General features: G+C 33.3%; 4 protein-coding genes across 5 annotated transcripts in view; 1 reads left to right on the top strand and 3 right to left on the bottom strand.

Moving 5' to 3' along the window:
* Positions 1 to 23,954: 23,954 nt before the first annotated feature.
* Positions 23,955 to 48,414, bottom strand: LOC124362962 (negative elongation factor B). The gene is made up of 14 exons (XM_046817877.1): positions 48,269 to 48,414; positions 43,858 to 43,990; positions 42,935 to 43,033; positions 42,535 to 42,723; positions 41,526 to 41,708; positions 41,263 to 41,436; positions 41,049 to 41,147; positions 40,573 to 40,719; positions 36,057 to 36,131; positions 33,677 to 33,827; positions 31,441 to 31,622; positions 28,634 to 28,831; positions 26,326 to 26,473; positions 23,955 to 24,092 (listed from the first exon to the last, which is right to left on the bottom strand). The coding sequence occupies exons 1-13, from the start codon at positions 48,382 to 48,384 to the stop codon at positions 26,333 to 26,335; spliced, it is 1,887 nt and encodes a 628-aa protein (XP_046673833.1). The 5' UTR covers positions 48,385 to 48,414; the 3' UTR covers positions 23,955 to 24,092; positions 26,326 to 26,332.
* A 14,236-nt stretch (positions 48,415 to 62,650) lies between these two features.
* LOC124362955 (ankyrin repeat domain-containing protein 33B-like) lies at positions 62,651 to 196,094 on the top strand. Its single transcript, XM_046817864.1, has 8 exons — positions 62,651 to 62,787; positions 79,237 to 79,400; positions 110,730 to 110,809; positions 183,558 to 183,842; positions 189,206 to 189,335; positions 191,095 to 191,235; positions 192,387 to 192,551; positions 194,546 to 196,094. The coding sequence occupies exons 2-8, from the start codon at positions 79,343 to 79,345 to the stop codon at positions 194,848 to 194,850; spliced, it is 1,164 nt and encodes a 387-aa protein (XP_046673820.1). The 5' UTR covers positions 62,651 to 62,787; positions 79,237 to 79,342; the 3' UTR covers positions 194,851 to 196,094.
* LOC124362948 (venom serine carboxypeptidase-like) lies at positions 114,150 to 117,473 on the bottom strand. Its single transcript, XM_046817851.1, has 2 exons — positions 116,228 to 117,473; positions 114,150 to 114,404 (listed from the first exon to the last, which is right to left on the bottom strand). Exons 1-2 carry the CDS (start codon positions 117,413 to 117,415, stop codon positions 114,192 to 114,194), a joined length of 1,401 nt encoding a protein of 466 aa, XP_046673807.1. The 5' UTR covers positions 117,416 to 117,473; the 3' UTR covers positions 114,150 to 114,191.
* Positions 196,095 to 198,007: 1,913 nt separating the features above from the next.
* The window catches only part of LOC124362905 (cubilin-like), a 277,291-nt gene continuing 220,818 nt past the window's right edge, over positions 198,008 to 254,480 (bottom strand). For both annotated transcript variants that reach the window (XM_046817792.1, XM_046817800.1), the window contains exons 53-68: positions 248,566 to 248,753; positions 248,053 to 248,196; positions 247,512 to 247,695; positions 244,969 to 245,196; positions 242,030 to 242,141; positions 239,217 to 239,446; positions 238,500 to 238,711; positions 238,244 to 238,421; positions 230,757 to 230,971; positions 228,168 to 228,209; positions 223,495 to 223,633; positions 212,295 to 212,473; positions 210,191 to 210,350; positions 201,422 to 201,562; positions 200,149 to 200,252; positions 198,008 to 198,258 (exon numbers count right to left, since the gene is read on the bottom strand). In XM_046817792.1, the coding sequence (XP_046673748.1) occupies positions 198,136 to 198,258; positions 200,149 to 200,252; positions 201,422 to 201,562; positions 210,191 to 210,350; positions 212,295 to 212,473; positions 223,495 to 223,633; positions 228,168 to 228,209; positions 230,757 to 230,971; positions 238,244 to 238,421; positions 238,500 to 238,711; positions 239,217 to 239,446; positions 242,030 to 242,141; positions 244,969 to 245,196; positions 247,512 to 247,695; positions 248,053 to 248,196; positions 248,566 to 248,753 (2,579 nt within the window). In that variant the 3' untranslated portion in view covers positions 198,008 to 198,135. The remainder of the gene's footprint in view (positions 198,259 to 200,148; positions 200,253 to 201,421; positions 201,563 to 210,190; positions 210,351 to 212,294; positions 212,474 to 223,494; positions 223,634 to 228,167; positions 228,210 to 230,756; positions 230,972 to 238,243; positions 238,422 to 238,499; positions 238,712 to 239,216; positions 239,447 to 242,029; positions 242,142 to 244,968; positions 245,197 to 247,511; positions 247,696 to 248,052; positions 248,197 to 248,565; positions 248,754 to 254,480) is intronic.

Genomic DNA, 254,480 nt, shown 5'->3' with positions numbered 1-254,480 from the left:
AAGAAAAAAATATTGAAAAAATAGTATTATAGAATTTAAATTACCCCCTACAAACCAATATAGTAATAAAAGTACTTTTATTACTATAACTATACTATTTTTTCAATAATTTTAAGTCTTAGTTTACAGATTTTTCTATAATAAATAGAAGAATCTACAGCTGTTTTACTACAATTTGTGCTGATTTGTGTAAAATTCTAGTAAAATTCTCCACTTTTCAAAGTGTTAGTTAAACAAATTTTTCTTCTTTAAATAGAAGAATCAAAGGCTGTTTAACCATAAATTGTGCTGATTTTTATCAAATTTTGATAAAAATCCTTAGAAATCTACTGAATTATTGCTATTTTTCAGCTTAATAAAAAGATATTTCACTAAATAGTAAAACTTGGCACATTCAAATTTTCCCTATTTAAATGGAGAGGAAAAAGATATCCTGCCCGTACTGCAAAAAAAGATGTTTTCGAACATCATTTTACCAGGCATTATAATTCAAAAAATCATCTAAAAAACAAAGAACTTTATGAGAAAGAACTAAATTATTTGAGGAATTGGGCTAAAGAAAATCAAATTGTCGATCATGAAAAGATGTACAATATAGAAAAATTGCGTGAACTAAAGAAAAATTTTAAGGAAATTAAAAAAGATCTCAATCTATTTAAAGATGAAAAAATTCAATCAATCGCTGAGAAATTGTCCATTGAAACAAACGATAAAACTAAGTCTGAAATGATCGAAGAAATTGACAAAACGCTTAATGAGAAACCAGAAAATATCATTGATGTCGAAGTTTTATCCTCTATCCATGGTCTTTTCAAGCAATACATTTTAACGAATTTAAATGAAAATTTCATGTCAATTTACAAATATCTTTCTATTTTGCGTCCAGAAATTAAAAGTTTAATCGAAAAATTTCAAGAAACCGTTAAAAATATGAAGGGCTATCTCTCTTTAGAATGCGAATACGAACGTACTTTAGTGAACGGTGAAACACAAACTTGCCCAATGTATTTTACTATAAAAGCAGACGAGATCTTTGACATAAACGACTTTATTACTAAGCAATTTAATAAATTAACACATCGAGAACAAACGAATCATCCAAATAAAGGTTCTGGATGGACATTAAAACGCTGCAAACAACTAGTTTTGAGCCTTAACAAACACGAATTTATGAACGCAGGATCATATATCGATTTACCAAAGAAAATCAAAGATAAAAAAGCTTGTATAAATATAAAAAATAAAGATGATTATTGCTTTATTTATTCTATCCGATGTGCTATTGAAAAACCTGAAAAGAATGCTGATAGAGCAAAACAATACGAACAATTTGTAAATGACGAGATATTTTCAGGTTTCGAGTATCCAATGTCCTTAAAAGATATACAATCATTTGAAAAACGAAGTTACAATTCTAAGTACAAGTATCCGAAAATGTCAATAAATATCTACAGTTATGATGAGAAATTTAACATTGTTCCGTTGCAAATTTCTGAAAAATATGATGCAGAATTAAATATTGATCTACTGTATGTAAAACAAGAAGACAAATCTCATTTTGTTTTGATAACCGATTTAAGTAGGTTAGTGAGTTCTCAAACATCCAAACATGGACATAAAAATTTTCTATGTAGGAGATGTTTAAGCCATTTCTACAAATCTGTAGATTTAGCAGACCATTTAGAAATTTGTAAAAATCACGAAGTTTGTAAGCCAATTATGCCATTTCCAGGTCAAACAACTAAATTTACTAATTATCAAAAGAAGTTTAGCCATCCGTACGTTATTTATATGGATTTTGAAAGCATATTAGAGAAGATTCCCACATGCAAAAACAATCCGCAAAAATCGATCACAACCAAGATTCAGAAGCACATTCCATATGGTTTTACTCTATACTTAGTGTCTAATGTGACCAATCGTATGTACAAGCCGATATGTTATCGAGCAAAAAATGAAGAAGATTTGCCAAATGTTCCTGCAAAATTGTTTGAAGAACTTAATAAATTATCGAAATACATAGCTAAAAAGTATAATTCTAAGAATAAAATACCTATGAAATTGACCGAAGAAGAAGAAATTGCATATCAAAATTCAAATCTTTGCCATATTTGTGAATGTGAGGGTTTTGATAATCAAACAAGAAAAAAAGTACGAGATCATTGTCATTTAACAGGTAAATTTAGAGGTTCAGCTCATTTATCTTGTAACTTGAATCTCAAATTTCCTCAGAATATTCCAGTTTTCTGTCACAATATGTCATGTTACGATACTCATTTGTATATAAAAGAGTTGGCAAAACAGTATGGTAATGTTGATTTGATCGCAAACACCGATGAGAAATATATAAATTATTCAGTAAATTCAGGATATGGGTATGAGTTTGAAGATGATAAACCAAGAAAGTTCATCAAGTTTTCTTTCGTAGACACGTTCAGATTTATGGCATCGTCTATTGAAAAGTTAGCTAAAAATCTAAAGAGAGAAGACTTCAAACATACAAATCATTTTATACAAGATGGTCTGAACGCAATTCTAGATAGACAACCAAATGACGAAGAAGAAATCTTTAAAATTCTATCTGGAAAAGGAATATTTCCCTATGAATTTATCGATAGTATTGAAAAACTTGATTACACAGAAGAATTGAGAATTCAAGATTTCTATTCACTTTTGACAGACGAGAGCATATCTGAGAAAGATTTTCAACACTACTTAAATGTATGGAACAAATTAAAAGTAAAAAATCTAGGAAATTACTCCGATCTCTATAACATTCAAGATGTTCTATTGCTCGCTGATATCTTTGAAAATTTCAGAAACATTTGTTTGAATTGCTATAAGCTTGATCCAGCACACTATTTAACAGCTCCCAGTCTTGCTTGGGATGCTATGTTAAAATTAACGCAGATAGAATTACAATTAATTAGTGATTATAATATGTATTTGATGATCGAAAAAGGTATTCGCGGAGGCATTTCTCAGTGTATTAAACGATATGTGAAAGCAAATAACAAATATTTAAAAGATTTTGATAAGACAAAGCCCGAAAACTATTTGTTGTACGTCGATGCAAACAACCTTTATGGGTATGGACTTATGCAAAATTTACCATATAACGAAATCAAGTGGATGGATCCTAAAACGTATACAACAGCAGAATGGAAAGAAACAATTTTGGAACTCACTGGCGACGAAGATTATGGCTATATTCTCGAAGTCGATCTAGAATATCCGAAGAATTTACATGAAAATCATAAAGATTTGCCTCTTGCTCCAGAACATTATAACAACAAACTTTGCACAACTCTACTGGATAAAACTGAATATGTTGTTCATTCGAGAAATTTGAAATTCTATCTGGAACAAGGAATGGTGTTAAAACATGTGAATAGAGTTATTGCATTCGATCAGAAGCCTTTTATGAAAGATTACATTGATTTTAATACTAGTATGAGAACCAAAGCTACAAGCGACTTTGAGAAAGATTTTTACAAGCTGATGAACAACTCTGTTTTTGGAAAATCTATGGAAAATGTGAGAAACAGATGTGATATTAGACTAGGAAATGAAGAATTTTCAATGAAACAAGCTAAGAAAACAAATTTCAAATGCTTTAACATCTTTGACGACAACTGTATAGCGAGTCACATGTACAAACAAAAGGTTAAATTTAACAAACCGATTTACATAGGATTTTCAGTTCTCGACCTCTCAAAATTGCTAATGTACGAGTTTTATTACAACAAATTAAAGAAGTTTGATCCAGATTTGAATCTGTGTTACATGGATACAGACAGTTATTTCTTAGAATTGAAACGAGATCCCTTTAAAATTATTAAAGAAAATATAGATGATTTCGATACGAGCGACTATCCAAAAGATCATGAATGTTTCACTACTAAAAATAAGAAGGTAATAGGGAAATTCAAAGACGAATTGAACGGCGAGATATTAGAAGAATTTTGTGGATTGAGATCAAAGATGTACTCGTACAAATATCTAGACAAAAATCCAGTAAGATGTAAAGGAATTAAGAGAAGCGTTGTAAATAAAACAATAAATATCGAAAACTTGAAGAGATGTTTGTTCGAAGATAAAGAAGAATTTAGGGAGATGACAGTAATCAAAAGCTATAAACATGAATTGTATACCATCACCATAAACAAGCTGGCACTGAACGCTAAAGATGATAAGAGAAATGTCCTAGAAAATAAGATCGATACAGTACCGTATGGCTATAAAAATGAAGCAAAATCTGATATATTAGACGAATTAAATAAACTTGGAAACTTTGAAAATTGAGAAATAAACGGAAGTGTTTACGAATATGAATTGAGAAAGTCAAAGCTATAATTTTTTCTATATAAATGGAGTCTCAAAAGAAATGTACAATATGTCAAGAATTTAGACTTTTTGAAGAATTTTCTAAAAATAAGAATACCAAAGATGGATTATACTATTATTGTAAAGATTGTAATAAGAAATATAGAAAAGAATTATATGATAAAATGGAAAAATTAACTTTAGAAGAGAAAGAATGCACACGCTGTAAAATAGTTAAGAATATTTCTGAATTTAACAATTGGCATTATAGTAAAGATAAAAAACAAGCATATTGTAAAGAATGTATTAAACAAATCTTTGCTAGACCAGTTCATTGCGTATGCGGAAGAGAAATTCAACATTTCTATAGTCTTAAAAGACATTTACAAACAAACTATCATAATTCGAATGTTTAGTAAAATTTAGAAACATTTTCATCGTGTAATTTAGATATTCTATAAATCAGTCGAGATTCAGTCATATTTGTGGTAAAATGATTTCCGTTGTATAAGATATTCAAAGATTCTTTCATTTGGTTATACAGATTGATAGAATTTGGTTCGTCATCAATGAACAAAATCTCTAATTCAGGATAATTTATTTTTAGATGTTTTAATCGGTTTGGTATTTCTCGTTTCTGAGCTCTGATAACGTAATAAGGATATTCCCACATGTGATTCTTCTTAATTAACACAAAAACATGGTGTTTTTTCTTATCAAAATCTTTACAAACAAGATCTGGTTTCATTAACTCCATTCGCAATTCTTGATTCTCTATTTTCAATGATTTCATTTCATCTTTAATTTGTAACTGTTTTATTTCATCTTTTAACTGCTTATTTTCGTTTTTGAGTTTGTACTCACCATATTTTCTAATGGAAGGTAATACTTCTTTCGTAACCCAATTTTTAAACAATTTCGCTTCTGGTTTATGCGATCTCAAAATTAAAGAATAAAGTCCAGATTCATTAACGAAAACAGTGTTATTTTGGAAGTTTGAAGGTAAGCTATTTATAGCCCCCCTTATATTTAGATTAAAATAGAAGTTTTTATCATCTTCGTCAACGTTTATTCTGATCGTTTGCATAGTATTTTCATATTCTAGAATTTTTGCTACGTCTTTAGCCTTAAACCAGATCACATTGTTTTCGTCAACAATCGTAAAGATATGTTTGTTATTGAATATAAGTTGATTATTGAGTAGGTCTACAACTGACTCCATTTAGATAGAAAAAATTTAACAAGCAATTTTTTATTTTGAGTATAAAGTCCAGATTCATTAACGAAAACAGTGTTATTTTGAAAGTTTAAAGGTAGTCTATTCAATAGACCCCCTTGATTTATGTCTTTAAACATTGATTTATCATCATCAACGTTTAATATTATTGCTTGTCTCGTGTTTTCATATTCTAAAAATTTTTGTAAGAGCGTCGAATCGACGCCCTTGTCAGAATCTATGTTTTCAAAGCTTTTTTTGTATTTTTCTTTAACATTGTCTTTATTCGTATTTTTTGTGAATATTTGTGAGGTGGCCCTCGAGGGCTACCTTATCTTTTAGATAAAAGTATTGGTATTTATCATCATTATCAACTCGTTTTGAAAGTCTGAAGGTAAGAACGATTCGTTCCCCCCTTGATTCATCATTCTTTCGACAATCTTAAATATATTGTTGTTTTACTCTCATTATTTATTAAATTTCCCTCAGAGTCTTGTATAGTTAGAACGATTTTTTGAATTCTTTTAATATTTTTTCTAATTGGAATATAATCGATTTCATTCGGTTTTCACTGATTTTTGATCCATAAGCAACATTTGGGAAAAAAGTGTACAAAATTTCAGATTCTTTGTGTAAATGTTCGGTATGATTTTCAAAACTAGGTTCAACGAGATTGCAGTGCACTTCAATTACATCGAAAGGTCTAAATTTTGGCGTTTTATTTCCTAAATATACCTGATTTGGCTCAATAGTTTCTTGAACAAACCCTAACAAATCTACAATAATTGCTGAAAACATTATTCTTACTGGTGATTTTATTTGAATTTTATTAGAGAGATAATTTTTTTGCATTTCAAACTTGTTTTCGTCAAAGTTTAAAGATTTATCTGATTGTTTGAATGTTTTCAGATAATTTTTAAGGGAATTTTTTATTTGATCGAAAGTATAATATCCTTTGTTTAAACCATAATATTTTGTTATGTTCTTCTCACTAAATCCTATACAATAAGGAGAACTTTCACTAATATTTATTACAAAATTGTCAGAATAAAAACCGCTTAAACCGATAAAATAATTTGATTCTTCCTCTAAGTGTATAGGATGTTCCAAGTTTAAAACTAATTTAGAGCTTTCTGAAGTCAACTTGAACAGCTTCATTTTAGCTATTTAAATGGAGAAATTTTTAAAGCAAAAAGATCAGATAAAACTTCAAACGTTTGAAGAAAATAAGAAAGATCAACCAATCAGATTGTTAATTGTTGGTTCAAGTGGATGTGGAAAAACAACTTTATTATTGAATTTTATCTACAATAGGTTGATTCCTTATTCCAATTTGTATGTTTTTAGTAAATCTTTAGAACAAGACGCTTATAAAAAATTGCAAGAAAGATTTGAAAATATTGAGAAAAACTTAAGCAAAAAGGTATCACATTTTTATAATGCCTCTGAGGACATAGTTCCATTAAGCGAGTGTAAACCCAATTCGTTAATCGTTTTTGATGATTGTATTTTGGAAAATCAGGACGTTATTAAGGAATATTTCGTAATGTCTCGTCACAAAAACATATCTTGTATCTATCTTTCCCAATGCTTTTCAAAGGTTGATAAACAAGTTATAAGAAATAATCTGAATATGTTGTGTATTTTTAAGCAAGATGATCACTATTCGAGAAAGATTTATAACAATTATGTGGGATCTGATATGAGTTTTAACCAATTTAATGAGCTGTGTGATAAAATTTGGAAGGAAGACTACGGATTTTTAACTATTAATCTAACTTTGAAGCCTAAAAATGGTAAATATTTGAATAAATTTTCTAATATAAATGCTGCTCAGTGGTCTGGCAAATCTACTTGATAAAATATTTGTTACAATTATTTTTACATTATCTTTACTTTTTATTTACATTATGAAAACAACTGAAAAACGGTAAATCTGTTCACGTTTTTTACGTTCCACGTTCACGTTTTTACGTTCCACGTTCACGTTTTTACGTTCCACGTTTCGTGTTCCACGTTTCAAAATTTTCCTAAATAAATGGTGAACGTAACTTCTGAAGAAGCGAAAAAACTTGATCAAATCGAAAAGAAATTAATCAAAGAATTTAAAGAACAGATTCGAATTGATGAAGAAGAACAAGAACTTATTCAAAAAATTAATCAACCTGTAACTTCTGCAATAAAAAATGTTGAGGGCAAAATTGAAAATGTTTTAAGCGATAATCAAAATTTAATGAATTTGGTTCCAGTTGTACGACAATTTGCCGATATTTCGATTCCAGAATCTGAAGTAGAAGAGTTTGAATTGCCAAAATTACCATCTTCAACACCATTTAGACCTCGAATCATTGAAGACTCTACCATAGTTGAACCAATAAGTCCTGGAACAACGGATATAATAATTGGTGAAATTGGTAAAAAATTCCTTCCTAGAGTAAAAGATGATAAATTTGGTTTGTATTGGGATAAAAAAAAGAAAAGTTTTATGATTGGAAATTTGCCCGTGAATTTTGAACATAATGATATCATTATTAATGAAAAAACATATGAAGGAACTCAAGGTTTATGGAGATTATTAACAGACTATGACGCTCCAAAAGATAATTTATATTCTGAAGAAGATTTGAAAAAGTATACAGAAATTTTATGGGAATCTGACTCAATTTACAAAAATAATGATCCATCTACTAAGAAGCCTAAGTCAAGTAGAGGTAAAAAATATATCAATTTGATTAAACCAATTTGGGAAAAACGAATCGAAGGATCAGGTGTAAGAAAATACAATGATAATAAGATTGAGTACAGATATATCGACGATTTGACAAAACTCGATGGAATTATTAATTATATTTATGCTCAAGAGAAGGCTGGAAACAACAATTTTTTGAACGAAAAGAAAGCGATTAAAGATTTTATTTCGAACAAACTTGATGAATTGATTGAAAAACCTGATGGAATTAAATATTTAAAGCGAGTTTTGCCAGCAATAAGTTCATCTATGATTGAAGGTAGCGGACTTTTGAATGATTTTATCAACAATTTACCTTTTGAATTACACGTACCAACTTATCAGTATCTGGGGCCTGGCACAAAACTCGAAAAAAGACTAAAAAGAGGAGATCCTGGTATAAATAAATTAGATCAAGCTGCTATGGAACACGATATTTTTTATGCAAAACATAGAGACACAAATTCCAGACATATAGCAGATAAAGTTTTGCAAGATAAGGCAATGGATAGATTTTTATCAAAAGATGCTAGCTTAGGTGAAAGATTTGTTGCACTTCCAACAGTTGGAGCAATGTTTTTGAAGAGAAAACTAGGAATGGGAATTGAAGAGAACTTGAAATTTTAACTATATAAATGGAGGTGAATGTAAATTTCAGCAAAAATCAGAAAGAAAAAATAAAATCCGCTTTTAAGAAAAAAATACCCGTTAGTATTCAATTTAAAATAGATCAACTAAAAAATGGCGAAGATAAGATATTTTTAACAAATAGACAATACAATAAACTCGAAAAACATAAGAAAAACAGTAAAGGAACCAGAATAGAATTTTCTTATAATCAGTTGAAAGAACTTAAAAATGGTGGTCTTTTGAAAGATTTATTAGATTTTGGAGAAAATATTCCAGTTGTTAAAAATGTTGTTCCTTATGTTCGTAAAGCTGCTCCAATCGTTAAAAAAGATGTGATTCCTATTGTTCGAAACATTTTAAATTGGTTAGATAAAGAGTTGGAAGATGTTACAGGATCTGGATTAGATGAAAAAACTTTGAATTACGTGAAATCAAACATCGGAAAAAAAATTTGAACCTTTAACATTCGGAGAATTGGAAGAAATCTGCAAAAACATTAAACATTTTAGAGGAATCTTCATGAGAGATACATTACCTGAAAAAGTTAAGAAATTTGAATGTGGAATTGTGAATTTAGACTCGATTATGGGAAGTGGAACGCATTGGATTTGTTATTATAAAAATGATAAGAATGCATGTTATTTTGATTCGTATGGAAGAATTGAGGACAAACCACCTATAGAATTGATTAAATATTTGAAAAAATCAAGCGTCTACTACAATGACTCTCAGATTCAAGACTATAACGATCCCCCAATTTGTGGACATTTGTGTATTTTTGTTTTGAATGAACTGAGTAATGGTAAAGATTTTAAAGAAGTTGTTAACAAATTATTGCTTAATAAATATGGATTCACAAAATATTTTTGACGTATTTGGAACACAAATTATTCAAAATGTAGATAATAGTTTCAATTTTGATAGTTTGAGAAATGAGTTTGATAACAAGTTAGAAAATTTATTACAAAACCTTCCAGATTCAGATATGTTTGCTGTCGAGATTGAAGATTTTAAAGCAGAATATGATAACAAACTTGCAAATTTCATGAGTTCAAATGAAGTTGCTGATAAAATAAAAACATTGGAAAAAGAAGTTGATGATGGTGTAAAAAAATTATTTACCAATTTAATGTCTCATATCGAAAAAGCTGATAAAATTACTGAAGCGATCAAAGTTGAAAAGAATTATGTTAGTTTGGCTAATAAGAAAAGAATTGTCGGTGTTCGACCTGGTATTGACAAACACGATGTTGTTGTTAAAGAACAAATTTTAAAACCTCTAAAATTATCAGAAAACATCGATATTGTTGATTTACATGATCCGAATGTTAAAAATGCCTTAGATTTTAAAGGAAAAATAATTAGCAGTGTTAGTAAAGGAATTAATCCATTTGATGTTGTTGTAATGATTCAATTAGAAGATCCTATTAAAATGTTTAATGAACTAAAACAAAATTACGAGAATCATAAACAGCATGTTAAAGATTTTACAACAGAAGTCTATGACAAGTTAGAAGCCAGAAATAGAAGATCAGTAGACGATGTTGGTGAAATTAATGAAAAACTTACTAATTTTAAAGAGTCTTTTGATAAGTTTAGTTTAGATGCTACGAAAACTTTTGAGAATATTGGTCATAAATTTGTTGAATACAATGATTCTTATGCTGTCAAATTTCAAAAATTAGAAAAAAAACTTAATAATATGGAGGAAGATCTTACTGAAATAGGTATTCGCGTAGGGTTTTATGCACGATAAATTTTCCCTAAATAAATGGCGCTCATATATTGTGTGAGATGTAAGGCAAAAACTGCAACAAATGATATAAAATACTATGCAAACATCAATGGAGTTAAAAGAGTTTCTGGAAAATGTGCTGAATGTAACGCAAAAAAGAGCCAATTTATAAAAACTTGATTTTGAAATTTTTTCCTAATAAATAGAGATGGCGGGACATTACAGTGCTTTCGATCTTTTTATCATGCAACACGAAAGAGATTTGAAAAAAGAACATTGGGATGACATTTCTCAAAAATATGAATTATCCGAAGATATGATGAGATTATACGTAAACAAATTGAATTGGTATAACATTGCTAAATATCAAACTTTATCATCAGAGTTCATTCAAGAAAATATACATTATCAATTAAAAGATCATATGTCTGTTCTTTGTCTCTATCAACACTTGAGTATAAAGTTTTTGGATGAAAATAAAGATACAGTTGATTGGAACAATATTATAGATAGCGGTTACTATCCTGTGCAGATTTTATTGAAATATGTGACCGAGATCGCAAAATTTAAGGAAGAGAATCCTGAATATGACGAAGTAGATCATTAAAAATGACTCTAATCTTTTTAATTATTTTACTAAAATTTATATCTTTTCTTATAAAAACGTACATTAGATCGATGAAAAAATGATACACGATGTTTAAAATTTCTAAATTTTCTCTTATTAAATGGCGGACTACAGAAAATATGCTAGTGATATTGAAAGGGCGGAGTTTAAAAATTTCTATCCAATTAGTAAACAACATTTGAATGAACCGAATAAAAGAACTGAGTTTAATATTGATTTTGGAGATAACTTTTGCTCGTCTAACTTCCAGTTTTATATTTCTGGAACTTTAACAAAACAAGATGGTCAAGCATATCTTGGAACTGATAATGTTAGATTAATCGATAATTTTATACCGTTTTTATTTTCTAAGATTGAAGTAAGAAAACACAATAAATTGATAGAAGAAGTCGAAAACTGTGGCCAATTAAGCACAATTAAAGGAACTATTTGTTATTCCAAAAGTGATGTATTTTCAAACAGTTTTGAATCAACTTTTAAATTTGGACAATTTGAACCGGTCGGTGATTTAGCACATTTCGGCTTAGGATTTTTTGAAAATGTTACTATTCCGATCTATAAAGGAGGATTTTATCTAAGTTTTATAAGAGCAGAAGACGATGATGTGATTCTGAAGACTGCAACTGGAAATGTTATGCCTGTTGATGGCAAAATTACAATTAACGAGTTTTTCATTAGAGTTCCGATGATTGATTACAAAACCACGAGTAAAATTCAGTTGATTGATGAAATTATAAAATCTCAAAACATCACGTTTAATTTTCTAGATTGGCAATGTATTGAGCAAAAAGGTATTTCCGGAACAACTTATTCGTTCGATATCACAAATATTTATAGAAATATCTTCAATCCCAAGTTCGTTATCATTGGTTTTCAAACAGATAGACAGAATAATCAAGAAAAAAATCCTTCAAAGTTTGATAGTTTGAATGTAAAAAATATCAGAGTAAATTGAATGGTTCTTATTATCCAGATGAATTACAAAATTTAAACATTTCCGGTGGTCTTTTCAGAATCATGTATCAGATGTATCAAGATTTTAAGAAAGTTTACTACAAAAATATGGAAATGTATTACAACCCCAAAGAATTTATAGCAAATAGACCCATTTATGTCATTGATACAACAAAGAGTTTGACAAATATTTCTAGTTCAAAGAACGATATAATTATCAATATGGATTTTCAAAATGCTGTTACAAACGCGATTTGTTATGTGGTTGTGGTTTCTGAGAAATTTTTAGCCTATGATGTGATTAAGAACGATATTAAAGAAATTCAGTAAAAATCGTCTTATTTTCTGTTGAGCGAATGTTAGCAAATTTCATTATTTCCGTTTATAGATTTTTCATTAAGATTTCTGGATTTTTTCATTAAAACAGCTTATAAATGTAGAAGCCTACAATGAACAGTAAAACAGCTATAGATTCGGTTATTTTCCATTCGTGATTTCTTAGATTTGTTTATGGTTCAATGGACAGTATTTTACATTGATTTTCTGACTGTCCCAAAAGTGAGCCAGAATCGGCATATTCATATCTACTTATGTATGTATGTATGTATATATATATATTACATTTTTAAAGCTGGATGCTGCAGGACTCAGCGCAATTAAATTTATTTCATTAAACCTTGATTTTACAACGTAATTAATGGCAGGCAATTACTCTTGTCTACATACAAATAAACCAATACAACGGAGTATCGAAAGACCCAAAAAGACGTAAGGAAGTCTAATGTAACAAAGTAACCTCGTTACATTCAGTGGCGTAGCTATAAAACAGACAGAGAAATATATTGCTATTGCTATAAGTTAAAATTTGATCGTAATAATTTGAGGTTACTAAAATATGAATACTTAACAAAGTGTTTCAAATACTAAAGTTCTCAAAAGAAAATACGATAAGATATCAAAGGACATGCCACAGAAAGGAGGTATGAGTCAACCAACACTGCAACCCTGCACCTGGCGTAGAAACGCTGGCTTGACTTATCAACTATCCAGCCACTTCCGTTTCATCCTAAATTGGACTGGTCTTCCCTCCAAAATTATAAATAGCTCAGAACTAACAATCAATAATTTTCAGAACGTCTCATCGGACAGTAGCAGTGGTGTGGTGTGTGTACTACACACACACACACACACACACACACACACACACACACACACACACACACACACACACACACACACACACACACACACACACACACACACACACACACACACACACACACACACACACACACACACACACACACAAGTTTCTTTTTTAATACCCTTAGTTTATTACAGCTATTACATAACTCTTATTACAGATTTTGCAGTGTAATTATTAATTTATTTACTACCAATTAAGGACTCCACATTATAATATGTTGCTTTTGCCCTATTAACTTGAATATATTCCAATAGCACAAAAAGATTATGAAATTTTATTCGTTGTGCACCATCTCACATTTTGTAAAGTGTCTTTGGAGTTATAAAGAAAGTTCAATATTAATATAATTAATTCGATATAATTTCTATGTTTTGCAGATATGTTCGTGTAAAGTGTCTTTGGAGTTATAAAGAAAGTTCTATATTAATATAATTAATTCGATATAATTTCTATGTTTTGCAGATATGTTCGGATATAAAACGACTCATTAATTCGGATATAAAACGACTCATTAATTCGTAAGATAATAGAAATCAGAACCGTTCCGAACTGAGGTCGCTATCAGCCGCATGTACAGAGTTTGTCAGGAATTTTCGGGATTTATCGGTACTGCTCGGCTCTGCTCGGCTCTGTCCCCACTCTTTCTCTCCGCCTCGGTTGATCACCCCATTAAATTCCAGGCGTGAGGAGCTCGTGTATTAGAATGGAGGAATGAGCAGTCCGCGCGTTCTCGCTCTGTACTCTGTACTCTGAATTTAATTTAGTTCAGTACCTGGCAAACCTATTGAAATGTATCACTGTATTTTCAAACCCCTTTCCGTAGTTTAGTACAGCATACATATTTAAATTACATTTTCAAAGCTGGATGTTGCAGGATGCAGCACAATTAAATTGCAGGCAATCAATGTGACAAGCCTCTTAAAATGTACCACTGTGTTTTTAGCTTCTACTCTGAATTAAACACATTTCAGTAATTTGGTACAACAATATATATATATATATATATATATATATATATATATATATATATATATGTGTTGTAATATATAATGTAATTAATGGCAGGCAATTAATCTGGTCTACATACAAATAAACCAATACAACGGAGTATTGAAAGACCCAAAAAGACGTAAGGAAGTTTAATGTAACAAAGTAACCTCGTTATATACAGTGGCGTAGCTAGAAAACATTCGAGGGTGGATTAAACATCCAGGAGGATTAAAAAGGGCCCTACTTAGCATAGTAGTTAAAGAATGATCTTCAGGGTCTCCAAAAACAAAATCAAAAATTAAGTTGAGTTTTTCTCTCCGCCGGTTGCGATCACCCCATTTTGCTGCTGCGTGAGGAGCTCGTAAGCTCCTCATGGGCCACCTTCATGAACTGATCATACACCTCGGTGAGAAAGATTGGGGCAGAGCCGAGCAGTATCGACAAATACCGAACATACGTCTCATCAAAGCCGAGCAGTTCCGACAAACCCCGAATATAGGCTGATCATGGACCTCAGTTCGGAACGGTTGTGATTTCTATTATCTATTACGGTACGAATTAATGAGTCGTTTTATATCCGAATATATCTGAAAAACATATAAATTATATAGAACGTATACTACAATAATGTTTATTAAATAAATTATATTAATATTGAACTTTCTTTATGCCTCCAAAGACACTTAACCAAATGTGAGATGGTGCACAATGAAAAGTGTCATAATTTCATCATATTTTGCATATAGGCTTAAAACGACGGTACATAATTATATACAGTATATATATATATCTTTTATTTCATTGGAAAGCTATTAAAATTAATAGGGCAAAGCAACACATTCATAAGCATAACTGCAACATATTTTAATATAGAGTCCTTAATTGGCAGTACTTAAATTCATAATTACTCTACAAAAGTTTTAACAAAGAGTTATCACAGTAGATGCGTTAAAAACTATTTAAAAAAGTGGATTAAAAAAGAAACTTGTGAACTGTTCAACAAACACATAAATATAGAAATATGGCAAAATCAATCACAACTACCTAACTTAAATACCTAACATAGCACGTGACACCGTTAATAAATACAACATTTTTATAATTAGATTATAGTAATGTAACTGATAAATTCAGTATAAGATCATATACGTGTATAAGTATGGTTTACAATTTTAAACTCCACTTTTACGGTTAGCTAGAAATATCTATATGGGTAATACATATAGTGGAGATAATTTAGGCCTACTAACTGTTCTCTAATGCTATGAATATTAATTACGTTGTAAAATCAAGGTTTAATGGAATAAATATAATTGTGCTGCATCCTGCAACATTCAGCTCGAAAATTTAATTGAAATGTATGTATGCTGTACCAAACTACTGAAATGTGTTCAACTCAGAGTATAAGCTGAAAACACAGGTACGTTTTAATAGGTTTGAACAGGGTTAATAGGTTTTTTTGAGGTTAACAGGTACTGAACTAAATTAAATCCAGAACAGTATGGGGCGAGAACGTGTGGGACTGCTCATTTCACTATTCCAATACACGGGCTATCTGTAGTTGACAGGAGGGGCCCCTCCATTCTCACTTTTTCTCTCCGAGGTGTATGATCAGTCCATGCAGGTGGCCCACGAGGAGCTCGTGATGGAGGGGCCCCTCCTGCCAACTACTTTACACCTTACTAGTGTTGGGTTGTAGAATTGTGGGAAATCTCTCATATTAAAGGTATAATACGGATCCAAACACTTTTGAGTTTTTTGTAACGTCTGTACTTTTTGAATATGTAAACGATAAAGTAAAAAATTATAATTTTTTCTAGATAATCATAACATTTTTAATAACATCTTGTTAGTTTCTAAGTTCATATGCTACTCTCAGTGAACCGATCGGAAGTGTTTTCTACGCTGCTACTAGGGGTTTTTTTTAATCCTTCGGCTATTAGGGTTCAAGTTTTGTACTCTTTCCAATGCTTTCTCTCGAATTCCCCTTAATTTCACTTTTTGTTTCGGTTCTTCGATTCTTTAACTTTATTCATACCTTCTCCTGTTTCTGGGAGATTTACACTGGGGGCAGAATTACAAATTTTAATAATTTCTTTTGGGGTGAGGCCCAATAAACGATTTATTTTGTCGTCCCCGTAATATTTACTAGATAAAGTATCGCTATATATGAAAACATTTTATAATTAAATATTTCTTGTCTCTCTTTTACACTTGGCAACCGACAACTAACATATCCGAGTCTTTAGGGAACTTATGGTACACAACCTGCACGTCTAATAGTCGAGATATTCTGTGATAGTTTGAGCAAGTCACGGTTGCACAATTCGCTATTTTGAAATGGTGTTTTTTTTAATAACAAAACGCTATTTAATACATTTTCAACACGTCCAGCACTGCATAAAATTTAATGTGATACTAACTCACATAAATCCCAATCAGATACAATAACTGGGTTGAGACAGAGTAGCCAAAATTAATTACTTGTAAATTAACAAGTAACAGCGTGCAAGGCAACGGGAAAGTCGCGCTCAGTGTTATACTGGCTACGTCACCGCACACCCTTCTTTCTGCCTCTCACCACCCTCAGCTGGGACCAAGGCGGCACTGCTCACATGGCCACATCAAAAACAAAAAGCAGCGAGACAGCCCCTACTCTACATTTGAACTGAACCCAGGTCAACCTAGTCAACTGCATAACCCTATCTCGCAAACGTTTGTGATGATGGATGGCTCAGTGACTTGCATATTTTATTCCAGACCCCTTCGACCTTCCTGCAACCTGTATTCTGACCAGAAGAAATAAATACCAGTATTTCAATTTTGTCTGGTTAAAAACTGTGAACCTGAAACTAGGTTTTTTAGAGGTTAATTTATCAAACCACGAGTCATTTTATTCGTGTCATAACAAACATTTCCAGTAAAATAGCGTGTTTGGATTCTACTATCTGTGGTAAACAAGCAAGTATCGGAACGTCAGGGAGTAGTCAATGACCGTCGATACAATGAGTTTCAATACATTACGATAGTAATATTTCGTAAAAGTAATGAAATTGTAAAGGTATGTTAGGTAATAAGCTATTTGATCTATATATTTTCTTTTGCTAGGTACTTAACGTTAGTACTGTGCAAAATATAATCCAGTTGTGAAGTTAAACGCAAGTTAGTTTGTTATCCTAACCCAAACTGCAGTAATCTAAAACTGTATTGATCTAAGCTTGTCCACTTTTATTTATTCAAAACTTACAGCGGTTTTATCCCGGCAAACAAATACAATGGGAAAACTGATTAGACATCCCAAAAATGTATACTATAACCATTACCTAACATCAAAATAATTAAGTATTACAATACAAAACAATATCAAATGGAATACAGTAATTTCAATTTTAACAAAAATAGTTATTCCGTATTTGGGCTACATTTAAATCATTTATGTTATAATAAATTATTAATATAATTTGAGATTAAATTAGAGTTTGCCTCCTATTTCATATAATCTTGTTTCAGAGTTATAGTACAAATCCTGCTGTCGTTTGGTACAATACAGGGTATAAACCTTTTGTTTATGTTGGTAATGCATGTTACTTGTGACTATAATTAAGGGTACTGTGTGGGGGATGGTTTTGCATACCTGGGGTATGAGCTACAATCAAGTGGGAGATCAGGGCTGTCTTCTCCAGAAACAGTTTAAAATTTAGGAACCAAATTAAAGGATTTAAACTTTTATTTATGGAAACGTATTAGTTACAGTACTTTTTTACTACCTAACTGTATATACTGTACATATATACAGTTAGGTAGTAAAAAGTACTGTAACTAATACGTTTCCATAAATAAAAGTTTAAATCCTTTAATTTGGTGCCTAAATTTTAAACTGTTTCTGTTTCTGTTACTAACATTAAGTACCTAGCAAAAGAAAATATATAGATCAAATAGCTTATTACCTAACGTACCAACGTACCTTTACAATTTCATTACTTTTACGAAATATTACTATCGTAATGTATTGAAACTCATTGTATCGATGGTCATTGACTACTCCCTGACGTTCCGATACTTGCTTATTTAAGTAGGTAATTAACATAACGTAACGTAATTAAGTAGTGCTTATTAGGTATAAAAGAAAACAAAACACGTTACTTCAACTCAAAATGCTTAATATTTTGTTACTTTTCAGTAACATTATCAAAAGCATTTATAATATAAAATATAAACAAACAAAAGAAACTTTTCAAGAAGATAAAAGTGTAAATAAATTAAAGTTTTAATAATTCTATTATTGTTGGGGTTTCTATATTAAAGTGCAACTATACCATTTAAAATAGTAAACATATTTAATAACAGTTTTAGTTTCACTTTTTCAATGATAAGATTAAGCCTTTTCATATGAAGCACAAACTTTTAAAAATCTGACGATCTGAAATTTTAATAGAATAAGAAAGGTGAGGTAAAAAAATCAAATGGTTATAGGATTCAATTATTATATGGATATGCTATATTTGGGAAAGTAATGGTAGCATTAATGCAGTGTTTATTGCATTGAATGGAACTACTTATGGAATGTAATAAAAGTTAAATAAAGTTTTAGAAATTAAGACACTAGATTGTATTAATTTTATGATTTTAATACATTTTATATCGTATTTTAACTACCGTTAAACATCTTATTATATCCTTCAAGGGTTAAAGTGTTCCTAAGAATGGGAAAATTCCCTCCATAAGGAAACACAATGGAACTGTATGTTTGTGGACTCTGTCCACAGTACTCCTATCTATAATTTTACTCAGGGTCAACCAATTTAACTGTATTGTCTTGCTTTCAATATAGCTGGATGACTTGCTTATCTTTCTTGCCAGAACCACACCTCCCCACCCCTGTCTACTCTGACCAATTATAAATATTTGCTTGTTTCTACAGTTATAAAAACATTAATTAATTGACTTTAAAAGCTGACGTAAACCATAGGTCATCTTTGTTCCTAGTTTCTTTCTTTTCATAATGACAAACACTTTTCAGTAAAATAAAATCTTAATGACTGCATCTCTGCTTTGTACAGCAATCAAATCCATTTATTAAGAAGAATATTTTGTCTAAATCTTCAGTATAAACTCTATAAAATAAAAAATCAATTTTACTGTAACAGTAATAAGCTCATAACTTCAAATTCAATCAATTATAATTAAGAGCGATACAAAGTCCGTTTTTAGAAACTTCTTTCTTAATCATTTTAGAACCATTAAATTGTTTACATATTTTATTACAGCACTATACTAGGGATTAAATACTCTATTAGACAATGTGATGAGGTAAAAGAATATAAAAATATATCTATATACTCATTTATATTTTTATATGTAAATGTTTTTCAAATTGGTTTTTGTAAGAGACCTATTATTTGTAATTACAATCTGAAATGAAAAATGCCTTTATTACAGAGGCAGATTTAGGGCTGTTAAGCCCCATCTACCACCTCATATCGTATATAGATAATTAACAACAATTGTATACAGAGTAAAATCTTAACACATCATATTTAATTTATATAAAAATAATTGTTTGTGAACATAATAATATAGTTCTTAAGAAAGATACAAAAAACCTAACAATGCAAAAGAGAGAATAAATGGAACAGAAACACGTTCAATCGCTATAACACAGTGTCCACCTTACCAACGCCACAAGCACCACAGCCCGTCATCCCAACAGGTCCCCAAGAAGCAAGTCCCTCAACACTTCTAATATCATTGGGGAGAGCATTCCAAAGGCGGCAAGCCTGAACAGTAAACAGTCTATTAAAATTTGTTGATTTATGAATTGGAATTGATAGTAATGTAGCTCCCTTTCTTGTAGGTTGTTCACTAATTTCCGAGATAACATTGAAATGATTGAACAAATAAAAGGGAGTTTTAGTTTTGATAATTGAATGAAGAATAGAAAGAATATGGAATTGGGGTAGTTTTTGAAGTTTCATAAGTGATAACTGAATTGTGAAACATACTCATGACGTCTATGAATAAAAATAAATCTAATACAGTAGTTCTGAGCACGCTGCAGTTTATTCAATTGCTCAACAGTTAAATCACTAATCATGACCATACAGTAGTTAAAGTATGGAAACATAAAAATCTACCAGTATTACCTTAATATTAAATAGCAATCCTCTTTAACTATAGATGCCAACAAAGACTTTGTTGCATATTATCGTAACACAGTGAGTCCATTTTACGCTTGTATTGCACAAATAAGTCTGAAATTCTTCAGCTTAATTTGGTAATTCAGTTCAAGACCAAGGTTGGTAATTTAGTTTCAGTGTGGTATCAAGGTTAAGTACCAAGTTGAGTAGTGACACAGAAGTGTCTAATTTGTCTGTAGAAGTAAACAGTAAACATATGTTTGTAAATCATCAGCACTTCACATATCGGCCATGTCACACCATACAGAGACTGTGCATTAACGTGTGCTGCCTGGAAGGGTGGGGACATACTGATCCAGACCAGTATGGGGGGGGGTATTTGTCTAGGGTGGGGGATCAAACCACCGTAGACAGTAGACAAATACTTTATTTAAAGAAAGTTTACAATGCTTTTAAACATCAAACCAGTTATTTGTTTCATTCACTGTGTGGCAGCTTTACGATGCAGGGAGCAAGCGACAGGCGATATCCACGGCAATTACAATGTGATCAGACCATTCATAATCATACACATGAAAACACTATTGTGGCCTTCATCTCTAAATCTCAAACTGAAGTTGCATTTAGAAGTTTAATTATCCACAACACTGATGGGACAATAACTCTCAATGTTGGGATGATAATATAATCATGACCCTTTAAAACATTTAAAAAACTTCCTTTGAAACCTTACAAAACAGTTGTTATAAAGTTTATTTTTGACGATGGAGGGATTGTGAAGAAAACAGGATTTTCCCGAACATTTGCCATCGTTCAGTGAAACAAATAACCAGTAACACTACATTTCGAGATCTGCAATCTGATCTCTTCTTCAGGTAAATAACTAACCTAACACATTCTGAGTTTAGTTTTAATGATTAGTGTTGTGTTTAATTTTTATTAAGTGCGTCTTTTAGAATTAGTGAAGTTGACACACAACATGGTGGTTGTAATTCCTGACTTAGGCGTGTCACAAGGCTCTGGTATGTTTTGTTATTTTAACCTAGTTATTATTATGTGTTAGGTTAGTTATTTACCTGAAGAAGAGATCAGATTGCAGATCTTGAAACGTAGCGTTAGTGATTATTTGTTTCACTGAAAGATGGCCAATGCCCAGAAAAATCCTGTTTCCTTCACAGTTGTTATAAACAGATACATTTCTTTGTGTAACGTGAACTTGATTAATAAAGTAATTAATAAACTTACAACAGTTTATTATACACGAATAAAAATTTGATCAACAATCATTTTAAAACCTTAAGAATTAATAAAAATGAAGTAAAAACAAATGTTGCTTGAAAATGCTTGTTAATATTATGAAAAGTGTCAACTTTGATTCAAGTTGTGAAACACCATAGATACAAATTTTGCAGAAATGTGGATGAGCGCTGTCTTGAAAGATATTTTTGTTAAGCTTTATTAATGAACTCAAGCTATGTTAAAATACTGCCTCTTTTCCAAGTTTAGTCTGGATATATTAGAATTATGACGGTTATATTCACAAGCCTACATTATATTTCTTAAGCCCAAACATGTATACACTCAAGCCACCCTCCCACCATTTTCATACAGTACACATCCATTAACTAATTTGAAAAAGATTAGTACTGATTTATTTGCTTCAAGAGTATATTGCAATTTATTATGTTTATGCAATTTTTATTTAGTTTTAATGTTTAATAAAGTTGTATTATTTATAAGGCAGTGGTGTATTGGTATTGTTGTTATAATCTTATCTTATTAGCTTATATTTTTGAAGCTTCTAAAATGTGGGCAATTTATTGTAGACTTTCTTTTATTTAAAAAAAAATTGTTTTTCCTACGTAAATTGAACATTTATAACATAAAAATTTGATTTGAATTATATTTTCAGGTATTTATGGAGCTCTAAATTTACAAAATAAAAATAAAATGAAAAATATCTTCTTTTAAAGGTATAAAATTTTTAAAGATCAACATTTCATAAATTCCATTAGATGTCATTGTTCTCCTATTAACAACAAACCAATCGAGACCAAAATCATTATTCTATCATAAAAGTTAGTGAAATGAGAACAATTTATGTGTATGTGTGTGTGTGTGTGTAAACCCACTTGTAAATAATTTCAGGTACACAGTTTAAGTTAATACACAAATTACTGTAAAAAAAAACTATCACCTAGATTTCCCATTCTAGAAACAGAAACGTCAGATTTTGGTTGTATACATGTACTTTATAGAAGCAAAACAACTTGTCCATAACATTTAGCAATAGACCAGGAAACTACGTGTCATATTTTGTTAACGATTTAGATCAAACATTTCTTAAAGAATGTAATAAAAAAGGACAATGGTACATGGCAAAATACTGAGACTGCTAACTTTTCAGTGCCTCTTTTCAGTACAAAATCAATAACATGTTAATTCATCAAAAGCTATCAAGAGGTTAAAAGTAAAAAAAGTAAAGAATGTCTTATTTTACCAGGCGAAGTTAGGGCTAAGAAGCCCTCTCTAACACTTAACCTGGGGACCAACGGCTTAAAGGTGACTTCCGAACCACCACCAATGCCCGGGCAGGCGGGCCGCTTGCAAGGACAGGATCGCTCAGCGGTCACCTGTCCAAGCAGCAGCCACGCTCGGCGTTGCTTGATCTGGTTATCTTGCGATAACCGCCGTACCCACTACACTGCGCCATTGGCTAGGTTAATGGATACTCTAAACCTGTGTAACAATATATGGTTTATTATCTATCAATATAAGTTTGATTCTTTATCACTTATCACATTAAATGTTATGACATAAACATAACATTTATGAGCTATGGCGTACATGAGTTTTTCACCCAATAGCATCCACCTGAATCGCTCATTTTATATACATACATAGGAGTTTTATACACATAAAAGACTACATGACCATTATCCTTAATAGTTTTACAAATGTACATGTAGTTATAACTTGTCAGCCTATTGGACTGTCAGGAGATTTTACAAGGTCGACAAACAATGTAAAATCACTAGCCAGGTCAATTAGCCAACTATTGAGTATTAGAAAATTAAAGTATTTATTAGTCTACTAAAATTAACTAATTTACTGAAGTAATTGTCAAAATTACCATTTCCAAAAAATAAACATTTATTTGCTATTTATTAATATAATTGTAACTGAAAATATAAGTATAACAATTATAATTTTAAAAAAATACAACATAATGTTATCCTATTGGTGAGCAATCTGATCTATAAAGTACAGTTATGGCAACCAGTTTCTCTATTTAGACAATAATTTTTTGTATTCAGTAGTTTGCTTAAACGTTGCACGAAGTGTTGGTATGTTTAACTCTCTTACAGATTTAAGAGTAACAGGTAAATTAATAAAATAACGGTTTTGTGTAAAAATAAAATTTTTAATTAGTACATTACTTACAGTCACACTATTTACAAATATTTACATAATAATGGCACTGTCTACTCTAAAATTTCTGAAAAATGAGATCTTGTCCACAACATGCCAGCTTTAATTCCTGAAACATACAAAAATACTTAAAACAACTCGGTTAAAATACTTCTGTCAAAACCTTCCATGTTATTAAAAAATTGCACATTTAATTTGACTTTGACAAAATTTCAGTCATAGGTTGTATACTTATTTCGATTATTTGCGCTAACTTTCTAAAAATAATATTCTTTCATGGTCAGAAATACATAAATGCTTATACAGTAGAGCATCGGTTATCTAAAACAATTGGTGCAGGAGGGTTTTTATGTGTCAACTTCACTAACTCTAGAACATGCACTTAATAAAAACCTATATACAACACTAATCATTAACACTGAAACTGTATAGTTTTTTATTAAGTGCATGTATAGTGTTTTTTTATTTTTATTTTTTTTAAATTAAGTGTACGTTTTAGAGTTAGTGAAGTTGACACACAACATGGTGGTTGTGATTCCTGACTTAGGCATGCCACAACGCTTTGGTATGATTTGTTTATTTTAACCTAGTTTGTAATTATGTATTAGATTAGTTATTTACTTGAAAAAGAGATCAGATTGCAGATCTCGAAACGAAGTGTTACTGATTTGTTGTTTCATTAACGATGGCAAATTTCTGAAAAAATCTTTTCCAAGTACAAATCTAACCTAAAAGAAAAAGTTGAACATGTGACACAAAGTGAGGTTAGGTGGACGTGGAACAGTACTGTAGGTAACAGTATTCTACAGTAGAATGACAGACTGTGTAGATTACGCGCAGCGCTACACTGCATGCATGCGCTCCTGTTGGCTGGTTCCGTTATTAGTGTGTTTTGTGTTTGACCATTCTAGCCCTATTTAACTCCCCCACTCTTACTGGTTGTGAATGTTGCCAGAATGGGGCTGCGTGTTCAATGGAATGATAATGTAGATGATATAGATTGTATAAATCATACTGTCGATATAGCACACAATTTTTATTTTATAGAATATATTTATCAATGAATATGTACTTTTCAATGATTTTCAACAATATAATCAATGCTAACTAAGTGAGGGAACAAGTGGTCGGCATGCACAAAAACACACAGCGCCATCTACGATCCGGCGACAATAAGAGCCTTCATAATCATAATATATAATCCATAACGGATAGGTTGTTTTCGGCGGTTTGTGGCACTGCTGAAACCGTAGACTGGTAGGGCTCATGGTGTGCTTCCAGGGTGCGCAAAAGGCTCTTGAGGCCTAAGTGCATGGCAATAGTCCGCCCACATAGAAGAAGTCAGATAGGACTGACCAATCGTAAAATTCGGCAGGGATTTAGTTCTCGGGTAACCCACGTTTCGGATGACTAACTTTCAGATAACTAACGCTCTACAGTAATGCTTTTGAAATGTTCAATTTCTTAAAAACAAGAAAGAACCTAAAATATATATACATTAAGTAAAAAAAATGAGCTAAACTACTGGCACTTTCACAATTATTGTCAATATTATCAAAAACATCTTTTTCAACAATGCTCTTTATTGTGCTTTTTTGCATGATCTTGAGTGATCCACAATAATAAGACAGAATACTATTTACTAAATATTGATAACAAACTATTTGAGCATACACAACCTGTGATGAATGTGTCTCAGAATAGCTGACTCATTTGTTGGAGAGCACATGCTCAATGTAGTCGTAGATTTCTCTAATAACTTAATGTTTGCATTATACTTTATATGCAACACATGACAAATAAACAGTGAATGTTTCTTTGTGAGCAAAATGATATAAAACAAAAACTAAAATATGCGTTTAGGTTTTATATCTTCCCATCGTCATAAGTCCAGTACAACTGGACACATTTCCATGATCTTTACACATTTCAAAATGTCCTGTGAAATTGGATGTTGGCAATAAAGGGTTTAAGCCTTTGACTCACAAATATGTATACAATATTTTTGAGTACTGAAATAAATCTTATTTTAACTTATAATTACTTTTACTTTAATAAGCTGATCATAAAGAAAGAATGGGTAAACTAAAGATCACATACTCCTTGTAATTTGCTTTCTGGCTGAAATAAAATGTTCTATATACAGTAACATTGATCAATTATTAGTGCATGATAAATTATGCTATAATAAAATGTTTATATATACATGTATTGAACTAAACTATTATGATGCGATCTAAATAAAATAGCTGTATTTTAGTCTTATATTGACTTTTAACATTTCTTCAATCAAAAACCAACTCACATACGTTTTTACATAATAAAAAAAAGTTTCTACATACCTTAGTACTAGACGAGAGGGGCAGGAGTGGGTACTGACATGAGAGGAGACTCAAGATAATCTAAGTTCTCGGGGATAGGTGGAGGCTCTTGCTCACTGCCGATCTTCTCTGTCAACTGCTTGTATAGCGAATGGACTGCTTCATTGTGCTATGATCAAAGTTAAAATTACTTACTGATGACGTGCAAATAGTTCAATACTGACCTAAAGTAGAATTAAATCCAGACCAATTTTTACAAACAATTGAAACAAAAATTTATTCTATAACAATGTAAAAATAAATGGAGAAGTAAATTAAATACATTTTTAACCCTTTCAGTGCTAAGAGCCAATTTAATTGGCCCCCAAGTAATCCTGAGAAGTGCAGAGGGACGATGAGATCAGGTTTTTAAATATGTATTATTCTGTTACTGAACGTTCATATATGGCATTGTACTTAGTCTCATTTTATACATAATACATCAAATAAAAAATAGATGAACTATCTTGATTTGATTTGTTACAGATTTTACAGATTTGGTAAAAGCTATTTGCCAAATATGAGATTTGAACTATATACATTTATTACCCACAAAATACTGTTTTGGCGTTTATGTATGTTTACTTTTGTCTAGGAGTCGTATTGAGAGCAAAGGGAAAGTGGAGAAAAGTTTGCAGAACCAACAATGACCAACACATGTCTCCAGCCCAGCTCCCATTCCTCTCCCATGGTGTACCTTCGGTGCAGTTGTGATGGAGTGGGGCCCTTGGCAGGGTGGCTGGCCAATGTGCCGCCGTGGCGGAATGACCGCTGCCCTGTCAATGCTGTAATCCGCCACCACAATCTTGTACGTCAAGTATAGGTAAAACGGAGAGTAGAAAACAATGATTTCGGGATAAAAAGTGTTATAATTCTATGATTTTATTTGGTGAAACTATAAATAAACTAAAATACATTAGTTATACATGGGAAAACGTTTTATAAGTGAGTTTTATGAGCAGATGTTAGAAGTGAGTTCCAATTTACTTACTTTTTGAAAACAATGTTCCTATTTACATAGAGGATTCGTATAAAAAAAGGTGAATTAAAGTAATAAAATTACAAATTTTGAATTTAAAATGTTGAAATCATCTTTATTTTTGAAAATGTGAATTATTTGGAGAAACACTAAACAAATACTAAAAGCACTGTCATAAATGCTTAGCATTGACTGCGTCCACCACCTCCTCAATAAACACTTGGCACTCAAAGGGTTAATAGAAGTAATTACTATTTTATCCATTGACACTTTCAGAGATTAAAAGTAGTAGTCTATTAAATATTCTTATTGAGAATACAACACAGGAATTAAAAGTTGGAAGTTATCATTAATTATTAAAATTAATTACAAATTAACAACAAATGCAAATACAATGTTCATAAACATGAAGGTTAAAGTAGCCTATATATATTAATAATTAAAATGATATTGTAATTAATAAATCATAAATAAAATATTACACATAAGAAAATTATACAGTGTTCATAAACATCAAATAAAATATGTTGAAAAACATTCCCATGCTCTGTTAATATTAATAAAGCCGCTAACAATAATTTGTAATAATAAAATAGGATTAAAAACAATGAAATGATATGTGATGAATTAACAGACAGGTTGTTTTTTTAATGGTAAACCTTTTTTCCAACAGATATTTCCCCCATATTAAATGTTAAGTAAAATATTCAGTATAAAAGATGTTTAAACATTAATACACAAAAAATGTATAAAATATATAGTAACAATCTTAATATATAAAGCTCATCAACCATCACTGTGGGAATTAAAACCACTATATCATTCAAAGGGTTAATGTACACAATTAATTATTTTTCAAAGTTTCAATTTTACAGTGAACACAATGTCAATTTAATATCACTCTAACAAACTATTGATACAGTAATATACTTATTAGGTAGAGTTCGGATAATTTTGCTGTCTTTAAATCATGTACATTTTCAGGGCTAGATCAATTTTAAGATATTTTTCTTGAATCATACAAAATAAGATATTTTTCTTGAATCACACAAAATGACATTAACTTTTGACTATGAAACCTTAACAACAATAATTTAGGTGCTTACTTTTTTTAAGATAATTCAAAGATTATCTAAAGGAGTATTTTTCCAAACAATTCCACCACATAAAGGAAGATATTAAAGCTAAATTATGAATTAAATCAGTAACTAATCATAGACCAACAATCATACTACTACAAATAACTAGGTATCATAATCATCTGATCTGTATATAATCTGCAGTATAGAGTCCTTGTAAAACTAGTTATACCTGAGCATTTGGCTGCAAGACTTTCATCAGAGTGTGGAGCCGTGTGCTGGAGAGCTTGGGATAGACGTACCACAGCAGCTTGAGCATGTGCCTGACAACATTTTCGCGACTGATTCCTGCATAGAAGAACTCATCAAAGATCACAGTACAGAAGTCTTCTGTTGTGAACTCATCTCCCACATGAATCAACAGTGACACCTGACAAACATATCAAATTAGACTATGGAATTGGACCAACAATTAGCTAAGAAATTAAAACATTATAAGCTATCCAAGCCTCAGTTATACATACAATCAAAATAGTTCTACACTAAACATTTGAAAATAATATTATAAACTACCCTTTCTCTTAATATAACTACACTCCCTGCTGAAACTAATGTAAATCACAGACAGATGCTCTTAAAAATAGAAAAAAATACATAGCATAGTGATAGTGAAAAAACCTTTCTGAAATTTATACTTAAAATTAAAAAACAAGTAACAACCAATCTTACATGTAGTCTTTTAGTGCTGATAACAATTCATAATACTTTTTGTTACTTGTTTAAATAAAATGAGTCAATAGCTTCTCCACAAGGTGGTTTTTTTTCTCTTTTTTTTTGCGTTGGGGTATTGGGGTGGATTCACAGATCCTCACACGTCAACCTGAGCTTATTGTGTGCCCCTTTGATGTTAGAGGGGTAAGCCTATCTTTGTGTCCTTAATTAGGCTAAGAAGCTTTTCCCCGATACTAGCATCTGGTTCGTCGCCTGGTTGTTTATCACCGAAAAGAGCCCTTCTCCTTGCTCCCAGTCTCTCACAGTCCAGTATTATGTGTTTTGCAGTCTCTTCAGACTTATTGCAGAGTCTACACTCCGAGTCCTCATTTCGTAAACCTAGAGTGTTTAGGTGTTTCCTGAAGTGGCCGTGTCCAGTGATCAAGGCAATCACTTGCTTAACCTGATCCCTGCCCAGCCCCATCAGCCATCTGGTGAAGCCGGAGCTAGAATCAGTAAGCAGTCTTTTGCCGAGTGCTTGTCCTTGGTGACTCTGCCACCGCAAGCGGTGTGTCTTCCTGGACCATTTGTTTATACTTTGGTAAGCAGCTGACTTGCTTATATCACAACTCGGTTCTGGACCGGTGTATGGCATGCTTGCTCCGCTTTTGGCAAGCCTGTCGGCGCATTCGTTGCCACCTATGCCTGTATGGCCCGGTACCCAACCAAGACGCACAAAGTTGCACAAGTGTTGAAGCACTCCCACACAAGCTTGGATGAAATGCTGTTGGAGTCAAGAGCTTTAAGAGCTGCCTGACTGTCTGACATTATGCAGATGTTCTTTCCTTGGTACCCTCTGGTGAGGCCTAGGTTGGCACAGGCCAGGATACCATAGATTTCGGCTTGAAATATGGAGCAGTTCCGTCCCAAACTGCCGCAAAGGGCAGTTCTAGGGGATTGACTAAACACTCCATATCCGGTTCTGCCCTTAATAAGCGAGCCATCCGTGTACCAGACAAAGCTCTTTCTTATTGTTGGGATGTTATCTTGCGATTTCCACTCATCTCTGGAGTAGAAGTCAACAGAGAATGGCTTATTGAATACGAACTCCGTTCTCATTATGTCTGAGACCATTTCGAGAATAGCGTTTGGGTTTACAGCTTCGGTGATGGTGCCGTGGCCCGTTTTAGACGTGCCATTCCTCCACAAGTCAGCAACCATCAGCCGATAAGCTGACTTGCGCGCTTCAGCTTTTATGTAGACATCAAGAGGCAGAAGTCCTAAAGCCACCTCGAGGGTCGCTGAGGGACTGCTCCTAAATGCTCCAGTTGCAAAGATTGTGCCAAGCCTTTGTAAGCTTTCAAGCTTGGCTTTAGCAGTTACCTGATTCACCTTTGTCCACCAGACTAATGAACCATAAGTGATTTGAGGCCTTACAACTGCTTTGTAAAGCCATAGTGCTATATGGGGTTTTATACCCCATGAGATTCCTGCAAGTCTCCTGGACGTCATGAGCGCCCACTTTGCTTTGTGCAGGATATTGTTAAGATGATCATTCCACGTAAGCTTATGGTCTAGAGTCAGTCCTAAATATTTGACTGTCTTTGACCACTCAAGCTGTGTGGATGCGAGTTTCAGCCTGGAAAGAGACTCTAGGTTCTTTTTCCTAGTGAATGGTACAACTACTGTCTTAGAGGGATTTACTTTCAGTCCCTCTCCATGACACCAGTTGTGTACATGTTGAAGGTTGGTATTCATGATATCAGCAACAACATTTGTGCCATAAGGACTATGTCGTCTGCATATCCTTGGACATAGATTCCATTGTTAGTAAGGTCCTCAAGTAGACCATCTACTACTAGATTCCACAGTAGAGGTGACAGGATGCCTCCTTGAGGGCATCCCCTTGTGGGAAGGTGGGGTTAATCTATTGGTTGGTACAATAATAAAGTTTTAAAATATTTTTGAATACATTATAGTGATCGTATAACATGATGTTCTCTCTCCATGATGTATGTGTTCGTCACCTTGTAGGGAAGTATGATCGACTTTGCCATCCATATCTAACGAATGGTTAGAGATAAAACATTGTACAACTAAGGGATTATATATCTACTTAGAAAAGGTTTTTATATAAAATGTACCATATTCCACTTTTAAAAAGAAACGTTTCTTTCAATAATGCAATTATTCACTATATTTCTTTATTTAATTGAGGTTGAGGTGATAAAGTCATAACTGACTTGAATTAAATATCCTGCATTTTACAGTACAGACAAATAAAATGTTAATTAGCTAATATATTCAATCAACAAAAAAAGAACTCACCAGAAAGTGGAGAAATGGGTCTTCGAATGCTCTGTCACTGTCACAGGTGGCCAAAGTACCAAGTACTCTCATGAGCCCTGTCCTGTCCCTCTGCTTAGCAGTCTGCAGGGTGTAGTACATGGCTATGATACTGGCAACACTGCTCTCCTGCACGTAAGCTTGGCATGCGTCTGGAGGGGGACCTGCAGTACCAGACAGTAGAACAAACTAAGGTTGTTGATACTTAATTGAAATTGTCACAAAAGGCAGATATGCCATTTTGACAACAATTTAATCTAAAAATTAGGATCAAATACAGTCTGCTCACTTATTTAACCCTGGAACTGGCAAATGCCCGATATCAGTCGTTTTAGTCGCATCCTAGATGGTAGCGCCCGATATCGGGTGTTTTAATATGTCTTTTATTTCTCCATATTACATACTTAAAACACGATCAAAGAGTATCAGTATTGATACCAATCGAAAGAGGAAGGTTCAATTTATGTAAATAATACACTACAGTAGAACCCCTCATATCCGGCCTCGGTTTTACCGCACCTCGGTTTATCCGGCTACTTCCCGGAAGCCAATATCGAAATTTATTTACCACGGCTTGCAGACGCGCAGTTGCACGCACTAGTCTCCCACGACTCTTGCGTTATTTTGGTGTATCTATTTGTTTACATTTTCCTGTGTTGTCCTCAGTTGAGCTAATAGGTTTAACCTGTAAACAGTTCGTTGATTATTTCCAGTGCGGTTAGTACAGTACAGTACAATTGTTTTGTTTCGTCAAGTGTTGTGTACTTTAGGTTGGTTTATCCGGCCGAATCGTTATCCGGCCAGGGGCTCGGTCCCGTGGTGGCCGGATATGAGGGGTTCTACTGTAATAAATTATTTTATCGTTTCGTTACACGTCCATACGTTTTATAATCTCTGAACTGTTTGTTTACATTCTCTTGCGTACCGCGCTAGTTGCACGCGCAGCGATGAGTCAACTGGTTCATTAGGCTATTGTTATTTCCTCAGCTGCATTGTGTTCTGTCTGGTTTATTGTTTGTTTGAGTTCGTTGTAATGATGGTTGTGTATATGGCACAATAATAGTAAGTTTTTTGTGCGTGTTTACGTAATGGATCGTAATTTCCACGATCGTTCAAGTGACATTCGAGAACTAGTTGTACATGAAATAAGCAACGATGTGGATTCCGATTTAGACATTCAATCAGAACATAATTTAAAAAATATATTTAATAAAAAATAAAAAAATAGAAAATTAATATGAACTAATAGTTAAAAGATTGTACAAATCCAAGTGAGCTTTGAAGTTCTTACTTTTGTTGGTAAGTAGCACTTTCGAATGTCAGTGTATGATTTTTGTATCGTTTACCACATGTAAAAATAAATACCTTATAAACTACGTGTTGTTTTATTTTTACTCAGAATTAAATGCTCTTTCTTTTTTATATTTTGGATTTTGCACATCACTAAAAACAACAATTTTACAAATCAAAAACTTTGAACTAACTGTTCTTTTTTCTAAAAAAAAAAATGTTTTCATGAAGAGGTAGAGTAAGGATTTTTTTTCATTATATTATGTGAAAAATGTTCCTTGAACAATGCTGAATAAAAAAATATATAATATGACATAGGTTTATAGTAAACATGTAATAATAAAATAAATATAAGGCAGTGTATGAAGTACTAAAAAAACTCCGCCACTGAGAGAAATAAGACCGCCAGTTCCATGGTTAAATTTCACTTGTAGTAATAGGAAATTTGATATAATATAGTGTAATATCAACAAACATGTTTCTTTAATTTTCTCCTCTTCTGTTCAACTTTTAAATGTCGGTTTGTGATAGTTTCATAACTGTTTCAAAGTTAACAGTAATTTTTATGTTATTGTGGATTTAATCCAATAGCCCCAAGCATTTATGGATCAGTCAGAAATCCTGCCACTGACACATTTTTAGTTGAATCTACCAATCTATCAAAACAGAAGATTTACAGAAAAATAAAAACTTCTTTAGTTTTACACAAAAAAGACAAATAGATTTTGTTCTGCCCAAATTGTAAAATGTGTTTTTAGGTGTAAGTAACATTTAAAAATAATATTTAACATACTTTAAGGATAAATAAAAAATGAATCGCTAACTGCGTTGTTAAGTGCTAATCTCAAGAACGGCTGGAAAGTTTCTAGGTAACCTGTCCTGTTTATATTTGACACATCCTTGTATATTAAGTAGGAAGTGAACTGACCAGAATGTTCAATGATGGTGATGGCCGATTCTCTCTCATCAGGGGGTAGTTTGGAGTTGAGGGCTCTCACTTGGTCATCCACCACCAGAGACATGAGGGCAGGCAGGAACTTGGTCACCACTTGGCTGTCTAGTTTTGGCTCCTTGAACTCCTGTGTAACGTAACTTCAACTGTCAGTAAACTAGAGAAACTGTAGGTGATTTAGATGTTTATACAAATTTTTGTTTAATACCTAAATAACCCATTTTATTTTTCCAGAGAACTGAAAATTAGGGCATTCTGTAAAAGAAGCATCCAATTTTGAAATAATGTATTTATTTTTAGCTGTATAGGGTGTAAATTAGGTCCTGTTAAGCCTGGATATATTCCAAACAGATTGATATATCGATGTAAAATCTTCACCATACCTAATGCAATGTAAGGGATTATTTGCCCAAAACTTTTTGCTATGATCGTCGTAGATATGTTTTGTTCACGTCATTGTGTTTCCATTTAATAGACCTTTAAAATTACCATTATGTCACCAGATAAGGGTTGCAATATTAAAATTACCTCCCTCTATCCCTTTTTGAAGGGGGAGGGGAATATTTTATCCTTCAAAATGTCCAAAAAAGTATTTTAATAGGTATGGTGAAGATTGTACATCGGTATCTCAATCTGTTTGGAATACATCCAGGCATAGCAGGACTTAATTTACACCTTGTATATTAACACATCATGTTACAATGCAAGGCTAGCAGGATAATAGACATGTGCCATCAGCTATATCCATAAACCTACAATTCTTTTAAATTGTCCATTACCAAATACACATTTTACACAGATCTGTATTGTACTGTTAGAAAGAGGAGATTTGTGAGTTCCACACAGTTATTACACAAGCAATCTCTACAAATTTACTCATCAATGATGGATAAGCTACAAGAATCAATATAATGACCAATTATTATTTACAATGGTGATTTTGGACTTATCACTGGAAATTATCTTGTGAGAGTACATTTAATACACCATGTATATGTTTTTAACATATAATGGATAAACTGTAAAATCAAATCTCAGCACTAGTGATAATATTGACTCCAAACATGGTCAGGTTTCCAGGGCCGGCTTCAGGTAGGTGCAGCAGTGGCGCACCCAGAGATCTCTGGGGGGTGTTCAATACACTGTTGAGTCAGGGGTATAGAAACACTCCCCAGACCAGTAGGAGGCTGGGGGTACTCCTCCAGGAAATCTTTGAAATATTAGGTCCTAAAATGGTTACTTTATAATACTTTTGAACTAATAAAAGGAGGGCAAAGTGGAGGGTCAGAGTGTATAAAGTTTGCAGTAAAATCACTCTATCACCAATCACCAGTAAGCTTATACTGGAATAATTCAAATCTTCTGCAACAAATTCAGTTTATATAAAGTTTGTTCAAGGGGAACCTGTTGTCTCATTTAACCTAATGTTAAATTTGTCATATATCGGTACCAGTTATTTAAAAACTACTATAGCAAGGAAAGCTAAACTTGTTGTAATGACTTATATATCATTTAATTCTGAAAATATAAAAACTTAACTTTAGGTTAATAAATAAATAAAAATAATATATAATTTAATTCTGAAAATATACAAACTTAACTTCAGATTAATAAATAAATAAAAATAACATTAAAAACTTGAATATTTTTGAAATTATATTTTTTAAATTGTTATTCAGTGAATTCAGGTATATCATACAAAGGAGGTTGAAAGAGGTGTGTTGAAAATTAAGCAATTTTTGAAAAAAACTACCTAAAGTTGAAATTTTGGGGAAATCAAGCCAAAAGAGGAAATATTGTGTTTATTCAGACAACTCTAGACCTGTAGAGTCCTTATTATTCCTACAGTGTTCCAGCTTCCTCTTCTTAGTTCTTGCTGCTTCTCTAGTGTTTTTATCGTCTCATCAGCTTTTATAGCCACATTTGATTAAACACCTTTAGTCCGCAGTTTGCACCAGTGTCAACAAGGAGTTCATGCAACGCCTTTACCCTATCTTACTAATAAAATCCTGTAGATCTTTGTAGATACACTTGATTTTATTAATAACTGCCAAAGGGAGTAAGGAGCAGTATATCCATAAAATATGGGGCAAAAAAGTCAATATTCAAAAGTTATATTAGGTAGTATAAGAATAAAATATCCAAAAATCAACCTTGTGCCATAAAATGTTGTAAAATTTAATTGAGTGGCTTATAAAAATTAAATATACAGGTTTTGTGTATCAAACTATTCATAAAATAATAAAAATCAAGAAAAAATATCAAATGAGAAATTTATTTTTTTTAATAACGTAAAACTCTTAACTAAAACAAAATTTAATCACCTTCAAAATAATAGATGTTTTAAAATACAAACCTGAGAGTCTATCATGACCCACGCACTGAGACCCAGAGCCAACATTCGCAGAAGCAGGATGAGGATGGTATTTTCCTGCAAAATAAACCAGGGATTCACTACTGTAAAAACAAGAAATAAAAGACAAAAAGTGTCAAAATATGGCAATATTATTTTTTAAATACTACAAGTAGTGTGTATTTTATATCATTTGGTGCCAATGGTTTCAAAATTGGAAAACAATTTTACTTTAAGGATGACATGGCTATGTGCAGATTGCTTCCAGATGTGTCCTGCTCTATACGTGCATAGTTTCATTGAACTGCTGCTGATCGGAAATGGAAAATTTGAAGAGATCTATAGTTTACCTTACCAAGTATTGTAGAATCATGATTTATGTGTCAATTTAACCCAAAGACTGGTAACTAAATTACCTCTATAGACAGGCCACTATTCCAGGTTTGGCAAGGGTATTTTATAAAAAATATAAGAAATACTAAGTCATTTTATTATACAATGTGATATAATTTTTTTAACAATTCTGTATTTTTTACAAGTTTTCCTTTTTTGACAAATTTTTTATATATTTTTTTTGTTTTGGCGGGGTGGGACCATACCTACAGAAGTGGTATGTTTATATTAAATCAAAATTACAAAATATACAAATTATTTATACATTTATTTAGTTTCAGAAAATATATAGTTTGAAGGGCTTATTTCATAAATTTTTATTTTTATATTGATAAAACTTTCAACAGAGCATTTTTTATGAAAATAGACATTACCCTGGTAACATGCTATATTACAACAATAATAGCGTTTGCTTACATGAATCATTATTATATCACACCATGAGTTAGCAATAACATATAATTTATCAATAATAAGTATAAGTACAAAATTATGTAGCAAAATTCACAATATTTATGAATCCAGAAAGCATTAATTTTCTTATACATCAAACTTTATATCTTCAAAGTTAGAAGCAATGTTTAAATTTTCTTCTCATTTTGAAAAAATAAAATTTTATTTATCCACTACATATATTGTGTATTGTGAACACAAATCCCTTATTGTTATAAAAATGTATTTACAAAAATGTACAATGATAAACCTAGTTTTGGTTGAGACACTAAGATGATCTTACACTAGGCCTAATCAGATTCACTATGGTCTACTGGTTCACTTTTTAACAACTCACATATCACTGAATTGATCTAAATGTTCATATCCATTTCACATGTTGGTAAAATTCAACATATAAAATAAATAAAACTTGCTAAAATACAAATTTGACACTCCTAATATAGGCCTACATAGATTACGAAACTTTGGTTATTTTGAAACAAAACACTTATTATTTGTTTCCCTACATGACTCCCGTGAAAGAGAAATACTTTTAAAAACATGATTATATCACTTGATTAACTTCAAATAATATTACATATTTGTAACAAGAAACATAAACAAACTAATCAATAAGTAAACAACAGCAAAGCAATGACGAGAATGAAAATGAAATATGATATATTTCTTCCCTCCGACTTATATCAGAGATTGGAAAGTACTTAACTTCATATTAATCGATACATTGATTTATCCACTTTCGAATGCTACCATTAATTTTGTCGAAAAGCATTATAGTTACTATATAAAGTGGCTTTTTAATGGTGATGTTTGACTGTTGCTGCAGTGATGGTCACCAGTTGTTGAGCGATAGACCGCTGCTACGGCAACTGTCACTAGTATCTCGGTTAAAGATGAGAGATTTGGAATTTTCTTCGATATTTCTATCTAAAAAAAATATAAATGTACGCCACAACATTCTGTTTGTTCATGTCCAATTCTTTTATACATTTACGGAGAGACATACTAAAAAAAAACTACTTTTTCTAATTAGACACATCACAAAACGGATATTCCAAGAAAACTAAAATCAGCCAAGATCATCACAATACCTATACTACAAATGAGGAAAATATTAAACAGGGTATACAATAATGTTTTTAATGGACACCTTACTAAGACATGTTACAATGGTAGGTAAGATTAGCTAAGCAAACTATCTTTGAAATGTGTTATAGAGACACTTTTCAGTTCCTCATTAATTCATTATTCTTTATATGTCAAAGATTCATACTTTGGCTACCAAGAGGTGAAGTGGCTCATACATTACAGGTTCTGTGTAATGTGGTAGTGGATGAGATAACTTCGTAAATACTATACACCATTCATTCTCTCAGGACTATGGCTTAACATGGATGAGATCAAGTCAGTCAAGATAAAATCCGAATCCTGGACATAATAAGAATGTCACACCTGTTTTCTAATGTACTGATGAAAGAAGTTAGCCACATGTTGAAGTCTGCTAGGTTGAAACTATACAATCAGAAATCAGAAAAATTTATTTGTCATTCAACACAAGAAACAGTGCAATAGACATCGTCACAGCCTAAGTTATGATTAAAACCTTTTCGTATAAACTACAATGACTAGACTACTTTAAAAACACAACATGTAGCAATAAAACTTTAAAAGGCACATAACATATAGACTTAAAAAATAACATCAATGTCAGGCATATTAAAAACTTCTTGTACATGATAAAATGGGTTTTCTTTTAACCAGGCATATAACACTCTTTTAAATCTACTTATAGGCACAGATCGGGCACTAGAAGGTAATCTATTAAAAAATTTGATGCTTATAACTTTATGTGATGCTTGAGTTTTTGCTAACCTAACATATGGTAAATCTAACAGTGCATTAAATCTAGTATGGTAATGATGAAATTCATTTCTCGTGCAATAGTCCTGCAAGTTATTCTTAACATTACATAAACAAACAAATATATACAGATTTATCACAGTAAGAATACCTTCTTGAACAAAAAGAGGTTTGCAATGTGCCCTATAAGGAGAGTTTGTTAAAATTCTTAAAGCTTTCTTTTGTAGAATTAAAATTCTCTGTACATCACTGCAGTTTCCCCAAAGAATAATACCATAAGAAATTATACTATTAAAAAAAGCATAGTATGCATTGATTACATATTGTTTTGGGACAAGCTTTCTAATTTGTCTAAGTAAATAAATTACTCTGGAGAGCTTGACAGAAACATTATTTACATGGGCATTCCAAGCTAATTTAGAATCTAAGGTTATACCTAATAATTTGACACTATCATTAATCTTAAAGCCTAAGTCAGTTTCACGATTACATAAACTAAAAATTATAGATTGAGTCTTAGACTGGTTTAGCATAAGACCGTTAGACTGAAACCAAATGGAACTTTCAGTAATATAATTATCCATTATACCAGATAGCATCTCTAGCTTGTTTCTACAGAAAAAAGTTGAGTCATCGGCAAATACAACAGAATTACAATTAACATTTACAGGCAAATCAATTATAAGTACAAGAAACAAAAAAGGGCCCAAGACCGATCCCTGTGGTACTCCGCAATTTATATCTACTGTTTCAGACAGTTTGCTGCCAATACAAACTCTCTGAGTGCGACTGCTTAAAAAAGACTGAAAAAGATTTAGCTCCACACCACTTATGCCGTAATAATGTAATTTTTTGAGAAGAGTCTCGTGCGGAACACAGTCAAACGCCTTTGTGAGATCGCACAAGGTTGCTAAAGTGCTACAGTGAGTTTCAAAACCCTCCAATACAGATACCACAAGACCCTCCACTGCATCCACAGTTGACCTACCTTCTCGAAAACCAAATTGAGAATTTGAAAAAACACAGTGTATTGTCTAAAACTTCTAAATTGTTTAAAAAGGACATGTTGGCAGACTGTGACTTTGTATTGTCTTGGATAAAAACCCTCACAGAACAAGAGCATACCTTTTATTTCTTCTGGATTGCGCTATGTTAGTGAAGAAGTTTCACATTAGTTTACAGAGAAACCTCCTGAAACTTCAGGAAATTCTATCAAAATTCTACTTAATTTTAACCTCTTTGTCTTATAAACAAACCTACAGTATCAGTAGCAACAGACTTCTGTCCTTATTCAGCATCATTGAGGATGTTGAAACTCCCTTCTTTAAATTTTTGACCCCATTACTATATGGATTTCTACACTATCACATCCATCTGGTGGGAAAAATACAGACTTTACGATTCTCATTTGAATTGATAATCAGCCTGAATTCTGTAGCTAGCTTGACATTGAGCCCTCAACATCAGAGGTAATGTGTGCAGGAGGGGGGGAGGCGAGCTGTGCAACTACCCAAAGCGTAATGAAATCGTTGTACACGCATACATTGATATGTTCTTGTATTTCACACTCAGTATAATGAACAATTTGGTAATAAACTACCAGATATAATTTTGGTGTTTATCAAATATATATATATAGCCTTCATATACACGGTTTACTGCATCACAAGGAAACATATGACTGAATTTGTACTTAGTTCAATGCACTATTCTAATTTGTATGCACAAAACCACTTTATTTGCAGTAAAAAATATAATCAAAACAAAAACAACTTTTAATTGATAACACTACTACAAAGTGGATACTGACCCTAGGCAAGCCCTCATTATTGATTAGGTGCTGTAAAATCTTCATGGCAGATGTAGCTAGGAAGTTAATAGCGTAGGGATCACACAGAGTCATAGACAGGTCACCTAAGACCTGCTCTTGTCCTCGCTTTATGCTGTCCAGGAATCCCTGTAAACAACAACAATTACATTTATACTAAATGTACAAAATATTATAATTAAATTTAAATATATTATTAAGAAATAAACAGTAGTATTGATATCAAATATACAAAAGATTAAACAGGCATTAAATGAGAACAGGCGACATACAGATACAATAACAAATTATGTACTTAGTGAATTCATAACTAGTAGATATTTCAAGAGAAATATCACAGTAAACAGTTACAAAACATTAGGTATTACTTAAAAATTCTATATGATCATCTACATTATTAATATATATTTACGTACAAATTTATTTAATTTATTTACGATAAATTATTAGGTACTCACCTGTAATTCCCTAGAACGTTTAATGTCAACATTTTTTTCTCTGATACAGGCATCAAGACACCAGGTGAACTTGTGGCATGGATCAACAGAGATGATATCCTGAAGAATAATCCAGTTTTAAATTAGTCATTATAAGAATTTAATTTGTTGCAATGCAGAAAATTTAAAAAATTGAACTTCATTCCATTACAATCTCCACCATAACTTGGCTTACCTGAACTTCCAAATCATGTAGAGCCATTAGCAATTCAGCCCGCAAGGTGCAGTAGTGGACATTGCGTGTGCGCAAGAATAGTGTGCGCAAGAACTGGAGTACCATGTCATAGAGCTTTACACTGTTGCCTATCATATGGGCCAACTTCTGTACCACATCTCCTTGCCTTCTAACCTAAATAAAACAATTTTAAATTAAACAATTATAAACATAAGAGTTAATAAAGCAACAAGCGTCAAAAACTATTTTACACATTGACTCACTTTTGGAGATGGTGTAAAGAAGAGATTGGTCAGATTGTTGTGGTCAAAAAGAACGTTTTCCTTCTCCTTGATGTATTGGGATAGCAATGGTGACACTTCATCTCCAAATAAAGACTGATTGTCCTTCCAGATTTGTCGCTTCACTTCTGTGTCTGTGTCATTATACAGGTCTCTGTCTCTCACCTGCCAGTAAAGAGTGGTGTAAATAAGATGGTTTACATAAAGTACTGAATTTTAATGCTAAAATCACTGCACTAGTCAAAAATATGAACTGTAAAAATAATCACTATATTGAGCAAATAACTGTTCCTTAATATGGGATAACTGCTGTTTAAAAATACCTATTAATAGAGTACTTAAATCAACAAGTTTCATTATATTCTTATGAAGTAAGAATATTATAGTTATGAATTATGATTAAGAATCAAGAAATTTATTTGCAATAAACATTTACAATCTTGGGTCCCAACAAATTACAGATAATTTACATGATAAATCTAAAATATAAATAGTGGAACCATAAAATGAGATAGCCAAAACAAAATTATCTCTTTTCCAAACTCTAGTTCTGTTAGTACATCTAAAAATTGACATAACTCATTTATCTTCATAGTTTGAAATTTCAAAATGGTAACTAAACAACCACATTATGGTTGTACCATTTTACAAATACATATGTCAATATTTTCTGGTGAAATTGGTTAAGCCATGTACGATTTACATCTACAGTAAAGTGGTCAATTTGTAAAATCTGTTAATTTGAAATATGCTGACATATATAAAATTAAAAAAAAAAAAACAGTTTTTCGTCAGTAGTTTTCAATATTCCTTCAGTATTTCAATGAAGTAATCAATACAACAGTTCAGTAATCAATTTAAAATAGTTACAAAAACATTACTCAAGTTTAACTGCAGTGTGTACAACAAAAAGATATTACACAAAAATGAATGAATCATTATAAAGAGCTATGTAATAGTAAACACTATGATGAACTCTAATGTAGCTAACCAGAACACGCAGGTACTTGTCGTCTATGTGGGTTGTGTTTCGCAGAATGGCCATGACGACAGGTCTTAGAGGTTTCACTCGCACCAGAGGAAAACTTTTTGATAACAATTCCTTCAACTTTCTGTCCCGTTCCCTGCCTTCTTTCTGTCCAATTTCATTTATATGTTGGATTAGTCTTTCTCTGATTTCCTACAACATAAGATATGACTATGGTTACAAGATATATAAATAAAAGTGCAGATTTAAATTTATTTTGCCTTTGTTAGTGTAAGCTGTCTGTTGCGTTGAAGGTGTATGAATAATAAAACAACATACATTATGAACCAATGGTAACTAAAAGTCGAACTAGAAAATCCAAATAAAAGTACAATTAGCCAATTATACTTCAACAGTTTCCTACCTCCATAACAGAAGTATGAAAGTCCAGTCTTCGCACACCGTGAAGGTCTAACAAGGGAAGCATCTGCCGTAATGAAGGTAAAAGGATTCCATTTTCAAGCTAAAGTAAAAATAACAAATATATCATCAGAAAAAAACTTTTTACATTATTACACTCTACAAATAAATTGTCTAACAGATACCCATAAAATGTTTCCATTATCCAGGATGATTGAGGATTATTGTTATCATCATTGCAAAGAATGGAAAAAAGAGTTGGTTTACTTACCTATAGAGTAAGCCCTCCCACCTATAATAACATGCTCTAAACACAGCAGGGCCAGTGTCCGATAAAATAACCGAATGTCTCAACCTGCCTAAGCGCTCCAGACACATGCCGGGGCAGTGTCAGAGGAAATAAACAAATTAATGACTATATCACAAGCCTTCTACACATTCCAGAATCTACCGAAGCAGTGTCAAAGAAAATACCTAATTAACAACCATCTTATAAGTGGCATACAAGCTTCAGACACTCCCGAAAAAGTGTCAGAGGATATAACTGAATTAATGACTGTTTCAAGCATTCTACACACTTCCAGGTTCTACCACAGAATCACCATAGACAGAGAGGAACTGGGTGAAGTAAAAATTCACCTCCCCATGTTCGTGTTTTACCTAAAGTTGTAAGTGCACAATGGACCTGACTGTCCAGTGAATTCTTATCTCTTGCTCACTATCATTTTTGTTAACTCTCTATGGTGTGTGCTCAAACACAGGTAAAACTAAACTATTCAATAATAGAAACAAAGTATAGCATAATGATAACTATAAACAACCAACAAACATGTATAGTACACTATCTAATTAAATGTTTTATTGAAATCTCCAGAACATTCAATCTTGAAGACCTAACAGTGTTAGTCTAGATATGAAAATAATTACCTGAAACTCCTCAATAGCTTTGAGAGGATCTGTACAGCTGGTTAGAGCATCACGAAGAAAAAGTTGTCCTGGCACGCCAATATCTTCTAAGCCCGTTCCAGGCATCTTTTTATCACTGGCACTCATTTTTAACCTTAAATATAAAACATTTTGCTTTGATAATTTGATGCATTAGCTTAAAAACTAATGACCAACATTTGAAAATCCTTTATATTCAAATGACCTTATTAAAACAGCTTTTAGGCTGTCAATAAAGTATAAAACCTAGGTTACTTCATATTTGACTTCAGTTATTGTAGTATAAAGCGTACTATTGTGTAACAAATGAGAGGTTACAATCATTTTCTAGACACAAAAGAGGTCACATGAAGGCAATTTGGCCACACTTATTTTTATATTATTTCTGATGTGTTTTCAATGAGAAATGTAGAAAAAGCTTAGTTAGAATAATTTTCTTTCAGAACATACCAATTTAAATAATCTGCATTAAAAACTATTTTTCATAAAAAGGCACATGAAAAATACTATACCATCACATGTTTAAACTTTGCACTACACAGAAGGTTGCATATGAGCAAATAGCTACATGTACATTTTTAACCAAATAAATAAAACATTTTGTTTGTACTTCGTAAGAAAATGTACCTAACACAAGAACAGCAATGCAAAATGGAACTTGACTTTATTGTAAGTGAATGATTGTACAGTACAACTTTGTTTATCTACACTTTATTCATCGAATAACAATAACTTTGTATCTTCGTCAAACAGTAGTCATACTCTACTATAGTTTCGACTTTTAATGTCATCTTCTGGTGCTGGTGGAAAAAAATAATCAAAGTAAGGATTCTGTAGGATTGCCAGTCTAATTTCTTTTAATCGTTAGTTTTCATTTAATTTGTTAAACAGCAATGTAGTCCTAGTTGGCAGTTTATAAAAAAAGTTAGTTTGCAGCATAAGTGGCCACTACAACGATCGAATCATTTATAATTTTGATTACCTAAACTACTAAACAATAAAGAACCAAAATTTGAAACCAAATTATGTTATAGCCTAGGTGGGCTATTTCAAATTACTATACGAGTTCAGCAATGTCTTTATTTCTAAAAAAGGAATAATTTAATCATGAAATAAAAACTATTTATGTGGATTTATTAAGCCTAGAAAAACTAAGAGTCGAGTTTGCGATTCTTTAGAGAACAGCAAAAATGCTAGTTGCAATTGCAAGATATTAGCAAGAGTCATCATGGAGATGTTATTTATGTTATTAAAGCATCACTTGATTTGTTTAGCATTCCAAATTAAAGAAACATTTTTATCAGATTCTTATCTTTAAAAACTGTTGTTCCTAAACTTGTATGTTGGCAATCCTGGAAAACCATGCAACAAACATCTACAATCAGAAAAAAAACCATGTGTAAATAGTGTAATATATATTTTTGTAATTTGTATATGGTAGCAATTATTACGTTGTTATAAATAATTTTTTTCAGAATTAAATTGTGCATCTTTTGAATGTAATGAATTATTAATTTTATAACTTAGGACTAAAACAAAATAAAGTGAATAAATAAGTAATTTCATTTTCTTCAAGTTTCTCAAGATTAAATGTGATGGAAATGTAACGTACAGTACACAATATCTAGTGAAGCACTGACTTCTGCTCCAGAGCGCTCAGATAACAGATACGCTATCAGTCCCAGCCGCAGATAATATTTACAACACACCAGTTCATTACGATTGGTCGAACTAGTGATGGTTGATCTATGATTATATTTACAGATATCCAGACACAGCATACAAACAGAACATTAAAACATTAAGTTTAAGAACTTAACTATTTATGAACATACTCCCTAAAACCATGTTATTTCTCATTTGCACCCCCTAAAACCATATAAATTTTTTGTTCAGGAGGATGAGCAGAATACGTTGATAATGTCAAATTCGTGATTTGCTAGGTCGGCCTTTAACCTTATAATTGCCGAAAACTCACAATTTGGATAATTGTGTTTCCTTTTATAAAATTTAAAAACTATGTTTGAGCAACGTAGTACTTACGATTACTTTAGCCAATTTGAAATGATATTACTGCAGGTCTGAAGCCATCAAAAATACATTCAATGAATAAAGTCATAGTTTGTTTCCAACTAAAATATTACACAATTTTCAATATATATTCATAATACCAAATTTAGAATGCTCAAAAAGTCTTATCAAGTGCGCTTATTGTTACGTTATGTTTGTTCTGACTTCTCTTACAGTGAAACACTATTTGATTTTCACCTAGTTTTCATCTCCTCTCTACAAACGACACTTCGGATTTAAAGGAGTCAGGTCACTATCTTGTAATCATTTAAAATATTGTTCTTATGTTTTAAAACAGATTTTGCGACATGTTCATCACCATTGTTCTTGCCGATGTGATTAGCCTACTCACTACATAAATGAAATAAAAACAACTGGCAATGACGTCACTGGGTAGACTTTAACCCTTTGAGTGCCGCAGCGTCTACATAGTAGATGTTGTGAAATGTGCATAAATTGCCGGCATCTACCCAGTAGACGATTTTTATTTAATTAATATCACATATAATTCATTTTTGTTTTGACAAATAACTTATTTCACGGCAATCTACAAGTTTCGAACTATCAATTGTGATTGATTTTTATTGTTCACCGCCCCCTTGTAGTTATTTGTCATCAGAAAAAAAACAGATGGCGCAATAGTTGGTCAGCTGCTACTTGTTGCCATTAAAACTACACAGTTTCGTTCGTTGTGCGTTTACATTGTGCTAGTTTCGTGTGTTTATGCTGAAAACTGTTGTTATTACTATTCTGCAATTGTGTTCAGTAAAACTTACAATGCATTTATAAACTTCTTTTTCCGTGTTTAGTGACGTATATTTTATTGTTGGATTGGTGATGAAGTAAAACGCAATTTCCAATCAAACTATTGATTTAAGGTTATAGAAGTAAGGTTATATTGTAGGCCTGTGTATATTTTTATATACTTTTTATATAATTAGTATTTTACAGTCGTCTTACTTCATTGAGTGAAATAGGGTAGTTATAATATTGTTTCTAAACTTTTGACAAACTTGAACAAAAATTGTTTTTTGTTGTATTTTGTATATATTGCAGTATCTGGTTAAATATTACTGTAACACACCATATTATGCATGATTTTTGTTCAGTTTTTCATGCTCTTTCATATGGTATAGCTAAAAAAAATATAAAAAATATTGTATAAATAAAATTTTAGCTCAAACTTGAAATTTATTTTTTTTTCATTTTTTAGTTTTTTGTTATAACCTATATTCTTTTTGTGTAAATAAAAATAAAATTATAATATTATATGGAAAAAATACCTTGTTTTATAACACACAAACTAAAAAAAAATTATTCAAATCGGTTGAATAGTTTTTTTAATATAGTTTTTTCCCCACACGCTTGCAAAACAGAAGGAAATGCTCCGGCAATTTATGCGTATGACTTGGGAAAATATGCTGTGGCACTCAAAGGGTTAATAAGCGGCCTACACTCTTTATTCAGTTGTTATTAACGAATGGTTTGGTTATTTTTATTAGAATGAATAATTTAACATTACAATTTTGTCATGTAAACAATTAACAGTAAGAAGTAACTAATTATTGTAGAAAATTTGAAAACAATGATGAATATGAAGAAATTATGTGATAAATTTCTAGATATACATGTGGGTTTGGCTACTGCCTTCACGAAAGCCCCAATCTATAAATATTGTAATGTATTTCTGATGTGCAGGGCTAAGTCCTAGTTGGATTTATTAATTTGTAATTTTATTGTAAAATTTATGTTATTAAAAATTGTAATGTATTATTCTTGTTGTTAATGTATTATAATTCTTGTCCCGTGCGATTAATATATAATATTGAATAGTTTGATAATAGCAATCGAACGATTGTGGGCCGCTTATTAAAATCTCCCCATGTCACTAGATTACTCGGTAAGTAAATGAAATTTACAGCTGGCATTGATTAATTATGAATATCTGTAGGTCAAATGTTTTATTCAATAATATCAATATTTATAACCAAGTTATAATCATGATTCAATTGTGTGGCCGCTTAATATACTGTAGCCATATCTTTTTAAGGTCTGGTTATATCCATACAATATTTAATTTATCAATATAGTGTGTTAACTACTACTCCATGACTACTTAAAATACCAAATCAGATCAATAATACTTGATAGAATATTAAATATATAATTTGCAAGAAACAGAGAATGAACTAACCTCAACTGTAGAAAGAAATTTAATACAAACGCAGACTAAATTTGTTGCTCTAATTTATACATTAAATATAAAATGAAAGTGATAATAACAAAATAAACTAAACATAAATCTTAAAAAATAAATATTTACCTTGAATATTCAAATATTCCAAATCGTCTTAATACTGACTCTACCGGACCAAATTCAGAACAACAAAACAAAACAGAATACATGAAAACAATAACAGACAGACACAAACTAAACATATTCTAGAAGGTAGCCTGGTGAGCCCGGTAAGTAACTGTTCCAATAACAACTGACACTAACTAACCGGCGAGAGAGACATAGAGAATATTGTATATGTTCTCTGTTTTATATGTTCAAGAATATTTTATTGTAAAAAAATGTTTGGATAAAAACAAGGTTAAAGTAATGCAGTATTTCAATCTTAACTTTCAGAACATTAAGTTACTTTTTACGCTATATAACTGAAATTATTTAAGTGTTAGAGTATTAACACTTGTTGTAAATAACGTTTCTGACTCCATCGAGTGCATTAGGTTCCCTGATACTCAAATGTTTAAAAACTATTAAGTGTTTGGTCAGTTTTAAGGAACAGTGATTTCTATTATCGACAGATTTGTATTTTTAATTATTTTTCGTCGCCCAACAACGAACGGGAAGAATGGTCATTCAAATATGGAAGAATAGTCGTCCAAATACGGGAAGAAAAAGTCTTTCAATGTTTAACTTTTACTGGTAGTATTATTGATTTTAGTAGAGTAAAATAAAAAATATTATACTGTTGATAATCATGATAATTATAAAGTTTTTCTTCTATTTATTACCAAGACAACCAACCATAGAAGCTATCTACCAGGTGATTTGTTGAGCATAAAATGGAACAAGTAGACATCAAAGGTTTGTGAGATAGTGTAAGATAAGGTTCATTCCTTTGGCCCGGGTTGATCCGAATTGAAGCTTTTCTGAACGTCCCCAAGTCTCTCTTTTTACCAGTTGGATCTATTGTAATGAAAATGCCTATTAGTAGACATCTTCACACTAGATTCCATCCACCCATTGACTATTTATGATCCAAATTTACCGTTGGTTGATCCTATTTACATAGGGTTAATGAAAAGTCTTGAGACTCCTGTTAAATACTATAACGGCTCACACTAGAAAAATTAACTCTGCATACCTTCATATCATGTTATGAAGTACTTTATGGGCATAATTAGTATTTTGTTCAAATATCCAAAACGGGGGATTTTGAGAACAACTGAAAACTTTAAAATGACAAGTCTCATCGAGTGACCCCTCATTTTAACTATCCGGATTAAAAAACTAGAGGTCTGTTTCTTAACCCAATACAAAATGGCGACCAATTGACAGTTTTAGAAGCTAGAATTAACTACTTACAACATAAGCACAGTACCTCTTAGAGCAGTTAAAATATTTAAATCTTAACCACCACTCAGTGACTTCTAATTTTTCAGGTATTCATAAAAGGTTACAAACTAGTGAATTTTTTGAAACCCGTGTTTTAATACCAATGAAGGAAAACAACAGAAATCGAATAGAAAATTGTTATTATTGTTATGAATTCTTGAAGTAGGCAGGCTGCCATTCCTACCAACATAACGTTTCATAAGAAATGTTCAAACTGCTTCCCCTCAGTGGCTTAATAATGCGCCAGTGTGGTATAAACATGTGACTTAACTCGCTGTAATGTTTGTTGAGGAATCCCTTAAATTTCCTGTTCAATTCAAAAATCAGATCATCAATATCTTGTGGCTTTGATTTGTACGCTCTATCTTTGACATAGCCCCACATGAAATAATCCAGTGGTGACAGGTTCGGTGATCTGGCAGGCCACTCAATACACCCACATCTACCTATCCATCGATTATGGAAATCGTGATCTAAGTGGTTGCAAACTTGCCGGCTATAACGTGGAGGTGTTCCATCTTTTAGGAATCAAACTTGTTCAAAATCGTCTCTGGATGCCTGGATTGTTGGAATTATCTGTTGTTAGAGCATATTTAAGAACACACCACCAGTAAGGTTCCCTCCAATGAAGAATAACTCCAGTAATTCTTCCTCCCATCACACCTAGCCAAACGTTAATGTTCTTTCCGGATATTTGAGTGTGGTGTTCCAGCACGCAGTAAGGATGAATTTTTTATGCCTTGTAATGATTTTAATGTAAAATTTTACAAACAGATCCCTGAGAAATTCACTCTTCTTTTGACAGAGTAGTAGTTGACACATGAGGATTTTTAACATCAACACTCTCAGACAATGGTCCTCAGATCTTGTTGGTCTCGGTCTTTCAGTTTTAGGTCAATTCTTCACTGAGCCTGTTTCTTCTAAACATTTTATTGTTTTTTTCAACAGCAGAATTTTATATAGGGCTTCTATCGGGAAACGTTTTATTAAATGAATATTTCACTTGATCCTATGACCGAATTATATCACCATAACCACGCATCATTAACAGCTGTTTGCTTGTTAACCAGTAATGTGATTTAGTATTATGTTATTACGAGCGGACTCAGTAAATAAACAACAAATACTTCATAAAATGACATAAATATGTGCAGAGTTTAGTGTTTCTAGTGTTAGCCGTTACAATATTAACAGGGGGTCTCTAGACATTTTATTAACTCTGTATAACTGCAGCCCTTGACGGGATTGACTTATACATAATTTAAGAACTTTTGAACAATAATAACAACCATTTTATTGATGTAACAACTTTCAAAACTAAGATCGTCTATGCATTGAACAGCGCATCTGTCTTATTAAGGCCTATAAAGTTTTCTCATTTAAGGGTGCGTTCACAAAGAAAGCTGGTTACAAGTAGGCCTACTTATTTTCAGCGCTTGCTCCAAGCGCTTGAGAATTTTGTTGTGTGTACACAACAAACGCTTTCATTTCAAGCTTAGTGTTTTTTCAGCTCTCGTTGAGACGATGTCTTCACCAAGTGATGAAGAGTTATTTTTACTTGAAAAGGTCGAGTTAAAAATTCGTAGAAGGAAAGTCAGGGTTCATGCAATTAACCGCGGAAGAGGTAGGTTTGGGGAATACCACTATCTATTTCCTCAATTGAAATTTGACAAAGTGAGGTTTTTTCTTATATGAGAATGGAGTTACCACGTTAAGTTACATTTTCAAGAAAATTGAAAGCGTTTTAGTCAAGTTTTGGGGAAATTGGCATAAGCAACCTATCCATACCGAAGAACGACTAGTTAGTTACTTTATATTTTATTTCAGCGTTTATCCAAAATAGCCCCTATTCTAAAGACTTGAGATGTCAGTTCATCGACATCCATACTGCACAGTTGTTTGTGACTGACTGGTTTGGTCAACAAGAGCCGGAAAACAAGTACAAAACGTTCTTGCGTGCTTGTCAGAACTTGTAGCAAGCGCTTGTTGGCCGGGACAGGCTTTGTCCGGTGGCGTAACTAACGCCAATGCAACCAATGCGGTGCATTGGGGCGCAGGCCTTCAGGGGGCGCAGGCACTAGAAGGGCGCAAAAGTGTGTTTTTTTTAATTGAAGCTAAATTTGTGGGTAACAAAACATTTGACCACCGAGTTGTATTCGTTATTCTAACAGTACAATAGTATGAACTATTAATACACTATTTAAAAATATTCTCATGATGAGTAATATTTGAAATGAAATATGATAACTAGTCCACTCAAGTCTAGGTTATCTGCGATGTTACTATGCCGGACTGATACGTTCAGTTTGAATGTTGGGACACTACTGAGCCGCGCGCTGTCCCCACAACTCAGTTTTACTCCGTAACTGCTGCGCATCTCAAGGTCATGCGGCATGTAGTAGGCCGCCGCCCCTCCCCTCTCGTGTGCCGGGTGCCTGGGCGAGTCCAAGTCTCGGCGGGGGAGGGGGTGGCCGCTGCGCACTCACAGACTAGTCACCCTGTCCTGTCAGTCGGTCCTTGTTAGTACGATTGTGCGGTTCAGTAGTGTGAGTTTTATTACAAAACAATTTTGTCTGTTTATTTTTTATACAATTTAAATCAGTGGACCGTTTTTACCGTATAAATTTGTGCGTTTTTAATGGATTTCGTTATGATTGTTTGTGATTGAACGAAATGGACGGAAACAAAAGAGACCTAGTGGTGCCGAGTTCCGAAAAAGGAAAAAAACAAGAAGAAGAAAAAGTGAAGAAACTACCAAAGATTGACACGTTTTTTAAAAAACGGGATTTTGCTGATACCTCTCAAAGTCAATCAGGTGACGATGGTGTTGGTGAGAATGAATGTGGGCTTGGGGGTAAAATATCCACGTCAGAAGATATCGTCGAATTGAATGTTCTTGCCGATTAACCAAACTTCAGAAGTCCACCAAAATGTGAGTAAGTCTTGCTGATTTAAATATTACATATACTGCTCCTTCTACATCAGCAACTGGCGGAAGTATTTCAGTACAAGAAAATACTGATGTCTTTGGTATAATCTGCAATGATGGTGGAGTGAGAGAGTACAGACATAGCTCTTTTCTCAGAAGATATTACAATGATGAATTGAAATCTCGGATTTTGAACTCCGAACCAGTGTAGAACCTCAAGGGCCATTCCCTAAAGACATTAAAACAAATAGATCCTTTTCGAAAGATTATTATTTTTCCGAAACGAAAACTGGTCAAAAAATTGAGCGCTTTTGGCTTTGTTACTCTCCGTCTTTAAATGGCGTGTATTGTGAACCATGTTGGCTGTTTGCTAACAGACTTGATAAAAACTTTAACAATGCATGGTCTACTGGGAAAATTAATGATTGGAGAAAATCTGTCAACAAAAATTAAAGACCACGAATTGAGTAAGTGCCATATTAATGCATGTATCGCATATGGAATAAGAAAAAAATAATAGAGATATCAAAACTCTTTTCTATGACAAAGAAGATAAACTGGTTGAAGTAATAAAGAGAATTTTGGATGTTATCATAACAATGTCAACCTGTAATCTAGCTCTTAGAGGTCATCGATCTGAGAGCATAAAAAATGTTAAGAGTGAGTCAGGAAATTTTCTGAATATTATTGATCTCCTTTCTAGATACGACCCTATTTTAAAGAATCACCTGGAAAAACGAAGATAGTAGGGTAAAATACTTAAGCCCTTCAATTCAAAACGAGCTTATTCATTTGACATCTCATCAGATTTTGAGTGAAATATTGACTGATGTTCAACAGTCTCCATTTTTTTCTCTCATTTTAGATACTACACAAGACATTTCGAAAATTGATCAGTTATCAATAATCTTAAGATATGTTTTTATACAAACCAGACCTAAATCAGCTTGAGATAATGGAATCCTTTTTAGGCTTTGTGCAAGTACTAGACAGTCAGCCGAAGGACTAGAGGATCTTGTAGTTAAATTTATAGAAGAAAAGAAAATATCTTTTGATAAGTGCCGAGGTCAAGGATATGATGGCGCTTCTGTCATGAATGGGAATTTACACAGGACTGCAGACCAGAATAAAATCAAAGTCTCCTAACGCTGAGTATGTCCATTGTGCTAGTCACAATTTAAATTTAGTTTTTAAACGACAGTGTGAAATCGATTTCAGAGATTTCATCATTCTATGATACAATAAACAGTATTTATGTATTTTTCGGCCAAAGCCTACCAAGATGGCAATGTTTAAAAGAGTTGACCGACTCCTGTGTTATCAAGTTGGTACGACGCTTTACTATCAATCAATGTAAATTTTGTCGCTGTGCTGAAGTGTCTATCGAAAATAATTTTGACTTCAAGCAAGAACAATGAAAGTCGCAGAAGCAACTGGTCTTATAAAGGAAATGTCTTCTTTTGAGTTTGTTTTGATGTTAGTGTTTCAAAGTCGAATTTTAGAAAGAATCCAGATCACGTCGAAAACCCTACAGAGGTCCGACGTTAATCTAGACGATGCAAAGAATCTCCTTCAGAAGTGTTTAAATACTGTGAGCCAACTGCGAGGAGAATTCGACGATGTCCTAGATCAAGCCAGGAGGTTAGCTGCTAAGTGGAATATTGATTCGTCAATGACCTCCAAACGTAAAAAGAAAAGTAAAGACTTTTTTTGACGAACTTTCTAGTGACTATGAGTTTAGTGATCCTGTGCATTGCTTTAAAGTTAGGGTATTTGTGAGAGCTGTTGATATTTTAATTTCACAGTTAAACGAAAGGTTTAAATCTATGTTATGTATAACTGACACGTTCAGTTTTTTAAACCCAGATAATTTGTTACGGTTTTCTGACGAACAACTCGTACAGTCAGCCTCTGACTTTTGTAAAAAATATGAATCTGATGTGACTCATGCTTTAGTTAACGAAGTCATTTGCTTTAGAAATATAGTCAAAGACGACATCAGAAGTAATAAAATAAGCAAAATCAGCCAGCTGGCTGATTATATCTATTGATTGAAAATAAGTTTATTTCATCAAGTGTGCCAAACGTATGTACTGCATTCATAATGTTTCTTACATTACCGTGACTGTGGCAAGTAGTGAAAGGTCTTTTTCCAAACTAAAAATAATTAAGAAACTACTTAAGAAATTCTATGTCCAATACTAGACTGTGTGACCTTAGTGTAATTAGTATTGAACACGAGAGAGCTCGGTCTTTAGATGTAAAAAGGTTAGCTAGACGGTTCCTAGAAACAAAGAGCCGTATGGGCTTTTTCAGGGAGTGGGAGTAGGAATTAAAACCCTCAATTAAAATGTCTATGTTTCATGTTTAGCTTAAAATTTAACATTAAGATAATGTTGGAGCTTCTTACATATTTATATGTCACTGAATAAATGTAAAAAGTAAAAAGAAGTAGTCTTATTTTATCGTCCTAAAAAGTACAATAATTAATTGAAAGTATGTAATGTGATCCTAGTCTTGTAGTTAGCCCTAATTGAAATGTTTGTACATAATCTTTGACAATCAAAACATGTAAATGTAAACAAAAGATTCATCATTGGTGTTAACATTTACCAGGTGTTTTGCCAAATTTAACATTAGTGTTTACGTTTACCAATTACCAGGTGATTGAATGATTGATTTAAATTTTACTAAGTTTGAAACTAATATGACCAAGAAATACAAACAGTAAAAAGTCATAACATCATAAGTTTTAATAATCCATTGATTATAAAACATTAAAAAATTAGAAATACCGTCATTTTTGACAGGATGATAACCTAAATAACCTAGTATATCATATATCTTTCTCTAATTGGATAGAGATTGTACAATGCCGTATGTAGCGAAGCAGTATCCAGGAAGACTTGCATTGGGGCGCAATCAAACTAGTTACGCCACTGGCTTTGTCTGTGAACGCACACGCTTGATACAATGTAGACTTTTTTCACGCCGGTTGGAGCTTGCAAGCGCTTGCCAACAAGCGCTTGTAACCAGCTTTCTTTGTGAACTCACCCTAACGGTCATCTCCGCACAAATACAAAATTTATGTGTGTGTTTCGGATACATTCATTTATGTTGGCTCAATGTAAACTAAGAAACAGATGTTACTAAAATAAAAAAATATTATTATCAAGTTCTTTCATGATTATTCCAAGTCATTTATTGTTTTCATAATAATGTTAAACAAACCAGTTATGTAAAATTACGGTTTTTTATCTCCACAAATTCAATACATACATAAGTGCACAACACAAGGGCACGCGACAAGTAAGTGATCGGCTATTTACCAGCCCGTCAAGATCAAGTGAAGCTTTGCTTCTAAAAACTCACATCAAATCAAATTAAATAAGGATCCAGAGCCATTCAAGCAGTTTTTAGAAATGCAACTAGCAAGGATCACTACTTGACTGAGTAAGCTTCCAATAAATTATAATCTAGCCCAAAGTAAAGGATCAGAAACCAAACAAACTGTTGCTTATATCCCAAATTTTGACAATTTCGATTCTGAAAAAGAATGTTTTTCAAACTACAAAGTCTTGAAAATTACGCCTAGATGAAAAATGTAAGTTCAAATAAAGAATACTGTACTAATACAGTTACTGAATTCAATTGGCCCAAATAATTTCAACATAGTATCATCACTACCTGCACCTAAGTTACCTATGATGACTTAATCAAACTTCTAACAAAACATCTAGAGCCCAAAAAAATATTCTTGTCTCTCAACATCAGTTTATTATATCAATTTATCAAAACGATAAGCTAACGATTTCAGAGTTTGTTATCAGTCTAAGAAGTAACATAACAAACAGTTACTGAGACTTTACATCTGCCTGTGATTGTAAAGTATCAATGGCAGACAATTTTTTCCTGTCTCAATTCATATATGGGATTGAAGACGATTCTATCCAATTCTACTCTTACAATCTGAAATTTCTGACTTCAAAGATATTGTATCGAAAGCTATAGCCGTAGAAGTATATAAACTCAGCTCTAAGCTAATTGCTCATAAACACCTTCCAGCCTAATCAGTACAAGGTATCAAAGTTGCTCACTCATGTAGTCACAACCAAAGAGGTAACCTTTCCCCAACGTACGTTCAACAGGTCAAATGCAAGGCACAGGCCTACTTCAAAGTCTCGTATAAACTATGGTAAATTAATAATCAATGGGCTGTGTTTACGTTGCGGTAAATCAATCCATCTCATCCTTTAATCCAATCGTACGGACGAGAACAAGCTAAAATGTTTTGAGTGCAAGGCTAGGTCAGTTTTGCATCACTTCTCTTATTACCAAAAAGTTCGAATCCAACAAACAATCAACTAACAATAAATTATGACATACAAAACAATCAATATGACATTCAAAACATTGTAGATATTTTCCAAACTGGTCCTTAACAAAAAACCGAGCTTTTCCATGCATTGGTAACTGTTGAAGACACAAAGTTAAATTTGAAGTAGATTCAGGGTCAGGGTACACTTTTATGCCACGAAACATGTTCAACCAAATAAATAAAAATTTACCACTTCAGCCTACAAACATAGCATTGGGATTGTATACTCAAAATTCTTTGTTTGAAGGTTATTTTTGACGATGGAAGGATTGTGAAGGAAAATACTCAAATTTTCCTTCATACTCAAAATGTTTTTACTCCATAGGGGAAGGCAGAAGCTTATGTGAGTTACAAATCGAATGCTTTCAGAGGTGGAATTTACATAGTACCAGACAACTACCCATCTATATTAGAGCGAGTGTGGATCCGCAATCTCAAAAACGACTTATTTCATGTCAATAACCAGAAAACAACTTCTCAACCTATCAACTCTTTCAATAACGAAGACGTGTCATCAGCATTCCCTGTAATGTTTGAACAGAAAATAAGTTGCGTACCTAATTTCAAACTGTCACTCAGTCTTCAAGAAGACACCAACCCCGTATAACACAGAAAGCGTGATGTTCCTTACGCATTGCGAAGAAAAGTAGATCTTGAGGTAGATTCTCTTGAGTCGGAAGGAATAATCAAAAAGATCGATTTCTAGAGGAGACAGAGTGCGCCTCTGTATAAGGTAGGGGTGAGCGAATGATCGATAAACCCCCACTATCCAATCAAGTAAACCAAACTTCTACTAAACAATCTACGAAACTCCAAATACTTCTACCAATCATACAAGGCGTATCTACACATCCAGGTCTACGATCCATCCAGTGAGATACAAACAATAACAACTCACCAAGGAACATATGGAATTAACAGGCTGTCCTTCGGTATCAAAACAACACCAGCAGAGGTCAACCGTATCATCGACCAAATCCTCAGAGACGTACCCAAGTCCGAACACTACTTTGACGACATCGTTGTCCACGGCTTTAAAATGGAAGAATGCAGATCCAACTTGTACGCTTGTCACAGCGTCTTCAGAAATTTGACGTACACCTTAATCATGAAAAGTGTCCTTTCTTTCACGAAAGCATAGAGTTCCTTAGGCCACGTTGTTGAACACAACAATTTCTAAAATCACCTGAGTAATTGAATGCAATCCTGAAAATGAAACATCCATATCAAATGAAGAAATAAGAAGATTTCTAGAGCTCGTAACCTATTATTCACGGTTTATTCCCAATCTTTCAACACTCACAGCGCCTTTGCGACAACTTCTAGTCAAGAATACCAGGTTCAACTAGAACAAAAAATGCAGCAAAGCCTTCGATCGACTCAAGTAAGAAATCGTTAGTGAACGAGTTCTTACACCGTTTGACCTAGCCTTACCAGTTAAACTCGCTTGCTATGCCAACCCTCAAAGTGTTGAGGGGATACTTTTCACATCATCCATGGACAAGAGCGATCCATTGCCTTCGTATCAAGGTCTCTTAATCAAGCTGAACATTACTCCCAGTTGGACAGAGAAGCCTTAGCCGTTGCATTCTCAGCAGGACTTGTTTGCAAGACAATTCAAGTTAATAACTGGCAATCAACCACTTGTACGAATTTTTCATCAAAACTCTACAATATTCCAAATGACTTCAGCTCGACTCCAGCTGTATTCCTCATTCCTATCAGGTTTTAAATATGAGGTAATCTTTATCAAGTGCCTGCGATCACTCAAATGTGACTGTTTATCAAGAGCACCAACATCATCTAACGCTGAAAACTCAATAAACATTGAAGAAAATCAAATTTTTGAATCAACAATAGAAGTCATTCCACAATCAACTTCCGTTTCACATGAAACCATCAGGGAAGAAACAAAGAAAGATCGAAACGTAATCTAAAATACTTTTAGGCAGCAAAGAAGACTTTGTTTGTTTGTTTACCATCTCTAACAACATCATCCTCAGATAATCACGAGTCGTTGTACCAGCAAGCCTTAAGATTAGGTCCTTAAAGAACTTAATCACACTCACATCGGATCGACCAAAATGAAAAATAAAATTTGCTCTTCTGTACGTGCACAACATCTAGAGAGCATGTGCTTCAACAAGAAACAAACTACCCCGAAAGCGCCTGTAAACCCTTGGGAAGACCAGAGAACAACTGGCAGCGGATTCACATTGACTACGCTGGGCCGTTCCAGAACCACAACTATCTTGTCATTATGGATGAGAAATTCAAATGGGCGGAAATGGAAGTATAATCTTTAGCTCCAATTTCATTAACGGCCTCTCCAGAATGGATTCGCTGACTACGGATGCTTAGAAGGGATGGTGTCGGGCAATGCTGCGATCTTCACCAGCGAAACTTTCTAGCAGTTCTGCAAAGAAGGAGGAATAATCCAAAAGTTCATAGCACCGAGTCATCCAGCGACCAACGGACTAGCTGAGAGGAACGTCCAAATTCTCAAACACATACTAGCAGCAATGATTGAAGACCCCCTCTACAGTGAAACATAAGATCAGGAAAATACTCTTCAGATATAGAAGAGTCTGTTGGCCAGCGGAAAGATACCTTCAGAACTATTTTTAAACAGACAGATCAGAATCAAGCTTGATGTAAGTTATTAAAACCATTAAACATCCAAAAATCATCAACAAGACAAACTACAGCAAGACAGTACAAAGTAGGAGACAGAGTCCAAGTCTGCTACTATTAAAACAACAAGAATCTCTGGAAACCAGGAACAATCTTACAAAAATACAGACTCCTTCACTACCTCATCAGACCTCATCAGATACACTTTCAAATTTCATATCAACTAATTAAGACTTGGTAGAACACCAATGAAGACAGTCATCTTCTTTCCTAACATACAAGACAATGCTCAAGAACCACCAAGACCAAAATTACCCATAGAACATGACCATGTTACCAACTCGATAACAGCAACCACCACTTCAAGTCATTGAACAACCCCAACATGAAACTGGAATTGAAAATCCAGTGCTGTGCCGATCCATTGCCAGCCTGCTCACCTGAAAGACTTTGGTATGATTTAATTTTTAATTTTGTTGAATTTTCCACTCTTATTTATTTTCTTAATAAGCGTGGAAGAATTATAGTGTCTCAACCAAATGTTAAAAATATTGCATTTAGTATTCATTTATGTTGGCTCAATGTAATCAAATAAACACATGTTACTGAAAATATTAAAAACAATTATTATTAACTTCTTCTATGACTATTCAAAGTTATTTATTGTTTTCCTAATAATGTGAAATATACCAGTTACGTAAAATGAACTTTTATTTATATCTCCTCAAATTCAGTACATACGCAAGTGCACCACACAAGGCCACGACATGGGTGATGACGTAATTTTCGCTATCCTTTGTCTTGCATGACAAGACAACGAATGAATAAATATTTTTTCCCAATAATACAAATTAAAATACATCTGTATCTTACATTAAACTTTTATTTTAAAACATAAATGAGGTAGTAACTATGTATGAAAATACAGTTCCATTAGGGAAAATTGGGCCTACATCGGCAAATAAGCCTGTGCGTAGACCCGAGCCATTATAATGCCGATGATTGAATCGGATTTTAGAAAAAATTGTAATAGATTCAAATTTAGAACTTATTAGAAACAAGTTAATACAAAAAATCAAAGAAAATGCAAAAAATGTAATGTTAAGGTTAATAATTAAAAAGCTATACTAATTAGATATAAACTAATTATCATCCATGGATGACCGGATGTAACAATGCTTGATGCAATGACTGAGAGGTAAATGAGGAGAGCGAGGTTAGGTCCTTATGTTGCACTCGGTCACAATGAGGGCCTCAACTTCCTCTTCACTGAAACTAACATAGACAAGGCAATGTTATACTATACTGTATATTCTAATCTTAGTTTTCAGACAAAAACTATAGTAATTATTTTATGAGCAGTTGCATAAAACTTAATTTATAAAATTGTGTTCTTCATGTAATCGTTTTACACCCTGAAGAATGTGCAATCTATCCCACTTTTGAAAACAATTTAAGGTATAGTCAGCAAAAAACAATTAATTTGACAATTTAATTGGTGTTAATATTTAAAAGCCAACTTTGTGTCTAATTCCTAACCACGTTCTGCTTATGAGTCTATGGAAGGCCTAGTACATCACGATATAGTAATAATCTACTGATATTATTAACATATTCTAACATCGAAAAGGCAATTGTATTTAAGTCATTTGGACTACATAATATGTAATGTGTGATGATTATATAACTCGTTAACTGATTGCAATTGCTTAGTCGAAAATGGCCAGACATATTTTTTTTATTTTCTAGACGAAATGTTATGTTATATCTATCACACTTCGTGTTATAAATCCTTGAAAATGTACAGTTTTATGTAAAATTATTTTTGTTGTAAAAGTAGAACATATTTAAAAAAACTGAATTATCTATGCGTAAACGAATATTAGTCCACCAGTTGAAAAGCTTGTGTGAATGCAATATTTCTATGTGGTGCTTCTGTTCGTAGAAGACTATTGAGCTCTTCGGCGTTGCCAAATGAATAACGGAATGACACAAACTACCAAACTTTGTGTCACATGAGCGTTACAATGAGTCACGCTTGCCATCATTCATACGCTGAAGGTGATAAAGGCCTCAGATGATTCTTTTACTCGCTTTAGTACATTATTTTGTGTACAATTCAAAACTGTTTAGCATTTCTTAACTAAGACATATAATATTCCTACCTGTATACCTAATATTAGTTGCTATAGAACAATAAGGGGGAAATTATCTGATCTTTGGAGCGGGCTGAGGAAGCCAAAGGGGGTTATAAAGATTGGCATCTTCCAAACTAGTATTAGGATTCATTTGCTCTGAATGAAATTAGATATCTGCCAAAGAAATCGGGGATGACTCCCAAGAGGAATCGACAAACTAAAAGAGAAATAAACTGCAGAAGTCTACAATCAACCAACCAGCTCTTGGAACTGTTTGGTCTTCAAAAGCTGAGAATTAGCAAGTTACTAGCGATAGCACCACATCCACAATACGTGCTTTTGATAAAGAACAGTAATTGTTCATTCTTGTTAATTTTCAGTCCACCTGCTTGATTCCGATGGTGACAAAATAAGCAGATTATGACGGGTTGTATGATGAGTTGTACCCGAAAAATACTGCTTAGTGACCTCATAATTCCCAAAGTCAAAATTGTACACATCTTTAGAGAACATTTATTAGGATCTTTCACATCTCCATGAACACAAAATTACATAACTCCTTACATCTCCAGGTTATATCCCATATTTCTTAATCACGTTTTATACTCATCTTTAGTTTCAGTATTGTTGGAAAAGAATAAAAAATAGTCATGTCAGGGCTGTATCTTTAATTCTTAGCAATATTGGTATGAATAATTACTAAGAAGAACGATTTTTTCATATAGATATACATATAATAGAGAAGTCGGTGAAGAAGATAACGAACAAGAATATACTGACAAGGAAACAAAATAAGAATCTTTCTAATGAAGAGCTAGACACATCAAGAGGGGTTCGAGAGATTGCCCTTTATGATCCCCATGGAGAGCTTGATGGTGCTAAGGACCTTTTATAAAGCATTAAAACAAGAGTCTCTCGAGGCCAAGATGTCTCCAAGGGAGGATGCAGACGGAGGGGGGATGCACCATGGCAGAGACAGTCTGTAGGAGCAGGCGGGGGGAGTATCGAGCGCGTCTATTTCGGTTTGGCGGGAGTCTAGGGGGTGTGGTGCCAGCTTTTAACCACGCTCCCAACACTTCAGTCTAAGTGCTCTATTTAGATGTTGTGTTCTCGTTTGCTTCTAGTACTACACTACCAGGTTTGTTATTTATGTTTGACATATACTCGTACAGTGTTTTAATAAATCATAAATAATTAAAAATATAATTTTCTTGAAAATATCGTAAATAGCGTAAATATTGGAAATCTCGTTTCCAAAAGAAATATTTATATTAATATGTAAATTAGAGGTATTCAAGAGCAGAAGAAAACACTGTTACTAAAAATAAATTTTATAAAATAAAAATAAAAATTAAAAAAACATTAATATTAACAATAAATTAATAATGATTAGTGAATTTTGTGCCTTTGAGAAAAATGCCTATCTTTTAGGCTATCGATACATCTCAGTAGGTGATCATTTACGAACACGTGACTTATGTGCGTCATGCGTGCCATGGCAGAGCGTGCGTGCGTTCACTATTTTATTTTTTCAATAGTGACTTCCTCTGCTCTTCCTATTATTGCTATGTCAATACTCTTATCAATGTAAAATATATTCAACGTTCTACATATCTCATGTTCTACGCAGCATTCCATTTATATTTATTTGTACATTTACAATTTACACAAATAGAACTAATAATGTGTCTATTTTACATATTGCCTATAACTTTTATGTTGACGATTTTGTATAATTAGGGATAATTCTTATCTGAAACTAATTTTGGACTCAGTGAACAGTTTTATTTTTACTTATAAACTCTAAAGAAAACACCATTTTAATGTGTATAAGCGAGAATTTTGTAATACGAGTAATAATATTGTAATAATTTTATAGTTAATAAGAGTTCTCACAATATAAAAGAAGTAATTCGTTATGGATTTAAAAGGTTGACACAATTAATTACCGTTTTGTAGGTGCGGTTTAAAGATAAAGTTTGTTTTATAACCTATATACTGATTAGATGGTAAAAACGATTTATTACTAGATAAAAATATTCCTTTAAATTAAAGTGTTAAAATAAACGATTTAAAAATAATAAATTAAAGTAACCATTAAACAAATCATATGCCCATTCTAATTATTTTTATTTTTTAAGAATAATGTGACCTTTTCAACTACTGTGTGAATGTAGGGTTAGGAATGCTGTTTATGTTTGTATTTTCATAATCTTTAAAGTTGAAAATCTTACAATAATGTGATTTGAGATTGATAAATCCGGTTAGGCACGTGTTTATAAGTATCTTTTGGTGGAGGTAGTGACGCGAACTGATGACAGAAATAAGTACGGTAGTTTTATTTGCGCGCAAACGTCAAACGAAAATAGCTTACAGGAGTTGCCTGACAATGCATTGAAGCTTTATTTAGTTCAAAGAACTCAACTTGTATACTCACGGCAATAACGACATTTGCTCCGTCTGGACTCAACTGCGAAGATTTTCTATTTCTGGATAACTGTCCGGTGACGAAGAGCTTGTTATTCTTCGAGAGTTATTGCAGTTTACCCAAGTGTCACGTTATGGTGCCCTTAACACACGAGGTGAACTACACAAAATCTTGGCAAGCGCCGCAAACTTCAATGAGGCCATGGCCAATAACGTGATAGTTTTACATAATACTTAATCTATGACTGCATTGTACAGAATGTTCCTAAAACTACTTATTTATTTGTTCCTTTTTTTTAATAAAAGTCTTGTCCCACCAAGCCACAAAAAACTTCATTCGCAGGCAATGTATGCGAAAAGGTCAAAACATTTATTATGTTAACGACTAAATAGTTTGGAAATATATTTGAGGTGGTTCAAGGGCGGTCTCTCTACTTATATTAAAAGTGTTTTTTTTTTTATATGATGAGAACTTATGTTTAAAATTTATCTTAAAATAGTTTAATACCTAGACACAGAACAACAACGCGGATGCGTATTATAAGTATGGACATGTAGGCATTACAAACAATAAACTATACAATGAATTTGATAAGAATTCACATATACTCGTATAATTATTTCCGAGAACGTTACTGATATACCTATTTTTATAGACTACATACTGTGAAAGAAATTGAACAGCTGTTTCTAGCACGTAATCACTCAAATGTTAAGTTAAATCTAAACGTTGAGAAAACTGTAGGCCCGATTGGGGCAACAATTCTAAATTTTACACATGGTATGTTATATACAGGGAGAAAAGAATTGCGACGAAATTGTATTTATTCATTTAAAAGTAACCGTGTGATCAAAATATGCACTATACAAATTATTCAATTGTCTACGGGCCCACACAAGGGAACAATTCAATATAGTACAATTCAAGCCATTTGAATTTCAGAGGGTGTTGACTTTTATTATATATTAGATGTATATTCTACTAAGCATGGACCTTGTATGAATATCCCAATATATTCTCCTAAAAATACGTAATGTTTACTGTTATATGCGGCGAAAGTTATAAAGGCAGCAAAAGTTGGTTAAATGATGTCTTCGAGTATATTTCGGGTGCGAGTATAAATTAAAAGCCATATGGGAGGTGGTTTATAAAGAAACGGGAAAGTAGGGTTGACAGAGAATCCATGAAAAAATATCGCTAAAACCTGATAAGGGACTCGTTGCAGAATCTAAAGAAGTTGCAAATAAGTTCAACGAATTTTTTATTCATGTTACCGGTTCCCTACAGCCTAATGCATCTCAAGCTATAGAATTCTTGAGAAATCTAAAAAAAAATAACGAACCTTTCTGTTTTTCCCAACTAATTCAGACTATATTATTTTTCCCAAGTAATCAAAACTAGGCTTTAATGGACACTTAAATCATTCTGTTGGGACGGTTTGTTCTTACATCTGTAGTAAAGGCCTCTGCGGATTTGATTTCTAAACATTAATAACATTCATTGTTTTATTCAACAATCAATTAATTTTGACAATAATAATTCATTTGAATCTGGATTATCCCCGATATTTCAAAATATACTGAAATCATACCTTTATTACAAAAAATGAAAACCAAATATGTCAAATTATCGTCCATTAGCAATCTTGCCTGTTTGGTCAAAAATTTTGTAGTCAAAAAAGCGATGTATGTTTTTATATTTTAGATTATATATATATATATATTTTTTTTTATTTATTTTTATTTAAAACTTCCTTAAGACGGGGGTATTAAATCCCCCGAAATATAGAAGTGAAAAATAGTTCTTTTCTTTTCTTCTATTCAACACAGTGATTAGTATATATATATATATATATATATATATATATATATATATATATATATATATATATAAATTGCCGGGTGAATGTGCTATCTTTACACCACAGAGCCCTTACTTTTTACGATTCAATTATATTGTTTTTGGCCGTATCTGTCAAATTTGTGTTTAAATAACCAAACTAACATATAGACATTCAAATATGTAATGGTAGCACATTCACCCGGCAAGTGGGAGTCCGGGTTCGAGTCCCGGCGGAGCAAGTACTTTTTGTGATTCAATGTTTATTGAAATTAAATTAGGCTATTGCCACTTATACAAATTTAATAAATGTAAACAAAAGTCATTTGACAGGTATTTGGTCTTTCGATCATATGTTAGTTTGGTTATTTAAACACATATTTGACAGATACGGCCAAATACAATATAATTGAATCGTAAAAAGTAAGGGCTCTGTGGTGTAATGGTAGCACATTCACCCGGCAAGTGAGAGATCCGGGTTCGAGTCCCGGCGGAGCAAGTACTTTTTGTGATTTAATGTTTATTGAAATTAAATTAGGCTATTGCCACTTATACAAATTTAATAAATGTATATATATATATATATATATATATATATATATATATATAATTTATATTATAAATTGTAATTAATTAGTTTTAATGTAGGTTAGCATAATTTATGTAACAAATTAACGTGTCATATGTTTAACTAAGTTTAGGATTGGCATAATATAAACTAAAATGAGAAATAAATGAAATAAAGCATAAAATAGGAAACTAATATAAACATTTATCGTTGAATATATTTATTCAAATCAGTATATCTATCCGTCCAAAAAGGTGAAGGATTGGCATAGCCCAAAACAGGACGGGTAAGGCGATGATTTAGATTATAAAAATTCATCATTATAATAAAAATATAAATAACGATGACAATAACTCCTCTTCACTATTCCCTTCTTTTATAACATGCCATGTTTTATAGAACCTGAATTTACTTTGATTATTCGACGTACTGAAAGGATAAATTAAAAATGGAAGCTAATGCTACGAAAAGGGAGTTGAACCAAAATTTAATAAACAAATTACTAACCAAATTTTTATGTAAGTGATGATTAATAAATAATAGAATAGTTTTTGTTTTTTTTATTTATCTCATTTATGAACTGTGATTCAATACTCGTATATTGGGGGTTTTCATAAAAAACACGTAGCCTACGTTTTATATTAAATTACATTCATTACTGATATATTTTATTAATAATAATAATTTTAGTGTATTACAAAAGCATATTATTGATTTACTAAAATTTAATATTTATTAAAATTGTGATGTACAAAATCAATATTTCAATATTCTAATATTAGCCTAACAATTAACAATTTTTAACCTAACGCTTACGAAACAATTTCATTTTAACCATTCAATCCAAATTCCAAAACGTTTGTGTATCGTGTGTGTCGAAACGATCATTATGTTACCTCAGATTCAGAAAATGTCATTGTCAAATTTCCCAATGATTTTTTATCGTGGGACACAGTAGAAGACATTTATCATCAGACGGGGCACGACGCTTCGCGCGAGCTTTGGATATTGTTCGGGTTGTAAGATGCTTCAGGAACATATTGATAAGTTTGTCGGCAAACTGTTCTGGCAAATGTTCGAAAACTTTCAGCTGGTGTCTTTGAATCCGGCAGGCCTCTCTACCTTTAGTCTCTGAAGCATACTGCATTTCAAATGGCAGTACATTATCACTTCTAAATCTAGAAACTAGGCAAAGAAATCCAAATTCCCCGAAAGCATATCTACTTGACTCTCCGAGATTCAATGTAGAAATGAGTCTGACTACCTGTTTGGAAGTCAGAATACGCGTTAAATTCTATATTTTGCAGCCTTCCCCAAGCCTTGTCCTGTAAACCATAAAGCATAGAAACTTGATGAGAAGTTCATCATCTACATAAATAACTGCTGGTATTGTAAACTTCTACTGTCAAAGGAAAAAATAACTAAGTTTGATTTTGAATGCTTTGTATCCATAATCATAAAGAGTGAACAAATTAATATGTTGACATATTTTGTTGCTTGCTTCCATTTAAGAATATGCTATAGGCTTAAGTGTTGCTTGCATCGCATACCTATCAATACTTCACAACTATTCGTACTCAAAGTACCGGATAAACTCCGCGCTAAGCGTAGATACAGTACGTAAGCAGTGCCGGTCGTACTCGACTCGTGGGGATTGTTCACTCACGTGATCCACTTTCCTTGTACGTCACTCTCGTGCTGGACGCCGCTATGTTGCTGCCAAGAACCGGCTATACTGGACGATGACGGCACCTTGTTGTGATATGCCAGCTTGTACTTTGGCGGGCCGCCCGCTCCTGACGCTATAAAGTGCGTTGAGAGAAATATCGATAGTACTTAAGGCACCGGGGAGTCTCTATCGATGGTTTGGATGTTCATGTTACGTCATAATCCACTAGTTAATAATATAATATGTATCCTGCAAAATGGCCAAAAGAAGAACGTATGTTGAAGTTATGTTAGCAATTTGTGACACGATTATATTTCCTGTTAATTATCTTGATACTTATAAGTGCATAACTACTTCTTGCATTATACTGTTCGTTCTTGAAATACGTAACTGTCAAAGTATGACCTTCTAGTAACATTCTTCACCGTATCGTAGGGTTAAGGCTAAGGCTCTCTAATCGAGAGGTCATGCGTTCAATTCCCGTAGAGGTCGGTAAAAAATTGCCAGTCGATTGTGACCGTTCACCTGAAAAAATTTAGCTTGATCATTCAAAATGTCATTGGCGTAAGAAACCCCCCTTTAAAAAATAAAAGTCATCAGGAATGACTGATTGGAGTAGGTATTACTTTAACTTTTATTTACATGGTTAACTCATTTCTGTTCTTTGATTTTGTATGTATACAAATATCCCCTCCCCACCTAAAGGATAGACGAAGAGGATAGATTCAAATCCTCGGAATGTTTTGCTATAAATTTCGTAACATATAACGATGGATAATGTTCGAATTCCTGTTATCCTGCCACATGGCTAACGGAAACAATATTATCATTTCAAAAGATATTAAACTAGTACTGTACATAATGTCAGAAAAGATACGTTTAAAGAAATCCATATGTATATTTTATGTATATAGAAAGGTTTGGATTTGTAATTTATTATTCCAAAAATAGGCTGGAAAGTCGTGCTCAATAAGATACGATGAGAGCTTGAATAAATTCGGCGTAAACAATTCTCTTTATTTGCGAATCGACATTTCTTCCAATAAGTCGAGCCGATAGAGAAAAGTATCGGTTATACAATCGATGATGTAAATACCTGTTCTTTATAGCGAGTCGCGACTCTGTGATACCGCAAACGGCAACAGCTACACCGTCAACCGGTGACAGCGTGACTGCCATTCTGCGCTCTCAATGTTTTCGCAACTTTTCTAATTTCCTGTCGTGCCATTAAGCAGTTGTGACTAGAATAACAGAATAACATGTCAGCGCTCCGGGTTGGTGCCAACACACAACTCCCACAAAAGCTGCCAAATGTTCCGCTGTCGCAAAGAAAACTGATGTGATTTCAACACGTGTTGAGTATTTTATCGGTCTGATCATCCGAACTTACCAGCCAATCCTCAGAAGATATAACACAATTAGGTCAGAAACGTTTCCTCTCAAAGCTTTTAGAATTAGGCTAATGTGTTTCTCTCTGACTTGCATTGGCACAGATAATGGAAAAGTGGCAAGTAAAAAATATAAATTAAAAATATAAATAAAACAAACAAAACTATAGAACCCACAGAACTCTTAACGTTTTAAAATGCGCCAGAACAAAGAATTACGAAAATCGCTTTAATTTCAAAGTTGTAGTCTACATTAACCTGCTGGAGATATAAAACTCATTTTAGAGGAGTAATTTTTTTATTTATATCTCAAAGTAATAATTAGTAAAACATACATAAATGAGTATAAAATATTATAAATAGATATATTGTTTTGAATAAAAATAGTAATGATTGATCTCAAAATATATATTGGCGTTAAAAAGCCTTGATTCAGTCCTGTGTTACACTAAATTTGTATTCCATAAAAAGATATCTAAACTGAAAAGACAAATAATGTTAGGTCTACCTGTGGACTATAATTTGTATTCCTACATTTAAAGATTGGTAAAACAACAATTAGTCCACGATTTGTCATAAATTTAGTAAGCTCATATTAAGTGTGAATTACATTTAATTGTTTAGTATAGAAATAGGTTATGTAAATAGAAATATTTACCGATTTCTACAAACTGACAAAACATATTATAAAGATTAAAAATATGTACAATACAAAATTGAATCTCATATATAGAACTGATTGTACATATTTGAATTTTAATATATTTAATTTTACTACAGTATAAATTTGTTAAAACATCCAGTTCAACAACTTTCTAAGAAATCGTTAAACATAACGATATATTACAATTTAGGGTTTTAATGTACAAATATATATTTTCAAATAATTTAAACCTCGCTCTACACAGATTGTGGAGGGTCGACTGTTACTTCTAGGGTTAAATTGTTCTTAATCTCTTGGAAAGAAGGATGGGAAGGTGAGACATGTTTACAGCATATCTACGCCACAGAATATTGTATTACTACGTAAGTTGTATAATCTTTTGTATGGAAAATGAACTACCTCCAGTAAAAATGTTTGGATTTGTCGATAACACTCTAGTTCGAGAAAGATCTCACTCTAGTACTGAGTGAAACCGTTTCATTGTACAATAATCAAGAACACAAACGAGAATGTAATCTATATTTTCAAAGTTTTATTATAGTAACAACGTAAGTACTGTAATATGTCTCAGAGAAAATATTTATCTTGGAATGGGTTGAAAGGATGGAGCTTCGATCCGAAATGAATTTCAGATAAGCTATATTTCTGCTCACTAAAAGATATTAGGTAAAGTAAATAGAAACTAAACGATAGATGCCTTAAAAACCAATATTTTGAAATATGTATTTATGTGCAATTGTATATTGTTCCGAGAATAAGCAAAGTTTCCATGTTTCTATAGTAAAGATACAGAAATGAGGGATTACTCATGCACATAGCACGGAGCTGCACAGCACAAGGGATAAATATAGCTCGCCGGCCCGGATAGCGTGAGCAACCCTCTATCAGCACGGGTACACCCGCTCCTTCCCTTGCGTGACCGTACCAACGAGATCTTCACTCTGCGTAATTAAAACATCAAACAACCCTTTCTTACCGCACAAAACTCAAACTGGACCCATTAGCGCTATCTTGATTGATAAACAAACTTTTTCACTATCATGAACAAAGTTACTTATTTACCAATAACCGGTAAGGAAGTTCTAACACCCTTATAAGATGCGAGTTTAAAGCCCAATCCCCTCGTATTTCGTTTGAATTTTAAATATCCGTCTGTGATGTATGAAAATGTTTGTGATGCGCTTCAAAATTACTTCCATAAGAAATGGAAAGAGAGATGTCCGATAGGGAGTAGCTCAATCAAGAAAATGTGTCGATTGATCTATTAAAATCCTTGACAAGACGTCTTGATATTGTCCCCGTTATCTGGAAAAGGTTCAAAGATTACACTAAATAAGTAATTAAGACCATAGAGGGGAGATTCTTTTCGTGGATAATCTGAATATTTTCTTAACGGGTTGAAATATACCAGCGAGCGACCTTCTGCTGTTTTATTTCGTCGTACTGTGGCATATCTGTTTTTTTGCTGCTTGAGGTTTACCAGTCAATTAGAAATGAGGGATACAATTTTCGTGTAATAGATCCATTTGTTAGTCTCTATTTGGAGTATGTTATCCAGTAATTACCAATAATTAGATACACTGGAATCGCAAACACGATAGTTTTTCGAACACAACTTTAGTAATCGTTTAACAATTGGAAAATAAAATGTGAAATGAAGACTCGTAATGTTCTCTCAATCTTAGCTTGATTTTAATAAGGACTTATTTCCCCACGTGTTGCGTGCAAAAGCTTCAGGGCTATTGTGGAAGCTTGATTTATTTGAGAGTTCATCCTGTAAGGTGTCATTGTTCAGTGAGGAGATAAGTGAGGATTAGGAGTAAGTAGGTTTCACTATAAAATAAACCTAAAAAAACTAGTATCTATTAATCATCCTATTTGAAAAGGTAGCATTATCAAGTATTCAATAGTCGATAGGTTAACCTCTCTCAGGAACTAGATGATGTTACTTGTAAACAGCATCAGTGACTATAGTTATGGCTCAAAAAGGGTATACCGGTACTATATACTGTATATGCTGTACATTACAAAGATCGTTTCCAGATTTAACTACTTGTTAGGCGCTCTGCTGCAAGACATGATGAATACACCTGGCACAGGAGTGGAGCTGAGCAGAACATTCTACAGTATTACGGCAAGTCTGCGTCACGACTGCCAACTGCGTGCAACACAGATTTTAAAAAACAAGACGGCTAGGGTTTAAACGTTTTTGTTTGTATCTTTTGCGCTGGATGTCGGATTCATTTCACCTAATTGTATATCTTGTGGTATCTTCGACTGTTCAGGGTTCTTCATTAATTTGTTTTTCATATTGGTTGCTAAAGTAGCCTGAATCCAACAGAGGAGTGAGTGAGTGGACGATTTGTAAATTTAATGTACGAAGTCTCAATTAGTTTTCGTTAGAAGAAAATTTTTACTCTATGGGCCCTGGTCACCTTTCTCATCATACCTTTCAGGTAATAATAAGTATGCCGATTTCATATTTCTAGTTATTTTCCAATTCCCACTATTAGCATGCAAACTCTCTCACGTATATCGTCATGAAGCAAAAATACATTGTTTAAATTGGAACCCCTTTCCATTATTTTATTGAGCTGAAATTGTGCAATCCAAATTGCGTGAAATGTTATTAATACAAATTTAGAAGGATTACTCAACTAATTAATTAATTAAATTAGTAGTTTTAACATTAGTCTAATGGTTAACCATGACGACAATTAGAAAATCGCAGAATAATTAAATTGCTATACCGATTGCGAGAGATTTCGCCCTATTTCTTAGGAAAGGACGGAGATAAAGCGAAACTGACGTTTTTATGGCGTAAAGATAGTTGTTAAATTTATTGGACTTTATGGAAAATGAACTGAAAAATTGAATAAAATACGTTCTAGACCTGTAAAACCTCCCATTTATGAGATATCAGACAAAACATGCAAAATTCTGTCTTTAAAAACATGCTTTGTTTAGATTTGAAGTACATTAAATTCATTAAATGGGTAATAAACACGCAAACCCTTTAACCAAAACATTTAGAGAATTTAATTCCGAAGAGAATAATTTAAAATAGGCTAATAATAATAAACAAACACAAAGTAAAAAAAAAAATGTTTAATGCTTAATGAAATCAACACATTCGAAAAATAAGACAGAAAATGCAATATATGTTTATTAAATTATGTGTTTATGTAATATATGCAATATATATTTATTAAAGTTCTTCGTAAAAACAAAACAACATATTTTAATTGCCGCTCTTTGCTAATATTTTATTCCAATTTCCATACTTTAATAAATAGTGTTCACAATGGTTTCCTTGATAATTTATTCACAATCTAGTGCGTTTTACGCAACCATGTTAGACTTTTCTGATAGTCTATCGGTCGTTCTTAAGTAGCGCACAAACATTTAAAGTATAAAACATTGTAGGTTGAAAAACAAGATTTAAAAAATACATCATCAATTGAAATGCTTTTATGTTATTGAAAATCGAGAGTTGGCAACACTGCTGCAACAATACCTGAATACAACTTATTATTTGTACACCTGTCCAACAATTCAGCTGTTGCAGTAAGTCGTCTATCATCTTGGTTTGTGAAGTGTATGTGTATTATTTGTACTTTATTTGTTAAACCGTTAATTGTTTGAGGGAACACCCTGTAATACAGCCTGTACGCGAACAAGGTATCATTGACATGATACAACGCAGTTCCTAACTTAGCAAATAGATTCGCCGACTTTCAAATAGATTAAAACACATCTCGTAGTACAGTCTGGAGAACAACGTTATCCGCCTCACTTAACAAAGAGTTCAAAATCTTCATCCAGGTGACAGTGCATTAAGATTGCAATTTTGTCTATGGGCCTATTAGAAAATCTAAATAATATAAGTTGTATTTTCACGGACGATTCGATGTTTACAGGATACAAAACTCTAAATTTGAAAAATAGACCACCGGTGACTATTTTTCAAATTTAGAGTTCTGTATCCTGTAAACATCGAATCGTCCGTGAAAAGACAACTTATATTATTTAGATTTTCTAATAGGCCCATAGACAAAATTGCAATCTTAATGCACTGTCACCTGGATGAAGATTTTGAACTCTTTGTTAAGTGAGACGGATAACGTTGTTCTCCAGACTGTACTACGAGATGTGTTTAATCTATTTGAAAGTCGGCGAATCTATTTGCTAAGTTAGGAACTGCGTTGTATCATGTCAATGATACCTTGTTCGCGTACAGGCTGTATTACAGGGTGTTCCCTCAAACAATTAACGGTTTAACAAATAAAGTACAAATAATACACATACACTTCACAAACCAAGATGATAGACGACTTACTGCAACAGCTGAATTGTTGGACAGGTGTACAAATAATAAGTTGTATTCAGGTATTGTTGCAGCAGTGTTGCCAACTCTCGATTTTCAATAACATAAAAGCATTTCAATTGATGATGTATTTTTTAAATCTTGTTTTTCAACCTACAATGTTTTATACTTTAAATGTTTTGTAACTATTTACTTGACTGAAAAAACACCATTAAATTTTATGTTTTTACAAAGGACGTTCATTTAATAAACGTATATGGCATTTTCTGTCTTATTTTTCGTATGTGTTGATTTAATTAAACATTAATTTTTTAAACTTTGTGTTTGTTTATTATTATTAGCATATTTTACCTTATTCTCTTCGGTATAAAATTCTTTAAATGGTTAGGTTAAAAGGGTTGCGCGTTTTCCCCATTTAATGTAGTTAATGTACTTCAAATCTAAACAAAGCATGTTTTTCTAGACCGAAATTTGCATATTTTGTCTGATATCTCAGAAATGGGTGGTCTTAAAGGTCTGAGACGTATTTTATTCACTGTTTTAGTTCGTTTTACATAAAATCCAATACATTTAACAACTTTCTTTACGCTATAAAAATATCATTTTCGCTTTTATTTCCGTCCTCTCCTAGAAAATGGGTGAACTCTTTCGCTAGCCGTAGTTCACTACGAAAGCGTTTCCGGACATCTGTTTATATGAACTTTGTTCATTATTTTGATTTGAGAAAGCCACCTGTGCAGTTTGTTGGGTTACTCGTGGGACACCTTGTATATACAATATATGTATATACATACAAAAGATCTGAGAAACGTACCTTTGTCAAAAGACGGCTAAGGTGGGTTTTGTAATAGTCTTTAAATTGATAATACATGTTAGATATTAACTTTGTCTTTGATAGTGTTTAAGTACTGTCCAAGCACTGCATTCTTAATATTTGCTAACATGTACAAATACATTTTTACTCAAACTTTTAATTTTCTTATCTTGATATTTATTGATCTGTGCTCAGCAGTAGTTGCAGAAAAGGTTGACTTAAGAAGTGATGTCTTAATCAAGTTTACTCCATGCTTTGAGGACTATAAAATGTAAACAAATTGAAAACAGTGGTTAAATTAATTAAAATATCGTTGTTCTTTCATGACACAGAACAGTTAATTACATTTAACGGGCTCTTTCAATTAACACTATTATATAAAAATAGTTTTCTTTTTCTATTAACCTGATTTTTTCCCGTGTTACGTTATTTAATAGTTATTCTGCCATTCTTGGGATGGAGACATTCAACAAGTCAGAGATCATTATAATCGGTGCAGTCATTCATATAAAACTATTGTTTAGGAATTGGAAAAAGAAAATTTTAAATGCAAGGAAAATGAACTTTAACTGTTACGAAATTATAAAAAATAAATATTTAATTTCGTAGTACACAAAGTAGGAATTAATTAAAAACTTTTTATGAAACGTGCTGTTTTTCGATGCCCAAATAGAATTAGTTTTCTGAAACTAAGTTGCCAGACAAATCTTAGCACTGTTGTTACATGCAACTCAGGTAAATTATTATAGAAGTTGAGTTTACTCCAAATTACCGAACTTCTTAATGTTCTATCTATCCTCAGTTGAATGTTGAACATTAGAAGGGAACAGATTGATCTGATCAAGTGTATAATATGTATGACATCAATGTTGCATTTTAACACTGTGACTGTACATATTATGGATTTTACTTGTATTTTGGAGGTAGTTGAAAACACACAAAGTGTAGATCTTCTGAGTTGGAGGAGAATGTACATTTCTAAATATTGTATAAACAGTTGTATCTGGTACTATAGGATCAATTTGTATCTTCATCATGTTGTTTTTATTAAAAACAGTTACTGTAGATGAATAATATTTCTTGAATTGCTGGTTCATAAACCTAGATAGTTTTTTAATTAATTAGTGCAGTAATTTTACATAGACGCTCTGATTATAGGCTATAATTTATTAAGATGTCACGCACATTAGACAGGCTCCATGTAAGTGTAAGTGATCTGCCGTACATCAGACTGTCTGGTTATAACAGATATAACATTGATGCGACTTTCAAACGATGTATATAATCATTTCGGATGATTAAAAAACATAAGCACAGTACATTATCACGTATAACGACAGAAAAGAATATTGACACTTGCCTTACTGGAATTATTAAGACCATATATCAGATAATTGTGTGTGTAAAACATTTTAATCCTACAAATTTACAATTCATCTTATACTATGTTCAGAATATGAGTTCTTTTCTAATACACTAGCGGGCCCGGCGCGCTTTGCTGCGCATTTCAATAATTTTTTGCAAAAGTTGCCCGCGGCTTCGCACGCAATTTCCCGTTGAAAACAGTACACTATATTCACTTATTCTTTTTCTATCACATTCTAAACATTGCTGAGATAATTGATAGTCGTTCCATCGTGAGCCTCTTGGGCGTATTATGAAGGTATGTACCATATTCCTGCCTCTATCTAGCTGTTACCCACGGCTTCGCACGCAAATCTTAAGAACCGAAGTCCTTATATTACTTAGTAAATTTTTTTTTTTTACTATAATAAATTTTAGATTAAATTAGTTATATCTCCGATGCCACGATTGAGCTTGCTTTGTTGTCTCGATCGAGAGAATATGTACACACGGAGTTTTGAGAACCATACTTCTGACAAAAAAAAACAACTAAGGTTGATTTTATAACATTCTTTATATTTGTAGCCAACGTAAGATAGTAATTATGATATCTGCATTGCTCTTCTGATCAAGCATGAGCATGGTTTATATTAAATAAATATTGCAGTTAAAGGTGAATTTTTACGTCAAATTTGAATTGTATTATCTGGATAGTAAAGTCTATGTTTAACAGTGATTGCAGAAACAGTTTAAACAAAATTTGTCGTTTCTCTTAAGCTTACTCTATGCTTTAAAACTATAAGTGTAATATATGTTTACAAAGAACAGCTGATTAAAAATTTGAAAAGACGTTAACATATGTTTGCTGCAATGCATTTCTTATGGGTATTTCTGTAACCAGTGGGGCGGAATACTGAATCGGGAAAGGGATGGGCATAGCTTATAAACCTTCTCCGTGGAAAAATACATATACGTACAAATTTTCATCATGATCGGTCCAATAGTTCACGATTCCATAAAGGACAAACATACAAACATTCATTTTTATATATATAGATAGATTAAACATGCACTATTGAAACCTCAGGTTAGAAGTAAAAAATGAATGTCTATTGTAGGCAATTGTCTTAAATATAGGTTTTACAAGTTGCGGAAAAATTGTTGAAATACTAATTAATCCTATTACACCTATATAACACACACACACACACACACACACACACACACACACACACACACACACACACACACACACACACACACACACACACACACACACACACACACACACACACACACACACACACACACACACACACACACACACACACACACACACACACGTACGCACGCACGCACGCACGCACGCACGCACGCACGCGCGCGCGCACACACACACACACACACACACACACACACACACACACACACACACACGAACCCTATATATATATATATATATATATATATATATATATATATATTAGAATTGTATAATCTCTCTTCCAGCATATTGTATACGCTGGTTTGTACGAAATCTGTAGATAAATTGAGTTGATCGGGATTCAGAAACGACTCAAAAATATTGTGTTACATATTTGCAGAAAAGTTGTTTTAATAATAATATAGATTATTTCTCTAGATTTATAGTTATTGCTTCGAGGTATTAAATGTGGATGGCTAAAAATAAGACATACTGGGACATGTTGACCGCAAAACGTAAGCGAAACGTAATTGTGTCCGTGATATTAAATTATTAGAGATTAACAACTTAAAGTAGTTTACAGTTTTATAATACATATATCATTGTTTTAATGTGTGTGTGTGTGTGTGTGTGTGTGTGTGTGTGTGTGTGTGTGTGTGTGTGTGTGTGTGTGTGTGTGTGTGTGTGTGTGTGTGTGTGCGTGCGCGCGCGCGCATCACCGGTCGAGAACTTCAGTAGAAATAAGAGATCAAGTTGTGCATATCCGTATGTATGTATCACGAAGCTACACAATCAACAAACGATGACTGAACCAAGACGGCACTATTTTGCCCAAACGAAACAGACGCGGCGAGCTCCATACGAGATGCTAACGAGTACGAGAAAATAGGGCAACGAAGCACAAGACGACACTACTCGCCCACGAGAAAACAACGTGCGGGGGCTGTGAGTGACCGCGACGAGATCGTATCTCCAGAACGGCTTCGACTGAATGTTCGAGCGTCTAAGGGACGCACCTGGATGGCACACATACAGACGGATGGGACCATGTAATGTGTCCACCAATGAGATAAGGGGTAGTTACATCAGTCGACAAGTACAAGGATCACTGCACAGCTCACCAGTTATTGATTTTAACATAGGAATGATCTAATCTATTTCCATTGCTATCAAAGAGTCTTCTAATGAATATTAAATACTAAAACCTACTATACTGGATATATTACAGAACCTTGACTGTCAACTTCTCAAGCCGACTAAAGAATGATGAGAGGTGTGTTAAACTCTCTCAAACCTCTGCATGGTCGAGGCATTGTTGTTATCATTGACACGTTTGTTACAGGACGATCAAAATTGTGACAACAACCAAAACAGTGACAACTCGGCCAGTGTCAAGTGCCAGGATATGTGCTACTGTTAACTCTGCTCTGTCAGGCCACAACACACTCATGTACCATGGAGAATATCCTGAGTCGTACAAGCCGAGGAGACCCATGACAGCGGCCGGTAAGTCGTCCACTATAGTCTTCAGTTGACCGTTTAGGGTCTTTAGCAGCAAGAATACTTGATTTCAGCATTACAGAGTGGTTCTAAGATATTTTTACACTTACACCGAAAATTAATATTTATTTCTATCGTTAATTGTTAACGTAATGTTGAAACGTCCTGTATTTCAATCAGTACACAGATTGATATATCGATCGCTGAATTGAGTAATTATCGACTGTATATCGATTGGTAATACTTACTAAAATGATCTACCTTGGAGTATTCCATCAGTAAAACCTGTACAGTATTTTCTCTCGAAAATATTAAATTAGATTTAAGTTTTGACCTGGAATGCCGGATATGACGAATTGAAACAAAGGTACTCAGTAAAACACTCAAGAAATAAAATTGTTACTACAAAGCATTCCCGTGTAGACCTGTCACTTGAAATGGTCAACTAATCCAGATAATAGGCCTAATTTCTGCTAGAATAAGGGTTCAAAAGTGTTCACGTGTATAAGAATAACCAGTAACAACTGTGTAGTGTCTTTTAAAAATGACTATAAACGAATATACTTTAATGATTTTATTTATATCTAGATGCGAAAGAAGTCAATACGTCCTATTTGAAAATCGGAATCCCTCAGCCACCAAGGAATACGTCACAGATGCTTCTCGATAATCAGTAAAAAACTTATACAAGGCTTCTTCCGATACTGTTTATTCGATTACACCAAAAAAGAAAAAAAGAAATTACACCATTCACTCATTATGTTATTTTACTTCTCAAAAATAAGCCACAACGATTAGATATGAAATATTTTCTCGTTTAATGGTAATGTTAATCTTAAAAGGAGTTTAGGAGATCAATATTGTTAATGTTCCCCTACATTAATAAATTAAAGAAGTGGAGTTTTTTCACTATTGGAGTAGAGTTAATAAACAAAATATGTAAATGTAAGTAGGTTGTTCCGATGTCGATGCCCAGCCAGTGCAACCGAGACAAAGCCGTAGACTGACTGGGGGAGGTAACAGCAGCAAGCAACGGTTAGTGGAGTATCTCACGCCAGCACGTGCTCGTGTCACTCACAGCACCTGAGTAATGATTTTCTGACAACAAGCTTGGGAGTGGGCCTTGTAAGTCTGTTGGAAAACTCAACAACTCGCTTCCGTCATCATCACCACAGTTCTGAAATCATTAACCTGTGATACAATAAAATGCTGCACAGTGAAAGCTACACGGTCAACTATACGATGTTTTATCGCACGGATACAAAGCAAATCTTACACGATATTGAGTTCAATATCACCAACAAAACCGAAGACTATGATGTTTTAAATATAAAATGGAAGCTCGTCCGATTCCATGATTAGATTTCACACTACAGAGTTTCAACAAAATTGTAACACTTCACACCTTTCTGCAGTTCAAAGTATCAGAATTGTTTACAGCTCAGACACGTAAAACAATTATCATGATACTTTAATAAGTTTGCCACGTTCTGCACTCATACAGGTTCAAATACCTGTAGGAAAACTCTCGAGGAACGCCATACAAGACTTTTTTTTGCATACAGGCTAATTATCAGGTTGATTTGAAAATGATAACTAGCAATATCGGAGTAAAAATAAAACTGAAAAATCCAGTATTGGCATATCAGTTAATGGAATATTTATTATAAACATAAAGGCAGTTTGAAACATCATTTTTTCAAACAGTTTTTTCTCAACCATTTCTAATTAAATGACAAAAAACGAACTCTATAATACAGTTTTTTTAATACGAACTCTGTTTTTGTTTTTATTGTTTAATATCGTATTATTGTGTTCAACGTTGGAGTAGAGAAAGTATCTCCTCCTGCAAGTTGACTGCTTGAGAGAAGCACGATACCATTTGACCTATCACAACATTGCCACTCAACTTTGTCTCAATAAGTTCTAACCTTAATTAAGCCCCTCCAGAGCACTCCATCTGTAACTAAATTTTACTAACGATCTAGTAGAGTCACGCAAAGACAACCTGTAACAGGCAATGACCGTAGTTGTAGTATGTGAAATAACGTTAGGAAATAATATTGTTCTTTTGAATCCATAAGAACACGTTGTAACACTAATATTATCTAGACTTGTCTATATTTATAGTTTTGATGCTATTCATTATATTCTCTAATTGTTAGTCAAATCTTTTTCATCTCTATATAAATTGACATTTTCGAAACAAAACTCATTTATCTTCCACAATTCTGAGTTATTGTTTTTCCAATTTCAGTTTCTTCTTCCTTGGCTGGGCTTCATATCAGTTTAACCTGATCGCAGTTTCTTAAAATTTTGATGTACTAAAATTCTTGTTTGAAGAGTTCGTAGTGTTATACGTCACCACCCCGCACTGCTCGCCAGGGTCATTCGTTTAGCCCTTCTCGTGAGGAGCTCGTTTCTCACGTGATATAACGTTGAATTTAGCTTGTTAAACCACCCCCCACCCAGAAACCCCTCCCCAGTCCCAGATTGTTAGACTATTCGAGATATAACCTAACATTTCTAACCTAAAAGTTCAAACATCGATGGCAATGGGTGTTTCCGTTATAATTTCTGTTATTTTTTAGGCTTTCCTAACTTTTACATCCATTGTACTAGTATCCTATACATTAATTTTCTTATTTTAAGTTGAAATTTGGGCCAAAAGCCACTTCACGACTAAAGTAATTAATTACTATAGTGTGGAATCAACACTTACATTGTCTGAAATGTCTAGAATAAATATAATATGATGAGTAACTACTAGTAATAAATAACGCTACAAAGTCTCTCCTGATATTTTTCAGTTGAATCCTTTTTATCAAGTTCGCTTAAATTAAAACCGTATTTGACAAAGTTACCAAACTATGTGAGTATTTATTGATGCGTATACTGTATCAACAAATCAAGTGAATTAATTGTTAGAGAATATTTAAAGGGATTGTTTTGAGTGGTTTATGAACAGTTCCGGCTGCTGCGGACTTGTCACACGTGTCTAGTTATGTCACTGATCTACGACAACTGCCAACAAGGCACATGATGGGAAGAGCTGATCGTAAGTTGGCCAGAAAGAATAAACAATAGAGGGCGGGACGGAACATCAGTCATACGGAGAGGAGACGTGAGTTCCGCAGTCGGTCGCGCGCTAATGTGGTAATGTGGCTTTGTTGGCAGCAACTACTGGGTGGGAAGATTTGTTTACTTTTTGAGGGAACAGTTGGCAAAACGTATTCTCGAACTTCTGTATGAGGTATGGCCTCATGTAAACAATTCTACATTACTGGGCTGTAGGCAAGACGGGTATTAAATGTGGTATTGAAACTAATGTGTACTTTAATGAATTGACTGCTATCTGTGAATAAAATTGATTGAAAGGACACCAATTAGCAATAAATATAATATGTACAGCTTGATCTGTTATTTCGCTGTGAATATACTTCTTTTGTCTCAATCCCAGCAACAATAAATTCTTGGCAGATACCGGTCCAAACCTGTAATATGAGTTTGATAACCCAAAGAATCAGTATCGATGATCCGCGTGGTTTTGATATTAAACGTAATCCAACCCTAGACGTTTTTCTGAGATAGCAGCTGGGACCAATCAATAGAATTTCCTAGCACTGCGCTGAAGCATATACACTAAACAAATCGATCTGACGAAATGAACTGCTCCAGATCTGTTTGAAGTTGAGACGCACAAGTATTCGGTCTGCCGCACAAGTCCCCAGCCCGGTACATACACTATTAGCGCGTGTTTACGGCTGATATGGTAAACCAGAGGTCCGGCAGTCACCACACACTATCAAACCACAGTTCAACCCGGTCTGCAGCACAAGTCCCCAGCCCGGTACATACACTATTTGCGCGTGTTTACGGCTGATATGGTAAACCAGAGGTCCGGCAGTCACCACACACTATCAAACCACAGCTCAACCCGGTCTGCCGCACAAGTCCCCAGCCCGGTACATACACTATTTGCGCGTGTTTACGGCTGATATGGTAAACCAGAGGTCCGGCAGTCACCACACACTATCAAACCACTGCTCAACCCGGTCTGCCGCACAAGTCCCCAGCCCGGTACATACACTATTTGCGCGTGTTTACGGCTGATATGGTAAACCAGAGGTCCGGCAGTCACCACACACTATCAAACCACTGCTCAACCCGGTCTGCCGCACAAGTCCCCAGCCCGGTACATACACTCTTTGCGCGTGTTTACGGCTAAGATAGTAAACCAGAGGTCCGGCAGTCACCACACACTCTCAAACCACAGCTCAACCCGGTCTGCCGCACAAGTCCCCAGCCCGGTACATACACTATTTGCGCGTGTTTACGGCTGAGATAGTAAACCAGAGGTCTGGCAGTCACCACACACTATCAAACCACTGCTCAACCCGGTCTGCCGTACAAGGCCCTAGCCCGGTACATACTCTATTTGCGCGTGTTTACGGCTGAGATAGTAAACCAGAGGTCTGGCAGTCACCACACACTATCAAACCACTGCTCAACCCGGTCTGCCGTACAAGGCCCCAGCCCGGTACATACACTATTTGCGCGTGTTTACGGCTGAGATAGTAAACCAGAGGTCCGGCAGTCACTACACATTATCAAACCACTGCTCAACCCGGTCTGCCGCACAAGTCCCCAGCCCGGTACATACACTATTTGCGCGTGTTTACGGCTGAGATTTTAAACCAGAGGTCCGGTAGTCATCACATTCTCCCGTGTGGCTATGCTGATTGTATGTCATTATAAAGATAATTGGGCTAAGAATAGATCATTGATGGACTCTATAACGTACTCTCATAGAATTGGAAACATTATTAGATATTTGGACAAGATAAATTCTTTGACTTAGAATTGAAGTAAGTGTGTCAAACAGTGTATTGTGGTCAGCACATACGCTTTGGATTAATCAAAAACACACCTAAAGTGTGATTTAGACTTTCAAATCCCTATAAAATCATATCGTCAAGATCCACAATTGCATGTATAGTCAATTTGCCTTTTCTGAAGCCGAATTGGTCATTTGATAATTAATTGTGTTTGTTTAAAAATTGAATCGTTCTCACTAAAATCAAAGTTTTAAATATTTTGATTATAATTGGCAAAATCTAGACAGTACAATAGTTATTAACGAGTGTAGGGTCGCCTTCTTTTAATAAGGGTTATTTTTTACATCTTTAGGAATGAGAGAAAAACTCCCGTTTATATGACTGATTAAGGTGATCAGAGGCCTCACGATTTGCTTGGAACATTTCAAGAGCTACATTGAGATTGATTTAAGATCGTTCGATTTTTTGGCTGGGAGCTGAGGTTAATTGAATATTTCTGACGAACTCCTCCTCGTTGACTGGCGGCTGGCCGATTGTGACTGACAGATTTTGTCCTACCGTGAGGTTTGATTGAGGTGATAGGCAAGGGCTTTGCTCACAAGCCACAGTTGTAAAGCACCTGTTGAATTCGTTAGCCACCTCCACAAGCCGATCGCCAATTTCGATCTGGACCAGTTTTGAAGGATTAGATCTATTGTTAATGATGGCCCAAATAGTTTTAGAAATGTTTTTGAAAGACGTAATCGCTTTAGAGACATCACGTGATTTTCCAGGCTGGATCACCTTTCTATATATCATTTTATAGTTCCAGAAAAATATTTTTAAATTGTTGTCTTGATCCATTTACTGTTTTCCTTTTATTTGGTAAACATTTGGACAACACAGATCTAAGTATATGAATGAATGTAATTGATAAAATACGTGCAGTGGTAAGTAGAAAATGTATTAAGCTAGGTAATACAAGATTATTCTTTCACATTTATGTTTAAGATTATTGTGCAGAAAGCCTTTATTTTTTAAAGTTTTTTTTAAACCAAAGAAATTCAGGAACTAGATAACTTTGAATTTTAACGTATTTCAAATAATTATTCAGCAGAGTATTCTGTCCTCAGTAATTTGCATTAGTATAAAATTGAAAACCATTTGTAAAGGTAAGAGAATTGAAAACAACTGAAACATATAGATCAGCTTTCTTGAGAAATACACTGTAATGAATCTAAGGAGAGATTGTGCGTAAACATGGTCAGAGGTTGTGGTATAAAGACACATCTCTATCAAACGAGTGGCAAATTATTTCTGGTCTTATATAACTAAAGCCATTTTATTAAGAGCCCGACTGTAATGATGGTCGTGTTAAATGACATGCAGTTCAGTTTCATAAGAAGAATACGACTTTTATTTTCGGTAATATACTTATAACAAAGATTCAACGTTAAAAGTATGTACATTATTAGCATCCAAGAAAATTTTGGTTTTTCAATTGTTATTGCCAATATGTTATTCTAGAATAACCCCAATCTAAACAAAATTAATATATTTGGTTATGAAAATACTAATATCAATAACAATGCAAATACGGTTAGACCCTTTGAGTCTTCATCGAAAAAATGAGAAAAGAATGCTCAAAATGTACATTGTTGCAATGGAAAACAAGATGTTTCAATACGATCGGAACTAAAGTGAAATAATTAACAAGAATCAAATGGGTATTTTGCATAACAGTAGTTCGAGTGTAACCTACTTTTTAAACATTGTGTACTTTACAAATTAAGCGTCCTTTCAACATGGATTACAACTCATAGTAGGATTCTCTGTTATTCTACTTGCTGTTGAACAGAATTAATAGGCCGAGCAGATGCCGGCTGGATATCGGTAGAGGCAACGATATAAATCACGAGTTCTCGGCAGAACCTGCAACTGAGGAAAGGAATTGATTGCCATCGGGCGGGTCAAATGTACAAACGCAACATTCACAGACGTTTTTTAGTTTGCCATCGCTTGACGTCTCACGCACGTCTGCCTGTCTCGTTGTTTATGCGTCACCCGTCCTGGAATATACCAGTATCAGGAGCTCCATAAGTGTGGAGACGCGATGTTGCTGGAGAGGATCTGTAAGTGAACAAAATGCTACTTAGTTTTAGCATAATAATAATTAGCTGGTAATGAATACTGTAGGTAATAAAACATAAATGTTCAGACCTCGAGCTTAAATGTTTTCTTTTCTTTAGTGCATGTTGCCAGCAGAAACCATACCTTAATTAAAAAAAAAATTAATTTAATGTTTTGCTCTGCACGTTTCGTTATTCCGTTGATGCAATGCATTGATGCAATGAAACTTAGCATGATGCAATGCTAATTATTTCCGATTTGGACTTACTAGTCACATCAAGTCCTCGAGATATTTTTACATACTCTGCCAAACACATAGACACCGTTTATTTCAAGTTGTCCAGATTTCGGCGTTACAAAAACCTACCTATCTTGATTTGCAAATTAATTGTATTAATAGATGGAATGGTTGAATTAAGCGTAGGTTTAAGCTTTCCTGCGATTTCTCTAGCTCTCAAATACATTATTTAATTTCTTCAATTGTTATTTTATAATCGTCTGTAAGAAATCAAACTACACATTCCCATGTTAGCTATTATTCAGTCCAATTTACGAGCAATACACTGAAAATAGTGCGAGCGAAACGGAGTGAGGCATGGGTATGAAATGTGCAGGCGTGGTAATTTTATTATTTTGGTTATATGAGGAATAGGTAACGGTAAAAAGTAATTGTTTACATCTTTATAAAAAATAATTGCCGCAGTGTGTTAATTTAGAGTGGACATAATTATTAATATTATTATTTTTTTAAATGTGACTGCTAACCGCATTGTTAACTTAATTGAAATTTAAACAAAGAAAAAAATTCCAAATAGTTTGTTAAAAGTGTTAGGATGAGAATTGTGCATACATACTGTAGGTTATAAAATTGCTGTCGTATCTCGTACACGAGGAACAAAACATACAAGGTGCGATTGATGCATTAATCTTGTTAAAACGAACTGTCACACTTTACCGAGTTAAAGGTTTGTTACGTCATAAGACACGATTTTTGCAGAGATTCGAACGATTTATGAAGGCATTACTATATTTAGAACACTGTTATTTTTGTATTACAACATATTTATTTTTTTTAAATCTCAATATAGGTGGTCCCCACCATCGGCATATTAATATGCAACGTAATGTGTTTAACTGTTGAAACAGAGTCGGGTCGTGAAATTTTAAAACAGACCTGGTCTTCGTGAATCCAAATAAATCTGCAGCTTTTTGAAAACCCAAAACTTAGCCTCCCTCCCACAAAAAAGAAAAAAATCCAACAATGTTTTAGAACTAAATTATTTAAAACTAGAGGGTATCAAACATAAATAATCGTTTTAGCTAATTTCAAACATTCCATTGATTTTATACCTTCATTCAATAACACATATCTCAGACGAAAAAGTAGATATCTTTTTCATTTCTTTCTTCTTAAAAAAGGATTATTATTTAAATAATGGTCAAAAACAATTTATTCATTATGCAATAAAATCAACGTTACATTCTTGTTCACAATAACTTTGTGACTAGCACCTTGGATATATTCATTTAATACCAGTTGATACTCTTTTACAGGAAGAGATACATAAGCAATTAAATTTAAGCTTTTGATTTTATCATTAAATAAGTCAGTACAGTATAGTATAAAATTCAAATGTTTATAAAAACTCTCGTTAAACGATTTTGAAATAAAAGTGTCTAACATTAAATACGCTTTAAAGCCAAGCCAAGTGTATATTTGATGCGTAAAAACGGAGTAGCGTAAATGACAGTGTATTCTCAGACTCCATATTTACACTTGGCAATTTAGACTTTATTGGCAATTTCAATAGCTTTGCTTTGATGACAAGATATTTTCATCCATCTCTCGTCGTGGTTGAAAAAACGTCGCGAGGGAGTAACGCCCAGGTAGAGTAAAATTGGAGCGGGTCTCTGAGAATAGAAGCAAACAACGATCAGCTGTCCAGAGTGGCACAAGACGCCCTGAATTATCCTAGAGTGGCATCTCTGTGTGATTGTCTTGGCTGGGCTATTCTGAGACCCTACCGTGTTGTTTGTAGTACCAGCTGTTTGTTACTCGAAGGCCTTCTGTGTGTTTATAGTCGTCCCACACCACTCTGCAGCTTCAGGGTTATGTCAAAGGTCAATGCTTTTTGAGGAATTGCACTGTTTATCTTTCATTGATCGTTGATTTTACCACGCAGTACTTACCGCAGCGAATGTGGCTCCTTAAAGTAGTACTTGAACGCTAAAATTGATGACCCAATTTGACATGCAGGGGTTATAGTAACTACCAAAATAGTATGGAAGTAAACATTGGGACTTACTACTAAGCTAGCTGACAATGTACACATTACTACACTCGTGCTTCAAACTTCATTCTGATGTCAAATACGGATTGCTTAGACATTCCTGATACGTAGCGAATGTGGCTCCTTAAAGTAGTACTTGAACGCTAAAATTAATGACCCAATTTGACATGCAGGGGTTATAGTAACTACCAAAATAGTATGGAAGTAAACATTGGGACTTACTACTAAGCTAGCTGACAATGTACACATTACTACACTCGTGCTTCAAACTTCATTCTGATGTCAAATACGGATTGCTTAGACATTCCTGATACGTAGCGAATGTGGCTCCTTAAAGTAGTACTTGAACGCTAAAATTTAATGACCCAATTTGACATGCTGAGGTTTATAGTAACTACCAAAATAGTAATGGAAGTAAACATTGGGACTTACTACTAAGCTAGCTGACAATGTACACATTACTACACTCGTGCTTCAAACTTCATTCTGATGTCAAATACGGATTGCTTAGACATTCCTGATACGTAGCGAATGTGGCTCCTTAAAGTAGTACTTGAACGCTAAAATTAATGACCCAATTTTGACATGCAGGGGTTATAGTAACTACCAAAATAGTATGGAAGTAAACATTGGGACTTACTACTAAGCTAGCTGACAATGTACACATTACTACACTCGTGCTTCAAACTTCATTCTGATGTCAAATACGGATTGCTTAGACATTCCTGATACGTAGCGAATGTGGCTCCTTAAAGTAGTACTTGAACGCTAAAATTAATGACCCCAATTTGACATGCTGAGGTTATAGTAACTACCAAAATAGTATGGAAGTAAACATTGGGACTTACTACTAAGCTAGCTGACAATGTACACATTACTACACTCGTGCTTCAAACTTCATTCTGATGTCAAATACGGATTGCTTAGACATTCCTGATACGTAGCGAATGTGGCCTCCTTAAAGTAGTACTTGAACGCTAAAATTAATGACCCAATTTGACATGCTGAGGTTATAGTAACTACCAAAATAGTATGGAAGTAAACATTGGGACTTACTACTAAGCTAGCTGACAATGTACAACATTACTACACTCGTGCTTCAAACTTCATTCTGATGTCAAATACGGAATTGCTTAAGACATTCCTGATACGTAGCGAATGTGGCTCCTTAAAGTAGTACATGAACGCTAAAATTGATGACCCAATTTGACATGCAGGGGTTATAGTAACTACCAAAATAGTATGGAAGTAAACATTGGGACTTACTACTAAAGCTAGCTGACAATGTACACATTACTACACTCGTGCTTCAAACTTCATTCTGATGTCAAATACGGATTGCTTAGACATTCCTGATACGTAGCGAATGTGGCTCCTTAAAGTAGTACTTGAACGCTAAAATTAATGACCCAATTTGGACATGCTGAGGTTATAGTAACTACCAAAAATAGTATGGAAGTAAACATTGGGACTTACTACTAAGCTAAGCTGACAATGTACACATTACTAACACTCGTGCTTCAAACTTCATTCTGATGTCAAATACGGATTGCTTAGACATTCCTGATACGTAGCGAATGTGGCTCCTTAAAGTAGTACTTGAACGCTAAAATTAATGACCCAATTTGACATGCTGAGGTTATAGTAACTACCAAAATAGTATGGAAGTAAACATTGGGACTTACTACTAAGCTAGCTGACAATGTACACATTACTACACTCGCACTTCAAACTTCATTCTGATGTCAAATACGGATTGCTTAAGACATTCCTGATACGTTAGCGAATGTGGCTCCTTAAAGTAGTACTTGAACGCTAAAATTAATGACCCAAATTTGACATGCTGAGGTTATAGTAACTACCAAAATAGTATGGAAGTAAACATTGGGACTTACTACTAAGCTAGCTGACAATGTACACATTACTACACTCGTGCTTCAAACTTCATTCTGATGTCAAATACGGATTGCTTAGACATTCCTGATACGTAGCGAATGTGGCTCCTTAAAGTAGTACTTGAACGCTAAAATTAATGACCCAATTTGACATGCAGGGGGTTATAGTAACTACCAAAATAGTATGGAAGTAAACATTGGGACTTACTACTAAGCTAGCTGACAATGTACACATTACTACACTCGTGCTTCAAACTTCATTCTGATGTCAAATACGGATTGCTTAGACATTCCTGATACGTAGCGAATGTGGCTCCTTAAAGTAGTACTTGAACGCTAAAATTAATGACCCAATTTTGACATGCTGAGGTTATAGTAACTACCAAAATAGTATGGAAGTAAACATTGGGACTTACTACTAAGCTAGCTGACAATGTACACAATTACTACACTCGTGCTTCAAACTTCATTCTGATGTCAAATACGGATTGCTTAGACATTCTTGATACGTAGCGAATGTGGCTCCTTAAAGTAGTACTTGAACGCTAAAATTAATGACCCAATTTGACATGCTGAGGTTATAGTAAACTACCAAAATAGTATGGAAGTAAACATTGGGGACTTACTACTAAGCTAGCTGACAATGTAACACATTACTACACTCGTGCTTCAAACTTCATTCTGATGTCAAATACGGATTGCTTAAGACATTCCTGATACGTAGCGAATGTGGCTCCTTAAAGTAGTACTTGAACGCTAAAATTGATGACCCAATTTGACCATGCAGGGGTTATAGTAACTACCAAAATAGTATGGAAGTAAAACATTGGGACTTACTACTAAGCTAGCTGACAATGTACACATTACTACACTCGTGCTTCAAACTTCATTCTGATGTCAAATACGGATTGCTTAGACATTCCTGATACGTAGCGAATGTGGCTCCTTAAAAGTAGTACTTGAACGCTAAAATTAATGACCCAATTTGACATGCTGAGGTTATAGTAACTACCAAAATAGTATGGAAGTAAACATTGGGACTTACTACTAAAGCTAGCTGACAATGTACACATTACTACACTCGTTGCTTCAAACTTCATTCTGATGTCAAATACGGATTGCTTAGACATTCCTGATACGTAGCGAATGTGGCTCCTTAAAGTAGTACTTGAACGCTAAAAATTAATGACCCAATTTGACATGCAGGGGTTATAGTAACTACCAAAATAGTATGGAAGTAAACATTGGGACTTACTACTAAGCTAGCTGACAATGTACACATTACTACACTCGCACTTCAAACTTCATTCTGATGTCAAATACGGATTGCTTAAGACATTCCTGATACGTAGCGAAATGTGGCTCCTTAAAGTAGTACTTGAACGCTAAAATTAATGACCCAATTTGACATGCTGAGGTTATAGTAACTACCAAAATAGTATGGAAGTAAACATTGGGACTTACTACTAAGCTAGCTGACAATGTACACATTACTACACTCGTGCTTCAAAACTTCATTCTGATGTCAAATACGGATTGCTTAAGACATTCCTGATACGTAGCGAATGTGGCTCCTTAAAGTAGTACTTGAACGCTAAAATTGATGACCCAATTTGACATGCAGGGGTTATAGTAACTACCAAAATAGTAATGGAAGTAAACATTGGGACTTACTACTAAGCTAGCTGACAATGTACACATTACTACACTCGTGCTTCAAACTTCATTCTGATGTCAAATACGGATTGCTTAGACATTCCTGATACGTAGCGAATGTGGCTCCTTAAAGTAGTACTTGAACGCTAAAATTAATGACCCAATTTGACATGCAGGGGTTATAGTAACTACCAAAATAGTATGGAAGTAAACATTGGGACTTACTACTAAGCTAGCTGACAATGTACACATTACTACACTCGTGCTTCAAACTTCATTCTGATGTCAAATACGGATTGCTTAGACATTCCTGATACGTAGCGAATGTGGCTCCTTAAAGTAGTACTTGAACGCTAAAATTAATGACCCAATTTGACATGCTGAGGTTATAGTAACTACCAAAATAGTATGGAAGTAAACATTGGGCACTTACTACTAAGCTAGCTGACAATGTACACATTACTACACTCGCACTTCAAACTTCATTCTGATGTCAAATACGGATTGCTTAAGACATTCCTGATACGTAGCGAATGTGGCTCCTTAAAGTAGTACTTGAACGCTAAAATTAATGACCCAATTTGACATGCTGAGGTTATAGTAACTACCAAAATAGTATGGAACTAAAACATTGGGACTTACTACTAAGCTAGCTGACAATGTACACATTGCTACACTCGTGCTTCAAACTTCATTCTGATGTCAAATACGGATTGCTTAGACATTCCTGATACGTAGCGAATGTGGCTCCTTAAAGTAGTACTTGAACGCTAAATTAATGACCCAATTTGACATGCAGGGGTTATAGTAACTACCAAAATAGTATGGAAGTAAACATTGGGACTTACTACTAAGCTAGCTGACAATGTACACATTACTACACTCGTGCTTCAAACTTCATTCTGATGTCAAATACGGATTGCTTAGACATTCCTGATACGTAGCGAATGTGGCTCCTTAAAGTAGTACTTGAACGCTAAAATTAATGACCCAATTTGACATGCTGAGGTTATAGTAACTACCAAAATAGTATGGAAGTAAAACATTGGGACTTACTACTAAGCTAGCTGACAATGTACACATTACTACACTCGTGCTTTCAAACTTCATTCTGATGTCAAATACGGATTGCTTAGACATTCCTGATACGTAGCGAATGTGGCTCCTTAAAGTAGTACTTGAACGCTAAAATTAATGACCCAATTTGACATGCTGAGGTTATAGTAACTACCAAAATAGTATGGAAGTAAACATTGGGACTTACTACTAAGCTAGCTGACAATGTACACATTACTACACTCGCACTTCAAACTTCATTCTGATGTCAAATACGGATTGCTTAAGACATTCCTGATACGTAGCGAATGTGGCTCCTTAAAGTAGTACTTGAACGCTAAAATTAATGACCCAATTTGACATGCTGAGGTTATAGTAACTACCAAAATAGTATGGAAGTAAACATTGCGACTTCTTTGTTTGAAGGTTATTTTTGACGTTGGAAGGATTGTGAAGGAAACAGGATTTTTCCGGACATTTGCCATCGTTCAGTGAAACAATAAATCAGTAACACTACGTTCGTGATCTGCAATCTGATCTCTTCTTCAGGTAAAGAACTAACCTAATACATAATTGGGACTTACTACTAAGCTAGCTGACAATGTACACATTACTACACTCGTGCTTCAAACTTCATTCTAATGTCAAATACGGATTGCTTAAGATATTCCTGATACATAGCAAATGAGAGTTGAAGTTATTGGAATAATACCAAAGTTTAATACTGTAGTTAGTTTTTCTTTGCTATCTTTTGTGTAAATCAAAGCCCATTAAGTCAAAACACATACATGGCCACTGTAACATGTTAATACGTCACATATATGATGTAAAACAATTTTTATATCTACATTTTTATGTGGTAAGATTGAAACTCAAACTGATTGGAAGTATTTACATTTATTTTATTCAAAATATTTTCTAGGCATGTTTTAATGATTTTTTTAACAGTTTGATTTAGGTTGACTGTATATAGCTTGCTGATAAAGAGCGCGTATCTATTTTCAACTTTATAGGACTACCCTTTCATATTATAGTAGGAAAATTGATGTTTGACGTAACAGTATAATTTTTAAACATTGATACAAAAAAATTTTCAAACATTACTTAATTTAAAATAAAAATGAACATTCCTTCGAATTGTTCACGAAAATCCATAATAATATCCAGGACATCACCATTTACATTTTTTTGCAATTTGGATGTTTCGAGTTAATAGGCTTTATTTCCAACCTATCCACCACGTTTTCATATTCACAATAGAAGAAACTTTTCTTGTTTTCATTTAAACAGTACCTTAACCAACGTAAAATGTTTTGAACAGTTGAATAGAATTCTGATTCAGGCGGTGGTGAGTATGATTTCATTAACATTTATTAAATATATTGTACATTTGTTTTAATATGTTTCATATTATTTTTTAAATTTAAGGTATTTATCGCATCTACTACGTCGATGTTTTAAAAACACAAGGTAATAACAGACGTGTTCCAACCAGATAGTAAACAAACGCCAGCTATTTTAACAAATTTCTAATATTTTCTTGCAAAGTGATCTAGTTGGATTTGGAACTTAGCCTATTTCAGTCCCACTCAGTTAAGGCAACAGGAGACATCCCAATCAAACCCCATCTCACGTTAAGCAGTATGCTTGTATTATCAGTACGGTTAAGAAATGATGGGAATGGGGTACCAAATTTTGTAGATCCTAAAATCGGTGCAGGTATAGCTGCCACTACGTCATATTCAATTTACTATTGTGATTAGTCAAGTGGAATCAAGAAGGAACCTTAAACAGCACCTGAGAGGTGCGCCATGTAACTTTGGTTGTTACCGTTACATATTTACTAACTGAACCATTTCACCACAGATGGCAGTCCGGGCGCTCTCTTTTTCCTTCCATCTATTTATAGCATTAAGCATTAGATACATTATCCCTTGAATAACTAATTACATTCAAAGATATTATGCAATTAATGTAATAACGACACAATTACTCTTGTACAGTAATTAGGCACCCTGGAGACGCCTCTCACAGTGGTATTTGTCCTTAAAAGCTGGTCCAACCCCGACACCATCTTATTTGGTTGAAATTAGGTATCCGGAGCTCTTGTTCGGTGGTTTATCACAAATATGATATAACATTGAAAATGAACTAATGCGTACTTAACTGCAGAACAGATAATTTTGCTCGTTGCCATAATAATTTTTCCTAAATATTTAAACAGTAACAAATACGAACTAAAATAAAAGTAAAATTATATAACAGTTTTTTATCACAATTATTTAATTTTTTTAAGCAAGTACGTGCTATGATTATTTATTAAACTGCCAGTAATAAAAATATTGTAAAGTAATGTATAAAAAAGAGTGATTTTTTAGGGGTCTTCCTTTTTACAACACCCATGTTAGCTGATTTACAGATTCATCAAGACAATCTGAATTGAATTATTCAAACTGAGTACGATTTCAAAAAGTCCATCTTTTTTGTATTCAGATTTGAAAAATCTTAGTCAACGTTTTTTACCTGGATTATTCTTGGTGGACAGTTTGTTTGACGAATTATTTCATCCTCCAAGCCCGTCAATTTATCTTCCAACACGGTTTTAGTAGAACGTGTCACAGATTAAAACTAAACCCTTCTTGTGCGTACGATCGGACTGGCCTCCTTAATATCTTAGAAACTGCATAAAATCAGTTCATTTACGTGAAAAATAAAGTAAGTAAGTAATAATAATAAGTCTTTTCGCTGTAGTGACTGAATTCTTTAAACTAATATAATAGCGAATGGAGACGTAATGTTAGTAGATTTTAAAGTATGTGTCATCTCAGGAAGGGGATCTTTTCTTGAATTGTTCTCTAAAATGGTTAATAGACACTATTATAAAATTATAATCACTGTTCTTTAGAGATATGTATGTCTTCTATCGCAAACCAATGAATAAAAGGCACTCATTATCACTAGCAGATGTCCAAATAGAAACTATAATGACATTTGAATTGCTTCGAAAAACGGTGAATATATATATTTTTACCATACTTTATATTCTAACGGTTTTGTATTATTAACATATCTTATTTTAAACTCTCCAATGGAAAAAATCCCACGGAATCGTAATTTTTGCAAGAAAACTCTTCAAAATAAGATAATTGTTAAGAAAATTCGTTGTCTTTTATTTGACAAGGCCACAGAGTGAAAAACATTTTTGTTTTGACCGTTAGAACAAAAGTTACCAAATTTTCAGCATCCGTTTTACTCACTCAGCTAAAGTATTGAGTTTAATGTAAACATGATTACTGTACGTTTAGAAAAGAATAACCTTCCTTAAGAATACCTTCCAAAGCTTCGTCCATGGCTACGTTTCGATTGCACCAACACACTGCAGTACAGACAGCAATAAAAATATGTGAACCAACCGTTTGTGTCAGCCGAACAATTAGGTCCGTGATCGACAGAAACCTTATCTTTAAGTTTCGCTTTAAGCCCGATAAAAAATACGTTTCTACATTGTAGCTAGCTTTAATCAGTAGTATTTTACAAATAAACAAATGCAAATATCAATAATATATGAATAATTTTGATTTTCCGTGTTTTGCTCAGTTTTTCTTGCAAATACCACAATGTGCGCTAGGTCAATTTGATTCTTATTCATGTAATACATATTTTATGTATAGCGTATAAAAAAAGACAACATTACATTCAAGTGATATTACGATATTCGTATTTTGTAGGTTCGTTACTATTCCAAATCTGGATGGTAGTTTTGCACAAGACGAGTGTATTACAAGTATAAGGAGAGGAGAATTTCAGTTCTTTACAACTGTTCAATATCAGAACAGACTCATGCAAAGGTCAGGCCAGTTCGTTGCTTACAACATCCGGCGTACACCCATACACAAGCACAGGATACAGTCGCTGTAGACATTCGAATGTAAATGTATCACAAAGGTTTCAAAGTGACATATCATGAATACACAACTGTTGTTTGTTGTCCACGAACATATACTTGTTTACTAGCAGTTACCTGTAATATATCTATGTATTCTTTTTCTATGACATAATAAACAATCTAGAGAAAATGGATAGTCACTCAAAACTATTCCAATCTCCTGATCTAATTTAGATTTAAGTTTAAAGTACAGAGGTTTGGGATCATGAAGTCGTAAAGTGAAACAGTTTTTATGATTAGTATTTCCCTCCTACATTCCATGATAATTTATTGAAGTTCTTCGATGGCTTCAGTAACAATAAGAGTTAGCCTTTTTATCCCAATGACGAAAGTGTATCGTACAACTAAAAGGTTGCTGCGGTCAATATGGGTCTGTTATGGTCGTTTAAATTCACCCCCGGTCTAATCTATTTACAGTTTCACAATTGATTTATGCTGTTGCACTAACCGAAGCAATGGTCTCATATGTTGGTTTCGGAATCTAACTTATTTTGATATTTTTACCGATCACTAAATGTGTATTAGTAGTGTATGCTTCAAGTATTAGGGCAATGTTATCTCCATTTGCTTTTCAATAACTACAGTAAAAAGGCCATATACAATGTTAAAGGAACTAACCAGATTACATTACGTTATGTGCAAACATTCACAGCTTTATACAATAAGGTAGTTGTTATAACAGCGTATAAATAGCATTTCTATTGTATTAGATGGATTATTGATTATTGGAGCAATCTAAATTTAAAATTAAATAACTTCGTATTTGCAATCTGCATTACACTACTTGATGATTAAGTGATTTTTTATATTTTTACCGATCACTAAATATGTATTAGGGGTATATGCTTCAAGTATTAGGTATTTGCAATCTGCATTACACTACTGATTAAGCAATTTACAATAATTCAATATTTACTAAAATTTAAATGTAAACACATTTTTCTTCCTCTTTGATGAACTTCAGCTGAAAGTGTTAACAGCTGTTAAGTATCAGTTCAGTTTATATTACGTGTCGTAGCGCAATCTGCCGGATCCAATGTAAAACACTCAAATATCATAACATTCGAATGTAAAAAAACTGATTTTTCAAATTGAATTCGACTATATTTGGTGAAATGAATGTGTTATGGGTGGTAAAAAGCACTCTAAGTGTTAATTCAGACCAAAAGCTATACCTGTTCAAAATTTCAGCACAATCCGTATAGCAGTTTCAGCGTGATTCGAGGACAAACCTCCAAACATCTAAACATCCAAACATCCAAATATATAAACATTCAAACTTTCGCATTTATAATATTAGTGGGAAAACATTTATATGTTTGTATGTAACTCGCGTACTTTAGAAATAATTATATAAAATCTGCATGTTGTGAACAAATTAACTATGTAAAAGGACGTAGTTACGAAAAGGGTGTATATTCAAGGATGTAGTCAGATAGGCAATGTTTACCCTAAAGTAATTGGTTCATGGTTATTTATTTGTTACCTACAAATTTAATAATTTGTCAGGCGTATTTGTCTTCTTCAACTCAGTTGTATTTTCTCAAAGCTTGGTTTTTACAATCAAACCTATTTATTTAACAGTGGTGTTAACTCAGTTAATGTTTGTTATTTCATTATCCACACGGTACCGGTGGCAACAAGGTTTTATTCGATTACTTAACGATTTGATCAGCTGATGAATGTAGATGACCAGAATATAGAGTCTTTTGACAAGAAGCTTAGACAATGCTACATATTTAGCAATTAGACAAGCTATCCCTTGGGTAACTAATTACAATAAAAGATAGTATGCAATTTATCTGATGATAACTACGAGTACACAATTCATTTTTTACAGTAATTAGACACGCGCTGGAAAATAACAGCAAGACGCCGGATCATTTTGATTGTCATTCATATAATACATTTATGTATAGTAAACTCACAAGCTATCAATATACATTATTGTATTGATAACCAGGCACGTACAGTGTATTACCATAAACTGATGTCATGTAAGAATAATATGAGATAAAAGTTAGTTTAAGTTTTGAAGGTTTTGGTATTATTTCAAATCTGTATTCAACACACAAGTGATCACTGCGACTTAGATTCTCTTCGTTCCGCATATTATCACCATTCGTGCTTGAATATGAACTGTTTCATATTTTTTATAATATATATATCTATTAGCTTTCCAATTAACACTGGTACAGATAACATAGAACACAATCACACACAGCATGATGTAATAAAACACAAATAAGTAATTGGAAGTACTTTAGCGTCTATATTTTTAGTATATTTTTATTTAAAATCTCTGACTTAGTTAAACTTACAATCCCTTTGGCTGTAGTTTTATTGTAGTTTTATACATTCAAATATAAATAAAAAAGATCTAAATCTAAGTCACCAATAAATTGTGACATTTTGTGAAACAACATGGAACAATCCTATATAAAATTTCAATACATCATTATATACATGCATGTTGCATAAGCATAGAACACTCCAGTACATTTATTGTAACATTTTTATGTTTTTATTATTGACGTGACAACGTCTTAAATTAGGTTGCGGCTCGGAGTCACTCATGAAAAAGTGTAACGCCCGGTAACGTTACGATGCCCGTCCAGTGGGTCCGCCGCACGGGATCCGCGCGGGATAAAGCAGATAACTGTTGGTCCGCCGCACGGGATAAAGCAGATAACTATGTTTATTCGTGAAAATGTGGAGTGCTTAGATTCGTCATTTACAACAACTACAACAATAAAGGTAAATAATTGTACACTGATATTTCATTATCGTAAACTATGATTGATTGATTAATTGTTAGATTGACACAAAAGTTGAGAAACTGAGTTTATAGGTTATGTCATACTATTGACAAATGTTGATAGTGTTAAGTAAATTATTAGTTTAAATCACTCTGCAATCAATCGTAATTCAGTCGATTGAGAAGAAACAGCGCGTATTGCTAGTCAAACATTTAAAATAACAAATTATAACCTCTAACCTGTCATAACAGTGCGACCAAACAAACGAACTAAACCGACCAATCACCACGCGCGGAGTTAGAATTTAACTGTGTTTAGCAAGAATTTCAAATTCCAATTTTAGTAAATGTTTTATTCAACTTTACCATTTACAATAACAAATTTTAATTAATTTCAAATTATGTACAATGTTTTAGTAAACAAAATATATTTCTATAGTTAAAATTTGTGCAATTCTTATTTTCATTCAATTCCTTGTTCCTATTGTGCAATTTAATAATATTCATATCAATAAATATTCTACCGAGAAAAAGACGTTGTCACGTAAAATCTTCGCCCGTAAAACCGACTTTACAGGCAACCATAATTTTTTATTATGGAAGTTTATTTTTTATATCAAATGGAACCGAGCACATACTTCTGCTGTATTTATGACGCACATTTCAACTACTGTTTCGGATGTGGATCGCCCCCCTCCACCCTAACCATTGTGTTACGGCCCTGGAAGATCGATCACTTCCGTTTTTATACCGTAATTGACATTAAATCCGGCATTGACTTCCTGTCCAAATAAGAATGCAAATCAAATAATCGGAGTTCCATGCTACCGTTTTATGTTTCTCAGTAAATTTAATTGCAGGAGATAAATTATCTAACAATTTACACAAAATCTACTATAATTTTTGTCATTATTAAAATAACTTATATGGATGGTAGTTATTATAAGAGTTACCGATCATAATAATACTAAAATAACTGGCTAATATATGTTATATTAAATATAAAAATTCGCGGTTATATAAATTCTGCATAAACGTTTCAGCATATGTAGAATGCTGAATGTGCACTCCAGTTATTTTATAGTTTTCTTGGGTGGTTCATTCAACGATAATGGAATTAGAATCAAGAATATTAAAATATTCTAAGGAAACTCTGCACAACCCAATCCGTAAATGTTTAGATCAGACACTTCCTCATTACGAAGTCAACCACTTCTAAAATGTAACTAGACTACAAATAATCCATACAGACTCTAGTTAGCAATATAACGTTACAACTTCAATAATATTAGTTAACTAAATTCTAGTTAATATAGAGCTATTTATAGTCTGACAACACACACACACACACACACACACACACACACACACACACACACACACACACACACACACACACACACACACACACACACACACACACACACACACACACACACACATAAATAATCTAAGGTAGTGATACATATCTTAAACATGCATATTTTCGATTAAAAATTACTTTAGGGTTCTATCGCATTACATCATAAGTATTCTCGCTAAGATTACTATGGACTTTGTATTTCTCCACTCTGGTTTCAGTTTTACTAGAATTGGTGGAGCTACAAAGTATGGGATATTGTAGAGAAATGTATTTCTTTCATTAGTACCAATACAATTTATTTCCCTTATTCACAAAATGTTTCTATAAACTTAAATTTTAATTATTCCGAAATGGATCGGAGTGTTTATGATCGAGTGTTATGATATATCGAAATGATATGCCCAGACATACCTGAACAATAGGAAATCGCGTGTAACTGCTAGTAAACAATACTTTTGTCGAGAGAGTAGAACTATACCTTCATCGATTCATGTAGCTTTTATTTACAATGACCCCTTTTTGTGTCAAAGGAAGACCGGCCTAACTAAGCTCCGTGTGAAGTCACTGGTAATGAAACTGTGATAAACCGCGCAGTTCGGTTACATTTTGTAATTTAGTAGAATAATTAAGAAAACAATCTTGCACGATATTCGTAGGTAACCCTTTTTATTGTGGTACTGCTACTTAATTGATACTCACAAAAAGTAGCGTAGTTGTAATGTATATGCTAGAGAGAAAGTAATGTTGTTATACTACTATACACGCTACATACAAAGAAGTTGACTACAAGTATTTCACGTGCTTCTTATTCAACACTGCACATAACTGCTAATAATAAGGCTAAACTACTGCATTTAGGCTACATCGTATTATCTTCATCGTCTTTTTCAGTCATATCCACCATAATACATTCACTGCGCTTATGGCATTATTTGTTTAAGTAGTTGCGTCCATACAAACATTGTGTGACTGTAGGTATGTTAAGAATATGGGTATCTTACAGTTAATGTAGCTTTGGATTAATTTAGTTTACTAGTAAAATGTTACAATGAGTAGTGTTCAAACTTTCGTCACCAATATGCAGAAGATATTCTAATTCACTAGTCAGAAACAACCTCAAGGTAACTAATATTTCCAATTATGAACTTAATTCATGGATTTAAGTGGAATGAATTTAATTCACAAGGTTTTCAAACAAAACACTATCGAAACATGTTTAAGAAAGATCGTTACGTCATATGTGTTAGTAAATCTGTGTAAAAATAACCTTAAGTAATTGTTAAGATTGCACTAACAACACCAGGGGGGAGGAGAGTTTAAGCAAAATATTAGTTCAGTGCAGTGGTGCTCTTTTATTTGCCGACCAAGTATTGAACTTTTCACATTTGCATGCGAATTTAGCGTGTTACTGGTAAATAAAGATTGCGGCGCCGTCCCAGTGGACAAATATAGGGCACATAAAGTGTTGTTCTTAAAGAACATTGGGGGGGAGGGGTTACAACACGATATATGGTAACTGTGTGTATTGAGCAGTGAAGGTGACTCGCCTGGTGAGGTTAAGCTAAGTTGGCAGAACTGCTCACGCGAGTGGCTATATTGTACAAAATGACAGAATATATTTGTATACGGTATTATTATTAAGCGCCGCACTCATAAGTTATCATGAAAATACTCATTACCAGCATAAGTGGGAGAAAACTATTCAAGTACGTTTGTCATAGTAAAATTTTACTCTGAATGTGTCACAACTTGTTGTTTCCTTTTTTTTAAAGATTAATGCTTGCAAACTTTGTTGATATAAAATTCATAATTTATAAAAAATACATGTTTGGGTGTAGTTTGTTTCTCTATGGCTATTGTATTCAGTTTCTTTCTAATTATGGCCTTTTACTAGCAGCAAACACTAAACAAGGAAATAGTTATAAAATCATTATAGATAAATGATTTAGCTATGCAAAACTATTTGGATTATATACAATAACTAATTTCAAAACATTCTAGTCTTTTATTGTTTTTAATTGCTTTTATCTTATCATTTAAAGATAAATTTCACCTAAAAGTACAAAATAAGAACACTTAAAAATACGTGGCAGATGATGTAATCGATTGCAATAAGGAAAAGTGAACATAGAAAAAAACAAAGTTTAGAATTGTTGTAGATTAATTTTAATGGGAAGGTAAATAATTGTACCTTAACCAAATTTATTGCCAAAGATTCTTATCCATATATTTTTATATGTTTGAAAATATTAGGAATATTTGGTAAGGCTTTTGACAGACCTAGCTTAATTATTCCTGAACATAGTATACACACTGACCATCGAAAGAGTGGCAGCTGCCAAGGCGACATTTGTGGTGCAACAGTTGGCAACACTGCACAAGTACTCGCCTCACGCAAATATCAGTTGATTTGGCGGGCGCATCACCTGCCTTGCATAGCAATGACCTAACCTACATAGCGGCACAATACACCGGTTTAATCCAATCTGAGCCTCCAAGGCTGACATTGACTTTCTCAGCCTTGGCGTTCGCTGTTTTTATTCAATAGTAAATACTCAACTGGGGGTGCAAGCACATCCTGGAGCTTTTCTAGTTAGAATAATAGGCAATGTCTTTAGTTGAATTGACTATTGAAATGTAGCGTTCAAAGATTTATAATATAATCATTTTGCTTAATTATTTGTACAGAGCTCCTTATCACGATTACTCCTCATTATAAAATACTATGTGCATCTGTCTTTTTGTAATTCTCTTAGTACATTGTCAGACCAATACCGGTTCAGGGTAACGTTAGATTTCCCAATTGTGTTGAATGATTTTCCCACTGAGTAGAAGGACCTTCAAACGTATCAGATGAAATGATTTTGAGGTCTTTAAGGAGATTCGGAAAGGCCATTGAGCACATTACGTGTACCAAGACGTTAAATAGAAACGAGTCAATGGCGTTCCCTCTCTCCATTCATCCTCACTCATGGACTGGATTTAGAGTGACATTAGGATTTAATCCAGAACAAAACTTGGAAGAAAAATATGTTGTGAAAAGACAACACAATCTAACAGAAACAACTGTTCACAGCGCTAACCGAAAACAAGGCATAGTATTACAAGTGACTGAACCTACAGAATTCCGTTGATTGGTCCAATTTACTAGACTCAGGGAGACGTATAGATTTGGACTGTCTGAGGTGCACATTATTCAGCATCGAAAATAGCTCAACTATATATTGAACAACTTTCACACAACATAATTTGTTAATCACGCCCCTCCCCCCCCCAATGCCTAATATTATTTCATACTCTCTTACTCTTTTCACAATTGATACAACGAATGAAAAAAACGTGTTACTACTCCAACGGAATGTTGATTGAACGAATAAATGATCACAAGTGAATAAAATTACAAACACTTCAAACAAACAGGGTTTATTGACGAGGAAACTAAAAAGAACACAAGAGTCTATCGATGCCAATAAATTACGAAAACGTATACTCCCACTTTGAGACGTACAGAAAGTACTGGTAGTTTGAAAACAATTCCAATAATAATTATATTTTACGGATTTAAAATACTCCAATCTCCAATAACCTACCAAAGCAGATGAGACACAAGTGTAAGCACCGGATTTTAACTCACCAAAAAGTAATGTGGATTATTTGCTTCAACTGTTGTAAAATATTTTTAATCACCATGGCTTTCTTTACTTAATTTTTTCTGACGATTGTGGAGGTAACACAATTTTTTCGTCCAATTGCCATCGTTCATAATATATCCATACCCACCTGAGGAAAATATCGGATTGCAGATCTCATAACGACGTGTGTATGGCAAATATTTGAAAAAATTCCGTTACCATCGTTGATTGCGATCGTGATCCAAGATACCATTGGTGCACAGAAAGTTACACGTAACGCAGTATACGAGTATACGACAGAGATAGGCAGTTACATAATATTGGATTCCAATGTAGTTACCCGTTATGCGGTAGTTCTACCAGAAGTTCTACGATGTCTACACCGATATATCTATGTTTATTACGGGCATAAATAGTTGTAACATTATCAAAATGTTACAATACCTGTGTTATATTATTTTCACCTGTGTAACATTATAAAAATGTCGGTTTCAGTATAAAGAGCGGCCGCTACGACAATCTAATAAATTTATAAATCCATAATTATGGATTAAAAGTATCTAAATTATCATATATAAAAACATCAAACCTATAGATGTTCATAATTAATAATTGCCAGCTATTTTTATTTTACAGAAAATCAATATTGTTTAGTTCAATCCTAAAAGTCCATAGCGTAATTCGGTTCGACATTATTAATTCGAAGTAAAATCATGTGTATGGTACCTATTTGAGTACATTGCATGCTGGCCGCAAGTACCATGGTAAAGTACACGTGTTATATGTGGCACGCCACGTTTATCCTTCAAAATAGTACGACTGTCGTTTGTTACATTTTATAACTTTACAAGGGCTACATAGCTTTTTATTCATCATACAATTACTTGTGTAAATGTAATATTGAAATGTGAGTAATATTAGTATAGACAAAAATATGCAAGCAGTCCACACATACTCAGTAAGTAATTACTTGGACCTCACATACTTTTCACAGTACTGTCGCTTTTATTTATAAATTATAAAGTTTTTAATATTATTAATATTATTCTCAGCTTAAAGTAAAGTAAACGAAATATGTTTACTTTACTTCTTTCACCAGGAGAAGTTAGGGCTAAGAAGCCCTCTCTAACACTTAACCTGGAGACCAACGGCTTAAAGGTGACTTCCTAACCACCACCAACGGACGGCTGCATGCAAGGAGCTTATATTATTATTATTATTATTATTTAGTTTTAGGTTGTTCTCAACTGTCTTATTCTGTTGAGTAAAGCGAGTAAAGTTTTAATGTACTTTTAGAGACTTCTTAAACTTCAATATTTATTTTTTACAGTCTGCTGGATATCTTTATAGACAATTGGCAAATACTTTAGCTACATAAACTTATAATTTGTTTTATAATTTTTTAAATAATTTATGTTTTGTCTTGAAACTTGAATTGTGTTACTTTTAAAGTAGTTCAACAGTTTCTTAACTACATCTTGCACCTGATAATTGAAGATGTTTGTTTTAAAATTGATTGTATTAAAATAATTTGTATTAACTACATGTTACACAATAATTTTTACAAACTTGTAATATTTGTAATAAGTACTTGTAGTTGTATACTTGTGAGAAGTCTTTGATGTAGAGACGGTAGTCGATGGAACCTTTCCGACCACAGACCAAAGAAAGAAAACTTCTGTCTGTGGGTTTTCTGTTTCCCCGACAAATGGCGGCCATTTGTTTATGGGTACGTATGCTCTCATAAATACAATTTCAACTCGTTCATTCTCCAACAATTCTAACAGATCCTAGTTAAAATTTTAAGACATGAATACATTTCAAGATCTTTTTAGGGCTTAGTATGTTCCAATCTAGGAGCCTAAAATTAATTTGCATCGTATAAGCACATAACAAAGGTTTCATGGAAATCGATAGCGAGAACATATTGAAAGGGTTAAAAATACAAAACGTTTTCACACATTATTTATTTTAGCTCGACACAGTTAAAACGGACTGTCAGACATAAATAAATATAAAATCAGCGTCAGATAGTCGTATACAGACAGGCTAGTTGCCTGAACGTAAAGACATTCCATCTCTGTGTTTGTTTATCTGACGGTCAATGTAAATGTAAGTGTTTGCCAATGTATTACCAATAATATAAAAATTTAAATGGATGTCAGTAAAATTAAATATTTGTATCTTTATATTTTATAAAAAGCGTATACAGTAAGTAATATTTATATCAAAATGTAATGTATTTAGATCATTTTGTAATAGTTGTTGTGGGTGTTAAAAAAAATTTAAAGTAGAAATTACATAATGTGTATTGTCAGATTTAAATTATAAATATATAAAAAAATACTGGAGCTTTGATCAAACATTTGGATTACATGGATTTTAACAAGTAATTAGCATGGATTCATAGCGCTTAACAAGTTATTACCGTACTCTGAATAAATGGGGCTTAACAAGTTATTACCCTGAACACATGACGCTGTATAACTTATTGCTGTGGACACGTGGCGCTTAACAAGTTATTATCCTGGACACATGGTGCTGAATAAGTTATTACCCTGAACACATGACGCTGTATAACTTATTACTGTGGACACATGGCCCTTAACAAGTTATTACTCTGGACACGTGGCGCTTAACAAGTTATTACTTTGGACACATGGCCCTTAACAAGTTATTATCCTGGACATATGGTGCTGAATAAGTTATTACCCTGAACACATGACGCTGTATAACTTATTACTGTGGACACGTGGCACTTTACAAGTTATTACTTTGGACACATGGCCCTTAACATGTTATTATCCTGGACACATGGTGCTGAATAAGTTATTACCCTGAACACATGACGCTGTATAACTTATTACTGTGGACACATGGCCCTTAACAAGTTATTACTCTGGACACGTGGCGCTTAACAAGTTATTACTTTGGACACATGGCCCTTAACAAGTTATTATCCTGGACACATGGTGCTGAATAAGTTATTACCCTGAACACATGACGCTGTATAACTTATTACTGTGGACACATGGCCCTTAACAAGTTATTACTCTGGACACGTGGCGCTTAACAAGTTATTACTTTGGACACATGGCCCTTAACAAGTTATTATCCTGGACATATGGTGCTGAATAAGTTATTACCCTGAACACATGACGCTGTATAACTTATTGCTGTGGACACGTGGCACTTTACAAGTTATTACTTTGGACACATGGCCCTTAACATGTTATTATCCTGGACACATGGTGCTGAATAAGTTATTACCCTGAACACATGACGCTGTATAACTTATTACTGTGGACACATGGCCCTTAACAAGTTATTACTCTGGACACGTGGCGCTTAACAAGTTATTACTTTGGACACATGCCCTTAACAAGTTATTATCCTGGACACATGGTGCTGAATAAGTTATTACCCTGAACACATGACGCTGTATAACTTATTACTGTGGACACATGGCCCTTAACAAGTTATTACTCTGGACACGTGGCGCTTAACAAGTTATTAATCTGGACACATGGCCCATAACACGTTATTATCCTGGACACATGGTGCTGAATAAGTTATTACCCTGAACACATGACGCTGTATAACTTATTACTGTGGACACATGGCCCTTAACAAGTTATTACTCTGGACATGTGGCGCTTAACAAGTTATTACTTTGGACACATGGCCCTTAACAAGTTATTATCCTGGACATACGGTGCTGAATAAGTTATTACCCTGAACACATGGCGCTGTATAACTTATTACTGTGGACACATGGCCCTTAACAAGTTATTACTCTGGACACGTGGCGCTTAACAAGTTATTAATCTGGACACATGGCCCATAACACGTTATTATCCTGGACACATGGTGCTGAATAAGTTATTACCCTGAACACATGACGCTGTATAACTTATTACTGTGGACACATGGCCCTTAACAAGTTATTACTCTGGACACGTGGCGCTTAACAAGTTATTAATCTGGACACATGGCCCATAACACGTTATTATCCTGGACACATGGTGCTGAATAAGTTATTACCCTGAACACATGACGCTGTATAACTTATTACTGTGGACACATGGCCCTTAACAAGTTATTACTCTGGACATGTGGCGCTTAACAAGTTATTACTTTGGACACATGGCCCTTAACAAGTTATTATCCTGGACATATGGTGCTGAATAAGTTATTACCCTGAACACATGACGCTGTATAACTTATTGCTGTGGACACGTGGCACTTTACAAGTTATTACTTTGGACACATGGCCCTTAACATGTTATTATCCTGGACACATGGTGCTGAATAAGTTATTACCCTGAACACATGACGCTGTATAACTTATTACTGTGGACACATGGCCCTTAACAAGTTATTACTCTGGACACGTGGCGCTTAACAAGTTATTACTTTGGACACATGGCCCTTAACAAGTTATTATCCTGGACACATGGTGCTGAATAAGTTATTACCCTGAACACATGACGCTGTATAACTTATTACTGTGGACACATGGCCCTTAACAAGTTATTACTCTGGACACGTGGCGCTTAACAAGTTATTAATCTGGACACATGGCCCATAACACGTTATTATCCTGGACACATGGTGCTGAATAAGTTATTACCCTGAACACATGACGCTGTATAACTTATTACTGTGGACACATGGCCCTTAACAAGTTATTACTCTGGACACGTGGCGCTTAACAAGTTATTACTTTGGACACATGGCCCTTAACAAGTTATTATCCTGGACATACGGTGCTGAATAAGTTATTACCCTGAACACATGGCGCTGTATAACTTATTACTGTGGACACGTGGCACTTTACAAGTTATTACTTTGGACACATGGCCCTTAACATGTTATTATCCTGGACACATGGTGCTGAATAAGTTATTACCCTGAACACATGACGCTGTATAACTTATTACTGTGGGACACATGGCCCTTAACAAGTTATTACTCTGGACACGTGGCGCTTAACAAGTTATTACTTTGGACACATGCCCTTAACAAGTTATTATCCTGGACACATGGTGCTGAATAAGTTATTACCCTGAACACATGACGCTGTATAACTTATTACTGTGGACACATGGCCCTTAACAAGTTATTACTCTGGACACGTGGCGCTTAACAAGTTATTAATCTGGACACATGGCCCATAACACGTTATTATCCTGGACACATGGTGCTGAATAAGTTTATTACCCTGAACACATGACGCTGTATAACTTATTACTGTGGACACATGGCCCTTAACAAGTTATTACTCTGGACATGTGGCGCTTAACAAGTTATTACTTTGGACACATGGCCCTTAACAAGTTATTATCCTGGACATACGGTGCTGAATAAGTTATTACCCTGAACACATGGCGCTGTATAACTTATTACTGTGGACACGTGGCACTTTACAAGTTATTACTCTGGACACATGGCCCTTAACAAGTTGTTACCCTGGGCGCATGGCGCTTAAAATGTTATTACTGTGGATATATAGTGTTTAACAAGTTATTACTGTGGACACGTAGCGTTTTATAAGTTATTACCCTGTACATTGTGGTTAACATGTTATTACTCTGGACACAGCGCTTAAAAAGTTATTACCCTGGATGGATCGTATGTTAACCAATGTTTCGCTGCTATCAGTTTAACATAATTTTGCAGACATGTTATGTGTCATGTTTAGCCATAATTGTAGGTACCTCCAACCAACCTATTAAGCTGAAAAATTAATTACCATGTTATTCACTGAACTCTTCTTTTTGTGTTGTAGGTGTTGCTAGGCCCCTGACAAGGTCCAGCACTGCCATGGTATTGTCACGATCGGAATATCCCCATTCCATTATTAAAGAGGTATGTCAACTATTCTTTAATTTGCACGTTTGATTGTTTAATTACTTCGAGTTAGTTACATCTTTAACTGTATATAACGTCATTCGTCATCTCATTCTGTAGCCACGATTATTAAAAATCGGAGTCACAGAGATTTATGGAAAATATATCTAATGTAATTATTGAATTCTGACATGAATAATTATTTCGATATGCCTTTATTTGCATAGCATGATTTAACTTCTTAAATTTGTATGAAATGTAAATAATAATGTGGAAATGATATTTTTTAAAATAATAAGACGCACCATGGAGCATGTTTCTTGCGATATTGAAGGTAAATTTAAAAATCTAGTCTTAATTCAGTTAATGAACACTGTTAAAAGTATCCGAATATAATTGCTTGTAAATGAATTTTGTGATTTGTGTAAAAAAGATAAACAAGTATGATGCAGACTATACAACCATGCCATGTCATTTTATTCATAGCCATGTTTTTGTAATAGATATGTTATATAGTTTTACTTTTGTATTTACTTCTGTCATATGATATAAACCCCAGTATCTTTACGTCTAAAATGTTAACGCCCAATATTATTATAATAGTGTTTTTCAGAGAATTCTCTTTTACAAAGTCTTTTATATGTAGTATGTTTTATGTAGTAAAACCTTTTATTTAGGTTATTAGAAAGAGGATGGATGAAAAGGGCAAACAGATGGTTCCGATCCATAGTTTTACGCCGTTGATGTCGATGTTTGTCTCTTCTGTTATCAGTTTTATTTAAACTTAGACAATTAATTCGAACGCATTCGATCATACTGGAAGACATAAAATTGAAAATATATAATCGCTTATTGTACGTTCTAAATTATTGTTATCATTGCAAAGTCCATATCTTGTCGGAAATCGTCAGAAAACCTTTACACAGTAATTGTGGGTTGTGGTACAATTGGGCTTATTGATGAAATTTGGGATTTACGGAGAATGAATCTCAACTACGACGGTTCAAAAGTTTCTACTTATTTAATTTCGTTTCTTTGTTAAGTATAAAGATTTCATTGATTTGACTAACTTTGCGATGACTTAAGAGTTTTGACATTTCAAACATAGCTTGGAACTAGATATCAGTGCTTCAATATGCAATTTACTACTCTAAATTGTAAGTATTATTGTAACATATAGTCTTATATGTTCATAACATTTAACTGAAAAATTTAAAATTACGCTCTTAAAACGTATTCATATACAGGGAGGTCTAAAAAGAACTGACACATTTTAATACCAAATTTTATTCACACAATGTTTACTGTACGGTAACATTTACAAATGCACAGGTAGAAAATCTCAAAAAGTTTTCAGTGATACTCAATAAATCTCGTTTTGGCCACAGTTTAACTTATAGCTCCGCAGGTATCACATTCAATACAATCTCCCGCCAAACATTTCTCTGTATTTCTTGAGTAACTCTTCCAAAATATCACAATAACCGATTACAGAATTATCTTCAAAGAATAATGGTTTCAAACATCAATCACGTGTTAAAGCACACCAAAAGTTGACTATTGGAATATCACGTTCATGCTCGACAAACTCATGTGGCGGTTCTGATCCCAAATTCTACTTATGAAGATTGTCATGACCATTACTGTGAAAACTTGCTTGATATGAAAAAATAACTTTCCTAAGAAATCATCATCCTCATGTAGGAAAGGTGTGCTATATACCTCACGCCTGCAGAGCAATAAACGGTAGCCATTTTACTAGGACACTAACAACTTGTCGATTTTTTCTAACTGTACATATATAAATGATGTTATACAGTTTAAATTTTGTAAAAGTGAATGTATGTTTAAATGTGTCAGTTCTTTTTGGACCGCCCTGTATTTAAAATTAGCCAATAAGAAGTTTCCTTGGTTGAACGTGAATCGGAGTCACTAGAACGACGAAAGCAGATTTCTGTTTTTGTGTGTCCGTCTGTATGCACAATAACTTAACCTATATGACTGAACATTGATGTGAAATTCCACCTGTAATGTTTATCGAAAATGAGAATGGTAAACATCCGTACTCTGGGAGCAGCTCTCCGCGCCAGGTGATTGTTCGCTGTGGCGTGAATCCTTCCCAAGCTGACTCGGAAGTGTGCGGTGCGTTTATTCTTATATTTATTTCATTTATACTTTAGAACAACATGATTGTATAAGTAAACATATGAATTGCTTGATTCTTGCGTTTTACAACAATTCGTTTACACTAAATTAAAATGACATAAAAGTATATTTTAGCAATATTATGAAAGTTTGAATGGATAAAGTTATGTATGTTAGTCCTTCCATCGTACAAAGTATAATTTATGAGTTAACATGTTTACGAACTTGACGGAAGTATTGCAATGTTATATAGGTACTTTAGCTTGTAGGTTTCACCATGTACCTACCGCTGTCAATTAAATGTTCCCCCAGCTAACAATTGGTTTACACAGTTCTGAAAGTAAAAACCTTTTTATTTTAATGAATTCCGTAATTATTCTTTGCACAGAATTTATTCGGAGAAAATTAAAGAATCTAATTGAAATATTATATTAAATATACTCTGCTTGTAATTGAAAATGTAGAGTAAAAAGAAATAGTAAAATAACATATGTTAATACTGATGGTGCCAGCGAAATCAAATCACTTTTATACATTGGGTACATACTATTTAAATACTGCTATAAAATCCGGTTTGATGATCAAAGTGATGATATTGTTTGCACGCAATGTACACAACAAGGTACACGAGTTTAAATATACTTCTTTGATGTAGCATGGCGATGTAAGGGCTGAAGAAAAAAAGGAGATATGCACGGTTAGCCATATTCGCCGAAACTATAATCTGAGGTAAACCGCGAGCGATGCGAATCACGTGCCAGTAGCAAAGGAGATTTAAAATAAAAGAATGCAGCTTGCAGCAGTGAAGAAGGTCGGTCTAACGACACTTTCGAGCTCAGCATCCCCTGCCGAATGACCCCACGAAGCGGACAGACGTGTCCTAATCCTAAATATAATGTGTAACAATGAACAACTTGAATGTTGGTGATTCTATCTCACAAAAATTACTAAGCACGATTGTTTTTGCGAGATAGCACTTTGCCTGGATTTAGTTTAAAACAATTCATTCATATTTATGTCAAATAGTCAATACGGCTTAATGAGGTCTTAACATGCGAAAAAAACATGCAACATACTATAGCCTGTAGACTGTATGATAGAAAATTGTACTGTTAGGAAGTGTAATTTTGTGTTCTAGGTTTCACAATGTTAAACTTGTGACCACCAGTTCATAATGCGGAAGTTGTAGAGGTTGTTGAAAGAAAAAGTCCAATGAATAAATGAAATTTGTTTATATGAGATTCATGGAACAATGTCACTCATAATCTTCAGTGTGTTGTTCGGAGGACAAGCCGCCTGGCTCTGAGCAACGTGTCAGAGCATGTAGGGGGTTGTCTGGAGTACCGGAAGTGATGGAATTGACAAAAGTATAGGCCCAGAGAGGCTGGTCTTTTGGAACCGAGTGGCCTGCACCGCGTACCATCACATCGTAAAGGTTATGTACTCCCTTGTAATAACCGGCCAGGTCCTGTAACAGACATTGGTGAGGTGAGACAATGGATAGGGTTGTCTGGAGTACATTAAGTTACAAAGTTCAGGAGAGGAGAATATAGATGATATCTTGGTTCTCATTTACTATCAGATAGTACAGGTTATTGCCTCCTCACTGTTTCTGTAAAATACACGGGTTCTGTAAAATACATTACAAGGTGTGACATATGTGCGTAAGCTGTCTGTATCCAAAGTGTTACAAGGATGTACGAGTATTACTTCTTCCATCCCTCCTCGGATAGATGGTTGGTAACATTTGTTAACATTAATTAACATTTGTTTAATGCACAGTTTCCTGCCTCTCCAACAGTATCCAATTCTGAGTGGATCGAGAAGTGAACAGTTAGCTTATGTTCGGAAAGTTGTTACTCGAGGCGGTGAACAAATGTTACAATGAATCTTCAGATGAAGAGTTGGGCTAAAGTACTATCGTTCTACGGACAGTTTTTAATTTGCAAGATATAGATTCTGGAACCAAGATTCAATAAGCTTGAATTTATTCTCGTTCGAATAACCTGACTCTTACCATACGTATGCACAAGAGTAATTGACATGTAGTTATCAGGCAACACCACTTTGTCCTTGTAGCATTCAGATAACGAGCCTCTCCACTCCATGAGGCAGGTTATAGTTGTTTGATTCTTGTGGTTCCCAAGGTTAATTCTTATGAAGTATACATAACACAACTAATACAGACCTGACCAACACACCACTTTGTCCTTGTAGCATTCAGATAACGAGCCTCTCCATTCCATGAGGTAGGTTATAGTTGTTTGATTCTTGTGGTTCCCAAGGTTAATTCTTATGAAGTATACATAACACAACTAATACAGACCTGACAACACACCACTTTGTCCTTGTAGCATTCAGATAACGAGCCTCTCCACTCCATGAGGCAGGTTATAGTTGTTTGATTCTTGTTGTTCCCAAGGTTAATTCTTATGAAGTATACATAACACAACTAATACAGACCTGACAAACACACCACTTTGACCTTGTAGCATTCAGATAACGAGCCTCTCCATTCCATGAGGTAGGTTATAGTTGTTTGATTCTTGTGGTTCCCAAGGTTAATTCTTATGAAGTATACATAACACAACTAATACAGACCTGACCAACACACCACTTTGTCCTTGTAGCATTCCGATAACGAGCCTCTCCACTCCATGAGGCAGGTTATAGTTGTTTGATTCTTGTGGTTCCCATGGTTAATTCTTATGAAGTATACATAACACAACTAATACAGACCTGACCAACACACCACTTTGTCCTTGTAGCATTCAGATAACGAGCCTCTCCACTCCATGAGGCAGGTTATAGTTGTTTGATTCTTGTGGTTCCCAAGGTTAATTCTTATGAAGTATACATAACACAACTAATACAGACCTGACAAACACACCACTTTGTCCTTGTAGCATTCAGATAACGAGCCTCTCCATTCCATGAGGCAGGTTATAGTTGTTTGATTCTTGTGGTTCCCAAGGTTAATTCTTATGAAGTATACATAACACAACTAATACAGACCTGACCAACACACCACTTTGTCCTTGTAGCATTCAGATAACGAGCCTCTCCATTCCATGAGGTAGGTTATAGTTATTTGATTCTTGTGGTTCCCAAGGTTAATTCTTATGAAGTATACATAACACAACTAATACAGACCTGACCAACACACCACTTTGTCCTTGTAGCATTCAGATAACGAGCCTCTCCACTCCATGAGGCAGGTTATAGTTGTTTGATTCTTGTGGTTCCCATGGTTAATTCTTATGAAGTATACATAACACAACTAATACAGACCTGACCAACACACCACTTTGTCCTTGTAGCATTCAGATAACGAGCCTCTCCACTCCATGACAACGAGCGAAGAAAGTTGATCATCATTGGATAGCCACAGATGATGTCCAGCTGGCCATTGTAGAAAATTATTGGATAGACCTCCAACAGTTCTTCTACCCAGGGTTTCACTGAGTGAATAGTGGCATTGGACAGTGCTCTATATGTATCGCCATTGAACTCACTAAATTGTAGATTCCCTACTTTTAAAGCACTACGCACGTCACTGGTTTGTATAAATTCATCCCAATGTTTTGGTTTTGATGTAGATTGAAGAAGATAGTTGTATAAACTCACTTGACTACCAACGGTCTCATCGAATAAGTTTCCAATAAGATTCCGAGTGTTTATAGCACTAGCCCAATCTTTGTCATGAACTTGTTTTACAAATTTATCCTGATAACTTTTGTAAATATCACGTCCTGTATCATCGACTAGTCCAGCTTGATACAGGAAGCTGGCGTAATCTATCTGTGTAACAGAATCACTAAAGCCATTTCCAATCAACATAGCAATTAAGTTTATTTTTATATCGCTACGATTGTTATACTTGTGTATGTTATGCCCTAATGCAGGAATGTAATGCCCTGCGTAAGACTGTCCACTGATAAAAAATTTATTTTTTTGGAAATCTGGAAACAATTGGTGGAACTGAAGCACCGCTTGGTAAAGTTCTTCACTAGCTGCTGTGTCACTCGTGGGAAAGCAATTATTTCCAGTAAAGCTGTACCCTGCACCAACAGGTTGGTCGATAAAAAGTAAATTATTTTCTGTATTCCACGAGTATTGGCGCTTCTTCAAACCTTCAGGATACGATTTAAAAGGTCCAATCTCTTCAAAAAGTCCATACATCGAAGAAATACCTGGGCCACCTTGTAACCAAAGTAGTAACGGTTTATCGTTCCAGTCAATTTGTTGGGCAGGAAAAAACCAGAAGAACAAATGAGAATCGCACTGTTTGTTGACTGTGAAGAAACCAGAGTAGCTGGTTGTGTTTCCAATGTCTGGAGTTACCCTAGACAGATTTTGTGCTACTTCGTACTCACCTCTTTCCAGTAAGATTGTCAAAAATAAAGGTTTTCCAAAATTATCACCTCTAGATGCAATTAATGTGAGCACAGCACTTATCACGATCAACTGTGACCACATCTTGATTAGAACTGAGTTATCGAATACAAATATTGGCCTTGCTTTGTTGAAGGTCGGGCTTAGCTACATTTTCCTTATATCCACGCGCAACAGAGTTACTTTATCGCTAATATATTTTGACGCTAAAGATTTGATGTTTATTACCTTTAAAGTTCTGTAATAGTTTGCAATTTTATATTTTTACAGCTCTCTACTATCCCCTGTATTAGCCATATCCGTTGCAGAGTAACATCCGCCCAACCTCTTCGTGTTTCGGGTTGGAACATGTCTCTTCGTCGTTTTAGTAAGACGTATTTAATAAAACTCATATACAAGCATTGGTTTTTAATTATAAAACTGCCTTTAAAATAATGCATACAGTTCAGGTGGATCTGTATTTTAATAAACAGTTTCATTACCTTTAAATGCTGAAACAACTTTTACTTCCTGAGAATTTACGTAGACTACTATATGTTTTTTATGATATCAGTACATCAGTTATATTATATTATGTCACTACTTCATTATTATTTGTAAAAAGGATTCTTAAATGATACAATTTCCTTTATTACTAATTTATAGGTTAGAGTTTTACGTATAGCTCATAGAATTACTTAATAGGATTTATAACATTTCCAGTACTTTTATCCAATAATTAATTACTGAATAAAATTATTTATATTTTTAACATTTAAATCAAATTTATACTTTTGAAAGTTTACCAAAGTTTTGATTAGATAACTGTATAGTTTTGACATTTAAAGTGATATATCAAATTTGTATTTTTCATTACATGATTTCTAATAATGGATTGTGAGTAACAACAGATCACAAAAAGCTATTTTACTTAGAAAGTTTTTGGGAAATAAAGAATTTTTCTTAATAGTTTTAAAATTAACCATTTATATTACGTTATGGGCATAAATCGATCTCATGTGGGACTTTTAAAATAATGAATCTTATACAAATTTGTTTTGTGACAATTATGTTTTGTATCTAAACTAAAACTTTAGATACACACATCAAATGAATCGGTTTTTGTTAAAAGGGCGTAAATCACATTTTTTTTTCAAAATGAATTTTATGAAAGAATATTGGTTCTAATAGGTAGACACATCAAACTGAGTTTAAAAGGGCGTTCTAAATCCAATAGTGTATGGGAATAAATAAGCATAAAAACTTTTCAAACTTTTTTAGAAGGGCGTATGTCCATCTGGTGACTTTTTTAAATGGGCGTAACTCCAAAATAATGAATACAACAGATTGTCAGCTGTGGAGATACGCCTGTTTAAAAAAAAACCTCTCCAACCACCTGTGTTTCTTCTTGTATTATTTTCCATCAGTTTCATATCTAACCTCAATGTACTGAACGTGTTGTGAAAAGAAACTGTTTAGTACTTGATTTTCATTGTTTTATAGTAGCATCTACAATCTACAATATGAGTAATCACCCAAGCCCTCGTAAAAGGAAAGTATCTAATCCTGACTCATATATACGACCAAAAATAAAAATGCTCGCTGAAAGGGCAAGAATATGTAAGTCCTAGTGGGAAAACAGTTGCATCAAAACAGCCAGAATTTGATTGCAGGTTAGTACTTATGATTATTTCTGTATATTTTACAAAATAAGCCAAGTATAACTTTTTGTTATGAAATAGGCCTATATAGGTATGTTTGCCTCTAGGTCCATTTTAGTGATTTTAACGTAAAATAAGATTTATGCAGGCCTACAATTAACCAAAATTAATATATTAAATTACTATTTATTAATATTTTGATTGAGCAACAAACAATCCAATTTTATAGACGCTGCAATATAATAAGCGGCCACTAGTTATGCTGGTATTCGACCGGCTCGTAATATTACTAATGGTTTTTGTTTGTATCTTTGCATTAAACTAATATTGTTTAGTTTAATGATGTTGTTTGTTTGCAGATGTGCTAACCAATGCCTGAAAAAAAATTGGGGAAGATGGGTGTACACAAATTTTTTCAAAAGTTTTATAACCCTATCATCAAAAAATGGACAAGATTTGTTTCTTCAAGGTCAAGTTGATGCCATAGAAGTTCAACGGCGACGTCCATCTACAGATACTCCTCAAAGGGCACAGAAAACTGCTTCTTTCAAGTACCATGTTGTAAACGGTAGTAAAAGAACTGAGGTATGTTTCAAAGGCTTTTTATCTCTGTATAATATTAGTGAAAAACGAGTCAGAAGAATCCGAAACTTAAAACTAGTAGGTGAAGTACCATTAGACAAAAGAGGGAAAGGAATAACCAATACTCTTCCTACAGAAGTTAAAGAACTGGTTGGAAATCACATAAAGTCATTTCCCTTAAAAGAGTCACATTATTGTGGAAAAAAACTATATTACATGAGTGCTAAATTTGTCATTGAAACAAATGTGGCGAATGTTTTGCCAACAGAATCCAAACAATAAAGTCAGCTACTTCTTTTATTGGACATGTTATCGTGAGAATTTTAATTATCGATTTGGTAGACCACAAGTAGACACTTGTGCAGTATGCGAGGCACTTTAAACGTAAAAAATCAAGTCACCTCACCTTAATGACACTGCTAAAAAGGTTGCCATAGCAGAGCAGGTAGTTCATCTTAGGAAAAGTAAGAAATTTTATCATAAACTTTGATGCCGAAAAAAATAGCACAGATTGAACCACGTCTTAGCGCTTACGTTTGAATATATGAAGACAATCAGTCTTCCTAAAATACCTGTACAGGAGCTTTATTATATGAGGCAGTTTGTCTCTTAATCTATTTTGCATTCATGACTTAAAAAAAAATACAAGCTCTATTTACCTTTATCATGAAGGAAATGGAAGAAAAGGTCCAAATGAGGTTTGTACCTTTTTAAGAGAATATTTAAAATCAGTCCCTGAGCATATTACTGAGCTGCATTTGTACTGTGACCAACTGTGCAGGTCAAAACAAGAACCAACTATTATCAAGATATTGTTTGTACCTTACAGACTGTAAAGTGTTTAAAAAAGTTGAACAGTTTTTTTTCCCTTTTCCTGGTCATAGTTTTTTTTTTTTTTACCTTGTGGACCGGGATTTTGGAATAATATCTAAAGCCCTCAGAAGACATGACCGGTTATTTACCCCTGAGGAAGTGAAAGAGGTCATTGAGAAGAGTTCTTCAATTCCAGGTAAATTCTCAGTAAATTTAATTACTGCAGATAAAATTCTTGATTTTAAAAACTGGATGAAGCACTATTACAAAAAAACATGCATTTCAAATGAAACCAGAGGCAAACAGGTTGCTAAGAAAGATAAAGTTACCTTTCAAATAAGTACGTTATACCACTTTGAATATGACTCTACAAAAAAAGGCAATATTAAAGCATTTACCATGATAAATGGCATTATATGTCACAACTTTTTTTATGAGCAAAACAAAACTGGTTTTTCCTCCAACTGAACCTGCTTATCCTCAGAATAAAGTCCCCATAAAACAGGCAAAAATCGAGGACATATTGAAACTAAAGGAATACATCCCTGATGTCTACTCTGCTTTCTACAATGAAGTCTTCCAGTGGCTCACAACCACCAACAATCAAGGGCCAGACAGTGACTACGAAGATTGAAACTGACAATGAAATCGAAGAAACACTAGAGAATAAAACACTGAAATAAAAATAGTACTCTAGTTTTTTGTGTGACAGTGTTAATATTTATTATTTTAACTTCAAACTTTTTATGCACATTCATCTATGTTCCCTAAAACTTCAGAAATTCCAAAAATTGTAATATGTTGATTATAGTACATACCAAGCTTCTTTTTTTCAACTGACTTATCATTTTTTTTTCCCTAGGATTTACGCCCTTTTAAAAAAACCTTGCCAAAAAACTGAAAACATTTTGCTTAATTTATAGCACTAAATCAAAATCATAGCTTAGCAAAATTTTGTCAGAGATTGTTATAAGTTCCATGTTAAATTTTGTACAATATAAAAAATTTTTATTTAAAAAAATACAAAAGTTATAATGTTTTTTATGATTCCTGAAAAGTTTGTATTTGTGGAGTTACGCCCTTTTAACAAAAATCGATTCAAATGTAAATTACACGGACATTTTTGTAACCAATTATTGGTATTATATAGGGTTGAATGTATAAATGGTAAATGATAGATTGACAACGTGGTAAATAAAACTAATATATCCTTGAAATGCTAAGTATATTTTCAAATAATATGATTGTTTACCGCCTATAAATGATTTCGTAAAAATAGCAATATTTCAACTTTGTTTTTAAATGTTCTGATGTAGTTTGTGATCTAATATAAAACTAAATGGTGTCTATAAAAGTAAGTTTACATCATAGTAAATGTCAAAGCTACCAATAAACTCGATAAAACCATATATAGCGAAAATTTATAATAGACTTTAATGCTTGGGTTGGGAAATTTACCGAGATAGTTCCTCCTATAGGATGACTACACAATATATATATATTAATGTATATATATATATATATATATATATATATATATATACACTAGAATTAATACATTTTACTGACTGATTAGTTCAAGATATTTTACAGGTAAAGATATGAATTAACAATGGGCAACATGTACATTTTTTTAAAGGTTTCTCAGGACACTAAAACAGTTAAAAACAACTCAAAAGCCTTGTTGTATTTATGATTATTATTGTACTATAACTAGGGAATATTTTTTTATTTTAAAATAAAAAATAACTATAACAAGTAGGCTGTTACAACGAATTTATTTGATTGCTGGAACATACTTACAGACAAAAGAAATAAAACATACACAAGTGAATAACAAACATAATAATAAAACATAAATTTGTAGGTGAATTTGTGTTCAGTTCAGGACATTTGTCTAGTCAGCAAGAATCAATGTCATAAATTCTTGCTTATGACAATGTGGAAAGCAACGTTTTTGAAATTATTTTACATAAAATACAGATAATTACCGCACCAAAAATATAATTTTTAATGTGTCTCTTTTTACTTTAATAAGTTTACTTTTGAATACCATACAACAACGTCATGACTAAATGCGTTTCCATTACATTGAAGTATTTCTGGCTAGTTTGGGTTACAATAGTAAATAGACAATTAGCATTGTGGAAAAGTCAAATAAATATCTGACTTACCAGACTTAACGATAATTAATATGGAATTGTGGTTTTTTTTGGCATCACCACAATTTTACCTGCCACGTGAACGCTACTCAACATATACTTGTGGCTGCTTGTAATGACATGCAGTTCTTGGTGTCTTAATGGGTTTTTATGTTAGTTCAATCACTCAAAAAAGTATAATTTAGATATTGAAATTTCTACACATTCTACACTGCTGGAATATTTTGTCGAGTGATGAGTGTATAAGAAACATTAATAAATTATACATCACATATATTGTAACATTGCAAGCCACCCACGATTCATTTACCTTCTTTAGTCATTATAATTACATTTTGGATACTATTCATAATTAAACAGAATCCGATATACCATTGGATCACAATGAGGGCTCATAACGTTAACGGTAAAATGCTACGTGACGGTGTTGTGGTGGCTCCCCCTCAACGGAACTAAAAACTACAGCGATTATTATCAGCGCAGATTTGAGAGTAGTTCATTTAATCATCTCATATCTACTATGCCGGTACATATTATATTGTTTGATAAAACTGATTTAAATACTTTGGTTAGGTCCTCAATTTCATTTGCATTTTTTTGTATAAGATGGAGCGTATCAGTTGATAGGTCTCTGTTAAGTTTTGACCAATTACGGTGTAAGCGTATATTAGTTGCAACTGAGGTGTTAATAAAATACAACGTACCACCATTCTTCCTGGTCAAAAATATTAAAAAGTAATTATATTTAAATGTAATTTACATTATGATACATTCATGCTTCCTAAAACATTTCAATGTTATCTACAATATTATAATTATTATCTACATGTTATAACATCTATATCTTATATTTTTCTTTAATTGGTTACATTATTTTAGACACAATCGTTCTGATTTCAAATCCAGCACTTTCAGATATCCCAGTGGCCCATCAAGAATTTCATAAACAAATAAATAATTAGTTACCCGTTAATTACTATGATTGAGCTATAATTTATAGCTTATAATTATAACATTAATTATTTAAGTAAGAAAAGTTACACTTTCTTTACTTTCTCTATTTTAAAAATAATATATTATAGCCACTCTCCCAGAGAAATTTTGATTATTTTTCTATTATTTTTCAAATATGATTCCAAAGCCTATTTGCATAATACCAATTATTATAATCTTGTAAACAGAGAAGAATAGCGTAGTGTGTTACTAAGTACTACTTTCAAGAACAGATGGACCAATTCGGCTACTTCTTTCAGTAAAATATTCATTGAAATCCAAGGATGTTTTATATGAAGATATTACACGGGACACACACTACAGCAATTTGTTCACATCTTATTATATCGTTAATTACTATCTTTGATATTAATCCCTATGGTAAAATACTAATAATTTAGGGTTAATCCATATGAAGTAATCCAATAAAAATAAAAATTATGTGCTTGCTGTGCAAAAATCAGATTTTTATACCATGTCCCACTAGAAATGGCTTCAAACTTAAAAATTTGAAAATTTTCAGATATAGACAATTTATAAAAAATTAAGTAAACATGTTTAACGCTAAAACTCTATTTTATGTTAGTAAGCTATGCAATATAACTGAACTAAAATTTGAAATATAGTAAATCGCCCCTTCTTTGTTTGTTAAACCTCCAAAAAGATGGATTTCCCAATATTTAACACCAAACTTTGGAGCCTATTTTGGGAACAAAACTTTGCATTTAGAGGTATAAAGAGTATATAAAATATTTCAGAATTGATCTTTTTAAAAAGAATGGTGTTGGTTTAATAGCTCTCACTTGTTCTGCTGTTATGACCTTTAATTATAATTCAATTAAGAAATAATCAATTTAACGCTAATGTCTGCACAGCCAAAAATCGCTAGATTCTCGTGATATAAAATGGCCGCCTAGCATGAACGGTGAAAGATAAAATTCTTTAAAATCAGTTTTGAACCTCTTATAAGTATGGCAAATCATATAAAAATACAAATATTTAAAAATGATCAAGCAACCATCATTGGATCACGCCACATGGATTGATCTCTTTTGGGTATAGTTGTTATCTTATCTTAATCTAGATGTTACTAGTTTTATATAATAGTTTTCCAATACTTTGAATACAGTTCTGTAAAATTATTGTTTCATATATCTACGCCGTGGCACGCCAAATTACCAAATTGCCGCGGTCTCTGCGAATACTCGGTTTTGGAGCGAGAGCATATTAAGTTAGCATATTACCGGTTTTATATGTATCAGGCTTAAAAGTAATAGTAACAACAAATTGCTTTACCGTTAAATATACTTTTGTCAGTTATGAGCCCTCATTGCGATCCAATGATATATCCGATTCTGTTTCATCGTGAATATAATCCAAAATGTAATTATAATGACCACTAAGTCCTGGTGGCTGGGATTAATATCGAGAACTAATATACTCCTTCCACTACGCTCTTGAAAAGTCTTCTTCTAATAGTTGCTAAATGTTTTCTTCAAAATCACTGTACTGAATAAAGGTTTGAATAATTTCAGATTCGTCCACATCGCTTAAGTCAGATGATGCATCACCTAATTCGCTCGTTTGTAGTTCTGGAACTAACTCACGATTCGTACACGTCTCTGTTCCTCACCATACGAATCCGTATTTTAGTTTATGACATTTATTTTAAGTCTCGTATCCAAAACTGGCGCAATAAAACCAATTTTTTTAAAACACAAAGTATTGATGATCACATATTGGATACACCCCGCCCCCCACATTGGGTATGGCCCAATGTAGGAATGCAATGCAATGGGATTTTCCGCCGTATATTTCGAAAATTTGGAAACAATTGATGGAACCGAAGCACTGCTTGGTAAAGCTCTTCATTAGCTGCTGTATCGGGTGTGGGGAAACAGTTACTCTTAATAAAGCTGTAGCCTGTGCCAACATGTTGGTCTATAATAAGTAAATTATTTTCCGTATTCACGAGTATTTGGTGCTTCTTCAAACCTTCTATATAAGACTCAAGAGGACCTTGAGTCTCAAGGATAAGACTTTAAGAGTGTCTTCAAAAATTCCGTATATATAGAATGACCAGGTTAAGGTCTAACCAAAAAAGTTAAGGTTTATCATTTCAATTAATCTGTTGGGCGGAAAAGAACCAAAAAATATATAAGAATCGCATTGTTTGTTAACTGTAGAGAAACCAGAGTAGCTTGTTGTGTTCTCAATATCTGGTTGTACTCTAGAAACATTTTGAGCTGTTTCGTACTCGTTTCAATAAATTTGTCATAAATAAAGGATTTGTCTTTGATTTTATAATAGAATAATTACGGTCCTCTCTCTTTGTTTATTTATTTAGTTATAAGTTGAGCAAATGTTTTGCAACTTTGGCAATGTTCAGTGCTTATTGTGAGGGTAAAACGAGTGTTTCATTGCTGTACGAGTAGTTTTGACATTTCTTAATGTTTCTGGTTTCTATGGTTTTAAAGCCAATAATTATTTATAAATGTAGTAAGCGTCAAAATCCTGGAAAAAAACTAGCCAGGATTGGTATTAATAATCTGGATTTAAAATATAGCGGCTTTTCTGTGGGCTTTGTGGCTGTTGCTTATGTGCTTCCTCACATATGGCTTATCTCAATCATCAGGAGATCGTAGTCTTATTTGGCCATTAACGCTTAATCAGAGGGTAGGTTCAAAACTAGCTCAGATGTTTTTGTGGTGGGCGATAGACGTTATTATGTATTAAAATGTTTTTTAATTTTGATTCAGAAACATACTTAAAAATTTTAACATTCAGCATTTTAAACATTTTAACATTTTAAACATTCAGCAATGAACTAATTATTTATAACCAAATTTGATTTACGAAGGTTATTTCAATACGGAGCGTGTATATTATAATAGCTTAATTCGGCACTTCGAAAAACAACACAAAAAACAAATGAAGTTTAAATAAAAGCATTATTAAAATTCCAATAATCAGTCCGAAGTAATATTTAAGGAAGGAAATAGATTAGAATTTATAGAGAAGAAATACACGAATTTTGTTAAATAACATTGATTAGGCATTCAATAAAATCAAATTAATCACTAGGTTGTTATTTGTTCGTAATATTTTTGTGAATGTATTCATGGACAAACAATATTTTACGAAAATCAATAACAAACACTCTTTCTACAGATACCAAAATACAATGGGTTATCAATATAAATATAGTTTTGTTGTTGTACCTATCCTCACCGTACCTACTTTAAAGGTAAAATCCGCGTTAGGGGCAGTGAGTATCTGTATCGGAGTTCAACTTTACACATTGTTAACAATATAAATATAGTTTTATTGTTGTACCTATCCTCACCGTACCTACTTTAAAGGTAAAATCCGCGTTAGGGGCAGTGAGTATCTGTATCGGAGTTCAACTTTACACATTGTTAACAATATAAATATAGTTTTATTGTTGAACCTATCCTCACCGTACCTACTTTAAAGGTAAAATCCGCGTTAGGGGCAGTGAGTATCTGTATCGGAGTTCAACTTTACACATTGTTAACAATATAAATATAGTTTTATTGTTGTACCTATCCTCACCGTACCTACTTTAAAGGTAAAATCCGCGTTAGGGGCAGTGAGTATCTTTATTCTTTCTTTATTCTTTCTTTATTGCATCAACAATCAACAATTTCACAATTGCATTGCATGCGTCAACATTTGAGGTATTAAACACACAATACTTAAATGTGAGAGTCAATAAACAAGGCAGTTAACAAGTATTTGGAATTTCATGGTAACTGGACATCAGGACTGGGAAATTGTTTGTTGATAATTTCAAGGATTTTCATCCCAGCGGCCCATCATGAACTCTTCAACGGAGTAAAATGCCTTTAACACCAAGAGGCGTTTTAGTCGAGATTTGAATGTTTTGGGATCTTCGAGATGTTTAATTTCCTCAGGGAGCCTGTTGATGATTGTGACACCAACCTGGGATGGCAAATGTCCGAATGCTGTTGTCCTGTGTTGCTCGGTTTTCTGTATCGGAGTTCAACTTTACACATTGTTAACAATATAAATATAGTTTTAGTGTTGCACCTATCCTCACCGTACCTACTTTAAAGGTAAAATCCGCGTTAGGGGCAGTGAGTATCTGTATCGGAGTTCAACTTTACACATTGTTAACAATATAAATATAGTGTTATTGTTGTACCTATCCTCACCGTACCTACTTTAAAGGTAAAATCCGCGTTAGGGGCAGTGAGTATCTGTATCGGAGTTCAACTTTACACATTGTTAACAATATAAATATAGTTTTATTGTTGTACCTATAATCACTGTACGTACTTTAAAGCTAAGTGTCCATGTTGGAGGAATGTGAACTTGTATTACATTTCAACTTTACACTTTTGTTATCAATATAAATGTAGTTTTATCTTCGTACCTATCCTCACCGTACTTTAAAGCTAAAAGTCTGCGTTAGGGGCAGTGTGTATCTGTATCGGAGTTCAACTTCGCTCACCTTGTATGGTGCTTTACAACTAGACGTGACCAGATAACGTTCTGAACTATTCTAAAGTAAAATGTGCTTCATATGATAATCGTGTCAACGGTAACAGACTCCCCTCTAATGGTCGTGATTTGTCACAAACAGAAAGTTCATGAACAAATTTTAGGAGTTTTCTCAGACATAACATCTCTGACGTATGTGAGAACTCTCTCTCAGTTTAGTTGATCCTGACTACACTTGATATGTATCCTAGAAAGCTCGATTTATAGCTAGATTTTATAGCGATAAAAATTGTCTGACCTTTGCATTACTCCCACGCTTTCCTATCCGAATCTTATGATCACTTCCTGCGAGAATTGGTAGCTTGGTCTATCTTTACTAGCCACTGCAAGGATGCTTCATGATTTGATACCACGAGTTCAACGCGAATACTTCCTTTTCTTCCAAAACTAGTAGTTATGAAAATATTTTTTCAAATCGTATAACAATACTATTTACTACGTTTCTTGTATGTGGACATTTACCTACACGGGAGTGGTAATTTTAACAAAATATGAGTGCTACAAATCCTAATATTGTTAGTTATTATTTTTTTAATAAATGCTTCAAAAACTTATGTTTTGACCTTCCAAATGTATAATTGTATAGTATATGTCTTCCAAATATATAACACCATTATATGTGTATAATTCAGCGTTGATAATTTTGTTACTCATATGTAACACAGCCACCTTGTTAGATTGAGGCTATTTCAAAAGAAGAAATGTCAGAATTGCCATAGTTTTAAACTTCTTCTAGATGGTTGAAAACCATGTGAATTTGATATTATAATTATTTTAATAATATAGAGAACATAACTGTGCAAATCAAAATCTATATCCCTAAATCCGTATTAAAATCGCTAACACAGAGCTTTATATTTCTACAGTTTGTAGAATATATAGCTGTGAAGAAATAATGATAAAATGCTAATGTGGTGGTGACATGCTTTTAAATAATTAAGTTTTTGGAGGTACATGTTCTGTTATACAATTTATATGTATATAATAAGAAATGCTGCCACTACTACCATGTGTGTATGTTTATTTGTACTAATTAGTTTGTGTACATTATGCTAATTCGTCTAAGGCTAGGTGTAAAATCGTTTTTTGTAACATACATGCAGATAAAAAAAGAACTTGTCAATTCTTCATATTTCTGTTGTTATTAAATATATTTCTGATGTAAATTAAATCTTGTTCTTTCTTGTAAAAAATAACATAAGGCGGATACATTTTTATGATCATATCGTAGTTTATTTTTGGTTCCTAAGGTGTCCTACTAAACATCCGAAGAGCCCGAAATGTATCCTTAATGTTCCACAGATTGAGGTCATAATGTTCATAGCGTGACTTACTCTGCCTGAAAGACAAGTAATCAAGACAAACACACTAGTTCTCCAGTTGATGGCTCTATCCAACACCAGTCCGTCTGTCTATCCGTCTTAGCGTGTACCATGACCATTCCACACAGTTCAGACGACCTAACGCTATCTCTTTGTAGTCAGAATTAGGTTCGATATTGACCTTCAACACCAGTCCGTCTGTCTATCCGTCTTAGCGTGTACCATGACCATTCCACACAGTTCAGACGACCTAACGCTATCTCTTTGTAGTCAGAATTAGGTTCGATATTGACCTTCAACACCAGTCCGTCTGTCTATCCGTCTTAGCGTGTACCATGACCATTCCACACAGTTCAGACGACCTAACGCTATCTCTTTGTAGTCAGAATTAGGTTCGATATTGACCTTCAACACCAGTCCGTCTGTCTATCCGTCTTAGCGTGTACCATGACCATTCCACACAGTTCAGACGACCTAACGCTATCTCTTTGTAGTCAGAATTAGGTTCGATATTGACCTTCAACACCAGTCCGTCTGTCTATCCGTCTTAGCGTGTACCATGACCATTCCACACAGTTCAGACGACCTAACGCTATCTCTTTGTAGTCAGAATTAGGTTCGATATTGACCTTCAACACCAGTCCGTCTGTCTATCCGTCTTAGCGTGTACCATGACCATTCTACACAGTTCAGACGACCTAACGCTATCTCTTTGTAGTCAGAATTAGGTTCGATATTGACCTTCAACACTAGAACAAAAGTATGAACACTTGAAGTTTATAAATAAAACATACTGTAAACAAAATACTGTACAAATGGGCAAAGTACAAAATACACTAAATAACACTCTAAATTTTATATAGTTTTTTGTAACGATATCCTGAATAACTTTATGAAAGTCGTATTCCTCATTACTACTTATGTGTTTTCAGCCATATTCTGAATAACACAGCTTCAGTATTATGGTACATTTTGGTATTAGGTTTTATAGTAATAAGTTTACACCAATAATTTATAGTAGGACCTTCTAGCGTTGGATGCCCTATAAACATGTTTTATGTTGTAAATATAAGCTATTCTGTTGTAGGAATGAGATAGTGGTTAGAGGTGATAGTAGGTGGTGGGGGGGGGGGGGAGAGTGGCACGCAAGCGAACTAACTACTGTCTCATGACCTCCTCATATACAAGTATATCGTGGTCCTATTTACCATCCAGCCTATATTTTCTTTCTTTCCATTGATTTTAGGTTGAAAATTAAATATCAATCAGATGAATAAAATTTAAAAAATCTGTTGTAATCCGATAAATGAGGAAAAGTGTTTGCTATTAATTATCAGGAATAGTAGGAATTTTAATTAAAATGTTACAGTTTTAACACAATTTAAAAATGTAATTTTTAACGACATGGCTGTCGTCATCATTGATGATAGAAGTAGCTTCTAGTGGAAGTAATGACATAGTAACACATGTGGCTCTCTCATATGTCAGTAAATACTTCTGTACTCCTATGATTAATTTGCACAACCATCGGTTTTGTACAATTAAATTGAATTGTGTGGAGTTAATATTGAAGCCGAGGGTGGTGCAAGACAGATGTACATATCTTTATTACCAATCCCTGGTTGTTTTAGTGCAGACTGGGCGACGTTGTTATATCTATAGAGTTCAATGAATATATTCGGAAGCCGGTTTTTGTGCCAACTGACAATGACGTGTAATCCTGATTAAAAGTGACAAAGTGAATCGAAGATTCTGCACCTTCACTCTGTTCCGTTAGCGACATTACTCCTTTTAAATTAACCGTACAAGAGTCTAGAAACTCATGAAACATTTAAAACGATAACATATAAAATAACTTAGTTGCGGGACATAAAAAGAACTTTAGCCCAATACACAACACAACAGTCTCTGAGCCCGTATATTACTAATAAAGTCTCTCTTCTCACTGATGTCTGCTCCAACTAAAGTTTTTAGTGCAACCTACGTCTTAAAAGCTGACCCAACACATCTTCTGTTGAATAAAACGGAATAGCGTTGCGTTTTGGTCACCGTGGACAGTTAGAACAGGATAAAAGCGAAAATCTGATAACGACAAAACAGTAGCTACAACAGAGAAAATCGTTCACTTACGAAAAAAAACTTTCTACGAATCAATACTGTGTTGTTGATGAGCTCCTGACTGTAGTTACTTCTCAAATTAAGATAACGGATTCTATTATTAGACACTATATTCCTGCTAATCAGCGATTATCTTATGGATTTACGCTACCTTACAGCTTGGAGTATTTTTGAAGATGTAAAGTTTTAACTGTCGTTACATCACAGGCCGTTGGCAACACTGTTTTGGACACGTGTACGGCTCAAGAAATGTAAAGATTGTCGTGTAGAGCCTTATCAATGAAGTGATTCAAAAAACATTTTAAGCTCCGGGGTTCAGCCTTCCTTTAAGTGCAGCGTCTCGAATCGAACACTGTCACAGACTTGACCCCTGGAATCTGGAATCATGTTCGTCTGAAGAGATAAAAGAAATGGGCAACGAAGAGGTTCAAAATATACTCCTTAAATCGTTTCGAAATCAGAGACACCTAAACTTCAGAATATATGTAGTGATATATGTATAGATGAAGAGGTAACCTGTTAGACTTTACATGTTCACAATTGAGTGAACTATAATGTTTCAGACACGATCTCTAAGCACGGTTGAGGAACCGAGTTTTCTACTCGTAACTAAATGTTGTTTAACTCTTGTTCACCTGGTGCAGCGTCTGGAATCTGACATAATATATAATACAGACGAATACTGTAAGTCCGATTAATTTCGTAGCGATCTTTAAGAATTCTTGTTTGTTGGCGTTCGGAAAACATTCCCAATATTCCTCGAACCAACAAAAATATTATATTGTTATATTAATTTTTTAACTATTGCTATTATGTAGTCGCTCTTGACCTCTTGACCTCCCACACAACTGGAAGGTCAAGAGGTAAACGTATATTTAAATAGGTAAATGTAAACGTATATTTAAATAGGTAATAACAATTTCACAACACACCAACTATTTTTAAATTTTTATGGCAATTCCAAAGGTCTTTTTTAAACTAAAACTATCAATGTATAAGCGTGCACGGCCACTTTAAAGACACGCTTGCACAACCCTTGAGCACCAAAATGTCCCAGTTAAGAGCTATCAGTTGTTTGTTGAAATGAGAAAAGGGATTTTGTTAATATTTTATTTTTAAAAAGGTCTACCAAAGATTAATACAATTATCAAGTTTCGTAACTTTAACTGGTTCAAAAAATATATTTTTTATAAAAAACATACAGACAGATGGACGGAAAACTAAAGGTTTAAGGACGTATCTTCTTATGAATTTAATTGCTTATTGTTATATTTAAAACAAAATCCCGAAGCATTGGAACACTTTTACTGAACACCCTGTACAATATAAAGTTAGATTGTATAATCTACATTACGAGTGTTGTTCAGATCTCTTTGTGTAGCGTTAAAAAAATATTCTAATTGAACCATTTTTGCACCTTAAGCTATTTTGTAAAACACCTGCATAGCACGAAATGTTTGGTAATTTTCCACAAATTGAGGTCTTGGTGGTAATGGCGTGACTTGCTCTATCTGTAAGACAAGTAATCAAGACAAACACACTAGTTCTCCAGTTGATGGCTCTATCCAACACCAGTCTGTCTGTCTGTCTGCCTGTAGCTACAGCGTTACAGCCTGGTAGCGTGCACTCCCTGCAATTCGGTAAAGCTCAGACAACGTCCCACTATCTCTTACTAGTACGAGTTTGATCCGATACATATCGTGCTTCTGCACTGGAATAACATATCAAAAATATACAATCTTAAAGTCGATTTATTTTATTCATAAAGATAATCAAAATACTGTAGAAGGGGGTCCAGGATGCTTTTGTTGCCCAAATCAATTTTGTTGGAGTATAATTTTAATATTCGGTAGTGAGGAATAGGCTAAATAATTATAATAATAATAAATATTTTAATGTATATGTTAGGACTATATAGCTGTAGTAATATAGTATTTTAAATGTTGTTTAACTATATTTTTAATCTATATTTAATTTTACTAAGAAGTAAAAGCTACTTTTAGCTATTTAACATAGTGTTAGGAAGCCTCGGATGGTATTGATAGATGTTAAGCGGAGCTTCTCACGTATTTACCAACAGTATAGTACAACTGGAGCTCATATGCAACTCCTTTTTGTATGGCACCCAAGTATATCTGAGATAAGAAATCATTCTGACATGTTCATTGGTTGATTTCCTAATCTGAAGAACTAATGTGAACATTGAGTTTAGCTACAGTTCACCTTCCTCTTAGTGCAGCGTCTGAAATCGTGTCTCCTGGAATCTGGAATCATGTTCGTCTGAAGAGATCCAGACATTTCTGCGACGAAGAAGCTCAAAATTAACTCTTTACAACGTTTCGGCATCAGAGACACACAGACTACACAATATGGTGTAACCTAGGTAAAGAGGTATTGCCATTGTCTCATCATGTGCAAAATTGAGAGCTCTACGATGTTTTGGACACGAATTGATTCAGATTCGAGAAAGGTATTCCTAAACTACAGGACTAAATCAGTTCGACAACTCTCCGAAACATTTTTCGAAATATTTTTGAAGGAAATATATAATAACATATAATAGTCTGGAATCACTCAGCATGGTAAAAACTATACATTTGATGGATGGTTCATCATGCTATGAGGTCGATCTTTCCCACTGATAAAGTATCTGTAACGGACTTTTCATTTCTTACATGTATAGCTTTTCAGACATTTTCTAAGTATATACAGATACTATTTAACTTTAATTTATGTCAGCTTACAAACTGACATAAAAACCAGAATTAGAATAGAATTAATCTAAATATTGTTATCCATGAATATCACTTTCACATGGAAAACTGTAAAATGTATTCGAAGGCATAGATAAAATATAATTTGGACCTCTTCTTAAAATTTAAGATGCTGTACACTAGGTGCAATAAATATATGTCCAGAATTTTATACAGCCGAATGTGGCCAAACTGTTGCGCACTGTGAGATCCAAATCTGTTATTGCTCGACAATATTTGAATATGATGAAATTAATTGACGTAGTCAACTTCGTAAAAATATCATTATATTTAAAAGTAAGGGAATGGATGTATCTTAGGCTCAGGGATTATTCATTCACCCATATGCCTGTACTAGCGATAGAGGTTTGTTTATAGGTTATAGATAAACAAAACTCTCTACTTACCTACGGTTAAGTGAGAAATTGAAATTATATTACACTAGAGAAATCAGTATTACATATTTTAACAATATTACATTTATTAGGCAAATCAACCATTGTTTAACTTTGAATTACCACAGTTAAAAAAATATGAAAAACTGAACACACGTTAATTTGTAAAATGATTACAATATAAACCCACAACTCATGCAAAATTATTATTTGCAACGCAATTCATTTACTGTACCTTTTTAGTTCAACTTCGAATTGTATTAAATTACAGTTATTAGTCACATGGAAGTAGCTTCAGCACAATACAACACATGTACTGTGATTAAACCGACGATTAACAAGTTCACGTTTATACCCACAGAATGTGCTCACAACTCAGTTCCGATGTATAACTGATTATTGTGTATAATTTTGAAATGCAACTGAAATATAAATTTGTGTGGGTTATAATACATAATTTGAGGAAGGATATAAAAACAACGACGCATAGTAATTCTAACAATTAAATACAGTATATATATATTTATATATTATATATATATATATATATATATATATATATATATATATATATATATATATATATATATATATATATATATATATATATATATATATATGATTGTTAATTTAGCATTTATCACACAATATTATGAATAAAAAGAATTAATCTAAACCATGTCATATCTGTAGGTTACAAAGTTTATTTTATTTGGCTAATTGCTTAAGGACACCATATTTTTGTATAATAATTTTGTAATATATATTAAAAAAAATTAGCAAATAATTAATTTTTGATATTTTAACAAAAATATGGTGTCCTTAAGCAATTAGCCAAATAAAATAAACTTTGTAACCTACAGATATGACATGGTTTAAATTAATTCTTTTTATTCATAATAGTGTGTGATAAATGCTAAATTAACAATAATTTACATGTATAATATTTTATACTAATAAACATTTGTACTAATAATTAATTGAGAACTATTTTTTTTATCGATGTGTGACCATTTAAAAATTAGTCCTTTAAAAATTTACAATTAGTCCTTTAAAAATCTAAAGGAGCTGTAAATTTATGTAAAGTTAAATTTAAATGGTTTATAATTTTATGGATGAAAATATAACATATAATAAATTTTGGAAGTTAATGAAGACTAAAAGATTTGTATCGAAATATTTTAAGGAGTTACGTATACTCACTCTCATCAGTATGTTCATTTTAAATACAGTTATAAATGTTCGTTTTAAAAATGAATATCGAGTAGGAAAAATATTCCAAATTGTTACACAAAGTATAACTAAACAATCCGGGGTCAGATTAATCAACATTATTTTAATCTGAAAATACAAAAAATTAAATGATAGAAATTTATTTAGAAATCCAAATGCATTTTTAATACAGTTTAATTTGAACAGGAATGTATGAATCACAATAGTAATTGGCTGAATGTTAGCGAAGCCCATCACTCGTGAGGTGGGGACATTCCAAGTCTCTCTGTTTATCTATCTGTCTGGCGCACCACGAAAACTAACTGACCTAAACACTTGACATTCTGCACGAAGCTTCAGTTCTATATGAGGAACACTGATTTCAATGCTGGTCCATATCACTCCATGGGATTAGGTTGAGCATTAGCGAATATTTTTAAATTGCTATTGTGGGTAACCATGATGGCAATGAGAAAATTGCAGAATAAATAAAGTTATAAACTAACTCAATATACCATTGGGGATTTTAACATGTAACATATTAAAGCATGTAGCCTAACTACCAACAACACATACAACATTATTTTAAGGTAAGTTGGAGTGTAGATTTATATTATTTAAACACTGGTATGAACGCAATTTAGTGAACAAAAACAGATCATATTCAATGCTAATAGACTCCTACACCGCAGACGAAGAATCTCAGAAGCACATTCCATAATGACTTTGACTTCTGCCTGAAACACCGTGGGAGAAGGACTCATAGGGATCACCAGTTCCCGTCTCGCTCCCATAATCCCAGCGCCTTTGCCACGTTTGTCTTTTAGAACCATCCGTTAAGCTCCGCTGGAGGAGTTCACACATTACAACAATAATGAATATTATTTATGAAACAATACTTGGTAAGTTACATTAAAAAACACATAAAACGCAAAATTAAGCACTATTTCCTTTTCTTTCGGTAAAAATGCTTAAATTTAATTTTATTATATACGTCTGCCTTTCCAGACCACCCTCTCACGTGTCTTAATAATATTATTATCATTAATAATATTATGTATTGAATAATATTAATATTATCATTTACTCGTATTTCAATATTATAATTCTAATATTCAGCCTAAAGCTAAATCGTAATTACTCTGACAATGTGGGCTATCAATTAATCAACAAATCGTTCAATACCACATATTAGCCCAAACTTAATTTACTCAAAATATTAAACAAAAACTGTTTATATCAAACTTTTGTCCGATCTAATATATGTATCGGACTGTAAACGTACAGTGAACTGTAGGATATCGGACTACAACTATATTCTTCCATTTTAATCACGATGTTTTTTGTTATATTATAAAACGAAAGTATTGGTTCTAAAAAAGTAGAACCATACTCGAATCTCAATGTATGTAAGAACGTCAAGAATTGACATGTTTTGCGTGATTCCCCCACTCACCCCTTGCCGTAATTCTAACTTCCATTCCTAGGACAATAGGTAAAATATCGATTTGGTACCAATGTAATATAATTCTTTATTGATAGATTAGTTCAGAATTTTTAACTCCTTCACTCATTCAAAAAAGTAGTTGAATAAAGTGTGATTAAACGGTACCAAATCATTTTCCGATAAGATCTAATCCTGTGCAGCCTCCTTCACCTACCGAATTAATACCAGATATTTTCAGATTTGACTTCGAAACAGTGTGTTCAGAATCAGAATAACCATACAGATCCATTTGGAATTGCTGATTTACAAGATGTTGCGAAACAGGCTTTGCTTAGGCTGCATGAAAAATGTCAGGTCTGTAGCTCATTCATTGTGGAGATGTCCTGCGGATAGATAGACATTAGGCTTCTGTAGTATTACGTTGGTTATTCTGCATTTTTAATACAGAAAATAAATTTAACATCAACATGACAGAGAGAAGAAAGAGATTGTGTTAGCCTACTAAGTGATAGGCATCAGTGGAGCTCAGGAAAATTCCATGGTTTGCATGGACTATCATAAAACTACGTATGTAGAACAAAGTTTCATGTAAAATTTAAATTTTACAGAGGAAGTATTTCTTGAGACATCTCGTCACATAATATATTCGAATTTTTGTTCATTAAGTTTTTAAATAACAAAAGTCTGCACTCATATTATGTGATTATTATATCATCTTTATTTTATCAAGATATCTTGCTACAGACAGATAGACGGATAGAAAGATAGAAATGAAATTATTACAACCCTTCTAGTAACGCTCAGGAAATAACATTATGCAATGTCACCAATTTATACTCCTTTAGTCCGTGAGTTACAAGACCAGGCATAAATTCATTCGGGAAGACTAAAAAACACACAGAGCCTTAATATTGTGGAGACGGAATGTATCGATAGAAATAATAGTCTTTAATAATAGTAAAAGTCTTTAAAAATTAAGAGCAATAAAATGTGCTTGGCTATGAAAATAAAATTGCTCAGTTAAATGAATTTACGTACTCTTGGGTCAAACCCAAACTACTATGTATATCTGAAATTGATTCAATATATTATCACGTTCATATTTCTTGAATATATATTCACGTACATAAACTTCAATGTTTATTGAATACACAACACGTGTATGGTATTCAATTACAGGAGTACGCTATTACACATTAACAATTAAAAATGTAAAAAAATAAAATTCTAACATCCAGAAGTATTAACTCAATAAAAATAGTAAAATATTTTTGGAATAACCGAATTATACCTTACATTCTACCATGCCATTTATTTATATTTATGTATTTTGGGGGTTTACCACAGGATAAAATGTCGTTGAAAATAAAAACGACTCCTTGTGTTCTTAAACACGACACATGTTTATTCAAACACAGCTGGAAATAAAGACTAACTGGAAAAAACTAAAGGATCAATTACTCTTTATTCATACAACACTAAGATATTTTTGTTCGTTTCAAAGGGGAAGTAAGTTAATATTTATGTAGAATTATGTACGTGTGAGTATTTTCCGGTCGAGTACTTATAGAATGTTTGGTTAAAGTTGTAAAAACTTGCGGCGACAGAATCTACGCAGATGTTAACTATCCGTGTGTCAGGTCTGCGCGGAGCCTGACGCTGGGTAATGAATCTTGGAGAGAGAAATCCACCTTGACTTGCCAATTCTAAATAAACTTGTAAATAAAAGTTGCTGGCTGTCTCCCAAAACCAAACGCCCACTTTTCTCCGCACTTTCGCTCGTCCGAGTTCGCCTGAGACAGATGTTTCCCAGATATAATAACCAACTGGTACTTATATTCTAGTAAATTGACAAAGCCGATTTGATAGAATGTGGAGTTTAGCTCCGACTTTTTATAGTTAAACTTCGTTGTCGCTTACATCTGAAGTTTAAGGTTGAAGTCTTATGTAGTGTTTATGATTAGTGTTGTCTTTCATCAGGTAAGAATCGGAGGTACTGTATACAGTAAACGCCGTATGTGTAAACCATACACCATTATTTTTGATTAGTTAAATAACAAGATATCTAACTAATAACATATATAATAACATCGAACATATAAATTTCAATTTGAGTGGACTGAGTGGGAAATTTGAAGAAGAAGGTCTTTTTATAATTTTATTACATAAAATGATTTCATAAATGTTTTATTTTTTCACAATTAATGTGTAGTTTTTTCAAGTAAAATCAAATCTGTTATATTCATCAAATGATTGATTTTTATGAAGTTGTAACTAATAAGCAATGCAAAGCTGCAGAGAAAAGTCTGAAGAAAATGGAGAAATAGTCCATATCAATAGACGAAAGAAACAAGTGGGATTTCCCTACATAATTTACACTTTTTGCAAAATATAAAAAATAAAGTTTTTCTAGTTTTAAAAGGGCATGCTTATTTTAAAATTGTTAGTGAAATTTTAAAACCTAACCACTCTTAACGGATTCGGAATCTGATTAGAGTGACAAACGAGACAAATAAAGATGAAGAAAGACAGTCTCTCTCATTTTCTGGTGTGTAACGCAATGTTTTGTGCAAGTCCCTTGTATAGAGCAAGTTATATGATTGTGCTTCTTCTACCCGCTATGTGTCCTCTGGTATATGACTAAGTTTTTCGACTTACTGTTGACAATTTTTATTGGCCATATTTGTGCTTGTATTATGTCTGATATTGTTTGGAACCTAAATATAAGGATGGATTAACATTAAAATAAATCAATTGGTACTACAGAATTCTCAATTGATACATATAATAAACATTGCGACAGTTTGACCATTCTACGCGCTATCACTAACAAAAACAATATATGTTACAGTAAAAGATTATTTTCCTTCTGTGTCCTTTACTGTTATATTTGATCCGAACCAAATTCCTCCTAAGTTGAATTTGAGTTCGTTCCAAATTTGTAAAATTTGATGGCTGAGTGGAGAATGAGTGAATGTAGTGTAACTAAAACGCAGATTACTAGAGGAGTACGATATTATAGCCTGTACTCAGGACACTAGTCCTTATTTCAATTTTTACATAACATTAACGTAATCGTAAATCTATTTATAGTACAATGACATGATATATTTACTGATAATATCTGAGTATGTTTACAGTACAAAGTAGCAAAGTAGAAGGTGAGGAAGGTGCTGTGTGTGACATGTTTCACTGCTGTCGGTTACGGTGTCGTAAACCAGGTACAGAGGCCAAAGAAATACCGGAATTAAACTGAAGACGTCACTACGTCTGTCTGTCTAATAATATTTTCAAACCATACTAATGTTCTGATTTCTCATACTACACGAAGAATGTTTAAAACTAGTATTATAAAATAAAGACTCAAACAGAGAATTATACCAACAAAAATATTGTGATTGATTAATGTACTGTCTATAATTTTCTACTGAAAGTTTTCACCCTAAAAACGAAATCTATGTGCAAAAAATAATAAGTTATTTATTTCTGCAATCAATCGATGGCAAACATTGTCAAATTAAGCTGGCTTTATCAAATAACTGTTGCGGGCATGAACGAAAAGCAAAAAAATTGAAATAATTAATCTAAAAGAAGTCAAATCGATATATCTGTGTATTAAATGTGTAGGGCTAACTTGTTCCTTAACTGAATTTAATTATAACTATTTAACCGTTCACGTAGTGTGTATCCGTTTAGAGGCATAATCCTGACTGTTTGTTGTTGTTACTGCCAAGTAAAGAGTTGTACAAAATATAAATCGATAAACAAACCACTTGTTTTTGTTTGGTGTAGCACTACGAAAATGAGGCATAATGGAAAGAACGAGTGTGAGAATAAATAACACAATTACAATTCATACATAATTTTCGCGCTCTTTGAAAACTTTACAACGCTTTTCATATACGAGAGGCGATGTACTCTCCAAACATGTGGTCGGTAAAATGGTGTTTGAAAATGTCAGTATTTGACATCAGAAATGAAGTTAAATATATATTATATATTCCTATGTATATTTTTTTACTTTACATTAAAAAACTGTTATGAAACCTAAATTAATTGACTTTTGACATAATTAAATTTTTCAGAGCTGAGTATTTATATATTTTCTTGATCGGAAAAGAGGAAGAATCAGCTATGGAACAAAAAATATTAAGATCATAGTAAATTACAATGACCATAAATATAAACTTTGTAACTTATTTTCTAGATCATGGAAAGAAGGCAAACAGTTATTGGCGTCGATATATGATTCACTCGAACCAGAAGTGCTCATACAGGTGCAAAACCTACGAAATTGTGTGCGACACTGAGGGTAACTAACTGTTTACCACCTAATTTTGTTGGTTTAGACCACAAATAGTGTTCAACATTTATTAAATTGTAATTGTATTTACAGTTACAACAATTTACTTCACTTTGACCTCTCTTCTCAGAATAGAGTACTTTGCATATATTTGACGAAAGAGGGGAGAGAGAAATATTTTTATCCTTCAAAAAGTCCAAAAACTCTTAATAGGATTTTATTTATGCTGAAGATTGTACATCGATATCTCATATCACCCGAATTTTGTTGGTCTACACTGCAAATAGTGTATTTCATTTGTTACATTGTATTTGTAGCAATTAATTCTACTCTTACCCCTCTTCTCGGAACAGAGTACTCTGCATTGTTAGTTCAAAATATAGATTAATAATTTTTATAACACATCGGTTTCAACAGAATGGCGAAGTTTTTGCTGTGTATTACTTATACCGGGATACCGGGTGTCAACAAGTCTGGAAACACTTAAATATTTAGTTTATAAATAAACGTAGATAAATTTAACTCTAGGGGAAATATACTGTAGTTAGATACAGATTGTTCAGTTTAAGATGTGTTAAGATACATGTTATATTTTTCACTTTTAGTATTTTATTATATAGAATATAAAGTTATGATTTCTCATGGTTACCTCCTCAGAGAAAAGGTTGAAGCTATCGTGTTAATTTTTCTTAGTTATAAAATATCAGCATTAGTCACTTTAACAGCACACGGAACCGATGTTGCTAAATGAATCTGTACTTTAAATTTTTCTTTAATTAAAAAGGACGTTTAGGTCTTGGGTTTTTAGATAATAAAAATACTATTTCATATTCGAATGTCATGAAAGTAGTAATCAGTATGTGAATATAAGTTGTAGACCAAATGATTCAAACTCTTGATACCAACCTGAAATTATCATTAAACTTAGTGTGGTTTTTGTACTTGAAGGCAAAGACGTTCTTGTAGAAATAATGACGAAATAATAATTATTTAGACACCATAATTTTGGAAACATGTAGATATTCTTGAAAAGTCTAGGTCATTGAGGTAAATTCCGTCATTTTTTAAATATTCATGAAACCAGGAATTTGGTATTATTTAATTTTTGTTTTCCCTTAAAATGTAAAAAAAACACCGCGATTTATTTTAAAATTTTTGTTTATGGTACCGCCACTTTTGGAACCGACTCTTTCGGGTCGTGTCATAAATTATCTTATTCCAAAGTAACTTCTTTCTTGCACATTTATCCCAAGAAGTAAATGATTTGACTTTTACTGAAAAATTGTGAATGTAATGCCCGAGTATTGTTTGTTCCCCACACACACACTACACACTAGAATATCATTATTAGTGTTTTGTGTTGATGAACTATATCTTTTACGTTTTCTCTGGATTTTGTGAAGAGGAAATTTGTGTTTTCTTTCTATTTGTAATATATTTTACTTATTTTATTGTTATTGATTTTTTAATGTAATTTTATTTTGCGACTAATTGTTTACAGGCTAATAATAATTACAACAAATTAGCGATGAACTGATTGCGTCGACGGTACCCTTCCGTACTTACTTACTTACTTGAATACTGCATCTTTGACCAGACTAGGTGGATAGATTGCGTCATAGTACTTAAAATTAATAAATACCATTTAAAATAAAAACTCTAGGCAAGATGGTGGAATTACACGAGATTGGAGTCCATTCCTAAACACCAAAAAAACTAATCAAGAGAATAAAATGATTTGGAGAGTAACGATAATTTAATTTAGACTTATATGTACAAATGTTATTGAAAACGTTTATTAACACTTAGCTAAATACCATGGATGAATCATATGCTATACTTTGTGTTTGTATATTGCAATATTACGAGAAAGATTTCACCTGTAGATTTTAAATTTTGTATGAAATTCATTTTTACAGAGGTAAGAATGAGTTTGATGAAGGTGAAGGTATATCCGTGGATGTGACTGGGTAATTGAAATCTACAAGTATCACTCACTTCTGTCTGCCTGGGGGATGTAAAAAAATGTATTTTCTGTCAGATTACCAGTCTGTCTGTCCGGAGGACATGTAGAGATTGAGATGAGTTACAGACCTGATTGAAGCCTGTTGCGTGACACGTGGTAGAACATTGTTATTGAATAGAGTTTGGTTGAACGTGTCAAAAACTTAAACACTTTTAGAATCCCATTACTGTGGGCAATTAGTTTGATGCCGCCTTTGTTTTTCTTTGTATTTTTAACAACTAATAATTAAGATTAACAACTGTAAAAAATAAGTGTAAGAAAATAAGTACAAAAATATTAGAAATGGTAGGGAGAATTAAACAGAATTTCCACCTAGCAAAGTTCATATAAAACGTAAAAGGTATACTTCATCAAAACCAAACACTCATAATGACATCCATCACCATCGAAGTCAATGTTATCGATAAATAAATGTAACGAAAAAATTTCAATTTACAAAACCGTTGTATTTTAAACATTGAACTAACCCATATCATTCTACTTTGAGTTAGGCCTAATCAAACAGAAAATTGCAGTAAGTTTGTAAAATACATTCATTGAGTCATAATGATCATTAACACGTTTGGTCCATATATAAATTATACCTAGAGTTTGTTTGGCTGGCCATCACAAACAAGAGGTTGTTTTCGGACCAGACAACATTTAACACACGACACGATACTACGGAAACACTGTTACGATCTATATATTTGTCCAAATTAAAATCACACAGGGTAATCCAAAATTCAACGGTTTGTCATTCTAGACGGTTTGACCAATTGAAATTAAAATATGGGGATCATTTTAATGAGACCTACTTTTTGGTGTATCAAAACACGTAGGGGACGGTTCCCCTGTGGGGGAGGGCGGGTACACCCCAACTTAAAAGTTTCAAATGGTAACCCCTCACATGTGACACGTTGTAGGAAAGGAAATAAAAAGGAAACATTTCGGCCGAAACCGGATGTCTGCTTAAAGTTGGTGGTTATCTTTAAACTCGGCTACCTAAACTTTTTGATTTGAAAGTAGTAATTTACCTTTCAGTAAAATTGTCACCCTGCGTCCAGAGCATTATGACACAATACCTGACTACCTAAGTTACGCAGTGTTAAACTATGTTCCAGCTTACGATATGGGAGAGATTAGATGTACATTTATTGTTGAGTAAAATCGCCCGCTGGGACCCAGAGTTGTGGGTATATTAACGTTTCTAAGGATCTTTCATTGGAAACTATTATTTGTTTCTTGACACAAATTAATGGTTCGAAATATTTTCGAATCCCAAAATAAAACATTGCTGATAAGAACTATGTTATTGGTAAGTCCCGAAGGAAAAAACGTATCTCCTCATTTTCATTTTAGGTGTTAAATGAACTACAAGATCACCTGTCAAACGGGTGGACTGGTCGGCCTAGTCCAAATAACAGAACATTCTTGAACTGAGCTCTTCGAGACACAGTGATCTATTTTAACTTTGCCTTGTAGATTGTAAGATCTGTTAAGAAACATTTACATCACAATTGCTAGAAAACACTTTTAGGTTAGCTTTTTCTAGAACCAATTCTAAACCTTTTAGATTTAAAACAATTCACAAATTTACAAAATACAATATTTTACTGCTCTTTTCTGTTTTGCGTTTGGATTTCACTGCACTAATATTAATTTAGTATTATTAACTTAAAAGGGTTTAATTATGAAGGTAATATTTTTCGGACATTGTCCACCATTCATACATAAAATCACTGCATTCTTGTATCATTGAACAATGGAAAATGTTTGAAAACATACTGTTACGTTCACAATTCTTTCAGCGTCAAAAAATAAACTTTACACAAAAGACGAAAATGTTTCCATGTATATAGTATGTACAAATTTTGTTTTTGCATTAGATTTCATTAGATTTAAAAAAAGAAAATGTATAGTTCCGAAAAATAGTCTTACTGACTGGAGCATCAACGAAAATGTTTCTGCCGGTTTACCTATATCTATTTGAAGAATTAGAATATAATATTTTTAAGAATGTGAAAATATAAATATTTATGAATTAAAAAGAGACAAATATTTTCCATTAGACACAATATCACGTATATTGTGTCTGATAGGCGTGACGTGATTGACAGCTTTTTAGGCAACTAATCTTCCAGTGAACCAATTTTAATGACTTAATGGTGTATAACTGGAAGGTCCTTAGACTGTAGAAGGTGAAATTTCAAAATGTGGGTTTTAAAAACACATACTTTAATTAATATATACATTGGTAGATACCTCTATACGCATTGAATCTACTTTTCCCATGAAAAGATCCCACTCTGCAGATAAAAAAAGTAGATATTTGTAAGTATTTGTTATAAAAAATAAATACATGTTTTCCATGAGAAATACATTTAAAACAACTTTGCACGCCAAGAGACGGCAATCGGACCAGATGTTTTGCAAAGATGAATGTTAATGAAGTGGCTGCATGGTAAATTCGTGATCGCGGCCAACGTCGTTCATAATGTGACCGACAGTGGACCGGTTGGAGCTCCGGTCTAAATTGTAAATGATGTAGAAAATGTAATAAAATATATTTAAGAAAGACTTTTGGATGATTAAAGATGTTTCGGGATGAGCAACTATTATTTGTTGAGAAATGAAACATGGCGGATGATATGAACACGCCTGTGATTGTTATAAAGGCAGATATTTTATATATGAAAATATTGCTGAATGGGCCCTCTGTAACTAAAAAAACTATTGTTGTAGTGTAGTTCGCCCTTATTATACACGTGACGAGTGGCCATAATGGACCGGTCGGAAATGAGTCTAAACTTGAACGGGAACGGTCGAGTGACCCCAAGATGAATCCATGGAATGACTTGATTGTTCGTGTCCCAAATTAGGAGCAAGTAGACTCACAAGAAAAATATAAAACTTCCTAATGGTCACGAAACGCGATTTCGGACTTTTTCAGGGCATTACGTACATAGAACAATATTCTTCGGGATCTGGACTTATCGTCTTCTTAAGGAGTAGAAACGAGTATAAAACTTTTGTAAGAGCCTATGTAACATTAAGGATGGCTTATGTCCGAAATCCTGTTATTCTTTCAAAGAATCATCATTAACTTCAAACAAAATCTGTTCATCTTGTTTAAAACTGTTGTCGTTGGAACCTAAAAGAGACATGGAGGTGGCAAAACGAAATATTTCAGATACCCTTTGAAATGCCAAGATGATCCAAAGGGTGGTTTAGACACATGCGTTCTAGAATAGGAGAATGCAAGGTCCACCGAATTGAAAAAATTCCAATCAAACAGCTGGACTTGTAATATTTAGAGGTAAATTTAGAATATTATAATAATTTTTTTATAAGACTTTCCTGAGGATTCTGGAGGAATAATCTTACAATATAATATGTAGTTTAATAACCTGATCAATTTGTGAACAGAAGGGAACGGTACCGACTACACCGCAAAGCTACAGTCAACCTAATACGGGGACAACTTCTAAGACAACACAATGACCTACTTAGGTCAACACAATGTTCTTGTAGAGCAGTCGATTATATCCTGTTATATATCACTCTATATCTTAAATTTATGTTTTTATCCTAAAAATGTCTTATATTTTAAAACTGTAAGCCGTTCTTAAACCAATCCTGTGTGTAAGTTTGGTCACTAAATTCGAGGGTGTCTGTATTACCTGAGTTTACCAAACAGTTACATTGAACTATAATATATAGTAGTTGAATATTGTTAGAAACCGCATATTTTTGTATAGAAACGTTTAAGAAATGCGGTGAAACCGTCAATGTATTGTATGGTGGGCGATTACTTGAGCCACTTGTATTAATTACGACCCGAAGCACGGTGTACGTAGACGCGACGGTGCCGGTGCACGAGGTCAGGGAGGAACCTCTACCACTGGAGAACTAGTTCACGCCGGCTAGAGTCAGTTCAGTGTTCAGTCAGTGTGCGACTACCGCGGGGAACGTGAGTCAGTGACAGACAGTGTGGGCAGTGTTCTGTTCCGTGGCTACTTTCTCTCCCATTGTTGTATCAGCTGTTTGTGTTAGCTACACTGCCTCCTCGATCTGCCGGACGAAACGGAACTCTGCGTGAGTAGGAGGCACTGTCCACCTTCTAGTATTGTGTACTTTTAAGGTTATTTCTTGCAATAAGTCGGTATATTTATTAATCAAATCATACATTCAATTCTTGATTATGACTAGTTTAAAACCGCTTATAACAATATTTGTAACAATAAACTAAAAATATGGTTTTCATTTTTATTCAAGCATTTCAAAGTAAAGACTTGTTCTATATTTTAATCTACTCAAATGAGTTTTTTGTTAAAAATATTAATCTAACATTCAGTATACAACGAAAGATTCGTCTTGTAATTAAGTCTTTGTCATGTTCACCCTCTAGTATTTTCAATAATAATTTTTTTTTAACTACGAGTATATACAAAATATACAAATATTGGTATCAATTTACAAAATCGTGACCATGGAAAGGTATGTTCATTTTTTTTTCCTGAAAACTACAATTTTTCCTGAAAACAATAGTGAAGAAAAAATTCGTCGGCAACGAAAATCAAAGGAGTTACGATTTTTTGAAATCCTCTGAAAACTCTTTTTTTGACAGTACCTCTGGCAATTTTACTGAAATGATGACGTTAATCCTGTCAACGATGCCTGCCCGCTGCGCAGTGCTGCGCACTGCTTGCTCTTTTAGAAAAAAAATTAACTCGAGCTTGCAAAAGTCGAATCCCAGATCACGTGATGCCCCTGATCCTTAACCCTTCAAGTGTTGTTCGACAAAATTTTGTCGGTTATTTTCCATCTTTAATGCAATAATGCCCGAAAGGCATCAATATAATACAATGATATACTTTCCCCCCAGTTTATATGCACCTGTGATAATAACACTTGGCTATAAATGCCCAACCCATGAAAAAAAAGTCCATTTTTCATGGTCACGGTATTGTAAATAAATACCCAAATATTTTACGACTTTTTTATGATTATGTGTCTTGTTTCGTTTTACAGTTAGTTACGGATTTATGCAAACATTGCTGTTTACCTCAGTAGTTAATAAACGTCATGTTATTAATATTAATATATAATGAAGACTTGTGAATTCAATGTATGTAAGTATCTTATAGTTAATTTGAAATTTAAAAATGCAGTCTTTTTAACCAGTGCGAATAATTTTACGGCTTGCAGAACAAAAGTGACGTTGATGATAAGGCAGTTTCTCAGAAAAAGCTGATATTATCTGAGAAAGTTTATTTTGTGTAACACGCTGAGCTTTGAACAAGTAACGTGATCAAATTGAACTCTATACAAAGGAACATGGTACTATAGATGTGAGTTAAATTTTTCTCATATTGGCTCTTTTACTGGTAAGAGTAAAACATATATCGACGTCTCTTTAACATTTTGAAAACTTTGTTCCTAACTAAGCAAAATTTTGTATATTGAAGTATCATTATATAAAAGCTAAACCTCGTATTTGTAGCTATCGTGATGTCCCGTACTAGAGTACTACATTGACATGCGTTCTGATGCAACACTTTCATGTTCTGTGACATAACATTTCTACTTGTATTCTGATACTATATTGTAATGTACTATGATACAAACTTGACATGTACCCTCTCACAGCATTGTCGTATACTAAATGCAACATAGACAAGCGCCCTGATTCAGCATATTCGTGTACTATGGTACACGCATTCTTGATACTCTATTGTAACGTACTATGATACAAACTTGACATGTACCCTCTCACAACATTGTCATATACTAAATGCAACATAGACAAGCGCCCTGATTCAGCATATTCGTGTACTATGGTACACGCATTCTTGATACTATATTGTAACGTACTATGATACAAACTTGACATGTACCCTCTCACAGCATTGTCGTATACTAAATGCAACATAGACAAGCGCCCTGATTCAGCATATTCGTGTACTATGGTACACGCATTCTTGATACTATATTGTAACGTACTATGATACAAACTTGACATGTACCCTCTCACAGCATTGTCGTATACTAAATGCAACATAGACAAGCGCCCTGATTCAGCATATTCGTGTACTATGGTACACGCATTCTTGATACTATGTTGTAACGTACGATGATACAAACTTTATATGTACCCTCTCACAACATTGTTATATACTAAATGCAACATAGACAAGCGCCCTGATTCAGCATATTCGTGTACTATGGTACACGCATTCTTGATACTATATTGTAACGTACGATGATACAAACTTTACATGTACCCTCTCACAACATTGTCATATACTAAATGCAACATAGACAAGCGCCCTGATTCAGCATATTCGTGTACTATGGTACACGCATTCTTGATACTATGTTGTAACGTACGATGATACAAACTTTACATGTACCCTTTCACAACATTGTTATATACTAAATGCAACATAGACAAGCGCCCTGATTCAGCATATTCGTGTACTATGGTACACGCATTCTTGATACTATATTGTAACGTACGATGATACAAACTTTACATGTACCCTCTCACAACATTGTCATATACTAAATGCAACATAGACAAGCGCCCTGATTCAGCATATTCGTGTACTATGGTACACGCATTCTTGATACTATATTGTAACGTACTATGATACAAACTTGACATGTACCCTCTCACAACATTGTCATATATTATAGTGCAACCTAGACAAGAGCCCTTATAATTATAATTCATTATATTGCAGTGTACTACGATATAACATTAACATACATAATTTTCATGCACTATAGTTCAAAATATATATGTATTCTAATACAATATTATAATGTACTATGATATAACATGTAGTATGGTTCGACATCTTGGCAATACTGTGATAAAGCATTTTTATATACTGCGGTACAATTTTGACATGCCTCCTGATACTATACTCTGATGCATCATTATCGTTTAATTTAGATTAAACTACCGTGCACTACGGTACAACAAAGACACTCATTCCGATGCCAAGCTGTGGTCTACTATGATACAGCATTGATTTGTACCCTGATATAAGATTTTTGCGTACTATGAAATATTAAATAACTTTATATATATATATATATATATATATATAATATATATATATATATCTGTTGGTAATAATTATTCACCGTATGATGTTCTAGAGCCTTAAATAATATATGTCTATTGGTTTATTGATTCTGTCTAGATGATTTATCAGAAACCAATATTTACAACATTTAAAAGAAAACATTACCTTTTCTGTAGATTTCTCCACGATTATGTCATATTTAATGAATCTTTTGCTTGGTTATGACTATGCCCGTTTTAAACAATAAAAAGTAATGAATAGTGGAAGAAAATACCTTGTTTAGTTTCATATACTTCAGACAAAACCTTTTATGTCGTAAAAAGTGTAATCGGATTGAAGAAAACATAATGTTAAGTATTCCCTCCACTCCTTCTCAGCAAGGAATATAACGAGTTGAACCTGTAACGGCGCGATCGTTACAGTCGTTATGTAATTTGAAAAGTTCACTTTGCCGCGATGAATATACTCTCGTATGAACGTTGAACGAAGGATGTGATTTGTATCAGCTTGAAACTTCAATGCAAAATCAGTCTTAAACTGAGCTCAAGAGATTTGTAGTGAACTTCAATTTCTAATCTCAGTTAGGGAGTATTTCTGTACTATTTTGCCTACAAAACTGATGAGAAGTTTGAAAACTTCATGAGATATTGGCAATGTTCAATGATATAACTGTGTCTTAAGTAAGCCGATGGAGGTCGATTACTAAAATATTTTTTAATACGTGCAATATTTAGATGATAAAGAAAAAATAAACCATTTAAGTGATATATTAATATTAATATATCTATGTAAGAGTTGTAACTAAAACAACATTCGGTTCAAACGTACCTCAAAATGTAGAAACGAGTTTTAACGCATCTTCTTCATTATCAATTAAAAGACAGCTGCACATGAAAACGTTCTTCCGATTTTACCAGAAAGGGCAAATTATATGAACTGGGTTTGGCCCAAAGGTTATATAAATACTAGTATTAATAACATTTGTGTACAGTACTGTACAACATGGTATGGCCATCATTACAATATTACTAATGTGGACAGATATTTCGTCGTGTATACACGTGAAATAGCATTCAGATAACATTCCGTTACATATTTCAATGTAACTTCTACAAACTCGGTAAATCAACGGTATACCAAGAGTTTTGTCAATGTAGGGTTTGACTTTCCATTTTTCTGGAAGTTGTTAAGCGTATATGTGTTATTTTTAATTAGATTAATCATTACAAATATCACCTACGTCATTCGGCACTAAACTAGCAAATACACTCGATGTTAAATGGATTTAAAGCAAACAAGCCGTGAGCAGCTTCAGCTGAAAGCAAACAAATGCACTTCTAGGAAGATTGTAAACAACAGATGCCTCACGTGTACCCGCCCTACTTTCTTGAACAAACAAGAAATTTAACTTTCACTTTGATAACTTTACTCTGTGATGGAGCTCGTGTACGTTATTGCAAGGTTCGGTTTGTTATAAAATCGTCAAGTTTGTTACTACTATGATGTTGTCTATAACTCATATGTCGGTAACTGGGTACATAAAAAATTTCTAGTTTCAAAGGAAAAAATTAAGTTGGAAAAACATGTTTCTAATCAAATGAGCTATTTGGAACAAATTTGAAATTTTTTACCATGTTAATCTCAATTTTCAATAGTAAACAACATTTTCAGATTTAAAAAGTAATACCTAGATATCATACTCACACAATACTTTAAAACAGTAACACATCCACAATTTGTTAGATTTTATATTGAAATGAGATCTAGAATTAGAAAGAACATATTATCATAAAATGTCGTGCCTAATGAAATATTAAGTAAACATTATTTAATGAAAGCAGTCTTAATATCTTAATACTTAGTGTATTTTTTATTCTTAGAACTGAATATTTTAACCTAAATGCATTTATAGACTCAGATAGGATATGTATTGAATTTTTAAACGATTGTGAAATGTATTTACTCATAATGAAGCTATGGTACGAAGGGTTCAATCAATTTGAATTTTGAATTTAGCTCCAGTTCACCTTCCTTGTATTGCAGCATCTGGAATTTGACGCGGTCTTAGACTTGACTCCTGGAATTTGGAGTCATGTTAGTCTGAAGATATCCAAAGAAAGTATGTAATGAAAAAGTTCAAAACGAACCTTTACATCGTTTCGACATCAGAGACGTGAAGTGGCAGTTCCATTCTCTCGTCAGTTGAGTGCACTACGATGTTTCTGACAGGATCTCTAAGCACGGTGGAGCAATCGAGCTTTCTACACATAACGTAGCCATGGTAGGAAGGATTGATCCAATTTTAATGTTGAGTTTAGCTCCAGTTCATCTTTTTTATTCCAGCGCCTGATATCTGCCGCTGTCTTAGACTTGACTCCTGGACTTTGGAGTCATCTTCGTCTGAAGATATCCAAAGAAAGTATGTAATGAAAAAGCTCAAAAAGAACATTTACATCGTTTCGACATCAGAGACGTGAAGTGGCAGTTCCATTCTCTCGTCAGTTGAGTGCACTACGATGTTTCTGACAGGATCTCTAAGCACGGTGGAGCAATCGAGCTTTCTACACATAACGTAGCTATGGTAGGAAGGATTGATCCAATTTTAATGTTGAGTTTAGCTCCAGTTCATCTTTTTTATTCCAGCGCCTGATATCTGCCGCTGTGGATATCTTAGACTTGACTCCTGGACTTTGGAGTCATCTTCGTCTGAAGATATCCAAAGAAAGTATGTAATGAAAAAGCTCAAAACAAACATTTAGGCTACATCGTTTCGACATCAGAGACCTATAAGTAGATGGATTGGCAGTTCCATTGTCTCATCAGATGAACAAATAAGTGCGATACGATTTTTCTGACACGATCTTTGCGTTACGTGTTAAACTCAGTTGCATCCACCGTGCTTAAAGTGATTTCAGATAAATTTCCTAAGGTAATAAATCTTAACACAGATTATAATTAACCCTCTGGAGGTCAATTGGCGATGACACAAACTGATATGCTAGGTGTTAGATATGCTATACCTGACCACGTTGCAACGTCAGTGGTTTTATAAGGGCTAATATTGATAGTGAAAGAAATAGAAATTGATATCTGTCCCACAGCTAAGTTCTGACAAAATTATGTGTTCACAAACGCTTAAAACACAATGTACTATGTGTAATATTGACTGCCAAATTTGGATGCTGCAAAGTTAATGTTTACTCAAAAAGCAATATAAATTCAAAAGGAATGATATATCCTAGAAATTAAAATATTATATTCCCAATCCTTATTTTGGACATGTGTCAAATTATGAAAATTCACAGGATATTCACAACAAACTAAGCAGTGATAGGGGGGGGGGTTCCGGGCCATACTATATATATATATCTTTATTCTCCTCATGAAGTCATACTTTACAAAACATACTTAGCATTTTTAAATCTCAAAACACAATTGAATAGTACAATTATACATATTCTAAGACCCAGGCTGACCTCAAAGGAAAATAATAGGGCCCCTAAGGCTACTAATTAGCCCATCTAGGGGTTCCATCATAATAATTATAAACTATTGAAAATTAATGAGTTCAGGGAGCATTAGCTTATAATTTATTAACAACTCTACTGTGATATAAACAAACAAAACTAAAAACAAAAGATGTGCTTTTAAATGCCAAACCTTATGGACTAATCTATCAACTGAACTAATTAAATAGCCTAAAAACAAAACAAAGCATTATACCTTTTTTATTTACTAAAAATATAACTAATTATAATAATCAAGTACAACATACAAAAAACAAAATACTTTCTCTTCTTAACAAAATGCCTAAATCAATCATATTTTACACACACACACGCACACTCGCACACATACACTTATACAGATACATACCTATAAAACATACCGCATACATACATAGGTACACATGAAACCTGTATGAATGCCTACCATTGTTACCTAACAATGCCTCCTTAAAACAAAAACCTATTTTGTCAATTTATTTATGTACGTAATGTCATCGCACAATACACAATAAAGTCTCAGGATTCTCCTGAGTTAGCAACCACACCCTGACTAGTTTTAACAAATAATCTATAGTTTGTTTTGTAATTTAATATCATCACTCAGTTTTATTAAATAGCCATGGTGCTAAGAAGTTAAATGTTTTTAGTATAAAAAAGTTAAATTAGGTTTCGGAACGAAAATATTAGAAGTGCTTCTTGTATTCATTGTATGCAAAATTTCATTATTTTTAAATTTTTTATTATTAAATACGAATTTCAAGGTTTTTAAATATGAAAAGGATCTCAATGGTAATATTCTTAGCTGGATAAAACATGGAAAAAGACGAATCAAGTCTACTTTTCTTCAGAATAATTCTTACAAACACTTTCTGCAAAGTAATACAAGTGGTTTCAAATTTGTAATGTAGGTTCCTCCCCAACATGTAATACCATACTCTAATCTACTATTAACTAGAGCAAAGTAAAGAGTTCTTAGAATACTCTGGGGACACATGTCGCGGACAAAATAGAACAGACGTATACTTTTGTAGAATTTTATTTTTCAATTTTGTAAGATGTAACTTCCAATTTAAATCTTGGTCCAATAAAACTCCTAAATATTTTGTACTGGTACCTTTTTGAACTTTAGCACAATTATCACATACAATTCCACTTTCTAAACAGACTTGACATTTATAAACTAAGTCATTTTGTACATTAAAATTTTGTCTCAAAGAAAAATTAATATACGTAGTCTTTTCAGTACTCAAGACCAATTTATTCTTTCTAAACCACCAGTTAAGAGCATTTAAATCCATTCTCATATTGGAAGTTATAAGTTCCCTTGTCTTCACCTTATAGCAGAGAGCAGTATCATCTGCAAAAGCTGTTAATTCTCCCTTGAATTTTCCATTACACAAATCATTAATAAAAATTATAAACAAGATTGCACCTAATACAGAACCTTGTGGCACTCCCACAAATAACTTCCCCCACTTTCGCTAAAACTATTTTCCACTTTGACACATTGCTGTCGTTTGCTTAAATAACTACTAAACCACTTTTGAGCTGTACCTCTAAATCCACAGTTACCCAATTTTTTGTAGCAAAATCTCATGATCTACGGTGTCAAATGCCTTCTTAATATCAATAAACAGTCCAGTTACAAATTTCCCATCGTTTATCCCCGCATTAATCTTCTCCATAAAGCTGCACAAGGCTAACTCAGTAACTTAGTCCTGCCCTAAACCCGTACTGATTCTTTGAAAAAAAATTATTTTTATTCAAGAAAAGCAACATTTTTTCTTTCATAATCTTTTCAAAAACCTTTAGAAAAGGTTGAAACTAAAGATATGGGTCTAAAATTAGAGCATACATTAGACGGACCCGCTTTGTAAATAGGTATGACAACTGCGTGTTTCAACTTTTTGGGGGAATACCCCTGTTTCGAAACTTAAATTCACAATGAAAGTTATAATGTCCAATATTGCTGGATATATTATTTTCATCATGTTAGAATGTACACCATCTAATCCTGGTGATTTACCGTTTTTTTAAGGTTTTAATAACCCTCTCTACATCTGAACTTAAAACTGGCTCCATAAAAAACGAGTTCACTTGATAATTTGCCGGAAAACTATTGGAATAGGTCATATTTTCAAAATTTTCACTTAGCGTATAGCTTCCCACAACTTCTTGAACAACGCCAAGAAAATACCTATTAAACTCTTCAGCTATATCCTTACAATTATCATTAATTTGGTCCATTAATATTTAAAGATATCTTGTTACTAGATTTACTCTGACATGTTATTCTGTTTATAGTGTTCCATATGGCCTTAGCATTACCTACATTTTTTTCAAACTCATTTGCATAATACGACAGCTTTGCAAGTCTTATATCTTTCCTTAGCTTGTTTCTATAATTTAAATAATATTTCCTAAATTTATCCTCTAAAGGTCTATATTTTATTTTATTATATAAATAATTTCTTTTCTCAATCCTTCTGCATATATTAGTTGAGATCCATGGTTTAAAAGTTTTTTATTAAAGCTGTATTTACATTCAGATTCTACCGTACAAGCAGATATACAAGTGTTAAGCTGTGTTTTCAAACAGATCATATGCATAAGATGCATCAGTCTGTGATCTAACGATTTGACCAGTCTACAGTACGAAGTATACCTATCAGTTTATCATAAACAGACCCTACGCCGTATGACGCGGGGCGCGGGCGGGGGAGGACCGAGGCGGCAGTCAGCTGTTAGACCAGCCCGGCCTACCACCCCTCCCCCCGTACCAGCACACCCCAGCCGCAGTACCGTCATGTAATGGTCCGTTACCTGAGTCTGCAAAACCTGTGCTTCAAACTCAATCTCACGTTTGCTTACTAATCTAATAAAACACATGATCAATACAAGTCTGTGATATATTGGTTACCCGGGTCGGCTCATTTATCACTGATTCAAAGCCAAAACTGGCCATTAGTATTTTATAATTGTCTATATCGTTACTCTCTGAAGAAAGCAAATCCAAATTAATATCTCCCAAAAATATTAAATTCTTAAAGTGTTTGTCAAATTTATTTTTCACTAAATACATACGTAACTCATCCAAAAAGTAATGCGCTGTAAATTGCAGCAATCTATAGATTGCCAAAATATGAAATTCCCTACCTAAATACATAAAACTAATTTTGATCATGTCAGCTGATAATAATTTTGGTATTCCCTGTTCTAATACATTAATATCACTTTTTACGTAAATAGCTACTCCACCAGAACGACTATTATTACTGGAATTACTGATAAATGTAGGATGGATTTCATGTTCAAACCTTTTGCACGACTCACCTTCTTACTGTCTGTCTGTTATGTACAAAATATTGTTCTGTTTTATACTAACTGTGCGAAGAGTTTACTAACTTGTTGATTAGTGTAGAATGTGTGACGTCAAGTAGAGGGGCGAATGATTACCGAGTGAGGGAACTCTACTTTGTCATTCGTATCATTCGATTCAAGGATGAGTCAGTCTCGCGAATGATTATTGCGTCTCAGAAGGCAGAAACTAGAAACTCATTAAACTCGTGGGAAGCGACGGTAGCAGCAGGAGCGAGTAACCAAGGCCGCGTACACAAATGAGAAATGTTAGTCGCGTGTTTAACAGTGACTAGGGCTACGGTGCCGTTACGTCTGCATTCCCGGAAACTTTTATCTAATATCTTGTAATTCTAACTACTACGTTAAACATAGATAATGCTTAGAGTGTACATTGTAACGATCATATTATATATTTTCCACATGATTAATACTCGTATTTCTGTTGAATGGCAACCTCTGTAATTTTCGTTTACTTCCGTTCTAAAGCGATTTTAATAGAGAAGAGTTACACATTTACCACAGTAAATTTCAGTAATTGGAAGTTAATTATATTAAAAGATTTTAACGTTTTGTACTAAATGATAGGACAACACAGAGCACTACTTGTATTGAATGTATAAATCACACTCAAAGGTGTTTTTGGAAGGTACCAAAGTCAACAAGAGCGAATGATTCTACGCCGAAGGTCCGAGTCCAGTCTGTTGTGCAATCGTAACTTTGTGGTTCGTAAATAGAAATTACTTTGATCCTAAGTGTCTATACAACGAAAATAAACAGCTCTTAGGGATTTATTTCAGGACCGAAGTTCAATAAAAGCCACACGTTGCATTTTCCATTTATGTTTTACAATACTATTCTAATAATATTATAAATTCCAAAGTGTTTGCCTGTTTTGCTTTCAACTGTAAACTATTTTGTTTCAAAAAGCGCTTGGAACATTATAAAAAACAGCATAAAACAACAAAGTTTTTCAAAATTTTCAATTCCAACACTTAAAACAACAAATAAAATAATTGATGATCCGTTTGAAGTGGCAAGTGAATTTAACAAATTTTTTTCAACTGTGGCTGAACCAGACGACTCATTTTCGGATAGCCCTCGCGATAATCCATTGACGAGACCGATCTCATCTATGGTTCTTTTTCCTGTGAGTGAGGTGGAGGTGGCCCGTATCGTGCGGGATTTGAGACCGAAAAAATCCAGTGACACCAATGGCATGTCTGTGTGGTTGCTCAGGGGTTGCTTCAAATACCTCTTGACTCCAATCACCCGACTGATCAATCTTTCATTTGCTCAAGGCGTATTCCCGTCAGCATTGAAGATTGCCAAAGTTATACCAATTTTCAAAAAGGACGATGCTTGCATTCCAAGCAACTATCGTCCAATTTCTATACTCCCAGTTTTCAGCAAAATTTTTGAAAAAGCTTTTCTCAAACAATTTGAACAATTTCTTGATCGTTACGAGGTTCTATGTCCCGAACAATTTGGGTTCAGAAAAAACAAGTCGACAATCGATGCTGTAACGAATCTCATTTACAATGTTGTCGAGGGCCTGGAGAGGCGAGAGCACGTGCTAAGCATATTCCTCGACCTCTCTAAAGCTTTTGACTGTGTGCATCATGCAACACTGTTGCACCAGTTGTGGTCAAGTGGTATTCGGGGACTGCCGCACGATTGGATCTCGTCTTATTTAAAAGATAGAGAGTAGTGCGTGCAGATTGCGAGTGTCTTGTCAGGCAAAGTTAAAATACCCTACGGTGTCCCACAGGGATCAATATTAGGGCCAGTCCTTTTTCTAATTTACGTCAACAGATTGAATTCTGCAATCCAGAATGGAAAATTGATTCAATATGCTGACGACACGACTCTCTGCATCAGATCAAAATCAAAAAACGAACTTGAAATGGAGTCATTCATTGAGTTGAATTCATGCATCGAATATTTCTCCAGAATCAATCTGAAAACAAACAGTTCAAAATCAAACGTCATACATTTTTGCCTTCGGCAACAACAAGAGCAAGAGCTTCGACCCGCGGTGATGGTGGACGATTTCCTTCTGGAAGAAACAGACTCCATTAAGTTCCTTGGAATGTACCTTGATCGGGGGCTGACATGGGACGATCACATTGAAAACGTTTGCTCTAAGGTCGCTTCGGGAATTTATGTCCTGCGCAATCTTGCAAAATTTTGTTCGTTGGATGTATTAAAAATGGCCTATTTCGGTCTGATACATCCACATTTGACATATGGCTTGAGATTGTGGGGAAGCTGTTCCAAATACAGATTTGAAAGAGTTTTCAGATCTCAAAAGAAAGCCGTAAGAATTCTTTCAAAATTAAACCCCAGAGAGTCGTGCAAATATGCCTTTAGGGAGCTTGGATTGCTGACCCTTCCCTGTCTCTATATTCTCGAGGTGGCCTTGTACTGCCGATTTAAATGCGAGTTGGTGCAGGGTAGGGATGTCCACCAATATGGGACTAGAGGCAGGAATAACTTTCGAGTCGAACAGCACAGAACGGCAGCTTTCGAACACTTACCATCTCAAGTTGGAGTCGGACTAATCAATAGGCTCCCTGAAGGCATCAAACAACTCAATGAAACAAAAAAATTCAAAACTCGACTAAAACATTTTCTTATGTCAAAGGCATTTTACTCAACTGATGAGTTCATGATGGGCCGCTGGGATGAAAATTTTTGAAATTAACAACCACGAAATCCCCGGTTCTGGTACATACAGGACAAGAATCGTATTGCATTGTATGTATTTACCTTGACCAATATCATTTATCTGATGTACTTATCTACTTTATATAGTTACGTTGACGCATGCCATGCAATATTGTAATTGTTTCACGCAATAAAGGATATTATTATTATTATTATTATTATTTAACCGATTGTATTCAACGAAGACCTGAAAAAAATTGCAATAGTCATAATAAATATTGACTTTTTGACAGATTTTCTTGATCGCGGCAACATGGAAAATTGCCGCTGGAAATATACGAGTAATTCACTCGAACCAGAAGTGTACATACACGTGCAAGTCCTATTAAATTTCGTGCTAAGCCACGGGCAACTGCTAGTGTGATTATAAAGAAATACACCAGGCACTAAATGCAATATTTGAATCACATAAAATCATCGCAGGACGTTTTATCCATTTTCTATCCGTTGCATCATAAATTCTTTCATTAAGAAATCTAAGAGTACTTTGGGATTTCTTCATATTGGTCTAATAGTTCCAGCGCTATTGAAATCGTGAGAAATATACAATCAAGTACATCGCATGTGAGATGCAATGCAGAGGAATTGCTAGCGAAACCGTGGGTGAATGCTAGCGAACTATAAATTAATTATGATGTACCTAGCGAATTATTCGAACATACGATAGAACTTCTAAAATACTTGAGCACAAAGAAAACAAAAAACAAGTACTTAAATAGTAGTATCATACGCTAAAAATCTTTTCGGTACACATGCTACCTTATAAGAACTCTTAAAGAATGGGTTACCCATTAAATCTTCGTTTCAGATGATAAAATCATCAACTATCATCCATTATAAAAAAATGAGTTTTGCAATTTATTTTTTTAAACAAATTTTTTTTGAAATTGCCTACTTTTGATATTAGCTATTTTTGGGTGCTCTCAAAGGAAAAAGTATAATTCTTGCAAAAACTAAAAATAATTTGGATTTGTATTGATATATCTTAAAAAAAAACATATATTATAATTATACGACTAAAATGACGTCTTAAAAGTGTATTATGTCCAACATTATTAATATTATTATTATTTTTATTTTGGAGTAATATAGGAGGTAGTTTCACTACAGCACTTTAGCTATAGGTCATATTATGTAAGTATATAAAAAGTACGTAACCTATCCATGTCATATATATTAATGTACAGTTTTGTGTTAAAATTATTATGGCTCTTAGAAATTAATTAGTTTTTAATTAAAACCAATCCTCCCATAACAATTGACAAATGCCATTGAAGTAAAACTTTATTGATACAACAATGGAGTGTGTTGTTATTCCGGGTGTTCATCTAAGTTGGAAAAAATGAAATAAATATACGAGTTTAAATCCCAAAACTGTATATGAGGAATGCAGTACACATATTTTGATATACAGTCTTAAAATACAGTATGTGCCATAAATTGTAATTGAAAGTTGTATATTCAAATGTTCTTTTCATCTGTTTATATTCAAACTGTAATGAATATAATTCCGAATGTTGCTTATAAATAAAGACAAATAATGTGCGGGATGGATCGCAAACATTTTGTTTAAATTTAGAAAAAAGAATAGTTTGTAGCACAAATTTTAATATAAAACAACTAAAATACGAACTATTTTCTTACTAAGTGTCTTGGTAACTGGTTTAAAATTTTGAAATACTATACTTATAACTTTTTGGATTGAAAAAATTTATGAAACGTGGTTGAGTGAGTCGTTGTTGGGAAACTTCTCATTAACTATCTACAAGTTTAATTTCGTAAAAACTTCAAAAAATTAAGGGCTTTCCGTAAGTAAGAACATTGTATTTATACAGTTACAGTGTATATCGGCTGCTTCTTTTGAAATTCTTTGTTTGCAAAATTATTCCATGTGTAATAAGATTTCAAACTACGTAAAAAACTACCTACATTCCCGGACTCTTAGTATAGAACAATTGTAATAAATAAAACTTGTATGTATGTTATTGAATTTATAATGTTCCACACCACTGCAGATGTACCTATATTCGAGACTGGGAACGCCGAGCTGAATGTGTAGGCAAAATCGATAGTGTATCCTGATCGCCTATCGCTGTGACTGCACCGTATGAACAATGTTCAGTTTGATCTCGAGACTAATTTCATTAACACATGATATATCTTTCAAAATCATCATAATCTATTTTTAATCAAATGATATTATCATTCTATTCCTATTTTTATGATACGAGTGACCGCACAACTATTGTACTCTACGTACATTATGGAGCTCCTGAAGAAAAAGTAACAATTTTTTAAAACTATTACAAAGATAAGAATACATTTTTGATACCTTATCTTTATCACGATTTATCAATTCAAAGCCGCAATTGAAAAATTTAAGTATTTATTATCTTACATCTATTCATTAATGTAGTTGATTAAGAGAAATTGAAGCTGGAAATGTATGACAACAAGCACAATGCCACAAACAATTTCTGTTGATTCCTTTTGACACTTGTATATGTTATTCGAAATATCTAGGATTCCTAATGCACGTCGTTTTATACACAATTTATACGCAAGCAAACATACACATACGCGAGAATAAAATTAATATTGGAAAATGTGTATTTATTTTACCAGTGATATTAAATTAACCTTTTCCAATGCTCCAAGGTTTTTCATACACCTATTGTATTTTTTTGTGAGTACAGCTAAAACATGAACCATATCCGTACTAATAGAAACCAAAAAGACTAAAAATAATTTTCTAAAATAAGTGTTGTCGAAAATAATATTACGATGTTGTGGAATTGACTAGAACGGCTCATACGTTCTTCTTGTGTCATGAAATCTCCAATGTCATTATTTTTTTTACTTTATTCTTTGTATAAAATATTTTATTTTAATTATTAAGAGTTCCAAATCATCCTGTTAGTTTTTCAATTTCTTTATCATTGTGTTATATTAATTACTCATATAAAATAAGCTTAATACTGATTGTTTTGTGTCCTGTGGCTTTATAAATATATATTTATGTTTATATTCTACGATTCTATTTTCAAGAATTATACTTACAAATTATTTTTATTATTTTACTAAAAACAAATAGTCATTTAGAATAATGTTATTCTATTTTATAATATTATTGTTCAAGTTTTCACATCAAATATTAATAAACTAAAAGATCTTGTCTCATTTTAAGTTCTAATGAATGAAAGTAAATTTAATGGATAACTTGAAATAACTCTCATAAAAATTATGCAGATGTTACCAAAAATATTGTCAGAAATTTGCAAATTTGACAAATGCTTTTAGTTATATTTTTGAAACGTCGAATCTATGCCAATGTTATTTAATGGTAAACGAATTTTTGATAGTATTTTGATTGTACAAAATTGAATAAATGATAGGTGTTAATAGATATGTTTATTTTCATATGTACATAATACATACATAACAGTATACAGTATAACATGTACATAATAGTATACATGGGTTTCATGTAAATTTAAATCCGTAGGGGGCTAGTGATTACACCATATAAATAAATATAATTAAAATATAAATCAATTTCGAACAAAATCATGTTTTTTTAACTTACTTTTACGTTTCTCGTTTACCCATTAAAAGCAATATGAAATTTCAAAATGACTGTATAACTGCTTCTATAATTGCTTATTGTACACCACAAAACAACAATAGACTCTTAAAATCGCGTTAACTTTTTATGATACGTGACAATAGCAGATGTTCATAACAGTTACACACGTTTTAAATCAATTATTCATGAATTATTATATAATGAGTTTTAACAAATCGCCTTACAACTGGGAAACTGATAGCATTGGAACGGATTCCATTCTTAACAAACTAATAAACTGTTACCAAGCAGTTATCGGCTCTCTTGTCTTACATGGCTCCTCAACCGCAGCGCAGCAGTTGTTCCCAACTTTGATACATACTGCCCTGAACTTCTGTTACTGTTTCAGTTGGGTCTAAAGACAACAAATCTAATGATAGCATGGAGCCAATAGTTATTTTTTTATCAGTTACAATCCAACTGTAGGCTAGAAAGATGTAATGTTTTATGTGACCTTAAAATTTACCAATGCACTCATATAAATGCACACGTTTGATTTTTATGATATCCAGGGGAATCAAGTTACATTCCACCGTCCTGGGTTTGAATATTTTAGTACGAAGCAGCCACACACTCTAATCTCATGTCAAGTAGCCTATTATAAGTAATTAAATTACAAAAATAACCTTCAAATGTGTTACGGCATTTAACAATCGGCTTGTAACAACATGATTACAATCTATGAAATTGTTCAATTTAAATTAAATGTATTCAAAACCTAGAAAAATTAACGCGATTGAACACTAACGTCACTGACAGAACTTTTCTATTGCCAAGAAAAGACGTCACATGATGGATGGATAATGTGTTGATTGGATGTTGATTGATTCTTCCGGGTGGATCGTAGACAGGCGTATGCGCCGCCGCGCCGTCATGCCGCTTATAACACAGACAATACTACCAACATAACTCACAATCCAAACATTCAGTACGGCTTACCAACAATAAATCATCAAGACATTTGTTTTATTGAAATATCACAATTTATTAGTCTAATCAAGAGCTATCATTCAAGATAAATTGGTTTAGTCTTCGAACAAGGGGCTGAAGTGTTATTATTTAATTTAAAATCGATTGTGCTAGGGGTCTAAAAGTAATTATGAGCGTATAATGTTACATATCAAGTAGATAACGGCTCCAAAAATATCTTTGTTACAGCAGCGGGAAACGCTCGTATGCTGACGATATTTTTACGAGTTTCACTTTTACATAAATCTAGTCTAGTGGGTACAATGATAATTGAAAGATAAATTAGTCAAGAAACGACGAGCGTGGCTATATATTGGATGGGTGACCGCTGGAGGGATACTTCCCAACTGTTGGTGGTTGTTCAGAAGTCACTCTTAAGGTTGAGATGAAATTAAAGATGGGTTTTAGCATTAACTTCGTCTGATGAAATAAACCCCCTTTGGCTTACTCATAAGCCGGTCGTATACTTTGCACATTGGACGTACATTATTACGTTGGAGTAATATTATACCTAATACATATGCCTTCTTTTTAGAGCTCAGTTAAAAGTAGTGAATTAATATACACCTTTCCTTTAGTGACGTTTTATTTCGGATTGCACAGAACTGCCTCCTTGACTTTTAAATACGTTTCTACGTTTTATGTTACGTATTACGTTTTCCGCCCGAATTTAGAGAGATGTTAAAAGAAACTATGATGCAATGCACAGAGAGTTGTCATCTTCTTATATATCTATGAATTAAAACGACAACAAACGTTCCGTAAGGACTATGTAAACATCTTTAGATACAACTAAAAGTTTATTTGTGAGGTCAAACAGACAGGTACTTGACGTCTTAGGTCGAGACGGATGTCATTTATTGAGTAAAGTGTAATTCAGTTTCATGGAGAGTAAAGTGACGTTTATGCCACAATATCTCCGACCTAGAGTAGGAAAGGATGTACTCTCCACTAATATTGCAAATGTGAATACATCAAACATTTCATGATGTTATGAGCGTTTTTGGTGTGTGTGTTTATTTGTTGTTGTTGTTATGCTGCGAACTGGGTGACATTGTGACAGCTTATTACCGCCCCCCCATTGTGACAGTGTTTACCGCGACACCCCCGCTGAGCCTATAGACGGTGGTCACTCAGTTACTCCCAGTTTATGGCCCAGTTTATGAGAACGCGAAATATCACCTCCGTTTATAGCGGCCTCTGCAGGGTCGAGTGGTTTGCGACGCACCAGCAACCGCTTAACAGCTGTGATGGACAAGTTAAGGCCCATCAAATCCTTGCAGAAGATGTATTTCCTGGTAAAATAACTCAGCGAATTAATATTTTATAACTTCGAAATGTATGTGTTTGGACACCGTTTGAATAATTAAAAAAAATATTTTTACACTAAGTTGAAATTTTCTTAAATTCTTCTCTGAGGTAAATTAGATGAAAATCTAATATCAAACCACAAAAGGGGCATTTACATTTATGGTGGTAAAACGGTGTTGATTAATTGTTATATAAAACAGAATGTGAAAAAGATTCAAATCAGAAAAACCTGTAAAATTGTAAACTTTAATGGAAACTCCTGGAGCTGATATTATTAACTTTTTATTAGACTAAATTAGTCTAAATTAATTTTAGACAAAAATTTGAGTTGACCAAATTTTTAATAATTCTTAGTTGATAACAGTTCTATGACTTGATTTACAGTTATTAATAGAATTAGTTTTAAACGCGCAACGCGGCGGTAATAGAGAAACTTCTGACTTTTTATTGTTGAAGGGACAGTTGGCAGCAATGTTTGCACCCAACTCGCCTGCTGACGTGACTGTAATGGTCTTGCAAGGTACTGTAATATTGTAATGTAAGTGTCGGTGTTGTGGCGAGACTGGCGGGCCAGATCACGCACCCTCCGAGTCAACTTTTGACTCTTTTATTTTTAGTTTCATTACAGTTAAGTAATCACAATAATACATTATATAAAATAATTATAGGGGGAGAAACAGTTGCGTCGGTTATTAATGTTGTGGAGTAGTTTAAAAACTAAACACTTTTACCGATAATATCAACAAATTCATGGTCATATTTGAACTTTTACAGAATCTTTTAAAGAATAAATAATCTAAAATTTATGAATCATAGAGAACGTAAAGTATCGATCTTAAAACTTTATGGCACAAATTGCCGTGTTGAATACGTAAATGCGATATTGAATCTATGTACTTACCTCGTACTTTTGAAAGATTTAAAATCTGCAAGAACAACATGTATACTTTTTTAGCCTTGTGTCAACTGCATTAGGCCTAGTATAAAGTGCTGTTAATAAGGCACAAAGTCGTGCTGTACGTGTTATGTGATATTACATGTGATATGTGATATAACATGTTTCATTGCTAAGTTCACTTCCATTTTGACAACTGTTACTACCGCCGACAGAAACATGGTGAATAAAACATTTTTTAAATGCATCTGATATTTATCAACTTAGCACTCTTGGGAAATAACCACCAACACGGCTTTCATACTTTATAACAGTTACTTGAACGTCTATTTACTGGAACAGATCGTATTTAATCACGTATTTGAATAACAATGCGTTGAGACAATGCTCTAAATCAAATTTAACGAAGCTTGTTAACTGTTTTCTTTGAGAGCTTGTTAACGTGCAACAGGTTTAATGACGTTATCTTCGCAGTTATGATTGCTATCATTTCGGGAAACAATGAGAATTCCATGGACATAATAGTAGACTGATACTTTCTACAACTTCTATTCGTCTGTTTCCTTTTTGTTCTAAGATCCCGACGCGAGAAATATAGTTATAGGGTAATACAAAATTACATTAACAAAATGTCTATTTTATTCAAAAATTGGTATTTAGTTCAAATTTCACGGTGTAGTATTTCAAGAGCCATTTTATCAGCAAACAAAATAATAACTTTCAGAGTCAACACTCAGTTTTTTTCTCCAAACGTATGTATAATGAATGTATAGTCTAGAACATGCCGTTACATTAATCTCGTATATTAATGTGAGTACATTGCATAACTAACACGAAAAACAAAAAGTGTTGTTACGCCCCAAATAAACAATCACATATAATACGATAATCTCACGTTTGGAGTTTTCGAACAAAACAAGTAGGTCAGTCCCCATGGGGAGGAGCGTCCATCACAGTAATCCTTTGACTAATTCGTCCTGACGGCCCTCAAGGGTTGCAGGGGTTTATACGAATATTAAACTCTAAAGGCTTATCTCACGTTTGGAGTTTTCGAATAAAATAAGTGGCCAGTCTCATGGGGAGGAGCGTCCATCACAGTAATCCTTTGACTAATTCGTCCTGACCGCCCTCAAGGGTTGCAGGGGTTTGTACGGGTGAATTTTAAACTCTAAAGGCTTATCTCACGTTTGGAGTTGTCGAATAAAATAAGTGGCCAGTCTCATGGGGAGGAGCGTCCATCACAGTAATCCTTTGACTAATTCGTCCTGACCGCCCTCAAGGGTTGCAGGGGTTTGTACGGGTGAATTTTAAACTGTAAAGGCTTATCTCACGTTTGGAGTTGTCGAATAAAATAAGTGGCCAGTCTCATGGGGAGGAGCGTCCATCACAGTAATCCTTTGACTAATTCGTCCTGACGGCCCTCAAGGGTTGCAGGGGTTTATACGGGTGAATATTAAACTCTAAAGGCTTATCTCACGTTTGGAGTTTTCGAATAAAATAAGTGGCCAGTCTCATGGGGAGGAGCGTCCATCACAGTAATCCTTTGACTAATTCGTCCTGACCGCCCTCAAGGGTTGCAGGGGTTTGTACGGGTGAATTTTAAACTGTAAAGGCTTATCTCACGTTTGGAGTTGTCGAATTAAACAAGTAGGTCAGTCTCATGGGGAGGAGCGTCCATCACAGTAATCCTTTGACTAATTCGTCCTGACCACCCTCAAGGGTTGCAGGGGTTTGTACGGGTGAATTTTAAACTGTAAAGGCTCATCTCACGTTTGGAGTTGTCGAATTAAACAAGTAGGTCAGTTTCATGGTGACGAGCGTCCATCACAGTAATCCTTTGACTATTTCGTGCTAAACGACCTTGAGATTTCCCCGTTATAGCAACGTTAAACCTCTCGTTCTCTTATTTTTTCATCGTAGCGTTATAGATGTCTAATTTTGAAGATATAGTAAGCTTTATTGTAAAGTGTATATATTTTTAATATTTATACGGTGATACTAAAAGTTGCTTTATCGATATTTTTTATGATGCGTATTAATTAATTATCCAATTAACCTTTATTCGAGCAATTCTTGTTTATATATAAGCTTATTTATTTGTTAACATTCTATAGTAAATGACATCTGGCGTATCATAACCAAGAGTAGTAAGCCAATCCTCACAGCTGATATTTAATAAAAAATGCCAAAGAGTAAAAATAAAAATTGCTGTATAAATAACGAAGGTTCAAACCGAAAGGAAATTTTGATTGTAATATAATTTGATAAATAATTTCACTTCTTTTAAAATTAAATTGATTTATCCATTTCATATACTTCGCCCCACACTTACTGCTAATGTCAAATGCCTGCAAACCTTAACTAATATTATACGAGCACACAGGCCTCATGGTTTATACATTTCGACGTCTACAATATTTGCGACAGCGTGCGTCACAGCGTGTAGCTACTAAAAATGACGAGCAACGAGAGCGACGTCTGCAAGATTTGCGACAGCGTGCGTCACAGTGTGTAGCTACTAAAAATGACGAGCAACGAGAGCGACGTCTGCAAGATTTGCGACAGCGTGCGTCACAGCGTGTAGCTACTAAAAATGACGAGCAACGAGAGCGACGTCTGCAAGATTTGCGACAGCGTGCGTCACAGTGTGTAGCTACTAAAAATGACGAGCAACGAGAGCGACGTCTGCAAGATTTGCGACAGCGTGCGTCACAGCGTGTAGCTACTAAAAATGACGAGCAACGAGAGCGACGTCTACAATATTTGCGACAGCGTGCGTCACAGTGTGTAGCTACTAAAAATGACGAGCAACGAGAGCGACGTCTGCAAGATTTGCGACAGTGTTCGTCACAGCGTGTAGCTACTAAAAATGACGAGCAACGAGAGCGACGTCTACAATATTTGCGACAGCGTGCGTCACAGCGTGTAGCTACTAAAAATGACGAGCAACGAGAGCGACGTCTGCAAGATTTGCGACAGTGTTCGTCACAGCGTGTAGCTACTAAAAATGACGATCAACGAGGATACTGATTAGAAGAGCAAAGACGTCGAGACGGAAGACGTCATAGGGCTTTAGAACCTAATAATTATTTAACGACATATGAGTGTACCGTTACTGCAACTGTGCAATATCACGCCTTAGGACCATTTGAAATTTTGTGTATCCTTGAGGTGCATTGTACTATTTCCCTGAGGGACGGGTTTCTAATCGCATGCATAACAATTCTTTTGGTGACTGTTGTTTGCATGGACGAATTTTAATGGAGCAACCACAATTTTCAAATGACATAGTACGTCTTTTTTTTAACCGTCACTCATATTCGGAAGAGTTTCATAAAAAATAAGAAACACAAACGTATCTTTTGCTCTAGCATCTTTTAATGCAGGAGATAACAGAACAATAAATAGCCATGGCATTTGTAGTTTTATCGTTTGCGAACAAGTATACCACAAAATGAATCCCAACACACGATTCACCAAAAAAATACCGAGCTGTGCTCGGTTTTCTGATATTTCCTTTAAAATAAGATATTTCCCATAATTCTTCAATTAACAACTAAGAGCACAAAAAATACATCGGGGGCTACTGTTAATTTTTCCACCAGTATAGTCGGCTCTTTAACATGAAAGATTACTATATTTTATTTACTCTGTTCGTGACGCAAGTATCGGTCAAGCACGAGGTCAGTTGCACGATATCTCCGGACAAGAGCAGGGCTCGGGCTCGGCCCTACACTTTTATCTCGCACTTACACGCTATTGTTTCCCTGTTTTATGTAAATCAGATACGGTATCGCCTCGTTTAATTAGCTGTATTGCGCCATTAGCCATAACTGCCGCGTGGCGCGTGCACCAACGTCTGAATATGATTGTCTTAACAAATGTTGTGTTTCCGTTTGGTACTATTTAAACTCGTTGCCTGTCCCATTGTTAGGCCAACCCTACGAATTAATAGTCTATGTATAGTTTGCGCTACTTTTATTCTGAATTTTTTTATTATCAATTGTAAAATATTTGGAATTCTATTCAACTATTTAGATTAATGTGAAAATAAGTGGTCTATTAGTAGTATATAAATAAAAGAGAGTAAAAACCTGTTGGAAAAATGCACGTCCACGATATATGCTTACAGGTACACTTTTTCATAAATATTCAAGACAATTATTATCTTTATTACTTCATTACAGACCCCAACATTTGCCGTGTATACCTCATTTCATTTTCTATATATCCTACTGACAGATAGATAAACAAGAAATAAGACAAAAGAAATTTCACTCTCTGAACACTCAGAAGCTAATTTAATATTAGGCTTCGATGACGCTCAGTCAAACCCCACTGAAGGACTTGCGTCACTATAACTCTCAATGCTGTTGATGTAAAAAAGGAAGTTACATGCAAAAATTCAACACCAAGCGCAATTACAGTACTTCTTGATAGATTCGAAGGAAAAGAGAAAGACAGAAGGATAATGGTGACAACTCTCTTAGTGATAGAAAAATATAAAAAAAGTCAAGTCTAAAGTCTATAGCTAAATTCGTTCTCAAGATATAATAAAGTGTGGACAGCCAGACATATGTGAAAATTTTACCCTTCTGAGTGACAATAGAGCCCGAAGCTCTGCACAGATTATATATGCCGCTCCTGCAGTCAGCCAAGAACGTAGCCAGGAAAAAAATTGGAAGGGGGGTCCAGACAACTGATATTTCTTCGTAGTGGACAGAGAGTAAGGTCCAATTTTGTTCCTTAACAAGTTATTGACCCGTTTCTATGTTAAGAATGATTCTTTAAAAATGTTGGGGGGGGGGTCCGGACCCCTTGGACTCCATCGCTGGCTACGCCCCTGCATTCAGACAACAGCCGTACAATCTTTACCTGTCACGTCATATCCATTCATACATCAATAAACTAGTGATAGCGTCGCGCAACCCACTTCAGTGGTTATCTCAGACAATACGAAACAAGTCATTGGTAGTAATACAGTATAATCTGCAATTGTTCTATGAAATATGGTATTTCTTTCTTTACCTAAATATCACTAATTTAACCTTGTAATATAAAACGTGAAGGAATTTAAAATTTATAGTTTCCAGAATAAATATACGAGTGATTTTAATTCCCAAGCAGGGTGTAAACACGAGGAAACACTTTGGGCCATATGAGTGTTTAAAGGAACCCCTCCGTGTATTCCTGATTATCGTGGCCTTTTCCGATTAACATATGTGTTTTTTATTTGAAGTTAAAAAGACTTCCGAAATGTAGCGAGTGTTATCGGTATGAATTCATATGAAAATATCCAACTTTATAGGTCAGGTAACAGAAATGAGGTATTCTTGGAAAGGAAAAGTTAATTAATAATGGTTTTGTGTCATACAATTTTTATAAAAACAGTTGTTTTTTAGATATCATATCAGAAAAAAAATTAAATGCCCGCCATTTTGAAAGTTATAACTGATTTAAAATAATCTTTTCTGATATAATACCTCCCTGACATGGATTCTTTACCAACATTTTAACAATCGTAGAGATAACAACGAAGGTAACATTATTTTAATAAAACAAACAAAATGGCGTACCCTATGCTGATAAACAAAGTGAAAATTGGGAAGTTATTCCTAATTTTTAGCTTAGAATCACACATAAAATCTGAAAATAGAAGTTAGTTTAAATAGTTCACGGATCACGTTGTCCGTACGGCCGTCTTATTTAAAACTATAGTAGTGTTTGAAAATAGTATATTTAGATTTGTCCAGACTAGGCTAGGTGAGAATAAAACCCCTGCCAAACACTTGGAGGATCAGCTGATTGACCTATGACATCACAACTCAGCTGACGGTCAAGTATCGACATCAGAAGGCGGCGCGACGCGCTTTCCCGCCAGTTGACCGCAGTCAGTGGCCTTGGTGTCGCGCACCCCCTACCCACCCCACCCCTACGTCACACTAGCGGTCTCAAATTGTTTCTCAGATTCAGACGTCACGTTTCTTTCTGTTAACAAGCGCTCTCGCTGCGGATAATTAGGATACCTGCATCAGGTAATAATTTACTCTTCTTGAGATCGTTTAACTGCGCAAGCATTATCAAGAAATTGTGTAAAACGAATTCGATATGGTAATAATATAAGATAATTATAGTAATATCAAATGTCACGATTAAAAAATAAACACTTCTTCACAAAGTCCAATGCTGTCAAGCATCAAATTATTATACACACTGTTTTTAAACGAGTTCAGTTAGTTCAGCTATTTATTTGATATAGAAGTATCTCTATATATGTAAATCAAGTTTAGATATTATCTTAGGTAAATAATAAAATAAAAGTGTTTAAAATTGTATTAAGGGAAAAACATAACGATATTTTATGACAATGTAATTTAATTTATTTGCTTTAGATTAAGTAATCTAAATTGCAGTTGTTCGCCAGCGAATATTGAATGGAGTTCTAGTATAAAAGATATACTTAAAAACGTGATTCGCTTCGAATAACTGTTCGAAAACCATAATTTATAGTAAATAATATCATATCTGTATTTATATAATACAACCATACAAACCCACTTTTAACTGATTTTGCGCAGTGACAGTTTTCAAATTGTATTGATATAATATTTCACATAGGAGAATAAGTATTAAATTATAATTCTAGTTTGTGTAATGATCATGATTTGTGCATGTCATACACACATACATAAAAAATGTGCTAATAATTGTTAGAAAATCATCTTTTGTAATATTAAAATCTTTTTTTCTCGATATCTTCTACCCATAAGAATAAACATATAGCTTTCCCGACGTTATTTTAAAATGAATTTACATAACACAACGGCAGTACGATGATAACGAAAAATAGATCATTCTTATCACAACAAAGTGACTTAACCAATATAAATAAATGCATGATACATTCATAATTAAAGTATGTGCAGTACGACCGTAAAAATTCAAAGCGGGTTAAAAATTGGGGGATGGAAAATCCTAATTGATGTTAAACTAATTAGCCTCGGCGTACCGAGCTGATGTTTGAGGTCACTTATCATTGGCGCTCTACTTTCTGTCACTTAGACCTGACTGCCTAACGTACGGACGTGCTAACAACTCCCGCACTCCCTCATCAGTTGTCACTCTTACTTAGGTAAACAGTTTTATTCAGTCTCATTTACAAACGGAATTTTTACAATAAATTATGATAGATTTTTGTTTAATTTTACTGAAAATAATTCCTACAGAAATTTATTTAGAGAAAATATATCTTATTATTGAACAAATCTAAAAACTAACGATATAAATATATTTTCAGTTACACATTATTTAATTTTGCATAAGAGACCGTTGACTTTGCGATCGTAATTCTATATTATCTTTACTGGTAAGTTTACAAAGACTAGATGATGTTTTACACAGATAAATTTACAATGCTTATTGAATATATCAATACACTATAATATAGTTTAGTTACAACTATATTATAGTTTAGAATGATTATTAATCATTACCATTATTAAAAATTGCCCCAAACGTTTTTTTACTGTTATTACGATTTTAAATCACAATGCAATTTGTATTTTATTGAGTAAATATACCCATCTTCTGTTTCCTCAAATCTACAGTATTCATATCATATTAAATTGAAAATTGAAGCATCATTATGGACATATAACACAATATTGTGTGTTTTCCTCTAAACTGGAAGGTAATTGTATTATCTTTCAAGCTGTTTGTTTTTGGCATAAAGTCGTCATTTAGTAGTTAAAAACCCCGTCTTCTGTTTCCTCAAATCTATTCATATCATAATATATTAAATTGAAGCATCATTATGGACATATAACACAATATTGTGTGTTTTTCTCTAAAATGGAAGGTAATTGTTTTATCTTTCAAGCTGTTTGTTTTTGGCATAAAGTCCTCATTTAGTAGTTAAAAACCTCGTCTTCTGTTTCCTCAAATCTATTCATATCATAATATATTAAATTGAAGCATCATTATGGACATATAACACAATATTGTGTGTTTTTCTCTAAAATGGAAGGTAATTGTTTTATCTTTCAAGCTGTTTGTTTTTGGCATAAAGTCGTAATTTAGTAGTTAAAAACCTCGTCTTCTGTTTCCTCAAATCTATTCATATCATAATATATTGAAAATTGAAGCATCATTATGGACATATAGCACAATACTGTGTGTTTTTCTCTAAAATGGAAGTAATTGTATTATCTTTCAGGCTGTTTGTTTTTGGCATAAAGTCGTCATTTAGTAGTTAAAAACCCCGTCAAAGTTTCATTGAACGGCGTCACACAATATGCACAAACGTTGTCCATTTGTATCGGTATTCAATAGGATCTTGTATCAAGACAGAAGTTAACGATTTATTATACAACTAAATACTATGTCTCAATCTCGCATTGGTGTACTTGGTCAAAGCCACCCCTACCCACCTGCCAAGTTCAATGTCTGCATTGGTGTACTTGGTCAAAGCCACCCCTACCCACCTGTCAAGTTCAATGTCTGCATTGGTGTACTTGGTCAAAGCCACCCCTACCCACCTGTCAAGTTCAATGTCTGCATTGGTGTACTTGGTCAAAGCCACCCCTACCCACCTGTCAAGTTCAATGTCTGCATTGGTGTACTTGGTCAAAGCCACCCCTACCCACCTGTCAAGTTCAATGTCTGCATTGGTGTACTTGGTCAAAGCCACCCCTACCCACCTGTCAAGTTCAATGTCTGCATTGGTGTACTTGGTCAAAGCCACCCCTACCCACCTGTCAAGTTCAATGTCTGCATTGGTGTACTTGGTCAAAGCCACCCCTACCCACCTGTCAAGTTCAATGTCTGCATTGGTGTACTTGGTCAAAGCCACCCCTACCCACCTGTCAAGTTCAATGTCTGCATTGGTGTACTTGGTCAAAGCCACCCCTACCCACCTGTCAAGTTCAATGTCTGCATTGGTGTACTTGGTCAAAGCCACCCCTACCCACCTGTCAAGTTCAATGTCTGCATTGGTGTACTTGGTCAAAGCCACCCCTACCCACCTGTCAAGTTCAATGTCTGCATTGGTGTACTTGGTCAAAGCCACCCCTACCCACCTGTCAAGTTCAATGTCTGCATTGGTGTACTTGGTCAAAGCCACCCCTACCCACCTGTCAAGTTCAATGTCTGCATTGGTGTACTTGGTCAAAGCCACCCCTACCCACCTGTCAAGTTGAATGTCTGCATTGGTGTACTTGGTCAAAGCCACCCCTACCCACCTGTCAAGTTCAATGTCTGCATTGGTGTACTTGGTCAAAGCCACCCCTACCCACCTGTCAAGTTCAATGTCTGCATTGGTGTACTTGGTCAAAGCCACCCCTACCCACCTGTCAAGTTCAATGTCTGCATTGGTGTACTTGGTCAAAGCCACCCCTACCCACCTGTCAAGTTCAATGTCTGCATTGAGAATACGCCGACTTGAGGTGCATGTCGCTGGTCCGGCCCTTGTGGAGTTTTGAGTGGGAATTTTCACAATAATTAGTACCTAATTTGTTCCAAAGTATTAGAATTTGTATCCTTCAGGAACAGGAGTTATAGCGACATTCCAGCCCGGCTTACTTACAGCCAGCGACTGCTCTTTTGTCATACTTACCTATTTGTAATGAACTAACACACCAGCGCTGGCCACACCTGTGTTTTCTAAGCAGGCAATGTATTAAAATGTTTCATCGTCATAACCATTAAAGATTGCTTATGGAGTTCGTAAGTCATATTTGTAAATTCTTCAAACCAAATTCAAAAAAAAAAAAAAAAACATATGAATGGCTAACTCGTAAAACTTAACTTTGATTATGTTACATTCTATGAGAATATTTTCAACCAAGGCCTGTGTGCCAATTGAAACATTCTGGTTTTGCGTTCTTTAACAGCAAGCGACAGAAACAGTAATTGTAAACATATTTATAAAGATTGTTTAACGTGTTATTTTCAGCAATCTCTAACAACAATAAAAAGTATCTAAAATTTCAACGTTAATTCATTCAAATAAGGGAACAGCTATAAGTTTTAAATGGATGACAACTCTACACAAAAGCAAACACAGTTGTTTTGCCACACAATCCTAGTTCAAGTGGATGCAAGACAGAGTGTTCCTGCATATCACCGCCTTAATTCTTTCGTAATGTCAAAGACCTTCCACTTCCACGTTCTGTAGTATACTCGTATATATGTGGAAATCTGTCCTGTGTCGTAAATCAGTAACAACACGCTGAGAATGTAAGAGCTAAGTCTAATTTTAGAAATATAGTGTTTTGACCGCATTAAAAAACTTGAATTCTGAGTACCATTGTCACATTCTAAAATTCAATTTTTAAGTACGTCTGAGCCAATCTACTTTTATTAATTTTATTTTCGAATGTTATGAAACTAAAATATGTAATTTTGAACTAGAATTAAAGTTTTAAATCTAACAACCTTAACTGACCTTTCTGCAGTATTTTGTCTGTTAAAGTGGTTAATTATTTTTTGTTTGAATTTGTTTTTGGACGATGGAAGGATTGTGAATGAAACATGACTTTTCCGGACATTTACCGTCGTTCAGTGATACAAAAACACTACGTTTCGAGATCAGATTGCAGATCTCGAAACGCAGTGTTACTTTATATTTTTGCCAATAAAATACTGGCTTCAGTTAGAACAAATTAAACGAGGTTGCTTAATTTTACATTTGTTACGTTTGGAAACTAAGTATTCTCACTGGTCCATTTTGGTTCTTGGTGATATGTAGTCAAGAATCGTAAGCTGCAGTGAGTGGTGGTATACAGAAAATTATTATATATGTGTAGTTTTCGACACCTTCCTAAAATCCAATTAAATAATTAAACTGTTCTTGAGTTGACAAATTAGTGTTTAAAATTCATTTCTTAAGTAGGCTTTGTACCCTGACGGAGGATGAATTTGTAGAACTTGTTCCTTAAGTTTAGTTTTACCTAACTTTCATATAGAATTTTTTAAATATATTTTAAAAATAATTTGAACATTCTTTTTTAAAAGATATGATAAGAGTTCTTTCAGTTTGCATCGAAATTTTTCTCGAGGCCATCGGGCGTGGAAGAGGTTAAAAGCGAACTCTGTCCGAAGTTTACAACGGCTACACCGTAAGGGGTTTACTGCTGATTGTTTGTATGCCGAGTTCACTGAAAGTTAAAATACACTTAACGGCTAGTCTCTGTTGCTGTAAATAACTTGGTAACTGGCTGCCCGCCTCGCCGCTGCTGCCGAACAACAATGCCATGGGCCGCTGAGCGCGTATTCAAGCGGTAAGGCACATTTCCATACTCGCGGCTATTGTTTGACCCCGCTCCACCCACCCCACAGTTATTGTTTTCTCTAACTGGTTGTTGGTGTTTCAGCAGAATTAACCCATAAACATGCCGGCTATCACAAGACCACGCTATATTAGACATTATAGGAATTATTAGTGTAATTGAATTATTTCAAATTTGCTGCTATAGAAGTAATACGCCTCATGACCGTTCTTGGGGTAGGCTAAGTACATTTTGATTTAAATTTAACCTAATGTTTTTTGTTCAGTTAAAAACAGATTGTAGATTTTGTATTAGTAGATTCCGTATGTAGTAAGTTACCGGCTTCGTACGTACATAGACTATGGCAGTTCGGTCGACCGAACTTGTGTCAAGCAAATTGCTCGTTTTATTATGTTACAGATTACATATTAAAATGTCATGAGGTTGAATAATCAGTGTGTTTACAAATTTATTTATTCTGTGATTTTCTCGCTGGCATCATGGTTTTACCCATAAGACTAAAATAAAAGTGTTTACTAACGCTGAGCAAAATCCCATGGAGTGACATGCACCATCATCGAACGCGATGTTTGCTAAGGAAAGAGTTTAGAGTGGGTAAAGTGGCCTCGGCAGCAAAATCACCACCCTCTGTTTCTCTACTGTATGGTGCTGTAACGAAGCGGCACCTGCTTCAACTGCTTCAAGTAATAGAGAAGAAACAGTGTAGAAGAGTATGCGCTGATCGGATTGTTTTAGAAAAAGTCATTAAGTTTTTTTGAGTTTTAGCACCCGCTCATCTAAGGTAAGTGTTTTGCAATACTTACTATAGCATTTTAAACATTATAGTTTCAGTATTTAGCAAGTTACAAACCTGAACATAACATTTTAAGAAACAAAATGGTGTGCTGCAATGAAAGATAGGGTTTCTGGTTTAACATCTAGATTCGCTTTTACGAAATGGCATTAAAGTGGGAAAAGTGGCCACGGTCTGGCCGCATTGCCTTCCTATGTGGCCACATTGCCCTACAACAGTTTTTTTTAATATTTAATAGTGCTGAATTAGTGTTGTAATTTATAACAACATTTTGCGAGTCTAAATACACACATATCATGTAAAGAAGACCTCCAATAATATTTTATATTTCAGGAGAAGAAATGCTTTCTAAATATAGATGCAACCATTGGACGTATCATTTATAAGACCCTTTAATACATATTACGTACAAGCCATTGAAAGATTCTTGAGAAATAATGTTGGCAGGCAAGTAACCCAGAACCAGGTATCTCGTCTTCTTGGAGAAGCCTTTCTAAGCACCGCACCTCAACTCTCATCATTGCTGTTAAAGGTTTCAGAAAGTGGAATCATTCCAATCAACAGAAATATCTTCAGTGATCTAGATTTTGCACAACCACGACAACAAACATTCCTATTACTCATGAAGACACATCTTCTACTGCACTTCCTTCCAACAGCTCCCAGACTCTACTGGATATCTTATGGTTTATATGTCCACTGATGTCAGTCTTAGTTCCAGTGTTCCCTCTCCAATCACTCCTACTTTATTGGGTAAGGAGATCCATATATTCATTGTTATTAATCCCAAACGTTTTAACAAATCCAGTAGCCAGTTCCTTTTCCGGTAAGTCCTAAAGAATTACTACCAGTTCCTAAAGCCATTAGGCTCTCAGCAAACTACAAAATAAAAGGAAAAAAAGGATCGACTGCTGTTTTGGCATGTCCATACAAGGCAGACCTTGTGGCTGCAAAGATTGAAAAGAAAGAAAAAGAAAGGACTAAAAGAAGTAGGATGGAATTAAAACAACAAAAATTGTAGAAAAGTAATATGAACTTTGAAGAAAAAGGTATAAAAAGTAAATCCAAAGGTGCGGCACGGGCCTTGTTCGAGAATACAGATGGTAAGTGATGTCAGCGATGCCGATTGTATTTTTGTGATGATTTTTTTTTCTCAAAGTCAAAAGACAATGAAGGTTCCTACAGGTTCCTTCGCTGTTTAAGTCGTTTGTAAGGGGCACATGAGAACTTTGCAAAGAAAAGGAGAATGACTTTGTTTGTGATGTTTACAAATAAGTGTGGCCTATAAAATATAAATTTGTTTAGTGTTTAATGCTCAATAGTCTTTAAATACAATAACTTAGAGTATAAAATTTGTATTTTATTCGGGTAAATTGACCACCATAGTAGTGAGAAGTGGCCACGGTATACATAAGCTAAAACCTGTATTAATCTTAAACTTGTTAAGATATTGCAGTTATTATTTTCTTATAAAAAAGGTAACATTCTGATCTTACTATTACAGTAGATAAGCCACAACATCTCATATCTATGTGTCATACAATAACAGTTTTTCCTTAGGGTTGCCACTTTACCCACCCTTCCCCTATATAGAAATGATGCAAATTTACCGCGTTCTCGACATATTGTGCGGTTGACGTACAAACTGGCAAGCAGAAAGGGATTTTGTCTAGTCCCTTCTGTGATAGTCTTCGCTGATAGCACATTATTACAAAATACAGCTGTTTATAAAACATTTACAAAATAATGTAATTATAACTTAGCATCTTCGTGGGAAATGCAGTAAGGTGAATTCAAAGATATAAGTATCGGCGGGATTTAGAGTCTTTGTGGTGGGGGGGGAGCAAACCTACGGTGGAGCCTGGGTGGCATGGGATGACCCCTAGGTAAGAGGGAGTCTAGGGGCCCACTTCCGGAAGAATTTTTAGGATTTAATGCTCTGATACTGCATTTTTAAAGCTTTTTAGACTGAATTAACAATACATTTTGCTATATTATTTTAAGGTAGAAACCTTATTGTACACTCAATGGTTGCTTAAAAGGCCCGTATTGTACGAAAGTGTAATGTAAAGTTTATTTGCATTTACCAATAATTATCTTTCTTGTATATCAGTAATTTAGAGTAAATAATAAAAATAATTTTTGGCTTTAACCATATTTAATATTTTATTAAGCAAACATTACATATTACTGAACAGCCTATGTTACATATTACTACATTATATTACATGTTACTGAACAATATTTTACAAAAAATTAGATGTATATTGATTTAAAAAAAAGTTCAAGTTTATTTTTGATGCTGTGAATTTGTTGATCACTTTGTTCATACCTTCATACCCATCTCTTTCGATAACCAACAAGGCAAATGGTGATTAGTCTTTCTTGACCGGTCGTGTTCCTTAGATATATGTCTTTAACCTTCTCAAACAAGGGAATGAACATTATAAAGGCTAAGCTTATTGGTATTGTAAGGTAACGGCGAACAAGTTCGAATGTTTTCAGAAACACTTATCTTAGATTGTTTTTCTTTAATACCTCCCATCTTGTTTCTAAGTGTTTGTCAATAACCATTGGGTAAAAATATTTTAATTCAGTCAAAAAGTCTTCTAATCATTCAATATTGCACTGTTGTTTTCTTTCAGCCTTCCTTTGATTATTCATATAAGAATGTCCAGAACTGGATTGAGCACTGTCACCTTGTAGTAGGCTTCCACACTTTACTCTTGTATTATTAAGTTAATAAAAAATTATTAAACCTAAACAAAAGCAATTTTTAATAATTAATTAATTATGAAAGTATAGGAATATTGGGGGAGCAATTAATGTCCCTCTTGCACCCCCTTGATCCCGCCACTGGATATATGATACAGTAATACGAATCCAATTTCAATTTTCAGAATTTTCAATATTTTTTGTTGGTTTTTAAGAAACTAAAACTTGGAACATTTTATATTTGGTCACTTAAAACTCAATATGTTCACAATCTACAAGAAAACCGAAAATACGTTTCGAATGAATATATGAACAAGAACATATGAAAATAACTGTAATTGAATAATAAACATTGACGAATACTTCACAGATGATGTTTAATCAGAAATGTCAAAGAGTAAAAATAAAGAATTTTGTATAAATTGACGAAGGTTCAAACCTAAAGGAAATTTGAATTGTAATATAAGTTGATTAATAATTCTACTACTTTTAAAATTAAATCTATTTATCTATTTCCTATACTTTGTCTCACACGTACTGCTAAAGTCAAATTCCTGTTAACCTTAACTAACATTATACGAGCAGAAAGGTCTCATGATTTAGATTTTTGACGTCTACAAGATTTGCGGCAGCGTGCGTCACAGAGTGTAGCTACTAAAAATGACGATCAACGAGAGCGACGTCTGCAAGATATGCGACAGCGTGCGGTGCAGCACAGCGTGTAGCTACAGAAAATGATGAGCAATGAGAATACCGATTAGAAGAACAAAGGCGTCGAGACGGAAGACGACGTAGGGCTTTAGAACTTAATAACTATTTACCGACATATAAATGTGCCATTACTGCAGCTGTGCAATATCACGCCTTAGGACCATTCGAAATTTTGTGTATCCTTGAGGTGCATTGCATTTCCCTGAAGGACGGGTTTCTAATCGCGTACATAAAAATTCTTTTGGTGACTGTTGTTTGCATGGAAGAATTTTAGTGGAGCAACCAAAATTTACAAATGAATTAGTACGTCTTTTTTTAAACCATCACCCATCTTCGGAAGAGTTTCATAAAAAATAAGAAACATAAACGCATTTTTTGCTCTAACATCCTTTAATGGAGAATATAACAGAACAATAAATAGCCGTGACATTTATATGTATTTAGTTTTATCTTTTGTGGACAAGTATATTGTAAAATGAATCCTAAAACATGATTTACCAGAAAAAATACCGAGCAATGCTCGGTTTCCTGATATTATTTGTAAAGTATGAACATAGAATTATTTGTGTTCAACTCATTTCAATTCAACTCTTGATAAAAAGTAGTGTATCACAGTAGCCTACACGATTCGGTAACCATCTAAAATTAATTGCTTTATTTATCTACACGACTTCGAAACATGGACGGAACCGTTTTTTAGTGTTGAGGTTTCTTGGTGAAGAGAACTCAAGCCTCCCTCCCCCCAAATAATAATACATGTCATGTGTTTTTTATATCCTGCGTAAGAAACAGAGATGTTTGAGTTACGATCATATTATCAAATATCTTTAGTTTGCTAAAAAACCATGTAAATATGTAATATATAATAATTAGGTATATCTTGTGCCATCTTGTTGACAAGTGATTATTTGGAGAATGCTGATGTTGCAGAGCGTTGTAAGCACGCGAGCGGTTCGCCAAGTAAGGGACAGAGAACCTCGTCGCGTCAGGTTCGACTTGCCGGAGCGGCGCCCTTCGGTGACCGCCTCCACGGCCCAGCACAGCACCCGCTACTTGCGAGGCACCCTGGCCGGCGCCGCCCCCGCCGCCCCCGTGCCACCACTGCTCGCCCAGGCCCGGGACAGCGATGAAGACGCGCTCAGAGACACCCTGCGTCGTGCCGCTGTCAGCCCACTACCAGAGTCTGTCCTCAACTTCGCTGACTCCAGTGGTAGGGTGAGTGAGAGGACACATATCCCTAGTGGTCATTTTGTGGGGAACCTACGTTTTAACTCTCTCACATCATGAATGGTTACCTCGAAAAAATGTTAAGAGTAATAAACTGTTAGCGTGACAATGACATACTGATTATTATTAATTATTCTTTTGTAATTAAACACTTCAATAATTACGTTTTAATTTTTTTAAATCTTTTGCTTTTAAGAAAAGAATCATCAGGCCCACATAATTAAAATCAAAGTGGTTACCGTACTGTTTGTGTGTGTGTTTTTTACATTAATAAATTATTAATAGTTAAAATACAATAAAAAAACTTCTACAATGTATATTGACGTATTTACATAATTAGACTAAGTATTATGTTGTTGAAAGAGTAACCACCATGTAAAATAAACAACTAGTTCTAGCCAAGGACCAAATTAATACCTTAGACTAAGGTTACCAGGTTTTTTCAGAAAAGAACAGGATACGAACAGCCACCTTCAAGGGACCCTCCATCCAATACCTATATTCATATTTTTTGATATTTCAAGTTTTGCTAGTAAATTTTGCATATTGGTAAAAATTACCAAAACAATTTTTTCTTTCTCAATTTCTTTGATTAATACTATTATCATTAATGTTTATATTAATGAAATGTGCAACATAACATTGTACTAAGTATGTAGATTTTATCGACTATAGTTTTTAAAAACATATTAAGGTATTTCAAGACATTTTACACATCTATATTCAAACCGTGCTTGTGAACTTATTATTACATGGTATAATATTTATAATAATAATAATAAATAAATATATAAACGATTTTTCATTTTTTTTTTATTTTACTTTAAAAATTTTTAAACAGATGCTATTTTGTTAAAATTAAGGAAAATAACAGAATATTGTTTTTTAATTTCGAATTGAAATTTTAATCTATTAAAACCTATGTGCCAAATTTGGTTTCTTTAGATTTACTAAGTTTAGAAAAATTGTATAAAAATACAAAATAAAGATATTTCTTGACCATGTTTATATATTTTTTGTTTGAAATAATGAATACTATCACCCACAAAACTTTGTGACACCCTTTTGTGAACACTATGTATAAATAATACATTAACTGTAGCAAAATTGGCTAGCACATTTCGGTTTGAAACATGATCTAAAATACACCTAATACAATAAGCCAAATGTTACCAGTAAACAGTGACAACCTAATAACATGGGTTGTGCTATTCCTATTCCTAGACAGTGATAATGGTAAGTGGTGAGATAAGTGAATTAGTTCTTCTTAGTTAGGCTAATTACTAGATAACAGTCCATATAATTAGCAACAGACAGAGGACAACTCAACTACAGAAAATAAAAAAGTGTAGAGAAATGCAATATGTATTAATTTATCATGTCATTTCCCATTTAATCGCATTCCTTCATGAGCATAATTTTGTTACCACTTCCATCCTATTAAATGCCTAGATGCTGGCCACAAATAATATTTAAGAAAATTATGTTTTAAAATTTGATAGCATAAATTAATGTATAATTATAATATACAATGTCTTGATTAAACTCTGATGTACTATCAATGTTGCATTGAATCTATGGGGTTGGTAGTATAGTTGTATTACTTAAGGTGGATTAATCAATTTTTGTTTAAGATAATTTTAAAAATTTTAAAGTTATTCCTCTTTGAGATAACAAAATTCTCTAAAGACAGAAAATATAGAAGTTTTATTGATCACTCCCTGAGGAATTGATTGATTAATTTTTGGTATCACATATTTTACATGACATGAACAAAAACAATGAATATGTTTAATAAATACAATCAAAATTTGGACATGAACTGAACTTGTTTGAGAAATACAAGAATTCTAAAAATAACTTAAAGATTCTTAATTATTTTATATTAAGAATGCTACTCTCGTTCCAAAAATGTTCTTTTCAGCATCACACATTATAAAAAACTGTCAATTTTGTGCTACAAACAGTTAAGTTAAATCATTGTGTTCCATTTTAGCACCAAACCAACTTTTCGGTTTATTATGAAATTTAGAAATATTGACTAAGGAAGCTATACCCAGTTACATTAAAGGTCCTATTATAAGATTTAGTTCTGGACCGTAATGTTTAATAGTGATGATCTAGATTGAGTGATTCGACTACTGACATTGCTAAGAAACGTAAAGTCTTAAATAGTCCTGTTCTAATTGCTTTATGCATGAACATTAATATTTTTAGTTACTGACTTTCATTAAGCCTGAAATGCGGCGTTTGCGGTTGAGCTGGTCATTCTCCCCACTGATGTGAATGTGATCATCTCTTCATAAATCGGCAATAAAACTTAAACAGTAATTTCAAGCTCTGTGAAATTTCTCTGAAAGTTCAGCAATCATCTCAGAAAGTCATTCAGAGTCAATGCATTCACAGGCATATGCAGTAGAGAATTTGAGTAATTATGTAACCAGGCCAAAAATAAAAATAGCTGAGGGTTGATGTGAACTATTTACCGTTCACACTGTTGTTTATACAAGGGATTGACATGTTTGCAAATTATTTATGACAGGGGAAATCACTGTTTTTAATTCAATTTAATTGAAGAAAATTTTTTAAAATAAATTGTTACTTAAGAAAATTAAACTTTTTTAATAAATAAGAAATATTTTATTCCTCCAGTCATCTTTCATAGATGAATATGGTAAAATATGCACATCCTTATCTTCAACAGCTTTTCTGTAGCCTTGTTTATAAGGTGCTCCTAAATATTACTTTAAATTCTTAGAACTCCATAAAAAAACAAATTGTTGAGAAACTTTACTTTATTTTTCCTGTCTTCAGTAATGATAACTTATGTGCTAGTCCAATACCAGTTTAAAGATCTGTGACTATTTTGTTTTAATTTTTGAACATGAATTACAATTATAAAATTATTGCATTGCCTTAAAATTTATGATGTTTATGAGAACTGCTGTCAACTAAGAGGCGGGCTGGTGTATTTCTGATGTCATATGATGCTTTTGAGAGTTATTAGTCATTGTAGTAGTCTCAAATATGTCTTGAATTCATTTTGAATCAGTTAACAAGGAGTCCTAGTGATTTTAATATTTGTAATGCTATTATAAGATTGTTGAGATAAAAAGTTACCTGAAGAGTATTGTTAAAAACATCAAACAAGAAAGGGTAGAACTTTTTAGAAATTTTGTTATGCTGGTAAAATGAAATGAAAATTCTCATTTTTTCAGGCAAATTAGGACTACTTAGTCCTTTCTAATACTTAACCTGACGTACAAGTATGAATACAAACCATTCGTAATCTTCTATACATTAGAATCAAATTAAATCAAATAAACTACATTTAAAGAATAAAATTAATAATTGTGATGTATTTTGAAACTAATCATGAGCTATTTAATAAAAACAAAATGCACTCTTAATTTATACTGTGTATAAAATTAATAATATATTGAAAAATAATATTGATGATTTTAAAACAGAAATAAGGTTTAATATGTAATATTCAAATAAAAAATAATTGTATTTTTATTAAAGCTGTTTACTTTCACTCACACATTCGTTCTGTCTGCAACAAACCAAGACTAGCAACCCTTGGGCACCACAACCTCGGACATCTGCTTCAAAAATACAACTTAAGAGCCAAAGCAAACCGATCTCAGCTCTCCTAAAACTTTAAAGGAGCTGGGAGGGAATTCCGAAAACAACCAGCAGATACTACAAATGATTTATTGAAAACATCTGTGCTGTAGTGAGGAATTCACAACATCGACAAACCAGTGCGGATGTTCCTCACACCTTCTTCAATAGCAATGAACTCAAATTCGTTTTCAAAGTAATTTGGAAACTCAGTTTTTAGGGTGGAAAAAAGTAAAATTAGGATTCAGAAAGCTCTTAAATTGTGCAATTTTAACGCTGACATTTGTACATAGTAATGTGAGATATGCTCATCTCGCTTTAAGTTAAACAAAAAATGTGAACAATAATATTGGATTTTCTACATTAACTTATAAAAAAAGTCATGTCATTAACCACGGCACAAAAGTAAAAGAAGAGAGAAAATACTTGTGATTTAATCAGTAGAAGTTTTATGTAGTGTGGTAAAATCATTGAATTCTCTTCAGCATATGAACTGCTGCAACTATCTTTTTACAGGTACCTACAATGTAGTTAGTCTAGTCCAGTGTTTTCATAATAGTTAATTCCAAACTCTTCACACTACTACAGTATGCTACCAATATTTCTTGTACAATGTTAAAGTCAACTATATTCAAAAGTCTAAAATGCCCAATTATTATAGGTTTAGTTTTGTCCTAGTTGAGTTTCAGTCTCTGCTTTTCAGTCCAATGTACAATCTGTTAGTGTTTCCAATAGTTTGATTAATGTTACTAACATTACAGTGAGCATATATCTGTATCAGCATAAAAGTGAAACTTTGTATGTCTCAGTACCTTGCTTATATCGTTTACATACAGTGAAAAAAGTAAAGGGCCAAGAATGGATCCTTGTGACACACCACAAGTAACAAGCTTCCAGTCAGATCTGATGTCATCAACCATAACACACTGCTTGTCTTCCACCTAGATAAGATGGTGCTAGTGCTAATGTATTAGGAATGGGAGAATGTGGTACCGATCTTATTGATTTTATCTAATCAGAAATAATCTATCAGGTGTTTTAGATTTCTCAGAATGGCGTTATATAGAATTGGTGGAAATTGGATTTGAATTATTTAATAATGTATAGAAAGGACAAGTTTTGGTCACATTCCATAATATGTACCCAAAACTACTGATACGTAATGCAAACCAAGAAACCTAGTCTTTATACTCGTTTAAACAAGATTATAGATCATTTCTAGTTTCTGAATTGATTGCTGCCCCGTACTGATGGTGATGAACAAAAATCATACCTCAAAGTAGTGGCTGTCACTTAATAGAAAAATTTTTCTGAGGGATCCGATCACAAATGCCTGAGAGGGCCATCAAAGTCATTTTTCTAAATGTATTTTTACGATCTATAAATAAATACGAGTTACACCTCGGCTGACTAGTTACAAGTTTGTTATCTTTATATCCATGATGTTTGACTGAGATAGTTTCACTGATATCGCTATAAAACTGATTCTTAATAGTGTAGAATAATGTATGAAATGTTTTTAGAGTTAAATAGACACATAGAACAAGTTCAAGATTTGGAGGCGTATAAAAGAGTCTGACCCAAGTGTCTATTCTCTTAATACCCATGGAGAATTTGATTTTTCAATACCGTATCAGAAATTTGATATTATGTGTCACTTTAAGCTTTTCTAAATTCTTTCAACTCTGACTTCCAGATGTTAAGATTATTTATTGTATTTGCAGACAGCTCTGAGCTACCTCGCCTCCAATGGACCGGTGTCACTTTTGGAGGCTCTCCTGTCGCTGGAAGGAGTGGACGTCAACAAACCAGACAATGAGGGCAACACTCCCCTACACTTTGCTGCACAAGCAGGTAACATTCTTAGCTTTTCTCCCCTTCCCCTTACTCACTTCCAGATAGATGTTCTTTTATAAAGTGTTATGATTACAAAGAACATAAACAGTTTCTGGTGAAAATATTTATCTATTTTCAGGTACTCCGAATCAAAAAATTGAAACCTAATTTTGGTATTACACATTTTAGTGTGTACAAAATTAATTATTAAAAAAACACACAAATGCGTGTCCTAGGCTGGAGCCCATTAACATTAATTAACAGTAATTATGATAAATGTGGAATTTTGGTGAAAGGTTCAAAGACATTAGGGATATGTAGTAATTATTTAAACATTCTCTGCTATAGACTAGCTAACCGTGCCTGAAGTCTCCATATTAGACAATACTCCTCCTCTCAATAGTCAAAGTTTTAAAATAAAATTTGTGATTTTTTTGTGGAAACTCAAATTGTAGAAGACTTAGCTAATAAGTATATTGAGATTTTGGTAATTTGTTAGCTATTAGATACTAAATTAATCTCACATTCAAATTGTCTCAAAAATGACAACACAATTAACATTTAACAACATTCAATTTTGAGTAAAAAGGAAATTAAAGCAAACAACATCAGCGTAATGCTGAAACATTAGGTATTTGTAAAGTGCTAAGATGACAATGGTATTTTTAAATTGGTTAGATCTCTGTTTGCTGTTTGCAGTCAGCATGGAGTAAAACCTCTGAGATATTAGTGTTGGAAATATAATTTTAACACATTTTTGGTGTGCTTTTTTTAATCTGGCCTGGGGAAGTTGCATCACAAAGTACAAAGTCACAAACCAGCATACAAATAAAAGAATACGTTTGTGTAAAAACTCGTTCAAGCATTTCAGGATATTCTTTCAATTACCAAGACAAAGTAAAATTCGTGTTGTCTTTATGAATACAATGATACTGCTGTATTTAGAATGTGACATTGGATGCAAAATTCAGGTATTTGTCAAACCTGTGTTATGAGCAAATAATTAATTAAACATCTTTTAACAAAAGTAGCAAATAATTAAATATGTTTTTTTCTGTCAGTATACTTTCACTTTCTGTCGATTATGTTATTTACTAGAAAAGAAAACTGAACTTTGGTAATAGATTAGCCCAGATATGTTAGACAGATAGAATGGAACATTAGATAACAAAAGGTAATTCATAATTTCAAATATCGTTAACACTCTCTGGTACATTAATTTTTAAACCATTAATTTGGAACTCTAAAGAGGACTATATGCTCCTCTGCCTGCCATAGTAGTCTAGCACAAGCAGTTTTGGCCACAAAGATTCTCTTGTCATAATTTTTCATTTTCCTTAGTTCTCAGGCTAATGCAGTATCAACAAAACACTGTATTGCCAGAATAAACAGTGCCATAATATGGTACAAAATGTGTCTCTTTATGTACTATACATTGTACAGTATATTGCCACTTACACAATTCCAGAGACTTGCCAGATTATTTTCATTGTTTCGAGTAGGTTATATTTTTTTGACATAATCAGATAAGAACAATACTTTTTTTACATCATTACAGAGTTCACCATTTCTTTAACTGTCTAATAAGACGTTTTTAAATTAAAATTACAAGGGTTATTACGTTATATCAAGAAACCCAGAAATTTTCAATATGCTTTTTAAAAAATGTTGCATGAGACAGCCTTGAAAGAAGAGACAAACTGTCTCTTATTTAGGATTTAGCATCTTAAAAATATATAAAATAATATTCTATATGAATATTTATGTTACTATACAGGCCAAGTGGAATCAGTCAATTATCTGCTGAGCCGGTGTTCTGGGATAGAAGTGGATGCCCGGAATCACCTTGGCTTCACCCCTTTGATGAAGGCTGCTATTCAAGGCAGGACAAAATGTGCCAAGCTACTCTTATTTGCAGGTATAAGTTTAACATTGTGATAGATCTATATCTAGTGAGATACACTCTCTTTTAAATGCCAGATATAATACTGGAGGAAAATCTGAATGTTGTACAGACACATCAAATTATCACTAAACGAGACACATAATCACGGTCTTCAAATTCTGTAATTATCCTATTACTTTAATTTTTCACAGGATGATAGAAGTATTAAATGAAGAAAATGCTAAGAAAAATTTTGCTTATATTGTGTTATTAATTTCTGTGAAAACTTTGTTGTTTCCAGTTAGTTAATAAAATTTAAAAATTCCTTTTGGTATGTATAATCTTTTCTTGGAATGTTGTTATTAACATTAATTGTTGTGATTTGAATAATTATTAAGTATTACCTCATCTACCATGTGTATATTTACTTTGCGAAAACCCTAGATTGTACCATTATAACATGTTTTAGATATGTTACGTTGCACATGCTCTTTGTCTTAATGAACATGCATTAAATATACTGCCACATAAGTTTAAAATGAAGTAGTCCAAATATCTGTTTTTTAGTAAATATTATTATTTGTGAGGCCTTTTGTTTTTAAGAAAACATTGTCAGACACACGTAAACTGAACACTTTGGTGGTGAAATTTAAACATACACCTAAGCATATCAGGGCCCTTAGTTCATATCATCGATGTATGGTTCATACTCTTAATAATAATAATGTTAATCATGTAGTATTTGTACTTTTAATGTAGTTATAACAATACATAATCTTATTATTATGTAATTATTCTGCATAGAGTAATTACATTTCTCTGTCTGTTTAGATCAATCTAAAACAAGCATTTTAAGAAGTTTAAAATAGCTTAGCTATTTTAAGAAGGCTATTTTAACTTAATAGCCTTTTTAAAATATTGTTTTACTCTATCTATTATTTTACACATAAAATTAAATACTTGGTCTTTCAATACCAGTTTGTTTAAATAATTACTATTTCAAGTGATTCTAGTAAATAATCAATAACGAAAAGAAATAACTATTTATTTACTGTCAAAACTACTATGATGTGGATCATATAAACTACCAACTTTAGTAGAACATGAAATATTTCAATATTAATCATAAAATTTGGGATTATTGACTTCAGCACTTAGACTGGTGGTATTGTTTATACATGTAGGAGCCTCACCCACAATGAGAGACACAGGCCGTGGTTTGCGAGCAGAGCAATGGGCACGATTCTGTGGCCGCTATGTCTGTGCTGACGTGATAGAAAAGCTCTCACGCCATCGCCTTTTGGAGCGGACGACGGCGTACGGGCGTTGGGGCAGTGAGCCAGAGTTGGGTGTGTATTACTTCCTTACTGTATAGTGTTGCATGTTTATTTAGCCTACAAGTTAAATAGTAATGAATTTGTAAATGGAAATAATAAAGAAACAGAAAAGGAAAATATACCTTTTAACATATTTTAAATAGATATGGTTATCATATATTGTAACAGTGAAGTTGAATAGGTAAAATGAAAAGATTGTATCAATAACTCAGCACAATGGTATTAATGATGGGTTCTCAAAAAAGTAGGTAAATAAAATCAAAGTATAGCTTGTCTTAATTTAGAAGGAGGCTTTAACCTATGGGTACAGATCCAAATTTTTTGTTTTGGGAATTTTAGCAAATTTCATCCAGAGACTACTGAATGATACTGAATCTTTTTATAGATTTACCCCCTATTTTAAATGTTTTGTAACATTTTACAAACCATTTTTGAGTTGTACAGAATAAATAATACATCAGTTTAAATAAGAGTATTAAATAAAACAAACTTTAGAATTATATATACAGCTGCTGGTTGTTGCAACAGTCAATGCAAACTCTGTTCACACACAACAGTAATACTATGTGTATAATTGAAACATTGTGCAACACTTCTCACCAGTTCTCACAAACAACTGTCTGACACTAGTGTCACACATCTCGAAGTACAGGGATCTGTTTATACTAGATATTTTTATTGAATAACTTTGCCCTTCAATTCTTATTAAATTTTTCCAACACTAGTTGCAACAGTGCTTGCGAGAACTCTTGGCCCTAATAGACTAGTAATTTTTACTGTCAGACACAAAACTTATTCAACTTCTTGTCAGTGTAAATGCAGCTTAAGATAAGCCTCTGGTGAGAAGAGCTTGTCAGTTATAAAACAGGATCTGGGCTAATCACCTAGTAGCATAAGGGTTAAAAAGTTTGTTATATTTTAGTTTTTATACATCCTTAAAGTGATATGTTTTATTGTATTTAGCATTGAAATAAAATGGATATAATATATACTAGAAATATTACATCATAAAGATAAACTAAACATTAAAAAGTTGCTTATTCTATTTATGTTGTCCTAGTTTACTTTGACTATCACAATAAAGTGAATAAATGTACAATTGACTACATCTCAAACATCCTCTAAATTTAGAATTAAACACAAAAATGAAGCAACCAACTATAAAATCTATATAGCCATGACTTAATCCTTTTCTATCACTATTAAAATAAACTTATCATTCAAATCATAGCTTTGGAAATATTTTATCCATCATACAAATGTGAATCTTGGCAAACTTGATGAAAAAGTGTGTTTACATTATTATATGATTTCTATATTTTTCTGCATCTTAATAAATGTTTTTTTTCTTCTCAATTTCTGAGTATAAGATATAGTTAAAATTAAAATTACATCTTTAGAGAGCTTTAAAGATACAAATATCCAGTAAAAAAGCTGAAATTAAACAAGATTCACCTTGAAATGTCCTTGTGATATGTGAGCCATCTTAACATAATAATAAAATTATCTTTTTTCAAATATTAAAATAATTTTAATATAACTAATGAAAGAGTTATTGAAAAGTTTGAATACATTTATTCACAAAAGACATAAAAATAAAACACAAATTGTGTTCTGTTTAAGAAGCCCAAGTTTTTGTATGCAAGATGACAGATAAATGTTGTACAGCAAACATGTTTTTTTCCACAAAATTAAACATCCACATAACAGTAAAAGAAATTATAATTTTATCTTCATCTGTGAAAGTGTGTTTGCAGTAAATTGAGGAAATTATTTATACATATGTATAGTTATTATAATTTTAATGGTGGTTTAAGGATTTGGCACACTTCAGGTGGGTATAGATTATGCCTTCTTCTTTACGCATCCTTAGCACAGCCGTGATCAACAATGTGAGATAGCGTTTCAGTGGTGTGAATATAATATATCTAAATGAATTTTTGTGCATTTTTGTTTTTAGTTTTGCTAGTCCTATAAGCTTTTTACAAAGATATTTTCTGGTCCAGGCCCTCATGTGGTGCAAGGACGGCTGCAGCCTCCTGCCATCTCTGTAGCCAACCAACAACCTGCCGGGATCAAGTCCAGGCTGAAGAAAGCATTCCGCACAGCGTCCTCGCCCTCCCATTCGTTCTCGTTGGTGACTCAGCTGACAACTGCTGCACTGTGCGCCTCCACTCCCGTCCTCCCTGACCCCAACCGTGTACCCCCTGTTGTCAAATCCCTAATCCGGCCCCTGGCTGTGCCCAAGCTACAGGTCACTCCTGATGACACCTTACCTATACAGCCTCCTCTCACCACCAAGCAATTGTGACACAGGGGGCACAAGAGTCGTAGGAAGAGACACGACTTCCCTCCCCTTCCTGGACGTGGCTGCCTTGTCTGATGTTGTGGTGGCTGTTCCATTCAATTTTACAGCTCTTTCTACTCTTAATCGGGCATAAGACTCTGAGTAAACTTTTCTTTTAAGTGTAATATCATACAAATTACAATATATAGAAATGATTATCTCATGCTATTTTCCAAGAGCAACTACAATACAACTTTTCTGCATTAATGTAAAAGTGTTATCTGTCTCTCTCAGCCAAGTAACAATATATTTACTTGATTTCAATATAAATATATTTGATCTGCACACAAACAGTTGTTTCAATGATTTTTTAAAACTTATTCTACATGAATTCAAATTACTTTAATCCCAGCCTGTACATATTAACAAGTTATTATAGATATTTTACAAATATACTGAATATGTTTCAATATTTCAACTCACAACAACCATTTCCAAAGTCTCAGTGACTCATCTTAATGTAAAAACTATACTGTAGTAAACGTTAAAGCTTAAATTGGTATAATTAATGCTTGTGTGTGACAAGAATAATTGTCGAGATAAAGATATAAAGTTACAAATAGCATGGTATTATGTTTTAACTGAATGAAAAATTAAACTTGAACACATCAATATTGAAAGTTTACGGTTCAAAACAAAATCTTGTAAAATATTTCTTAGTAAGCTATATAAATATTAAAACTACAAGATTAAAGACTGTTTTTGAATTGTGATTTAAAATGTATTATTATATTATTTTTATTACAAGAAGGCATTACAATATCTCGATTATTTATGTCAAAATTATTTTACACATTTTTGGACTATTTGATTTATAATCAGAATTTATCCAAACAACAGACCTTCATTGTTTTACACACTACACATTTTACATTATTTTCGAAAGGGTGTTTGGTGGTAAATATCACTTATTTATCACAACTAACTTAAACACACATTATTGCTCTGCCTTTGGCACCTTCAACTACTAATGCCACCCAAAATATGAGCCTACATATTTAGATTTTTTAAAGCAAGAACCAAACTCTATAAGCTAAGAACTTGTTATAGCTTTGTTACAATTCAGTGTTAATGTATGTATGCGGAATAGTTTTAGTGTTTAATATGTAAAGTTTGAGTACCATCTTCCTCAATTTGTAATGTTTCTATAAATTATGAAGTGTATTGTACATTTTTATTAAAATAAACAATATTTTATGTACAGAAAACTGTTTGTTTCGATTTTTCATTTAGTAGCCAGGAGAGGTTAAAGAGACTTGTCCATGAAATATAGTTCTTTTAGAAGGAGGTTATAAAAAATAAATACAGTGGGATAATTCATTGATGCCCAAAATAATAACCAGTTTGAATCCAGAAGTAGGATGATTGGAAAAAACTAATAGAACCTGCACAGAACCTAAAGTTCAAATAATCGTCTTGTATTTGCTATACAAGCTCTGTGAGAAAGACAGCCATGATTCCCATTGAAACAGAGATATGACATTAGGATACTTCTGCTCTGTTTTGAGATAACCAAATTCTGTGCCAAGAGGGTAATTTTATGAGAGAGTGATGAAATCAGAAATATTGATACGTTTTTATTAAGAAAAGAACAGGTGTTAGAGGATTACTATATGGCCATGATATGAAATTTACGATTTTAATAATAATATTAAAAAAAACAAAAATTTTAAATGTGTAACTTTTATTTTTTAGAAAAATGTTGGTTTGAATTTTGAACTTATCCAAACAACAGCCCTTCATTGTTTTACTCTACACATTTTACAGCAAGCTTATAAAATGGTGTAGATTGATGTGTCTTCAAACTACATGCGCAGTCTTCTTTTAAGTTCTTGGAATAAAAATTTTAAAGTCTTGAAGACATATGTGAAATAGCATTTTGGGATATTACATCACAGGATGATTGATCATTAGATATTTCAAGATGTAGATCCACTCTAACTGTGATGTCTCTGCGTTATGTTGACGAAATTTTCACTTCAAGGCTTCATGCTCTTCTAATATTTACATTCAGAACCCCAATCTTCAACACAATGATGCTATTAGACACCACATAGTGTCTGACTGTCACAGCAGCAGTTTGAGAAACACATAATTTCAAAGAATGCCATCATTGCTTAACTACCACTGTCTTCAGATTTTTCTATCTGACTATTTTTTATGGGTTATCTAAAGAATGTTGTGTACCAGAACAGACCAGCAGCACAGCTAAGCTCAAGGCACAGATTGAACAACACATACATCTTAGATAAATGAATGTATGAGGCATAGTGGACAGCATTAACTAACATTAAATTGTGATTTATAATGGATTTTCTGCTTTTTAACAATACATTTACTACTACTGACTTGTTAATACGAGGCTGTTTGGTAATCACGTCATAATGGAAATTTGGTAAAAGCAATGTGGTACTCACTTTTTTTATGTAAAATAAACATGTACAACCAAATAAAATAACCAATTTTAGTAACCAATAGGAATAACAAAGAAAAGCTGTCCATAAAAAGATTATAGTAGTTTATAAACACCTAATATATTAAGCTACAATCAGTGAAGGTGGGACACTAATTCTAGCATTTGGCAGGAGTTATCTGGCCCTGCCCAGTAGCAGTACACAACACTTCCACAATACGCTTCTGACACATAGTGGATTTGATTAGAACTTCTACAATTTGCTATTTGTTTCTAAAAATCACAGAGGAATGGGCATTATAGTTTAACAACAAAATAAGTACTTCACCTATTTATAGCCTCTAATGTTGAAACAATGTAGAGGTATGTTTTAAGCTTATTTGTCGCCGACTTTCTTTGGATCTCTTCAGATAAACATAGGTGTGATCAAATTTGATCTTTTTTTCAAAATTTGATGAAAAGTATAAAACTTAAGAAGACTTAATGAAATGGTTTCATGGAAGCTGATCAAGTTCAATCAGACAATACTAATAAGTAATTCCATAAACATTTTTATCAACAAATCAAATATTTTATTCATTAATTGTTATTGCCATTAACTTGTTTACTCAATTTCATTAGGCAGTAAATTGAACAATATAATTCTATACTAGATAACTATTACTCTATTTTTTTATAATTGTGTATAGGGCCAACAAAATAGTTACACTGATGTTCAGTCTTTATTATTTCTACAACATATTATAATACATGGTTTTTATATATAAATATATTTTTGTTCATATAATAACAATATACAACTTTTTACATATTTTTGTAATATCTACATATAAACACTAATTAGCCAAGACAGGCCGAGATTTCCACGCTAGTACCCAGCCAGTGCCATTGTTGTGAGTTGTAGTAACGTAACGAACAACTGCAGTGGATCCTCGCATCTGAATTTCACTTACGCTATCCTGAAAAACACAAGCATTCACAAAACATATTAGATTGGTTTTAGAAACAATAGTCTGATTTATTAGATGAAGTAGATTACTAAAATTTGTTTAAGTCTAAGAGGATCTCAATGTAAACTGCATGTTTGATGCTGTATCTCATTTAAATAAGACTTGTTAGAACAGCATATTATTGTTCTGTCCGGGTTACTCCTCATTATATGATCTCGTCCAACATAGAGGTAAAATCACTGTGGAGTGATTTTTTTGAACACCCTGCATAATAATGCACAGGGACAGTTGAGATGCAAAATGCAGTTAATATATTTTCGGTCAGATTGATAATATATAACAACAAAGTTTCAATTGGAATCATCTCACTGATTCAGTAGATTAAATACGACATTGTAGACAACTCATGGTGAGGTCTTATAGAGAGGAATTCCAAAGTAAATAATCTAACAGGGTATAATAAAATTTCACATAAGTAATCATACAAGAAACATTCCTATAGTGAGGAATATTACTGTTCTACAATAACAAAGAGACTCCCAGTAGGAATGTTATATTTTAAGACATTACTGAAGGTCTCTTTGATATGAGATGATTTTTACATTTGTCCCACATCATATAAAAGAAATGATGCTGGAGAATACACAGCTACAAAGAATGATCCAAGGGCTTGATCAGTAGGTTGCGATCCAACTTGTTGTAGTTAAAGACAACAGCTTACAGAGTTATAAGCAAGAGCACTCCTACAATTTGCTGACAATCTTCTCTTGTTTGGTCCTCTGACAGATTACGAGCTTTAAATAAGGAGAAAGGAGGAAGTTAATAACAAATTTTAAACCCAACATAACAGTTTTAAATATAAACCCCCGTCAACTGATATATTATTTAAAGGCCCTTGTAAAATAAGAACAATGGTGCAAACCAAAGGTATCTGTATGAATCAAATACAAAATAGTGGCTTGTCACACTAAACATCAATACTTTTGATTTCGAATACATAAAAAGTTGGTAAGATTAAATTTCATTGAGTTTATTTGTTTTAACGCTATTTTAATATTACTAAATAATCAACCTCAGAGTTGTTAATAAGCTACTCGATGTGAGTTTACATTTAAAAATGTAAAAATGTGAGTTTGAAGAAGTCCTCATACTCGTATATTCCAAAAACCATGGTTTTTAGTCTTATAACGATCCCCCGTGGATATTGGTTGATATGTTTTTATCCAAGAGTTAATGATTTAATGGGGGATTTTTGAGACATTTGGTGTAAGGAAACTAAATACAAACAAACTCACAATACAAAATTTAATAGACTACATAACAAAACAAAATACAGCATTAATCGCCAGATTTAAGTAAATTAACTAAACTGAATGACATTTTCCTTTTTTAATCAGATACATTAAAGGCAAAATCATTTCATTAATAACCAAAGAGTCAAAATATAAAATTTAAGCTTTTTGACAAGAATACGCTTTTAGAGGCCAGTAGAATAATGGTATTGGTTGTAATGGTTGATATTGTAATGATATAACTATGATGTATCATACAACATGTGTAAACTTACTGATGTAGGTCCTCATAATTTTAAAGTAAACCACAGAATCAATCACTCGTTTACCACATGAACGGTTAATTTGAAAATATAAATTTTTTAGTTATTTATTTTGTAACAATACCTGTTTTGTATTAAATAGTATGGCATTCAGAGTGCATAAAAAACATTTAAGGTCTTATTTGTTTTGGAAGTCTTCCAAAGAAAAAGTATTTATTTTTTTACTGTGATCTTTGCAAATATTAATATCATAAATGCACAATAGTGTATCTATACACGGTTAGTTTGATATCATGCTAGAGTTTAGTAAATGTTGTAAAGGTAACAAAACTGTAACTACTCACATAGCCACAGTACTGGGAATGTAGGGACTCCAGTCCAGTAGTAAGGTCTACGTCAAGGAGCTGAATGTAGTTGGTATTACATAAGGAATATCCGAAGTTTAGTGCTACAACAGATATAAACTCAAGTTATGAATTATAGTGGACATAAGGTACAAGTGCCAGCATGAGTGAACTTATAATAAAGTAATTTAGAAGTAAAAGCTTTTATTTAAAATACTTAAACTTGGTAAAAACCCCTTATATCAATAAAATTCATAAATACACAATTCAAAATTGATAATGTTATTTACCTTTTTCACTGGTTAAGTTTAAATGGCTAATACCATCACGATTTTGTTCTAGCTCCTTTCTAACAGCCTTTTTGAGCCAAGTACTTTGATTACAACTTCGAGTACTTTCAGTATTTAAGTTTTAGACATCTACTCTTCTAATATTCCTTTTTCCGACTACAGCTGCAACGTCAAGCCACGATACTGACGCCGCACGTGTGAGTCTACATCGACGTGAAGTGGAGTAATTTTTAAAGTTATAGTAAATTATTAAGTTTGTAGGCAAAATTCCATAGAACATTGGAGTCATTAGGCCCACCCCCAAGATATCGTTTGAGATCATTGTTACTCTATTTGGCAGCAACGTGGCAACATATTATTTTATTTTTACATCTAAAAGTGGTGCTTATAGATTTTAATTGCCACAATTAAACTTATTAGTAAACTTTGCAAATCGAGTATTTATTACTACAACCTCAATGATATGTGTTTTGTCCATTCGGTACAAACTAGTATCATTTATTTCACTCTGCAGTGGCAGGGCATTTTTGAGTTTTGTGTACGAATGTTTTAAAAAACTACTTGCAATTGAAATTAAAAGGATTATACTTATATTTTGTTGCACATCATTTTGTTCACAATAAAATTACAAATATATTAATAATATGTTTTGTAAAAAAACTATACAATTATTATTTATCACAAAAATTATACATCACAATTTTATTTATAAATTTATTAAAAAAACATATGACGTCTTGCACGATATTTGTGAAATTTAATGAGTTGAGAAATTTATGTTATCTCAATTATTGTAATGCTGTCATTAACATTAAACACCATAATCAAATTCAAAAGTAAGAGCTGGGGATTTTTTAAATATTTAATGCATGCTAATATAGAACATGTGAAAGACATTGAAACAAGTTTGGTACGGTACTATAGCAGGGTTAAAATAGTATTAAAGACAATAGAATAACATTTTTGACATAAGTTGAACTTACTTAGAAATTTGAAGACCAACTGGTTACCATGAGGTACAGATATGTCCCAACGACATGAATTATCCTCCTTATAGGAGGAGGGGTAGAGTGGGGAGGAGAATTTGCCATAAGATTCGTGGAACTGACCCCCACAACCTCGACCTGTCAATAACAGAAAAATACGAGTATTTTATAGAAATCATTAAGTGTTAAAAGTTTTTTGTAAGTTTATTTGAATTTTCAACAAGTCTTAACAAAAAATAAACAATTATATGTATAAATATTTTAAAGTTGTCCAAGCTTTCAAATGTTTCTTATAATAGCAATTTGCACATCTGGGTGTGAAGTTTATGCAAGTTTTCTTGTTGTAGATAAATATTTTATAGATAAGTTATTGTTCTTGTCAAACTTAACCTAATAGGTTTCATTCAGCCTTTTTTTTTCATGTCGAAATTTTAAGTATGTATATTATAAAACTAGACTTATAAACAACGAAAAAGGTTTTTTATTTGCGGACTGAGCTAAAAAATTTTGTTTTTATTTTATATTTTGTTAGTAAGAAATTGTCTTTACTGACCACCAATACTTGTAAGTGGCAAAGCTATAATTTTGTTTTAAAATTGTACTTTGTCAAATGCAATAGATCATTATTCTAATATAATACTGCAGTAGGAGTTGAGGACAACAAGCATAGTCGTATACATGTAGATGATGTAAGGGCAAGTAATCTCAAGTTTATTTGTCGTTGAATCTTCAACAACACTGTGATAGAAACAGCTGATTCAACATTAGCTCCAAACAAGACTTTCCATTTTTTGGAGAGGAATTTGTTCCCATCACTGACAACTCAGGCTGCCTATCCTCTCAAAGCTCACATACTGTCAAGATAATGTCATTCTACAGTCTTTGGTACCATTTATCTTTTTACTTCTCCAGCCGTGGATGACAAGTGTTGTGCCCAGACACCACTTGATGGAAGGAAAGCCGTTTTCTATCTGAAATCAGATCTCTAACTATGCATCTTAGGTTAATTTCCACTTTGAAATTTCACAGAGCTCTCTATGTTGTTAGTTCCATACCCTGAGTTGTTGTGTATATCCAAAATAGTTGACATTATGTTACTCTAAAATCAGTTATATCTCTCATGAGACATTGTTTACCAACTGATACTTTTGAGTTTCAAACCAGATCACTTAGTGTTATTATTTCAATAACATGAGTTGCTGTAAGTGTTCTTAAAAACTAGTTAAAATAATAATGTTACATTGAAAATCAAGTAGGCTAGATTCTCACACCCTTTATCTGTTAAGATACACACATATCATATCCCAGAGCGCTTTGTCTTGTCGACCTGACAGCCTGAGCTGTTTTTGGTTTTGAATATTCATTAGGCACAATGACAAAAATTAGTAAATTACAGTTTGTACATTGTTTCAAGTGATAGCGTCAGAGCATTCTGTGTCATTAACCCTATAGCCTGAATAACTCTGATCATTACATTAGGACTCTATGTCTCACTGGTGGAGGAGAGGGGAAGGGTGAAGACATGATTTTATAGGCCCTCTTAAATTTTACCATTATTCATAGTGTCCTGCTGTTACTGCTGAGACAGTCTAAACCGCTCACCAGTTTATTTTCTTTGAGTAAAATGGAAAAGCTGTCACTACATAGTTCTAAAATTATTGAGTTACAGACACAGAGTATTCCTGCTTAACATTATAAACCACAGTGGATTACTGTTGTGTATGTAATGCATCAGACACTGTGTCGGACCTGTTACTTGACCAGATATAACTTTCCTTGCAACCAAAACAGGGATATTTTTGTTAACTCTTTTTAAAATTAACATTGGAAACACCATTTAAATGGGAGCATTCCAGATGTAATGTTACAGTTCTTGGAAATACTATTTTTTCCATTTATATTTAATCAGAAGGGATCAAAACTTGTGGTGCCAACTTGCTTAGCTTTTTGTTGATGACATGACACTGTTCTGTAGAACTAGGACTGATCTAGGAGGTGGATGAAATCTGTCATTAATCAAAATCTATGAAAGTTAAAGTTGGGAAATGTAGAGCGTTATGTTTGGCCAGAACAAACACTACTTTTGGCCCAATTGATTCAAATCTCGCATTCAATGGTGAAGTCATATCTACGATTGAATACAGTGCTGTACCCCTTTCAAATTCTTGGGGGGGTACTTTTAACAATTGGGTAGCCCAGACCACCTGTATCCAAATTGACATAAAAACATTAGATGATTTTTAACAGTTTGGCCCCTGAAAGCACGGAAAACATACTCGTTACAAGTCTCTCAATGCCACTATCTTTGTTATTTATATGGAAGCAGTAGCCAAAGCTGCATTGAAGGAGGTCTGAGAGAATTCATGGCCCCTAGAATTTTGTACAGAAGTGAAAATAAATTTGGATTTCGAGAAGATTGGGAAATTGACAAGGCTGTTTTTGGTGACCGGAAGTTAAATTTTATCATCTTCTGAACACTGTGTACAGGAGACAACTTTTTTATCCTAAATGGATTTATGTCTTTTACATGAGTAGCTCAGAGACAGATGTCAGTCAGCACAGAGAAGGATTGGGTTGAAGGCAGTTAAAGAGTGACTAAAGTGAGCAAGATGTGACTGGCTATGCAGCATCACTGGGTTGTGTTGAGAGAAGCGTGTATGCCTCTAAGAATAATGTGGAAGGCTTTTCTGTATGAGTTATTAAATTTCTGAACTATTAAAGTCCTAAGTGAATGAACTTTAGTGCACATTACTCGGTACAAATAACCTTAAAAGGTGGTTTTTGTCAGAGAGAGATTTTCACCCCTGTGTCTAAGAGATCCTTCAGCTGCTGTACACAATCTGGTAGGTTGTTCAGTGGCACTGGGTAATGGGCATCATACCAGGCACTATGGCAGAGTTCTGGGTATTATTCTGGAAGCAGTCACCTTAGCTATTGTGAGGGTCAGGCATTCTAAAGAGGCTGATACCAGGTAATCGAGATTGAGAGAAAAGCTTATAAATCTGAGTTGAAGATGAGGCCATCCATAGTCCTCCAATATAACTTATAATGTCTATATAGTAGAGGTTGGAACACATAGCCTTCTGACACAAAGAAGATATTTGCACACTTTTCTGAAGGGTATTGGACTGGGAAAGAATTCTCTAAATATTTTCTTGAAGCCCATCTCTATAGCTGCACTGAAGAATTCTTACAGGTTGTGGCTGAGGTCAGAAGCCTGGTCATCTGGTGGGGAGAGTGTTGTTGCCGTAAAAGTGCTTTAACTGTCCCCTTCCATGATTAAAAGTCCTGTGCCATGTGAAATGGATGGGATGATCTGAGAAAATCATGAGAGTCCCACACTGATATATATATATACCATTACCTTACATATACCTTACATTAGTACACATAACATTACCTTACATTAGTACCGGTAACATTACCTTACATACACCTTACATTAGTACCGGTAACATTACCTTACATACACCTTACATTAGTACCGTAAACATTACCTTACATATACCTTACATTAGTACCGGTAACATTAACTTACATATACCTTACATTAGTACCGTTAACATTACCTTACATATATCTTACATTAGTACAAGTAACATTACCTTACATTAGTACAAATAACATTACCTTACATATACCTTACATTAGTACTAGTGCAGTCATTGAAGCATTGTTGGTCCGAATTTTTTTACTGTGAACCGAATTGCATAAAATTTTGGAATTAGGTTCATCTTACCCTTAACTTCAAAAGTGAAAATGATTTGAACTCCGCAACCACCCTGGGGGTGGTTGCCACCCCTTCTCGAGAGTGAAATTATTTTTTTTTAAATAGCCTCGGATATCGATAGAAGGCCTAATTTTAAGCAAAAAATCATCTATAATGGTTTTCGAAAAATCAAATACTTTTCAAGTTATTGGCAATTGAAAATTCGCAATTGTTTCACGTTTTTCATCGGTTTTTTGCAAATATCTCCAAAAATATACGTTTTATCGAACATTTTATAAAGAACACAATTGTGGCAGGTAAAACAATAAACAATTTTGTTTTTTATAAAGTATTCTAAGTGCAATATTAAGCTAGATATTAAAAATCAAAGCAGTTTTTTATTTTGTCTGAAATTTAATCAATGTGGTCAATGCCATCTAGCGGCGAGCAGATGCATTTTAGGCATTCTAATAAAAAAGAGTTTTATAGTGCTTGAAATAAGCTTTAAAATGAGCACTATTAAAAGTCATTTGCACGTAAAATAAGTGAGCTGTATTGCAAATAAGAGGAGCATCTAATGTTTTTTCTTTTAAATCAATGGGTTTCATGAGTGCCATTTCCACCAAAATTAAAATTAATCGTATTCCGCCTAGAATCAACTTTATTATGAAGAGTTTAATAGATTGTATCAGTTTGGGTGCTTCAGGACACATATCTTTCAAAAAAGTCATGATTAAAAAAAATTTCAAATTTGTAAAAAACCACCTTTTTTCATAATATCTCAAAAATGACGACATATACGAATAAAAGTGTAGGTATGAAAAATGTAGGTATATTTCTGACAAACAATTTGGATTTTTGATTTTTCTTTAAAACAAAAATTGACGGAAATATGATTGTTTAAAGAGCGCGTGGCAGCGCAATCACAGCCTCTCTTAAGCCCTTTAACCCTTCACCGTTTGAGAAAAAGGTTTTTTACTATATATTGCAATGAAGGATGTTGTAGCTCTCTTAATTACCTTTACAATGGTTTTTTATAAATTGTGATAGCATGAAAATTGAAGGAGTTATGGTAAAAAAACTTATCATATTTTTTTTTTCTAAGTAACTGAAAACTTTGGACTGTGAATATTTGGAGCAATGTGAAAGTACGCAGTATAATAGAGACCCAAAACTATTGTAATGTGTATATATATACATAATATGGCTCATATATTTTGGAAACGTAGGCATGAATACATACCAACTTTCTTATATGTATATATAACACATTTGAGTGAATTTTGTATAATTTGTAAATATTTTATCCAATAAATGGCAATTTTTTACTCTAAATTAAATTATTTTTAAATAATATGTAATCATATATATTTACTGTTTTAATTTGGGGGTAGTTTTAAGGGTAGAAAAGCTTAAGAATATGATAATCATTTTCGAGAGTGTGGAATAATATTTAAATCCTTTTCATTTTATCAAAAAAAATTTTAACAATTTTTTTATCAAGGGGTAGTTTTCAAGGGTTGAAAGGGGGTTAAAAATTTGATAATTATTATAGAAAATATAAAATATTACTAACTCTATACTTACATCTTTTTATATCATACCAAAGTATTTTTTTGTGATTTTTTTCAATTTAGGGGTTGTTTGCAAGGGTTGTAAGATGTTCAAGGGGTTGAAAATGATTTTAATATGAGGTAATTGTGTTAGAAAACACTTTACAATTTCACCACTTACTATTAGACATGTTTTCTAGCGATAAAATGGCTCAATGTCAATTTTTCCATTAAGGGGTTGTTTACACCTCTTAAAAACAATAGGCGGAGTTCAGATCATTTTCACTTTTGAAGTTAAGGGTAAGATGAGCCTAATTCCAAAATTTCATGCAAATCGGTTCACAGTAAAAAAATTCGGAGGTAAGACCGTATTTTTCGCTTCAATGACTGCACTATACAGGTAACATTACCTTACATACACCTTACTATACTAAATATATACTAAATTCTGAATATATTCTCAAAACAATCTTGTTCAATCTCTCTCAGGAGTGATTCTATTTTTTACAAATCTTTCTATTTATTTAGAGCTTACTTTTGTGACATTCTCTTATTAATTTCCTGGATTGGCAAAATTGTATTTTGTTACCAAAACCTTGCTTCCAATAAAGTAACTATTTGGTTCTGTATTTAAACATATGTAGTATCATCCTGATGTTAAGACCCAATATTAAGATAAATCATTACCTGGATCACTTATGAACTATTTTGGGTTGAGTGTGTAATATATTACACATTATACAGCAACACAAGAAAACTAAGAGCACTACAATTAGGTGCATGTATAGGGATCTAAAGATTTGTTTTAAACTAAAAATTTAGTAAATAATATGTCAACAAAAAATGGCAAACATTCTACATCACACGATATAAGGAAATGTAAGCAATAATTTATTAGATTGCAAAATAACAGAAGTATGGTGTTGTATAGTAAATAATAATATTAATTCCAAACAATATTGAACTGCAATATTCTATTCATTACTTAAAAATATCATCAAATATTTGATAAATATACTTCATAAATATCAGTACAATATTATTTGTATGCATTTATAATGCAAACTAATTCATATTAGAGTTTACATTATACAGTCTTTATATAGTTTTAAATATACAATTTGTGTTGTATACTTGTAAAATGAACCAAATTAATACTTGGCAATTTAAAATACATGTTGAATAACATGTATACAGTAAAGTTCTGATAATCCTCAACCCATTTGATCTGAACAACTCCAGTAGAAAAATATGTTTATGATGAAAATAAACATCAGGGAATTAATATAACTAAAAGGATAAGGTAGGTCCATGTTTATGAATAAAACTTCATTACAAACAGTTGTATCTTCAATATTTAGACCTTAAGCCACATTTAAACAGTACAGGGCATACAATTTATTATTAGAAGTAAAATTTTCTAAAGACTTTGGATGCTAGCAGCGACATCATCACACAAGTTTCCTTGAAAAGTAGCCGTCTTACATTGGTTGAAAGATGCGGAACATCTTACCCCAATATATGTAAGGATATGAATTCAAGTTTTCATAGTATTCTTTCTTGGTCAACCACCCGATCTACACCCTAGAGGAATTCATGGATTGTAACAACTAACTGGCATATTATATTTAAGATTCTTTGTTTTAACCAACAATTTAAAATTCTGTCACCTGTAATTTATTATTTTATTTTGAAGTGGTTTGACATTAACAGCATCAAATGAAAGGGTTCCAAGTTGGTAGCGTCAAAATCTTAAGTTAAACATTTGAGGCACCAAATGAAATGGTTCGAAGTTATGTTGAATAATGGATATGGTCATGTTGATGGTCCCAAGTAAAAAGGTCAGAGTTACTTCAGTTATGCTACTCAGACACAATTGGTCCCTTCACAATTACAGCTGAAGTAAGCTTTGCTTTCAACTCCCTACTGAGTCACTGTCTGCATAAAAATGTTCCTAAATATTTTTTAAAATTTAAAAAGGATAAATATATTATATTAGATAGCTATTTCATCATTAAACTCCTGAAATATTTTTAAAATTAAATTGAGAAAAAGTACCCAGGAACGTATTGTAATATACTATACTAGCAGTTACCTGCAGCTTCTCATGCAATTTAAAAAATCGAAAGCGATGAAGCCCTACAAATTATTTAAACATAAGTAGACATATCAGGTACATATTATTTTAGTATCCATGATTGAGATATTCAAAAGGTGTATAAAATTTTGACGTATTATTTAAGTTTTGTTGTATGAATAAATATATACATATAAGTCTCAGAAGCCTAATTTGGACAAAAAGTGTCAACTTCCATCTGTTTAGATTAATTTTCTCTCTAAGGTATTTCAAGTGCCATAGTTAAGTTTGACTTGTGCCTCAATAGGAAAATATATACAAAAAACCAACTTCGTTGATTAATAAGCATCTACTTTCGGCTCTTTTAATTTACTTTCTGTCAAAACATTTTTGAAGTGCCATAGTGATAGATTGCTTTTTTGTCACAATAAAGAAAATATATCACTTACGTACGACTGAAAAGTTACTGCAGTTCAAAAGTCAGATACAACTCATTAAATTTACTTCTGTTCTAATTTATTTACAGTTCCAAATTTGAGTTTATGTTGTTGCACTGACTAAGAAAATAAAAACAAATCAAACATAGATTTAAAATCATTTATTTGCAGTCTGCATTTTTTCTGGTGATATAAGTAATATTGATTTTTACACTGATCAAGAAAATATGTGCATACATAAGCTTAAAAAGACTACTTAAGACAAAATGCACCTATTTCCATCGTTTGTATTCTGCTTTTGATATAAGAGTGAGCCATCCTTTTGCTTTTCCTTTAACTGCAGTAAAATTGTTAAGAGAGACGACCAGTTTTGATAACCAAAACATTCACAGCTTTATTCATCAAAGTGGTTCTAGAATACTGTTTAAATAGTATTTGTAATGTATTAGATGGTTTATTCTTCATTGGTGCAATTTAATATACAAATTAAATTATTATTATTTATTTATTTAAATTATTTTGTGTTTTTCTTTGCAATCTGAATAACACTACTGATCAAGCACCGTATAATTATTCAATATTTTAAATGTAAACAAATTTTTCTGCCACTTTGGTGAACATCGTGTTGAAAGTGTCAACAGGTGTTTAGGGTTCAGTTAACTTTAGATAACGTGTTGTAAATATTATAATTATTTTCTTGAAATTGCACAAAAATAAAAATTGTGGCATTATAAAAACTTATCTCTTCTTTATATGATTAAAATATTGATATATCATACCTAGAAACCTGCCCTAGTTCATACAAAGCTGACAGTAAAACCAGTTTAAAAATCCATTGAGTAGTTTACAAAACATCGATACACAAAGAGACCAATACAAAAAGCGACTTTAATTCATACTATGTACTGATATCTTACATCCAATATGAAAATTATTAGATTTTCAAACAAAAACATCATATAGGAAGTTGGTCAAATTGTTAGTACCTACCTTTATCTGTAGTTGTATAGATCATGTCAAAATTTCCTAAGTGGGACATTACTAGGAACTTAATGTACAGTGTCGGGCCAGTGGAGAAAATGGGTTTTGGTTGAGAAGAGTCACAGAACGATGCTAGTTCCTGAGCTTGATCATTGCTGCCATCATACACCTGTGTCACATCCACATTTAAATATATTATACAAGAAGTGTTTAGTAACGGGTACCAGAATATGGTTTCAATATAAACCATGTTCAGTAGGCTGACAATGAACTATAACTTTGGCAATCATCTTAAATAAAATGTTTCTTTGTTAGACACAAAGACAGAGGATTTTTAATACTTGGTAAGTTAGAAAATCCAATATTAACTTTCAGTTAATAATCTAGCCAAAAGTTTGAATATGAAAGAAATGGTATAATCATACAAAAATACAAAGCAATAATGTTTTAGATTGGTAGAAGGACAAAAACATTTGGGGAAAGGATGGAAACAGGAGACAAAGCAATTATAAGAAGGAAGCTTGTGCCCACCACGATAATGAACCCAACTATCCAACATGTCATCCCATGATACCACTACTTCATCCCACATAGTTTCCACAACTATACGAGGTATAAATCCATCGATATTAAAACACAAATATATATATTTTTTTACAGAAACTATACTGGCTGATAACTAATTTATCATTAATGAAATATTGTTGTACAGTTGCTGTCTGAGAGTTGTTATGTATTTAGGAGTGATGAATAAAGTGATTTTATCTGTATACATAATAAACTCACAGTGTTGTACTACAGCAAATAAGTAATTCACGTAAATTAGAAAAAGGAGTGCAGAAGCCCTGCCTAATGCAGAGGACTCCTCTTCAATATCACTGTGAGCCCATTCCATATTAATATTCCCTTTCTTTTCTATGTTTAATGAATTTATAATTTAATTTCAACCCATTACTAATACTCCTTGACCTAAAAGCCACAAAAAATCCCAAATCAGACATTAAATGTTCATTATAATAAAACCTTTGCTCTCTCAATCAATTATATACAAGGTGTCCAAAAAGTCCCGGAACGGTTAAGCATTTTAAAACAGATTAAAAATATCCTGGTACAAAACTACTGAACATAAAAATTTAATTTAGCACAGATCTACTTCCTTAGGGGGACTGCCCACAAGGAGTCAGAGGAAAATTTTAAACATAAGAATAGGTCAGTATGCACATCAAATTAAAGATCTTTATTAGTAGAGAAAAATGCCATAAACCAAAGCTCAAATGGAGAACCGAACCGGAAGTGGCAGTCATTGAAAGATTGCTTGAATTTGCAATTATTACTGCTATCATGGTTCACTCATTTTCCTTGTTTGTTTATTTTTGCCCCCTCTAAAAAATGGAACTGATTATTACACTACAATAATAGTTTTTAATTTTTTTGGGTTGTTAATGTTAAAATAAACAGCTTCTCAGTTTATTATTTAAGTGCTTAATTCAAAATTCAAGCAATCTATTAACAACTGCTAATTCCGACTTGGTTGTTCGTTTGAGGTTAGGTTTGCGGTATTGAACTCTACAAATAAAAACCTTTAATTTGATGTGCATTACAACCTTACATTTAAAATTTTCTTTTGACTCCTTGTGAGCTGTCTCCCTAAGGAATTAACGGGTCACTACATGTGTTAAATTATATTTTTACGTGTCAGTAACTTTGTACCAAATTTTGGAGCTCTATCTTCAATATTTTCAAAAATATTTAATCGGCTCGGGACTTTTTGGACATTTCCATGATAAAAATGCTTGTCTTTTGTACATTTTAAAAATAATTTCAAAATTAAAAAATCATTTATGTGTGATTAAAAAAAGGTTTTTTTGCATATTTCAGTTTACGTTCAACAAAAAATATAAATTTAACCTTGTAGTTTTTTGTTCATAAGTACATATTTTTAAAACACACAACACTTATATTTCTGACATGTTTTTGCATTCCCTTTCAATTCAATTTTAGTGCCACCAAATTATCTTTTAATTTATTTCTTTATTGTAACTATCACACATTTTTGTACAATACAATATCTAAAATGCTACACCATATGATCTGAATGAAAGAGTACACTTACAATCATTTTGTTGTCTCCCGAATCAGTTGGTGTACAATAAAAGAAGTTAAAGTAGAGAGAGATTGTTGCATTGGAGGCAGGAGCTTGTATTCTTATGTGACACGTGTTTTCCTCAAAACTCTGATAGTATTTACTGACTCTTATTCGTCCATAAGGTGTTGTGTAATTCTCACTACAACCTGTAACAATAAATTATATGATAAGAACATGATGAGGTCTAGAAATCAATACACAACTATTATGATTTCCAAATAAGATATTGAATTAATTGTTGTATTGTTGAAAATCCCCATAATTCTTAATGATAACAAATGCCTATAATATTGTTATCCCTTCAAGTCAGCCATCGTCAATTATAAAAATTAAAAAAAGAACGTTAATGCTCTACGGAATTGGTCTTCTAGAATAACAGGGGGATTTAATTGAATATACTCATGAACCATTAATAACAAAATTAAATTAATATGGAATTAATAGTTATTGAACATAAGAACGAACTACGTAAATAACGAAGTCTATGTAAAATAAACAAACAAATTTAAATAATTGTCAAGCTTTTAAATATTAATGGGAAACAAAAACAGTTTTAGTTAAAAATGTAGTAAGAACAAATGGGGGTAGACAGAATAAAGTATCTAAAATGGGAAGGATGATAAAACAACTGATTAAAATTAATTTGGGAATCAGAAAAGTATAATAATATCTGACAACATAATGAGCTTATTGTTAATTATTAAAAACACGCCGATGAACGAAAATAATCTGTTTAATTAAATACATATAACTATATGTGGTGGTTCCACACAGCAGAGAACAATAAATGCAGTCATGACAGATTCAAAAAACTATGTTGTGGAAGTGACCAAAGCTGATGGAACACGTAATAGAGTGGAATCAAAATTAATTTTTAATACTTAAATAATTCAGCTAGATTTCAGCATTGCTTACTTCTAAAAATGATCAAAATATATGATTATCAACAAAGTCTCAAAATTTATAGTCTAAAAAAAAATAAAATTTGAAAGAACCTAGATTTTTTAGTGGAAACCATTGTTGTTTTCTTTTTATCAAGAAGTGTTAGCTAATTGCTAGATAGAGGTTGAACTATGTTAGAACTGTCTATTTTACCTACTTTCAGTCCATTCTCAGATATAGCTCATGTTCTAGTAAACTGTAACAAAATAAGGCTTTCAGAGTAATATCCTAGTCTGTTATATTAATATTAGCCCATTTCAGGTCCTTTTTTGTTAAATATAATATAAGTCTGTCATAACATTCGTTTATATAAAACCAGAGGTAGAAATAATGTAGTGATAGGTTACAATACTTTGATTAAGACATACTTGGTAATATCACAGAAAGTTTTAAATAAAGTCAGATCTCTTATTGAAAAGTATAGTAATACCAACTTAAAGAAAAAGCTTTACTCCTGGCTACTTGCGTAAACATAGCCGCCTCAATTTATTCTCATAATTCTCTCAATTGACTACTGTGCACACCGGGAACCTATCATTTGTCTAGCCGTCATTGTGTGAGTCAGAGGTTGGAAAAAAAAACAACTCTTGTATATATATATATATATATATATATATATATATATATATATACACAGTATATATGTTGATATTTTTAAGTCTTTATACAGTGTGAGTTAAAAGTAGGGATACACTATGTTTAGTTTTTGATGGATAAAGATGGAGGGATGGAACTCGGAATACCTTTCTAGAAAATAGATGTTAACATTTTAGTCACAGTTACAACTTTGCCCATTTTATTTTTTTTTGGAGGGCAGTTTAAAATGTTTAATGTCAATTTACAGTAGCACTAGTAATTACAATTAAATTAAGCAATAAAACAGCTAAAACTTACTAACCTGTGTTTTTTATATCAGATGTTCAAAATGCTGTCCCAGGACAGTTTGACAATGTCCAAGTTTGTTGTAGAAACTTAAAACAGCACGCTATATGGATTCACACGAGATTTTTTAATATTTGCTACTATTCTGTCCCTACTGTAACTCAGTAGACAGTAGACAGAGCAAACAGGCACAAGTGTGCTCTCCAATTATTTGTATAAATTTAGTGGTTTTTTTAGAACTGCAGAGGAAGTGTTTTACATCTAAGTGTAGTGTTTTACAACCAGCTTCAAGTGTATGTGAGTAGTTTTAATAAAATCTGTGAATTAAAATTATTTAAGGACAATTTAATCAAAGTTCTTTGCATGGAAAATACAAGAATGTTAATTGAATATAGATAAAGAATTATCAGAGATAAGACATCCTGACCTCTGGACTGTAGATAACCCAGCTTGCTCACCTCTGGGACTGTGAACTGAGCTGGGCTAAGACTGGGGCCTGAACAGGTATCACTGCCAACTGTCAAACTACATCCAACTTTGTTTACAAACAACTCACATCCTTGGAAGGGAACTAATTATTATACCACTAGCTTTAATCAATGATCAAGATGGCGGATAATAGGGACGTTACCTATTGCGGTGCTTGTGATAAATCAGTTTTAGGGACTGATTTAAAGTTTTTATGTGGTGGAATATGCAAGAAATTTTTTCATATGTCATGTGTTTAATGTTTCAGCAAATGATTTTGAAATGATTAAGTCAGTGAGTAAATATGTTCAGTGGATATGTACCGGTTGCAAAGATAGGTTAGAAAAGATGAGAAACCATGTGATTTCTGCTGATGATTATTTCCAATATTCATGACATGGTAGGAAAACTTATTGGACTTGTTAAATCGGTGATGGATGATAATGTACATATTAATAAAAAGTTAAACACTATATTGGAAAGTGGGGATGGTATCCACCAAAAAATCAACGAGTGTTCCAGCATCAATAGGCCCTAACCGATCCTTCACAAGAACAGTCGGCAAAGGACGTTTAATCGACCTTTAACGAGATCAAGAGTTAAAGAGTCATGAAGTCAGCAACTGATGGGGGAAATAGGCCCAACAACTCTAATCATGACAGTAACACCAATAATAATCCTAAGGGTGTAAAGTCGTTTAGTCCTAGTAAGTCAAATGGCAATGTTTCAATTGAAGGAGACATTTTTCTTGGATTTGAAGATGAAGAAATCTATGGGGATCTGTTACGAGAAAAATAAAGAAGTTTTCCCTTCCTTACGTGAGAATAAGTGGGAACTTTACTCTTCCAAGAAAAAGAGAAACTCCAGGCCCAATGTTAAGCCTATTATTGGTACGAAGAAGAGTGAAGAGGCAAATGTATGCAAGCTAAAAGCTATTGGAAAAACGGAGTTGGATATTTATATCTCGTCTATCGCCTGAAGTTCAAAAAGAAGATTTAGTTAGCTACTTGGAAGGAGCCGGTGTTTAACAATTCAGAGTGTGTCGAGTTTGAAAACAAAGTATGATACTTATAAATCATATAAAATTGGTTTGCCTTTGGAGTTAGCCTCAAAAGTGTTAAATTCTGAGTTCTGGCCAAGTGGAACACCTAATATGTGAATACAATCAGCCTAAGCCTAAAAATAATAAGGTAAAGGAGTATGGTTTTTTTAGAGCAAACCCAAACTGTAGTAAATAGCAAAGTTTGCACTATAGCCAGGCCAACTGTAAGAAGGGTTTAAACCTAATTGTTTGGAACTGTCATGGACTGAGGGAAAAGTCGGTCTCAGTTGAGGCCCTTGGTCACACAAACAATAGTGATATAATTTGCATAACGGAGCATTGGCTCACTTTGGACGAGATATCTCTTTTTAAGTTGCCTAACTAATGTACTGGCATCCTCTTTCTGTAGGACAATTCACTCACATGGTGGTTCGGCTATATTTATTAAAAATAATCTAACTTTTCATGAAGTACCTTGGATTAATAAGTTAGCTGTCGAATTGCTCTTTGAAATATCGGCTGTTTATGTGGACACTTTAAATGCTCTTGTTGTTTGTTTATACAGAGTACCTAACACCACGGATATTGACAGGTTTTTTATTGTTATTTGATGATCTATTGCAAACTGCTTCCCATGTAAATCATGAAGTGATCATCTGTGCTGATTTTAACATTACTTTCTCGAGACCAAGGACAGGAACACTGTGGCGTTTAGTAACTTAGTTGAGGTTACGGGTTGAATATCATGTTTGAATAATTCAATTACACGTCCTGGGAACATCAACAGGGGCACCTGCATAGACAACATTGTCACTAGTGTTCATCCTGATAGATGGACGGTAAAGGTAGTTCCTGCAGTGGAGAGTCTGATCATTTGCGGTGTCAACTTCCATGGAGCTGTCTACAGTTTCGGAGGAGGGTAGGACAACGTCTCTTACTAGGTTGGTTCAAGATAAAAGAAACTCTTACCTTTTTGAGAAATTTGAATACCATGAACTGGTTACCTGTTTACAGCTAATTCAGCTGCTAGTGATAAGTTTTTGTTGTTTTTTAATTTATTTATGTGGGTAGTTAACTTAACTTTTCCAATTAAAACTGTCAAAAAAAGATCTAGTGTAAATTCTAATAATTAATAAATGGTACTCTCCTGATTTAATAGCTCTTAAGGAATCCTGTCTACATTGCTATTATTTAAGTAAGGATACATATTCTCAATATTTCCTGGATGCATATAAAAGGTTGAAAAAACATTACCGCAAGGAGATTAGATTAGCTAAACTCAGTTATAATAATTCATTGGTGGCTAACTCTTCCAACAAACCTAAACAACTTTGGAACATTGTCAAAGATAACCTCTCTGTCAATAGTAAGGCTAAAGCCAATTACCAATAATAGTATTAATTTAACTGCTACAGGTTTCAACAATTATTTTATCAACAGTATTAATGATCTAGTCAGTAATATACCAAATAGTAATTTTTTAATGTTAGTTTTTATCTGTCAAATGTTTATAATAGTGTGACTTCTGTTTTTTCGTTTACTCATGTAAGTGTTGAAGATGTTTTCTCAGCTATAAATTCTTTAAGTAGCAGTAATAGTCAGGATGTCTTTTATCTCAATTCTAAAATCTTAAAGATAAGCAGTTATTATATTTCTGAAGTTTTATGTAATGTTATTAATTCATGTTTAGATGTAGGTTATTTTCCTGATAAACTGAAGATAAGTAAGGTGATTCCTGTTTATAAGAAGGGCAGTAAGGATGAGTATCATAGTTTTCGAACCTGTGTCCCTTGTACCTGTTTTTTTCGAAGGTTTTTTGAGAGGTTAATAAGCCTACAAATTTATTAATTACTTGGAACGAAATTGTTTGCTTTCAGCCAAGCAGTTTGGGTTTTAGAAGGAATCGCACCACTTGTGATGCGGTTCGTGCCTTTCTTCAGGCTTGTCTGGATGGCATGGAGAAGGGGCTTTGTGTGGAATCAAGGTTCTTTGACCTCTCAAAGGCCTTTGACACAGTGCAAGCATAAATCACTGTTGGTTAAGCTTAAACATATGGGTTTTGATCAGATGTCTTTGTCTTTCATTGAGTCCTATCTTAGTAATAGAACTCAGTGTGTGTGTTTTAATGGGTCGTTATCTAGTTTTAGGGATGTTGTTAATGGTGTTCCGCAAGGATCTATTTTAGGACCACTTTTGTTTATCATATATATTAATGATCTGCCAGCTATTTTAGATGATGATAATACACAGTGTCCACTTGTATGCTGATGATATTTGCCTAAATGTTACTTGTGAAGACAAAATCACTGATATTTTTAATTTTAAGATTGGTTTACTCTCGGATTGGTGCAATGTTAAATAGTCTGTCTCTAAATTTAGAAAAGACACAAGATTTTTAGCAATGTCCTTTAAATAGATGTAAAGAGATTCAGTCTTTTAAGTTTTCTTGGTGTTCTGTTGCAATCTGATTTAAAATGGTTCTCTCACATTAATTATATTTTACCCAGGATCACTAGAGTATCTTTATGTTAAGAATAATTAAATTACACAGTTTCTAATGATGTTCTTCTTCTAATTTATTATAGTTATATACATTCTTTTTTTAATGTATGGTGCCATCTTTTGGGCCAACTGCTCTTACTCTCATTGTCTGTTTGTCTTGCAAAAGCAGGCAGTTCGATTGATTTGTAAAGCTCCAACTAGATCCCATTGTAAAGAATTTATTTATTAAGTTACAAATTATGACAATTCCATGTATCTACATTTAATCAGTGCCTTATTTATGTAAAACAGAACATACATCTTTTCAAATCTAATAGTGATTACCACAGTTATGAAACTAGAAATAGGCAGGAACTAAGAAATGATTTAGTATCCTACAGTACAACACAAAATAGCTTTAAAATATACTGCCATTAAGTTATATAATCATCTGCCATTACACTTTAAAAATCTACCATCGAAAAGTTTTAAATGCTGTATTAAAAGATTGTTAACAGACAATAGTTTTTATATAGTGTTGACGAATTTTATGCTATAATTAGTTAATGATTATTTTATTGTATTTTTGACTCTGCCTGTACAATTATGTAATGATTGTTTTCTTGACAATAAAGAAATGAATAAGCTAAGGTAATAATTAATGCACTGGGGTTTCGTTTTATAGATGTTTCTAATGTGATCCCACACAAAAAGTAAACAAGTGGAGATAGATCTGGCAATCTTGGTGGCCACTTGATACTTCCTCTTCTACCTATCCAGCAATTTGGAAAATATTGTTTAAATACTCTTGGACATGCAGGCCATAATGTGGAGGTGCGCCATCTTCTTGCTGGAACCAAACTTTCAGTTGTTGGTTGCTACTTGGATAGCTGGATAAACCTGATTTTGTAAAATTTCCTGTTATACCTCGACATTAAGGTTTTCATCAATAAAAAAGGGCCCAATAAACTGATCCCTCAAAATACCCTGTCAAACTTTTAATTTTTCAGGGTGCTGGGTATGTTGCTGTCTCACCCAATGAGGGTTAACATAAGCCCAATAACGAGCATTGTGTCTGAAACGTTACCATTTAATATGAAAATTGGTTCATCTGAGAAAGCAAAGTTGTTTAATATAATTGTATTATTATCAATGTTCCACATCCTTATTCCACAAAATTCTCAATGATCAACATTGCCTCACTTAACTCATGAACTACACGAATTTGGTACGCTTTATAACCACTGTCATGTAAAACTTTAAAAACTGATGTTTGAGATATACCTAATATTTGAGAAACATTTCTTGCTGAGGCACAAGGATCTTCTACATCAGACTGTAAAATGTCAAGCGACAATGCTTCGTCTGTGGCCAATTTTGGTCATCCAGGTTTGGAACAGTCTTTAACGCTGCCTGTTTCCTGGAATCGTTAAATTGTTTATTGAACTCCTGATTTAGATACAAGGTTTCGATTGGGATGTCATTAAATAAATTCCTTACTTCATCATAAGATCTCACTGGTCTCCATAGCCTCGCATCATCAGGATTTGAATACGCTCTTGTTCACTTAAATACTCCATTTCAACTTATAGTATTACAAAAACATGTCTTAACTTTGTTAATTGGCACGAATATCGACCCCCAAGCCATTCAAGCTTCAGTCGTTCTCTCTGGCCTTTCGGACCATACATCCCAACTGGCCACACTACATCTGACAGCAGGAAAATATAGCAGAACTGTAACTGAGAGAAAACGCATTTTTAACAAGAAAACCATGGCTCTCATAAAGGATACGCTCAAAACACACAAGTGGAATAGCATATACAATACGGAAGATGCAAATCAAGCATATACAAATTTCCACCTCATCATACAAACCGTCCTAAACAGCAGCTGCCCAGTCAAAAGTGTAGCAATCACTCGCCAAAAGAAAACAACTTGCTGGGACGATGAATGCACCACCTTAAAAAATTCGTATATAGAAGCCTTAAACAAGGAACTTTGTACTGGAAAACCTGAAGACAAAGATGAATTAGCACGGAGAAAAAAGGAATATGACATGAAGCTCAAGACGCTAAAAAAACAACAAACATCAGACCACATCTCTCAGGTCGACAATAAATCAAAAGCACTGTGGCAAATAATAAACAACGAAAGAAAAAACAACAGGCCAAATCTCAGTAAATGGCAAATTGTTACAGACGGGGAAGTACTGCAAGATCCCAAAAAAGTAGCAAACACCTTCAACTCCTTCTTTGCCACAGTCGCAGAAAGGACGCTAAAACCAAACAACCTAAACAATGGGCTACTTAATATCTACAATCCACCCAACATGACAAATAGCAACCTAAATCTACGACCAGCAACAGAGACTGACGTTATAAAAGCCATAAACTCCCTAAAACCCAAAACATCCTCGGGTATAGACGAGATCTCGGCTAAACTCATCAAAACCTGCAAACATGAACTCACTAAACCCTTGACTGCTCTAACAAATAAATCGCTTCAACAAGGAATATTCCCCACTATGCTAAAAATAGCCAAGGTCTACCCGAAACATAAAAGTGGATCAACGAATGACTTAATGAACTACAGACCGATCTCCCTGATATCAACCTTTTCAAAAATCTACGAGAAAATTGTCTTAGATAGGCTATTATCCTACCTAGAACAAAACAATCTAATGACCAACCAGCAACATGGATTCCTAAAGGGACGGTCAACAACTACTGCTCTAATACAGTTAACCCTCCATCAGGCGCTTAAAATTAGAAACACCATCAGGCGCTCACGGAGGTTTCCTCCAGGTTAGCGAATAATGGATATCATAGTCGTTTAAACTGTTTTTGTTTGTTTAAATATTCATACTGATTTAATTACAATGTAATATATTCATTTTTAGAAATTAAATAAAAAATTACTCTGTTATGTAATGAATTTTCCAAATAAGAAAATCAAAATCTTAAAAAATGTTATTGTATAATAACAACCTGATTTATTTTAAGGAATAATGCAATTAATTGTAAAAATGTTTAATCTACTGTAATAATATATGAAAATTAAGTTAGTTTTTAACTTCTTACAAAAACAACTTATTTTAATTCTTGAGATATTATACAAATGTAATGTCAATTATTACTCTAAAATCAAAATTGTTTCTGTACTAAACATTTTTTAAACACTAAACAAAGTTTCAAAACATTTTTCTTCTGGTTCATTCCATAAACAATACGGAAATGTTCCTTAGCAAACGGGTACTGTACTGACAAGTCTCTCGCCTTCATTCTCCATTTAACAAAATTCAAATAAAATATATTGTAAAACTAAAAAAGACAACCATCACAGGTCACACATTTAGGCGCACACGGATTATTACTCCATAAAAACTAAACACTATAAGGCGCTCACGGAGATTTCGTCCAAGCACTACAAACACAACATCGGGCGCTTACGGAGGAATCGACCAGTCTCGCACGAAAGTCGACCTCATACTGACAGATTTTGACCAAGATAAGCGGGAGGCTATTGTTTCGCTTCCCCGAAAGATGCTAGTGAAGTACACTGCGGGAAACGACTGCCAACATCAGAAAAGTAGTACTATTTTTAATAATAAAAAATACACGGAGGAAAACTCCGTTTAGCGCCCGATGCAGGGTTAACGGAGTACATCATTGACCAACTCGACAACGGACATGCAGTCACTAGCCTGTTTCTTGACTTCAGTAAGGCATTCGACTGCCTTAACCATGACCAACTCCTTAACAAAATGAAGTCCCTAGGGATAAATGGGAAGATGGGAGAATGGTTCCATAGTTACCTAAGTGACAGAAAGCAAATAGTTGAAATTGAGCATGAAGAACAAAACAAGCGAAAAAATTCTATTCTGACATGACAAGCATTGCCAGAGGAGTACCACAAGGGTCAGTACTGGGGCCGGTACTGTTTCTCCTCCTAACAAAAGATCTTCCAGACTACCTAAAGGAATACTGTGAATCAACAATGTATGCAGATGACACAGTCCTCACCATAGCAAATAAATCCATTCAAACCCTGAAAAGAACTACTGACACTGCTTTTAGTTACACAAAACAATATTGCCTAAGAAATGACCTTGCCCTTAATGAGAAAAAAACAATACAGCTAATTTTCACCACAAAAAACAAAGAATTACCTCTACCAATCCCTGGAACTGCAGCTCAGGATACAGTCAAATACCTGGGCATTACAATGGATTCAAAGCTCACATGGAAAGCACACATAGAATTACTTTGTAAAAAACTCTCTTCAAGCACTTATGTAATAAGAAGGGTAAAACACACAAGCAATCTGGAAACTGCAAAGATAGCCTATTATGCACTATTTGAATCTCATCTCAGGTACGGAATTGTGACCTGGGGCGGAACATCTGCTACCAACCTGCAAAGAATCCTAAAACTTCAAAAAAGGGCAATAAGATGTCTAGCAGGCCTAAACTACCTCGAAAGCTGTCGTGATGCCTTCAAGGAACTCAAGATCCTGACGGTCCCAGCGCTCTACATGCAAGAGGCAATCATGCCTGCTGTTCTCACCAATCAAACCCGACAAAGAGACATACACAACCAAAATACACGCCATGCTTTAGATTTTGCTCTGCCGCCTCACCATCTAACACTCTTTACAAGCAAGCCTTCCTATAAGGGAGCCTTGCTCTACAATCAACTACCAGTCCACCTCAGAAAAAAACCAGAACGCCACCTCAATAAACATCTCACAGTCTGGCTCCAGGAGCAACCTTTCTACTCTATTCAAGAATTTTTAAATTCTGTAACTCTCAACTATTAACATTCTTTAAATATCTCATGTATTGACGCATTGTACTTCTATGAATATGTGAAATAAAGAAAATTGTCTATTGTCTATTGTCTACCTTATGACAAATAAAGTGTTTTTATTATTAATGGCTTGAATCAGACTAACAGAAGACAGTTTTCCACCAGCCATTTGAATCAACACTAAATATCCGAGAATAAACAAAATAGGTCTTTGACAGGACAATACATTGCAGTAAAATTGAAATGTATACCACTTTTAATGTAACAAGAGTAACATTTTCCTTCAACAAATCATTGCTTGAATATACACGACACTTTCAGGAAGTTTCGTATAACTTATAAATCACGAATATGCTTTATATAAACTTGAAATAAAGTCTCTAAGTTTGTGGATGACTCCTACAAACTTGCTTATTATATTTATTTTTCATCTGTATAATGTTGAAATAAAGTTGAAAAGATAATGTGAGTGTTAACTCTCTCAATGGAAGAGTAAACTAAAATGAGCAAGGATGGAAAAGAAAAGTATCCATAGTGTTACCTTTCATGCTGTATTCCAGTTTGAAGCCAAAGTGTGGTGTGGCTCGAGTGGCTTCGAAAACCAGTTGTACACTCATATTGATTATTGTTAAGTTAGCCTTTTGTGATCCACACCACTTATGTTCATCTACTGGGTTACTCTGTAAAAAGATTACAATAGTTTTAACCAAAACTTGGAACTTTTAACAATATGGTAGTTTATTTTATAATAACCTTTCATCTCCAAACAAAAACATATTTGATTGCTCAGCAATAAATTGTTAGCACTCTACATATATATATTTTATTTAATTGAGGATATTCTCCACTTAATTTTTAGTAATATAACAATTTTATACATGTATGTTTGCACAAATTTTATCTACAGGATAAAAATTATTACAAGTAAATATTACCTGTAAACCTTCCATGAAATACTACACAAAGGAAATCCAACCATGCAGAATATTTAGTTCAGCACAGACACAATTACAGAAATGAAATATTAAAATATACATACAGTTTTTTTTTTGTCCTGAGGGAAAAGGACGGTTTGTCCCTGCACTTAGTCTTAAAAGGACCTTTGCGCCTCCCTTACTTAGATTTGTGTCCTCAAAGTCCGAGGCTTTTGCAGAAGCCGATCAGATTTGAGGGCTCCTGTTCACTGATAACAAAGTTATCCTTGAGGCTGAGGAGATATGCTCCCAGGAATCTTTTCTGAGTTTCTAAGATGGCAGGACAATCTAACCAAATGTGCTCTGCTGATTCCTCCTCTTCTCCACAGAGTCTACATTCGTCAGTCTGGCTAAGGCCCACCCTCATAAGATGTTTCCTTAGGAGGCCATGTCCTGTCAACATCCCTAATATCAGTCCTTACTCTGATCCAAGAGAGCTGCCCACCCTTTATCGTAAGGAGAGATAAACATTTTGGATAATCTTAATCCTGAGGTTCTACTCCAATTAATGTTTCTTATCCTCTTTTCCCAATCTTTGACAAGAGCTTTGCTGTTGGAGAAAGCTATCACGCAACCTGGCTCAGGCCCCACCATTATGGACTCTGCTTCCTTTTTGGTGAGGATGTCTGCTTTTTCATTTTCATGAATGCCCTCATGACCCGGCACCCAACCGAGTGTTACTCTGTTATTCGTTGCCAGATCAGCTAGGGCATCCTTACATTCCCAGACTGCTTTCAAATCAAACGAATAGGTATCAATTGCCTTTAGTGCAGCCTAACTATCAGAAAGTATCAAGTATTTTAATCCTTTTGTTCTCATTTGTGTGAGTCTTCTGGAGCATGAGTCTATTGCCATGAATTCCGCTTGAAAGACCGTGGCGTGTCTTCCCAGGGGAACAGTCATGTTAACTCCTGGTCCGTATATTCTGTATCCTGCCCTAGAGTCAAGGTGTGAACCATCTGTGTAAATCTTCAGGACTCCTTTTGTAAGGTAGGCCTCCTTTTTAATCCATTTCTCTCTTCCATCGATAGAGACAGTATATGGGTTTTCAAAGGAGTATTTCTTAACCATTGCATCTGACACATTGGTTAGCATTTCATCCTCAGGAAATTCCTGCATTATCTTCATGTGGCCTTCTAATGAGGTAGTATTTATTTCCTTTGTTCCTAGAAGCTTCATTGCTCTTAGAGTGGCTGTTCTCATCACCTCCTGCCCTAGAGGAGTGTATCCCAGGACTGCTTCAATTGCTAGTGTTGGGCAGGAGTTCATCGCTCCTGTAATGCTTAAGCAAGCTAGCCTTTGAAGACTCTGTAGCCTTTTAGCAGCTGTTGTTTGTTCCACTTTCGGCCACCATACTAAGGCAGCATATGTGATCATCGGTTTTATTATAGTTTCGTAAATCCAGTATATCATTTTGGGTTTCAATCCCCATTTAAATCCAAATATTCTCTTACAGGCCCCAATGGCCTTTGTCACTTTGGATATTCTGTCCTCAACATGTGAGTTCCAAGTGAGCCTCTCATCCAAGATTATACCCAGATATTTCACTTCCTTTGTTTGGTTTATTCTGAATTCTTCCAGGACAGATTGGAACTTTCTTTTCCTGGTAAAGGTTATCATATTTGTTTTAGATGGGTTGATCTGTAGACTTTCCTCATGACATCAGTTGTTTATGAGGTTTAATTCTTCTTAAATTAGGCATTCCAGCGTGCTTTTGTTTTTTCCTTTGACCATAAGCACTAGTTCGTCGGCATAGCATAGTAGCCTTGTTCACCTCTTCTCTGCTTTGCTAAGAAGATCGTCTACCACCATCGCCCACAGAAGAGGAGACAGAACTCCCCCCTGGGGGCAGCCTTTCCGGGCCATGATTGCGGCAGATTTGTCTCCGTACTTTGCCTTTACTTGTCTGCTTTTTAGGAGGGCTACTGTCCATTTGACTACATCTGAGGGAACTCCAAAACGTTCCATAGTAGTCTCCATGGATTGATATGCAACTCGGTTGAGAGCTCCTTCAATGTCCATAAAGACTTTTTGTTGAAGGATTTCTCCACCGCTTCCACTAAGCCTTCTGTATAAGCGTGTTGAGTGAGACTAAGTGGGTGAACTAGTAAAATTTCATCCTTAATGTGTCTGTTTATTATTTTTTCCATAGTTTTCACCATGAAGGAGGTTAAGCTTATGGGTCTGTATGAGTTGGGTTGAGTCGGATCCTTGCCTTTTTTTACCACGAACACCACCAGTGCTGTCCTCCAGTTTTTTGGAATATGTCCTAAGGCGTAACTGCTTCTGAACAGAATGATTAGAGTATTTAATTGGATGTCCAGCCCCTCTTGAAGAAGGGCTGGAAAAACTCCATCTGCCCTAGGAGATTTGGCTTGAATGATCTTATTGCCCATTTAATTCTTTCATGTGTGAACAGTCTTTTAGATCGTTGTATGGCTTTTGCAACTTCTCTACTGGATCTCCCCTCGACTAGAGAATAAATAATCTCATTTCGAATCAAGTGACCCCCCAGAAAGTGCGTCTCCAGAAGCAGTTCTAAGGTCTCCTTCCTGTTCACTGTAAGGTCTCCATTGGCCTTTACTAAGGACCCCATTGGGTTAGTGTGATCAGTTTGAAGAGGTTTTTGAAGCCTGGCAGCCTCTGGTAGGCTGTTTATATTTTTGCAGAAATGTCTCCAGGTTCTTCTTTTGTTCTTTATTAGTTCTCTTTTATATTTGTTTTGGGCGTGTAGATAAGAGATCCAATCGTCTGTCTTTTTTTGCGCATTTTAATAATTTCCTGGTTTTATTTCTTAGTGTCTCTAGCCTCCCAGTTCACCACGGCACATCTTTCTTCAGCCTGTTTTGTCTGAGAGGGTAGTTTTTCTCTTAGGCCATTGTTATAGCTTGTTTAACTAATTGTGCAGACCTTTCTAAATCAAGTTCATTTTTCTGGGATACGAACAGGGTAAATAATAGTCTGTCAGTTTTGAGGAACTATAAAATATACAAGACAGTAAAATTGGACTCAGATAACATTATACATGCTAAAGTAAACATCCGAGCTAAAGTAAATTTTACCAAGTTGATTAATAATAATATAATTATTGCTTTTATTAATACTGATAACTTAAATTAGTTCCTAATAAACTCACCCTAGTCTCTGTGTTATTGACAATTAATTGTTGTATGGTTTAATATTATTGACAAATAATTTTTGTATGATTAAATAAGATTTTAATGAAAAAGGACCACTGGTTGAAGCTCAAAATAATAACGTGCTACAAAAGGAGCTTTTTTCACATAGTAAAAAGTCAGTTAAACAAATCATAGCCATACAATTCCACAGTTAAACGTCATCATAAATCTTGTCGTTCAGGAAAATGTATTGTATTCAATAAGAACCAAGCTGGTATTGACAAGCTTGCTGCCAATGGATTATTGGAATTTTAAGAGGAAATAAGATTTCTACATGTTGACTGCGGCTTCTGATTTCGTTACAAGTCACTATTTATATTTAAAGAAGTTTTGAATATTTATGATTTAATCCTGAGTTGACTGCATCATCTGCATCATAAAATTGGTTGCATCGGCTGCAGATTGTCACTTATATTCTTGATGTAGAGACTGACTGTTCAGTAATTTCAATTTTGAATTTTTACTGTTACAAAATCATAGATTTCAATCTAAAATTATTTCTTGTACTGTTGATGAAATTAAAATCTATGTACTCAATCATAGGGAACTTATACATTGTAAATTCCAAACTTAGATCTTTTACTTGATTTGTGCACTATAATTAAAGTTTTTAAATAATATCTGGATAAGGTTGTTGGGTTATTGTCATAAACTTTAAATTATCCAGATAATCAAATATCTTTTTCTACATACTTATATAATAGGTTACCTGAAGTTATTTGATCACTGACTGGATAGCACAATCCTATCTTGTCACATCACAACATTACTTTATAATATTAGGCTTTTAATAATAGTAAAATTGAATCAATTCCTATAATTTTTGAGGAGGCACTATAGTTAAAAAGGACTTACATCATAAGATAAATTGGAAGATTCCATTAACCTTTGGTATTTTTAAAGTAAAACAGGAGTAAATCATCTTTAGAAGTCCCCACTATCATTTTTGTTCAAATTTATTTTTGCCAAATTTTCATAATAATTTGGTTTGGTATCTTATAATTTTGTTACCAATATAACTTTGCTATGGAATCTATCTGAATTTCTCAGCATAAACTTACCAATGCAAAGATGAAGTTTAGTCTTGCTGGTCCAAATGTAAGCTGAAAATATACACATAAAAGTATAAAAGGCAAAAATCACATTTTTTAATTAGCCTTAATATTAAAGATAATACTTAAAGTTACATACCATAATTAGCATAAAAAGACTATCTAGAGATATGCAGAAGTATGAAGCAATTACTTTGTTTCCAATGAATACAAATGAAAGTGCTACCAAAGGATAGTACTTGCTTCACATTTCCCTTACCCCAGGAAATATCATTTGTTCCAGATTTACGTGAATAAAATTACTACAGTTTTGTAGTAACTGCTTAGTACTTATAGAACCTGATGTAGGTCAAACTTTATTTTAGTTCAGTCTGCATCACGCATCAGGGCCATAATGCGTGTTCATGAGTATGAGTTGTATCGTGAGATTCAGCATGTCACTGATAAACAACTTTTACGGTTTTAGGAGGAATTTGTTAATTTTTTTAACTGCAGAGTTTTTGCCTGAAAGGGATAAGACACAAGAAGACATTTTAACACAAAAAATGGGAATTATTTTACATGCTGTGACTAGGCCAGGATTTCAAGTTGAAGTGGTTGAAGGTATTGGAGTACAAGATTTTTTGGATCCTATTACATCCAGAATTTTTGACTTTTCAACGAGTTTCAATGAATGGGTGCTCAGTAAAAAGACAAACAAACAAACAGTGCTCTACACAACTCTTTTGCTGAGTACTATCCTCCAGCTTCTGGACAAAATTGTCAAGAGTTGATTTAAGTGTTACATCTCATTAGAATATTGAGTCTTACATGTTTATCTTATTGCAAGGCTGGGGGAGAGAGCCAGGAGTCTATAAAAGTACAGTAATTACTATGGTGTAGTGGATGGTAAAGAAGTAACATCAACTATCTGTTCTAGTTAGCCTGTAGTAGTAACTACCTAGTGATAGCAATTGTTTATTCACTTAATTTTAATACAATACTAATACTTCGTAGTAGTTGCTTTTACTATTTATTTGTTTTTATTTACTTCACCTATTATGAATGCGTGGTACTGTTATGATCTTTCTGGCAATATGTACTTCAATGATACTTCGACTCTGATGCACTTTTGACTGCATCTCAGTTTGGTTTAAGAGAGGAACATTCAACTTCTAGTGCTGTCAATGACGTCTTAGAGACCATTTGGGAGCTTTGGATGAGTCACACTGTATCATTTCTATATACTGTTATTTATGCAAGGCTTTCGATTGTGTCAACCATTCCACCCTTTTGGGCAAACTGAAAAGATATGGATTAAACAGTACAGCTCTCTCACTTCTTTCCTTGTACCTCTCTGAAAGGAACATGCAGATACACTAAGAAATAAAGGGCAATTTCAAGGGGGTTGGATGAAAGTATGTTCAAGAGTACCACAAGGCTCCATACTTGGCCCTTCTGTTTTCTACATATACAAATGACCTTATTTCCAATATAAATTCAAACATTTTGTGTTATGCAGATGACACAACTGCTCGGTTTTCTTGTCGTGATGTTCACAGTCTAGAAAATATCATGAATCAATCATATTGTGACTTGAATAGACGGTTTAAGTCAAACAATCTTTACTTAAATGAAGAGAAAACTAAAATAATGATTTTCTCACCACATTTCCATGATTGAGAGAGTTTCCCCGAAAATGATATCAGCCATTAAAGTCTGCTCATCTCCTTGGTGTTGTTTTGAATGAAAAACTCAAATCTTATAAACGTATTGATACTCTATGCATAAAAGCTGTCTTCAATTACTTTTGCTTTTCGGGTGTTAATGCCTGTAGTTGGTAAAGAAACTATCCTTCAAATATGCTTATGTGTACAGTAGGTTAAAATATGTTATTGGATCCTGGAGGTCATTTAGTAAAATCTTAAGAGAATTTAGACCCCAATAAAGGATTGTTCGTATTATATCAGGATCTGTTCATCATGCTCACTGTAAGCCTTTTTTTAGCAACTGAATCTCCTCACTCTTCCAAGTATTTACATACTTGAGGATTTAACTTTCTTTACAAATAACCCCAATTTTTTGCAGAAAATACCTTTAACCATCAGTACAATACGCACCAAAAGGTTAAGATGGTGTACCCAATCTATAGATTGACACTTGTTGGAAAGGGCATATACTATTCAGCTCTGCTGCTCTAAAAACATACTGCCTCAGAACCTGTAAAACCTATCCAGCTCAAAACATTTTCTAAAAAAAGTTACACTCATTTTGTTGGAGAGATGTCCATATACTGTACAAGAATTCCTGTCAGATCTTACCAATATGAAAATTATATAAAGCGACCTTATTTGATTACTATTATTGTAGTATATGACAACAAAATAAATGGATTCTGATTATGAACCAATCATTTAGTTTTCCTTCTTCTTAGTACCTTCTTGTGCAGAGTACTGACAAATTTAACTCTGGAATAAGAAGGGCTTTTTATACTCATATGGTTATCATCTGCCCATATTGATGATTGAGTAAACATTACTTTTATTCATAATTATTATTTGTATAGAGTAGCACAAGTTTTGAAAGGAACACTGAAGGACACACAGGTTAGATACTTACTGGTGCTTTCTCAGTGATCTCCAAATAGTTGGTGTGGCAGGGTGCACTCAGGTTAAACTGAGTAAAGTGTAACCGCATCAATCCCGTACCAACAGGCCCCACTATGATGTTCCACACACATCGGATACTATGATCCACAAGGGTTCCATCCATTCCAGGCGACTGTAGCACCTGCAACTCCCTCGTAGCATGTCTTGTGCTTGGACCACAGAGAGCTGTTGGTCAGACATTGCTTATGTGTTACATATAATATTAACAACATTACAGATTTAACTTGTACACCATAACAAATCTTTTTCTTTTCTTTCTTCCAAATATGATGTATTGCTGGATGAAATAAAGGGACTTAGGAAGGAAAATTCCTCTCTAAGGAAGCAAGTCGAGGCGCTCAAGAGGTAGACATCTAACCGAGACCAGGACATTATGAGGCTGGAAACAGAGATTGTGGAAATGGATCAGTAAGGACGACAATTAAATTTGGTGATCCACGGACTTGGATGTGATGGAGAAACGAAAAAAGAAGACGTTGAGGAAACTGTGTGCAAAGTGGCTGAATCCATCAAAGTGCTCTATGATAAGAACTAATACATTGTTATCACCATCTGCAGGCCAGAAGGGATTGTAAGCCTCCTATGCTATTGGTCCAGTCTATCTAGGGTGAAGTGAGAGATGTTTGGTTGAAGGCTGTATGCCTTGGAAGAATGAAGAAAATGCAGGGAGTCTTCTTTAATGAGAACTTGTGCCCGTTCTTTCGAGCCCTACTTAGAAACACCAAGGAAAAAGGCTAAATTTCATAATTTTGCATTTGTATGATAGCAGGGTGGCTGGGTGTTAGTTAGGAAAAGGGAGGGTGATAAAGATATTAAAGTGATAAGAACTAGAGAAGATCTTAAGTCCATACCAGATTCAATAGTCAGACTGTTTTCATCAAGGTAAGAATATTTTTTTTCACCTAATCTTAAGAATTCTAAACGTTAAGAGATCAGACTGAAATGACCCTTACTTTTTTTCCTATGAAATAAATGAAGTCATAGGTGTATATAAATATTGATTTATGTACTCAGACATTACTTGTAAATTAATTTTCTTATGGGATACTTATTAGCATCTTGAGTTTTCTTTTTTATTTAGAATTTTAAAAGTTTATTTATACTATTTTATATGATTGGTTTACATAGTTTATTCTTATTGTATTCTTTTTACTTATTTGTATAGCCTATTCTTGTTATATCTAATATCCATCTTCAAATAAATATGTTGTTATCAGATTTTATGAATGCAGGAAAACTATTGTTTTTTGTGACTTCATCTCTGCATTCCATTTCATTGACGGAAAATCGTTAATATACAAGTTTGGGAGTATCAACGCGGATGCTACAGACTATAAAACACCTAAACAATGGCACGTCTGCTAGTGTGTGGTGAAGGGAGGGGGTGAACTGTAGTTTTGCCACACAGATGGGCCTTAGAGAGAACTGCATTTGAAGTATGTTGTTACTTTCTCTTTTTATTAATAATGATTTATCGGATGTTTAGGGAGGAGGATGAGAGTAAATGCGTTGATGTACATGAACGATATCATACTGATAGCGTCTACAGCCACAGGGCTCCAGCATATGATCAGCAGATTAGAAACTTATTGTGAAAATTGGAATTTACATGTAAATGTGAATTAATCTAAAGTTGTTTTTAGGAAAGGGAATAAACTTGGAGCTAATGACAAATGGGTATACAAAGGAAAAAGGGTGGAGGTGGTGAATATGTATAAATATTGGGGAATGAGTCTTAATACAACTTTATCCTGGAAATTACATTAAAAACAATCAAATTCTGCAAAATTTGCAAATAAGTTCAATTTGGAGTGACTTGTTAAAAAATAATAAAGTTCCATGGAGTGCTAAGTACATGTGTTGCAATACAATAATACGGTCTACTTTGTGTTATGACTCTCAGGTATGGGGATGCTTCGAAAACAAGTGCCAACTTAACCCATATTACTATATCTAAGTGTAGGGGAGGGGGGAGTGGTGGATCAGCTGAGGGCATGGTGGAGGGGCTGTGGGTTGCATGCCACACTGAATGTGTAGACAGAGCGAGGACCTCTCTGTACCAATCACAATACCTGATCCTCGACATCGACCTTGGAGACAGGTCATTCCTCGCTAATAACATAGATATCAGTAGATCTAATCTTGGGCAATTAAGGCCAGAGCTGAACTTGTAGACATCAACTACAAGCCATGGTTGTGGGAAGGAAACTTTGTTCATTGTGCATGTGCAACATACATGAAAATGAGAACATGTTTCGCTACGTTGTGGTCTACCCGGTTTTATCGAATTTAATTTTTAGTTTCTATAGAATTTATTTCTATTTTATTTATTTATATTTATGTAACATTATATTACTATGTATAGGACATATGTGTACACAAAAATAAAGTCTCTAAATTTGCAAACATTCCAATTAATTTTTGTTAGTTATTATATTTTTATTACCACTATTACCATGTTTTCTATCTATAAGTTTGTATGAAGGCAAGTAAATATCCAAAATCTAAAATGATACACAGTTTATTTGTTGTCCTTTATTGTTATGTAAATTGATTTTATTGGAGAAAGTTTAGTTGGTGAAGTCTATACGCAACAGTAATTATAGTAAAAAATTACATTGCTGTTATTTTTATTTCTATTTAAGTTTAAATAAGACATACGAGGGTGGTTTGATAAGTCTCGTAAAAATATAATAAAATATCATTTTAAAAGCAAAAACTCACTTTAATTCTCGACATAGTCTCCTTGCAAGGTTACACACTTGGTCCAGCGAGTTTACAATTTTTGAACCCATTGGCAAAGTAGGCTTTGTCAAACTCTGCAAAATAGTTAGTTACAGCAGCAGATACTTTCTCATTCAATGAAAATTTCAAAGAGCTCAGAGGCTTGGTCTCACCCAAGTGTGGGTGAGGAGCCAATTCGAATCCCAAGTCCACTTTTTGCGATTGCAATTGTTGTTGTGTGGGCTGGAGCTATGTCCTGGTGAAACAGCACCTTTTTTCCGTGCCAATCTTAAGCGTTTTACAATGAGTTCTTGTTTCATATGATCCAGCAGAGTAGCATAATAGAGCCCAGTTATGGATCTGCCTTTTTCCAAATAATCTATCAGGATCTGGGAATCCCAAAAGATAGTGGTCATCACCTCGCCATCTGACAAAACAGTCTTCGCCTTCTATGGTGCAATGTCCCCACTCTTCGTCCATTGTCAAGACTGTTTTATGGTCTTTGAAATTTAATGGTGGATCCAAATTTCATCCACAGATATGAATCTGTGTTAAAAGTCCTGTTGATTGCACCTGGAAATTGTGAGATTCTGAGTAGAAATAATTATTCATTTCCGTTTTTGGTCCAAAGGGAGCAGGCCTGGCACCCATCGTGCACAGAGCTTCTTCATGGCCAGTTTTTAATGGATGATACAATGCACTCATTCAGTTATCATGCTTACAAAGCTATCTTGTGAACTTTTAATCTTCGATCTTCCATTATAATGTCATGTACCTTATCAATGGTTTTCTGTGTGGTGACTTCAATGGTCGACTGGAGCGTGGATCATCTTCTGTTCTTCTTTGATCACGTTTGAACTCATTGATCCAAAAGTAAATGGTCTTAAATGTTAGTGCAGAACTCACATGGACTTTATCCAACTCGGATTTGATCTGTACAGCCATCCAACCCTTGAAATAAAAAAGTTTAATGGTCGCACGAAATTCGTTTTTCTCCATCCTAAGGAACTAACTACACAGTTAGCACTTCAATTGGCTGCCAACAATCAACTAATAACAACTGTAATTCAAAACTTACTGTAACATCTGTGGAAATATTAGGCTTACCAACAACAGTGCAGGTTCAGAAAATTTCCCACTCTTTCATACAAATTTACCTGACATCAAACCGCCCTCGTAAGTGTAAAGCGGTTTTTGTTTTTCTTCTGTTAGATATCAATATAATTCGAATAAGTATAGAATAAATATTACTTTAAGTGTTGTGACCAAACAGGCGGTTTAATACCGTTGTTTGTTGTGCAAAGGTTATCAGTTGAATATTATGTTACGTTAATTTAATCATTTGAATAAAGCACTTTTTTTGTTATCGGTTTTCATTTTTTTTAAGTATTAGGATAATTTACTAATTAAATTAAAGTTTAACTTAGGTCTTAGGCTTTTTGATATAATTATTCTGTCTGAAATATTTTGTAATGAAACTGAGGTAGATTTGATTAATTTAGAATATATCTTTAAATATAAAAACATTTATAAATTAAAATCCTGCAAAGAAGGAGGTGGTCTGATAATTTTTTATGACCCACAAAAACTACAGTATACACCAAGTGACATACATTCACATCCATATGGGCCTATTACAATGGGAATTTAAAGGGTAAAAGATCCAGCAAAATTTTGTATTCATGAAGTTTACAGACTTCCAACTACTTGTGTCCTGATAAATACAATGTTAGTTGAACTTGAATCAATTTGTGTTAATCCAGTTGCGTTTGTACAATGATCTGGTATTTATTGGTGACACCAACTTAGACATAGATAATGAGATATGTAGTACATTACAGTATGATACTATTATGTTTGCCTTGGATCTGCATAGGGGTATATTTTCTGTATTAGAGAGGAAGTAAGAATGGGAAATGTAACACAAACCTGCATAGACCATACATACTCAAGAAGTGATGCAGATGTTATGTACATAATGGCATGATATTGACAAAGATGTCGGATCATTACCCTGTTTCATTAAAACTAGAATGGGAGAAATGCGTAGAAATTTAGAATACATCTAATTATAAGTATAATGGGGGACTAATTAAATTAAAACTCAGGAGATTAGATTAGAATAAAATATTGGTAGAATAAAATGACTTACATCATTTAATAAAGCACTAATAAAGAAATTTGATCAGATATAGGATGACAGTAAATTTTGAAAGGACATTAACTTGCAACATAACAGACCTCAACCTAAGCGGATGAAAACTTAGATAAATTATGAAATGATTAGTGTGACACGGGAACAAGATAGGCTGTTTAAGGTGTGGAAAATGACCCTGCTAATTTAAGAAACAGAACTAATTATAAACAGTTTAGAAACAGAAATATTTATAAACAGTTTAAAAACAGAACTATTTATGAAGAGTTTTGAAATATAACTATTTATAAACTGTTTAGAAATAGAGTAAATAATGCAATAAGAAATAAGAAAAACCTTTAATACAGACAGAGATTTGAATATGCAAAGGGAGATACAAAGAAAGTATGGGCTAATTTAAATGAACTGATTGGAAGAAATAAAAATAAAAATGTGTAATGTATAGTCAACAGTATAGGAACTGACAAATCTCCTGGTGTGGACAAAATCAGAGCCAAAGACGTGCAATATATTGTAAACAAAATAAAATATGTTTTAGCTACTTTGTTCAACATCTCTTTGCAAAAATGAATTTTTCTGGGAGTTTAAAAAATACCATAGTTAGGCCATAGTTAATATATAAAGGTAAAGATAAATAAAACTATAATAACCATAGACCAGTTTTTATTTTCCAACAATAAAAAATCTTAGAACATTATGTCCTGGGTCATCTAAACAAATACTTAAAGGAAAGCAGTATTCTGAACCTGCACGGATTTCAAAAAGGTAAATCAACTGAAACCGCATTATAGTCATTTACAATTAAAACAAGCAAATGTTTAATTAGTAGGAGCCATGCACTTGCCTTTTTTATAGAATTAGCAAAGCCTTCGACACAATTGGACATAAAGAATTACTGAACTCATTACAAAAAATTGGGATTAAAGAAAAATACTTAAGTTGGTTTGAATCATATTTAGCAAACAGGAAAATTCTCCTGTTTAAAGCAATTTAACTGAAACAATAATGTTTTAATATACATACTTGAACACATCAATAATTGTACAATATTAGCATGTGCGGATGATATAGTTCATATAATTGGCAATTGATATTTGGATATAGCAACAGAGCTGAAGATGAAGATTTATAGACATTGTCAGTTGGCCCAAGACAAAGAGTTAATTATTAATGATCAAAGACAGCAATGATGAATTTTTGCCCCTAGAATATGTCAGTAAATAGAGAAATGATATTGAAACTGCACAATTAAGATTTTTTTGCATGCTCTGGCACTGTTAATACTCCATTTATCGGTTGTAATTGTCATTGCACTGCATTACTTGATACAAATATATACTTGAATTAACTCTGGACAAAAAAATGATATTGAATGAACATGTTTAAAAACAGCACAAAAAACTCAACCCCTGTGTAGATTTCCTGTATAATAAACCAAGCGATAAAGTGAATGCTAAAATTAAATTTATTGCATATCAGGCATTAATTGAGTCAAACATTAGACATAGCACAGGCATTTGGGGTGTAACAGCAACTTCACATTTGAATGTTATTAAGAACTTACAGAGTAGATGTTTTAAAATACTATTTAATAGGAGAATAGAGAACCCAATTGACTAAAGAGAAAATGGGATACCAATAAACGTATCGACACCAAGAGAATTACTGTATGTTTACAAAAAGATCGTACAGGCGTTTGATAAAAATTAATATAAAGGTAAAAATTTGTAATATTTGGTCAAGTATATACAAGAAAATACATAGCCCCTAGTGTTGTGGCTTCTTGCAAACATTTTAATTTCACTTTTCCTTAAACATAACAATGTAATTAAGTCATTTGACAGGTATTTGGTCTTCCGATCATATGTTAGTTTGGTTATTTAAACGCATATGTGACAGATTGGCCAAATACAAAATAATTGAAAAAGTAAGGGCTCTGTGGTGTAATGGTAGCACATTCACCCGGCAAGTGAGAGATCCGGGTTCGAGTCCTGGCGGAGCAAGTACTTTTTGTGATTCAATATATATACAAATGCAGAAACATTAATAACCCAAAATAAATAATAATCAAAATAAATCTTATACGTACAAATTATTCCAGGAGCAAATAATAACTGTAATACACAAAAATAATCAAGTGCCATGAAAAATCCAGGTTAGCAGGAGTACCTGTTTTGCAACAACCCGGGACTTAACCGGTAATAGTAACAGAAACAAAAACATTTTGCATATGATATTCTTACTTAAAAATAATACAGGTTTCTGTATCAAATTCAAATCCAGAATTGAGACCACAATTTTGCTTTTGCTTAAGGAATTGAAATTTTTGGTACTGGCCCATCTCTAATTATTAAGATTAAAATGTGCCTTTTAAAAAGCTATTATTTATTCTAGCATATCATCAGTTAGAGATCAAATATCAAATTAGAAGACTTTATCCCCTCACATAAATTTTATCACATTAATAGACATGACTGCTGGATACATCTGAACCTACTATGTTTACAAAAACATTCACTGATAAATTGAAAAGTATGTACTGTGTGGAATGTACTAACATGGGAAAGTAGTAATGGAGAGCTGGAAGCCAGATAGTTCGACAGTTGCATCAGAAGAGAAATGGACCAAAAGACTGCCTCTAGAAGAGATTTTCTCCCTCCAAGACATTCCGTTGACTGACGACGAGCAGAACATAGTGGTCCAACTGTCATCAGTATCAACTTCTCCATCCGTTATCTGTTAACAAAATATCAATTACTGTCACGAGTAATGACAAGAAGTGGAATAATAGCTGAAATTTCTATATGAATTTACCTTTAGAACATCACAGTTACAGTTGGAGCAGTTCTGGATATCCAGTTTATTGAAGGAGGCTCGTATCTGGTGAGCATCAGGAGCCAGGAACAACCAATCACAGGAGAGCAGAGGTTCATAGTGGCCATCTCCATCCACATCTGGGGCTTGTAGCAGGTACGGTAGACTCACATTGGCTAAATGGATCGTACCACCACAGTTGTGCTTTTCACCTATGATAAAATTAGAAATGGCATTACTCCTCTAACAATTAATACAGTACACTCTCAAAAATTCAGATCGCACTAATCCAGACTCCATAAAGACCAGACCGATTACCAAATAAAATTTTTTTTTGAAAGATAGAAGTTTTAACATAAATAGTCCGCATAACACATATTTAATGCACTTCGTATTTTCGACTGCTTGCTGCTCTGCATAATGGTTTCATTTGTGTATGTGATGGTAGAATCATCTCTAAATATTTTCAACTTCCCTCAAATGTTAATTACAATTTTGAACACAGAAAAATAAATACTTTTCTAGCTCTTAAGTGTAAATATTCTAAAACAGAAATAAAATTTGAGAACAATTACATAAGAATAAACCTCTAGTGGTATTGTTTAATTATATTCATCAGGGCTAGCTTAAAAGTGAACGCACTTATAGCTGTGAACTCACTTATGGCCCAATTCCCCAGTCAGGTAAATACACAACAATATACAAAGGTGTTCATACCGTAAGTAAATCCAATGGCAGCTTTGAAGCGCAAGAAGAATAAGATGGAATCACTGTGATATTTGATGGCCATCAGATTACCAGAAGACCTGAATGTGGTCTTGACACCTTCACCTCTTCTTCTACACACTGTGTCAATCAGACTTGATGCGTTGGTCACGTTGTGATCGTTGTAGAGATTGATGTAATTTTTGTCACACATCACGAGCCGAGTTTCCATCGATTTAAGCCTGCAAAGAATATTGTTGATAATTTCTACAGTGCTATTTTAAATTACTATTGAAATATTGTAATACAGTGATACATTTTTATAAAACAATACTCATAGTATTTCTTTGTCTGTTTCTTTATTTTTCCAATCAGATAATTTTAAATAATTATATTGGAAAAAAGCGGTTTGAAATTTCAAATCATTGCTTTTGGATTTAAAAAATATGGTTAGTTTGAATAATACGTTGCAAAATGTATCTCGATTTAAGATAAATATGTATTTTATTATAAAGCAATTTTGTTTCCAGTAGTCACAAACCTCAAACAATATTATCTACAATTTGATGTCTATACTAAAGGAATACTACTTTTAAGCAAAAAAATAATATACTTTGTTTTACTATGTGAGATTTGTTAACAAAGATAAGCACGAAATCTAGATTCACCAATACTATTTCCAAAGTGACAATTATTAAAACATATAAAAAAACATAATATGACAAGTTTTTATACAGATAATTTTATAAGAAACATTCATAGTTATGGAAGAACAATTGTTAACTCTGCTGACTGAGATATAGAGGCCAGCCCTTTACTCCTTCTACAATGGTTTAATAGTAGCATAAAAACAGAGAGACGAGGCAATAACATCACTAGACAAGTCATTTTCCCTGTGACTATTTGAGGAAATAAAAGTGAACACAGCAAGTCCAAAACCGTTATATCAAAAAGCAATGCACCAGACACAAAGTGCAATTTTTTGGGACCAAAAACACTATAGACGGGGCAGGTAGAAAGCAAGGAAGCAGACAGTATTGTATCATTTTTACAGATACTCATACTTTCTAAAAACAAAAACGGAGGATACAACTGAGGACATTGAGCCAGGTGGCCCACAAATCAGGAAAATCTCCCTATAGAGAATTTAACCGTATTGTAAATAATAGATAGTTTGGATGTTTATGTGACTAACATGCAAATGCTACTATTTAAGACTGTATTGACATTTTTCATGGACACTGAAATAATTTGTACTTCAAATATGCCTACTTACGTTTAAAAATTACCATAGAGCACCATTATATTAAATCATAAATGCTCTTACTAAGAAAGCTATGGACTCCAACTAGGATTTTTCAATACTGGCATAAAATAGTTCAGGTACTTTTTGACGTTTTTGGACATTTTTGGAGTTATTCCATCAAATTATGGTTTATTGTGTAAAAATTTGATTTATTTCACTGGTAATTATAAGATCTGTTTCACTCTCAGACTTTCAGGACCCCAAATACTATCCCTTGTAGTCAAGTCTAATTATTCTAAATTAAATTAGGAGAGAGCTTCCAAGGTCTAGAACTTATGTAAGCCATTTAAAGGGATATATCTATAATTTTCCTCTTATTCATGCAAAAACTTGTGTGTGAAAGTTTGTATTTGAGTAGCACTACATTCAAAATTTATTAATTTGTTTAATAAATGAAGGAGTACTGAGGGTGATGATAAGAAGCACTGTCTGCCAACTCAAGTATAAGGTCACGGAGCATACTCTATTTCCACCTACCAATTTACCACAAACAATTAAAAATTGAATTTGAACTAAACTGATCTGTTACATTATTTAGTTCTTTCTTTAAGGAAAAGGACATACAAGACTTCATACTTTAATACATATGAGGCATGTTTTTTAGTAAGTACCATTTTGAAATTTCGCCACTACAGTACTGTGGTTGGTGTCCTGCACTTACACAGTGTCTATCTTCATCTTTTATCAAGCCACAGATGCAATTACAAAAAAATTGATCAATTTTACATCTGTTAATGGATATTTAAATGCCTTCATCAATTGAGAATCAAGCTGACTGTTACGTTATTTGTATTCTTGGTACTAAAAGCGTGAAATTCGTTGTCAGTATTGTAAAGTGTATAGACAAAACATTTTGAGTTATTGAACAGCGTTCAAATGGATAAGAGCAAAAAAAATGGCCAAAAGAATATTCATGATGAGAAACATAGTGGAAACCGATCAATGATCAACGACTTGTTGCATGTTTTGCTGTATGATAATATCCATCACATGAATGAACTCAAGATCTCATCACAGCATTTTTTAAGGAACAATTTGATAGCCCCCAAAATTCATTCCAGTGACTATCATTTGTTTTTTCACCAGAAGAAGCATCTTCAAGGTCAGTGACTCACCGACAACAGTAGAATCAAAATGATAGCAAAATGACTGCAGTCACTGTGAAGTCAAGGAGCAATCTTCTATGACGATAGTTTACATATGTTAAGTTGGTTTTAGATGTGACGAGTGCCTTAATATTGATGTAAATTATATAGAAAAATAGATAAGTCTGGGCTTTCATATAAAAATAATACTGTTAAAAAGTTTACTTCTTTATATCAAACGACACTTAAAAAATGTCTCGTATTTTTTTTTCACATATTAAAAAGACTTGCTGCAACCATGGAAACAGTCCAGTGTTTAAGGAAAAGTGACCAGAAGTTGGAGGATTAAAGTACCTTTAAGAAATGAACTCTGAGGGGAAAAGTCTCCTAAGAGTTGACAAAGGGAATGAATTGATTAATAGAAGGATACTCACTTAAACAATATAACTTTTTCAGGTGGAGCAGTGACAAACCAGACACAATCATGGAAGTGAGTGCTGTTAGGCTCAGAGATGGTTGTGGGAGAGGTAATGTTACCTCCACATTCTGGAACAGGCACACTCAATGTACACTTTAACCCTTTCACTGTAGTAATGCTTCAAAAAGGTTAATTAAAACCCATTTCGTTCCATTGATATTACTGTTCAACATAAGCAGAGAGATGTAGAGTAAAAACCAAAGGTTTTAAATTTAACTGTTTTAAAACAAATTTTTTATGATATTATGTATACAATATAATGGAAACTACAGTTATAAAATGGAAATTACAGTTATAAGAAACAATGAAATATTCACTTTTTTAAAATTCTGATTACTTTTAATATTTGACTGTTTTGATTTATTTTACTGTTCTGAACCGGAAGAAAAGCAACTGCGTTCTATCAGGAACAACACAAAGTATTCAAAAGTATTTCTACAATTCTCTGCGTGATTGCAAATATGTTCAAACAATTCTAACTCAAAAAACAGTATAGAGAAACCGGTTTAGCACCGTACAGATTCCCACACAGTAATTGGAATACTGCTGGTGGCATAAGGCGTGTTAGCAAAAGATTCTATGAAAACATCTGGTCTAATGACATTGGTCTAAATGATTGATTCTATGATTGAATTGATTCTATGACATTGGTCTAAATTACTTGTATGATTATGCCAAACATGTTTTAAAGATAGTTTTAAATATGAATTAACAAAAGATTCTATGAAAATTCACCTGCTATTAAATATTAAACATTTTAAATTGTCTGCATAGTTTTACCATTAAACCCGTTGTAAAGAAATAGTATAGAAATGAAGACGTTCCTTAAAGAATTTAACTTTTAAACTGTCTGAATAGGTTTGAAAGCATGGAGAGGATGGTGTCTTAACCTATACTTAAAAGAACTATCTGATAATATTTAAATTGCAAAATATAATCTCTAGTATGTGCAACATGAAAATTTTCTTTGTTCGAAGTTTTTGACAATGGAAGAATTGTGAAAGAGACAGGATTTTTCCGGACATTTCCCATATTTCAGTGATACAATAAAATCAGTAGCAATATGTTACGAGATCTGCAAATCTGTTCTCTTCTTCAGATAAATACCTAAACTAATGCCTGACTAAAATCTTGGATAAAGTAAACAAAACATAAGAATACAGGTAATTTATTAAAAAACATCACTACCTATCAAAAGTACTTATAAAAAAGTAACAGAACAACTGTTTACAATAGAGCATACAATTTAAAGGTAAAACACAATCAACTCTTTTAACAATTTTAAGTTATTTCTACTACAAAAAAATTAGTCTAATCAAGACATGGGTATCACGAGAGCCTCGTGGAGAATGTAGAAAGCCTTCTCGATCAAGTAAGCCTTTAAATAATTTTTGACATTGTTTACATTTGTTTGAATTTTGATTACATTTGACAGTAAATTGTAGAGCTTAGGACCAAAATAAAAAATTAAATTTTTTTAAAAAGGTTGAGTCTGAAACAGTCTGAATTTAGGAGATTTTTGTGCCGTGTGTTATAATCATGATTTAAATGTAGGAACAGATTTTTATTTTGAAAAACAAACATTGTCAAATGAAAAATGAGAAGGGAGGCCAAGATAAGAATCCCACTAGATCGGAAATGCTCTTTACAGCTCTCATCTGGTCTCATTCCCCAGACGACTCTCAATGCCCTCTTTTGAAGTGTGAATACTCTATTAAAGTTGACGACACTAGAAAATCCCCAAAATATTCAGAATAATATTGTAAATATATAAATTACCTCAGCGTTGACTCAAATAAGCCTAAGTAACCCAGTTTAAGAACTTATTCTGAGGAAAATGTAAAAATTACCTCAGGGTGAATGTAGCTCAATTTATCTGCTTCGATAGTGTGCTTATATGAGTATTCCATTTCATGTCAAAATCAAGATGGAACCCTAAGAAATGTACAGAAATATAGCAATTTATTGGATTGCCACCAAATGTATAAATATTAGGAAAATTTTGGGAGGTTTTGGGAATAAAATTCCACAATGTTCGTTTTAGAAAAGTTTAAGAACAGGCAGGTGCAGAACCAGTCAGAAATCAAAGATGATATGGCTGTATAATGTTCTAATAGGGTACTAAAGTGACAGTTATCTAGAATAACGCTAGTGTCATCCACGAAAAGAGTGACAGCAGATTTTGCACATACTAGAACATTGTGACAAACATAAGTCAGGAACAACAACAGCCATGTTGTGTGACTATTCCATGCACACTAACTCTAAAACACACACTTAATAAAAAACTAAACACTACTTATTAGAACTGAACTACAGACTGCAGGTCACAACAGGTCTGCACTCACTGGCCAGCTAAATAGAACTGATCAGTGGCCAATAGTAAATGGTGATCGTCGCAGCAGAAACAAGATGGGAGAAAAAAAGGGACATACAGGAGTGGGCCTTTTTTATTCTTGGTTCATGGTAGATGAACTTCTTAAAACCATACTATAACTCCGCAAAAACTAAGCTAATCTGCGGATTCAATGTTATGCTGTAATCTGATGATGGAGTGTTATCTTCAAAACATATAACTTGTGATAACACCTCACGGTTGTTTTCGAATTTGACAGAGGTAATAATGGATGATATCTAATTAATTGTCTTAAGATCGTAACCTAGCCTTAAATTAGTAATGGCAAACTACTAATGCCAGCACAAAAGTATATTAAAAATTAAATACATTTATTTTACATCTTTTATTATACTGAAAACCTAAAAAAAAACATCTGAACCACATTTACAGGTGAAATACAAATTTAATAATTTTACACACACACAATGAAAGTAAATACTTAATGGTTTAAGTATAGCCATTTTTAATAATTAGAGTTTGAAAATTATAGAACTCACTGATCGTGGAATATAAGAAAAGGAAACCCTTAGGAGCAAAATACTCGTCAGTCCTGAAAACCATCTCTATCTTGCTCAAACTGTAGATTGGCTGTGGTGGCTGGTTTCCACAGTACACTTCTTGTCTGCGTTGGAAGTGGGGAAGAAATCTTGAGATGTAAAACTGAGGTGCAAAACGAGGCCTTGTTACTGTCAGCGAGACATTGTCGAACCTGCAGGGGCTCTCTCCTGTGGACATAATGTTATCATTAATCAGTATTCCTGCAGGGATAAAATACGAGGGGTACCCAAAAGTAACCGGAATTGTATTGCTGGCAGCCGGCAGCGTGTAGTACACATTCCTGCCGCTAGGCGTGTGTCGCGCAACCCATTGCCAGCTCAGTGACCCCAGTTCCGTTGTCCTAGTGCATTCTGTTCGTTCATAGTGACTGTTTTCGCTAACCCTGTTTTGTTCTTGTTTCGTTTTTTGTCATGGCAAGTTTAAGTGAACAACGTGCAGCTGTGAAATGTTGTTTTTTACTTGGTAAAAATGCTGCAGAAACTATTTTAATGTTGAATACAGCTTACAAAGATGATGCTATGGGGAAAACTCAGGTCTACGAGTGGTTTGCTCGATTTAAAAATGGCGACATGTCGATTAAAGACAAACCTCGTTCTGGACGTCCATCAACCTCTCGAATGGACGAAAATGTTGAGAAAATTCGTGAACTTGTGCTCACCGACCGTCGACAGACAATTGAGGAACTATCAGAAGAGATTTTAGAGATTTTAAGAATATTGCACAACAGTGTTCGCCAGAAAAGACCCGATTTGTGGCAGACTGGAGACTGGTTCTTCCACCACGACAACACACCGGCACACACAGTTAGGCAGTTTTTAGCCAAAAACAGCATGGTTCCGCTGCCCCACGCACCTTACTTGCCTGACCTCGCTCCATGCGACTTCTTTTTATTTCCACACATGAAAAGAGGCTTGAAAGGTCAACGATTTGACAGCGTTGAAGAGGTTAAGAAAAAAACGAAGCTCGAGCTTGTAGCCATTTCTAAAGATGACTACAAAAAATGTTTTGATCAATGGAAATACCGTTGGGACAAGTGTATTAGTTGTAATGGAGATTATTTTGAAGGAGATAAGGTCGTATTGTAACAAATTTGATAATATATAATTTTTATAAAATAATTCCGGTTTTTTTGGGTACCCTCTCGTATAACAAGCTCTTCACTCATCGATGACACACAACTGAATATTTGCTGAGACTACCTATTTACAGACTGACCTATTTGCTGCAGCTTTACAATTCAGCTGTGGGTGTTCTGATGTGGCTTCTTCAAATTTTGCATCATTTAGTCACAGCCTAAAATATTGAATCTCCCACTTCATTCAATTTCATTGAGTCAATATTTTCTGGTTTAGAACAAGTTCTACCAACTCCCAGTTCTTATTCCATTCTGTTACATCTCCAAAACTCATACATGGTTTTTGTTTAACCTAAATATACTACATTGCTAGTTGTTTTATATATATATATATATATATATATATATATATATATATATATATATATAAAAAACAGTCATTGAACACTGCAAAATGTGGAATGAAACTGAATTATTGTGTGTAGAATGTTTGCTTCCATGAAAAATATATTTGTGATCACCAGGCCATTGTATGCATCTGTCGCATGGTATGTGACATAGTGTGGTGTCAATCATGCAGCAGTCTGTGAGATGATTTCATAGTGTGTAGCGAACTTAACATGGTTGGCATGTATTTTATTCTTTAATCATAATATTCTGTACTATTGATGTACAAAAGCCAGTAGAAGGATAATTATTGAACCATAACAAGAACCTGCTTTCAATACTAGTAGAGCTTGCCTTTATGTACCTATTTTCCATTATGTTTTAAAAGCTTCAGTGTAATAAATTTTATCACTTTCTTTTCAATTTTGTTTTTAGCATATATTATACTCCTGAAAATTCTCCTCCACAATTTGCCACTTCTCGAAATCTGCCGCCCTGGGCTGTAGCCCTTTAAGGCCATATGTAAATCCAGTCCCATTCATATTGTATTGTATTAGAGAATCAGGATGTAAAAACTTACTTCTGAAATGTAAGAAAATTCTATAAAATACACTGGATAATTGGATAGATGGTTAATATGTTACACAGATCTGTATTGCACACTTACTACAAAACCTGTTGAGAGGTTCAGAACAGTCTTGACTAGGTCCAGATATTTTATTGTATTAGAAATAACAAATCCCATAACCCGTTTTAAATCCTTTAACAGTTGTTTTGGAACATGCCATTAAGAGCTTGTAGAAATTAATTATTAATATACTTCTCTAAATTTTAATTTTAGAAACAAAACACTATCAAAACTGAATAAAGAGACCCAAAAAGTTGATTTCCAAGAAACCATAATAAATTTTTACTTCAAAGAATCGAGTAATTTTGATAAGAGAAAAGGAATCTTAGCATTCCTAATAAAAACAACTAGCAATCCTTTTTTTCCAACGTCATTTAAAAGAACCAACATACCTGACATGGATCCTTCAATGTTGAAGTCTTCAAACACACCATAAATTACTTGGCCAGGAGCGACCAGAGTGTAATTGCAGACTAAATTTGGCTGGTATTGTTTTGGGTAGTTGGGAGAAATTATGGTGCCAGTTTCCACTACAGTCAAATCCAAAACACTGCCACACTTTTTGGTCCATGATAGCTATACCAGAATATATGATCAATATCTAACATCATGAAAAACTTAAGAACAATTTCTTTCAATTTACTTCTTATTCACAAGTAAATTACAGTTTTTGCTCAGTTCTGCAATATTATTTTGCCAGTATAGTAACTACAACAGATAAATGTTTGAGGTTATCTAAATATTTATGAAAAAAGTTTCATTGATTTATAGCCTATAACCTTTTAAAATCATGTTTTTATGAATTATTTTTACAATAATGGTTTTTATAAATACTTTAAACTCTAAAGGTAGATATGAATGAAAGAAGATTTGTGAACCTAAAACATACAGGAATGATAATCAAGAAGGAGAGCCTTATATAAGACCACTCACCTTGAAGCCATCACTGGTGACAGATGGGTTTGTCTTGAAGAGAACCTTGAACCGGTTAGTAGAAGTGTCAATGCTGGAAGGAACGGTCCCCCCACAGAGTTTGCTTCCAACCTTTTGCCACTTTTCGTTGTGCCAGTCAGAAATCTATAATTATGTATGAAACAAACAATATTAAAATATACTAAAAATAATTCCATAATTTACCTACTCAAAGATAATGTATTTGAGAGATTTTTAATTACAAGGTTGGGGAACAGTATTTCCACACTGAATAAATGCTTCAAAATTGCTGAATGAAACTTCCTTTCCACATTGCACTACTACCTCAAGGATATCTCCTAATATAAACTTTCAAACAAAATAGAGGGGGGTCTTGACTTTTTATTCACCATGTACACTAAGACTTTCCTATATGGAAAGCACATTTTGGATAAATAAATCATTAAAACTATATTTAGTTATTCTAAACATGTTAGAATAGTGATGCAGCTGTGACTTGACTGATAAAATTACCTGAATAAAATCATTTGCACAATCTTCAGAGACTTCCAGGAAGAAACGATCAATGAAGGAAAGGCTTGCATGATATCCAGGAGGTAATATTACTGTCCACTCACACTCTGTGTTATTGGGGTAGTCGCCTTTCCCATAGTTAGGACTCTGTAGTATTCCTTCTGTTGAGTGCAGGATTCCTCCACAACCTAAGAGACACCATTTCATGTATTGTGAACTCGATCAAATTTTTTGTTCCAAACGTCTTCTGTATGGCTTCCTAGGTACCAGGAAATTCATGATGGTAATAGTAGGTGGGGGGTCTGCCTTCTACCACGATCTCCTGGGACAGACACTATGAGGGGGGTCAGTAGGTACTATCTAGCTATTCCACTTTAGACGAAGTGGAAGCCAATTGTGTTGGTCAGATAGAACAGGTTAGGAGAGTGTCACACATTAAGGGAGATCCATTTACACAAATTTCATATATATTTATAATATATTTAGTAAGACTAACAGTGTATAAATTAGTTGCAGTTTGAGTATTCAGTCTAGTGAAGAAAAGACTAGGGTGAACTTTGAAATCAGAGTTTTCAATGTTATTGGCATACAAGAGACTCATAAATGCAAGTAAAAAAATAGTGTTGGTGCATTTTTTATTTCCTTATTATGCAATGAACACAAAAGTTCTGTTGTTGATCATATTATTTAACCTTTTTAGTGTCAAGCATGATTTTTTAGATTTATATAGGAAATGCCTGGTTTTCACATACATGTGTATCAGCCAGCCACTTTAGCTGAAAATTACTCATTTTCTTTAAAATATTTTACTAGAGTATTTATGTACATACATTTATATTTCTTTTTTATATTACTTCTAGATTGTTTTATTATTCCAACACTGTAATAAATTATACTACAAATTAATATTTATATTTTTAGAACAAATTCAGAAAAAAACACATTGGTACAACATTCGTTACATAACTCAATTCCTCATTTAATTCTGTACAAAATTTAAAAAATTCAAAATACTAATTTGAAAACCATTTGAAACTTTAATTGGAAAAACATTTCATTTTGTTAAACAGATGTTTACTAATTTTTATACTTATTATAACATTACTAGTGAGTCAACACTGGAAAATATCTTCACAAATCAATATGATATCTTGTTCTTGAAACGAATAAAAATTGTTCATTGTTGAACACTATAAGTAACAAGTAACTATTACTTAGGTACTTATGTACATGTATGTACTATAGACAGATTTAGTCTCCTTCAAAATCAAAATATAGCTATATAACTGTCCATATAAACTATACATAGTAATAATTAAAAAAGATTGTATTATTATAATTACAAAAAATCTACTAATATGTTTATTTTAAATATTAAACGTATTTCAAATATAAAAATAGGATGTTTGCAATAATTATAGAGACATTAAAAGTGTTATTATTTGAAAGAATTTTCACATTCTCCATATTGTAAGTCAATACATGCTGAATTTTGAAGAGTCCTGCTAGCTTTTTACACACTGTGATTACAACAAATTTATAAGTTATATTTCTTATGCTAAATTTAACTTTTTACACTAATTAATCATCAATCTACCCTATACCTGAAGCAGTTGTTTTTGTTTAACTCAGAGGCTGCTTTTTGAGTAATTTTTAGACTTTGTCCTAAAATGTGTACAAAATATTCCTTTACTGTAAATCTACCTACATTTGGTATCTTCTTGTTCACAAAAAATTAGAAAATATTAATACTTCGACACATACATGACATGTTGTACATAAACTGCAAATAGTATGTGAAACTTAGAATTTGCTATCATGCTGTTAAAATTATGTCTCCTGTAACAGAGAGGAGTTCTCAATCTTTTTTATACTTGACAATAGCAAATGTTTATAACATTCAGTTGTACTAAGTGCGCCTTAAAACTACAACAAAACTTTCTCCCTGAGGAGATCTTTATTCCTTACATAAAAATGTATTTGATCAAATTATGGTTAAGTGATTTAGAAATAATGTAATGGAATCTATACTATTAAAAATGTCTTGATATTTGTACACCTATTTTAGGTATCCAAAACACTTATTATATATATATATATATATATATATATATATATATATATATATATATATATATATATATATATACTAGCTGTTTCCCGCGGCTTCGCACGCTTTTCGTAAGTTTTGCCCGCGTATGAGCATTTCTGGTTGAAGTAAATTATATTTCCAACCCCGATGTAGATTTTACCTTGATGTCACGATCAAGAAAATATGTCAAAAATGTATTGTACATGCATAATGTATTTTATTACAAAGTGGTCTACCACTCAACCTTTAAGTTCAACCAAAAATTTAGTTTAGACAATTATACATCATAACTTAGCGCCTTCAAATAGTGTTTCACTGTTTAATATACGTATCTATCTCGTAATTGCAGGTTATAATGTGCAGGCGCTTTGAAAACTTTTCTTCATTTTATTCGTTTATATTCACGACATAAGCGAATAATTCAGATAATAACTATCCTAGCTTCTAAGTTAGACTAAATTACGGATACATGTGAAATTTCATTGAAATTGGTTCAGTCGTTTTGGAGTTTATTGGCAACATACATCGTGACTCAAGATTTTTATATATATAAGATATATATATATAAGTAGATATGAATATGCTGTTTCTAGACCACTTTTGGAGCCAACAGTAAATCAATGGAAAATACTGTTTAAAGGACAATAAACGAATCTGTAAAATCAAACAGTAATGGAAAATACTGTTTAAAGGACAATAAATGAATCTGTAAACCACGAATGAAAAATTACCGAATCTATAGCTGTTTGCTTCTACTTTCTTAAGCTGTCTAGTCAAATCAATCAATGTGGAGTCAAAATCACAGTTTTAGGGTTAAAATCGAGGTTTTTTAAGGTCCCTACACACTAGTATTAGAGTTTTTTTTTTTTTAATCCTGAAAATCTACTGAATTATCTCAAATTATTGCCAACTTTAAGCTTAAAAGTTGATAACTTTTCCTTAATAAAAAGATATTTTACTAAATAGTGAAACTTGACACACTCAAATTTTTTAAATATAAATGGAGCGCGATAAAATATCATGTCCGTTCTGCAAAAAAGAAATTTTAAGAAAAAACTATGATCGACATTATGACTCCAAAATACATGCCAAAAATAAAGAAATTTATCAAAAAGGAGCTAAATTATTTAAGACAATGGGCTAAAGAAAACCAAATTATCGATCACGAAAAGATGTTTAATATTGAGAAATTAAGGGAATTAAAGAGAAATTTCAAAGTGGAAAAGAAAGACTTAAATCTATTTAATAACGAAAAAATTCATTCAATCGCTGAAAAACTTTCCATTGAAACAAACGATAAAACTAAGTCAGAAATCATCGAGCAAATAGGTGAAACTCTTATTGAAAAACCTAAAAATATCATTGATGTAGAAGTTTTATCCTCAATACACGGTCTTTTCAAGCAATACATTTTAACAAACTTGAACGACAATTTCATGTCAATTTACAAATATCTTTCAATTATGTGGCCAGAAATTAAAAGTTTAATCGAGAAATTTCAAGAAAATGTTAAAAATATGAAAGGATATCTCTCTTTGGAATGTGAATACGAAAGAACTTTAGTGAACGGTGAAACACAAACGTGCCCAATGTACTTTACTATAAAAGCAGATGAAATCTTTGACGTAAACAACTTTATTACTAAGCAATTTAATAAATTAACACATCGAGAACAGACAAATCATCGAAATAGAGGTTCTGGATGGACATTTAAAAGCTGCATACAACTAGTTTTGGGCCTTAACAAACACGAAATGATGGATGCCGGATCATATATCGATTTACCAAAGAAAATCAAAGATAAGAAAGCTTGTATAAATATAAAAAATAAAGATGACTATTGCTTTATTTATTCTATCCGATGCGCTATTGAAAAACCCGGGACTCATGTTGAAAGATCAAAGCAATATGAAAAATTTGTAAATGACGAGATATTTTCGGGCTTTGAGTATCCAATGTCTTTGAAAGATATACAGTTATTTGAGAAATGAAGTTACAATTCCAAGTACAAATATCCAAAAATGTCTATCAATGTCTACAGTTTTGATGAAAGTATTAAGGTTGTTCCGTTACAAATTTCTGAAAAATATGATGCAGAATTAAATATTGATCTACTGTATGTAAAACAAGAAGACAAATCTCATTTTGTTTTGATAACCGATTTAAGTAGGTTAGTGAGTTCTCAAACATCCAAACATGGACATACAAATTTTCTATGTAGAAGATGTTTAAGCCATTTCTACAAATCTGGAGATTTAACAGATCATTTAGAAATTTGCAAGCAACATGAAGTTTGTAAGCCAATTATGCCGTTTTCAGGTCAAACAACTAAATTTACTAATTATCAAAAGAAGTTTAGCCATCCGAACGTTATTTATATGGATTTTGAGAGCATATTAGAAAAAATTCCGACATGCAAGAACAATCCACAAAGATCGACTACAACCAAGATTCAGAAGCACATTCCTTATGGTTTTACTCTATATTTAGTGTCGAATGTGACCAATCGCATGTATAAACCGATATGTTATCGAGCCAAAATGAAGACGATTTGCCTAATGTTCCTGCAAAATTGTTTGAAGAGCTTAATAAATTATCGAAATACATAGCTAAAAAATATAATTCAAGGAACATGAAGCCTATGAAACTAACTGAAGAAGAAATTTTGTATCAAAATTCAAACTTTTGTCATATCTGTGAAACAGAAGGTTTTCATGGTGAAAAAAGATTAAAAGTAAGAGATCATTGTCATTTAACAGGTAAATTTCGAGGCGCAGCTCATTCATGTTGTAATCTGAATTTGAAATTTCCACAAAATATTCCAGTTTTCTGTCATAATATGTCAAATTACAATACTCATTTGTACATAAAAGAGATGGCTAAACAATATGGAAATGTTGATTTGATCGCAAACACAAATGAAAAATATATAAATTATTCTGTAAATTCTGGATATGGCTATGAGTTTGATAATGATAAACCTAGAAAATTTATCAAGTTTTCTTTCGTAGACACATTTAGATTCATGGCGTCATCTATTGAAAAGTTAGCTAAAAACCTCAAGAAAGAAGACTTCAAACATACAAATCATTTTATACAAGATGGACAAATATTGAACGCAATTCTAGAAAGACAACCAAATGACGAAGAAGAAATCTTTAAAATTCTATCTGGAAAAGGCATATTTCCTTACGAATTTATCGATAGTATTGAAAAACTTGATTACACAGAAGAGCTGAAAATTGAAGATTTCTATTCACTTTTGACAGATGAGAGCATATCTGTGAAAGATTTTCAACACTACTTGAGCGTTTGGAACAAATTAAAAGATAAAAATCTTGGAAATTACTCTGATTTGTACAATATCCAAGATGTACTATTGCTCGCTGATATATTCGAAAACTTCAGAAACATTTGTCTAAATTGTTACAAACTTGATCCAGCACATTATCTAACTGCTCCAAGTCTTGCTTGGGATGCTATGTTAAAATTAACGAAAATCAAGCTTCAACTGATACACGATTACGATATGTATTTAATGATTGAAAAAGGCATTCGTGGATGCATTTCTCAATGTATTAAACGATATGTTAAAGCAAATAACAAATATTTGAAAGATTTCGATAAGACAAAGCCCGAAAACTATTTACTTTATGTTGATGCAAACAACCTTTATGGTTATGGTCTTATGCAAAAACTTCCGTTTAGTGATATCAAGTGGATGAATCCTAAAACATATACAAAAGAAGAGTGGCAAGAAACAATTTTGGAACTCACTGGCGACAAAGATTATGGCTATATTCTCGAAGTTGATCTAGGATAT

The sequence above is a fragment of the Homalodisca vitripennis genome, chromosome 1 (genome assembly GCF_021130785.1).
Source record: "Homalodisca vitripennis isolate AUS2020 chromosome 1, UT_GWSS_2.1, whole genome shotgun sequence".
Lineage (NCBI taxonomy): Eukaryota > Metazoa > Arthropoda > Insecta > Hemiptera > Cicadellidae > Homalodisca > Homalodisca vitripennis.
This window is presented reverse-complemented; position numbering and strand designations above follow the sequence as displayed.

Excerpts from the sequence above, each read along its gene's own strand:
- LOC124362962 (XM_046817877.1), bottom strand. The coding sequence starts at position 48,384 with ATGTTTAGTTTGTGTCTGTCTGTTATTGTTTTCATGTATTCTGTTTTG. Across the intron at positions 43,991-48,268 it reads GGAATATTTGAATATTCAAG|GTTAAAAATGAGTGCCAGTG; the intron begins GTAAATATTTAT and ends TTTATATTTAAG. Across the intron at positions 26,474-28,633 it reads TCTTGCAGCCAAATGCTCAG|CACAATGAAGCAGTCCATTC; the intron begins GTATAACTAGTT and ends CTTTGATCATAG.
- LOC124362955 (XM_046817864.1), top strand. The coding sequence starts at position 79,343 with ATGTACCATGGAGAATATCCTGAGTCGTACAAGCCGAGGAGACCCATG. Across the intron at positions 79,401-110,729 it reads GAGACCCATGACAGCGGCCG|GTGTTGCTAGGCCCCTGACA; the intron begins GTAAGTCGTCCA and ends TTTGTGTTGTAG. Across the intron at positions 183,843-189,205 it reads TCGCTGACTCCAGTGGTAGG|ACAGCTCTGAGCTACCTCGC; the intron begins GTGAGTGAGAGG and ends TTGTATTTGCAG.
- LOC124362948 (XM_046817851.1), bottom strand. The coding sequence starts at position 117,415 with ATGTGGTCACAGTTGATCGTGATAAGTGCTGTGCTCACATTAATTGCA. Across the intron at positions 114,405-116,227 it reads CAAAGTGGTGTGTTGGTCAG|GACCTGGCCGGTTATTACAA; the intron begins GTCTGTATTAGT and ends TGTCTGTTACAG.